This window comes from Hyla sarda, chromosome 4 (assembly GCF_029499605.1).
Source record: "Hyla sarda isolate aHylSar1 chromosome 4, aHylSar1.hap1, whole genome shotgun sequence".
NCBI classification, from domain to species: domain Eukaryota; kingdom Metazoa; phylum Chordata; class Amphibia; order Anura; family Hylidae; genus Hyla; species Hyla sarda.
In genome coordinates, this window is record NC_079192.1 from 149,526,256 (window position 1) to 149,793,807 (window position 267,552).

A 267,552-nucleotide genomic window follows, 5' to 3' on the forward strand; every position below is an offset into this window, starting at 1 on the left:
GACGGATTATCCCTGTATATAATGATAATATCTCCTATATACTGTATATATATATATATGAGGTAACATGATCTGTATAGAGCCTTGTATGACACAGGACGGATTATCCCTGTATATAATGATAATATATTATAATCTCCTATATACTGTATATATATATATATATATATATATATATATATATATATATATATATGAGGTAACATGATCTGTATACAGTCTGGTATGACACAGGACGGATTATCCCTGTATATAATGATAATATATTATAATCTCCTATATACTGTATATATATATATATATATATATATATATATATATGAGGTAACATGATCTGTATAGAGTCTGGTATGACACAGGACGGATTATCCCTGTATATAATGATAATATCTCCTATATACTGTATATATATGAGGTAACATGATCTGTATAGAGTCTGGTATGACACAGGACGGATTATCCCTGTATATAATGATAATATCTCCTATATACTGTATATATATATATGAGGTAACATGATCTGTATAGAGCCTTGTATGACACAGGACGGATTATCCCTGTATATAATGATAATATCTCCTATATACTGTATATATATGAGGTAACATGATCTGTATACAGTCTGGTATGACACAGGACGGATTATCCCTGTATATAATGATAATATCTCCTATATACTGTATATATATATATGAGGTAACATGCTCTGTATAGAGCCTTGTATGACACAGGACGGATTATCCCTGTATATAAGAACACAGTAGAGGTAATAAGCGGTTCCTATGGAGTCCTCGGTATACAGACCTGCTTTGTCCCACAATGCCTTGTCCATGTGACTGTCCCCGGTCGTCCTAGGCCCCAGACCTGCCCTCCCTGCACATGTAGAGCCCGGGCCGGCACACAGCGCTCTCTCTTATGAGGCTTCTGTTCCTGTCCTGCGGACATAACAAACACATGGAGCCGGAAGAGCGGGGACCTGGCCGGGAGGGAGCGTCACTGCCGCCCCGCCTGCTGCTTCGTACACTTTGGGGAAAGTTTGAGAAGTTGCCCCCGCTGCTATGTTTACTTAGTGAGCGGAACACGGGAGTACGAGGGTGAGTTCATAACCGAGCTGTCCTACCGGTGCACACAGGCGGCTGGGTAATAGACCGCTCATACAGGCAGAGGCAGCCAATGTAATGCCAGAGCTGTCACACACTTCACGTGAGAAGGAGCGGGGAGTGCGCCATCTGCCGGTCACCGAACGCGGTGCAGCCCCCAGGGTCACGGGATATTATGACGTACAGGGAGCGCTATGATTAGAGGAGACAGCGCTATACTGAATGTAATGGAAGATTCCTGCTGGTAAATTATCTACATCAGATGTGTTATAGCTTTTCAGAATGGCCTGACACTGCTCCTCTTCCTAACTGCATGCGATCTGCACACCTGATCGGATACCCAACTGTGACAGGATGATGTAATAGGAATGCAGGCTCCGCCCCCGCGGAGCTATGTCCTGCTCTTCCTCACCGGTGATGACTGTAATAAGTGGCTGGTGTACAGCTATCTGCGCAGGAGCTGAGACAAGGCTCTCAGGAAGACCTTGTGAAAGGCCCATTCACACTACAGAAATGCAGCTAGGATATTCTAGTTGGATTCCATCAGGAAACCAAGCCGCACTCACAATGGGAGGAATTCCACTGAAAGAGGGAACATTTTCTTTTTTTTGGTGGAATCTAAATTCGTATTCAAATTTCTGTGTAGTAAATAGAGCAGCAGAATCCCAATCAAAGCAATAGGAGGCTGCTGCAAAAGGATTTCAATCAGAATTTCCTCTTGGAATGTCAGTAGTGTGCATGGGCCCTAATAATTTGCCCTTCTGCAGTGTTCTGTAGAGGCCACTCTGAGGTAATGAGGAGCCGTCTCCCTGTCCTATTTAACAAAGTCCTGTAATCACATCTGAACTCTTTGTAGATATCCCCGAATGGAGTCTGTAATGGAGGATCCAAGCCGCTGATGCAGAAATGAACGAGGCCCAACCTGCAGAGAAGGCAGCACAGCTGGACCTGTGAGGAGGACACACGCAGCTCCTGACCCTTCAGTCGCTACAAGACACTTCAAGTCCTGGGGGAGATTTATCAAAACCTGTGTAGAGGGAGAGTGGTGCAGTTGCCCATAGCAACCAATCAGATTTCTTCTTTCATTTTTTCAGAGGCCTTTAAAAAAAAGTTATAGTTACATAGTACAGAGTTAAAGTTACGTCATAGTACGGTTGCAAAAGAACATATGTCCATCAGGTTCATCAGTGTTTAAGCATTGATGTTATTTTGTTCTAGGAATGTCTAATCTAACCCTGGTTTGAAGCTTTCAGCTGTTCCTGCTGTGACCAGTTCCTGAGGTAGACTGTTCTATAAATTCACAGTTCTTACGGAAAGAAGGCTTGTTACCCCTTTAACCCCTTAAGGACTCAGGGCTTTTCAGTTTTTGCACTTTCGTTTTTTCCTCCTTACCTTTTAAAAATCATAACCCTTTCAATTTTCCACCTAAAAATCCATATTATGGCTTATTCTACTTTGCAGTGACATTAGTCATTTTACCCAAAAATGCACGGCAAAATGAAAAAAAAAATCATTGTGCGACAAAATCGAAGAAAAAACGCCATTTTGTAACTTTTGGTGGCTTCCGTTTCTACACAGTGCATATTTCGGTAAAAATTACACCTTATCATTATTCTGTAGGTCCATACAGTTAAAATGATACCCTATTTATATAGGTTTGATTTTGTCGCACTTCTGGAAAAAATCATAACTACATGCAGGAAAATGTATACGTTTAAAAATGTAATCTACTGACCCCTATAACTTTTTATTTTTCCACGTACGGGGCGGTATGAGGGCTCATTTTTTGCGCCATGATCTGAAGTTTTTATCGGTATGATTTTTGTTTTGATCGGACTTTTTGATCACTTTTTATTAATTTTTTAATGGTATAAAAAGTGACCAAAAATGCGCTTTTTTGGAATTTGGAATTTTTTTGCGCGTACGCCATTGACCTTGCGGTTTAATTAATTATATATTTTTATAGTTCGGACATTTACGCACGCGGCGATACCACATGTTTATTTATTTATTTTTTTTACACTGTTTTATTTTTTTTATGGGAAAAGGGGGGTGATTCAAACTTTTATTAGGGAAGGGGTTAAATGACCTTTATTAATCCCTTAAGGACTCAGCCCATTTTGGCCTTAAGGACTCAGACAATTTAATTTTTACGTTTTCATTTTTTACTCCTCGCCTTCTAAAAATCATAACTCTTTTATATTTTCATCCACAGACTAGTATGAGGGCTTGTTTTTTGCGCGACCAGTTGTCCTTTGTAATGACATCACTCATTATATCATAAAATGTATGGCGCAACCAAAAAACACTATTTTTGCGGGGAAATTAAAACGAAAAACGCAATTTTGCTAATTTTGGAAGGTTTTGTTTTCACGCCGTACAATTTATGGTAAAAATGACATGTGTTCTTTATTCTGAGGGTCAATACGATTAAAATGATACCCATTATTATATACTTTTCTATTATTGTTGCGCTTAAAAAAAATCACAAACTTTTTAACCAAATTAGCACGTTTATAGTCCCTTTATTTTGATGACCTCTAACTTTTTTTATTTTTCCATATAAGCGGCGGTATGGGGGCTCATTTTTTGTGCCATGATCTGTACTTTTTTTTGATACCACATTTGCATATAAAAAACTTTTAATACATTTTTTTATAATTTTTTTTAAATAAAATGTATTAAAAAAGTAGGAATTTTGGACTTTTTTTTTTTTCGTTATTGGGGAGGGGATTTTTCACTTTTTTTTTAACTTTAACTTTTACATTTTTTTTTACACTTGAATAGTCCCCATAGGGGACTATTCATAGCAATACCATGATTGCTAATACTGATCTGTTCTATGTATAGGACATAGAACAGATCAGTATTATCGGTCATCTCCTGCTCTGGTCTGCTCGATCTCAGACCAGAGCAGGAGACGCCGGGAGCCGGACGGAGGAAGGAGAGGGGTCCTCTGTGCGGCGTTCTGAATGATCGGATCCCCGCAGCAGCGCTGTGGGCGATCCGATCATTCATTCAAATCGTGCACTGCCGCAGATGCCGGGATCTGTATTGATCTCGGCACCTGAGGGGTTATTTGCGGACACCCGCGAGATCGCGGGCGTCGGCCATTGCCGGCGGGTCCCTGGCTGCAATCAGCAGCCGGGATCAGCCGCGCATGACACGGGCATTGCTCCGATGCCCGCAGTTATGCACAGGACGTAAATGTACGTCCTGGTGCGTTAAGTACCACCGCACCAGGACGTACATTTACGTCCTGCGTCCTTAAGGGGTTAACACATTTTATTTACTTTTTTTTTTTGCAGTGTTATAGGTCCCATAGGGACCTATAACACTGCACACACACTGATCTCCTATGCTGATCACTGGCGTGTATTAACATTGTTATCGGCGCTTGACTGCTCCTGCCTGGATGTCAGGCACGGAGCAGTCATTCGCCGATCGGACACCGAGGAGGCAGGTAAAGGCCCTCCCGGTGTCCTGTAAGCTGTTCGGGATGCCGCGATTTCACCGCGGCGGTCCCGAACAGCCCGACTGAGCAGCCAGGTCACTTTCACATTAAATATACGTCCTGCGTCGTTAAGGGATTAAACTAAACCTTTTTTTTCCCCAGACAGAGGCAGTGACCCCTTGTCTTTTGAGGGGGTTTTACCTGGAACAGTTTTTCCCCATATTTTTGCATGGGCCATTTATATACTTAAATACTTATTTCCTCATAGCTAAGATGTTCCATGCCCCTTATTAGCTTAGTCGCGCGTCTCTGCACCCTTTCCAATTCCGCAGTGTCCCTTTTATGGACAGGTGCCCAAAACTGAACAGCATATTCCAGGTGAGGCCGTACCAATGCTTTATAAAGGGGGAGTATTATGTCCCTGTCCCTTGAGTCCATGCCTCTTTTGATACATGACAATATCCTGCCGGCTTTGGAAGCAGCAGCCTGACATTGCATGCTATTCTGTAGTCTGTGATCTACAAGTACACCCAGATCCTTCTCTACCAGTGACTCTGCCAGTTTAATCCCCCCTAAGACATACGACGCATGCAGGTTATTAGTACCCAGATGCATAACTTTACATTTATCCACATTGAACCTGATTTGCCAAGTGGATGCCCAGACATTTAGTCTATCCAAGTCATCTTGTAACCTATACACATCCTCTATAGACTGTACCGTGCTACAAAGCTTGGTGTCATCTGCAAAGATAGAAACAGAGCTGTTAATACCATCCTCTATATCACAAATGAATAGATTAAACTTTCCTGATATAAACTGGGAGACTGAGTCCTGTGAATCTCATAAAGGAAACAGGTTTCTGACTATAGCTAAAGACAATTATCTGTCCCAAATGGTGCAGGACCCGACCAGAAGGGCGCCCTACTGGACTTAATATTAACCAACAGACCTGACAGAGTAACTAATGTGCAAGTAGAAGGACACCTAGGAAATAGTGATCATAATATAATACATTATAGCTTGTTCTTCAATAAGGGAATCTCTCGAGGGGCCACAAAAACAATGAACTTTAGGAAGGCAAAGTTTAATAAACTCAGAGAAGCCCTTAACAATATAAATTGGAATAATTGTCCTGAAAAACAAGAATGATGACTGGTGTATATCCCTTTAATGGAATAAAAGGGTCAGGAATAGAAGAAAACCAATGTGGATGAATAAGAACGTTAAGGGGGCAATAAATGACAAAAAATAAAGCATTTAAACTACTAAAACAGGATGGAAGTGAAGAAGCATTAAAAAGCTATCGAGAAAAATATGTAAAAAACAGATAAAAGCCGCAAAAATAGAGACAGAAAGGCTCATTGCCAAAGAGACTAACCCCAAAATGTTCTTTAAAGGGTAGCTCCCACAATCCTATTTTTTTTTCTGTCCCTGCCTATTGCCAATCTATCCCCAACCCCCTCCCTGCTTTTAATTTTAATTTTTACTATATTAAAAATGCCTTTTGTCTACCTGGCAGTGTGCTCACTACCAGGCAGACTTCCCCAGCAGGCACCACGTCACTGATGCCTGCTGGGGGGGGACTTCCGCCCTTAGTTTATCTACACAGGGTGCCTCCAGCTGTTTCACCACTAAAACTCCCAGCTTGCCCTGACATCTATTGGCTGTCAGGGCATGCTGGGAGTTGTAGTAGTGAAACAGCTGGAGGCACCCTGTGTAGATAAACTATAAGTTAGTGCCATGCGGCGCTATGGCGCTAGCCCGTTCCCCTCCCCGCCATACCCGTTCCCTCCATCACAACCCCCCCGCCCGCCCGCATACCCCGTTCCCTCCATCATAAACCCCCCGCCCGCATACCCCGTTCCCTCCGTTATACTTACCGGCAGCGGGCGTGCAGGGATAGCGGCGGCGACGAGGCGGCGGCGATGTGCGGGAGGAGTGGCCGGGGAGCCAATGCGCTCGCTCCCGCCTGTCTGATTGAAAGACAGGGAGCGAGAGCAGCATAAATGAAAAAGGACTGATTGCCAGGCTAAAATCAGTCCTTTTTCAGGAGTGACGTCACGCCAGGCTGCAGCCGGCCACTAGGAGGGAGACCCCTAGTGGCCGGTTTTCAAATGTAAATTACACCCTTATAATAAAAAAAAAAATAATGAAACTATATTAGAGATATGTTGTAGTACATATGTACTACAACATATAAAAAAAGTTGGTGACAGTGCCCATTTAACTATATAAATAGCAGAAAGGTCAAAAATGAAAGTGTTGGCCCTTTAAAAAATGATGAGGAAGAAATTATAGACAGGGATCAGGAAAAAGCAAATATACTAAACAAATTCTTATCCACTGTATTCACCGAGGAAAATGAAATGCCAGGTGAAATACAGCGATAAGGTAAACTCCACAGTACAGGTCACCTGTCTAACCCAGGAAGAAGTACAGTGCCGCCTACAAAAAATTAAAATAGACAAATCACCAGGTCCAGATGGCATGCACCCCGTGTTCTAAAGGAATTATGTGATAGAAAGACCCCTAATTTTAATATTCAGGGACTCTATAGTAACAGATACTGCTCCCCAGGACTGGCACATGGCAAATGTGGTGCCAATATTTAAAAAGGGGTCAAAAAGTGACCCAGGGAATTATAGACCTGTTAGTTTAACCTCAGTTGTATGTAAATTGTTTGAAGGTTTTCTGAGAGATGCTATTTTGGAATATCTTGATAAAAATAAACATATGACCCCATATCAGCATGGCTTTATGAGGGATCGGTCCTGTCAAACTAACCTGATCAGCTTTTATGAGGGGGTGAGCTCCAGACTGGACCAGGTGCAATCGCTGCATGTCGTATATCTGGATTTTTCCAAAGCATTTGATACAGTGCCACATGAAAGATTGGTGCATAAAATGAGAAGGATTAGGCTGGGGGAGAATGTGTGTAAGTGGGTAAGTAACTGGCTCAGTGATAGGAAACAGAGGGTGGTTATTAATGGTACTTATTCTGATTGGGTGACTGTTTCTAGTGGGGCAACACAGGGGTCAGTCTTGGGTCTTGTTCTATTTAATATATTCATTAATGACTTTGTAGATGGGTTGAATAGTAAAGTAGCAATCTTTGCAGATGATACTATACTCTGTTAAGTGGTTAACACAATAGAGGACAGTGCACTGTTACAAATGAATCTGGATAGGTTGGAGGTTTGGGCTGGGAAGTGGCAGATGAGGTTCAACACTGATAAATGTAAGGTTATGCACATGGGGAAGAAAAATACAGGCTGGGATTATGTATTAAATGGGAGAACACTTGGGACGACTGACATGGAAAAGGACTTGGAAGTCTTAGTTAACCATAAATTTAGCTGTAGTGACCAGTGTCGGGCAGCTGCTGCCAAGGCAAATAAAATCATGGGGTGCATCAATAGGGGCATAGATGCCCACGACAAAGAAATAATTCTACTATTGTACAAATCACTAGTCAGACCACACATGGAATACTGTGTACAGTACTGGGCACCAGTGTACAAGAAAGATATAGTGGAGCTAGAGAGGGTTCAAAGACGGGCAACCAGAGTAATACGGGGAATGGGAGGACTACAGTACCCAGAAAGATTATCATAATTAGGGTTATTTAGTTTAGAAAAAAGAAGGCTTAGGGGAGACCTAATAACTATGTACATTATAAATAAATCAGGGGGCAGTACAGAGATCTTTCCCATGATCTATTTATACCCAGGACTGTATCTATAACAAGGGGCATGTATCTATAACAAGGGAGCATCCTCTACATCTAGAGGAAAGAAGGTTTCTACACCAGCACAGACTGTAAGAGCGGTGAGACTGTGGAACTCTCTGCCAGAGGAGGTGGTCATGGTGAACTTGGTAAAAGAGTTCAAAAGGGGTCTGGATGCATTTTTGGAGAGTAATAACATGGATTCTAGATTTATAGGGACAGAAGGCTGATCCAGGGATTTATTCTGATGCCATATTTGAGTCGGGAAGGAATTTTTACCTCTAGTATGAGGGTTTTTTGCCTTCTTCTGGATCAACTCATTAGGGACTCACTAGGGTTATAGGTTGAACTTGATGGACTCTGGTCTTTTTTCAACCTTATGAACTATGTAAACAAAAGTGGGCCAAGCACTGATCCTAGGGGTACACCACTTATAACCAGGGACCAATCAGAGTACAAATCATTGACCACTACTCTCTGGGTACGGTCCTTAACCCCTAAAGGACTGAGCCCAAATTCACCTTAAGGACTCAAAACATTCTTCGTTTTTGCACTTACGTTTTTTCCTCCTCATCTTCTAAAAATCATAACACATTTGATTTTGCGCCTACAGACCCATATAAGGGCTTATTTTTTGTGTCACCAATTGTACTTTGTAATGACAGTGCACTTTCCGGTAAAAATAATACCTTATCTTTATTCTGTAGGTCCATACGGTTACAGGGATACCCAATTTATGTAGATTTTATTTATTTTACTACTTAAAAAAATGATAAACTACATGCACCAAAATAAGTATGTTTAAAGGAGAACTTAAAAATTGTCCCCCATACTGCCGGCAGTAAAAAAATAAAGATGTACATACCTTTCTTTGCTCCCCTGGGGCCTCCGGTAACCGGCTCCAGTCTCCGCCACGATCCTCTTCCTGGTTGCCGGTGGTCGGCGAGTCATACTGCGCTCAGCCAATCACCGGCCGCAGTAAAGTCCTGACTCGGCCGGCGATAGGCTGAACGGCAGTGTGAGAACGCTTCAAGACACAAAATTCTTCACTACACCGGCACCTGCTGCCGGGGCCGAAAACGTCACACTGCCGCTCAGCCTATCGTCGGGAATTCGCTAAGGCCGGTGATTGGCTGAGCGCAGTATGACTCGCCGATCACCAGCAACCAGGAAGAGGATCGCGGCGGAGACCAAAGCCGATTACCGGAGACCCGGGGGAAGCGGAGGAAGGTATGTACATCTTTATTTTTTTAATAATAAAAAAATAATAATCATATGTGGTAAAGCCGCGTGCGTAAATGTCCGAACTATTAAAATATAAGGATAGCTAAACCGCATGGGCGTACATGTAAAAAAATGTGGGAAAGTAAAAAATGTGGGAAACCATCTTGTAAGCATAATGATCTTTTTAAAATGCTGCCTCTACTGAACTGTGTCATGTATACCCATGTAGAACACTCAGAGATTATATTATCTTCTTGTATTTCTGTGTCCCAGGCTGAGTACATACAGACACTGCCTGAAATAGAACTAAAAAAGTAAATAGCTGGTATTTTCCTAGACAGATAAACAGATATGCGCGGTGTAAATTCCTCAGGCTCTGGCAGCCCATAGACACAACAAAGATCACAACCTGAACAACTTTCCCATAGAAAACGGATTTAATCATTGGCCTACACAGGAAACTCTTGCCCAGTAGTAGAAGCTACTTTAGTAGTCAATGCATTTGGAAGTATATTATATGTTAAGATGTTAGCTTTCAGAAAAAGTTGCGTTATTATAGAAAAAAGCTTATAAATGTAAATAGCTCAGAATTTGCCCTTTGTCCATAACCATTTTATAAAATCATCCATGGTGGATTAATTTACTCCTTAAAGGGATACTCTGGCCCTGAGACATCCTATCCCCTATCCAAAGGATAGGGGATAAGATGTCTCACCGCGGGGGTCCCGCCACTGGGGACCCCCGCAATCTTGCATTCGTCATTCATCTGTTTAAGCTGCATGCCGCAGTGCCAGCTCACAAACAGCTGGGTGGCAACCACAAGGCCGGAGTATCGTGACATCACGACTCCGCCCCGTGTGATGTCACCCCCCGCTATGCAAGTCCATGGGAGGGGGCGTGACGACAGTCACGCCCCCTTCCATAGACTTGCATAGCAGGGCGGGGTGTCATCACACGGGGGCGGAGTCGTGATGTCACGATACACCGGCCTTGTGGTCGCCACCCGGCTGTTTGTGAGCGAATACAAGATTGCGGGGGGTCCCCAGTGGCAGGACCCCCGCGGTGAGACATCTTATTCCCCTATCCTTTGGATAGGGGATAAGATGTCTCAGGGCCGGAGTACCCCTTTAATGGTCTATTCACACGTACAGTATGCTGCGCAGATTTGATGCGCAGGATTTCAAGCTGTGTTCAGCCATTCAGTTTACATTGAAATCTGCAGCAGAAAATCATGTCTATGTCGTGCCATGACAAATACATTTTATGCTGCGGATCATGACTTCTTGCCTTCCCTTTTAAGGCTATGTTCACACAGTAGAATTTCTGAGCAGAATTCTGCCGGAATACTCTGCTCAGAAATTCCGCTACATAATTCCCATTGATTTCAATGGGATTATCTTGCACTGTGCACATGGCGGCATTTTGCTGTGGAAATCCTGAACTGTCCAATGTTTCTGAGGATTATGCTCAGAAGTGCATTGCATTATTGAAGCCAGCTCATTTCCGAGCGGTCCTAGTGCCACTGAATCAAGCAAATGTGTGGAATGTCTGCCCATATTTTCTGGACAGACATTCCACCAATTTTCAACCATAAGCAAGACTTTGCTCGTGCTGCACCAGTTCTCTTGAATACAATACCCTGAACCCTCAGACTTATGTCCAACATCCATAGTTATAAGTGTGCCCTGAAAACACATTTCTTCAAGCAAGCCTATAACATCCCCTAATTGGTCTCTATATAATCTACTGTATTTTGGCTTTGTGTCTCCCTAAGCTTTATGCACTATAAACATTTGAAGATTGGCTGGTAACTGGTACACCCACCATTATGTTATCTATCTAACTCATTATCTATCCATCCATATGTAAAACTCAATGGCCCTGATTTACTATTGTAAACCCAACATGTTTTGTAGGGTTGTGAGCCAGAATTTGGTGCATTACGCCACAAATTGTGTCTACTCAGAAAAATGGGGCTTGGTAGCCGGGAAAAGGGGGCGTGGCCCCGACATAAAAAAAAAAAAAAAATCCTAACATATTTAGGCTGCATTCACATCTCGTTTTTGCAATACGGTTCCCGTATCCGGTTTCGGTGTAAAAACTGTATGGAACCGTATTGCAAACCGTTTGTATGGACATGTAATTGAAAAGCATATGCCAAACGTAGCATCCAGTTGTGTACGTTTTGCATAATTTACAGTTTTATCCGTTTTTTTCCCATACACAAAACTATAGTCTACTATTGTTTTATGTCTGGGTGAAAAACCGGGTACATCCCGTATAAGTTCTTTTTTTAAATGGTGGCCAATGGGAACCGTACAGAACCGTATGTGCGTACGGCTTCATCCATTTTGCACAATACGGTTTGGCAGTTTGCATATGTGCAGTGCACGCCGAAAGTTCTTCCCACAAATAGAACAAGAACGTTATTTAATTAAAGACAAACATAAATTTATTTTATTTTTTTCAAAAAACTTTTAAACTGTATGCAACCGGACATCTGTTTTTTCAAACCGTATGCGTGTCATGTCTGGGCAGGGGAGGGGTGCACACTATTCTTACCCACTCCCCTGTCCCTGCCTACTTACGTACCTGCCCTAGACGACAAGTCCCTAACCACGGTGACAGTCCCTTCCTAAATAAGTGAGGGACAGTCAAAAAGTCAAAACAATAAACTACAAAACTAACAAAAGGCCGGGAAAGGCTGGAGGTACACAACTAACAGAAAACAAACCTAAACACACACACACACACAAAAATACATAGTCAGAGGGCTGAGTCTAAACCTGTAGAGAATGAAGTACAGTAACAGAGTATCAAAGGGAAGTCAAAAGCCAAGCCAAAAGTCACAAAATCAGAATAAACAGAATGAGCACAGAAATAGCTAGGTAAGTACTAAGAACTATCACAAGCAGAGAATGACTGAAAAGGGCCTCCTTATATATGCCTGAGCTGCAAACAGGAGGACTCTAATTGGCTCAGCAAGTTTTACCACACCCAGGAGCACAGAGGTGCCATCCCAGCAACAAAAACAAACAACAGGGCTAGAAATCATTAATCCTATGGGTTCTGGCAGAACCAGTCATCATAATACGGTTTAAAACCTTACAGAGGTATGGATGGTTGTATACGGTACGGTCCGGCTTTGAGACATACGTTTTTTATTTACAAAAAACTTGATACGGGAACCGTATTGCAAAAACGACATGCGAATGCAGCCTTACTAAGGTTCCCACAGAAAATGTGGTGGATTTTGAGCTCTGGAAAATCCCAAAGCCCAGAGCAGTTGTAAAAAAAAGCTAAATGTAGAGAAACATTAGTAAATACTGTGGAAAACTACACTCCACAGTATATATATATATATATATATATATATATATATATATATACACAGTGGTCCCTCAAGTTACAATATTAATTGGTTCCAGGACGACCATTGTATGGAAACCTAGTAATTCCTTACATATAAAAGTAAGAAAGATCTGATGGGATCTGTAAATCACTGTCTATTTCAGTGTTTCCCAAAGAGGTTGTCTCCAGCTGTTGCAAAACTACAACTCCCAGCATGCCAAAAGGCTGTCTGGGCATGCTGGGAGTTGTCGTTTTGCAACAGCTGGAGGCAACCTCTTTGGAAAACACTGGTCTATGTAGAGGACAGGAGCTTCTTCAGGGTCCTGTACAGAACACGCAATGTCCTAGAAAAAGGAAAATGGAGCTGCCCTTACCTGATGTCCAAAAGAGCAGCTAACCCTGGCACAGGTAAAGTGTACAGAACATGTAATACCTCCCTGTACTGTAGGGGGCGCTACCAGACACCAGTCAGTGCATGCACTTTAGGAATACAGGGGTTTTACCAGTGAAATATCCATTCTGATTGGTCGGTTCTTCCAGCCATTGATACATTTCGCAGATTCCATAGCATTGTATGTTGAGTCTGGTTTCAAGTTATAACTATCCAGAAACTATTGTATGTTGAGGCCATTGTAAGTTGAGGAATCTCTGTATATATACACATGTTCCAGCATCATTTCCAAACAGCTAAAGATATTTTGATGAGGTACAAATGTTACTTAAATGAACCCTAACAAATCCCCATTTGCGTGTGTTGAGCCCCATGCAAGTCTATGGGAAATGTATGTTCCAGCATTACTTTCAAATGGCTGGAGATATTTTGATAATACTTGGTACACATGCTACATGTTAACTAAAAATATAGTTGAATTAAACCTAACCTATGCGCTTATATGAGGGTGGGAATTTTTGTCTGAAGTTCAATGCAAGTCTATGGAACTTCCAGTACCCCCGCAAGCTCTGCATCTCCAGGTGAGTGCGGCATTCCGGCTGGCAAACCACACCCCTCCCACAGTGCCGAAAATGACTCATGTCCATTATTTAACCGGTTAAATGCCATGTTCAATAGCGATCACAGCATTTAAACATTAAATGCTGGTCATTCCTGGTGTCCAGTGGTCCCATCGGCATCCCCGCGATGTAATCATAGGATGCCGATGGGTTTTTATAGAAGCCCTAAGCCTTACCTTTGCTCCTCAAACTTCCATGGAGCGGCAATTGTTAAAGACTGTCTTAGACAATAAAACTTTACATCACCCCCTTTTGCCTGTTTCTCAAATAAAACACTGTAAAAAAATTTAAATACACATATTTGGTATTGCCACATTCATAATTGTCCAAACTTTTAAATTATTACATTTCTTTATGGTCAATGCCGTACATTTCTTCACGGTAAACACCGTAAATGCAAAAAAAAATTCCATTGCTGATTTTTGGTCACATCCCAGAAAAAAATTGTATAAAAATTAGCAAAAAGCCAAGCTTAACAAAAGTACAGTGATACAGCAAAAAGTAAATCCTAATACAGTTCCATAGGTGTAAAAATAAAAAGGTTATAGGGGTCAAAACATCGGGCAATGAACAGAGTTTTCTTTCATTTTCAAGTTTTCAATTTGTTTGGTTTAATTGGTTTTATTGGAATCATACTGACCCCATAGAACATAGACGTGCGCAGCCTATTGCATTAGGGTGTGCACCCTAAAGCACAAACTCACGCTGCACGCGTGCATATATATATATATATGTATATATATACGCACACAGTTAGTATAGTTCCCCCACATTAGGTGCAGTATAGTTCCCCCACATTAGGTGCAGTATAAGTCCCGCCACATTAGGTGCAGTATAGTTCCCCCACATTAGGTGCAGTATAAGTCCCACCACATTAGGTTGGCAGTATAAGTCCCCGCACATTAGGTTGGCAGTACAGTTCCCCCACATTAGGTTTGCAATACAGTTCCCCCACATTAGGTTGGCAGTACAGTTCCCCCACATTAGGTGCAGTTCAGTTCCCCCACATTAGGTGCCACCTAATGTGGGGGAACTGTACTGCACCTAATGTGGGGGAACTGTACTGCACCTAATGAAGGGGAACTTTACTGCACCTAATGAGGGGGAACTGTACTGCACCTAATGTGGGGGAACTGTACTGCACCTAATGTGGGGGAACTGTACTGCACCAGTACAGTTCCCCTACATTAAGTGCAGTACAGTTCCCATACATTATGTGCAGAACAGTTCCCCTACATTAGGTGCAGTACAGTTCCCCCACATTAGGTGCAGTACAGTTCCCCCACATTAGGTGCAGTACAGTTCCCCCACATTAGGTGCAGTACAGTTCCCCCACATTAGGTGCAGTATAGTTCCCCACATTAGGTGCAGTATAGTTCCCCCACATTAGGTGCAGTATAGTTCCCCACATTAGGTGCAGTATAGTTCCCCCACATTAGGTTGGCAGTATAGTTCCCCCACATTAGGTTGGCAGTATAGTTCCCCCACATTAGGTGCAGTATAGTTCGCCACATTAGGTGCAGTATGTTCCCCCACATTAGGTGCGGTATAATTCGCCACATTAGGTGCAGTACAGTTCCCCCACATTAGGTGCAGTACAGTTCCCCCACATTAGGTGCAGTACAGTTCCCTACAAAAGCAAAATAGACATGGAGGCCACCAGCATCTGGGGGTGCTACCTTCCTACTGGCAGGAAGAGGGGGTTAATTTGAGGGTACTACCTTCTTACTGGGGGGGGGGGTTAATCTGGGGGTACTACCATCCTACTGGGGGGGAGGGGGTTAATCTGGGGGTACTACCTGCCTACTCGGGGCCCCAGATTAGGTCTGGGCTGGTGAAGGACGGTCGGGCACAGATGGGGGGTGCTGCGGAGCGTCTTGGTGTCACCCGGTGCGGGCCACACCCGGGTCGCAACGCCACTGGATTAGGGTGTGCCTGGGCACACCCGGTACACCCCGTGCGCACGCCTATGCCATAGAATAAAATTTGTATGTCAGTTTTACCATATTGTGAAAGCCCAAAAAATTATTGCCCCTGAAAATTGTGCAATTTCATATTTTGTTCAATTTTGCCTTACATATAATTTTTATGCTGACAGTTATACATTACATAATACATACATTTATTCTGTAGGTCATTATGATTACAATGATAACCAATTTATATAGACTTTGTTATATTTTACTTTTACTAATACATTTTTTTTTTTACTTTTGTAAAGAAAATGAGTATGCTTAAAATGGCCCTACTCTGATCCCTATAAACTATTTGTTTTCCGTGTACAGGGCTCATTTCTTTCCGCAGTGATTTGCAGTTTTTATCAGTATCACTTTCTTTGTATGGGACTTTTTGATCACCTTTAACCCCTTAAGGACCAGGGGTTTTTCCGTTTTTGCACTTTGATTTTTTCCTCCTTACCTTTAAAAAATCATAACTCTTTAAATTTTTCACCTTAAAATCCATATGATGGCTTATTTTTTGCGCCACCAATTCTACTTTGTAATGACATCAGTCAATTAACCCATAAATCTACAACGAAACGGAAAAAAAAATCATTGTGCGACAAAATTGAAGAAAAAACACAATTTTGTAACATTTGGGGGCTTTTGTTTCTATGCAGTACATTTTTTTTTGTAAAATGGACACCTCTTTATTCTGTAGGTCCATACAATTAAAATGATACCCTACTTACAGTCATGGCCGTAAATGTTGGCACCCCTGAAATTTTTCAAGAAAATGAAGTATTTCTCACAGAAAAGGATTGCAGTAACACATGTTTATTCCCTTTGTGTGTATTGGAACTAAACCAAAAAAGGGAGGAAAAAAAGAAAATTGGACATAATGTCACACCAAACTCCAAAAATGGCTCCACCAAAATGAGATTGTTTCAAGCATGTGATGCTCCTTTTAACTTACCTGGGGCAAGTAACAGGTGTGGGCAATACAAAAATCCCACCTGAAAGCAGATAAAAAAGGAGAAGTTCACTTAGTCTTTGCATTGTGTGTCTGTGTGTGCCACACTAAGCATGGATAAAAGAAAGATGAGAAGAGAACTGTCTGAAGACCTGTGAACCAAAATTGTGGAAAAATATCAACAATCAACAATGGTTACAAGTCCATCTCCAGAGATCTAGATTTGCCTTTGTCCACAGTGCGCAACATTATCAAGAAGTTTGCAACCCATGGCACTGGAGCTAATCTCCCTGGGCGTGGACAGAAGAGAAAAATTGATGAAACGTCAACGCAGGATAGTCCGGATGGTGGATAAGTAGCCCCAAACAAATTCCAAAGATATTCAAGCTGTCCTGCAGGCTCAGGGAGCATCAGTGTCAGCGTGAACTGTCGACATCCGAGACATAAAAAAGCAAGACTAAATTTTGTTAAAATGAACTTGAGTAAGCCAAAATCCTTCCAGGAAAACGTCTTGTGGACAGATGAGACCAAGATAGAGCTTTTTGGTAAAGCACATCATTCTACTGTTTACCAAAAACAGAATGAGGCGATGGTGGAGATTCAATGATGTTTTGGGGTTGTTCTGCTGCCTCTGGCACTGGGTGCCTTGAATGTGTGCAAGGCATCATGAAATCTGAGGATTACCAATGAATTTTGGGTCGAACTATACAGCACAGTTTCAGAATGCTGGGTTTGTGTCCGAGATCTTGGGTCTTCCAGCAGGGCAATGATCCCCAACATACGTCAAAAAGCACCCAGAAATGGATGTCAACAAAGTGCTGGAGAGTTCTGAAGTGGCCAGCAATGAGTCCAGATCTAAATCCCATTGAACACCTGTGAAGAGATCTTAAAATTTCTGTTGGTAAAAGGCGCCCTTCTAATAAGAGAGACCTGGAGCAGTTTGCAAAGGAAGAGTGGTCCAACATTCTGGCTGAGATGTTTAAGAAGCTTATTGATGGTTATAGGAAGTGACTAATTTAAGTTATTTTTTACAAAGGGTTTGCAACCAATTATTAAAGGGGTATTCCGGGCAAAAATCTGCGATCTCCCTGCAGCACCCGCATTCTATGCGGATGCTGAATCTCCAGTTTCGGAAACCTCGGTGCTTCTGGGACTGGGGACGTGATGTCACGCCACGCCCCCTCCATTCATGTCTATGGGAGGGGGCATGAAGGCCACACGTTTATTATTATTCTTATTTACACAGTTTGTTTTTTTATGGGAAAAGGGGGTGATTCTTTCTTTTATTAGGAAAGGGGTTAAATGATCTTTATTAACTTTTTTTTTTTGCAATGTTATAGCTCCCATAGGGGGCTATAACACTGCACACACTGATCTTTTACATTCTTCACTGTTATCCCATAGGATAGCATTAATCAATGATTCTGCCTCTTGACTGCTCATGCTTGGATTTCAGGCAAGGAGCAGTCATTTGGCGATCGGACACGCAGGAGGAAGGTAGGGGACCCTCCACGTGTCCTCCAGCTATTCGGGACGCCGCGATTTCACCACGGCCTGGCCACGTGTTATAGAAAGGGAGAGAACTCAAGCGTACAGGTGCACCCTGTGTCCTTGAGGGGTTAAATTCATTTTTTTTTCTGATATATAAAGTGACAAAAATCAGCAATTCTCACGTCTGGTATTTCTTTACGTTTACGCCATTCACTATGCGGTTCCATTAATGCTATATTTTGATTGTTCAGACATTTCTGCATGTGGTGATACCAAATATGTACATGTTTATTTTTGTTTAAATTTTTTAATTAGAAAAATGAGAAAAGTGGCGCGAGTTGAATTTTTATTAGGGAATGGGATTATTTATACTATTCAACTTTTTTTTATTTTCTACACACTGTTTAGGTCCCCATAGAGGACTATTATAAGCAATCATTCAAAAGCTTGTACTGTTCAGTACTATCTGCAGTGGCACTGAGGTAAGCAGTCCTCCGGAAGTGCAGCGCAACACTCCCAATCAGTTAAAATGTTGGCTGGAGGGCTTCTGCTTACATCTGAGACGATGATCCGTTCCCCATCAGCACATATAATTTCAGCTTTTAGAGTCCGACACTGATCATGACATCTAAAGGGTTAAATGCCAGGCATCAGTGTGATTGCTCAACAGCTATGAAGTGAACTGAGCTCGCTTCAAAGTCCCTTAGCGCACACAGGACGTACATGTATGACTTGTGTCGTCTAAGGGTTAAACCTTTTAAAACAAAGTGTAGATAACCATTCTTTTTCCTCCCCAGACATCTCTCTTAATGGCAGTGGTGTCTTTCAGCAGGAACATGCACCCTGCCAAACTGCAAACATTCTTCAGAAATTATTTCAGCAACATGATAAAGCGCTCAAGGTGTTGACTTGGCCTCCGAATTCCCCAGATCTCAATTCAACGGAGCATCCATGGCATGTGATGGAAAACAGATCATAATCTTGCTAAATTGTTTTTTCAGGAGAAAGAAAACTATCACAGGAAAGGAGAGAGGGAGTCCGGAGACTAAGCCACAAGACACCTTGTCTGAGGTACAGTGGGGAGAACTCTTATTGACAAGAACTACAGCCAGAAAATGATTGTTTGTGTGGGAACCGATTATTTTAATAAGTAACACAATAAACCACACAACTTTAATTATGAAAACCTTTATTAGAATTGTGCAATTCACTGATATTTTTGACTTCTCACAGAAGAAACATTTGGCATTTCAACAGTTATACTTTTTGGCAAGACTTATGGAGCAAATAATTTCTCAGATGAAATGAATAATTAAACAATATCAAAATAAGCTAAAACTATTCTCCATATTTATATAAAACAATGTAAAAAAAAGAACATGAAATTTAAGAAATAAAGTAAAAGCAGGAAATATGAGTTACATTCACAATTCAAGGAGAACAACAGGTAGAATGAGGTAGAGTGTAACAGCAGATCCCCCTGAGAAGAGTCCATATCAGCTCTGCTATCTACCGTAAACTACCAGTGTCACCTTTACATAAAGAAAAATGAGAGAGGAAAAAAAAGAGAAGGTTGTAATTAAACAAACAAAAAAATAAACAGACAGAAATACATTCAAAAGGTATACAGGTACTGATATATCTGAAGCTGCCATATACATTGTAATGCCACTGTGTTGGCACTGATAATCTTTGGACATTTTATAAAAATGACATACATCTCTATTTATATTTATAAATGTAAAGATATGCAAACATGACGAATGGGTATGGCCTGGTGTATTTGACTGGACAAGAAATAATCTCTATTTCCTAAAACCAAAGAACCCCAGTAATAATTAACCAACAAAATTGTACAAAAAGATGTCCACAATAGTAAAGAAACAGGGCCAGATGTCACAGATTGCTTCTTTCATTGTTAGAAAGGCCTCTGAAAAATAAAAGAAGCAATCTGATTGGTTGCTATGGGCAACTGGTCAACTTTTCCTCTGCACTGTCTTGATAAATCTCTCCCAGTTTGTACAAGCTGTGTAGTGCAGCCATGACTTTCACTGCTTAATTGGTGGATTTATGTGCTCAAAAATGGCTTTTGTCAGGAACAGTTAGAGAGGCTTGGCCAGGAGTTTGCAATGTCCCGGGTGCTCCGCCTCTCTCCGGCTAGGTGAGCGTGTACGCCCACTCCTGATGCCTCCTGGCTTAGTGCATGTGCGCAGTGATAGAGGCAGAGAGGCAGGAAACATCAGGAGTGAGCGCTCGCAGAGATATCTTGTGCACGGCCTAGTAGAAGATGGATGGCGCATGTGCGTAGGCGTGTGTGTCAATCACACAGCAGGCCTAATATTGACGTACCAGGAGAGAGAAGGGGTGTGGCTTTCGGGGCATTACAGACTTGCCTCACCTCTCCAACTGTTCCGGACTGTGGACAAAAGTGATTCTTGAGCACATAAAGCCACCAATTAATCAGAAAAAGGCATGGCCGCACTACACAGTAACACACATTGTATATACTGTGCTTACTTATAGGGGGTATTTGTACTTTAACTTTAGAGGACAGTGTAAAGGTTTGTTCACATGAACAAATATTTGGTCTGTATGATACACTTGTGTTTAGCTCTACTTTACACATCTTCAGAACAATTGTAAAACAATGCCCCAGAAAATACTGTATATCTGAAAAATACTGTTAAAAGAAAACCTGTTTTATATAGAAACTGAAATCCAAGGGCATGCTGGCTTGGTGAGGATGCCTGTGTATACACAAACAACAGTCTGGCTCAATCCAGACGACTCTCAGCTACTTTATTGAAAGTTCATTACAGGGTTATGATGGCACAGGGTGGTTCATTACAGGGTTATGATGGCACAGGGTGGTTCATTACAGGGTTATGATGGCACAGGGTGGTTCATTACCGGGTTATGATGGCACAGGGTGGTTCATTACAGGGTTATGATGGCACAGGGTGGTTCATTACAGGGTTATGATGGCACAGGGTGGTTCATTACCGGGTTATGATGGCACAGGGTAGTTCATTACAGGGTTATGATGGCACAGAGTAACTTAAAGGTTTCCGTTCAAAGCAAATGAGCTGAGATAGAAGAAAATCATTTGCTCTATTTTTCTTTTCTCATGGGGGCCAAAAACAGCTTTGAAGAAATTGTATAAGATGCCATAGAACGGCACAAGATCAGTTCATTGTGATTACTAAATTGCTCTCATTTAGGAGAAATAATATACACCAGGACACATGAATCTACCCGGCAGCAGTCTGTGATTGTTTAATAACAATTTGTTAAGTAAATGCTTTATTTCCGTGGCTCCCTGTTTTATGCAATGTACCACAAAACTGAAGGGCAGAACCTTGGTTTCTAATATATTTTACTGCAGTACAGGGCTTTAGTATAAACACATATGGGCTTATTCAGACATAGACGTTGAGTGAGCATAGTACCCAAGTTGTTCAGATGCAAATCAATGTCTACAGTAATGGGTTGCCCGGGAAATCCTTTTTGAGTTAAATGTTGCCTAGCTAGCGTAAAAAATGAAACAAAAAAAACCCCCTGCACTTTCCCATATTCTCCCGCTGCCACTCCAGTAGTGCCTGATAATGTTGTGCAGCACTTCCTGGTCTCAGTCTAGACACTATGGGGGAGATTTATCAAAACCTGTCCAGAGGAAAAGTTGCTGAGTTGCCCATAGCAACCAATCAGATTTCTTCTTTCCTTTTTCAGAGGCCTTTTCAAAAATGAAAGAAGCGATCTGATTGGTTGCTATGGGTTACTTTTGCTCTGGACAGGTTTTGATAAATCTCCCCCTAGGAAGTGAAATATTAGTGCTGTGCAGTGCGACCAGGCCATATTTTAATGGCAGTGAGGGGATCAGGACAGGAGAGTACATGGGCTTTTTATCTTTACTGCATGCTGCCCAAATTTATTTCAAAAAAGGATTCCACAGACAACCCCTAAAACAGCTTTAGACCAGGACTCTCTGGTGCTGTAGACTTATAAGTAAACATTATAACTAATAGTGTACATTAAATGCTTACAAATATATCTATAACAAACTTGTAACCTTCACATATAAAATAAAAAATATGGTACCATGGCAATTGTGTAATACGAGATATCACTCTACTTCATAACATGATAGACACAACAGGACATGGTATGTTACCAGAGAAGCACGCTCTAGTTTTGAATGCAAAACTTAAAGGGGTTATCCAGGAAAAAACTTTTTTTATATATATATATATCAACTGGCTCCAGAAAGTTAAACAGATTTGTAAATTACTTCTATTAAAAAATCTTAATCCTTTCAGTACTTATGAGCTTCTGAAGTTAAGGTTGTTCTTTTCTGTCTAACTGCTCTCTGATGACACGTGTCTCGGGAACCGCCCAGTTTAGAAGAGGTTTGCTATGGGGATTTGCTTCTAAACTGGGCGGTTCCCGAGACACATGTCATCAGAGAGCACTTAGACAGAAAAGAACAACCTTAACTTCAGAAGCTCATAAGTACTGAAAGAATTAAGATTTTTTAATAGAAGTAATTTACAAATCTGTTTAACTTTCTGGAGCCAGTTGATATATATAAAAAAAAGTTTTTCCCTGGATAACCCCTTTAAGACCTATAAAAAAAATTATCCAACAAAACGAACTATACGAGCTGGAAATACAGTATATACAAAATGATGTCAACTCATGTCTAGAAGTTTTGGTTACACTAATTCAAACACTGGCAGAACACATTTCTACTGTGATAAAATTAGAATAGAAACATTTTCTGGTGAAATTGACTTTTTTTTACGAATATAAACAATACATTTGGCCAACATACCAGCAATTATTACATACTTTTAAAGCCTTATTAATACTTTATATGCAGGGATAACCATAAATATCTTTGGTATTAATTGTTAATCTAGGAAAGAACTTTTCATGAGCATTAATAGCACAATATACACATATATTTGATCACAATGGTTGTATAGGTGCATCACAGAACTACCACAATACCACATCACTGCTAAACTGGGTATTATTAGGGGTGTTTGCCACAGTTTAGAAAATCACAATCCCTGTAAAAATACAGCAACAACTTTACAAATTTATATGATGTTTTGCGCTATTACAAGTAATGGATGTCGAAAGCTAAATCTGCATCCTACAGCAGCAAAATGTTGAGTTTTACATCTAAGATTTAGGTAACATTGATCACTAGCTGCAATGTACAACTATACCATGATCTAGTAAAGCATTGTCCATAGAATGTGCTACAATAAACTATGCATATACAGTAACCCCCTGACCTACCATGGCCCCGACATACGATCATTTCAACATGCGATGGCCTCTCAGAGGCCATCGCATGTTGAAGGCAGCCTCAACATACGATGCTTTTGTATGTTGGGGTCATCGCATAAACGGCTATCCGGCAGCGCAGCTGCTGCCGGATAGTTTACGGTGCCCCGTGTGGTCCGGTGACGATCACTTACCTGTCCTCAGGGCTCCGGCGCATCCTCTTCGGGATCCCCTCCATCGGCAGCGCTCTCCATCGTTGTCATCATGTCACTGCGCACGCCGTCCCGTCATCCAATAGGAGCGGCGTGTGTAGCAACGTTATGGCGGCGACGGAGAGCGAGGATGCCGGGGAAGAAGAGGCCTTGCTGTAGCGTCGGGGACACCCCGGGGACAGCGATGGAAGGCGACATCTAGGGCAGCGGTGATGAGCGGTGACTGTCCGGAGCGGCAGGGACAGGTGACTACAACTTCCTATACCAGTGGTCTTCAACCTGCGGACCTCCAGATGTTGCAAAACTACAACTCCCAGCATGCCCGGACAGCCAACGGCTGTCCGGGCATGCTGGGTGTTGTAGTTTTGCAACATCTGGAGGTCCGCAGGTTGTAGACCACTGTCCTATACTTTACATTGCACGGATCCCTCAACATACAATGGTTTCAACAAACGATGGTCCATTTGGAACGGATTACCATCGTATGTTGAGGGACCACTGTAATAGTCTTCAAATGCTACAAATAACTTCTACTATTGACGTGGCTGCACAGGTTAGTAATAGAGATGAGCAAACTTGCAGTAAATTCGATTCGTCACGAACTTCTCGGCTCGGCGGTTGCTGACTTTTCCTGCATAAATTAGTAAAGCTTTCAGGTGCTCCCATGGGCTGGAAAAGGTGGATACAGTCCTAGGAAAGACTCTCCTAGGACTGTATCCACCTTTTCCAGCCCACCGGAGCACCGGAAAGCTGAACTAATTTATGCAGGAAAAGTCAGCAACAGCCGAGCTGAGAAGTTCGTGACGAATCGAATTTACTGTAAGTTCGCTCATCTCTAGTTAGTAATATAAACTGGCAAAGACTGTGCACGGGAATGTCTTTGAAAGCATTTCTTGAGATAGGAAGTTTGAAGCAATACACGCTGAAATATTGTTTAGTAATATATGGCAAAATTGCTTGTTATTTGACAAATGTCAGACTCCGTGGACCAATGGCCAATGGCCCTTGGAGACATCACTAGATGACACTGATTTACTGCCATAGTCAGTCATTCAGGGGAAAGATGCAGCCAGAATAAGTTATATATATTTTTCCAATTCCCTCTGGACATGGTCTTCCCACTGTACTTTTTTACATCCATCCATTTTCATATGTCAACACAAAAATCTTGCCAGACACGGCTCACAGATATAACACCTGGTGTGTTGCATTGTGGTCATTTGTGCACACTTCCCAATAGTAATTCTTTCTTAGCGATTAACAAAGTAAAAGTTTATGGTGTTTGGTTACCCCTGCATATCATCTGCCTAGCATGTAACTGATGATCACAAGGAACAGTTACAGTATTTTTCGCCGTATAAGACGCACTTTTTCTTCCCCAAAACTGGGGGGGGGAAAGTTGGTGCGTCTTATACGGCGAATACACACCTATCGGGTCGGGTCCCTGCGGCCATTAACGGCCGGGACCCGCGGCTAATACAGGACATCACCGATCGCGGTGATGCTCTGTATTAACCCTTCAGACGCGGCGATCAAAGCTGACCGCTGCGTCTGAAGCGAAAGTGACACCAACCCGGCTGCTCAGTCGGGCTGTTCGGGACAGCCGCGGTGAAATTGCGGCGTCCCGAACAGCTTACAGGACACCGGGAGGGACCTTACCTGCCTCCTCGGTGTCTGCTTCGTGCCGGGATCCCCTGCATGGCCGGAGCTCTCCTTCGACGTCATCAAGACGTCGTGCACGCCGTCCCGTCATCCAATAGGAGCGGCGTGCGTGGCGCGTGATGACAGCGGGGGAGAGCGTGGATCCCGGGAAAGAAGACGTCCGGAGCGTCGGGGACACCCCGGGGACGCGGCGACAGCGATGGAGCGACATCCAGGGCAGCGGTGACGGGTCCGGAGCGGCGGGGACACGTGAGTATTACCTCCTATACCAGTGGTCTTCAACCTGCGGACCTCCAGATGTTGCCAAACTACAACTCCCAGCATGCCCGGACTGCCGTTGGCTGTCCGGGCATGCTGGGAGTTGTAGTTTTGCAACATCTGGAGGTCCGCAGGTTGAAGATCCCTGTTGGGTTCAGAATCTTTTTTTTCTAGATTTTGCACCTTTAAAATTGGGTGCGTCTTATATGCCGGTGCGTCCTATAGGGCGAAAAATCCGGTATACACAAAGCATCTACCACCACAGTAAGTCTTTATAGTAACAGCTGCTTTCTGTACACTAAACAAATAGCAAGACAAGACCCAAAAATAAATCTTTGGTTACATTTTTTCCCTCAATATATAAAGCAAATTGTTCAAAAATAGGTCATCTAATACTGTTATAATAAAGAGCTAAAAGCTAAATACTTAACTTGTAACTTGGAAGTTTTTTGACATGACTATTTAAAGTCTAAGGTAGTTTAAAAATGCAGAACATATTTATCATTCCTGCACTAAGACAATCACTACTACTACTTGGCAGCTATGCCAACAACAAAATAGTAGATTTACTTCTTTTTTTTTTTTTTGAAAAAACATTTTATCACTTTAAATATAAACAATAGTCTTTGGTATGAAAGAACAGTTTTTTGAGGACTGTATTAAAGTTTACCAGTCACATATGCCGAATAGAGACAAGCCATAATATAGGAAACTATTTGTGCCTTCTGTTCACTGGGAATGAAAAACGTAACTGATAAATGACATTCCCGATGAACTGAAAAATCTTACTCCAAACAATCTGAAAACTCAGAAGACTGGGACAACCAACCAAACAATTCATACCTAGAGGAGTCCAGGAAGCCTAGCATTTGGGTGCTATTTTACAGAGGATTTACCTTGGAGAGCTGGTTTGCCTGTGTCTTAAAGGAAAATGGTCACCCGTTCACCCGCACTATAACCTGATACACCGGGTAATAGTGCGGGTGAACAGGAGACCGATGCGCTGTCTCAGACTGCTATACCTACCTGCAGTCCGGAACCCCAATCCTTTGAAGGTCCGTCTTTTTCAGTGCTGACTTGCACTCTGGAGGTGGACCCGCCGTCTGGATTTAAATATTCCTAAGCGTTGTTCACGTGAGCGCTCAGTAGGCACGAGATTTAAATCCAGAGGATCGGGGTTCCGGACTGCAGATCGGTATAGCAGTGCGAGACACCGCATCGGTCTCGTGTTCACCCGCACTATAACCCTGTGTAATGGGTTATAGTGCTGGTGAACGGGTGACCGATTTCCTTTAAACTGACACTAAAGCAAGGCTCACATCTGTGTTTGCACTACTTTGTCGAGTAAAATGCCAGACATCATGAAAGAAACCTGAAGGACTCCATAAAACATGGGGTTTGAAACGGAAAAAAAACAAAACAAAGCCTAAGGGAATAAGATGGTCAACAGAATGTAAAACCATAACATAGCAGACAAAAAAATGTATCTGATCATCTGGTTCCCTCTATGGCCTACAGGCACAATGACAACTATAGCATGTCCCTAAACACCTGTATGTATGAGTTTTGGATGGCGTTCAGATTCATTATTTGCACCCACATCTGAATAATAAGTTATCAAGTTGCCCATAGACGTTACATATTTGTTTTCAGCTCTAGCTATTTATGCAGGATAAACAATATCACTCGTAAGTCATAGCCAAAGTGTCCTGCATCTGCTTCCATTCTCCCCCATGGAAATGAAATGCACATCTGGCCTGAAAAAAGCACAAACCTGTCATCACTTTCATGTTGCCGAAACGGCAAGTCATCAGGACTGTCCTCATTGGTTTCTTTCCACCCCACCAGCCTTGACTGATAGATCTCTGCCTATACCCACAGATTTATCAAACAAAGCCAGTAAGGTGATGAGAAGCCACCAGGAACTGCCCTGGGACTTGTGGTTCAGGCAGCATGAAAGTGATGACAGATTCCCTTTAACAAAGAAATTGGCCTTCAGTTCTTAAATGTCTATGCAAGCATTTGGTTTAGCTTCTATCTATACAATTCTTGCTTCAAATGTGTCATAGGCACAGCTAATGTCCTGCAGGAATGCATGGTAACTGGGTTCCTGCACTTTTCCCACAGCAGGAACACTGTTCCCATTAGTAGGAGTCCTGCAGGAAAAGCTCTTGAGTTCCCACACTTTTTTCCCAGGACTTGACCCCTGGTCATAGGCGATTGGTATCCATTAATAATGTAGCTAATTTACTGATTTACTTCATTTCCTTTCAAAATCAAATATGAGCATGATACCCTGTCACATTTGCCCCATATATTCATGGGATAAAAAAACACAAACACTATTCCCTGAGACCAGGAAATGAACATGTACATCAATGTAAAAAAGAGGTAGTATAAAACAGGAATTGTAAAGGCAACAGTCATTAATAGCCATATAATGCCATTTTCCAAATGCTCTCTTTAGCATTGAATCAGCAATGAACAGTCTAATTGCTGGTTTTTACACCATCCACTGAACAAAAGTGAAAGGGTTACTGTGAAACTGACCAGTGACCACCCATGGTCACCCCGAGATTTAATAGAAACATGCTCTTAACAGCTTTTATGTAAAATTATAATATACAATGACTTGTACATACATGTAATTTATACTGTTATTGAGGGGATCACTGGTAAATGTCCAGTATACCGATCCCAGCAGCAAGCTTGGCCAGTGCCATGGTGATATTGTCAGCACTGTTATAGATATGTTACACAGGCTGCAATATGTCATTGTAGTAGATCTGAATAATGGACTGCTCAGTAATATGGATAATGTATGCTCTGTACAGAAGAGCATAGGTACACCACTGCCTCCATAAACATAGCATCTGTAAACAGAAAGATATGTTGGGATTTATTATTCTCGAATACATTTCTAGGATTTAAGGCATCTTGTCATTGTCCTGAGTGATGTCCTGAATTCCTTGCAATAAGGCAGTCTGAGTAACTGAGGTTCTTGAAGGCACAAGGTAGTGACTGTTACTACGGGAGAACTGGTTGTTCAAATGCTTAAGACATATTAAGAGGTAGTCGTTCATTTCATTAGGTAGAGAGAATTCATAGCCTTATACATTTTTATCATGTAAAAAGAGCCCTAGAAAATGCAATGTATCTGTGTTGCCTTTACAACCCCTTAAGTAACACATTCATCACACATAAAAAGCAATAATAATAAAAAACAACACATAAAAACAAACATTTAGGAAGTACTTTGGATTGGGGATAAGGGGAGACAAACACAAATGTAGGTAAAGCAGCGAAATAGAGTTCATAATGTGACCAGCTGAGGTAGACATAAATCAAAGAGACTTCTTGACGTCCCTTTACAACAAAGATAAATGGCATAAACCAGGAGAGTTTCAAAGCCATTTACCATCCAGCCAACCAACCAACCTTCAATGTCAGAAGATTTACTCAGCGGGACATTCTGCAGAATAGTGGAATATTTGATGGGAAAACCAGATTTCACAATCCTTTCTTTTTGTTGCTCTGTCATTGTCCTTTGAACAGACACCAATTGCTGGAATATCTGGCTTGGGGAATTTTTCTTGAAATGTTTAGGGAATGTGGATTATCTGAGGTATAGCAGATATAAGCTCCTCAGGAACAGACACTTGGAGGCTTTCCATGTTTGCTTAAGGCAGGGTCCTTTCCACATTCTTGAACACTGAATGTGTCTGATGAGGGCGGTGAGGTACTGATAACAGAGCAGAGGTGAATTTCTTCAGTCGACTCGTGAGAATAACGCCCAGAATCATTGGTTTCATGGCTTTCCTCACTGTTCCCAGAATGTTCCGTGTCTGCTGCTATGCTATGTCGCATCTGGAACGTGCCAGGATGACCCGGTGACGTTGGAGACCCATCCTCTCCCCTCAGCACAGTTGTGCCAGGACGATATAAACAAGAAGTCTTCACAATTCTTCTTTTGGACTGTAGAATAAAAAATTAAACAAAATATTATGGCATTATATTTAGATAAACTGGAAGTGTATAGACTGCAGACACTAACATCTTACCTGTCCTGTACAGTCTTTACCATTGTCCTTGAAAAACAACCATTTCCTTGTGTTTTTCTTTATACTCGGTCCATATCCATCAATGATGACATCTGAACCACCCTAGAAAAAGCACAAGATACATTTTAACATCATTCTAAATATTGTCTTTTGAGTTGACTATGCATGCATGTTTTCAGTTTCCAAGACTGTTTAGTATGTCTTGCCCTATTATTATTATTATTATTATTTTTTAACTAAGCGTTGGCTAACAAGGAAAACTCAAATTAGAATGAGGCTTTAAGATCTATAAAATCCTCTACAGTTACCCTGCTGTACTTTTGGACTGATTTTGTCAGCCAATAAACATATATTGGATACTAAATACACAATTTTTCTTTTACTGATAGTGCCTCAAAGCTTTTATCACTGGCCGACGCTGAAAATCTACTATTGTCTTAATGTTTTTCTAAAGCAAATACGGTTACACTGCTGTAGCACTTTACCTTTGTATCTAGGTAGTGATTTACTTGAACAGTGGGGATTAATGGGTCTGCATTTTCTTCCATTTGATGCATGGCTTTCCTCTCTTGAGTCTCATGAGAAATTAAAGTAGCCGCATGAGGTATTTCGTTAGCTCTTTGCTGAGCAATCTTTGCAAGTGATGCTTTCCTGCAGGACAAAAAGATATGCTATTTATTATCAAGGAAGGATCAGACTTTGTGTGCTGCTTCATTGGCAGAATAGACTTTATTCTACCAATTAAAAGGAAAACTGTCACCAATGTCACCCACACAAACCAGTGGTACTGGCTGGTTGTGTGGGAGACACTGATTAAAATGCTAAAATCCAGCATGGAGATACAAACAGGGGAGCACTCAAGAGGTCCACTCACGGTTACGGTGCCAGGAAAATCTTTATTCGGGTGCGGGTTAAAAGTTACAGCTGGACGCCAAGTCACCCGAGCTACGGGGACTTAGCGTCCAGCTGTAACTTTTAACCTGCACCCGAATAAAGATTTTCCTGGCACCGTAACCGTGAGTGGACCTCGTGAGTGCTCCCCTGTTTGTATCTCCATGCTGGACTGTTTGCATATCTGTGAAGTCTTTCACTAGGGGTGTTAGCACCAATCAGTCTAGGAACGGTGCACCGCAAGCCTGGGATCTTCCTCTCATTTGCCCTAGCCGGCAATACATGCAGGGCTGTGAGCCGTGGTTGGTAGTGCCGATCGCTGTCTCTATCATTGCTATTAAAATGCTAAAATGCCTACCATGAGCAGATCCATTGCTGCATTATGCTTCTTTTGGATTATGCTAAATAGCAGCTTGGGGTGCGGGCAGGGTTACGATATTTACTTCTGGCACCACTGTTTGTTCACCGCTGTTTGTTCACCGCTCGGCTCAGTTCATCAGGCTCTACTGTGCATGTGCCACTTCCTGGGTGCACCAGGAAGCGGGCGTAGTGCAGCTTCACAGCCTTGGCCATCTTGGACCTGTGTAAGCAACACACATGGCCATCACTGTGAAGCTGCGCCCCAGCCGCTTCCGGGTGTACCCAGGAAGCGGCACATGTACAGTAGAGCCTAAAACAGAGAGGGGAGGCAGAGGGATTATATGAATATTTATGAGCCAGGCCCAGCAGTGATGACAGTGTGCCCGAAGTAAAGATCATAACCCTGCACACACCCCAGCTGGTATTGTGCATAAGCCGAAAAAGTAGAATAATACAGCATTGCAGCCTCGTGGTAGGCATAATTTTAAGGGGTATTCCAGGCAAAAACTTTTTTTTATATATCAACTGGCTCCGGAAAGTGAAACAGATTTGTAAATTACTTCTATTAAAAAATCTTAATCCTTACAATAGTTATTATCTTCTGAAGTTTTCTGTCTAACTGCTCAATGATGATGTCACGTCCCGGGAGCTGTGCATGATGGGAAAATATCCCCATAGGAACTGCACAGCTCCCGGGACGTGAGTCATCAGAGAGCAGACAGAAAACAACAACTCATCTTCAGAAGCTAATAAATATTGGAAGGATTAAGATTTTTTAATAGAAGTCATTTACAAATCTGTTTAACTTTCCAGAGCCAGTTGATATATGGAAAAAAAAGTTTTGGCCTGGAATACCCCTTTAATCAGCGTCACCTACACTACCAGCCCGTATGACTGGTTAGTGCGGGTGACACTGGTGACAGTTTTCCTATAAGTGTATTTTCATCCATTAGACTAATAATATCAGAGGTAATATTTAAACATCCTTTCCCTCTGATATAGACCCACATAGGGTGTCCAAAAATGTTTGGAAGCTTTTATACTTTAACAAAAAAAACAACTGCATACTTTTCAATAACCATTCCATGAAATGTGGCATTATGTTAAATTACGCAAGTAAGCAACAAACCAAAATTTTATTAGTAGGAAGTTACAGAAGTTACAGAGGTTTTTATATTTTACTAGCTGAGTACCCAGCGTTGCCCGGTTTTTCCTTCCTAATCCTTGTTGGGGAGGAAAATCCTCAAAGGAGGAAGCATTTGACTTCATATGCCGTCCTCATATATTGTTGTCATATCCTGACCTCCTATCCTGTCCTCATATCTCAAGCTCATATCCTGTCCTCATACCCAATCCTCGTATCCCAACCTCATATCTCGACCTCCTATCCCGACCTCATATACTGACCTCCTATTCCGTCCTACCTATCTCGACCTCATATCCTGTCCTCATATCCCGTCCTCATATTCTGACCTAATTTCCCGTACTCCTATCTTTACCTCCTATCCCGACATCATATCCCGTCCTCCTATCCCGACCCGTAATATGTGTACCAGGCATTGAAATATCTCCAGCCGTACGGAAGTTATGTGGGAACATACATTTTCCATTGATTTGCATGGGACTTTAAACAAAAACCTGACCCTCACAAATGGAGGTAGTTAAGGGTTAAATTAACTATCCTATATTTTAAGTGAACATATAAGTGACATGTGACCAAGTATTATCGAAATATCTCCAGCCATTTGGAAGCTATGCAGTAACATATATTTCCCATAGACTTGTATAGGATAAATGAGAATAAAGACACACGCGCCCCTAGTGCGGTACTTAAAGAGTTTTTGGCAAAATGTAAAGATTTACACTTACCAGAAGATGTTGCACTCAGGGCACAACACCATATCACATGTAGAAAATGGTAATCTGTATGCAGCCTCGATCCTCCGGTCAGGTCCTCCCTCACCGGCTAATACAACAGCAAACGTTTCAGAAGAAAATGGATCTTAGTCAGGCGCAGCTACAGTGAAAGAAGGATGATGATATCCATAGGTTTACTTCATAAGGTTTGTTCAATGGCACAACAGCAACGCGTTTCTTGCCCGCAAAGGGCACTTCCTCAGGCAATGTGCATGTAAGAAATGGCAAAAACTGGGATTTAAATACAACAGCCTTGTGTATCTTCTAAAGGTTAAGGTAATCTGGCTATTCCGAATTGGCTGCTGAACTTCACACAGCTGTGTTGGGGTTCCTACTGTTACTATAAGGCAGAATCTGTGTAGATTCTAACCAAATTCAGTGGAAACAAGTGTCCACTATTAAAGCATTTATGACTAAAACGGTTCTTATACAAATCTCTATAAAAATATTGGTATTGATGGACTTAACACAATAAACTATTCTTGGTCCGTAGAGCTAGTAAATAAGCGTATGGGAGATGCGCTTGTGTGCGCTCAGATTGTAATAGAATTGTGTTAAGTCCATCAATACCAATATTTTTATAGAGATTTGTATAAGAACCGTTTTAGTCATAAATGCTTTAATAGTGGACACTTGTTTCCACTGAATTTGATTAGAATCTACACAGATTCTGCCTTATAGTAACAGTAGGAACCCCAACACAGCTGTGTGAAGTTCAGCAGCCAATTCGGAATAGCCAGATTACCTTAACCTTTAGAAGATAGACAAGGCTGTTGTATTTAAATCCCAGTTTTTGCCAGTTTTTACATGCACATTGCCTGAGGAAGTGCCCTTTGCGGGCAAGAAACGCGTTGCTGTTGTGCCATTGAACAAACCTTATGAAGTAAACCTATGGATATTGTCACCCTTCTTTCACTGTAGCTGCGCCTGACTAAGATCCATTTTCTTCTGAAATGTTTGCCATAGACTTGTATGGACTTTAAACAAAAACCCTGACCCTGGCAAATGGGGGTGAATAAGGCTAGGTTCACACTGTGGAATTTCTGGGCAGAGTTTCTGTCAGAGATCTAGCCGGCGGTACTAGGACCGCGCGGACTACATTGTTGTTCCCATAGATGGCAATCCATTTCTGAGCAGATCTCCCAAAAGATCCACCCAGAAATGCATTGCAGTCTATGGGGGCAGCAATGTAGTCTGCTCGGTCCTAGCACTGCTGGCTCGATCTCAGGCAGAAATTCTGTCCAGAAATTCTGCAGTGTGAACCTAGCCTAAGGGTTAAATCACCTATCCTATGTTTGTTGATGACATATAAGTAACATGTGTGCCAAGTTTCATGTTAATATCTTTAGCTGTTTGGACGTGATGCTGGAACATACACACACACACACACACTGAGTTTTATACATATATATATATATATATAGATTAAAGATTTCTCATACAAACCTGGCTTTGGCATGGTATATCAATATAAGCACACAAATGAGGATGCAAGTCAATGCAATACACACGCCCACAACAATCCCAGTCATTGATTTCTGGTCTAGGTGATAAAAGTAATCTGCAAGAAAGATAAAAGTCTTAATTATCCTGATAAAAATGAAATAAAAGTAGAATTATATAAAATATGTATCTCCACAATGTCTACTGTTTTGTATGAGTGCAAAGGCTGATGACAAAGAAATCACCCTAAGGGTAGGGTCACACGTAACGGATCAGCAGTGTATTTTACGCTACGGATCCGCCGGTAACCAAAATTGGCATGATCCTGAAGGGGTTAACAATACCATAAATTGTAAAAGGATACAAAGTTGGAAATTAAATAACTAAAATTTTTGAACAAAAGAACAAAACCTGAAAAGTGTTTAAAATCAATAAAGCATGGAATAAATTACAAAGCTTTCTGTTCACTATTGCTGATCTGTAACGTCTTGCTGAGAACGGCAAATTCGGTGATATACGATTTAGACTTGCACTTTCATCTACGAATAAATCACTGTCATTAATTTGTTTATTTTAAGTTTATTACAATGACAGTGTATCACCTCCACATAGTAATTCCGAGGCAGTGCAGTGCTTCTCAGTCGGGGGTCATTTGTCTTTGCTGAACAGAGTACTGCTAGGCAGACACAATAGCCACAGATGGGTGTCTACAAGAATGTATACGTCCAAGTAAATAATGAAACTGTTTTGCTTTGTTTACTGTAAGTATTTCCAAACTGACCTTGACCGCTGGCGGAATCTAACTGCTTTGACTTCATTCTGCTGCGCACCGTCTCCTTGGGTTGAACAGCTAGCTCCACTACATTTGAGAATGGGCCCTCTCCTACATCATTGGAGGCAGAGATCTTCACCAGGTAAATATTTCCAGGCATAAGATTTTCCAGTAGAGCCATGGTTATTGCTCCTGTGAATTAACATTCAGTTTATATCACATAAAACCTACTGTTTAAGTTATTAAACATTCAGCATATGCTTTACTGAATATCTGCTAGAGGGCCTGTCTATGTATATGCAAGGAAAATGTGGCCTTCTGAAACTTAAAGGGGTACTCCGCCCCTAGACATCTTATCCCCTATCCAAAGGAGATATCAGATCGCGGTGGTCCTGCCGCTGGGGACCCCTGGGATCTAGGCTGCAGGACCCACCTGTTGTGGCTTCCGGCAGCGCTGGAGGCTCTCATCCTAACGCCTCACAACCACGGTGACGTGAGATCGTGACGTTGCGACTTCGCCCCCGTGTGACGTCACGCCCCGCCCCCTCAATGCAAGTCTATGGGAGGGGGCGTGACGGCTGTCACGCCCCCTCCCATAGACTTGCATTGAGGGGCGGGGCGTGACGTCACACGGGGGCGGAGTCGTGATGTCACGATCTCACGTCACCGTGGTCGGGAGCCGAAGCCTCCAGCGTTTCCAGAAGCCGCAGCAGGTGGGTGCTGCAGCCGAGATCCCGTGGGTCCCCAGCAGCGGGACCCCCGCGATCTGACATCTTATCCCCTATCCTTTGGATAGGGGATAAGATATCTAGGGGTGGAGTACCCCTTTAACAGATATACAATAATTTAAGACAGAAAATTGTGATAAATTGTAGCGGACATCTACACCAGCTTGTAACGTGTGGTGCCAGGACTGTCAAAGATGTGACAAATCAACGAATGGGCCTACACATCTTAATATGATTGGCGTATCGTACTCCAGCACGTCTTTGCATTAATAGAAGTATGCATGTAAAATTCCTCACTATATGTCTAAGGGGTCCCTGTGCCAGGCTGCCAGTACATCAGACTATATGGGCATACTGTTTTTAAATAAAGTCAGTTCGGAGTTCAAGATGGAGTCATGTACATGAAAGTCCCTGATGCATGTATAGGAACAGAATCATCGGAAGTGTAATTCACTGAATGAATTAGTATGATTTTTAGATTATGGAGATTTATTTATTTCACTATTCGAGTGCACATACATGGCAGCCATTAAAATCAGATACCCTCTGATATTAGTCAATAATTAGTTTGTTCTTATCAGTTCTTAGAAGAATTAATGTTTGACTAACAATAAAAGATAAGTAGCAAACACTACAGTTGTTGTATTATTGTACAGGGCAAGAAGTTCATGCATTCTCGGGAGCTACTCCCAAAACCCCAGCAATAATGTAAATAAGGAAAGATACAGGCCATAGAAAAGGCTGATCTCTTGCTGGCTTGAATGCAAGAATTAGACAGGATACAATACAATCTGCTGTACCCTTGTTACCCCCGGAAGCAGATGTCACTTGGAAGGTCATCCTGGCCTATATCATGCATGATCCACCCAAAATCTAATGTTTAATGGCTTAAAGGGGTACTCCTGCACTTAGACATCTTATCCCCTATCCAAAGGATAGGGGATAAGATGCCTGATCGCGGGGGTCCCACTGCTGGGGACCCCCGTGATCTTGCACGCCGCACCCCGTTAAAATCGTTCCCTGGAGTGTGTTCGCTCCGGGTCTCATTATGTCGATCACGGGGCCGGAGCATTGTAATGTCAAGGCTCCGCCCCCGTGTAACATCACACTCCGCCCCCTCAATGCTGTCACGCCCCCTTGCATAAGCTTGCATTGAGGGGGCAGAGCGTGACATCACACGGGGGCAGAGCAGTGACGTCACAATGCTCCGGCCCCGTGATCGACAGTAATCAGACCTGGAGCGGAAGCGCTACGGGGACTGATTTTAACGGGGTGCGGCGTGCAAGATCATGGGGTCCCCAGCGGCGGGACCCCCGCGATCAGGCATCTTATCCCCTATCCTTTGGACAGAGTATAAGATGTCTTAGCACCGGAGAACCCCTTTAACAGGGGGATCTATTGAAAATTATAGTAATAGATAAATGGCCGAAAGCAATTATTAGTAGAGTTTATGAACTTAGACTTTTAATGGAACACAGATTATAGACAGGCTGATGGGGGATCTGCAGCATATCTAAACTGTTATCTATTCCCCCTAATATATACACTGCTAAAAGGCGTATGGCCAAAAATACAGTATGAAAGCAAATCACTATTTATGCAATTCCTTAATATATTCATGTGTGAAAAACATTGCACTTTTTATGTGTATCATTAATAAACATTCATGATAGCTGCTGCTTCTAAGCACATGTATAAACAAATGTATCTCTGCACAGGGACACATTAATAATGCATGAAAGGGCCTGTGAGAAAATCTTAAAAATGTATGATATTTAGCATGTGTTTTTCTGCGCTCACGTGTCAATTACAAATGCCTGTGTGTTCTAACCACACCAAGTGTTAAAAAAAATCATTTGTTCGGCAGCATCTGAGAGTACTGAGAATTAAATATAGTCTTAGATATGGCTTTGTATTTTTCTGATTACAATTTATTAATACTGTTACACTGTTTTACTGTTGCTGCACTCCGAAATGAAGGCAATACATAAATAAAGGTGGCGTGATTGAGCTGCTTTGCATATTACCTCTTAATTATATCTATATGTTTATATACACGTTTTACAAGCTGTTTTAGAATAAGGCTGTGTTCACATTGTGCACTGAAGACCCCATTAGGAGCTACACATGGTCTTATTTCCCCTTCAAAATAACGGACTCCACAATGATATCTGACAAACTGGTAGTCAGCTGAGTCCTTTGGATACTGCAGTCTGTCAGCAGACAGACAGACCGGGCACTGCAATGTGCTTTCTATTTTCAAATGTAAACCACAAAGTAGTTGGGCAGTAGTTAAAGGGGTATTCCGGGCAAAAAAATGTTTTATCCCCTATGCAAAGGATAGGGGATAAGATGTCTGATCGCGGGGGGCCCACTGCTGAGACCCCCCCCCCCTTCGATCTCCCTGCAGCACCCGCATTCTATGCGGGTGCTGAATCTCCAGTTTTGGAAACCTGCAGGTTTCCGGGACTGAGGACGTGACGTCACGCCCCTTCCATTCATGTCTATGGTAGGGGGCGTGACGGCAGTCACGCCCTCTCCCATAGACATGAATGGAGGGGGCGTGGCATGACGTCACGTCCCCACGGCCCGTGTCACGTCACGGCCCGTGTATGGTTATTTTAAAGGGTACTTCTCATCAAAAAAACTTTTGATATATTATAGATTAATGTATGCAGAATAACTTTACAATTGCATGTTATTAAAAAAATGTGCTTCTTTCTATTTAATTTTCCACTTTGAAGAAATGACCACTAGGGGTCTCCCTACCAGTCCTGGCAGCAAGCATTTCAGACTCATGCTGGAGTCCTAAACACTACGAGCTGCCAGTCTGCTTTGTTCACAAAGGAGAACACTCAGAGCTGCTAGCCTGCTTTGTTCACAGCCTGTTTGGCTGTAAACAAAGCAGGCTGGCAGCTCTGAGTGTTTAGGACTCCAGCATGAGTCAGAAATGCTTGCTGACAGGACTGATCGGGAAAAATACAATAGAAAGAAGCATATTTTTCATTAACATGCTATTGGAAAGTTATTCAACATTCATTAATCTAAAATATATCAAAAGTTTATTTGATGAGAGGTACCCTTTAAAGATGCTCATGAGTTTTGAAGTATGAATTCAGCCAGCAAGCTTTTCTGCATCTTGTTTCCATCAAAAGAAAGAAGCAAGGGCTTCATAGGATGGGAACTGTCCAGAAAACTCGGCATACTATGAGGTGCTAGCTGATCGTGGCTCTCTTTTGTAGCAGCTGTGTCTTGTCCTTTGTGACATAACCTTTGCTATAGCGTTATAAAGCTGTCAAAGTTCTGGATACTTCACAGACTTTTAAACTATAAAACACTGATCAAATACCAGTAAAGAGACTGCAAGTCTGATTGACTCTTGGTGAAGTCAGATTTAGGGCTACTTTAAAATTAATAAAGACTTGTGCGCAAACCTCCAGAGTGTTTCAATCCACAGGAGTCCATTAGATCATTAATGAATTCTCCGACCCAACACTAATGGCTCATAATGATCTCACTTACTAATGATTTCAAGTTAGGTGGTGGAGAACAAAGCCAAGGAAAGTAGCACAGTAATAAATAAGTAATAATTAGCATAAAACCCCTCTCATTAATGGAGTGTTATATATGCTTCTACTCACTGTGTTAGAAGTGTCAGATCAGAAAACCAGCAGTGCTAAATCTCAACACTAAATTGGATCATAGAAGTCCTATAATCCAAAAGGTACTACTGACTATACACACTGCTGTATATGCTGGTGTCAACAAAAGGAACAGAACCTGTACAAGTTTACACAATAGCAATAAGACATAAATAAAGAAGCAGCAGGTAAATTACCATCTCGGTGCATAATTTGCCATTGGCCGGCAGCCCAGTCTTTTCTAGATGCATATAATATTGTATAACGGGTGACAGCTGACTCCAAATCCTCAGGGGGTTTCCAGGAGACCAAAGCGGTGTTTTCTTCTATCAGTGTCACCTTGACACCCACAGGTGGACTGGATGGAGCTGCATGTAAATAAGCATATGAAGCACAACATAGGTATGGCGCTATGAAAATACGTGGATCAGCTGGAGACCACTCACAAGAGCCAAGATCTAAAGTTTACAGACAATACTGGCACATATCTATGGCGCTCTTACTACAGCTACACAGATGCAGACAGACAGTTGAAAGAGGAACAGTATCAAATGTGAGGGCTTAAAGGGGTACTCCGCCCCTAGACATCTTATCCCTTATCCAAAGGATAGGGGATAAGATGTCTGATCATGGGGGTCCCGCAGCTGGGACCTCCATGATCTCTGTACAACACTGGGCGTTGTGAAGTCTCCTCATGGCGCCTCCTCATGATGCCATGCCCCCTCAATGATTTGATTTGAGGGAGCCTGGCATGATGTCACAAGGGGTGTGGCATGACATCACAAGAGGCGTGGCAGTGATGGCACGACCCCCGCCTGCTTCAAGCGTTTGGAAATTTTTTTTCCGAATGCTGGGACAGTGGCGTACCCCTTTAACAACAGAGAAAAAGAAAAATGCCAGTAGCTGACACATTTCAGATGTAGGTTTACCTGTAATAAATACATAAAGAAAAATTCCTAGTACACAGTATAAAGCTATAATAGAAATTACTTGGAAGGACATGGAAAATTCTAAATTCATTGTGCCTTCCCGGACAGGACACAAGCAGACAGAGGCTTTGTCTGCTGCTCTATAGTTCATCTGTGGTCTAGGATAGATTCATAAAGCAATGGCCTATTATTGAGCCTATTATCATTAATGAATGAAAAAATGGTGATGTGTAATGCCAGTAAAACAGCCTCCTACCCTTACACATGTAAACCTCTGAATCCACACATGTGTTCAGCACTGATGCCTAAAATAACTGCTATGTCCATGCAGCCAGCAGGCAATGCAGTCACTGTTTTACAAGGCCTGTGGGACTCTTCAATACTCGCTAAAAGTAAATGGCTTTCATAATTCATACCTTCTGGAAGTGTGGAATAGTAAACCACAGGGCTCCAGGGACTTGACAATTGGTCTACATGCAGCCTCACAGCAAACTCATACTTAGTATTTGCTTCAAGATCTTGAACTAAAATATGAGGCTCAGACCTGTGGATACAAAGAAAAGAATATATATTGTTATAACTGGAGATAATGTGAGAAATGACATGACCAGCCTGCACCTACAATGTGGGGCTGTATCTACATAAGCAGTCAAATAGCAACCATATTAGTTCTTCTGGACTTTTAACAGACAATATCAGGCAGATATAATATCACGAATCTAAGATAAAGTTCTATGCTTTAGTATTCCGATACAAATGTTTTACTAAATAGTAAGCACACCTTTTACTCTATGTGGTTATAGAGAAAACCAAAGAAATGTAGACTGTCTAGTGACGCTGGTTACAGAGACAATGCCAGTAGTACTGCACTTTACTTACGTTTGGAGGTAAAGCACTAAAGAAGCATTCTGAAGGCCCACAGGATTGCAGCGAACAGTATAGTTAATAGCTTGTCCAGAGGAGAATGCAGGTCGTCCCCAGTAAAGGTAGATGGAAGAGGAACTGTTTGCTTTGGCATAAAGATGATGAGGGGGAGGAGGAGGGGGAATCATGTGATCAGGGACCGCTGTATGAGATTTAAAAAAATAAAATAAAAATTAACATTTTTTTTTTAAAGTTGGAAATACAAGAATACAAAAAAAAATGTATGGTTTCCACCATCAATATCTTCCTAGCGTTTAAGTGACTGCATACAATCATAAGTAGAGTTTCTAGGAGTAGGGCTATGTAGAATAACTAATAACAGGTACATAAAAATGTTTATTATGGCAAATTCTCATATTTGCACAATGTATTAACCCATTAACGACCATGGACGTATATTTACAGCCGGCTCCCGATCTGTCAAGCTGAGCGCACCCTGTATCTGCGGGGTCCCGGTTGCTATCAGCAATCAGGACCCGCGGCTAATACCGGACATCGCCAATCGGGCTGATGTCTGGTATTAACCCTTTAGATGCCAATGATGCCATGATCAAAGTTGATTGCAGCATCTAAAACAGGAGAAATCCATACTGGCTAGCTCAGTGGAGCTGTTCGGGACCGCCGCGGTGAAATTGCGGCGTCCCGAACAGCTTAGAGGATAGCAGGAGGTGCCTTACCTTCTTCCCGGCTGTCCGATCGGTGTTTGATTGCTCCAAGCCTTAAATCCAGGCTTGAGCAATCAAGCGCAGAAAACACTGATCAATGCATTCCTATGGCAATGCATTGAACAGTACCTGCAATCAGTGCATGCAATGTTACAGCCCCTAGAGGGGGCTATAACACTTCATAAAAAAAGTTAATAAATGTGATTTATCCCCTTCCCTAATAAAAATCAGAATCACCCCCCTTTTCCCATAAAAAAAAGTGTGTAAATAAAAACAAATATATGTGGTATCGCCACATGCGTAAATGTCCTAACCATAAAAAGATATCTTTAATTAAACCGTACGATCAATGGCGTATGCGCAAAAAACATTCCAAAGTCCAAAATAGCGTATATTTGGTCACTTTTTATACCATAACATTTTTTTTATAAAAAGCGATCAAATAGTCTGATCAAAACAAACATGGTACCAATAAAAACTTCAGATCACGGCGCAAAATACCGCCCTGTACGTGGAAAAATAACAAAGTTATAGGGGTCATTAACTTATTAATTTTTGCGCATGTAGATATGATTTTTTCCAGAAGTACGACAAAATCAAACCTACATAAGTAGGGTATCATTTTAATCGTATGGACCTACAGAATAAAGAAAAGGTGTCACTTTTATCGAAAAATGTACTGCGTAGAAACAGATGCCCCCAAAATTTACAAAATGGTCTTCAATTTTGTCACACAATGATTTTTTTTCCCCCATTTCGCCGTAGATTTTTGGTAAAATAACTGATGTCATTACAAAGTAGAATTGGTGGTGCAAAAAAAATATAAAGCCATCATATGGATTTTTAGGTGCAAAATTGAAAGGGTTATGATTTTTAAAAAGTAAGGAGGAAAAACGAAAGTGCAAAAAGTGCAAAAACTGAAAAACGCTTGGTCCTTAAGCAGTTAATTGCATTATTCGGCATTTGGAATTTGCAAGTTACCATTCAATATCACAGAAATACCTTTAAAATCTGTTAACATGGGCAATAACACAGCAGATATAAATTAAATGTAATAAATGTATAGTAATGCACAAAAGAATAGCTAAAGAAAAGTATCAGTATATAGTACAGTATATAAAAAGTAAAAAAAAAACTGTGATCCAAAAGTAATACTGCCCATCAATAAATCCTATATAAGGCCACAAATCTAATTTGCTAATCAGCTCTACATCAAGAAAGTCATACAGAAGAGCTGGAAAGGGTTCAAAGGTAAGTAATTTGACTACTAAAAGAAGACTTTCCAGTCTTTTTTTTTTTTTTAACCCCTTAAGGTCACACCTCATTTTGGCCTAAAAGGGGTACTCGGGTGGAAAACATTTTTTTTTTAAATCAACTAGTGCCAGAAACAGATTTGTAAATGACTTCTCTTAAAAAATCTTTACCCCTCCTGTACTTTTTAGCAGCTATATGCTACAGAGGAAATTCTTTTTATTTTTTTGTATTTCTTCTTGTCTTGTCCACAGTGCTCTCTGCTGACACCTCTGTCCGTGTCAGGAACTGTCCAGGGCAGCATAGGTTTGCAATGGGGATTTTCTCCTGCTCTGGACAGTTCCGAATACGGGCATCAGGTGTCAGCAGAGAGCACTGTAGACAAGACAAAAAAGAAATTCAAAAAGAAAAGAATTTCCTCGGTAGCATACAGCTGCTAAAAAGTACTGGAAGGGTAAAGATTTAATAGACGTAATTTACAAATCTGTTTAACTTTCTGGCACCAGTTGATTTAAAAATAAAAAGTTTTCCACCGGAGTACCCCTTTAAGGGTTGTAAATAATCTAGCAAATAATGAAGTATAAAGAATTCCTCGTACAGATATTTTAAGTTACTTACAAACACAAATCGGTGTGCTGACTGTTTGGTCCGCTTGATACCCTTCATCCATATTGTTATAGGCAAGTAACCTGACATGGTACTTTCTTCTGGGATCTGACGATTAAAAATATACACCATGAGCATTAAGAACTTAGAAAGTACAATTAACGTGTCTGATTTATAAATTAATATATTATTACTATGTAGTTATTATTGTAATAAAATATCTAATATCCGAAAATCGAATTTAGAAATAATAATAAGAAATCTGCTGTGATCTCCCCCTGGTTTGGGGGAAAATAACTCAGAATGGCACACAGGCTTTAAATATGAGCATAAATATGAGCATAAATAAGCCTCTTTGGCCTCTGCCACATCGCAACATGAATACACAGAGGACACAGACTCCTGACACCCTGGTGTGGCCCTACATTTTCTTTTGGATACAGTACTTTTAATCAGAGAATATAGAATTTTTAGAGAACACATGGGTTATGGAAAATTAGAAAAAAAACAAACAAACAGGAGGCACATTGAGGTACTGAATAGGTCCATATTGGCACTGTATCCGTCATCTGTGTATAAAGCCCAGTACTGTACATACACTAACCCTGGGAAGCATATTAGTAGGTTTTCATAAAAGAATACGCATTAATATTCTCAGCACCACAATCACACTCAGTCATGCCATTGGCAGATGATATATCAAAAAGACAGACTTCTTTACACTCTGTCACAGTTGAGGAACTCACTCTGTTACTACAAATCCGTGTGTAGCAATCGAAAAGGATTAATCATGTTGCATCCAACATTCATAGGAGCATTCTTAACCCACACAAGACCACAGTGTGGAGAAACATGTTTTCTTAACCTTTTGATTCCCATTTATCAACACTTCGCATGAATCCACACAACTGCCTGCCATACAACACTGCCTTCATTTATTGTTCTTGTATCATTCCAACCTCCCCCATATTATTTCAACCTCCCCTAGAGTTCTTTGCAGTATCTACTTCTCTTCCTTCCATACATACAGTAATTCAGTATTTGTATACAGTGGTCCCTCAACATACGATGGTAATCCGTTCCAAATGGACCATCGTTTGTTGAAACCATCGTATGTTGAGGGATCTGTGCAATGTAAAGTATAGGACAGTGGTCTACAACCAGTGGACCTCCAGATGTTGCAACACTACAACACCCAGCATGCCCGGACAGCCAACGGCTGTCCGGGCATGCTGGGAGTTGTAGTGTTGCAACATCTGGAGGTCCGCAGGTTGAAGACCACTGGTATTGGAGGTTGTACTCACATGTCCCCGCCGCTCCGGATAGTCACCGCTGCCCTGGATGTCTCCCTCCATCGCTATCGCCGACGCTCTGGCAAGGCCTCTGCTTCCCCGGCATCCGCGCTCTCAGTCGCCACCATCACGTCGCTACCCACGCCGCTCCTATTGGATGACGGGACGGCGTGCGCAGCGACCTGATGACGACGATGAAGAGCGCCGACGATGCAGAGGATCCCGAAGAGGACGTGCCGGAGCCCCGAGGACAGGTAGTGATCGTCAGCAGACCACACGGGGCACCGTAAACAGCTATCCGGTGGCAGGTGAAGCAGTAAGCGCTGCCGGATAGCCGTTTATGCGATGGCCCTGACATACAAAAGCATTGTATGTTGATGCTGCCTTCAACATGCGATGGCCTCTGAGAGGCCATCGTATGTTGAAATTATCGTATGTCGGGGCCATCGTAGGTCGGGGGGGTCACTGTATATTTGTTTTGTGTATTAAGGGTCCATCCGAGAGCTCATTCAATATTTCCCATTGAGATGCTTTGATTATTCTGGTTGTTAAAAGGGTTCTCCAGTTACACATACTGAAGGATAGGTCATCAATATGGAGGATAGAGCCAGAAGCAGATGGCTAAATTCATTTCAATGGGAGTGGAACTGCAGTAACCTAGCACAGCTACTACACCGTGAACAGAGCCATCGATCAGATATTGATGGTCGATTCTGAGGATAGGCCATCAATATGTGTAACTGAAAACCCCCTTAATTCTCAACCAATGCTCAAGAATATTCCAAATCAATCTGAGGCGAGGTTATTCATGTTCAGTCAGAATCGGCACATCTATTGACAGCTTTAATATGTTGCTAAAGACAAGCATTAGTTTTATATCTACTGGAAGACACAGATTAACATTCTGCAAATCCTGCAAACATAAAGTGGGAACCCGGTTGTGCTCTTTCAAGGTCTATGCCATGTTGCACAGCAGTGTACCTCAGGGCTTTCCGTAAAATCAATCCTTATTTATGAGTTCCAGTCGAGTGGCTCATCATTACCACAGGTTTAGTCATGGTATCTCTGAAATGTAGAGACAACCAGGGTCCTACTTATCTGAAGCCCCCTGCGTATATTGCATTGATAGAAAGCTGTAAACGGTTCACTGCTTGGTTTTCTGGTCTATCCTCTGAACAAGCAGCTCACCTCAAATTGAGGATGACAGCTAAAGGTAATTGAACAGAATACCAAATGCCATACTTTTCTTTTACAGGTCTCCCCTGGGGTGAGTAACAGTCAATCAACGCAAGATGGAAAATGACAGATAAGATTAATATTAACACCAAGGCTCTTAAACATGCCTCCGCATCCTGTGCCGATTCCGTTGGCTAAAGGACATCTCCAGAGCTTCGAATTAAAAAATTACAAGAGAAAAATTTAAGATTGTAATTTAAATCGTTACACGTTTCTAAAGCCTATATTCTAATCACTTCTCATCCAAGAAACTGATTGTCAAATGAAGCTATCTAATGCTTTCAGCTTATAGTTCATGCCTACCAGCAGATGTCGCCACATACACACTGTTCAATGGACGAGGTAATGATGTTTATGGTAAGATTCAAGTGTCAATAATTAATAAGACTATTAAAGCACTTAACCTTTCTGAAATAGACAGTCACTTCTTCTCCAGAGTCAATGAATATCAAGAGCTTACTGTGTTGACGAAAATGCTGCTTACAATAAAGCCATTAGCAACGCTGTAAAGTAAATGTATCTAATGTATTCCTTGTGTACAGGGTTTTCAGCACGCGGAACAACAATTTCTGTTTCTATGGATCACTGTTGCTTCAATGACTGGAAGGAAATCAAGTATATATCAATTTATATTTATATATGATACTATACTGGACTAATTCTCTATTCACAAAGCATTGGGCTTTCAAGCAGGCTGGGAATGTAAACACTTCACTTCAGCGCTATAAGAACCTACAATGCCTTGGGATAGAGTCATAAATAATTATACAGCTAATCCATAATTCATATCATTCAGATTTTTTTTTTTCCTTTACATCTCTCCCTGTTTCTAGGAAATAGCAGAAGGTCCTTTAGTGAAGAATACAAAGATAGCTTAATTTCCAGTAATATTATTCTATGAGGTCTTTCATTTGCAAGACTGATATACAAACAATAAATTGTATATAGAGGAAATATGCAAACTATTGCACATATAGATTTTTTATTGACTGCTCAATTTGTTTTATTATTAAAAACATAAATCTTGTAAGGTATATAGAGATATATCATATATCACGTGTTGGCAAGACAAGGATCATATCTTACTATATTTAATTGATGAAAGAAAAACATAATATCTCATGCACAATTAATGAGTAAGAGTAAGAACATAAAAGGACATTAAAAGACATATATAAAGTGCAATAAATTGCTCCAAAAACAAACAAAAAAACAAAAAAAAACTATAAAATGAATAGCTGGCATGATCAGTTATTATGGCATTAGTCCATATAGCTGGACCCTGCTTTCTAATAATTGAGTTTGCATTAGCTGAATACAGCATACATATGCTGGTAAGTGTACCATACCAACTTGCAATAATATATTGCATGGTTTCCTTGTGGAACTAGGAGTACCAGAAAGGCATTTAAGTAGTAAATTCACAGTCACATTATGTAACAGTGATCATCTACTGCTTGGTTAACCTGGAGAACTTAAAGTTCCAGCAGGGCCCCTTAGCATTCAATGCACAGCCGCAGCACATCTATCTGACATCTATCCGTTTCTTTACTGCATTGCTGGTAAGCATTTTGATATACTCATACTACTACTGGTACACTAGGCTGACATCCTGGTAACACTTTGTTTTGAGCATTTTGGATAGTTTGGATGTCAATCATGCCAGAAAATTGTTAAACTTACCAGCATATGAACTTTTAACCAATATTTTGAGACACATAATACTGAAAGGATATCCTATCAACTGGCCGGACTGGCAGTTGATATAAAAACATGTAAACATAATAAAAATAAACATATATGGTATCGCTGCGTGCGTAACTGTACAAAATAAAATATAACATTATGTATCCTGTATGGTAAATAACGTAAATGTAAAAAAATAAATAAATACCAATCCACAGAATTGCAATTTTTATAATATCCCAGAAAAAAAGCGACTAAGGGTCTATTCAAACGTACAGTATTCTGCGCATATTTGAAGCGCAGATTTGATGCTCAGGATTTCAAGTCATTCAGTTTACATTGAAATCTGCAGCAGAAAATCCTGCGTATCAAATCTGCACAGAATACTGTACGTGTGAATAGACGCTAAAAAGTCAGATTAATACCAAAAATGGTACCGATTCAAAAAAAACATTGTGGCGCAAAAAATTTACCGTCATACAGCCTAGTATGCGGGAAAAAAAGCTACAGGGGTCAGAAAAAGGCAATTACCAAAAAGTCGACAAAGTTCTGAATTTTTTTGACAAAAACTATACAAATCTGGCATTACTGTAATCAGGCCGGCCTAAAGTATCAAAATAACATGTTAGCTGACCACAAGGTTAATGGCGTAGAAAAGAAAACCACTAAGTTTGCAAAATGATCTTTTACTATTTCAATTTCACTTCACATATATATTTTTTTGGTTCAGAGAATATGTTAAGGAAAAATTAAAAGGTATCATTATAGTAGTTAGTTACGGCTATTATAGGGCGAGGAGGAAAAATTAGAGTGTAAAAGCGAAAATTGCCCAGGACAAGTGGGTCGTCATGAGGGACAAGTAGATTTTACTCCATTTTAGTCCCGTGGACAAGTAGTTTTTTAATAAATTTCCACACCCCTATGGTAGGGTTCACGCGGTCCTAGTGAATCAGCAAATCATGTCCTAACATGTCCCTACAGAGGATATCAACTTTAAAAGCAGTACTATAAAAACTTAACTGGTTTATGTAAAACTAATTTTTCCTAAAGAAGTTTTCCCTTACATTCTGTAAAATGGGTAATTTGACACTAACCTAGAGTGTATATTTAGTTTACAGGCATTTCTAATAAATTGTTGAACTTTAAGAGAAGTTGAAGAGTTGAACAGAGGTGCTAAGGTTAGATGTATGGTGTGGTCAAATGTACATTTTTTTACAAGCTCTTTTGTATTGTTCAGTTTTTGTGTGTCTTAACAACCCATTGTTCACCAAGAGTCCGGCTGGAAAGCTCATTGGTCCCAATTTCTAGGGTGAGTGCACTGCCCTTAAGACCAACCTCTCAACACAATAAAGTCTACATCATCATTCAGCCAAAGGGGCAGCGGTATGGGTCAGTGTGACATCTGGGTCAAGACCTTTGCCATAAAATGTGGGGTTGACCAAAGTGTGCTTGGAGCAATTGATGTGCAGTGCAACTGATACAGGGGGATGGGTGGGAAAACAAAAACACTGCTGGCACCAAAATGTAAATGATAAAAAACAAAACACTAAAACAGCTGTAGAAGGGTAAAGTCTGGGATAACACAGACAAGGTAGTAAGAAGTCTGTATATTGCTATTTCTCTCTATTACCAATGGCAGAAAAATATCTAGTATAACATAATATTTTCTTCTGTGGCATACTAAGTATTTTAGAGAAAAATGTGATGACCAAACCCTGTTCTTCCAACAAGAACCTCCCTCAATTATGTTGTTATTCAAAGGTAAATGAACACTAGTATATTGTATAGGTTGTCACTAGAAAACTGCTATGATTTCTGCATCCACTGTAACCTTGGATTGTCCCTAAGGGCCTATTTAACACATTTTTTGTCCCATAAGCGAACTACTTTCCAAGTGTTTCATTGACTACCAACATGGAAGGAAAGAGAGATATGTGCAGGATCTAAGTATTTATATGACCATGACACCTCTTAAGCAAGGGGTAATTATCACACCTCTCTAGTACACATTTAACCTCTCCAGTGCCAGAGGGGAATCTCATGTAGAACAGATCACTGTATTTATTATCAGGTTTACGCTTGCAATCAGGAACTGTGTCTAAAGGATTGATTTAATATACTGTATTAGCCTGGGGACTTATCAGGTACCAACACAAAGAAACATTATTTAAACGCATGTAATTTTTCTAATGCAGTGGCATAATCCAATTCCCAATTCACCATCAATTCAACGCCATATCAATTGCAAGATAAAAATGTCTAGTATTTGTAGACACATTTATATACTATGCTCTAATAGGCTAAAATGACAAGCTTGTCAGCATATCTCATATAAACCTTAAAAAAAAAAAAAAAAGTCGTCTCAGAGATAATACCAGTTAAAAAGCGGCAAACAGATCGTTTTTCCTAGGGAAAGCCACAGCGAGCCAGGCATTACCCTCTCTATGATGTCCATATGCCCTAATAAAAGCATATGGACAGGGGTTGTTTTCATGAGAATTAGCATGCATTAGCATAAAAACTGTTGTGTATGCTATAGGAGCTGTGACGTTTGCTGCATATAATACTGCTGTATATTGTACATCTATAAATTTGCAAATATTCGCTGGTGACCTACAATATATCCTTATATTTTTCTGACATTTATCTAGCCTAAAGGGGTAATCCCACCCTAGATATCTTTCCCCCTATCCAAAGGATAGGGGATAAGATGTCTGATCGCGGGGGTTCCGCCGCTGGGGACCCCCGCAATATTGTATGCGGCACCCAACTATTTCTTGTCCGGAAGCGCTGGAGGATCTGGGTCGCGACCACGGGAATGGAAGTCTGTGACCTCACACCCCGTCCCCACAATGCAAGTCTATGGGAGGGGGCGTGACGGCAGTCACGCCCCCTCCCATAGACTTGCATTGAGGGGACGTGGCGTGACGTCACACGGGGGCGGAGTCCTGACGTCACAGACTTCCGTTCCCGTGGTCGCTACCCAGACCCTCCAGCGCTTCCGGACAAGAAACAGGTGGGTGCTGCATGCAATATTGCGGGACCCCCATGATCAGACATCTTATCCCTTATCCTTTGGATAGGGGATAAGAGGTCTAGGGTGGGAGTACCCCTTTAAGGAAATAAGCAAATAAACATTCTTTCTTACAGAAACCTTTTTGCAAATCATACTGGTGCAACATCTCCACAAAGGAATAAAAGCACAATCTATCAGAGCATCTCTTAAACACATGTATTTGTCATAAAGACATTGAGGGAGAAAAAATTTTTACTCTTTAAATGATTTTAATCTACAAGTGAAATATGTTTGAATTTTACATCACAAACAGGATTAATCTTATATATATATATATATATATATATATATATATATATATATATGTTAAAACCTAGAGATAGTTACACAAAACAGTATCTAAGGCTTAGAAAATAGAATTGAAAAGCTGTGCCACATATGGACGCATCCTGCAAACAAACAAGACCCTCCATGAAAATACACTAGTTTTATTAGCTAAATTGTATTATCTATATACAGTACAATGAATCCCCATCCCCAATACATCTACACCACTCTTCCTGAAGTAATGTCTTGTGTTTATTATGTAAAATATTCTTTTTTTCGGTGCATGCACTGTGGCATATAATAAGCAATATTGCTGACTCTGGAAAGTCTATACTTGCCTCTATTTAAAAGTTTCCAGTTAACAACTGCTCATCTCAAGAACAATGCTTTTATGCAGACACCACCCAAGGAAACAACTTGGCACCTCTTTTGGTAGTGCCCATTTGCCCAGGTTCTGTTGGATGCCCTGGAATATGAACTCAGATACTCTGTTTCCAGGAGTAGTCTCTAGGATCACTTGGTGATTTACGAGCTATTTTCTGTGGATCCCACTGTTGAGGCTATCCAAGAGGCCTGGCACCTTATGAACTGTTATAAGGACATGTTGTCATTTACCATGGAATGCTGTATCATATTGATGAAATGAGGAGAGGCTGGCTGCAGCCTGCTCAAAAACTATTTCATCATGTACAGTACCCACATTAAAGGGATTATGCAGTGAAAAGTAATGATCAAGGGGGTGCGACCACTGGGACCCCCACAATCTCCAGAACGGACCACGGCTCTCTAGGCGGAGCACAGCTGGGAACACCACACGCTCCATTCATTTCTATGGGAGCACTGGAGATGCCCAAGTACAGCCTAGAGAATAAATAGAGCATGTGCCGTCCCTAGCATGTGCCGTCATAGGCCTGAAGCTTTATTAAAGGAAAGACACACAGAGAGTAGAGGGGGTGAGAGGAGTACCAGTCCTCCTCTTCCTTAAAGGGGTTATGCTGTGAAAAGTAACTTATCTCCTACCCACAGAGAGCCAGGGTCTGTTCAAGAGATCGTGGGGCATCCCAACGGTCACACCCCCACGATCAGACACTTATCCCCTATCCTGTGGGTAGGAGATAAGTTACTTTTCACGGCATAACCCCTTTAAGGAAGAGGAGGACTGGTACTCCTCTCACCCCCTCTACTCTCTGTGTGTCTTTCCTTTAATAAAGCTTCAGGCCTATGATTTCCTCCCCTTTTCTCTCTCCCATCCCCCCCCCCCCCCCCCACATTTTTTTGTTTTGTTATTTTAACCTGTGATTCTTTAATAGACTGTGGATGTAGTGCAGAGGTGTAATGTTAGGCGTAGGTTAGGTGCCTTTGCATTGCGACTTGGTATCCAGTGTGTTTGTTATTTGACTGATATTTATTGTAAATCCAAGTCATGTGTAGAGAGGTAGTCTCTGATAGACAATCTTTTTATCTTTTTGATGACATCTTTTACAGTAAAAATTTTATTCTACAACATTACCAAATTAGATGTGCATGAGCCTAAGCAGCTAGCCTACAGCCAACCTGGAAAGACAACAGATTTGTAGGACACCAATAAAACTGTCTACAAACAATACAATGTAATAAGAACATGATTTTACCATAGAGGAAATTACGATTCTACAGTTCTCAAATACCAGAAAAAAAAAAACCTTTGGATTGCATTTTCATGTCATAGATCTTTGATGCTCAGGCACAGAGTGATGTGAAGTTGATGCTCTTACAGATGATTAAAGAAATAAACACAAGTGCCAGTGACTAAATTTATTGGAGGTGATTCACTAACCCTCTTCAGTTGCTATGTAACACAACAGTGACATTGTACTGGAGTATGTAATTATGCTCTCAGAAAAACGGACTTCACAGAAAAAGGACACATTTTGCTCCTAAGCTGTAATTTTCTAAACTATCAGTTTCTTAACATCACATACTTTACACGGGCATTTAGTTAAAGGTGTCCAATCAAAACAACACACATTTGTGCTGCTGCACATAAAACAAATATACACATTAATAATGCATAACCGTAGCTAAAGTGTATTCATCTCAGTAGAAATGGTCACTTATAGACAGCACAATTACTGATGCAGCTTATCATTCCACGAAAAGGACCCATTCCTATTTATAGATTGTCTATTAGTTGATGAATCATAACAATAATTATCATAAGTACATTTTTGTACTTTAATATTTACAATCATATATATATATATATATATATATATATATATATATATATTACTGAAAGAGAAATGTATTAAAAAAAAATAGCTCCTGCTTTTTGCTATTAAATTAGCATAACATGGCACACGACATATTTGCACAAAATTTTTTAAACTTTTTTGGGCAGGAGATTACTGAGAGCAGGTGGTGCCCCCCAACTTTCCAACATATTTATTACAGGAGTCCTGCCAGAGTCAGGATCAATATAAGATTAGTAGTTTAATACTGTAGTACCATGCACCACTATTAATTGCACAGCAACACATGTATGAGCGCTGTAAACATCGAAGAGGCAGCTGATCAGCATGCTGATCATGCATTAGATTACCAAAAAGCACCCAGAGTGGGGAGGAGTTGATAAACAACAAATAACCAAACTCCAATCACCAGAAGGTGACGGGGTATAAAATCCCAAATTCCCCCTCTACTAGGATTAGTACAAATATTAAAACTTTACTTGTATTAATTATAATTAAAAAGGTCCAAGAAGGTGTATTAAAACCACCAGCACAGTCCCTGTGATCATAAATTTTAGTTCTCCTGCATGGAGTAACTATTGATATATTAATGTCTGCAGTAAGTCTTATAGAGGGACCTAGGCTGACATTAAACAACAACAATATGTCTCCCCTACATGTTTCGTGGTGCCAACCACGTCTTCAGGGGTTTTGAGACATATGACCCATATGACCATAACGGTCATATGTGTCATAACCCCTGAAGACGTGGTTGGTACCACAAAACATGTAGGGGAGACATACTGTTGTGGTTTTATGTCAGCCTAGGTCCCTCTATAAGACTTACTGCAGACGTTAATATATCAATAGTTACTCCATACAGGAGAACTAAAATTTATGATCACAGGGACTGTGCTGGTGGTTTTAATACACCTTCTTGGACCTTTTTAATTATAATTAATAAAAGTAAAGTTTTAATATTTTCACTAATCCTTGTAGAGGAGGAATTTGTTTGGGGTTTTATACCACGTCACCTTCTGGTGATTGGGGTTTGGTTATTTGTTGATCATGCATTAGAACACTAGATACAAGCAGTTGAACAGCATAGGTGCCAATAGTGAGAAAGATTAAAAGGGGTATTCCAGGATTTTTTTTTATTTGACTATGCTACAGGGACTGTAAAGTTAGTGTAGTTCATAATATAGTGTCTGTGCCTGTGTGTGATGGTTTTCTCACAATTCTTCTGTGATTTTCACTCCACTATTTATTATTACCAGCATACAAAATGACTGTTGTCTCAGATTTTTCCCAGCTTGCAATGCGGCCGAGACTTGACTCACTAGTCAGCTGATGAAAGGGAGCCTGTCTTCTTCAATGGGTGGAGGGGTCAATCTGCAACTAATGCAACAGCTGTAGGCACCCAGATTGAAAACCACACTGATTTCAATGGATGCAGCTCATTTATGTTTCAATGGGTGGGGTGGCTGATGTGTGGGATGGAGGAAGATGGAGTTGTGGGATTTGTAGTCAAAAAAAGAAAAGTCAAACAGGAAATACAAGTTCACAAAAAGCTAGCCACAGTGTTATGGTAATCTCACAACATAGCCATTTAGCCCCAAGACAAGCGCAGATCCTTCCTAAGCATGTCCATTACTGTCTGCCAGGTACATACTAAAATCACCTTATGCTGTATAACCCCTTTAAAATGCGCCATAGACCATAGCCCTCATAGACTTGTTGCCGAAACACATCAGAATATGCAAAATATGAGGATTAAGGAATTACAATGTCTATAGAAAACTTTCCTTCCCATAATAGTGCCTAAGAATTTAAAAAAAAAAAAAAATAAAACATTAATATGCTGCGCCTCCACTATTCCAGAAACACACACTAGTGATTAGTGAGACCCCTAGAAATGTATAATCTCGCCTTGTGTAAACATGGTGATATAGCAAATATCTTGCTTCCATGCTGCAACCATAGTAACAAAGTAGAATTTTTTTAATTTGCAGTAAGTAAATTACAAAAAATTGCAACACCCAGAAGAAGAGTTTTGTTATTATAGAAATCACAGGACTGGTAGAAGACATGTTTATGGTATGCAAATGATGAAAATTGGAAACAAAATGTTAGACATTTTTTTCCAGTATTCACCACTTCTATAACAGTCAGTCAATCTTCATAACAGTTTTTTGTTTTTTTTCTTAAATTTTATTGCAGAGAAAAAAAAGCAGTTGAAGGAAGAAGTTCAAATGACTGCTGGTCAGATCCCACAGTTGTAGGTGCCTGGCTGCTGGCGACTAGTGAATATTTATGACAATTCTCTGATTTCCCGTGGTTTTTTAAAATAAGGGCTTTTTTGTTGGGGGCATGACATCAGGAAGACAAATGCCACAGCAATTAGTTAATATTATAATACTACAGCAGCCAAAGTAAATTCTCATCATCATTATGTTAATCTCCAGTTTGTTCTCAATGGTTCCCATGTAACTCAAAGAATCGGGTCTTCTAAGACTCTTTTTCAGAATATGTTTTGCTTTCCAGGATCTCAATGGAGCGGCAGATGCTGCCATTACAGCAGCTTACACAGGTACAATCAGCAGCTGCCACTGCATTTGTAATGAATTGACCTTCTTCAGAGTATGTCTGAGAGGAATGGATCTAGTATTTCTAAGTTTTACCAACTGCTGTGTGAAGGGATTGTCTTTTTTTCCTCTTTAAAAACACTTCAATATTTTTGCACTAGAATTAAAAAGCATATGGATACATCCTTACTGCATGGAGCAGATATTGTAATATGGACAAAGAAGGGACTAAAAACTTCGACATGAACATTTATTTTTTTAAATCTTTGCTTACTAAGAACATTACCATGAAAATTATTTATAGATGCTAATACAAGAAATATTTGGTTTATGTAGGTACAGTGGAGCAAAAAAGTATTTAGTCAGCCACCAATTGTGCAAGTTCTCCCACTTATAAAGAGGAGAGAGGCCTGTAATTTATTCGCAAATTATGGTGGAAAATAAGCATTTGGTCAATAACAAAAGTTCATCTAAATACTTTGTTATTTACCCTTTTGTTGGCAATGCCAGAGGTGAAACGTGTTCTGCAAGTCTTCACAAGGTTTTCACACACTGTTGCTGGTATTTTTGCCCATTGCTCCATGCAGATCTCCTCTAGAGCAGTGATGTTTTGGGGCTGTAGATGGGAAACATGGACTTTCAACTCCCTCCAAAGGTTTTCTATGGGGTTGAGATCTGAAGACTGGCTAGGCCACTCTAGGACCTTGAAATGCTTCTTACGAAGCCACTCCTTTGTTGCCCAGCCGGTTTGGGATCTTTGTCATGCTGAAAGACCCAGCCACGTTTCATCTTCAATGCCCTTGCTGATGGAAGAAGGTTTTCACTCAAAATCTCACAATACATGGTCCCATTCATTCTTTCCTTTACATGGATCAGTTGTCCTGGTCCCTTAGCAGAAAAACAGCCCCAAAGCATGATGTTTCCACCCCCATACTTCACAGTAGGTATTAGTAGGTGTTCTTTGGATGCAACTCAGCATTCTTTCTCCTCCAAACACGACGAGTTGAGTTTTTACCAAAAAGTTCTACTTTGGTTTCATCTGACCATATGACATTCTTCCAATACACTTCTGGATCATCCAAATGCTCTCTAGCAAACTTCACATAGGCCCGGACATGTACTGGCTTAAGCAGGGGGACACGTCTGGCATTGCATGATTTGAGTCCCTGGCAGTGTAGTGTGTTACTGATGGTGGCCTTTGTTACTTTGGTCCCAGCTCTCTGCAGGTCATTCACTAGGTCCCCCCATTTGTTTCTGTGATTTTTGCTCACCATTCTTGTGATCATTTTGACACCACGGGGTGAGATCTTGCGTGGAGCCCCAGATCGAGGGAGATTATCAGTGGTCTTGTATGTCTTCCATTTTCTAATAATTGCTCCCACAGTTGATTTCTTCACACCAAGAATATTCAGTCTTCCCAGCCTGGTGCAAGTCTACAATTTTGTTTCTGGTGTCCTTCGACAGCTCTTTGGTCTTAGCCATAGTGGAGTTTGGAGTGTGACTGTTTGATGTTGTGCACAGGTGTCTTTTATACTGATAAGTTCAAACAGGTGCCATTAATACAGGTAATGAGTGGAGGACAGAGGAGACTCATGAAGAAGAAGTTACAGGTCTGTGGGAGCCAGAAATCTTGCTTGTTTGTAGATGACCAAATATTTCTTTTCCACCATAATTTGCAAATAAATTCTTAAAAAATCTATGTGATTTTATGGATTTTTTTTCTCATTATGTCTCTCATAGTTGAGGTATACCTATGATGACAATGACTGGCCTCTCTCATCTTTTTAAGTGGGAGAATTTTCACAATTGGTGGCTGACTAAATAATTTTTTGCCCCACTGTATGCCTTTTTTCGTTATGCGTATTTCTGACAAAGACAGAAGAAATACAGGGCAGGCCATTTATATGGATACACCTTAATAAAATGGGAATGGTTGGTGATATTAACTTCCTGTTTGTGGCACATTAGTATATGTGAGGGGGGAAACTTTTCAAGATGGGTGGTGACCATGGCGGCCATTTTGAAGTCAGCCATTTGGAATACAATTTTTGTTTTCTCAATGGGAAGAGGGTCATGTGACACATCAAACGTATTGGGAATTTCACAAGAAAAACAATGATGTGCTTCCAGTATCCGTAGTTTTAGGTGCTGCACATCTCGTATCTTCACAGCATAGACAATTGCCTTCAGATGACCCCAAAGATAAAAGTCTAAGGGGGTCAGATCGGGAGACCTTGGGGGCCATTCAACTGGCCCACAACGACCAATGCACTTTCCAGGAAACTGTTCATCTAGGAATGCTCGGACCTGACACCCATAATGTGGTGGTCCACCATCTTGCTGGAAAAACTCCGGAAACGTGCCAGCTTCAGTGCATAAAGAGGGAAACACATCATCATGTAGCAATTTCGCATATCCAGTGGCCCTGAGGTTTCCATTGATGAAGAATGGCCCCACTATCTTTGTACCCCATATACCACACCATACCATCAATTTTTGTGTCTTGGAGGGATCTATCCAATGTGGGTTAGTGTCAGACTGTCACGATGCCGGCTGGCAGGTAGTGGATCCTCTGTGCCAGAGAGGGATTGGCGTGGACCGTGCTAGTGGACCGGTTCTAAGCCACTACTGGTTTTCACCAGAGCCCGCCGCAAAGCGGGATGGTCTTGCTGCGGCGGTAGTGACCAGGTCGTATCCACTAGCAACGGCTCACCTCTCTGGCTGCTGAAGATAGGCGCGGTACAAGGGAGTAGGCAGAAGCAAGGTCGGACGTAGCAGAAGGTCGGGGCAGGCAGCAAGGATCGTAGTCAGGGGCAACGGCAGAAGGTCTGGAACACAGGCTAGGAACACACAAGGAACGCTTTCACTGGCACAATGGCAACAAGATCCGGCAAGGGAGTGCAGGGGAAGTGAGGTGATATAGGGAAGTGCACAGGTGAACACACTAATTGGAACCACTGCGCCAATCAGCGGCGCAGTGGCCCTTTAAATCGCAGAGACCCGGCGCGCGCGCGCCCTAGGGAGCGGGGCCGCGCGCGCCGGGACAGAACCGACGGAGAGCGAGTCAGGTACGGGAGCCGGGGTGCGCATCGCGAGCGGGCGCTACCCGCATCGCGAATCGCACCCCGGCTGGCAGCGGAATCGCAGCGCCCCGGGTCAGAGGATGTGACCGGAGCGCTGCAGCGGGGAGAGTGAAGCGAGCGCTCCGGGGAGGAGCGGGGACCCGGAGCGCTCGGCGTAACAGTACCCCCCCCCTTGGGTCTCCCCCTCTTCTTAGAGCCTGAGAACCTGAGGAGCAGACTTTTGTCTAGGATGTTGTCCTCAGGTTCCCAGGATCTCTCTTCAGGACCACAACCCTCCCAGTCCACTAAAAAAAAAGTTTTCCCTCTGACCTTTTTGGAAGCTAAGATCTCTTTGACAGAGAAGATGTCCGAGGAGCCGGAAACAGGAGTGGGAGGAACAGATTTGGGAGAAAAACGGTTGAGGATGAGTGGTTTGAGAAGAGAGACGTGAAAGGCATTAGGGATACGAAGAGAAGGAGGAAGAAGAAGTTTATAAGAGACAGGATTAATTTGACACAAAATTTTGAAAGGACCAAGATAGCGTGGTCCCAACTTGTAGCTAGGGACACGGAAGCGGACATATTTAGCGGAGAGCCATACCTTGTCTCCAGGGGAAAAAACGGGAGGAGCTCTTCTTTTCTTATCCGCGAACCTCTTCATGCGTGATGAAGCCCGTAAGAGAGAATTTTGGGTCTCTCTCCATATGATGGAAAGGTCACGAGAAATTTCATCCACAGCGGGCAGACCAGAGGGCAAGGGAGTAGGGAGGGGGGGGAAGAGGGTGACGGCCGTACACCACAAAAAATGGGGATTTGGAGGAAGATTCAGAGACCCTGAAGTTATACGAGAATTCGGCCCATGGGAGGAGATCTGCCCAGTCATCCTGGCGGGAGGAAACAAAATGTCGCAAATAATCACCCAAGATCTGGTTAATTCTTTCTACTTGTCCATTGGACTGGGGATGATATGCAGAAGAAAAATTTAATTTAATCTTGAGTTGTTTACAGAGAGCCCTCCAGAATTTAGACACGAATTGGACGCCTCTATCCGAGACAATCTGCGTAGGCAACCCGTGAAGACGAAAAATGTGTACAAAAAATTGTTTAGCCAACTGAGGCGCAGAAGGAAGACCAGGAAGAGGGATGAAATGTGCCATTTTGGAGAATCGATCAACGACCACCCAAATAACAGTGTTGCCACGGGAAGGGGGTAAATCAGTAATAAAATCCATACCAATCAGAGACCAAGGCTGTTCGGGGACAGGCAGAGGATGAAGAAAACCAGCGGGCTTCTGGCGAGGAGTCTTATCCCGGGCACAGATAGTGCAGGCTCGCACAAAGTCCACAACATCCGTCTCCAGAGTCGGCCACCAATAGAAGCGGGAGATGAGTTGCACAGATTTCTTGATGCCCGCATGACCTGCGAGATGGGAGGAGTGACCCCATTTGAGGATTCCGAGGCGTTGGCGTGGAGAAACAAAGGTCTTTCCTGGAGGAGTCTGCCTGATGGAGGCAGGAGAAGTGGAGATCAGGCAGTCAGGTGGAATGATGTGTTGCGGAGAGAGTTCAACTTCTGAGGCATCCGAGGAACGAGAGAGAGCATCGGCCCTAATGTTCTTATCGGCAGGACGAAAGTGAATCTCAAAATTAAATCGGGCAAAGAACAGAGACCACCGGGCCTGGCGAGGATTCAGCCGTTGGGCAGACTGGAGGTAGGAGAGGTTCTTGTGGTCGGTGTAGATAATAACAGGAAAACTTGATCCCTCCAGCAGATGCCTCCATTCCTCAAGTGCTAATTTAATGGCTAGAAGCTCTCGATCCCCGATGGAGTAGTTCCTCTCCGCTGGAGAGAAGGTCCTAGAGAAAAAACCACAAGTGACAGCATGCCCGGAAGAATTTTTTTGTAGAAGAACAGCTCCAGCTCCCACTGAGGAGGCATCAACCTCCAATAGGAAGGGTTTGGAAGGGTCAGGTCTGGAGAGGACGGGAGCCGAAGAAAAGGCAGACTTGAGTCGTTTAAAGGCGTCTTCTGCTTGAGGAGGCCAGGACTTGGGATCAGCATTTTTTTTGGTTAAAGCCACGATAGGAGCCACAATGGTAGAAAAATGTGGAATAAATTGCCTGTAATAATTGGCGAACCCCAAAAAGCGTTGGATAGCACGGAGTCCGGAGGGGCGTGGCCAATCTAAGACGGCAGAGAGTTTGTCTGGATCCATCCGTAGTCCCTGGCCAGAGACCAAATATCCTAGAAAAGGAAGAGATTGGCATTCAAACAGACATTTCTCAATTTTGGCATAGAGTTGATTGTCACGAAGTCTCTGAAGAACCATACGGACATGCTGGCGGTGTTCTTCTAGATTGGCAGAAAAAATTAGGATATCGTCCAGATATACAACAACACAGGAGTATAACAGATCACGAAAAATTTCATTGACAAAGTCTTGGAAGACGGCAGGGGCGTTGCACAGGCCAAAGGGCATGACCAGATACTCAAAGTGTCCATCTCTGGTGTTAAATGCCGTTTTCCACTCATCCCCCTCTCTGATGCGGATGAGGTTATAGGCGCCTCTTAAGTCCAATTTAGTAAAGATGTGGGCACCTTGGAGGCGATCAAAGAGTTCAGAGATGAGGGGTAAGGGATAGCGGTTCTTAACCGTGATTTTATTAAGACCGCGGTAGTCAATGCAAGGACGTAGGGAGCCATCTTTTTTGGACACAAAGAAAAATCCGGCTCCGGCAGGAGAGGAGGATTTACGGATAAAGCCCTTTTTTAGATTCTCCTGGACGTATTCAGACATGGCAAGAGTCTCTGGGGCAGAGAGAGGATAAATTCTGCCCCGGGGTGGAGTAGTGCCCGGGAGGAGGTCGATAGGACAATCATAAGGCCTGTGAGGAGGTAGAGTCTCAGCTTGTTTTTTGCAGAAAACATCCGCGAAGTCCATATAGGCCTTAGGGAGACCGGTTACTGGAGGAACCACAGAGTTACGGCAAGGGTTACTGGGAACCGGTTTTAGACAGTTCTTGGAACAAGAGGACCCCCAACTCTTGATCTCCCCAGTGGACCAATCCAGGGTTGGGGAATGAAGTTGAAGCCAGGGAAGTCCAAGGAGAATTTCCGAGGTGCAATTGGGAAGGACCAAAAGTTCAATCCTCTCGTGATGAGATCCGATGCTCATAAGAAGGGGCTCCGTGCGGAAACGTATGGTACAGTCCAATCTTTCATTATTTACACAATTGATGTAGAGGGGTCTGGCGAGACTGGTCACCGGGATGTTGAACCTGTTGACGAGAGAGGCCAAAATAAAATTTCCTGCAGATCCAGAGTCCAAGAAGGCCACAGTAGAGAAGGAGAAGGCAGAGGCAGATATCCGCACAGGCACAGTAAGACGTGGAGAAGCAGAGTAGACATCAAGGACTGTCTCCTCTTTGTGCGGAGTCAGTGTACGTCTTTCCAGGCGGGGAGGACGGATAGGACAATCCCTCAGGAAGTGTTCGGTACTAGCACAGTACAGGCAGAGGTTCTCCATACGGCGTCGTGTCCTCTCTTGAGGTGTCAGGCGAGACCGGTCGACCTGCATAGCCTCCACGGCGGGAGGCACAGGAACAGATTGCAGGGGACCAGAGGAGAGAGGAGCCGAGGAGAAGAAACGCCTCGTGCGAACAGAGTCCATATCTTGGCGGAGTTCCTGACGCCTTTCGGAAAAACGCATGTCAATGCGAGTGGCTAGGTAAATAAGTTCATGTAGATTAGCAGGAATTTCTCGTGCGGCCAGAACATCTTTAATGTTGCTGGATAGGCCTTTTTTGAAGGTCGCGCAGAGGGCCTCATTATTCCAGGACAATTCTGAAGCAAGAGTACGGAATTGTACGGCATACTCGCCAACGGAAGAATTACCCTGGACCAGGTTCAACAGGGCAGTCTCAGCAGAAGAGGCTCGGGCAGGTTCCTCAAAGACACTTCGGATTTCCGAGAAGAAGGAGTGTACAGAGGCAGTGACGGGGTCATTGCGGTCCCAGAGCGGTGTGGCCCATGACAGGGCTTTTCCGGACAGAAGGCTGACTACGAAAGCCACCTTAGACCTTTCAGTGGGAAACAGGTCCGACATCATCTCCAGATGCAGGGAACATTGGGAAAGAAAGCCACGGCAAAACTTAGAGTCCCCATCAAATTTATCCGGCAAGGATAGGCGTAGCCCAGGAGCGACCACTCGCTGCGGAGGAGGTGCAGGAGCTGGCGGAGGAGATGACTGCTGAAGCTGTGGTAATAACTGTTGTAGCATAACGGTCAGTTGAGACAGCTGTTGGCCTTGTTGCGCTATCTGTTGTGACTGCTGGGCGACCACCGTGGTGAGGTCAGCGACAACTGGCAGAGGAACTTCAGCGGGATCCATGGCCGGATCTACTGTCACGATGCCGGCTGGCAGGTAGTGGATCCTCTGTGCCAGAGAGGGATTGGCGTGGACCGTGCTAGTGGACCGGTTCTAAGCCACTACTGGTTTTCACCAGAGCCCGCCGCAAAGCGGGATGGTCTTGCTGCGGCGGTAGTGACCAGGTCGTATCCACTAGCAACGGCTCACCTCTCTGGCTGCTGAAGATAGGCGCGGTACAAGGGAGTAGGCAGAAGCAAGGTCGGACGTAGCAGAAGGTCGGGGCAGGCAGCAAGGATCGTAGTCAGGGGCAACGGCAGAAGGTCTGGAACACAGGCTAGGAACACACAAGGAACGCTTTCACTGGCACAATGGCAACAAGATCCGGCAAGGGAGTGCAGGGGAAGTGAGGTGATATAGGGAAGTGCACAGGTGAACACACTAATTGGAACCACTGCGCCAATCAGCGGCGCAGTGGCCCTTTAAATCGCAGAGACCCGGCGCGCGCGCGCCCTAGGGAGCGGGGCCGCGCGCGCCGGGACAGAACCGACGGAGAGCGAGTCAGGTACGGGAGCCGGGGTGCGCATCGCGAGCGGGCGCTACCCGCATCGCGAATCGCACCCCGGCTGGCAGCGGAATCGCAGCGCCCCGGGTCAGAGGATGTGACCGGAGCGCTGCAGCGGGGAGAGTGAAGCGAGCGCTCCGGGGAGGAGCGGGGACCCGGAGCGCTCGGCGTAACACAGACCAATAGCGGTGGTTTTGTTTGTTAACTTCACCATTCACATAAAAGTTTGCCTCATCACTGAACAAAATCTTCTGCGTAAACTAAGGGTCCTGTTCCAATTTTTGTTTTGCCCATTCTGCAGCACCTGAAACTACAGATACTGGAAGCCTGTGCTAGCATTTCTCCTGCGGTGATGCTATCAGTGTGTAAAGAGTGGGAAAAGAGGGTTGCATTGACAATCCAACACAATGGGCAGCACAATGAACACATTTTATAAGTGGCCAGAAACTTGTAAATAACTCATGAAAGATTAAAGTTACGTTAAAACCAAGCACATCATTGTTTTTCATGTGAAATTCCCAATAAGTCTGATGTGTCACATGACCCTCTTCCTATTGAAAAAACAAAAGTTGGATTCAAAATGGCCGACTTTAAAATGGCCGCCATGGTCACCACCCATCTTGAAAAGTTCCCCCCCCTCACATATACTAATGTGCCACAAACAGGAAGTTAATATCACCAACCATTCCCCTTTTATTAAGGTGTATCCATATAAATGGCCCACCCTGTAGATGCTAGTTATATGTAAATCAACACAAATCCACTTCATCCCATTTCATTCCCGTACATAGACTGTCACTTGTTCACAGACAAGTCAATTATGAGACAGCAGTTCCTAGACTAAAGCAATATACTGCTAAGCTGGTCATGAACATAAGTTAAAAGAAATTGATGATTTTGTACATTTAAAAATTATATAGCCAATAGTGGTCAGTTATAATGGTGATCTGTAGTGGTAATTGCCCACTGCTGGCTGAGGATAGAAAAGCGTTATGATATTTGAATAAAACTTGGTTCTTTATTGGATCAGTTTAAAAAATTAAAAAAAATAATAATAATAAATAAATAAAAACTTAAAGGACATCTGCAGCGTTAAAAACACTTATCCCCTATCCTCAAGATAGGGGATAAGTGTTTGATCGCTGGGGGTCCGAACGCTGGGGCCCCCAACGATCTCCTGTACGGGGCCGCGGCTCTGCCATGCAGGGGGCGTGCCAGCCGCAGCATGACGTTGTGGCAGGCACGCCTCCTCCATACATCTCTATGGGAGAGGCAGGGAGGCAGCATTCGTGCCTTCCCGCATCCCCCATAGAACTGTATGGGGACGGGGAGGAGACAGGGAGGAGACGGGGCGTTACCGTCGACCTCTAGGTCGACGCTATGCGCCTTAGCGCTAACCAAACCTGGAAATGTACGTAAAAGTAGAAATAAAAATCACTCTGTAATGCACTTCTAATAACAACAATTTTTTAATATATACTCTAGATGAAACAAGATGTACAAAGCTGTATAAAGAATAACCACCCAATTACGGTAAATCATTTACCACTTTTTCACAAGCCGCCCTTGTTGTTGTTGTTTCTGACCTGCCAATTTAGTTTCTCAAGTTGATAATTCAATCAGCTGCATTCTGGCAAATCCCTATATTGGCCGACATTTATCATTGTCTTTAGACAGTTTTTTGTGTCTACAAAAGGCGCAAAAAAGCCGCAGGCAGGGTTTATTTGCACCTTTTTTGCGCCTTTTGGTGTACACATTTCTGTTGATTTTGAGTTGCAATCCACTGATTTTGGCAATACACATGATATGGAAGGGTTTTATGAACTGCGCCTTTTTGTGAAAAGGTGCAAAAAAGGCGCAAAGTCAATGAAAAGTCTCTAAAACTACACCAGCCCAGACTTAGCTTAGCTTTTTGGTGTATGGGAAGAGAGAAATTTCAGAAAATGTGACCTGCACAAAATTTATCAAATACTCTGTGGCCATTTAATAAATTTGGTGCTCCTACACATTCCCAGCACACAAAAAAAAATTATGAATGCCGGCCATTATGTGTATGGTAAGCTTTATAAGAAAATGTGGTTTGTAAACATAGTAGATTTAAGTCCAAATTGGGGAACCACCAAGCAGCATTAAATGTGCTATAAGGAAATCATTTATCAAAAGAATTATTAGTAGGGTACCCCTTTTTTTTTGTCCTGCCCTAAAAATCCTCTAAATATTTAAAATGTTATACTACACTGCAGGTAACATAGTACAACATTCTGACTGTGGATGTGCTTGTATCTTTTTCAGAGTGATTGTATGCTTGTAACATGAGTGTCACAATGTGAAAATTCAATGTGAAAATTCAAGTATGTTTTGGGTAACACTTATCGTCACATTGTAAATGATAAATGGACCAAAAAAAATAAAAATATATATATTAATAAACACACATACACAGTCATGGCCATAAATGTTGGTACCTCTGAAAAAAGCAAATGGGACATAATGTCACACCAAACTCCAAAAATGGGCTGGACAAAATTATTGGCACCCTTAACTTAATATTTGGTTGCACGCCCTTTGGAAAAAATAACTGAAATCAGTTGCTTCCTATAACCATCAATAAGCTTCTTACACCTCTCAGCCGGAATGTTGGACCACTCTTCCTTTGCAAACTGCTCTAGGCCTATCTTATTGGAAGGGCGCCGTTTCCCAACAGCTATTTTAAGATCTCTCCACAGGTGTTCAATGGGATTTAGATCTGGACTCATTGCTGGCCACTTCAGAACTCTCCAGCATTTTGTTGCCATCCATTTCTGGGTGCTTTTTGATGTATGTTTGGGGTCATCGTCCTGCTGGAAGACCCAAGATCTTTCTGACACTGGGCTGTACAGTGCGACCCAAAATCCGTTGGTAATCCTCAGATTTCATGATGCCTTGCACACATTCAAGTCACCCAGTGCCAGAGGCAGCAAAACAACCCCAAAACATCATTGAACCTCCACCATATTTCACTGTAGGTATTGTGTTCTTTTCTTTGTAGGCCTCATTCCGTTTTTGGTAAACAATAGAATTATGTGCTTTACCAAAAAGCTCTTTCTTGGTCTCATCTGTCCACAAGATGTTTTCCCAGAAGGATTTTGGCTTACTCAAGTTCATTTTGGAAAAATGTAGTCTTGTTTTTTTATGTCTCTGTGTCAGCAGTGGGGTCCTCCTGGGTCTCCTGCCATAGCATTTCATTTCATTTAAATGTCGACGGATAGCTTGCGCTGACACTGATGCTTCCTGAGCCAGCTTGAATATCTTTGGAACTTGTTTGGGGCTGCTTATCTACCTTCCATCCACACCCAAGGAGATTAGCTACAGTGCAATGGGCTGCAAACTTCTTGATAATGTTGCGCACTGTGGACAAAGGCAAATCTAGATCTCTGGAGATGGACTTGTAACCTTGAAATTGTTGATATTTTTCCACAATTTTGGTTCCCAAGTCCCCAGACAGTTCTCTTCTCCTCTTTCTGTTGTCCATGCTTAGTGTGGCACACACAGACACACAATGCAAAGACTAAGTTAACTTCTCTCCTTTTTATCTGCTTTCAGGTGGGATTTTTATATTGCCCACACCTGTTACTTGTCCCAGTTGAGTTTAAAGGAGCATCACATGCTTGAACCAATCTTATTGTTCCACAATTTTGAAAGGGTGTTAATAATTTTGTCCAGCCCATTTTTGGAGTTTGGTGTGATATGTTCAATTTGCATTTTTTTTTCCTCCCTTTTTTGGTTTAGTTCCAATACACACGAAGGGAATAAACATGTGTATAGCAAAACATGTGTTACTGCAATCCTTTTCTGTGAGAAATACTTCACTTTCTTGAAAAATGTCAGGGGTGCCAACAATTACGGCCATGACTGTGTGTGTGTGTGTGTGTGTATATATATATATATATATATATATATATATATATATATATATAGTAATCAAGAGGAAGGGCCAGCACTGTGTATAGGACTCCCGATCCTGGTGGGTGCTCTGCTCTTGGAGATAGGACTCAGTATCCCTTGGTAATCAAATACGAATGAAAGAAGCGGCACTCCAAAATAGCTTCAAAAGCTGTGATTTATTCACCCATCATGTGAATGGTGCTACGTTTCGGTCTCCACAATGAGACCTCTCTCAAACCGGCTTGAGAAAGGTCTCATTGTGGAGACCGAAACGTAGAACCATTCACATGATGGGTGAATAAATCACTGCTTTTGAAGCTATGTTGGAGTGCCGCTTCTTTCATTCGTATTATATATATATACACACACACACAAATAAATATATATATATATATATATTTTTTTTTTAAGTCGTTCTGTAGAGCTCTGTTGGATGTTAGTCATTTGTGCATTATTTATTTATGCACCAACATTTCACACAACTATACATCTAACTGGTTGAAATCAGAATGCTTCAGTCAATTTCTATCTAATGTGCGCTGCTTTAAGCGGTTAAAAGACACTAGATGCAAATCTGCCATCGGTTGTCTTACCATTCTAACATATTACTGCAGTTTTGTCTGACACTGCTGCAAACATTTCCAAAATCTTTGAAGACTTTGGTTGAAATTTGAACAATAAAGTTTAGATTACACCAGAGAAATCACCTAAAAATTCAAACCTTGAGATCAAATCTTCATTTAGGTGTCGGCATCAGGGTTGAATTAATGAGAGTGACAAATGACCAACTGTTGGCAGATACAGCTGTAATCTTGCAGCTTGGTTTAGAATAATCTTATGTCTTTCAGCACCTTTAAATGGTGTGTATATTTTGAGACAAGCCTTCTCAAATTCCATTTATGACAAGTGTACTTAGAGTCAAGGGGCAAATCCTTTATTAGCTGGCAAGCTTACCTAAAATTGATGTAACATTATGTTGTGTTTTTCATTATATGACAGCATGACTGGAGGAGGGAGCTCGCTACGGGGACCCCAAAAACAAAAGGTGTCAGCATGTAGGAAAAACACACGCAGCCAAAGCATTTTCAAATACCATCTCAAGTTCTCCCAGAGGTAACAGCTTTGAGTTTAGGTTGTTTAATGTACAGCTGCCAAAAATTCACTTCATATTTGTGATGTGTAAATGTGTAAATATATGGTAGTTATAATTCATTAGTATTATGTAATGAAAGCTTTAATATAGCAACAATATCAAGAATATACCTTATTTATGCCTGTGGATCCATGTCCTCACTATACAGCTACCTATTTAGTATCTACCTAGCATGACTGTAAGTAGCTCCATTTTAACATTATTAACATTGCATCATCAGAATGTGTCGTATTAAGCATGTTCACGTTCCCCTAACAATGCAAAACATTCTGATTTTAAACTTACTTGACAGAATCTCTTGGTGGCCATTACAGAGGTCCTAGACACAATGGGGGACATTTATCAAGGTATTTGCTTACAAAAGTCCCACAGAAAGTCCCACAAGCACTTTTTTGTGCAACTTTTGTGAGTAAGCAAAAAGTTACAAAACAGTCTTACCTAAGCAAATTTCAGCTTTCACTTTGCAGTGGTCAGGTATTTATGATGTGCGGAAGTAGCACGTAGGTCGCAAACCCCTTACAAAAAGTCGCAAGTCTACTCCAGGTCTGACCTGGAGTACAAAACTCTCGTACGTGAGCAAAACTAAAAAGTTGCTAAAAAAAGTCTCACAAAAGTCTCAGCTGTGACTTTTTTGTTTTGCTTATGTGATCAAAATGTATCAACCCCCTGAGAAAGTATAATAAATATCTAGCACATAAGCAAAACTAAAGCAAAAAAAAAAGACTTCAGAACTTGCTTACCAAAGCAAACAATGATAAATGTCCCCCTATGAGATCATGAAGGAAGACTACCCTACTTTTTTTTCCCAAGCATAGTAAATGTTTTCTGCTGTCCACTCTCTGGGCTTTCATGTGGTAATAGTACTGTTTTTTCAAGTCATCCCCTTTGACTTTTCAAGACCTTAGAAAGGCCCCACACATCTAAATGGTGACTATCATTCACAAAGAACAATTGATAAAGTCCTAAGGTCTGGCATGCACTATGATTAATAGACAATACAGATTTAATTTTCTTCAGGGGATTTTTGTTAAAAGTCTTACATTTTTATGATTCGTTTCAAGTTTTATGTGTCTTCCCACTGAGAAATGAACTTACACAAAAAGTGCATTAAATGTTATCACATGATATATGTGTGAGTATATATATGTGTTTTAAATGTGCACAGCCTGACTATCATTCTTTACCCCTGGGTGAGATAAGTTATTTTATCCCACTCCAAATGCCGCACTTTAAGCTACAGGGGGCTGCATTGAACATACTTATATAAGTATTGTACAAAAGGTCACTGTAGACTGTTGACAGGCTGTCTACAAATAGCCAGCATTTAAACGTTATCCACATACTAGATTATTTATGTTTACAGTACAAGGAAGAATAAACTTACAATTTCAGCAATTTATGCTGTCCATATATATTTTTAAGTACTTTTTTAAGTACTAAAACTTCCATATATTAAACTTCAAATACTAGTCTAGCATTTATTATTAGATGCTATGTAACTTATTTTTCTGATTTTAATTTATATACATTATTTCAAGGGGTTCAAATCTTTAAGGGATGTGCTTATAGGGTTAATAAAAACCTTAATACAGTTCCACATAAAAATCAGTGGCAAGAAGAGAACTAAGAAAATGTTACCCTCAAAATCATTCCCATAAATGATCCAGTAAATTTAGGTTTCCATAAAAGTGCAAAATATCTGTAATTAACAAAACAATTATAAGGTGATAACTACAGTCAAACCTGAATTTTGAGGGGATTAAGCTTTAAAGAGGCTGTGCCATAAAGACTACCCCTGTCCATATTCCCTATAAGTAAGGGTAAATGCCCCTTTAAAGGGGTACTCCGCCCTAGACATCTTATCCCCTATCCAAAGGATAGGGCATAAGATGTCAGGTCGCTGTGGTGCCGCTGCTGGGGATCCCCGGGATCCCCGCTGCAGCACCCCGCTATCATTACAGCACAGAGCGAGTTCGCTCTGTGCGTAATGAAGGGCGATACAGGAGACGGAGCCACGTGACGTCATGGCTCCGCCCCTCGTGACATCACGGCCCGTCCCCTTAATGCAAGTCTATGGCAGGGGGCGTGACTGCCGCCACGGCCCCTCCCATAGACTTGTATTGAAAGGGGCGGGCCGTGACATCACGAGGGGCGGAGCCGTGATGTAACGATGCTCCGGCCCCTGTATTGCGCGTCATTACGTGCAGAGCGAACTCGCTCTGTGCTGTAATGATAGCGCAGTGCTGCAGCGGGGATCCCGGGGCTCCCCAGCAGCGGGACCGCGGCGATCTGACATCTTATCCCCTATCCTTTGGATAGGGGATAAGATGTCTAGGGGCGGAGTATCCCTTTAAGTGCCAGAACAGAAGTGCTAACAGACATCAGCTCTTGCTCTGATGGATTTAATTGTCCATATAGTACATTGATGACTATTCTACATCCTCCTGTAGAAGTCACTGCAGTCTAAATGTTTAGGGTTTTCCCCACAGGAAAATAGTTCGCTTGCATGGAACCTCAGTAGCTAGACAGAAACCTGATTAAAAACAATGTCTGTGACAACACCTTAAAGACCACATGGGAGTATGAGTTTACATATACAGTAAAACAACTTTAACGTGATACATTTATTGTGCCAAGGATGAAACAAAATATGCCTACATTTAACTAAAAACATGGCCCCTGGGATTACATAATATTATGTAACGGTGTTATAAAAGTATATATCAACAAGTAGAGTATTAGTTTCATTTAATAATATATATATATATATATATATATATATATATATATATATATATATATATAATATTTAAACTGACAAAAAAGTGATATGTGCCACCTCAGGAAATAAAACAACCTATATATATTGTTATGCAAAATTTCCTTTAATATGTGAATGGAAGGAAACTAATTACATTTCATTGAGAGATGAAGCACTGAAGAAGAAAAGCGGATGTGGGGGGATAATAATGAATGTTTCGTATTCCAACCACTGTAAGGTAAGAAACTCCATATTTAGCAAGCAAAATCATGACCCTGCATTTAATTTAAGTAAGCCTAGAGCTTTACTTTCATTTTTTTATTTTTTTTATTAAGAGTGTTTGTCATGTTTAGTCGCGTGTAACCCTATGATCAATAGAAGCAATGCCTACAAAACCTGATTACTATCTAAGCCAGTAAATTATTGGAAAGTCACCGAGCTGTAGTTTAATAATGGACCCAGCGGCTAAGGATTCATTACTGTACTGTATATTCGATATCATTTTTATTACTGTATATACTCGAGTATAAGCCGACCCGAGTATAAGCCGAGACCCCTAATTTCAACCCAAAATCCCAGGAAAAGTTATTGACTCGAGTATAAGCCTAGGGTGGGAAATACATCATCCCCCCTGTCATCATCCAGACCCGTCATTAACATCCTCATCATCATCACCGCCTGTCATCATCCAGACCCTCATCATCATCAACTGTCATCATTCCCTTGTCATCATCCCACACATCCCCCCTTCATCATCCCCTTGTCATCATCCCCACCCCCTTCATCATCCTCTTGTCATCATCCCCACCCCCCTTCATCATCCCCTTGTCATCATCCCACACCCCCCCCTTCATCATCCCCTTGTAATCATCCCACACACCCCCCTTCATTATCCCCTTGTAATCATCCCACACACCCCCCTTCATCATCCCCTTGTCATCATCCCCCCCCCTTCATCATCCTCTTGTCATCATCCCCCCCCCCCTTCATCATCCTCTTCTCATCATCCGCCCTCAGTGGTCTTCAACCTGCGGACCTCCAGAGGTTTCAAAACTACAACTCCCAGCAAGCCCGGGCAGCCATCGGCTGTCTGGGCTTGCTGGGAGTTGTAGTTTTGAAACCTCCGGAGGTCCGCAGGTTGAAGACCACTGCGGCCTTCAACATCATCCAGCCCTCTCACCCCCTTTAGTTCTGTACAGTATTCACCTCCACTCTGCGCTGGTCCGGTCCTGCAGGGCTGTCCGGTGAGGAGGTGGTCCGGTGGGATAGTGGTTCCGGGCTGCTATCTTCACCGGGGGCGCCTCTTCTCCGCGCTTCCGGCCCGGAATAGAGGCGTTGCCTTGACAATGACGCAGAAGTACGTTGGCAATGAACGTACTTCTGCGTCGTTGTCAAGGCAACGTGACTATTCTGGGGCCGGGCCCGAAGCACTTAGAAGAGGCCTCCCCGGTGAAGATAGCAGCCCGGAACCACTATCCCACCGGACCACCTCCTCACCGGACAGTCCTGCAGGACCGGACCAGCGCCGAGCGGAGGTGAGTACTGTACAGAACTAAAGGGGGTGAGAGGGGGCTGGATGATGTCGAAGGCCGCGGTGGTCTTCAACCTGCGGACCTCCGGAGGTTTCAAAACTACAACTCCCAGCAAGCCCGGACAGCCGATGGCTGCCCGGGCTTGCTGGGAGTTGTAGTTTTGAAACCTCTGGAGGTCCGCAGGTTGAAGACCACTGCGGGTGGGGGAGTTCACTCGAGTATAAGCCGAGGGGGGTGTTTTCAGCACGAAAAATCGTGCTGAAAAACTCGGCTTATACTCGAGTATATACGGTATGTATTTTTTGCTGTATATAAAATACAACATTTGCATAATCAAGGGCTGTTGATGAGTATAATCCAATTTTTGACAGCACTGTATGACTAAAAATAAAGTTAGGTAACGGCAGGATTCCTAGTTTTAATGTTTGAATTATTTTATGCTTTTTTCGAGCTGAAATAACCAAAAAAGAAAGCAAAGCAATGGTTAGCAAAATCGCTCAACAATTAGTTTAAAGGGGTACTCCGGTGAAAACCTTTTTTCTTTTAAATCAACTGGTGGCAGAAAGTTAAACATTGTAAATTACTTCTATTAAAAATCTTAATCCTTCCTGTACTTATTAGCTGCTGAATACTACAGAGGAAATTCTTTTCTTTTTGGAATGCTCTCTGATGACATCACGAGCACAGTTCTCTCTGCTGACGTTATTATAATAATAATAATAATGCTTTATATATTGTTGTCCTTAGTGGGATTTGAACCCAAGTCCCCAGCACTGCAAGGCAGCAGTGCTAACCACTGAGCCACCATGCTGCCCTTAGCATACATCTGCTATGCATGGTTGCTAAAATGGACAGAGATGTCAGCACAGAGCACTGTACTCGTGATGTCATCAGTGTTCCAAAAAGAAAGGAATTTCCTCTGTAGCATTCAGCAGCTAATAAGTACTGGAAGGATTAAGTAATTTACAAATATGTTTAACTTTCTGCCACCAGTTGATTTAAAAGAAAAAAGGTTTTCACTGGAGTACCCCTTTAAGATGAGGCATTAACCTCAGTATCCCATTTCCCCCATTTCCCCCATCCCAGCTGCAATATAGGGATTATTTTGTGAAGGAATATGTTTTCCTGGATTAATTTAATAAAAAATAAAAAAAATGTGTCCTTCAGAATTGGCAATTTGCAAGTCAACAACATCTGTTTTTAAAGACAGTGCCCCATATTACAGCTTTCATACTGTTTATATAATTAAGGTACATTATTTGCTGTGTCTACCAGGACAAAACGGAAATGTAAACAGACTGGCTAATTTGGATTACAACCCACTAAAAAGGCTGTTTAGCAATTTTTTTTTACTTGTTTAGCTTTGAAGCTATATATATATATACCGTATATTTTTAGCCTAAAGTCTATGTGCGTGTTATACGCCGATACACCCCCAGGAAAGGCAGGGGGAGAGAGGCCGTCGTTGCCCGCTTCTCTCCCCCTGCCCTTCCTGGGGTCTAGAACCCTGCTGCCGGCCCTTCTCTCCCCCTGGCTATCGATAGCCAGGAGGAGAGAAGCGGCGCCGACAGCCAGGGGGAGAGAAGGGGCAGCGGCACCCATTGCCGGCGCCGCTGCCCCGTTGCCTTCCCCCATCCCCGGTGGCATAATTACCTGTTGCCGGGGTCGGGTCTGCGCTGCTTCAGGCCTCCGGCGTGCGCCCCCTGCGTCGTTGCTATGCGCTGCACGGTGCGGAGCATGACGTCAGTGCGCCGCGCCGTGCAGTGCATAGCAACGACGCAGGGGACGCACGCCGGAGGCCTGAAGCAGCGCGGACCCGACCTTGCCAACAGGTAATTATGCCACTGGGGATGGGGGGAGGCAACGGGGCAGTGGCGCCGGCAATGGGTGCCGCTGCCCCTTCTCTCCCCCTGGCTGTCGGTGCCGCTTCTCTCCCCCTGGCTATCGGCGCCGGCAATGGGGCGCCAGCACCGATAGTCAGGGGGACAGAACGGGCAGCGGCGCCGATAGCCAGGGGGAGAGAAGGGGCGGCAGCAGGGCTCTAGACCCCAGGAAAGGCAGGGGGAGAGAAGCGGGCAGCGACGGCCTCTCTCCCCCTGCCTTTCCTGGGGGTGTATCAGGGTATACACGCGCACACACGCACCCTCATTTTACTATGGATATTTGGGTAAAAAACTTTTTTTTACCCAAATATCCTTGGTAAAATGAGGGTGCGTGTTATAGGCCGGTGCGTGGTATACCCCGATAAATACGGTATATATATATATATATAGTACGACATATATGTACATTCTTCACAGCAAAGTAATATGCATTATTAGCAGCAGTGTCTATAGATGAAATAATAGATGTAAAAGAATATCATTACTGATAGATCCACTATATTTTTAAAGCAGATAACCTTATGTTGTATAAATCAAGGTGTTTAAAGGTACAAATGGCCAAATTGTGTTCTTAATGACCACAGATTATGCATTAAACACACATTTTTCCACTGTATTCACAGACGAAAATGAAATTCCAGGTAAAATACAGTGGGATAAGGTTAACTCCTCAGTACACATCACCTCTCTAAGGAAAAAGTATAGTGCCTAAAACAACCCATCAAAATCCAGATGGCATTCACCCTAAATATTCTATGGAAGATAAGTAATGTAATGGTCAATCTTCAAAAAGGCTTGTTACTTTAATCTCTGTTGTATGTAAATAATTTGGGTGTTTTCTAAGAGATGCTATATTAAGTGTCTTAATGAAAATAAATGTATGACTCCATACCAGCATGGGTTTATATAAGAGGTCGGTCCTGTCAAACTTCCTTGATCAGCTCTCTTATGAGGAGGTGAGATCAAGACTGGACCAGGGTGAATCACTGAATGTCATATATCTTGATTTTCCCACAGCATTTACTACGGTGCCATATAAAGGGTTGATACATAAAATGAGAATGCCTGGTCTTGGGGAATATGTATGGGTGAATAGGAAAGTAACTGGCTTAGTGATAGGAAACAGAAGGTGGTTATTATTGCGACATACTCGTATTGGGTGACTGTTACTAATGTGTTACCACATGGGTCAGTTTTTGGTCCAAATGAGGTTCAATACTAATAAATGTAAGGTTATGCATATTAAATGGGAAAATAATGGGACTAACTGACATAGAAAAGGACTTAGGATACAATGTAACTGTAGTGACCAGTGTCAGGCAGCTGCTGCCAAAGCAAATAAAATCATAGGTGCATCAATAGGGGCATAGATGTCCATGACAAAGAAATAATTCTACCACTGTACAAATCACTAGTCAGACCACACATGGAATACTGTGTACAGTACTGGGCACCAGTGGACAAGAAAGTTATAGTGGAGCTGGAGAGGGTTCAAAGACGGGCAACCAGGGTAATACCGGGAATGGGAGGACTACGGCACCCAGAAAGATTATCAGAATTAGGGTTACTTAGTTTTGAAAAACGATGGCTTAGGGGAGACCTAATAACTAAGTATAAATATATCAGGGGGCTGTACAGAGATCTCTCCCATGATCTATTTATACCCAGGACTGTTATAAGGGGGCATCCTCCATGTCTAGAGGAAAAAAGGTTTCTACACAAGCAAAGACTGGGGTTCTTTACTGTAAGAACAGGGAGACTATGGAACTCTCTGGCAGAAGAAGTGGTCATGGTGAACTCAATAAAATAGTTCAAAAGGGGTCTGGATGCATTTCTGAAAAGTAATAACATTGCAGGGTATGAATACTAGATTTATAGGGTTGATCCTGGAATTTATTCTGATCTATGTGATAAGACTTACAATACATGACTTCTGGCCAGTTCTTAAAAGCCATCACAAGCATTTAAAGCTGTCCATATCATGTCTCCACACGCAATGTATTCATGGCGCATGGTGGAAAATTCAGCCTTAACAAATAACTAGTAGAAAAACTGCAATATGTGAATAGGGTTTTTATACATCTGCCCACTACATAAAAAACAAGTGCAATTCTCATGGTTACCCCATCCTAATACTTTCACCTGTTCAGATGATATTTCATCTGACTTTTATATTGGACATGTTTTCAGTTTTCTTGGCTACTCAGAAATTTGCTCTTATCTTAGAGAATAGTTTAAGTTTCTTTTTGACTAGAAACTTGAGGTGGGAGGCCAACAAGACAATAGTATTTAGTTAACCGGTAACTGGAAGGTTAATGGTTAAGCCACATTGTGCCTCAGGGAATGTAGCCTATTCGTGCATCATTGCAATAACTGGTAACAAATAATAGCTTTGTAGAACTTGCTATAAATATGATAAGCAGATTATATCATCTATATATTTTATATGACGTATGACCATAGTGACTCTGACCTGACTATTCGTAACAGGCACATTTACATTTCACAGATTTTCTAAACATACAGACATCTTTTCACAGATCTTAAGTCAGTGACATATTAAAAAGAGAAAGGCCTTAAGGCTTCCCTTTTTCTAAGCAAATATCTGCTATTATTATCTAGGGGTCACTGAGTTTTAGCTTTTAAATTCCAGCTGCCCACCTATAAATCATAGTCATTGGGAAGTGCTTTGTCTTTTAGGCCTTTCCCTTTTCCTACATGGAGTGTGGATTCAGTATGAGTGACGTCCATGGTATGTAAGCCTTATACTATTGTGTCCCATACTCAATACAAACAGTTTGAAAGACTGACTTAGATAGGTTTTTAAAATGCATATATGAGTGACACAGATACAGTGTTTTTCTCAAGAACAGGCACATTCTTAGTTGCATTCTAACTTATGATACCTGTACTTTGAGTTTATGTCTTAAATAATCTCTCTTCAGAATCGATGCTGTGTTATTCTGAAAGAAGTGCCACAGGCTAAAATTCCCACTGAACCTAATGAAGTTTCACAGAATATTGGATTACTGCCCTCTGTGGTAGACGAAAATTAAACTTCAGCATAAATATCTATTATTGGCTACTGAAAGGAAACCTTATTAATAAATGTCAATGGTCATTCATATGTAATTCTATCCCTATGTAACCCTGGGATTGCCAGAAGCCCAAATATCATTTTTAAACTATTACATACACAATGTGATATACTCTGTCTACTTGACATCTAAAAAGCAAGAGGGATTATGAGAGCAAGCGACAGAGAGAAAGGAAAATACATAGGAAGAAAAAGACAGAGTAAAAGAGATTACCTGAATGGTGAGAGGCAGAGTGGGGAAAAGTATATGATGAAAAGATCAGAGAAAAAGGAGAGGGTGAGAAGGTGAGGAAGGGTATAATACCATTTATGATTCTCCACTCCATGATACTATTGCCTCTGTGAATCTAAATCCTTGGTCCTCGTAAAGGCAATTGATTCAGATATTATGGGGGCATTTACCTAAACTGTCATTTTATAAGCCAGTCTTAAAAAAGTTGTCCCTTTTCCAAGTGGAAAAAAAAACGTATCCCCTACCCTATTGATAAGTGTTAAGTGTTTGATTTCGGGGGTCCAAACACTGAAACTCCCCGCAATCTGCAGAAAGGGGCCACGGCTATCAGAGTGCTCGCTACAGACAACACACACGTCATTCATTTCTATGGGAGCACCAAAGATACCCAAGAACAGCAGTCGGGATACCAAAGGAATGAATAGAGGATGTGGTGTCTGCAGCACAAACTCTGAGAGTCGGGGCCCTGTTCTGGAAATTGCGGGGCTAGCAAGTATCTGATCAATACAAAGAATGACATAAACTATAGTGCAAATACAGTTTGTGACAACATTTATAATGTTTTTACTCCACAAAAGTGACGGAAATCTACTGGATGCATTTTCCCACGTGATTTCATGGTCTCACAATGACAATTTTGAGCATGCCGGAGGATCATAGTTTTTACTTTCTAAAACTTGCTGCACAACCATGCTAAAACTAAAAGCATATGCATTATCATAACCACAGTATCAACTACAGTATTCTGTGGAAATGTTTGGGGACATACCTGTTTTTTTTATTTACCAGGTTTGCTGATCTTTGCTTGCATTGCAATGGATACATAATTACTTAAATGGAGAATAGCTTTTGGCATTTTTACGAGTTGGCTCTTTAAACCAAACTCTACTAATGCCTCTTTTAAAGTAAACCAGACTGAAGGACATAAGAGTCTTCTGTGTACAACTACCCAAGATTATCATCTGCAAAGAAGGAAGACTGAATGCTTCCAGCCAGGAAGCAAAGCTGCACTTTTTCTTTACTGCCTCCCCATCACCTTTCACCTACTGGCCTCTTCAATCCCAAGAGATTTTACCCTTCTTTTAACAAAAATGTCATTAAACTATGTGCTGAATATCTGTTGTTGCCCTGAAGGAATAAGGGAGGAGGAGACTTTCCAGACCCCTCTGTAATCACAAAAGAGCACAGCCCGCAAACAACACAGTCATAATTCAACTAAATGTTCAAGGCTAAAAGGGATTAGATCCAAATTATTCTTGTGGAGCAGTCTAATAATAAACAATGACTTATTTTTTTCCTATACGGTTATACATAGGCAGAACAATGCAATATGGACTTGTTTCTTGATACAACCTGTGGAATCAGGTATGCAAATAATAGAAATATGTCTTGATATTTCTATGCTTTCTTATCAAAACATTGTGTAACCAGTCAGCTAGCCTTAGTGGTAAAACCCCCAACATCTTGAAGGATGTGAAATTCATTAACAAAAAATAAAAAAATAAAAAAACTGTCCAAAAATTCAAAACAAAATCCTCAGGTCAACTTGGTTCTCATCATTTTTACTTTATCAGAATGTATAAAAGACATGTTTTAAAATGGACAGATTATGTGGTTTCAGTTGGCTGTTAGAAAGGGAATGCAGCACTATTATAAAGATAGAGCTAGATCTAGCAAGCTAAATATATTGATAGAATAAATTAGACAAGCAATGGAGTCTTAATAATGCAGAAAGCTACAAGTGAAGCCTTTCTCCTCTTAATCCAACTAAAGTAGCACTTAAAGTACAATGCATGTTTAAAAGGTAATCTCCAATGTTTCATTATTAAAGTCGTCTTTTTCTAGGGTCATCAACCCACCATCTTTCCTCTCCCTCCTCTGAGTACTACTCCATGACCTCTGCATCCAAACTCCCACCTGACACTAAGAAGCCTGCATAAATTCTCTAACAACAAAAGCTATCTTGAACCTCATGAAAATGGCCACATAATTCATTTTCCCCTAAACCATTTAATGAAATCCGGACAACTCACTCTTCAAAGTGCTTACCACAAAGAAGCCCATTAAACACTGACACATTCAAATTGGAATGAAAGACTGAAAACGCAACTTCCGGAATCTGTAATAAAGGTTTCTGGTACGTCAAGTGGAGACTTCACATCACACCTCTAGCAAGGAACAATTGCTTATGCTGTCATATATCATTGCCAAACCAATACATCTGCTTTAACTTCTCCTTAATAATATAATATATCTAAGAAATATATCTGTGTAAAGTAGAAAAATATACAAGCAGCAACAATGTAGGTATTCAAGGATGCACAACTGTGAGAACTTGCTGGGTAGCCAACCCAAACATGTATAAAAAAAAAATAAGCAACACTCCAAAGCTGGTAGAAAACATGCTTCTATTTAAGGCTGGGTTGACACCACGTTTTTGCAATACAGTTCCAGTATCAGGTTTTTGATTAAAAAAAACGGATTCCCCAAAACCTGTCTAAACTGTATAAAAACTTGTGTACAAAATTTTATGATGTCCGGTTTTTAAGAAAAAAAACTTACACGTTTTTAACTTTTCACTCCATTATGAATAAAGTTTCACTTGTTTGATTGAAAGTCCAAGAAAAAAAACTGTATGGTGAAAACCGGAAGGAACCGCACACACATACGGTTCTGTACGCTTCCCATCGACTCCCATGTTTAAAAAACCTTAAATGTTTCAATGCGTTTTTTCACCCGGACCAAAAACCGTGGTAGGCTACAGTTTTGGGTACGGGAAAAACTGACAAAACCGTACAGGATGCAAAACAGACACTAACGGATGCATCTTTTGGCATACAGTTTTCAAAGGGGAGTCAATGCATACGGTTTTCAATATGGTTCCGTACGGTTTTCAAATTGAAAACGTATACGGGAACTGTATTGCAAAAACGAGGTGAGAACCAGGCCTAAGCACCATTTAATCTCACCTTCTTGAGAATTTAGCTTCTGCAACTTTAAAAAGCTGCCATTTCCTCATACCTATGGACCCTCTATCTATCTATCTATCTATCTATGGCTAGGTTCACACCACATTTTTGCAATACAGTTCCCGTATACGTTTTCAATGTGAAAACCGTATGGAACCGTATTGAAAATCGTATGCATTGACTCTCCATTGAAAACCGTATGCCAAAAGATGCATCCCTTGTGTCCGTTTTGCATTCTGTACGGTTTTGTCAGGTTTTTTCCTCATACCAAAAGTCGTAGCCTACCATGGTTTTTAGTCTGGGTGAAAAACCGAATGGAAACCGTATGAGTTTTTTTTTAAACATGGGAGTCAATGGCAACCGTACAGAACCGTATGTGCATAAGGTTACATCTGGTTTTCACCATACGGTTTTTGACACCGTTTTTTTTCTTGGAATTTAAATCAAACAAGTGAAACTTTATTCATAATGGAGTGAAAAGTTAAAAATGTATACGTTTTTCTTCTTAAAAACAAATGCAACCAGACATGTTTTTTTCAAACTGTATACGGGTTAAAATTTGTACACACGTTTTGATACAGTTTAGAACGGTATTGATGAATCCATTTTTCATCAAAAACCTGATACGGAAACTGTATTACAAAAACTTGATGCGAACACAGCCTAATAATAGTTTGTCTAACTATCTATCTATCCATGTAAGCCACTTGAAAAGGGTCTTGTAACAGTGCATTTACATAGGTTAATGAATGAATGAATTAATTCAATTTATAGCTACTAGGACCCAGTATGGGGTGTAGCTAAAGGTAGCAGAGGTAGTAGTAGTAATAAAGGGGCCCCAAGGCATCTCTGCCCCATAAGAAGATATTTATTTATTTTTATTTTATTTATTTATATAGCGCCTACAGATTCCGCAGCGCTTACAATTATGGGGTACAAACAAAGACAAGTATCAGACATAAAATTACACAATAACTAATCAAACAAGAGGTGTGGGGATATGTTGAGGCCAATTAAAGAATGTGAAAATTAAAGAAGGCCTGTCTGAAGAGATGTGTTTTTAGGCCACGTTTGAAACTATGGATGTTGTTGTTGAGTCTGAGGGATTGAGGGATAGCATTCCAGAGAACCGGTGCAGCACGAGTGAAGTCTTGGAGACGGGATTGAGAAGTTCGGATTATAGACGACGTTAGTGTGAGATCATTAGCAGATCGGAGAGAACGTGTAGGATGGTAGACAGAGATGAGAGAGGAGATGTAGGGAGGTACAGCATTGTGGAGAGCTTTGTGTGTGAGACTGAGGATTTTGTACTGTATTCTGGACTGAATTGGTAACCAGTGTAGTGACTGGCACAGAGAGGAGGCTTCCGTGTAGCGGCTGGAGAGGAAGATGAGTCTGGCTGCGGCATTAAGGATGGACTGGAGAGGAGAGAGTTTGGAGAAAGGAAGGCCTATTAGTAAAGAGTTACAGTAGTCGAGGCGGGAGTGAATCAAAGCAATAATGAGAGTTTTAGCAGTTTCAGTAGTGAGAAACGGGCGGATTCTGGAAATGTTTTTGAGATGCAGGTGACAAGAACGTGAAAGGGACTGAATATGGGGAGTGAAAGACAGATCAGAGTCAAGTATAACTCCAAGACAGCGAGCTTGCTGCCCGGGAGTTATGGTAGTACCACATACCGAGATGGAAATGTCAGGATTAGGTACAGTATCAGTTGATGGAGAAAAAACAAGAAGTTCTGTTTTAGAAAGATTTAGTTTCAGATATAAAGAGGACATGATGTCTGAGACGACAGAGAGACAGTCACTGGTATTCTGTAGGAGTGCAGGGGTGATACCAGTAAATGACACATGGTAGACATGGAGCCCGATTACAGATTTTGTACTGGGGTCTAAAAGCTACAAGTTACGCTTCTGAGGGTGTGTGCGCTGGCACATAGGAACAATTTATCAAAACCTGTGAAGAGTAAAAGAGGAGAGTAAAACCAATCAGGCTGCTTCTTTCATCTTACAGAAGCCGTTTAAAAAAACTTTTTTAGTCTGCATAGGTTTTGATAAATCCCCCCGAATTCGTCTGCTGAATCTTACTTGAAATATCTATTATCCATTTCCTATCTCTCTAGCCTGTGAAATACCAGTCTTTCTACATTTTTAGCTGCAGTGTCTATATGCAAAATATGTTTTTTATTAACTTACTGAAGACAGTAAAGGCAAAGTGCTTTTGATAGCAGCTGCATGTGCCTATACTGTCAATAAAACAGGATTCTCCTGCTTTGAACTAGGGCAATTACAGAGAATTGACACATCACATACAATCAGACTTTGTATGAAACAAGGTTATGCTAAACACCATAGGGAAAGGAGTATAGAAAGGAAATATTCTCTGTAATGAAAATATATTTTCCTCTTTTATGCTTAGTTCATGCTCAAAAACAACAAGAAAGGTTGAGAATAATAATAAATACACAAGAATGTTGAACATTGTTTTAACCTAGAATCTTGCAAAAGTAGGATTTGCTATGGCTGAATGTGTTATAGCAAAAAAAGTGGAAGATGTGGTTGTGTATTGCACACTTTATTGAGGAGATATGTATCACTAGGGATATGAAGTTATAAACCTTACCAAAATATTATTTGGCTGCACATATAAAATCACTATAATATACCTAACCAAAAACACTACAGATTAGACCTCCCCAAATTCCTGTCATATCATTCCATTAAAATGTAAAGTAATTTCTTTATATCTCATAATCTGGAACATAGTTATACAAACACGGGAAACACAAGCGGCCTGCCATATTTAGACAACAGGGTCTCTGTACTCCTGTTAAGCACTTCAGAAAGGAGTAGATGGGTGGCCTTCAATGCATGCAGCATCCTTCATTGTATCTTATGAGAGCATGAAATGCTAAGCTTAGAGAGCTGCACGCATAGACTTTCTCTATGGAATGCCAAATGGAGACCCCAATTCTCCTGAAAAGTGGGAGTCAGTGGAACCTACACTAATCAAACATTTACAGCATTTTTGATATTCCATACATTTTTCACATGGTAATATGCCTTTTTAAAGTGTTAAAGGGGATATACAGGAATAGAAAAAAAAAAAAAAAAAACACCACCCCAGTCCTCAGGTTGTCCAGACATGTCAATAGTTTAGACTGCATTGGATGTCCCTGGCTGTCAATCAAATCTAACTCATTCACTACATTAGTCTATAGAGTGAAAGAGTAGGATCGGCACACTTTAGCTAGCTGTTATATACTATCACAGTGGGTCTCAGGACTGAGACCCCATGCGAGCAAAACTTTTGACATGTCTGGCCAACATGTCAAAAGTTTATTACTGTTGCCCTTGGGAATAGCTTCAATTTGACAGTGTGGCCTTCAGGGCAAAAAGAAATTGTGAACCTCTTATTTGGAATATCTAGAACTGGAGTGACTACAATAATGGCTTATGTAGAATATTGGAAACGTAAAAAAGTTTGATATTTTTTTCCATAAAATGGTTACATCCTATAAAGGGTGAAATATAAAAACATATAAAGTTGAAGGTAATCTGCCCGGAGGATTTCCCACAATAACCTGAATATACAGGATTATATTGCTCTTTTAAAAACAAATAATCAAAATTACTGCATTCAAATCCATCCAAAAGATATGAGCAAAAATGTATTTATACTAATTTGCAGAAACAAGCAATGGGGGCATTACTATTGCTGTTATCATTGCTAATACAGCAATGGTAGCGTCCCCATTGCTAGTTTCTGCAAATTTGTATAAATACATTTTTGCTTATATCTTCTGAATGGCTGGAAGGCTTTGCTATTCATAGCAAGAGGATCACCCGCAGTACAATTAGGTTAGTGCGGGTTATCCTTCTGTCAGTTTTTCTTTAATAGTTTAACACTCTGGAAATAAAAAATTGTTGGAGGCTTGTAGCATAAAACATTGGACTTCAACTGCACACCTTTCCAGTCCAGAGATCTTCGGTCAACTGTTGGAAAGCCAAGCTGATATATTGCCCTTCCTGGTCTTCATGATAGTAATTCATCAAGATTAATTTTATGTAAGCTCAGCCATTTTTCCTGAAATGTCCATTGACTGGACTGGCAACAGCACCATTAGCATTAAATAGAGATTTGTGATCTTCTCAGTCTCATTACTGGGAGAGAGTTTTCCTTTACAACTCTGATCTGCAGTTCTCAAAATACTGATAGCATACAGGGCACTGGACGCAGATGGAAAGCAACTCTGTTTACTGTCACAATCTAATAAGTAGTAATGACATATAGACTTACTGAAGAGTTTGTCTTATGTTAGGGCACAAAGACATCAGAGGAGGATCGCTATTTAGGATTCCCCACTATGAGCCAGGGCTGCTTTACTCTAAAAAATAGGTCACCTTCATGAGGCAAAGGCTTTAGTGCAGATGAAGTAAGAGATAACATGTAGAAAATCTACAAATTCCATTTTTATTGCACTAAACGCAGCGAGCAGGGGAGTGAAGCGCATAGCTGCATGCTTCTCGCCATTTTCTTTAAAGGAGTACTCTGGTGCAGAGTATTCCTGCTCCGACCTGCCCGGGCTGCAAAAAAATGAAAATAAACCATCTCTCACCTCCCTGGGTTCCCGCGGAGCGCCACTACAGCTGATCGGTCCTCTGGTCCATCTTCTTCATACTTCCGTGTGAACGAAGCGTCACATGGCGCTCAGCTTATTATGGGCCGAGGCAGAACATTGCGGCGGCCGGCGATAGGCTGAGCACCATGTGATGCTTCGTTCACACGGAAGTATGAAGAGGATGGACCAGAGGACCGATCAGCTGTAGTGGCGCTCTGCGGGAACCCAGGGAGGTGACAGATGGTTTATTTTCATTTATTTTGCAGCCCGGGCAGGTCGGAGCAGGAGTAGTCTGCACCAGAGTTCTCCTTTAATAATCAGTGGGGTCTCATTAAGATGACCCATAATACTTTCGAAATGTCTTTGTGACATTTCAAAAGTTGCTTGTTTTTTAATGATTGGGACACTTCAAGCGCTGTGTTGAGCATTCTTTGTGACAGTGAGTTAGTCACATCAATTTTCAATGATCAGGCCGATATCTATAATAGCAGAGCACTATACAGTATAATCTGCCATAAAAGAGGATCCTGTATATTTAATTTTGCCTCTGCATGTGCCATCAACAGTGTAAACATATACATATTAGGGGTTATATACATATTAGGGAATGTTGATTGGGAAAACATAACCGATAAAGGTGTATACACTTACCTAATCCACCAATGTTGTAATCAAAATCTTTGACATCCAGTAGGATAGGTCCACTCTCCTGTTGCCCTTCTTCCTTGTAGTATAGTTTGTAACCTTGGATTGTTGCTGTGTCCTCAGGATCCTGTTGCCATCTCACAGCTATAGTTGTGCAGTTCAATGGATCCAGGCGTAATTCTGGGGATCTTGGTGCTATAAAATAGCAATTATACTTTCAGAACCGGCCTATGTTTTTCAATCTCATAAAATGCTGGCACTTTGTCTCAAATAAGTATTTCTGTACTGAGAAAACTGAAACGTTATCCTGAAACACCTTTATTCTCAGGATCTGTGTAATCCCACTTGCATATGCAATAATGCTGACCTGAGTGCTGGGCGGTATGACCAAATATGTGTATCACGGTATTTTTTTTTAACTTACGGCGGTTCCACGGTATATGCTCGGCTTCCCCTCCCCCAAATCATATGACCCTCCAGCACTGTTCTGCTCCCCCCAATTAATGATCAGCCCAGCGGGGTACTACTCACATATGTCACCTTCAAGCACTGCCCTCCTCCTCTTTGTTGGGGGCCGCCGGCATGCTGGGAGTTGTAGTTTTGCAACAGCTGGAGGTCCGCAGGTTTGAGACCACTGCTGTACGCTGTATACCTATGCCCGGGCTGCAAAAGATACAGAAAATAAACTTTAACTTACCTACGTCGGCCACACTCTGTTCCTTGGGACTGGAACGTCGGACAGCCGTCAGCCTATCACCGGCCGCAGCGATGTCCCGCCCCGGCCAGTGATAGGCTGAGCACACTGTCATGTAAGAAGCCGACTAGAGCTCCTTACATAACAGTGGGCTCAGCCTATCACTGGCCGAGGCGGGACATCGCTCCGGTCGGTGATAGGCTGACGGCTGATGGCTGTCCGACGTTCCCGTCCCCAGCGTGTGGCCGATGTAGGCGAGTTACAGTTTATTTTCTTTATCTTTTGCAGCCCGGGCATAGGTATACAGCGTACAGCACTGGTCTCAAACCTGTGGACCTCCAGCTGTTGCAAAACTACAACTCCCAGCATGCCCGGACAGCCAACGGCTGTCCGGGCATGCTGGGAGTTGTAGTGTTGCAACATCTGGAGGTCTGCAGGTTGGAGACCACTGGTGTACAGTGAGTTCCAGCACCCGGCGGCCCCCAACAAAGAGGAGGAGGGCAGTGCTTGCGGGTGACATACGTGTGTAGTACCCCGCTGGGCTGATAATTAATTGGGGGGGGAGCAGAACAGAGCTGGCGGGTAACATATGATTAGTTCCCCGATGTGGGGACAGCGCTGCGCTGGGCTGATAATACATTCCCGAGAGGGAGGGGCCAAACCGGTATTGCGGTATGGGGGAAAATTCATATCGTGCAGCCCAAAAAATTCGGTATTCGGTATGAACCGGTATACTGCCCAGCCCTACTGAGAGCATTCAATATTTAGCTTGGTGTCTTTTTATTTATTCTAATGTGTTGGAATTCAAAATGTGACAACCAATAATGGAAACCTTTTATTCCAAATAATGATAAACTAAATATCATTCTGAGTCTGTGGATGGATGGGTGAAAACACTTCATATATATATATATATATATATATATATATATATATATATATTTATATATATTTAGAGACAAATTATCTTTAAACCATATGAACATTACGATCTTAACAGATTTAAACATGTTATTACAAGGTAGGAAACAGACTGGTTTTTCAAGTCCAGTCACAGATAGGCTCTCAACTAGGATTCACCCTTTCTGATCTTAGTTTTAAGTTTACCTGACTTCATCTTTTTAAACTTTAAATTACTTAATTCCTATTCTGCATTATGTGTAGGCTACTCCCAGATACCTACTAGAGCCATCGTGACAACACAAATTACAGATTCTGCTCTTTAGATGAATGAAAGAATTAGGATACTACACACATAGAAATCGCAAGTACACTTGACAAATGTACTGTTCTCAAGTGGGAGAAATCAAACAATGAACTGGTAAAAAACAATGTAAATTTGTAAATTGCCCTGTGCCTCTACTTACAGACACATAGAGACAATAGAAAGTCTGACCAAGAGCTAGATTGTGTTGACAGAAGCATATAACAGAATTGGTGTACACTGACAAGTTGAAATAAATATACACAACTGAATGTTTGTTTGAACAAAACACTTGCCTCTAATGCTGCTTGCTTTGGGTGTCCTGTGTGAGGTCCAAACGGAGGATTCTCCCCAGCCCACTTTTGTTGCTGCTGCTATGCGAACCAAGTAAACACTATCAGGTTTCAGGCCTTCCAAGAAATACTCATGCGTTGTCCCTGGAAGTTCTAGAATTTGGACAGAGCTTTCAGTGTTCATCCGAAAAGATAAACGGTACAGGATGATTTTTCCTCGCCGGAATTTAAGTGGAATGGGAAGCCAAGAGATCAGAACATCTGTCGGACTGCGACTTGTTAAACTGATTTCTGGAGCACGGAGTGGAACTGAAAAATAACATGTATTTTGTCATACTGAACCGCAACCTACAAAATGTAACTTTATACATGTATAGATAAAGTCTAATTAATAATGTACAACCTTTTTCAAACAGTCTTCTAGAAGATTGACTCTTTTTAGAGAAAACCAATGTAATTAAGATAAAAGTTAACAAACAAATCTGGCCAAGAAAATCGTCTTTTTGACTAAACAGTCATGTGGTCTCCCGGTACTGCATTCTATACGGTACCTATTTATGTATGGGTCCCCATAGCCAGAGTCCCTAGGACGTAGGGATCCCTGTCATCCAGTTTACCCCTTGTCGCCTCTATTTCTACTAGTAGACCAGTGGTCTATATAAGGTTAATGTAAATGTAATGGTTTATTTGTAAATAAATGGTTAATTACTTGTTTCCATAGCGTTGCATGACCTGTGGGTCATGTGACTAGGGGAACTCTATGGTATTAAGCTTAAGGACCTTTGGAGGCCCTGTGATGTAAGCAATCCCATTACACCATGTAATGGTGAATGGCAGATGTTCGGACCAACCAGATTCGCCCCGCCCCCTGCCCATATAAGGGAGCGGAGGCCATCTTCTCGCTCTCTTGTTCCTGGGTTGCTTAGCAAGCAACAGCTCTCTTGTTCCTGGCTTGCTTAGCAAGCAACAGCTCTCTTGTTCCTGGGCAAGCAAGCAAGACCTGTACAGCAACTAACGCCTTGCGGCGACGGCTGAACAATCTAATTATAGAGTGTATCAATTCCCAAACACTCTGCAGCATCACCGGACCTAATAACTCCCCTAAATCCAGACGGATCTGCAAATCTCTTCCTAAATTCAAAGACTGTATCACTAACTCAAGGTCCGCAACAGCTGTCAGTCACTAAGTAACCTAAGGACTGTTTACATAAGACTGTTACTGTGCCGTGGATATTGCAAGCACTTCAGTAAAGTTATTCACGTTCAAGTTAAATCTCTTTGTGAACCTTCAGTCATTTCATGCACCTATCGTTACTGGGAAGGGCGGCGATAGGCTGGAACATTGATTCAGCATACCAGCCTGGCGTCACGAATTATAGGGTTAACATTAACCCCTCATATACCGATACCATACCACCACTACCATACACCACCCCCCAAGGGCTACCAAGGTCATAACAATAAAACCCTCTAAGTATGCATATACTACTAAATGTACTACTAAAATAAAAATGAATAAATAACTGATCTGGCTAGTTTTACTTAAAATATGCCACAGACAAGATACATACATATGAATTAGCAATAAATGATGAGGGTAAAAAGATGATAAAAATCAATATTAAGTCCAAAGAAAGACCGCCTGCATAAAAATGTATATATAGTCACTCGTTCTATACAGTCTATGATGTAATCAGATAGGTAAGTTAAGCATATATAAACATGAGACAGTTGGTGCGCTGTACCACTCACCACCCGACAGCCGGCAAATATAGCGAGGTCCGGCCGTGATAGAAGTGTATACACCGCCACTGAGGAAGGGGACCCCCCCGAAATGCGTTTGGCATTGCGGTATACCGCAATACTATTAGACCACCTGCATAATAACTTTCAGATATATTCACTAACAAATTATTATTTTTTTCACTTGCAACTGCTGGAACCTCACTACTTAGGTACCACTGTTCCACACGCGCAATCCTCAGCACAAGGGCGCCACCACTCCCCGCAGCACCGACTATCAACCACTGCTACCAACTACCAACTTCAGCTACTTCCATGTCCGTGCTATCCTTCAGCAAGATAAGATCGCGACAGGCAGTACTCTCTTTACATCGCTGTACTGCTACCCAGTTCACAAATCTCCTCTAAAAGTTGTGGGGACTTCGCTCTATTTGCTGGCTGTCGGGTGGTGAGTATATAAGCTTAACTTACCTATCTGATTACATCATAGACTGTAACAAACGAGTGACTATATATACATTTTTATGCAGGCGGTCTTTCATTGGACTTAATACTGATTGTTATCTTTTTTACCCTCATCATTTATTGCTAATTCATATGTATGTATCTCATGTGTGGCAAGGGCCCTGCTATAGACGTGGCTTTCAATTAATAGTTTAATAAATATTTTAAGTAAAACATTTAGTAGTATATGCATACTTAGAGGGCTGTATCCAGTTGTGTAAATTCTCCATTTGTTTGTTTTTTGGCACGAAGGGTATACAACACAGCGACCTCGGTATACATTGTATTTTATAGTGTGAGCCACCCACAACCCTTTGTATTATATAACAATAAAAACCCTTACCCCCCCCCCCCCCCCTCCCCCCAAAAAAACATACACAGAAGCATAGCAAAGATTGAAATGGACAGAAACGCCAAGTAGTTCTCTTTCCTCTTGTTTCCATCAACATGGGTGAGATTATACAGTTAGGGGGGGGGTGTATTAGGCAGATATGCCCCGCAATGTAAAACTTCATCCCCTGACTGTATAATCCTGCCCATCACATGTTTATTAAAATTAAGTTCACACCCATCAAACTGATTTCCTGAATTGTTAGACACAACTATAAACCCACATATCTTGGGAACAGGAGGACATATAAAAAAAACTGTATAAAAAATAAATAAATAAAAAATAAAAAAGTGTATGATCAGGGTACCTTAAAGGACAACTGTAATGGTACCGTCTTACATATGCCCGTGCCTCAAAAATAAACCCATACATACCTTCCTACGAGCCCCCGTTGGTCCAGCACAGGCCTCACGGTCCGGCAGTGCTGACGTCATTCCACTTCCTGGGGACGGGGACACCGCAGAGCCGTCGGCGTATCACCGGCCGTGGCGATGTCCTGCCCGGGCTGGTGATAGGCTGAGATGACTGTCATGTAAGGAGCTCTGGCCGGCTTCTTACATGACAGTCGGCTCAGCCTATCACCAGCCGGACCAACGGGGGCTCGTAGGAAGGTATGTATGGGTTTATTTTGTTTATTTATGAGGCCCGGCCATGGGCATATGTAAAACAGTACCACTACAGTTGTCCTTTAATTTAGAGGGGTACTCTTGTGAAAAACTTTTTTTTTTTTTTTTTTTTTTTTATCAACTGGTGCCAGAAAGTTAAACAGATTTGTAAATTACTTCTATTAAAAAAATCTTAATCCTTCCTGTACTTTTCTTTCTGAAACACAGAACTGTCTGCTGACATCACGAGCACAGTGCTCTCTGCTGACATCTCTGTCCATTTCCTTTTACCCTGGAAAGTTCCTAAAATTGACAGAGATGTCAGCAGAGAGCACTGTGCTCATGATATCAGCAGACAGCTCTGTGTTTCAAACGGAAAAGAATTTCCGCTGTAGTATTCAGCAGCTAATAAGTACAGGAAGGGTTAAGATTTTTTAATCAAAGTAATTTAAAAATCTGTTAAACTTTATGGTACCAGTTGATTTAAAAAAAAAAAGTTTTTCACCGGAGTACCCCTTTAATGATAGTAATATTTCATTTTTGAAGGGTTGGCTACAGGTCCTTTGTAAATCATGTGGGATTAATACTGAAGGGGAAAAAACTCTTACCATCTTCCAGTGTATTCTGTATCACATGGTCTGACATCTGGCTGGCACCCATTGGCATGTAGGCAACAATGTAAAATGTGTAGTTGCTGGCTGGTTCCAAATCATCAATAATGTAATGATTTGTGTCATTTCCAATAACCACCTGATATTCCTCATTATTTAATCCTATGGATCAACAAGAATAAACACAGCATTTAATATCAAACATGAACTATAACATAACCCATTTACAATAGGTTTTAATGTTAAGTTAATTCCTGTTTTAATGTTCCCCATCGATGAGCTATGAAAAATCACATAGTACATACCAATGGCTGAAAATGCCACACAAATGTCAATCATTCTAACAGCCAGGCAACAATGTCACATAGCACAATAACCCTGCTTCCTTTACATCCATAACAGTTTATTCACCAGCTTTTTGCCCCTGATTCCCCTATAATATGAACAAGCATTACTAAAAGGAAGGATCAAACAGTTAATCTGGATACATTTGTAAAATAGCTTTTGGCTGAATACTCGTTCAACCAGGAGATACTATATCCCTCCCTATCACCCGATACACATACGGAGATGAGCATGCATGGAAAAAAGGAAGAAAACCACTGCCAGAGACCCTTTATTCCCTAAAATCGATCTCCCCCACATCTGCCACCAGGGCTTTAAAAAAATATTTTCTTGTTTGAAGGGTCTTCTGAAGACCAGCTGATCACAGAGAGTCCTCTAAAACCTCCAATAATCAGCTGTAAACTGTAGTTGAACACAAGGAACAAGTGTTTAATTTTCCTGCAGCATCACGAAAGTTTCTATTCTTAATCAATAGGCTGACTGGCAGACTAAAAGCAAATTACTTTGGTCAGTTTAACATCATAGTTAAAAAGTTCTTTGACTTAATTACTACAGAATAAAAATTGTATATAGGGATCTGAAATTTCTAATAATATTTTGTTTCTCTTGACTTATGGGTTACAAAATTGTCAGGAAACAGAACAGACAAATAGCTAGAAAACAATGTCTAAAGCAACAATGTATTAAAGGTAGAAGTCTAAACCCCTGAGAACATTAAGCCCCTTTAACAGAACTGCTATACAGAATGAACACACGGGATACTAATCGTGTAACAGAATCTTGTGTATTTTTATATCCAATCATTAATTGCATTCATCTCAAGAGCATTATAAGTAACAATCGACTTGTTCCACAACTAGTCACAACAATGTTTGGTAAACTGTTTCATTGAAGAGAGGGGAAAACATGGCTAATCGATGGACCATTTATCCACATATAAGTCCTTCATCCTAAATCCTTGTGAATCAATGTTGGGAAAAACAAAACCCGTTTTCTCAGCTGCGCCATTCAAGAACAAGCCGTCTTATAAGAAACAACAACTTCACAAAAAGCTGCATTGTAAAAGGGGCGATTATATAGTTAAAATCTATTATGGACACTGGATGGGATGAAGGCAGGGGCAGTGAAAGAGAATGCACTTTATAAATGTGTTGTGTCTTAATGAGCTTAGGAAAAATTTCGGCAATTCATATTGAAATATGCAGAGGGTTGCATTGCTGCGATTCTCTTTGTTGTGTCTTAATTCTTATACACAGAAACTGGTAAGCGGAATAAGGTTGCTGAAGGCTGTTGTGGTTCAAGTCCATTTCACACCAAAATGCGTGTCAACTTAATCAAAACTCCCCTACCGCCCATTACCATTAAATTTATAAACAAAACCCAAGACCAAATTCCACTATTAAGCTTTCCCACATTTCTGAATTGACTAAAAAGCATTTTAATTAGACAAGATTACTGGCATCTCACAACAGAGCCGGTGATGGTTTGTTAATTAGGAATGTCGTGGCACGATTTTTGACCCGCTAAACAAGATCCTTAAGCTCAAATTAAAAGGCCTTGTTCTTTGAGTGAATGAGCCACTGGGCCTCATGTGGAGGCCTGATGAAATGGCCATAATAGGGGGTGAGACCAGCCTACAAACAGAATCACTACACCCTTTGTAGAGCTTCCAAATTGCTAACAAGGAATTAATACACTCATGTACTCTCATCAGACCTTTAGTTTGCCTGGCACACTAACCTGCTAATTTAAATGCAAGATCTGTCCCTTTTTTAAAGGACACCTGTTGGTTTTCTTTGAACGACATCTCTTTCTATTACACACTAACTGCTTATATATTAAGATGCATTCATCCCTATAGAAAATATCATGATGCACAAGTTCACTAAGCAGAATCACAAAAGATGTTTGTTTTTACTTTTACATATCTAAAGAAACATCAATTCAGCAGATAAAAGCATTGTAACAAAACAAGAGACTATGTACACTTTTATATACTCAATGCCATTACTTTACTGTTGGCAAAATCAGATAAAAGTCTTTAGCAAAGATACAAGCACAATTTTCATTGCTAAAACGGCACGAAGATTAAGCTTTGAATACCATGCAAGTGATAACATAAATAGAAAGCCAATTCATTTCTCTGTTAAGATAAAGCTCCTGAAACACTTGTACATATATTTTTCAGTAGCACGGTCTTGAGTTAAAGCTAAGGTAGTTCAGGAAATTCTAATAAAGGACAAAAGCTTTGTGCAGCTGTCAGATATCTATAGGCTTTTCATAAACACATACTACAATTCACTTATTCTTACCTTCCGCCTTCATGTAATGCACAGAATAAGCAATGACTTTTTCAGAGTTATACAGAGGCCTTTCCCACGATAGTATAATGGCTGAACTGGACATTGTCTCTGCTCGGAGGTTACGTGGAGCACTAGGCCTGTCTTCAGACATCACAACAGTCAGCCTTGCCCGGGACATGGCAGAACCCTGGCTATTTTCAGCCATGCATTGATACACTGCATCATCCTCGGGAATGATCTGATTGATCACAAGTTTACTAGAATACAAACAAAAGATATACTTAACCATTATCCTTCCACTAGCAATCGCAGTGAATAATAATAATAGGCTATTTACTGTTTTTTATCAAAGCACATGTTAAGAAAAAAGTTGTCTGTCCCTATTTATTCCATTTCATCCAAGCTGCAACTAAAAAGTTATAATTAAAATCTTCCTACTATTTTGCTTCTTTTTTCAAACAATGAATCTTCATGGAAACAGACAACAGAAACGGTGTAGTCTGATTTAGCAGTCTTATTCCCTTCTATCTGTACTTTACTTCTGACAAACCCTTCAAATGTAAGAAACTAAATAACAACAGGATTACACTATGCATAATTTATTTGTTTTGTGTCACTATGGAAATAAGATCTCAGAGTCTGCACAGGAGCTCCAAAAGCAAAACATGTACCAGTCGCAAAAAAAAAAAAGAAACCCTTGGCATATCCTAGAGACATAAACGTTTTGATCAGGCGATGAGATTGAGGTGAGGTAACAATCGCCAGACAGAGCGAGAAGCATGTCTGACCGAAAAAATCCCTTTGACTTACCGTATTTTTCGCCGTATAAGACGCACTTTTTCTTCCCCAAAACTGAATACACACCTATCGCGACGGTCCCTACAGCCATCAACGGCCGGTGACTCGCGGCTAATACAGGACATCACCGATCGTGGTGATGCCCTGTATTAACCCTTTAGACGCGGAGATCAAAGCTGACCGCCACGTCTGAAGCGAAAATAACACTAACCCGGCTGTTCAGTCGGGCTGTTCGGGACCGCCGCGGTGAAATCGCAGCGTCCCGAACAGCTTACAGGACACCGGGAGGGACCTTACCTGCCTCCTTGGTGCCTGCTCCGTGCTCCCTGCATGGCCGGCGCTCTCCTTCGCCGTCATCACGTCGTTGCGCATGTGCGTAGCGACGTCATGGTGGCGACAGAGAGCGAGGATACCGGGCAGCAGTGACGTTCCGGAGTGACGGGGACACCCCGGGGACGCGGCGACAGCGATGGAGGGCGACATCCAGGGCAGCGGTGACGGGTCCGGAGCGGCAGGGACATGTGAGTATTACCTCCTATACCAGTGGTCTTCAACCAGCGGACCTCCAGATGTTGCAAAACTACAACTCCCAGCATGCTGGGAGTTGTAGTTTTGCAACATCTGAAGGTCCGCAGGTTGAAGATCACTGTCCTGTACTTTACATTGTATTTGGTTCAGAATCTTTATTTTATAGATTTTTATCTTATAAAATTAGGTGCTTCTTATATGCCTGAGCGTCTTATATGACGAAAAATACGGTACATAGTAAGTTTGTCCTGCTTAGTGCGCTTTTCTCTCAGTTAGTTGTAGCTATCAGTTGCAGTTTGAACACTCTGACCGATCAAAACTTTTGACATGTCCATATTACAAAGTTGATTTAATTTTCATTTTACATGTATTAGGACGATGACAAAAATGGTTGGAAAGGTTTACATGACTTGTAACATGGGCCTCGTTTACCTGCTGTACGTTTTTATTCTCCCATTAGAATGAATCTTTCTGCCATTCTTCAGCCAGGTGATTTTGGGGGTTGGGATTCCTTCTGACTGACATACAAAACGAGCAGTTCCTGCACGCGGCCTTGTCAAACTTTCTGGTCGTTCAATAAATGATGGTGACGCTGTAAAAACGCGCATATAGACATTTGTTACATGTTTTGTGCACCTGGACCTCACATGTGCAATGAAATTCAAAATTCAGGTTAAGATCTGCTTCTACATCACTGCATTCTGGGGCTGAATTTTACCTTAACATTAGGTCACTAAAATTCTGAGACTAATTAAATCAAGTTAAAAACCATAAATGATAAATCCTCTTTTTGTACTCAACAGTACAAGTTATGTTATACAAATACTCTCCAGTGATTATATTAACAGATCAAGGCTTATATTGCTTAGAGTATTGTACAGACATTTGGAAGTATATACTGGCAATCAAGAAGAATTTCTAGAAAATCCAGATTTAAATCCACATAATAAAGCAAAAGCTGTTGAGGGAAGACACTTTAGGATTTCCAATGAATAAATTCACAGCCAAATGAACACTGATAGCCTGGGCACCAAATCTTAACAATGGTCATATTTATAAAGTCAAGTCTTTTCATTCATATATTTCCATAATGAAACATAAATGATTTCCTTGGCAGTGTTTAGTGTTTCTCTAAAAATCTGACCCAATTGTGATCTAGATTTTAGAAGGTGAGGGTTTACAGTTACCATTGTCACATTCGCTCTTGTTGGGCTGTTTTTCTCGAAGGTGACCATACATTTTCAATAAATTTCAGCCGAACAAAGTTAGAAGCAAATGCTATGATAAAAGTGGATCTTCACCAGGCGCAATTACAGTGTTGAATGAAGGTGACTGCATTAGTGGAAATCACATTTATTTAAACCTTGTGATGTGATTTCCACAAATGCAGTCACCTTCATTCAACATTGTAATTGCGCCTGAAGATCCACTTTTATCTCTGCTTTTGCTTCTATTGTGCGAACCGGTGAGCAAGGACCTGACCGGAGGATCTAGGCTGCTTACAGAGCACTATCTTACAATACGTTATATGGTGTTGTGCCCTCAGCGCAACATCACTTGGTAAGTGTAATTCCTTTTGCAACTGCCAAGTATCTTAAAGTACTGCACTAGGGGCGCGTGTGCCTTTTTCTCAGCCGAACACAGTTGTCTCTCCTGACCTCCTTATACACAGGAGCGTTCAGCAAGTCTGAACATTCACATGTTCTCTATAGGAAGGGGTAAGTGCATGACTATCTCCAACTACATCATCTGTTAGGGGAGAGCCAGGAGGCCTCCAACCACCTTAGACAGTCAGCCAACTTTGGTCTAAGGTGTATGGCCACCTTCAGTCATCCTAGCAGTCAACCAGTGAGAAAAAACTCACCCCAATCCATCAAGACTTGATCAAGTCTATCAAACTTAAGTTTGAAACATGATCAAGTATGAAAGACCAATTGTTTGTCTAACATGAATGTATCAGGCAGACCACAGCCATCACTCAAATTTCTAGTCTAAGAACAGGTTCAGACTGAGTAATATCTGAACATAATGGGATTCCACTGCACAGTGTACACTACAGAATTTCAGTGGTGAAGCTTCCGCCATTGAAATTCTGCTGCCGAAAGAATGAACTTGCTTATTTATTTAGCTAAATCGACGCAGAATATGTTGCCATCTATGGGGCAGCAATGTAAGCTCAGTCCTAGTGCCGACTGATTCAGCTGGTGACAGCCACCCTCGGTACCTCCATACCTCCAGCCAGAATATTTCAGGCCTGAGATTCCTTAGTCTGAACTAAGCCTTAAAATTTTATTTATATGAATTGAAACGCAAGGTGTGATGGTCATTCAAATTGTGAAACCTATGAGAGATGACATAATTATGTATTATTTTCTCTCCTCCTTGATACTACATTATGAAGTACAAAACAAACTAATTATAAGTAATCTTAAACCTTACCCAACAAGTAAGTTGGGTAAGTGCAAGTGGTACATGGCTCTGCAGTGGTAATTTTTTACTCTAATCCTTATGCATTATCCACTATCTGGAACTATCCCTCACATACCTGCATTTCAGGTTTGCTTCTATCTGGTGTGATTCATGTTTGGATGCCTTTCATTTATATTTTAATCTGTGCCTGTACTACTTGTCATCTATCCAGCTATGTGCATTCTGCTTATTCTATACTGCCTTTTAATGGTTTTATAATATGGATTTGCTACATTTTCATTACTTTTGTGTTGCTGTCAATACTTGGTGGTACCTTACCCAACACTAAAACATTAGCCATTGCTACAGTGAAATTACGAGTTCCTGGTGTAGTTGCTCTGCAAATATAGACCCCTGCATGTTGCAGCTTCACATCTGATATCACAAGATTTCCATTTCCCACAACTCGGGTGTTGAAGACATCAATGGGTTTTTGGTCTGAAAAAAATAATTGTTAATATTTTTAAAGTAATATAACATTTAATCTGGTGTTAAATATTAAAGCATCATCAAAAGAAACAGAAGCACCCATAAACTATAGCACAGATTAAATACCTTACTCTCCATACAAATTACTATTAGGCAATAAGTATCCCTATTATTCAATGGCTTAAAATTAAAACTTACATTTAGATGACTTTTTGAGATAAGCAGTCATGTGCACAATTATTAAGAAATAGCACTATTTCTGGCCTTTTTTATTACTTGTATATGGTATTTTTCTTCAGTTTACCATTTGCATGCAATTGCTCAGTTTGAGTGGGTGAAGACTAGCTTCTATGATGTCTCCCGATGCACAGCACAAATAAATAAGATGAGATTTTGTCCCTTTATAATTCTGTAGAAGACGCTTAAAAGCAGCAGTAGCAAACTGAGGACATTATTGATTCAAATATATAAAAGACACAGAAATCAATCTTATCAAAAAAACAAGACATATAAATGTGGGGGTGGGGGGGTTCCACACAAAAATAAATTCATTTCAACTTCGAAAAATACAAACGTTTGGCATAACAACTCTGATCAGTTTCAGGCCCTGTGAACCCATAAGAATAGTACAATCACTAATGGCTCACATGGTATGAAAAAGGTCAGAGAGGTTATGCTATGCATCTCTTGTTTGAATTTGACTAAGACTTGACTAATAAAAATGACAAAATAATTTTATTGAAAGCCAAAACAGGCTGCTTATTTGGACATTATAGAGCAGTACAGAGTAGTGTAGCTGTCAATACAGAACTTGGGCAAGATAAATTACAAAAGGCTGAATCTGTGTCTTTGTGGCTTTCCTTTGAATCTGTCCCTCCTTTGCATCACTCCTTCTCCTCCTCTCCCCATAGATTTCTGTGTGCAGTATGTAATCTGATCGGTCTTCTCAAGATGGGTTTTGCCGTGAAGTTAGAGTGAATGATCAGTGCGCGTAGTTTAGGTGTGGAGTGGTTGGGGGGGGGGGGGGAAGAAATGGCTCTTAAGAGGAGACAGTGGTGTTTTTCTCTAATAAGATATTATTGCAAAGTTAATTTGCTTGTAGTATTAATTGATACAAAGTTTGTTAAAAGTGTGGTATCTATTTAGCTTTTAAATTTAGGTAATAAAGAATTATATTTATTAAAGGGATACTCGGGCGCTAAACATCTTATCCCTTATCAAAAGAATAGGGGATAAGATGTTAGATCGCAGGGATCCCACCGCTGAGGACCCCAGCGTTCTCTCCTGCAGCACCGCCCATTTTTCATCTGTCTGATGAAGGGCAGTGCAGGGGACAGAGGTTCGTGAAGTCACGGCTCTGCCCCTTCGTGACGCCACGCCCCCTCAATGGAAGTCAATGGGAGGGGGTGTGACTGCCACCACACCCCCTCTCATAGACTTGCATTGAGGGGGCGGGCTTGACACTGCACCGCCCGTCATCAGCCACAGCGCGATCTTCACTCTGTGCAGCTGAAAAACAGGGGTGCTGCAGGAGAGATCGCGGGGGTCCCCAGCAGCGGTATCCCCGTGATCTTACATCTTATCCTGTATCCTTTTGATAGGGGATGAGATGTTTAGCACTGGAGTACACCTCTAAGACATTGTGTATATGTACAGCGGAAATATTAAAGTCACCAGACTAAAGTCTAGGAGGCTACAATCCAACCCAATTCAACAGACATTCCTAGGTTCATTAATTGTTCACAATGCTCAGAAAGTAATATTTAAAACCATAAAACTAGTTTCCTCAACATGTTTCTCCTAACTGGCATCATCAACTGAAGTGACTTACAGGCTAACCTGTTATGTTTCAGCCATTGGATAATAAGGATATTTATGGCTTAGTAAATATTAAAAAGGCAAACCACAATATAATTTTGAAGAATGTTCTCAAAAGTTACTCATATTAGTGAACTGCTTACCAAGCCTGCTCCAAGATACTATTGGCTTAGGGCTTCCCTTAGCCATACACTCCATTGTAACAGTTTTATGCACAGAGGTAGTTGTATTTTGAGGGGGTGCTATGATGACTGGCTTCTGGAAAGATTCCTCCGGTAAAGCTAGAAAAAAAGCACAAAAAGAACCCTTTAGATTTGAATATTGACCAAGCATTTCAGATAGATGACAAACGCATAACATGTAATTATTTACAAGAAGTAACTTTAAAAGGTATTTCAACTTGTGAAACATTTTTCTTCCACATTCTAGTTTATAGAATAGAACATGTTGAGCCTGATTGTAAGCTGACAGGCAAAAAGCTAGTGATCCAAACTATCACATATGATTATATTCTCTATTCTAGATATTAAATGGTAAATCCACTGTTTCAACCTGTGCAATCTTTAGCGCCAGCTTAGGGAGACGAAGGCCATGTTGGGCAGTACAATTGCTGAGGCAACTATATTAAACTAAGTTTCGTGCACTTGTGCATGGAACTTGGGTGTGGTACAATTGTTTGTCAACTGTACCGCCCAGTGTGCCCTGGGCCTTTTCACGCTGGAGCTGAACATCAAAAAGGTTGAAACTTTGGATTTAACCTTTATGGAAATTATTCAGAGCTGCTTATCATTATAGAACAGTTACAACATACCTGATAAAACAGTCAATGTGGCTTCGGTGCTCTTCCGTTTGTTTAATAGGGTGGTTGCTATACATCTGTAATTTCCAGCATCTTTCTTAGTGATGCCATGGATCTGAAGAATGCCTTTAGATAGTACAGTAATCCTTTTTTGAATAATACATAAAAAATATTTGTTAAATAATACAACCTACAGGCTTTATGTACAGTCTATTAGGCTGCCCCTATGCTAAAGAATAATCATTTATGGGCTCTCTGTATAATAAAAATGTATTTAGAAAAACTAATAGACAGACTGGCCTACTGCAATGGCACCGGCAATCATTGACAATGATGATATTTAATTTACATTAGAGCATCGTGTTGCCACTTTTTTCAGAAGAAACCACTTATAACCATATGTTAACCTAATGGGTCAGCTTTAACCGTACAAATATGTCATGATCCGTATGCGCAGAAATTCTTCATAAGACTGGTTACTTACCTGTCCATGGCAAGAGGTAGAGCTGTGCGATTGACTTCCCAAGTAATCATAGCTGGAGGGTTTGCGGTTATCTTACAAGAGAAACGTGCTAGTCCCCCTTCTTGGACCTTTATTGAAACTGGTTGTTCTTCAAAGGCAGACATAGCTAAAAAATATATAAAATATAGGAAGAAAATAAACTATCTTTAAAGGAATATTCTGCGCAAAATTTTGCTGCCTCCATTTTAGAACAGGACTATTCCCACCATTGAGCGTATTAAAAGAGATTTTTTTGGACTAAGTTTGGTCAACTCAGAATTTATTATTTGACCTATAAGTGTGCGGTCTGACTTAGTTCACAGAGATGGAAATGTGAATGGTTAGAAATACTAATGAGAATATTGCCTACAATGTACAATGGAGAGTACCCGGGTGAAAGGTGAAAAGTGCATATAAGTAAGATAGCAAGATAATTTACAAGCGCCATGAACAATCACATTATAACAAAGAAGACCTTAGTATCAAGGACATTAGCACTGTCTTTAGTTCTATTCCACAAAGCACGATATGCATGGCTGTTACATGTCATGCATCTCTTGCCTTGATTCCAAACAAGCATTTCTACATTTCCTGGTTAATGAATATTACTGTAGGAAAAATGTGCAGCTCGACTATAGTAGATCTGAGATAACTGAGGTTAACTGTATGGCACTCAATACCCAAGGTGCTTGACAAAAGACAAAACGTGTGCAATAAGGCTGGGTTCACACAACATTTTTGCAACATCAGGTTGTGTCTGTTTTGCATACTGTACGATTTTGTCAGTTTTTTCCCAGTACCCAAAACTGTAGCCCAGCACGTTTTTTTGGTCCGGGTGAAAAACCGTATTGAAACGTATACTTTTTTTTAACATGGGAGTCAATGGGAACCGTACAGAACAGTATCTGCGTACGGTTCCATACGGTTTTCACCATACGGTTTTTGACTTGGCACAGTTTCTTGGAATTTCAATCAAACATGTGAAACTTTATTCATAATGGCAAAAAAAGTTAAACACGTATACATTTTTTTTCCTTAAAAAACTGATGCAACCGGACATAATTTTTTAAACAATGTACGGTTTTCAACCATTCACAGATTCAAATTTCCTGCCCAGGGTGGTCCTGAGAAACCCCCCCCCCCCACCATGTCGGTGATCGCAGAAAATCGCATGTCAATTCAGACATGCGATTTTCTGCTATTCCGGGCTGATCGGGTCTCTGGTGACCCGATCACCCGGTAAATAGGGATGATCGGAGCTGTCAGTGACAGCCCCGATCATCCTCAGGGCTAGGAGCGAGGATTTCCATTTTCTTTACAAGCAGAGAGCTTCAAAGTTAGAAAAATGCAACATTTTCAAAATTTTCATGAAATTTGGGGATTTTTCACCAAAAAAGGATGCAAGTAAAGCCGAAAATTTACCACCAAAATAAAGTAGAATATGTCACGAAAAAACTATCTCAGAATCAGAATATTCGGTAAAAGCATTTTTGAGTTATTAATTCGTAAAGCGACGGTGGTCAGAATTGCGAAAAAGGGCTCAGTCCTTAAGGTGAAAAAGGGCTGCGTCCTTAAGGGGTTAATGAAAAATAACAAACAAATCAAATAAGCTTATATGGGAGGGAGTGACGCAGGGCCCTTGCGAATCTCATCCACAAATAGCTAAAGGACCAATAAGGTGCAAAAATAATGTAAATATAAAATATATAAAAATATAAAAAATAACCCAGATGGAAGGAAAGTCCCATATATCAGAGTTCATTTGTGCATGAATACATTCACTGGTATGTGAACACTCCTGCAGAAGAAAAATAAGGCAAAGTATTTGTGATAATATTGCCTAAAATGTACAATGGAGAGTACCCGGGTGAAAGGTGAAAAGTGCATACAAGTAAGATAGCAAGATAATTTACAAGCGCCATGAACAATCACATTATAACAAAGAAGACCTTAGTATCAAGGACATTAGCACTGTCTTTAGTTCTATTCCACAAAGCACAATATGCATGGCTGTTACATGTCATGTATCTCTTGCCTTGATTCCAAACAAGCATTTCTACATTTCCTGGTTAATGAATATTACTAACAAAGCACAAAACAGTTGCACAAACGAAGTTCTTAATTCTTTTTTAACATTAAAATTCAGTTTTCCTTCTTCAGTAGACAAAAAAACATATTCCTGTTTAAAAATGTATGCGTAACTATTTTTGGTTAAAGAGGTACTCCACCGTAAAAAAAATCTTATCCCCTATCCAAAGGATAGGGGATGAGATGTCTGATGGCAAGGGTCCCACCGCTGGGGACCCCCCGCAATCTCCGGGGCATCACTGCACAGAGCGAACTCCGCTACAGCCGCCACGTACTGTCCATTTATGTCTACATACTAGCCGTCACGCCCCCTCCCATAGACGTGAATGGAGGGGGAGTGGCATGACATCACGAACAGGGAAGCTCCAAGCGGGGGTCCCCAGTGGCGGAACCCCCACGATCAGTCTTCTTATCCCCTATCCACTGGATAGGGGATAAAAATGTTTTTCCGGGTAGTACCCCTTTAACTTCTTTTCTCAAATATAAACAGCCTCGGCCACATCATATATCAAAGAGCTAAGAAAGAAAAATTGAAAAACTATAAAAAGGGGTTATCCTGGATTACAAAAACAAAGCTAATTTCTTTTAACAGTACCACTCCTGTTCTCAGTTTGTGTGTAGTATTGCAGCTCTGTTTCATTGAAGTCAATGGGGCAGAGATACAATACCACACACAACCCGAGGTCAAGGGTGGTGCTGTTTTGGGAAGAAATTAGCTCTGTTTTTCTATTCCTGAACAACCTCTTTAAGCAAGGATGTGTGTTTTTATCCTCTGTATGCACATGGCAGAAGAACAGAATGAACATTTTGAAATCCAACATGCCTGAATTTTATTTCCCCACATTTGCCAAAGGTTGGAGGCCCCCAAACACATCAGATTGTTGGAGAACTTAACAGAGATCTGCCGGACTGCCAACAATCAATAATGTATATTAAGCCTAAGCAATGATTGAATAGAATCTGTTCCATTGTAGAAGGAAATGTTCTTTTGTAAAGACTGGTAACTGCTGCTGTAGACTACAATCCTAACATGTGGGTAGGATATTCCAATTCAGAATTAAGTTTGTTCTTCTATATTTCAGATGTCTTACTACAACTGCTGGCACGGCTGCTTAAATGTCATTTCCAGAACAATTCTGTCTTTACTAGAAGCACGATCTGTTAATGCACCTTCTTAGTCAGTGCTAGTGTCAATTTAAACCCCGAACTGTAAAAGCAATGCGGTGATGGGAGGACCAAGCCATAAAACAGCCTCCACATCAAAGCCTGGCAGGGACTTCTGCTGTTTGAGAAAACAGCTCCCCTGCAGCACCATAAATGTAATTGCCTTTTTATGAGAGGTTCACCCCTTTCTATTAGTATGTAGATAGTTCTCAAGTTTACAACCTGGCAGAAACCACACCAGCTATTGTGTTATACACACAACTTTAGGCCTTGTGAAATGATGCTCATAGCACCTGTTTCCTATCCTCAGGAAATAAGATCAAAACTATTAGGACCAAACAAACACAACATAAGCTGTTTGCTCATCCAATCTGACCACATATTTATGCTCTGACACATATACTGTATTAATACAAAAGTGTGATAATTGGCTTCTTAAATTCAATCTATGACCATCATATCCTCAAGCAGCCATTACATTCAAACTAACGGCAGTAGAAATAAATAACATTGATTATTTGTAAAAGTTTGTAAACACAAGGATACAAGCGGCTTTGATGAGGACCACAACGTGATAGCTATAAAAAATGAGTCAGAAAACATGAAAAATGGCAGGTCTTGTGGAAGGTTCCCTGTAAGCAATGGTTAGTACCTACCAAAACAAACCCAAGATGACAGGGTCATGGGCAACAAAGCCTATCTGTCCTGATCCCACAGAAAAGCTACTGTAGAATAAAATGCTGAAAAAGTTTAAGCTGTCTTTGATAGAAAATAAATGTAATCTTCAGGCATGACACACCACACTGCGGGTCAGCTTTTTGCTGGCTGCAGCACTGTCCTGCCTTGGCCGGTGATAGGCTGAGCGGCAGTGTCATGTAACAGGCTCAGCTTTTTGCCTGGTGCCCAGTCCCGTTAGGCTGAGTGGCTAAATATGATATAATGTCACCAGGCAGAAGGTTGAGCCCATTACACGACACTGCCGCTTAGCCTATTTGTCCAAGGCAGGTCAACACAGCCTGTACACCCTAGTCACCGGTACCCAATAGCTGTTACTAAGTGGCTGTTGTTTTCATAGAGAAGATGTAGTTTGCAGGTCATAGATTCCTGAAAACTCTCTTTATTCTCTAGTTTACATCAGATGAACACTAGCAATAGTTCGGAAAAGCTAGACTGGGCTTCCATGCTGCCAAAAAATGTCTTAAAGGATGGAACCCTGATAACCACCAATTAATATCTCTATTTCTTGGTGTGAAGAGTCAAAGTGGCGTTCCCAATCCCCTTAAGTTCTGTGAGATGGAACTACTCCTCGCCTCCCCCCCCCCCCCACTTCTATTCCCGTCCCCGCTTGATTCCAGCCTGTTCCCATAGATGATTCTTGCACTGTGCATCAAAATTTGTGCAGACATGAGACTTGGAAACAGGGCTTGGCATTCAGCTGATTGTCAATAAAGCAGATACAAGGATGGGAAGAGGAGTGAGGAGGTATTCCAGCCACCAGCACTTGGAAATTCCTTTTTTTTTTTTCTACTTTTAGGTTATAGACGCACAGACAAATACACTGTTCAAAAAAATAAAGGGAACACTAAGATAACACATCCTAGATCTGAATGAACTAGTCGTATGAAATACTTTCATCTTTCCTTAGTTGAATGTAAGCTGGAAGGCTGAAAAACCACGGCACTCAGTATGCTGGAACACTCATGCTTTGTTTATTGTAACATAGGGGTATGCAGACACCTGGAGCAGAGACGGGAGGACGGGACAATGACCGTTTTGCCACAAACTGCGGCGAAATGGTTGTTGTCCCGTCCTCCCGCAATCATATTTGTTCGTCCTTACAGCTTTATCTCCACCGAACACCGGACAGCTGGGAAAAAGTGGCTGTAGCTGATTGGCTTGACAGATTCCCAGGTATACAGGCGCGGCTTTGTTTGGTTCCATCAGTGCCGACCTAGTTCTCTTTTAAGACTTTACATAGTTGAATATGCTCACAACGAAATCACACAAAAATTATCAATGGAAATCAAATTTATCAACCTCACACACAAAATCAAAGTGGAAAACCACACTACAGGCTGATCCAACTTTGATGTAATGTCCTTAAAACAAGTCAAAATGAGACTCAGTAGTGTGTGTGGCCTCCACGAGCCCATATGACCTCCCTACAATGCCTGGGCATGCTTCTGATGAGGTGGCGGATGGTCTCCTGAGGGATGTCCTCTCAGACCTAGCATCAATGCCTTCCTTTTGCAGGAACTGCTGACACACTCCAGCCACATAAGGTCTAGCATTGTCTTGCATTAGGAGGAACCCTGGGCCCAACCCGCACCAGCTTATGGTCTCACAAGGGGTCTGAGGATCTCATATCGGTACCTAATGGCAGTCAGGCTACCTCTGGCAAGCACATGGAGGGCTGTGAGGCCCCCAAAGAAATGCCACCCCACACCATTACTTACCCACCGCCAAACCGGTCATGCTGGAGGATGTTGCAGGCTGCAGAACATTCTCCACGGCGTCTACAGACTCTGTCACATGTGCTACGTGTGAACCTGCTTTCATCTGTCAAGAACACAGGGTGCCAGTGGCGAATTTGCCAATCTTGGTGTTCTCTGGCAAATGCCAAACATCCTGCACGGTGTTGGGCTGTAAGCACAACCCCCACCTGTGGACATCGGGCCCTCATGAAGTCTGTTTCTTATCATTTGAGTGGACACATGCACATTTGTGGCCTGCTGGAGGACATTTTGCAGGGCTCTGGCAGTGCTCCTCCTGCTCCTCCTTGCACAAAGGCGGAGGTAGCGGTACTGCTGCTGTGTTATTGCCATCTACGGCCTCCTCCATGTCTCCTGATGCACTGGCCTGTCTCTTGGTAGCGTCTCCATGCTCTGGACACTATGCTGACAGACACAGCAAACCTTCTTGCCACAGCTTGCATTGATGTGCCATCCTGGATGAGCTGCACTACCTGAGCCACTTGTGTGGGTTGTAGACTCCATCTCAAGCTACCACTAGAGTAAAAGCACCGAAAGCATTCAAATGTGACCAAAACATCAGCCAGGAATCATAGGAACTAAGAAGTAGTCTGTGGTCACCACCTGAAGAACCACTCTTTTATTGGGGGTGTCTTGCTAATTGCCTATAATTTCCACATGTTGTCTGTTCCATTTGCACAACAGCATGTGAAATTGATTGTCAATCAGTGTTGCTTCCTGAGTGGACAGTGTGATTTCACAGAAGTGTGATTGACTTGGAATCATTGTGTGGTTTAAGCGTTTCCTTAATATTTTTGAGCAGTGTATATGATAAGTACAATTTGTCTCTTTGTCTTAAGAGCTTTGTAACAGTGTCCGCAGATTGGAATATGAAATGTAGCTGACTTATTCTCTTAAATGTTATGGCTGATCATTGTGTAGACATTATCGCCACTGCTTGAAATTTGTCTACTGCAGACTGAACTGTAATTTTTTATTTTTTTATATATATTAGATGAAAAAAGTTCAATAGTATAGATCAGTGTTAAAAGCTGAAGCGAGAAGATATTCCCCTTATAAGTGTTACACATGAAAGATCTGTCATGTATCAATGTAAATGCTTTTATTTCCAACCCTGGAAAGTACATGCATGGTATATTTCATTTCCTAAACAAATCTCACTAATGTGTTCTGTGGTTTACAAATCAAAATAACCTAAAACACAATTGTTACTTCCCCAAGCTGTCAGAGTGGATTTCTATCAACCACATTCAGACCATGTGTAACTCTAGTATGGCCTTAGGGAATGAATCAGGCCAAGATGAAAGTTTATCAGATTTCACATTCATTCGCAGCCTCTGCTGATAATGGATAGTCACCTAGAACTCCCAACAGGAAATTGGTTAATCCCTTCCCCACATGTGTGTATGTGTGGCAATACAACACTGGTTATGTGAACGGATTTTGCAGTTCAACGGCTGTAGCTCTTTTAGGATGCAAATATATAAAAGTATTATGTTAAATGCACAAGGTAGAGATATGCGAGTACTTATTGTCAGATTATCAAAGAGAATGAATTATAACTTTGATGCTTGAGAGTGTAAACAGGATGTATATGATAAATCAGGAGGTAATTAAATATGACAAAATATAGGAAGGGACCAATCTATAAACACATTTTTTTTTTTTTTTTAACAAACTTAATATATTGAGATAGGTGAGGTACAAAACACAACAAAATATCAGACCTACCAAAACATATATCAACACGTAGAGAAGCTCAGAGTAACAGTGAAATACAAGTTCTCTTCCCCATATGACAGACTATGGTTTCAGAAGCTCTACAAGTTATATACACACATTTGCTATGTCAATCACCAAATTCTTTGAAAGTTCAGGATGTGAGGAGCTGACCAGCAGCCATTACAACAGAAAAATATTTCCAATGACCAGCTAAACACCCTTGTCCACATGGCAGTCATTAAAAGGTCAAGGAGCAAACAGCAACATGTTGAAGTGAAAAAATCCTAAATACTAACCCCAAAAATTCTTTCTACAGCAGAAAAATAATATAATTCTGAAAATGAAGATTATACTTTTGTCTTATAGCACTTAAAATGGGACTACAGTTGGAGAAAACAAGATTTCCCTTGCGGAACTATAAACTGCTAACAGAGTTCTGGAGCAAGTCTATGGGAGGGGGCTGTGTCACCCCCTCCCATACACTTGCATTGAGGGGGAAGGACGTGATGTCCCACGGGGGCGGAATTGCAAAGTCATGATACTCCGTCCCCATGGTCAGGAGGCATAAGACTTAAAGCCTCCAGCACTTCCTGCAGTGCTCACAGAAGGGGGCTGCATGCTAAATTGTGTGGGTCCCCAGCGGCAGGACCCCCGCGATCAGACATCTTATCCCCTATCCTTTGGATAGGGGATAAGAGGTCTTAAGGCCGGAGTACCCCTTTAAGGTACAATCACCTTTCAGGTTCATAGCGCAAATTACTAAATATTTTTAATAGTGTTTATTGCTGTATTTATACACAAATAGAAATCAATGTAAAATAATGGCATAAAGAATTCTAGGCATGTATACTCTATATTGTGAGCAATCAGATTTGTTTAAAACCCATCCATGCTCACATTTGTCCTGGGTTCACATTTGAAAAATAATCTACTCCTATGTAGGGATGGAAAGACCATCCTGGCACTAGGGCAGTATCTGCTGGTCTATGGGTAAAGGTGGACATTACCACTTGATGAATGCTCTGATAAATACTCTTGAAGTGCAATCTTGTAGTGTTTGTTAATGGGTTGCTAAGTTTCAATGTCCGATGGCCCAAATTACTCAGTTTGTTACTGTTTTTTTTAAGGTTTTAGCAATTAAATTTAGATACTAGAACATAAGATGGTCAGTCTACCAAAGAACAGTGACCAGTGTTGCCACACAATGCATGAACAGTAAGAATTTAAAGGGGTATTGCGGGCAAAAACATTTTATCCCCTATCCAAAGGATAGGGGATAAGATGTCGGATCGCGGGTGGCCCGCTGCTGAGACCCCGTGATCTCCAGTTTCGGAAACCTCCGGGTTTCCGGTACTGGCGACGTCATGCCAAGCCCCCTCCATTCATGTCTAAGGGAGGGGGCGTGACGGCCGTCACGCCCCCTCCCATAGACATGAATACAGGGGGCGTGGCGTGACGTCACGTCCCCAGTCCCGGAAACCCGGAGGTTTCCAAAACTGGAGATTCAGCACCCGCATTGAGCAGTGGGCCCCCCGCGATCAGACATTTTATCCCCTATCCTTTGGATAGGGGATAAAATGTTTTTGCCCGGAATACCCCTTTAAGTCACATTACGTGACCATACTTTCTCTCGTAGAGACATTTCTGTAATTTAGAATGAATGGGATAACAGTTCTAACTAATAGTAAGAGGGGGAGTGTCACGTGTCCTGTCGCTTACTCCAAGTGCTGTTGACAGAGTCTATTCGATTTTGCGAGCTTAGCAAGTGCAATTTGATCTTCTTACTTTTAAAGCATCCCAGATGGGTTTCCTCTTCTCAGATTATATATTATCCAGGCTGCAGTGTGTGGCTAGAGAAAGGTATAATAAATGCTAATACACTTATCAAGTAGCTTCCCTTGGCCCCTTCCAGTTTTCAGCAGAGGAGAAAACAGTACAAGGAAGACAAACAATAAGCCATATTAAACAGCTTCAAAGCACTTCATCCTGTGTGGCCACAATGCTTTTAGGGGCCAAAGGGCACATAGATTCCCCCCCTTGCCAGGGGTGCTTTTTCTGAACACTTTGCCAAGTGATTGGCTTCTTGCGTTGATAACTAATCCTACGCATACCTTTTCCCAGGGCCGCTTCCATTCCATGAAGTATTAGCACAAGTAGCTAAATGGTCACATGAAAACCTCATAGAATCCCTGCAAGTATTCACAAGCAATTACTAAGAAAATAATTGAGGGGAAATAACTTTTCCTTTCTGCAGCTAATAATCCTCTCATCTGCCTGCAGGATAGGTGAATACAGACCTGAGAACTTTCATTGTATCTGATTAATATAATATAAATGCACCATTTACCATTGTAGTATGTTATGCTTTGCTTACTAATACATTCATACTTTGTGGAACTTTTGCTGACTTTTTCTACATGTTTGAACAGGGAAAATCCACCTCGGATTAAATTTCCATACATATGGATATTTCCATGCATGCTGAATATTTCCCCATAAAGAAATTGACCTGCACTGTAGATTCAGTATGTCAATTTCTGTTGTGGATTGTTTTATGGAATAGTTGCTCATTTTCGCCAGTGGCTTCAATAGGAAAATCAAAAGTAGGTAATTTAAAGGGGTATTCCAGGCCAAAACTTTTTTTTATACATCAACTGGCTCCGGAAAGTTAAACAGATTTGTAAATGACTTCTATTAAAAAATCTTAATCCTTCCAATAGTAATTAGCTTCTGAAGTTGAGTTGTTGTTTTCTGTCTAACTGCTTTCTGATGACTCACGTCCCGGGAGCTGTGCAGTTCCTATGGGGATATTCTCCCATCATGCATAGCTCCCGGGACGTGACATCATCATTGAGCAGTTAGACAGAAAACTTCAGAAGCTAATAACTATTGGAAGGATTAAGATTTTTAAATAGAAGTAATTTTCAAATCTGTTTAACTTTCCGGAGCCAGTTGATATATATAAAAAAAAGTTTTGCCTGGAATACCCCTTTAATTATGGGTTTTGCAAAGAATTATAGCCAATTTTTGATCAACAAAACACAAATTTTCCCATAGGTGGGATAGGGATCACACTTCAATATAATCTCAAAAACCCAGGGCACAAAATCCCTTATAGGAAAACCCCCCTTATTAAAGATGCAACTTTTATTTAATTACTTCTTTAAATAAATGTGACCAGCGATTTTAAAACAGTGCAGTACAGCCCCAGAAATCAAAATAGATTAGAGATAAACCCACTCATTCATGTCTCAGGGTCTGCAATCCCCCGTTCTGAACTGGATAGCTGTAGTGCTTATTAAAACCAATACTTTTCCCCTCTACTAGTTTAGGTGCAGCAGCACCATCCTCAGGAGGAATATCTGGCAAACACCCTGAGGATTTTATGTTGTGGAGATTATGCTGCAGATTTTATGCTGTGCTGCACAGCATAAAATATGCAGCATCAAATCCACAGTAAATTACGTATTGTGAACATATCCTAAATAAATCACTTTGTATGGTATTCTGTAAATAAGTTTCACAAATATGTATTAATAGTTCTCCTACTTTATAACAGACTTGTGTTTCAAATGGTCACCATCTGTAAAATCTCTGCTTGTGGTCAGGGAATGGACACAAACTTGTTTACAAATGTACATAAAGCAAACATTTCTGTAAAAGTTTATGCTGATTTCTTATTATAAATCACATAAATCATGTGTCAATTTGTGGGCAGACTAGAACTTGGTAACATAATAAAAAATAGATATATCAAATACTAATGATAAATGTTTTACAAATCACTTGTGGTTCGGAAAACATCTGTACTCTATCAAAGTTGAGAGCAGAGATTTTCAGACAGGGTCAGCTGAAGCCTAAGGTAAAAGGCTCCATTCACACTGCTGATATGACATGGTATTGTGATGCCCATCAGGGGAGCCAAGGAGAAAAGCGGGAGAACAAAATACTGATTCCGCCGTCTTTTTCTCCCGCTATTCTCATAGAAAAACAATGGTGCCTGACGGACTCCATAATAGTAAATGGGAGCCGTCAGGACCCGTTGTTGTCCGTTGTGACCCGTCACGAGAATGGGAGTTAAAGGCACACACACACACACACACAAAAAAAAAAGACTTTAAACGGCCGTTCTTGACAGGGCGCAACAGCAGTCTGAATGGGGTCTAAGCAATATGCATGTATGCAGCACAGGAACTAAAGAGAATACCAAAGTATATTCAAGTGAATCAATCTCTAAGAATTTACTTTACCAGCATATGACATAAACTTGTATTTAAAGGAAAACTGTCAGCCTGCATACTCACACTAAACCCATTTACTGGGTTATTGTGTGGGTGAACAGGAGTCCAACGAGGCATCACTTACTAAAATACGTCTAGTAGGTCCTGGTCTGTGACTGCATGGCCTAGTGACGTAACCTGCCACGTGGAGTCACAGACCATGAATACATAAATTGAGCTTGCAGGGCCCCGCCTCAAACATGCAATTTACCTAATTCAACAGAGGGGGCCAGCCGATGCGTCCGGTATGATTACGTGAACATTTGGCATTTTATATTTGTACTGGATGGACACATTATCTCACTGTCATGACCAATAGCTCTGAGCTCGAAACTCATCAGCGTTTATCGTGTGTTTTTTTTTTTTTTTTACTAGTGACATGTAATTTTTTTTCTTAAGCGGTTTTCAGCTTTTTTAATGGACCTAATAAATTTAGAGTTTTAATTGGATTCTATTCTCCAGGAGCTGGATTTTACTTTTTTGCTCATGACCCTTTATTGGACTTCTGTTCGCCCACACTATAACCCAGTGCATTGGGTTTAGTGTGGGTGAACAGGCTGACAGTCTCTTTATCCTATCCCTCCACAGATCTTACTCAATGAACCCAGACTACAACCCTTGATATATATTAACATATTTAGGCATTCGTAATTAGGAGTGTAATGTCCCAGTACAGAACATAGTCCTGTACTACACTTAGGCCCTTTCAGGTTGAGTCCCTCAGTGTCCTGGGGGCTCTCCTGCAGTGTCTCCCCCATAATGAAGTTAGTCTTATTATGTCTAGCCAGTACAAGGTTATGTATTATGTGTATATAAAGTATAAAGCACCTTTGGAGGACCAATGTAAAGGTCTAAAGGACCTTTGGAGTTACCACATGTTATGTTATCACATGTTACCCAGAGAGCACCAGTTAAACACATGACCTGCAGCTTGACCTATGGGTTTCTGGCTCAGCCCCCCTTTATAAGAGGTGGAGCCATTACAATCTCTCTCTCCTACACCAGAACTTTGCTGAGGCACAGCCAAGCACAGACCTCAGATCCAGCATCCAGTACACCTGGAGGCCTCAAGCCTGCATATGTCAGTAAGTCCAGCCATCTATGTCTACTGTCTATACCTACAACCAAGTCAAGTTTCCAGTCAAGTCAATTATAGTCAGAGTGGCTGCATGGAAGTCTGATCCAAAAGCAACCCCAGGCAAGCTGCAGGGCCCTTTCCGTGTTACTGGCTGACTCTCTGGGATTCTGGCCTAGCTGTAAAGACTATAACAACTGTCTGACCCTGCTCTGCCTAACCTTGGGATAACGGGGATATCGTTTGGGTGGTTACCTATCCACAAAAACCACTCTGGCCTCATGGACATTAGGGGTTAATAACATCTTGCCCCTGGAGTTAATACCATCTGCCCCATCCACCTACACCCTTCCCACCCTGTGGTCACACCACAACTTTGGGTCACCACAGGAGTAACATTCTCTTCCTCATGTAGACTTCATAAGAAGCTTCACTAAACAATTTTTTATACTTCAAAGGGCTCTGTCTGTATTCTTCTAGCTGAGTAAAGCACAAACTTCTTCATAGCAAGGACTTCCTGACACATGTCCAGGCAAAACTTTTCTCAGCAAAGTTCATCAAGGTGACATTTTTCTAGACCTCTGCACACACCATGTGGACATCAAGCAAGCAAAGCTTCTGGTAACTTTATTAACAGAAGTTCTATTGAGGGATTGCTAAAAATATATTCAGAGATCTCTAGATACAGTTGATTCCATATGTATGAGTTTGCGATAAGTGTTATTGAGGTTTCATCTCAAACACTTTTTATCTAGCATTATGAATTATGGTTGCAGAATAAACAGAGAGACATATCAACCTTTGTAACTAAATTAAGGCCTGGTCCATTAGATACTCTAACTAAAGAAAACAGCAAGTTTGGGGGAAGAGATTTACAAAGGATTAACTTGTGCAGAAGAGAATGGGTCACGCCAGTTAGATAGTCAAATTGTAATCTTGTTATAAGTCCTGTCGTTCATCTGGTCAATTAGGCTGTGTGGTAGCGTTGGGGGATAAAGCATTGTGGGGTGTAGGGTAGTTAGGGTGTTGCTGTTCAGGATAATAAAGGGCACTGTTAACCCTTGTCACTCATGATGCCAGGGTGAGGGTTAAATACTGTAATCTTGATAGGCCTATTGCCACCCTTCCCAAGAGCAATAGGTGATGCAGAAATAAAGAATTGTCCACAACCACTGTTAACTAAAAACTTGCTGGAACTTTTACTGAAGAATTTCTGTACATGCAGCTATAGCAACAGTCCAGATAACAGAGTCTCTATAGATATAGCGTGAATTTGGGTAGAATACAGACATGGTGCTCATCTACAATCTTGTATAATGATCTGATTGCTTCTCAGCATAATATCAAAAACTAACAGGTTGTTAGTATACGTTTTTCATCAAAAAGTACAAGCCCACTCGCCACGTCAAGGCCACCTATCCAGAGTGGGTCCCTAACGTCCCTAGCATAAAATGGCGCAGCACTGGGCAGCGACCACCACTGCCGCGACACCAGTGCCCACGGGGGGGGGGAACCACCCACTGGCAGAGCGGCCCCAATGCCACTCAAACCAGTCTATGGGTCGCACCTCCTCGCAAACACGGCGCCACGGCAGCAACGGACGCCGCACGGCACCACACCAGTGTGAACAAGGTGCAATAGCTCACGTACCATGCTCTCCCAGTCAGACTGGGAGGCTGCTAGGAAAGAAATGGCCCTTGTGTAGCTAACTACTACTTATATAGGGTTGGGCTGAGGGGGTGGGGAAGAGTGCAGCACATGTTCAAACAAAAAAAAGGAGGGGATAGAAAACACAGTGTGAATTCGGGGAGAAAACAGACATGGTGCACATCTACAATCTTGTATAATGATCTGATTGCTTCTCAGCATAATATCAAAAACTAACAGGTTGTTAGATATAGCAGCGATCGACAGTTAGTTGGGATCAGATAAGCTTAATTTAGTTTTTTAGGGATTTTGTAGCATAGATCCGCTGGATTTAAGGGTGCGTTTAGGTCCAGTGATCTTGCGGTGAGTAGCGGGGAATTGCTTAGTATATCCGCTATGTTAGAGGCCGAGGCCGCAAGGCTTTGGCCTAGTAAATTGTCTTGTAAGTTGCGGAGGTCCTACCTCTTCCAGAATCAGCAACCCAAGAGAGCTATCAAGATGATGCAGCTCCCTTATATGGGCAGGGGCTGGCTGTTTTGGATTGGTCCATAACAACTGTCACTCACCGTTACATTGCATTGTGGGTGAACACGTCACAGGAACCTCCAAAGGTCCTTTAGCAAAACCATAGAGTTCTGAACCTAATCACGTGACCTGCAGGTCCTAATACGCTGAACAGGTAGGCATCTAAATATATACATGTTTATACTTATATTTATATGAATTTCTATGTAAATATGAATTAACTAAGGGGTGACAAGGGGATAAATATAGAAGAGGGACCCCGACGTTCCTAGGGACTCTGACTATGGGGACCTCTACAAAGATACAGTATGAAATACGGTACCGGGACACCACAGCTGCATACGGGAAGAACAGATAATATATATGAAAATGTAACTTTATATCCCTAGCTGCACATCATAGGAGTACATCATGAGTGTACAACTACTCACAAAAAAAAGTTGCACGTTTGGCTCATTCACACATAAGACTCAAAGTGTGACACACTGGCTCTAGGCCAACTGGAAATCAACCATAATGCTTGGAATAAGCCATATGAAAACAATTGGTGGTTTACATGAGTGCACTGAAAGAAACGTGTAGGTCATATTTCATTTGTGGAAGTCTGGTATGACTGTTCAGACAGCGGCAGGAGGTTAACTGTGGGATCTACACCAGATAGCTTATTATTTCTAGTGCAGTTAAAACCTCTCTCAGCATCTCATCCATTAGCACAGGCATAAAATAAAACGATGCTGGAAAAATAACAAAAAAGCAACACCTATTAAAAGTACAGCCAAACACAACTTCCTAAAGAGCCAGCCGTCACGCCCCCTCCCATAGACTTGCATTGAGGGGTGTGACGTCATGATGGGGTGGGGCTATGAAGTCACGAGCTCCAAACGCTGAGCAGCGGAGTACCCATTTAACCCCTTAAGAACGCAACCCATTTGGGCCTTAAGGACGCAGACAATTTTTTTTTTACGTTTTCGATTTTTCCTCCTCGCCTTCAAAAAATCATAACTCTTTTATATTTTCATCCACAGACTATTATGAGGGCTTGTTTTTTGCGTGACCAGTTGTCCATTGTAATGCCATCACTCACTTTAACATAAAATGTATGGCGCAACCAAAAAAATACTATTTGTGTGGGGAAATGAAAAAGAAAAGCGCAATTTTGCTAATTTTGGAAGGTTTCGTTTTCACGCCGAACAATTTATGGTAAAAATGACATGTGTTCCTTATTCTTTGGGTCAATACGTTTAAAATGATACCCATGATAACCTACTTTTCTATTACTGTTGCGCTTAAAAAAAAAAATCACAAACTTTTTAACCAAATTAGTACGTTTAAAATCCCCCTATTTTGAAGACCCATAACTTTTTCATTTTTCCGTAGAAGCGGCGGTATGAGGGCTCATTTTTTGGCGCTGTGATCTGTACTTTTTATTGATATCATATTGCTTATATAAAAGTTTTAATACATTTTTTATAAAAAAATTTTGGGAATAAAAGGTTAAAAAAGCAGCTATTTTTGAAAAATAATTTTTTACCTTCACGCTGTTCACTGTACGGTACCATTAACATTTTATTTTAATAGTTCAGATATTTTTCCGCATGCGGCGATACCAAATATGTATATAAAATATTTTTTTAACACTTTTTGGGGGTGAAATAGGGAAAATGGGACAATTTACGTTTGTATTGGGGGAGGGGGTTTTTCACATTTTTTTACTTTCTTTTTTAACTTTTATTTTTACACATTAATAGTCCCCATAGGGGACTATTTATAGCAATCATTTGATTGCTAATCCTGTTCAGTGCTATGTATAGGACACAGCACTGATCAGGGTTATCGGTCATCTTCTGCTCTGGTCTGCGGGAAGGCAGATCAGAGCAGAAGACTCCCGAAAGGCAGCGTAGGCAGGTGAGGGGACCTCCGTCTGCCATGCTGGATGATCAGATCGCCGCGGGCGATGCAATCATCCATTTAAGTGACCGCGATGCTGCAGATGCCGCGGGATCGCGGGTGTCCGCCATTACCGGCGGGTCCCTGGCTGCGTTCAGCAGCCGGGACCTGCCGTGCACGATCCGGGTATCGCTCCGATGCCCGCGGTTATGCTTAGGACGTAAATGTACGTCCTGGTGCGTTAAGTACCACGTCACCAGGACGTACATTTATGGCGCTCGTCGTTAAGGGGTTAAAGTTACACACTTATGACAATGGGGTCTGTCAGGGTATTTCTCAGCACAGTATGAAGAAAAACTGATTCCTCCTGTTATTATTTATTGGGCTTTATAGCTGGTATCAGTATAAAAAAAAACAGTTTCTGCGTAGTTGTATATTAACATAAGGGTATGTTCACATGCTACAGAGCTGTTGCAAATCAGTTGCAGAAAAGTGCAGTGTCTCTGTACCGAAGAAAATCAGTGTATTCAAAATCAGTGGCAAATCTTCTGCAGATGAGTGCAGGAAATCCACAGCAGACCCCCAGCATGTGAATGTACCCCAAGTGTAAGATCACACCTGGTGTATTTTTCTGCGTATTTGCTGATGTGTATTTTCCTACCCATTGACTTCAATGTGAAATAAAATACGCAACAGCAAAATACGCCAAGTGGGAACATACCATAAAACTGAAGCCATGGCACTTTATGTAAAATAGTTGCACAGTTCTCATTCATGTAGATGCTGGTGCTATTTTTTCTCCTTTTAGCCCTCCCTTTCACTCACCAACAATGCCAGCCCTGATATTCTAGTGAGGGCCTAGACAGCCATAGAAGCAGAGACCACTGCTAAGTCCTAGTACTCAGGAGCTCAAACTAACAGCACAGATTGCTAGGAAACAGGAGGGCCTACAAGAAAGCAACTGAATCTGCAGAACAGCAGCTAAATATAGACCAAGAACCCACAGGTCCTCTTTAACAACAATGATTTATTCCTGGTTATCATGATAAATATTATATATTTATACAGCAAGTATTGGTAGTAAGAGATAAACCTACATCCTTTATATACACGACTCACACTGTATACACTGCATACTACATAACAAAAGCCCAGAGCTGGTAACCTGGGGAAATCAACAGCAATCGGCCTTTAATTATTAAAGATAATATTACATGACCTTTGCAAAGGCACATGTCCGTAGGGGAGTAGAATGACCACCGCAGCCAAGCGCAGAGCCAACGAGCCCTCCTAAAGTTACTGTATGTTAGGATTTATCAAATTTCCAGCAATGGGGGAGGCAATCTGCCTTTGAAGTGCCCAAATACTCGCCTGCTGTGGAATTAAATTACATTTTAACACAGCATGACTGAGATGTTAATAGATAGGTCTGAAAGCGGCCATTGAGGGGTGTAATTCCAAAAATGAAAGGGTTATTGGTATCATTTAGAAATACTTTTAACTACCCTGATCTGCTGAAAACTAAGAGTTAAGTAATAATAACCTATTAATAACAGTATAGTAAAATATAATATATAGGTCTATATAAAACGAAAACAAATCAGAATACCTAAGTGATATTTTTAAAGATTATGTATATTAGAGGTAAGTGATCTAATGGGCAATGTAGTTACTATAGTGAGCCAAGATATGAAAAGGAAAACCTCAAGGGAAGGAGAGAAGGTGGGATAGAGATTAAGGGTCTATTCACACGTACAGTATTCTGTGCAGATTTGATGCGCAGGATATCAAGCTGTGTTCAGTTTACATTGAAATCTGCAGCAGAAAATCCTGCGCATCAAATCTGCACAGAATACTGTACGTGTGAATAGACCATAAACCTCGGGAAGAAGTAGTACAATTAATACTCTGCCTGTAAATGAGTGCTGTAAGTCATTTTGACAAAACCGTTTTTGCACTCACCAGGTTATTGAAAGACCAACCTTGAAATTGATTTAAAGGGGTACACCGTCCCTAGACATCTTATCCCCTATCCAACAATCTCTGTGCAGTACCCGACATTCGTTTAGAATGCTTGGAGTGGGTAGCGGGTCACCCCCCTCGTGATGTCAGGCCACTCCCCCTCAATGCAAGTCTATGGGAGGGGGCATGGCATCTGCTCCCATGGACTTGAATTGAGGGGGCGTGACGTGATGTCACGAGGGGGGTGACCCGCGGCGTGTCAGTGACATCATGACCCCCGCCGCCTGCTCCAAGCATTAGGAACAAAACAAAGGAGGGGACATGGCATGCAAATGTGGGTTTTGTTTACAAGGACCATTTTTGAAGTGTAAACACACATATTCAATAAAATCCATCCCACTGCCACCAGATGTACACAGAGGAAAACATTTCAATTGCTCAAGTATTAATCTGACCATAAAAATTAGGTTATTTATTGGGGGATCCCAATCTTAAAGGGGTATTCCAGGCAAAAACTTTTTTTTATATATCAACTGGCTCCGGAAAGTTAAACAGATTTGTAAATTACTTCTATTAAAAAATCTTAATCCTTCCAATAGTTATTAGCTTCTGAAGTTGAGTTGTTGTTTTCTGTCTAACTGCTCTCTGATGACTCACGTCGCGGGAGCTATCCAGCTCCTATGGGGATATTCTCCCATCATGCACTGCTCCCGGGACGTGACATCATCATTGAGCAGTTAGACAGAAAACTTCAGAAGCTAATAACTATTGGAAGGATTAAGATTTTTTAATAGAAGTAATTTACAAATCTGTTTAACTTTCCGGAGCCAGTTGATATATAAAAAAAAGTTTTTGCCTGGAATACCCCTTTAATGGGGACCACCCATCAGATCTAATGTGTATAGCAGCCACTTATCTTCTTACTTTCATAGAAACATAGCTGTCAGCTAAGCAATTGTTTAAATAATATGACATGCTTTTAGGGGCTCAACTGCAGAGTTATAACATTTTATTGCTTGTTCAACTACAGATCCTAATTGGAAATAAATCATTGAAATTGACTGAATATTGTCAGATTATACTCACTGTTGTAGGGCAAAGAGCCACCCTTACGCAACACTGGCACAATGACAAAATATTGTAAAAGTTTGAAAACCTATATGCACGTTTCTATATACATCTACTATGATTTCAATGGACTAAACACAGTCTAGTCATAACTACAATTGGTCCATTTCACATCTTTTGAACTTAAAAGCGCAGTTGCCTACGTTATTGAGTCTTGCAAAAAAAAACTGCATATGCTCAAAAAAAGGACCAAATATAGTTACTACTATACTAATAAATGAAAAATAACTACTAAATAATGAATGGATCTGGCACTGGCACCTCAGTAAAAATCAACACACCATTATGCCGGTTTGCGGACATAAAAATAATCTACATAGAATAAAGAGGCAACACCTTAAAAGGGGCACTCAACTAGAAAACATGATGACAGAAAGTTGTAAATTACTTCTATAAAAAATTCTTCATGCTTCCAGTACTTATCAGCTGCTGTATGCTCCACAGGAAGTTCACTTCTTTTCGAATTTCCTTTCTGTCTGACCACAGTGCTCTCTGCTGACACCTCTGTCCATGTCAGGATCCGTCCAGAGCAGGATTGGTTTGCTATGGGGATTTGCTCCTTCTCTGGACAGTTCTGGTCAGACAGAAATAAAATTCAAAAAGAAAAGAACTTCCTGTGTAGCATACAGAAGCTTATAAACACTGGAATCATAAAAGGTGTTTATTTATTTTATTTTATTTTTTTAAATAGAGGTACTTTACAAATGTGTTTAACTTTCTGGCACCAGTTGATTTAAAAAATAAATAATAATTTCCAGAGGAGTACCCCTTTAAAGGAATTATCCAGAAAAAAAAACAGCTGACTTCCTCCAAAAACAGCATCTTACCTGTACTTAGGGTGTGTGTGGTATTACAACTTGTCTTCATTCACTTCAATGAAATGCAGTTCCATTCAGCTGCAATACCACACACAACCTGAGGACAGGTGTGGTGCTGTTTTTGGAAGAAATCAACTCTGTTTGTCCAATACCGGATAACCCCTTAATAGTACGTTTACACATGCATATTTTGCTGTAGATTTTCTGCTGCTGATTTCACTACTGCCTCTTTTGTTAGCTGGCTTTCTTGTGTTGATTTTGGTAGACGTGCTCCAAATTTATCAATTTGGTGTATGGCATGTGGTAAATGTGGCACAGAATAAACAGCATCCAATAATGGCTCTGCACAGTGTGGGCTGGGGTCGTGCCTTTTGAGGGCAGCTTGCGCCAGAATTATGTAACGTTTAAAAAAAAAGGCACACATAGTAAAATCATGACCACTGCACTAAACACGCCAAATGTTTTTTACTAATGTAGAACACTTTACACATTTCTCTTTTTTCAAAAGACGCCCATTTTTGAGGCAACAAAAAATTGCAAAAACAACTGTAGGAAAATAGATTTTTTTAAAAACAAAAAACTCCAAACATAACAATACATTTGGCCATTGTCCTTAGAAAATTCAATAAATTTACTTCCTACTTGGGCAAACATTTTTGCCTAAATCCGTCTTTGAAGGCTAGCCAAATTAAAACCTGGCAGTAAAGAGACGTCTTCTGACCCAAAAGTAATCCACTCAATCATATAATACGTCTCCTCCATTTTAAGGAAATGAATGGCTCTCCATAGAGCCGTTGTGTCTCTTGACAAGCTCTTCTCTGAAGAATGTGGGGCTGGATAGTTACACAAATCAATCTCCAGCTGCTAGCCTGCGACCTATATGGTTAGCAAAAATGCCTGCCAGGGTTCACTGACCAGTGGTCAAGCTCTTGCAAATCTGCAGACCGTATGAATAGAATAGTCGTCCTAGGGTCAGTGAAGATGCCCCTACAAAGATCTTCACGTGCATTTTCTTCAGATGTCCTTCAGCTTGGACTATTTGGGGGTTATATTTGCATCCATTGTTCTGATGTTCAACCAGACAAAACATAGAAGGAAGGAGACATGATCCTACCAATATCTTGAGCCAAATCTAAATCTTTTGGTTGATTCTGCCCTCAATATCTGTTCACAACTTAGACATCTGTGGTTCTTACTAGTTGGTACATACAGTTGCAGAGATTATATAGTTAGAGAAAAAGGCTTCCACCAACCGTACTCCACTGGAAAAAAAATTTTAAATCAACTGGTGCCAGAAAGTTCAACAGATTTGTAAATTTCTTCTATTAAAAAAATTTATTTTTTAATTTCCTTTCTGCCTGACCACATTTCTCTCTGCTGACACCTGTGTCCATTTTAGGAACTGTCCAGGGCAGGATAGGTTTGCTATGGGGATTTGCTCCTGCTCTGGATAGTTCCTAAAATGGACAGAGGTGTCAGCAGAGAGCACTGTGGTCAGAGAGAAAAGAAATTCAAAAAGAAAAGAACTTCCTGTGGATCATAACAGCAGTTGATAAGTACTGGAAGGACTAATATTTTTTAATAGAAGTAATTTACAAATCTGTTTAACTTTCTGGCACCAGTTGATTAAAAAAAAATGTTTATCAGTGGAGTATCCCTTTAAACCAGAACCATATTAGGCACAAAACACAAAAATTCACCAGCCATTTCTTTCCTACATTTCACTTTGTCTACATGTAAAATATAAACTATACTTTAAAATCATAGGGAGTGTTTATATTTCCCACAACCAATTTAGCAGCAAACATTATACTCAATGACCCAACTCCCATTACAAAGACAACTTCTAATATTCAGAAATATGAAAGAGGTATTCTCAGCAAGAAGGTTCATTCATTCTTTATGTTGCTTTTGAATATTGCAGAGCACTGACCATAGCAATGTTTAAAAGCCCCATAAAAAAAGGAATATAAAACATTGGTTGTGCATGCCATTTAAAGGGGTACTCCGCCCCTAGACATCTTATCCCCTATAAAAAGGATAGGGGATAAGATTTCTGATTGTGGGGGTCCCGCAGCAGGGAGCCCCACGATCTCTGTGCAGCACCCAGCATTAGTTTAGAACCCGGTGTTTGTCATGACCGTGCCCCATCGTGGCATCACACCACACCCCTCAATACAAGTTTATGGGAGGGGGCGTGGCGTCCTCCCCTCCCATAGAATTGCATTGAGGGGGTGTGGTGTGACATCACGAGGGGAGTGGCTGTGACGTCACAACCCCTGCCGTTTGCACCCAGCGTTCGGAACAAAATGCTCCGTGCGCTGGGGCAGCGGGGTACCCCTTTTAAGGGCACAGTTTACCAGCATTCTCAGGATTGGATCCCTACAGATCTGCTTGTTAATCCAACCCAGGAAGTGAAGGAAGCTACCACACATTCTTCACATCTAGAGATTGGTAGGGGTCTTAGCACTGAGCCCCTGACAGACAAAAACTTTTGACATGCCCGTATGAAATATATATATATTTTTTTAAATAACAGTAATGCTTTGGGGGGAATTCACACACAGCAGATTAATTTAATTAATTTAGCAACTAATCTATTCATCTAAACCGAGCTTGCAGAAATCCTTACAGATATATGGAACTGATTTTCAGTCACAGAAAGTTCTGGAACAAATTTTCCAACAAGAAGATTAAAAACCTCAACAGGTTTTACATGTTTATCATCATGTATGGTTTATAGAATGGTAAATTATTCCATTGCACAGTACCTATCTGCAGGGAATCCAATAAAAACATTCAGGCCAATTTCGCAGGAGGTCATTTAACTAAAGTCTACAATGTTCAGTTTCCTAATTCTGAGTAGAGGGTTAAATCTGGTTTCTTTCTTTTATTTCTGTCCTGCTACTCAAGAGGTCGATAAGATGCCCTACAATGCCCCCAGTCTGCACATTGCCATTGAGTGGTAATGGTGTGAGATGAAATTGTTTATTTCACAGTCGATCTTTTATGATGGTATTATTATTAGACCCACTGGTCTTGAAATAGCGATGAAAAAGAGTGAGGAAAGTAGGACGTATCCTGTCTGAGAAATCCAATCATTTGCACTGCTTTACATGGCATTTATTTGCATTTCCATGACATACAAAGATTGGGAAAAGTAAATATCACTGGCTATTGAGCAGCTTTAGGCAGATTACCATGAATGAATGAAGATAAAAGAGAGCATATGTCCCCAGCACAAAGGAGATGTCCATTTCCAGTTCTATAGTGAATCACTACCAGTGAGCTGTGCAGCATGCAGCAATGCAAGGTGTTCCAGATCTGCAAAGTCTTAAAAACTGAACAAAAAATAAAACAGAACCAAAAATGTTCTAATTTAAAGGAATATAACAAACAATAAAAAAAAAAATACCGTAAAAATCAAGAGAACTGCAGAAAAACCAGGTAAAATATAATTTCTCTCAGTTTTGGTGCATTCTCCAAAAACATACATTAAAGGGGTACTCCGGTGAAAACTTTTTTTCTTTTAAATCAACTGGTGGCAGAAAGTTAAACATATTTGTAAATTACTTCTATTAAAAAATCTTAATCCTTCCTGTACTTATTAGCTGCTCAATACTACACAGGAAATTATTTTCTTTTTGGAATGCTCTCTGATGACATCACGAACACAGTTCTCTCTGCTGACGTTATTATAATAATAATAACGCTTTATTTATTGTTGTCCTTAGTGGGATTTGAACCCAAGTCCCAAGCACTACAAGGCAGCAGTGCTAACCACTGAGCCACCATGCTGCCCTTAGAATACATATGCAATGCATGGTTGCTAAAATGGACAGAGATGTCAGCAGAGAGCATTGTGCTCGTGATGTCATCAGTGTTCCAAAAAGAAAGGAATTTCCTCTGTAGCATTCAGCAGCTAATAAGTACTGGAAGGATTAAGATTTTTTAATAGAAGTAATTTACAAATATGTTTAACTTTCTGCCACCAGTTGATTTAAAAGAAAAAAGGTTTTCACCGGAGTACCCCTTTAACATTTAGGGGGTGCAACTGTGTACAATATATCAGTTTTGGTTGGATACTGCACATGTAATCGCAATCTAAGGCAAGTGTCACCCCCCCCCCCCCCCCCCCCACACACACACACACTTTTTTTTTTTTTTTTATTAAATGTATAAACATGGAAGTTTGAACACATATGAAAACTACCCTACACTTGTTATACACACTGCCTTGTTTTGCTTAATTTTCCTAAATATACTACATCATACCCATGTTCAATCTATACAATTGATTGGCCAAAATGTAAAATAGTGGCTAGTTTTGGTACTTTTCATTGGTTAGCATAGAGAGTCCCACAAATTTTTTTTTAATATAAAACGCTCCATAGGCTCACAAATGTACCAAACATAATCATTATTAAACTGTTCAGTCCACTGAAATCAATGGATCTGGCAAAGATACCCTATGATATACATTGGCATTCAGTACAGCTAGTTTTCAGATGTATACTATAAGCATATGGTAGTTTTCATATGTAAACTCCGTCTTAGGGTATGATCCCATGTAGCGATTACGTATCGTATTTCCCGCTGCGCAGCAGGAAATATATTGGTATTCTCCGATGAGCATACACACAGGGCTACTCGGCAGAAGCCTGTGTGTTCAGTGAGGTTTGGAGGCGGGGCTGGGTAGCCTTGTGTGTATGCTCATGGAAGAATATGCAGCATATTTCCCGCTGCTCAGTGTGAAATATGTTGTGTAAGCGCTATGTGGGACTGTACCCTTACAAATCTTTTTTCCCGCTGGATCCATTTGTTAGTTTGGTAATTAAAATGTAATAAAAGCAGCAGTGGTATTTTCCCCCACAAGAGGCATTGCATGTGACAACCGCCTGAAATTAACTTCCTTATTTTAATATAATATTTAATATAATTTCTTCAAGGCATAACAAAATACAGCATCCCAATACTTGTAAAAGTGCATACAAAACAATACTATTTCATCAACAGAATTAAGAAGATTAGTAGTATTTCATCCTTTATTTATAGAGTTTAATACACCTGCCTCTTTACATCATGGTGAAGTCTGTAATGATACTTAAATATTGACTGGCATGTAAATCAGCATACTATAAAATCATGAGAAGCTGAGACTCTCTAAGTAGCTGGACCCATACAGCCTGTGAATTGTTAATGAAGTATTTTTAGCAGGTGCTAAGTTCTTCAAAAAATTTTAGTCCTCAGGCAAAATGTCATGTCCAAACTCCCCAAAATATTTCCATCATTAATTTTCTGGATGTCAAAGACAAGTTTAATGAAGCAAGTGATAAATATCAGTTAGTGGCCTAGCAAGCATTGCAGGGTGGAGTTATGGGAGCATATGTAGTACATGAATATGTTCATCCTTAGGCAGTTGGTACTGTACTCAAGGCAGTTCTAGAAAGATGTCTTTACAAAGCAGAACAATTTAATCTAACATTACATTGCTAAAAGGAAAACTGTCACATATTTTCTCCCGCACTATCCACCGGTATTGGTGGATAGTGTGGGAGACGCTGATTAAAACAAGCCCTACCTTGGTCTGATCCGCACCGCCGTTCGCCCGCACTTGTAGTTTTAATCTCTGTGTATATCCGGCTGTAACTGGCAAAGGCGGTGCTTCTGCAGGCTAACTGACACTGACGTCAGCGCCGCTCATGAATATTCATCCCTCCTGTTCTCCCTCTCTTCGCCGCTCCTAACCAGAGGAAGGGATGAATATTCATGAGCGGCCCGCAGAAGCATCGCCTTTGCCAGTTACAGCCGGATATACACAGAGATTAAAACTACAATTGCGGGTGAACGGCGTCGCGGATCAGACCAAGGTAGGGCTAGTTTTAATCAGCGTCTCCCGCACTATCCACCAGTACATGTGGATAGTGCGGGAGAAAATATGTGACAGTTTTCCTTTAAAGAGTAGCTCCCACCTTCCATTTTTTTTCTGTCCCTGCCTATTGCCCATCTATCCCTAACCCCCTCCCTGCCTTTACATTTTTTTTACTATTTTAAAAATGCTTTTTTGTCTGCCTGGTAGTGTTTTCACTACCAGGCAGACTTCCCCAGCAGGCGGGACGTCACTGATGCCTGCTGGGGCCGACACTTCCGCCCTCAGTTCACTATACAGGGTGCCTCCAGCTGTTTCACCACTACAACTACCAGCTTGCCCTGACATCTACTGGCTGTCAGGGCATGCTGGGAGTTGTAGTGGTGAAACAACTGGAGGCACCCTGTGTTAAAAACAATAACTTTGTTAGTGCCGCGGCTCTCCCCCGAACCCCGCTCCCCCCCCTCCTGAAATCAATAGTTGCCGCATGCAGCAGCGCTACCCCCCATGCCCCCCCCCCCGGTTGAAATCAAAAGTTGCCGCAGCTCTGTAAAGCGTGTGAAGCCAGGGAGCCAATGCGCTCTCAGCGCTTGCTCCCGCCTGTCTGATTGACAGGCAGGGAGCGAGCACAGGCTAAATGAATTAGGACCGATGCCCTGCCGGCATCGGTCCAAATTTATGCATGACGTCACGCCAGCCTGCAGCCGGCCTCTAGGAGGGAGACCCCTAGTGGCCGGTTTTCAACATTAAAATAAACTATTTTAATGAAAAAATATTTAATAGATTTATATTACAGATATGTTGTAGTACATAAGTACTACAACATATAAAAAAAAAAAGTTTGTTGAAAGTGCCCATTTAAACTAATTATTAACATTTATCATAAATGAAATGAATAGATCTGCAGGCTAAAAGGGCTATAAAAAAATTTGTGATTTCAAAGCCAGTGAAGTGAATAAAATGCCAAAAACAAATAAACAGTGACATACTAAAAAAAAGTTAGGGGTAATATGTACTTGAAAGAAACAGACAAACACTCACTATTTTGGTTCATTCTATGCAACCTCCAAGCTTTTCATAGCCACATTGCAAGGACAACATGCAATACCATACAAACCAGACTCGGAATAATAGTAAAGAGGCATTTCAGATATCTTATTCTTTGTCAGCCAGAAGCATTTTCTGTATAAAGACGAAACAAATAGTCTTGTACAAACCCTAAATAGAACACAAGGGTTTATCTCCTGCTGATCTTTTCCATATTTGGACTCAGATAAGAGGGTGGGGCCATCAAAGGGGTAGGACTTAAAGGAGTACTGCAGTGTTTAACACTTAAAAGTGTCTGATCGCAGGGGGTCCGTGATAAAAATTACGTAATGAGATATTTTTGAACAAGGCTATATATGAATACAAGTAGAAAGGTTATCAGCTGTCACAAGGATATCCTGGTATTTTATATATATATTTATATATATATATATACAGCAACAGAAGAATGCAGCCGCACACTGCCAGCACAAAGATATAGGTGAAACATGAATATGCAGTTAAAACATGGAGAGCTATACAGCTATGGTGTAATAGATGCAAATGTGAACCTATGAAATAGTGAGGCACTTAGCTCGCAAATTTGTCTCCACCAGCGGTCAAGTGGGACGGTCCAAGCTATTTAACCGCCGGCGGAGACAAATTTGCGAGCTAAGTGCCTCACTATTTCATAGTTTCACATTTGCATCTATTACACCATAGCTGTATAGCTCTCCATGTTTTAATTGCATATTCATGTTTCACCTATATCTTTGTGCTAGCAGTGTGCTGCTGCATTCTTCTGTTGCTGTATATCTAGCCTAGTAGTGTGCACCTGTAGGCCAGGTCCATATAATAGTTTGGTATCAACTAAAGTGCTGGCTGACTTATTCTTTGTCTGTATATATATAGATAGATAGATATAGAATCTGACATGTAGCTATACTACACGGCTCAAAAAAATTTAAGGGAACACTAAGATAACACATCCAAGATCTGACTGAATGAACTATTCGTATGAAATACGTTTGTCTTTACATAGTTGAATGTGCTGGCAACAAAAACACACAAAAATTATCAATGGAAATCAAATGTATCAACCCATGGAGGTCTGGATATGGAGTCACACTCAAAATCAAAGTGGGAAACCACACTACAGGCTGATCCAACTTTGATGTATTGGCCTTAAAACAAGTCAAAATGAGGCTCAGTAGTGTGTGTGGCCTCCATGAGCCCGTATGACCTCCCTACAATGCCTGGGCATGCTCCTGATGACAGTACTCCTCCTTGCACAAAGGCGGTGGTAGCGGTCCTGCTGCTGGGTTGTTGCCCTCCTACGGGCCTCCTCCTCGTCTCCTGATGTACTGGCCTGTCTCCTGGTAGCGCCTCCATGCTCTGGACACTACGCTGACAGATACAGCAAACCTTCTTGCCACAGCTCAAATAGATGTGCCATCCTGGATGAGCTGCACTACATGAGCCACTTGTGTGGGTTGTAGACTCCTTCTCATGTTACCACTACAGTGAAAGCACCACCAGCATTCAAAAGTGACCAAAACATCAGCCAGGAAGCATAGGAACTGAGAAGGGGTCTGTGGTCACCAGCTGCAGAACCACTCCTTTATTGGGGGTGTCTTGCTAATCGCCTATTATTTCCACCTGTTTGTTCCATTTGCACAACAGCATGTGAAATTGATTGTCAATCAGTGTTGCTTCCTGAGTGGACAGTGTGATTTCACAGAAGTGTGATTGACTTGGAGTTACATGGTGTTCCCTTTAATTTTTTGAGCAGTGTATTTAGGTACACACGCAGTGTGAGGAGATAATGGTTGAAGAATGAAACCATATATGCACAAGTAGTATCCAATAAGAAGGAGCATACACTCTTGAGTTAATGAATATTCAGCCAACCATAAGGAGGAGACATACTCTTATATTTAAAGGGGTTGTGCGCTGCCCTGCAGTTCGGAGCTCCGCTCACAGCGTCCGGAAGTTCATTACTCCGAACGCTGTGTGCGGGCTTCTGTGTTCCCGGCCAGCGGGCGTGACGTCATGCGCGGCCCCTTCGTGATGTCTTGCCCGCCCCCTCTACCAAAGTGTAAGGGAAGGGGGCGCGACAGCGGCCGCGCCCCCTTCCCATAGACTTTGGTAGAGGGGGTGGGCGTGACGTCACGGAAGGGCGGGCGTGACGTCACGAGGGGGCGGGCAAGACGTCACGAAGGGGCCGGGCGTGACGTCACGCCCGCCGGCCGTGAACACGGAAGCCCGCACACAGCGTTCGGAGTAATGAACTTCCAGACGCTGTGAGCAGAGCTCCGAACTGCAGGGCAACGCACAACCCCTTTAAACCAAATTGTCACGTCTGGGCAGGGAAGGAGTGCACACTCTTCTCGCCCACTACCCTCTCCCTGCCTACTTACGTACCTGCCCTAGACGACAAGTCCGTAACCACAGTGACAGTCAATTCCTAAATAAGTGAGGGACAGTCAAAAAGTAAAAACAATAAACTACAAAACTGACAAAAGGTCGGGAAAAGCTGGAGGTAACACGCGCACACAAAAATACGTAGTCAGAGGGCCGAGTCTAAACCTGGAGAGCACAAAGTACATTAACAGAGTATCAAAGGGAAGTCAAAAGCCAAGCCAAAAGTCACAAAACCAGAATAAACAGAATGAGCACAGAGATAGCTAGGTAAGTTACTAAGAACTATCACAAGCAGAGAATGACTGAAAAGGGCCTCCTTATATATGCCTGAGCTGCAACCAGGAGGACTCTAATTGGCTCAGCAAGTTTAACCACACCCAGGAGCACAGAGGCGTCATCCCAGCAATCAAAACAAACAACAGGGATAGAAATCATAAACCCTATGGGTTCTGGCAAAACCAGTCATCACACATATATGTATATTTATGGACATTCCGTGATAGTAGACACATCCTAAAATAGGATAAACATGCCCTCATTATAGACACGCACATAATTTGAGCATAACAGGCATTGAGGAAATAAAGGAAGGGGCCTCCAGACAGGGGTCTCCTATACGGGGGGTTCCAATAGGGGAGTCCAATACAGGGGCATCCAGGATACGGACGCATGAAATAGGAGGCGAATGATGACTGGAAGAAGTTAAGACAGAGGCTGCCATCTTGGAAGCATGGACACAAGGTCACTTACTAGAAGATGGATCCGCCATGCTGGATGAAGTAAGTTGGCCATATATTTGGAAGAAATCCCAGCTGGTGGGATAAGATTTAAGGACACAAGCCTATGTACTTCTCCTACGTATTAACTTATGCTAAGAACTGCCATATTATGAAGATAAATATGCTAAGGACTGCCATTATATGAAGATTTAATTGAATTACTGTCTGCCATGATGTCGAGAAGATTACAATAAATGTAAGCTGTTGTTTTTTTTATACTAAGGGTACACTCCCTTCACGGTCAGGTCGGAATATAGTTCTGTACTCCGCCATTATTTAACAGTCCGGCCGATGAGACCCCCCCGTGATCTCTCATAAGGGACCCGGAATTGCCGTGGCTAACGCGTGTGTTATCAACCTCATTAAGGCACACACAGCTCAATGGGATAGGCGGGGAAGTACAAATGCTGCATTTCCATGTCTCCCATAGAGATACATGGAGGGGGCGTGTTGGCCTTTGGTCATGCTGCGGCCGACACGCCTCCTGCATGGGGGAGCCGCGGCAGAGCTGGGGCCCCGTACAGGTGATCTCGGGGGGTGCCAGCATTTGGAACCCCGGCGATCAGACACTTATCCCCGATCCTGCATATAAGGGATAAGTGTATTACACTGCAAATCTGTTTTAAAAATCTATTTGCCCTACTGCAGACAGAGATAATCTGCCAATAGGTGTCTGGCAGCAGCTTACTCCCCCCCTCTCTATTGAGAACTCAAGCATGCTTATTAGAGCCAAACTTACATGTGCCTGAAGAAGTCAGGAGGACTTTGGAAGGAAAAGTTTGGCTGACATATCTGAACTGTAAGGCCGCGATTAGTTTACTTAAGAAAGAATATATTAGAAGCAAAATCCATGCTTGCAATCTTAAGTTCAGTGATAGAGTAAAATCAACTGGAGACATGACTTTAACTTACAAGTTCCAAGATAACACCTATAAAGGAAATTTTGTCTCAGCTGCTAGTGAAATTTTCTAAATCGCTTGTTAGATTTCTGAAACCCCTTTTCTTGATCCTTTTATTTTTTTTTTTTTTTTATGTAGAGAGTGCAGCTCTTTATACCCTTAGCCAATTCACTAGTAATGCAGAATTGCACCAAAAATCATATATTGATATAAGATTACAGTTTATAAATCAGTAATAGGAAATGTTTCTAGAAATGACTGTATTAAAAATGTGCAGAACAGTAAGTGGGGATTTCCAAAGGTCAATAGTACATAATGTGAATTACCTAAAATAGGTGGTCAACAGTTTGTTTACAAAACACCACAAATGAAAGCTAAATGAGAGCTGTTCTGGTATTTATTTAGCCTTCTATATTAAAACATGCAAGCCATACAGGAAGTCTTTATTACATTTTATTGAAGCATCCATCCAATAGGTCAATTGTAAAAAGAAAAATCACATCTTGTAAATACTAATTGGGGACTTCTGTATCACATGCACTGTAAATAGTGGATTGCTTTGACAGGAATCCATTTTCCTTTCCCTATGTCCAGGTTAGCAATATTGATGTTCACATACACAGAACTCCCCACCCCCTCTATATCCTTCTTTCTTGGATATAATTTAAACAACCTCCAAAAGGTCAAGCTGTATTGTAAACAGTGGTCAAATCTCGCTGCTTGATCACCATATCTACTACTCTAAATCTAACATTTATGACAATAATATATCATCATACCTTATCGTAAATATGGCAAAATGTACCTAGTACTGTTTCACATTAACAGAACAGTGCACACATTCCAACATAGACTAGAAACTGTTCAGTTTGGTTAGTTACATAACAAAATATTTTCGTCCTATAGGACGCACTGGCATATAAGACGCACCCAATTTTTAGGGGCAAAATCTAAAAAAATAAAGATTTTTAACCCAATAGTGGTCTTCAACCTGCGGACCTCCAGATGTTGCAAAACTACAACTCCCAGCATGCTGGGAGTTTTAGTTTTGCAACATCTGGAGGTCCGCAGATTGAAGACCACTGCAGGGGGAGGTAATACTCACGTGTCCCCGCTGCTCCGGAGCCGTCACTGCTGCCCTGGATGTCGCTCCATCGCTGTTGCCGTGTTCCCTCTGGAACGTCTCTGCTGCCGGACGGGTATCCTCGCTCTCCGTCGCCGCCATCACGTCGTTACGCACGCCGACGCACGCCGACGCACGTACGCGACGACGTGATGATGAGGAAGGAGAGCGCCGGCATACAGGGGATCCCTGAACGGAGAAGACACCGAGGAGGCAGGTAAGGTCCCTCCCGGTGTCCTGTAAGCACTAACCCGGCTATTCAGTCGGGCTGTTCGGGACCGCCGCAGTGAAATCGCGGCGGTCCCGAACAGCCCGACTGAACAGCCGGGTTAGTGTCACTTTCCCTTCAGACGCGGCGGTCAGCTTTGATCGCCGCGTCTGAAGGGTTAATACAGGGCATCACCGCGATCGGTGATGTCCTGTATTAGCCGCGGGTCCCGGCCGTTGATGGCCGCAGGGACCGCCACAATAGGGGTGTATTCGCCGTATAAGACGCACCGACTTTCCCCCCCCCCAGTTTTGGTGAAGAAAAAGTGCGTCTTATACGGGGAAAAATACGGTAACATTATTTTGTGTCTATTCTGTTTAAATTCCTGGTCCACCCACTGAAACAAACAATAAATGGTTCGAATAACCGTTCAAAGATACTGATGGACATTTTTCACCAGAACGATGATTGGAGAGGACTTCCTTCTTCCCACTGGGAAGCACCATGGTCACCTTATCACTTCTCTGGAAACAAGTATGCAAAGTATCTCTCGGTCAAAGGAAATAAGATCCTGCTCTCCGGTGCCACCTTTTGGAATGTGGCTTTCCTTTAAGTCATTGTTTCGTAGAATTTTACAATTGGTGACTGGTGATTGGTGAATAAGTCAAGCCAGGATCCCTCCCAGAAGGTGGATGCGTAACTCCTCATTTTGGGAAGGATTCTGGCTTGGCCTACAGGTGTCACCACAGCATGCATATTTGTTTTCCACAAATTTCCAGTGTAGCAAGTATAACAGGGCTGGTCATATCCCAGGCAGTAGTTCACCATGACAACTAAGAAATTCATGGTTGCACCCAGGCTTTTTATCAACCCTTTTCAATGAGTGTCTATCCTTAATAAATAATAATAATAAATTGTGTCCAAGTGCTGTGTTCCACGTCTGTGGAACAAAAAAACGTTTTACTTCGGCACCAACCACCCAGAAAGAGGAGGATGCAGCGTTGGTAAAATATAATATATTTTATTCCAGATAGCCTTCAAACAGACACGTTTCAGGCCTGCGACCCTCTCAATGTACAACAGGCTTTTTTCTCTTAAAAGAATTTTTTTTTTTAAATTGTTCTACTTACATCCACCTGCGTTCCTGTGCTTATTCCCCATACTGCCTTCGGTTGGCACACTAATGTTACAGGACCAGCAGACGTCAGGCCTGGCAGTGACACTCCAAACTTAGGAACGAAGCCACGAAGCCACGCGGTGGAGTCACTGATCGGCTGCAGCTGTCAAGTCACACGATTAAAGACATCTGATGCTGTACATGGGAGCGCCAGCGAAAGAAATCCATTGCTGATCACCGGAGGCAGAACACAGGATTAGCATGGGAACGAAGGTGGAGGTAAGTAAAGCAGTAGGGAGCTGAGGGGACAGTAATATTTTACACACAGGGGAAGGATGAGTGAACACAAATGACTGTGACACTGGGGGACAGGGAGATTAGAGGCCAATAATGACTGTGACAAACAGGGGGGAGTTGAGGGGACACTAAGGATTGCCCATATGACGTAATGTTATATGACGGCATGCTGGCTCCTAACTTCTTTGTGTTGGTTTCTAGATTCTTAAATTTGTCAAGCCCTGGCCTTTAAAGGGGAACTCCGCCCCTAGACATCTTAGCCCCTATGCAAAGGATAGGGGATAAGATGTCAGATTGCCAGGGTCCCGCTGCTGGGGACCCCCAGGATCTCGGCGGTGGCACCCCGCTATCATTACTGCACAGAGCAGACTCACTCCGTGCGTAATGACGGGCAATACAGGGGCTGGAGCATCGTTACATTACAGCTCTGCCCCTCAATACAAGTCTATGGGAGGGGGCGTGGCGGCCATCATGCCCCCTCCCATAGACTTGCATTAAGGGGGCAGGCTGTGACAGCATGAGGGGCGGGGCCGTGACAGGCTGTGACATCACGAGGGGCGGAGCCATGATGTCACGATGCTCCGGCCCCTGTATCGCTGGTCATTACGCATGAAGCGAGTCTGCTCTGTGCAGTAATGATAGCGGGGTGCCGCAGCTGAGATCCCGGGGGTCCCCAGCAGCAGGACCCTGGCTATCTGACATCTTATCCCCTATCCTTAGGATAGGGGATAAGATGTCTAGGGGCGGAGTACCCCTTTAAGCTTTTACAAGCCTTTCTGGCACTCACCTCAAGGAGAATCCTCGCTAGTTATGCAAAGGAATAGCAAAATGCATGTAAAAATTGCAATGCACCAAAGACAAGAGTTTTTAGGTATGCAAAAAAAAAAGGAAAAACTATATTATTTTGTGCATTTACATTATGGCTGTGATTTGTTTGCTTCTAAATGATCATAATGATTTTTGCCTTTAATCCCTTCCAGCCATAAGCATATAACACTTGAGAGTCACAAGTAAACAACAGCTAGTACTGAGAGAAAATGACTTTGCTTCACACGGAAACTAGTCAGACCAGTCATTTTGTAACATTGGTTAGAACTACAAAGTGTATTTTCTCTTAGTAAGAAGTAACAATTCTGTTTTTACACTTGACAGAAAGACATTCTAAGAAATTCAGTAACTACTGTATTATGAATTCTAAAGGCTGAGGAATGGTCATATAGATATAGAGGACATTATAACAAGTCAGATATGTACAGCTACCGATGAAAAGTCATATATTCTTCTCATGTCTGAAACAGCCCTGTGCACTTTGATTTTCCTTGACTCATCTTCCTGCAGTGGCTGCGAGGAATCTATGTCTTGTCTCGTACTGTCACAGTAAAATCCTAGAATAAAAATTATGTCTCATTCAGTGACTTCTATTGCAACTGGAAACAAAGTGTCAGAGTTCCCTATTAGAAAGCAAAGAGGAATTAAACCACTGAACAGAGAACAATCTAAAAAGTTCTCAAGGCAAAGTTAGCAATAATGATATAGCTATTCATGTCATCCAAACCTTTAATACCATTCAATAATGGCCTTTGCTGAATTACCTTATCTACCAAACAGACACATTTTATGCCAATACAGTGCTCAAAAATACAAGAATCATATGCAGAATGCATATTTTCATCCCATTATACAAACACTACATGTTGCTAATGTTAAATCAAGCACGTCATCTTAATAGGTAGCCAAGGATGTCCTATAAAACCCCAGACGTTTGTTTTTAAATGACAAATGATTCAACGATGATATTATGATAAAGGGGATGATTAGAGAAATTTATTAAAAAGTAGTCTTTGAATGGGAGCCATCTCACTCTTGGTCATAAATTATTCTACACTGTACACAATAGGCACAGCTGCAGAATGGGAAAACATGACAATAGCTTTGGACCAAGCAATGTTTTGAGATAGAAACTATTCTTTAACAGTCATGGGGTGCAAACAAAAGAAGCAACGCTGAATACCTCCATCCTCTAGGTATTCAAAAGCCAAGGAGGTGGCCAGCTCAGCAGTGTCGGACACATGGGGGTTTCTACTCCTTACATATCTGAGCTGTCCAGCATCTTCTAAAGGAATGCCTCCAGCATAGCTTACCTGTCAGCTGAAAAGAGCAGCTGACCAGAATGCACTATGGTTTGAATATTGAGCACAATTTATACAATACAATAAAAGAAAATTACAGGCCACTAAACCATTTCATGGCCCATTTTGAGCAGATGCAGGAACACAGACATGATTAAGAATGTCATGTATGTGTCATCTAAAGACAAACACACCATGTATCTGAAGTTTTTTTTGGAGTTGTAGATTTAGTACATTGCGAAGGAGTACACGTCTGTATATATTATAAAAAAAATGCATTATGCAAATAACATTGGATAAATATACACTTTCAAGACTCCAAAGAAACACAAGGACATAGTGGCCCTACTACTACCAGCACTGATGGAGTTAACCAACCCGTGTAGCTACACCACTCAGGGAGACTCAGGTCCTGGGTCTGCGGTTCAGAGACAGAAATAAATTCGAGTTACTTCAATGTTCTAACAAAGTGAAAAACGGTAACCCGCACTCAACGCAAGGCTAAGGCCAGACGACTCCACTTCACATCCTCCAACGGACCCAGTTCCAGACTTCCTGCAGGGCGCTCAGAGACGAATGTCGTCGGTTTCACGCTGGTGTGCGCTTCTTGCGGCCTTTCAGCGTGAAACCACCGTCAGTCGCCTCTGAGCGCCCTGCAGGAAGTCTGGAACTGGGTCCGTTGGAGGATGTGAAGCGAAGTCGTCTGGCTCGCCTTGCGTTGAGTGCGGGTTACCGTTTTTCGCTTTGTTAGAACTTTGGATAAATACCCCATAAAGGTCTATTATGAGAGCATGGAGTATATCATGAGAACATCATGAGCTACTATCACAATTATATGGGAAGCAAACGTATCCCCTTATAAACGTATCTTGCCTTTTTCTTTTTGATAAAAATGATATTGAAAATTATGTGAGAGTCATGTGATTCTATTAAAACTGTGTCCTCATGCTTATTAATATGCAGTCACAGGGGATATAGGTGCATGATATCTTATCTGCAGAGCAGCAATGGCATGTGGAGTTCAAATCTAACCCAAGACAAAATCAAGATGGAGTTTGCATGCCCTCCATGTTTTCAAGTTTTTCTTCCAAGTAATTTGGTCTCCTACACATGGAAAAAAAAAATGATGGGTTAACCTATTGGTAACAGAGAATGATGAATATTTTGACAATCTCCAAATATAGCACTTGTACTATATAAGGATAAATAATAATAACCACACCGAGTAGTGCCTAAAGGCTATACAATCAGTTATATTTAAGTTAAAAATAAAATAATCACCTTATTGCCACCCAGTCTCAATTATACAATGATGTCTCCTGGAGAATCTGGATTAATGGATAAAAGCAGTGGAACTGCATGACTAAATAGAGAAGTATAAGAAAAGTATACTGGTGGACCTGCTGGGAACAGGAGATAAGGTTTTAAGGAACACCAAAAAAAAAGAGGTCTGCTTACTTTCCAATCTGTGCATTCCTACAGAACAATCCCTGGCAATCACTCTTTGGAGAGGACAGACATGAAAGAATTGGCCATAGAATCAGGGTCATCTGCCCTTTATCAGGAGGGTAAGCCGCACCCTGGCCAGTTTCTAACCTTTTAACCCACTGAAGCCTTCATTTGCACAGACATAATGACATTCCTGTATGGAGTGCAACCTCCAGTTTCCACTTCCTAAACTTTAGAAACCTGGTCCTGATCTACTTGTGTGTTCAGTCCCTGAAACCATTGCACAAGCTAAGGCTCTACACATCTTCCAGTGCACAACTCCACATTGTGATCCTAAAACGAATGGCAATCTTACTTGTCAATGCTATGGCCAGCCACAGAAAAAGAACATCCTTGCCCCCTGCTGTTGCCACTGTCTAAGATAGTACTTGCTCTTTGACTAGAAAGAATTCCCATTTAATGCCTTTTCTCCACCTATTTAATATGTATAGCTCTCCGAATATATACCAGAAAGTCATCTGGGTTTCCAGGAGCTCAAATAAAACCCCAAACAAACTGAGGCTAAATCTTTCATTCACTTCTAAATATCTAAACATTGTCTGTGCTATTAATTCTGTTACAAGCAGCCTGTGGTAAAAAGAAGATCTTAAGGAATTAAAGGCGTTTGGTTTATTTTCCCTGGTAACAGAGAAATCAGAGTATCTGCATACATTAGCGAATAGCTTTGTTAGTAAAATTGTTGCACAACAAAAAAATTAAGCTAGTAAGTAGATGAATATCACTAAAAGGACACATGCTGATAGAGCAATCACTGGCATTCGCATATTTTTTTATAAGGCTTTGTAGTAGGATCAATGTGACCCCCAACACTAATTTCCATAGACGTGTGTATTTATCTAGAAGATGTTCATTTAAGAAGTTCAGCTCTATTGCAGTTGTCTCCAGGCGACTCTGAAGAGAAGTTTACAAGAGGCAAACAAAATGAAAAATGCCTTAAGCCTAAGTACACACTGCCCCTTTTCTCCTATTTACTATTCTATCCCATGTGAAAAAGGCTTTAGGATATTCTCAGAGCTACCCACTGATGTCTCTATTAGGGGAAGTGATTAACAATGTATTTGATATTCAAAACAGTGTTAATTCCATCCAGCTCGCCATTATCAACCCCTGTGCTAATTTATGTATCTGCTTACACACAGTGCCATGTTGTGCCCAGCATTATCCACATACTGTGGGAGAGTCTAGACTCATTAAGCCATCAGATGTCTTGCAAAAAAGGAAGACACTAACTTCAATAGGTTATTATTCGTCACGTGGCTAATGGCAGCCAGTGAGAGAAATTTTCAGATTCTGGGTGAACAGAGTATATATATACATCAAAAGATTTTCTACCCCACAGGGTGCAATCTCTGTTTCTGGCCAACACTCCTATGTCCTTACTTTGTATTTTTACTAGTTATTATGTTAATGTCCATTTCCACATGTACAGTAGGAGTTGGGTATTAGAGCCTGACAAAAGTTATCAGAGAAAGCAGTCATTTTGTATGATGTTCTGTATCATGACTCCTCAGTATGGCTTAAAGGGGTACTCCGCCCCTAGACATCTTATCCCCAATCTACCTTATTGGATAGGAGACAAGATGCTAGGGGCGGAGTTCCCCTTTAAAGATAGACAAGATACCTTTATGAAAACCTTATGACAGATGACGATCCAGACAGTACCACATAAGCGTATGGACCAAAATGGAAGTACTAGAGAGCACTACTTAAGTGAACACTAATTGTAGGGAGGAGATAATTAAAGTAAAACAGTCCAGCCACTTGTTGTGATGTTTGTCACGTTTTCTCTTTACCATTAAGGCCAATGCTCCAACTTCTACTCCACCTAGAGGATCTCAGGGCACTGCCAGTAAAAACAGTCAACTCGACCAGTACATTAATGGCATAAAAACGTACAACGCGTTTTAAAGTTTATACCTGAGAAAGAAGCTGATTGGCTTTGAAACGCATTGCACATTTTTATACCATTAAAAAGTTTTAATGTACTGGTCGAGTTAACAGCTTATTACTGGCAGCGCCCTGAGATTCTCTAGTAGGAGTAGAAGTTGGAGCATTGGTTTTATTGTGGTTTTCATTTTGTGTTGTTACAAGTTGTGCCCGAATTTGCACAACTTGTACCGGTGAGTCAGCCCTTGACTTTCACCAGTTGTCTTATTTGTTGAGAAGGATTCATACAAGGGAGCACTATTTTATTGCTTTTTATTCTTTACTTTTATGGGGGGGCTGTTGGCGACCACTCTGGTGCTTTCAGCAACAATCACCTTAGCGGACAATAATGAGCAGCAGCAATTTACCAGAACTGAATAACCTGACAATTCAGTCACAATATATGTTCAGGAGGACAACTGCTTCTCTATTTCCCATGAAGACATAGAGGAATCATAAAAAGGGATCGCTAAGAAAGACCGGCTTTTATTATGGCAGGCTTTGACAGCATTTCATGTGACTACTGTGCTGATTTAAAGGAAATGTATGACTGGCTGCAGTTTTAATTTATTATACTGAACCCATGACAGTCAGTTAATATGTGTATTGGCTACTATCTTGATTACACAGTCAAGAACTCATACATAACATAAGGCAATGCCGCATGAACAACCACAATATGCCCATGTTCACATGGCAGAATGTCCATGTGGAATTCCACATGAATCTTCCACACGTACATTCTGCAGTAGCAGAGTCCCACTGATTTCAAAGAGATTCTGCTGCTCTGTCCACACGGTGGAATTTCAGTGGCATCAACATCTTTTGCAAAAATCCTGATTCCGCCATGCGCAAAAACATTAAACGTGTTTAATGTTTTTGAGAATTCTGCAAGGAAATGCATTGCTGTCTATGAGATGGGGCATTACTGAGTTGTCCTAGTGCCACATGTTCTGTCGGCGCTCCGCTGTCTGTGGAATGTCCGCACGGAAATATTCTATGCCGACATTCCAAAATGTAGAACTTATAGATGTAGCGACAATACTTAACAAGGAGATGCCTAAATGTTCATCTAAATAGGATGCAGGTTCATTTGCAAGATGTGTAGCATTGAATAAGAACTCCAGGTTTTCCAAATATTAAATATATTAAACAAATGTTGTACTCTAAAAATCTAATAACAAGAAAAAGAAAAATATTTTGAATGGAAGCAATAAACAGTACTGCCAGGAGACTTGTCTGTCTTTGACATTAATGACACCCCTATTGTTTATAACTAACAATAATAAGTGGATGGGAAAATAGAGAGATCTGATGCGATACAAATATGAAATGGTAGGCAAAAAGCTTGCCTTGAAAACACAGGCTAATGGAAAAATCAATTGGTTCACAGCCTAGCTTTTACAACCACAGATAAATGTTTAATCCTTAAGGGTACTCTATACACAGGTGTCAAATAGGAGAACCCATTATGCTTCAAAAACTGAATGAAAGGGATTATATGTGGCATATTACACATGCCTCAGACTGGAAGGCCAAGCAATTGGAGAAAGCAGCGGTTTCAATACAGACATGCGGAAAACCTAGTGTTTAAACGATGTGAGGATCAATATGGCCTTTATATCATTTTAACAAATCTGTCTTTAACTTTGAGACATTAATGAAAGGGTGCATGTCAGAGTCTAAAGCGCACTGTATCGCCACCATGTGATTTCACTACAAAGTGTTATTATTAAGAGGTGTCTGCAGTCACGTTTGCACCCTGTGGACTTGTCTCGGATGTATAAGGCATATTCTATGACTGACTGGGAAATTCTTTTTCCACTAGTAAATTGATGGACTCTAGTGGGAAATGAATAAATTAATCAAAGCATCCTTGTACTCACACATCTCATTAAAAAGTCATATTGGTTCAATGTTGAAATAAAGAATAGATTTTACACACCTGACCTACATTGCATATATTAATTATGCATTTGATGCCTCCTTTCATTTCTCTGCAAATCTCTTCACTGCCATCATATGTTTCCAATTCTGGAATATTGTAAATATGGCCGTCATCTTGATCAAAGGCTACAGTTGATAGTTACTATGGTAACATGCACAGCAGTTGTTTGAGGTCCCTTTATCCTAGATACTTATAAATATTCTTATCTCATTCATACCCTTAATTAAAGACTGGAGCGTGTCACAATGAACAATGTCTTCACTTTGCTAAAATACTTGTGTGAATGCCGTTCAATTGTTCTCCAAAGGCTACAGTAAACCATGACTGACAACTAAGATGAAACTAAACACCAGACTTACTTGCTAATGAAAGATGAGCCTTTTGACTTAAAATGGCACCATATTTGTTCAGGGCCAAGCATTGGTAAAATCCTTCATCAGACTGCTCTCCTTTCCTGCCCTCCACCTCCTGGATGTACAAGGAGCCATTGTGTAGAGTTGAGATCCGATCATTCTCAGAAATCTTTGCTCCATTTTTCAGCCATGTGATTGTGACTGGAGGTTCCCCTTGAGCCAAGCAATCTAACATAGCCGAATCTTTCCGACAAACAATTACATCCTCGGGTTCTTTCACAAACAACAGGTCACTGAAACACCAGGATCCTGTGGGGTAAAAAATATTTCATCAGAAAGGAAAAAGGAGAAACTGAGGCGTAAGTAAAAATAAACTCTGCCACTTTGAAGCAAATGTGTTTCTAACATGCAATGCTCTACAGGGAGTTCCTTCCAAAATGGTACTTACAAAGCACATCCGTCAGCACCAAAAGAACCAACTTAAACGAGCACTGTCGTGAAAAGAAATTACTTTTTATATGTCATAGAGACCTATAAAAAGTTTTGATTAGTCGGGGTCTGAGTATTAAAGACCCTGACATCACCAGAAGGGAGAATTACCTGCTTAGCACTTAGCGAGTTCTCTCTTGGCAGTATGTCATGTGACCAGAACAGAATCGTAATATAAGCTCTGGTGAACACTAACCAATAAAAACTTGGATTTTTTTATTGACATGTACATGTACACTTTAATACACCAGTACGGTTTTGGATAGTAAAAAATTGTAAAACTGTGGGGGAGATTTATCAAAACCTGTCCAGAGGAATAGTTGCTGAGTTGCCCATAGCAACCAATTAGATATCTTCTTTCATTTTTCAGAGGCCTTTTCAAATACATTAAAGGGGAACTCCGCTTCTCAGTGTTTGGAACAAACAGTTTTGTTTGCTGAGCTGGCGCCAGGAGCTTGTGACGTCATAGCCCGGCCCCCTTGTGACATAACCCCCTGCCTCCTCAATGCAAGTCTATAGAGGGGGCGTGAAGGATGTCACACCCCCTCCCATAGACTTGCATTGAGGGGGTGGGGCGTGATGACATGAGGGGGTGGGGCTATGACATCACGAGCTCCTGGCGCTGGCTCCAGTTGTTCCAAACACTGAGCAGTGGAGTACCCCTTTAAATAAATACTCAGCAACTTTTCCTCTGGACAGGTTTTGATAAATCTCCTCCTGTGTCTTTAATAACTTCTAGGCTGGACCTTAGGACCACTGACATAGTTTACCTCTAAGGTGATTTCACCAGATCAGAAAACATTGCATGCAACATTTTTCCATCTGGTACCTGATCATCATATGGGATTGCCAGAGGAACGGGAATAAGCCCATACCCCGAAATATATTGTATAAATGTATTAAACTCTATGGTCACACAAAGACATTTGTCAATTGTAGTACTCGCATAATATAGGTGGTAGGGCACAAAAGTTCCCAGGCGATATTTAGTGTTAATTGTTTAGTATTTCCAAGCTTAAAAGGAGGAGCTTAAGAACACGAGATATCAGTCCTTTCATTATAGTTTTATCTGTGTGGGTTCTACTTCTAGTTTTGACTGAGAAATAAATTATTTAAAAAAGACTAACAAACACCCACACTTTATGAAAGTGGCTTTGGTCATTGGCATATAGGGTATGCTGCCGTGCTATCAGAAAGAAGAGAAAACTATTTGCACCGATTATAAAAACTGTTTTCTATACAGTAAAACAATAACTAAAGATGGACTAAACATGAACAATTCTGATCCTAAATCCTAGACCCTACACTATAAATACACCTAGGCCAATAACCTAAATGAAGTCACAAAGAAAGATAAACCTTCTTAACTTTTTTTTTTTTTTTTTTTTTTTTTTTTTTACAGACCTCTCATTTATTTACCAAACACTCGTAAACTAGGACACTTTCAAGAAAATGAGAAGTCCCAATGTGAGGCTTCACCGCCATTAACAAGAAAACAAGAGGTAAAGCTGTTTGCTAATTTTACAAGCTTGTCACAGAGATCCTAAACAAGAAAAGTCATAAAAGTTTGATTTTACAAGAAATCATGAACATCCCTGCCTCTTTATAAACAAGCAGGTTTTAACCCTGGGGACATTTAGCACTTCCACACCCACCATGGTTAGGATTAGATTAATAACTGCACTTACATAGCCTAGAATACTTTTTATTGGAGAGCGGGGGTTATTTTTAGCATGTTGGTAAATGGTAAAGCCATTATTTCCCCTGGGCTGAATAATTATACGTTCTAGGTCAGAAAGTGTTTAGGGTCTGTTAATGCTTCGCACTTTTATGTCACATGGACTGTTGTGCAATGAGATTGCTCCTTAGAACCTTCTAACTTGCTTGTTTTACCAATTTTTTTTTTTTTTTTTACTTTTACCAGATGCATTTAAATGAAGGACAAAGCAACTTCCTAATATTTGTGACTCTTGCTGCTAGATCTCAGCGGGAAAGGGATTAGGGAACCTTAATTTCCACATTTGTGTATTGCCAACTGCTACAGAAATGCGGAACTAATTGGCTGCTTACTGTCTCATGCGGTGGGGATTACTTAATTACCCAATATACATTTTCGGAGGAGAACAGATCTCTCAAGGAAGTAACATGCCTTCTTCACCTAACACAACAAGCCTGGTTCCTCCATCCATCATGGCCAGAGATAAAAAGAAGCCAGATCACTGAAAGAGCCCCAGCCTTAGGACACAATCTCTGTGCAAGCCACTTTATCAGTTCCTTTATCTGCGCTGTGCTTTTTTTTTTTAGGGCATTATAGTAATACATATAAATAGTATTGGACTCCCATGAACAACTGATTTTTCAGATCAGGATCAATAAGCGGATATATTTTACACAGCTTGACTTGTTGGTCCAAAAGTGTGAAATCCATCACCAGACCAGCTTTATCTGATCTGAGGTCTCAATAATGGCATGCTGATCTGTCTGACAATACACATCCTTAAATGATCCACAACATCTACATTTTCTTTACAAGCCAAGGTGTTTATTGCTATAACGCAAAGGTAATGCGTGTAACAGTGAGATAAAAACAAAAAAAAAAAGAATGATGTTAAAGGGGTACTCCAGTGGAAAACTTTTTTTTTTTTATGAACTGGTGCCAGAAAGTTAAACAGATTTGTAAATGACTTCTATTTAAAAAAAAAAGAAAAAAGTTTACCCTTCCAGTATTTATTAGCAGCTGTATGCTACAGAGGAAATTTTATTCTTTTTTAATTTCTTTTTTGTCTTGTCCACAGTTCTCTGCTGACACCTCTGTCCGTGTCAGGAACTGTCGGGAGCAGTATGGGTTTGCTATGGGGATTTTCTCCTGCTCTGGACAGTTCCTGATACGGGCATCAGGTCTCAGCAGAGAGCACTGTGGACAAGACAAAAAAAAAAAAAAAAGAATAGAATTTCTTCTGTAGCATATAGCTGCTAATAAGTACTGGAAGGGTAAAGATTTTTTAATAGAAGTAATTTACAAATCTGTTTAACTTTCTGACACCAGTTGATTTAAAATAAAGAGTTTTTCAGCGGCGTACCCCTTTAAATCCAGTAATGACCTAATACACAAGTCAATATGTACTAAATAAATAGAGTATGATAATAAGAGTATGATAAAAAATAAATAAATAAAAAACTCAAACAATGTGTACCAGAAAGGACATTATAAGTAGCTCAGGATGTGTAAAGGCCTTTTTAATAGACCAGAAGTATAATTATTCTGCTTTTATGATCAACAGTCAATTGTTTATACATAAAAAGTAAGTAGGATTGAAGTTTGTATTTCTGATTTTAAGTTGTGTACAGTTGTAACAAGACTGCCAACCCTATACTGTGGGAATTGTTATACTGTACGAATATAGCTTCTAGCAATGCTTATCTGTAACCAGGCATAATCTAACTATGCTGCTACACTACTCTGTCATTCCATTCTCTGCAAACCACTCATAAATGCATGGAATGTCTTTAGATTTCTTATTTACGTAAGCATGATATGTAATACTATACCCTGCATTAAGATTAATAGGAATAGACTTCACAGTAGATACCGGCCTCTCTGGACACTAAAGTCATCTGTTTACTAGATCTCTATGTATATGGGTAAAAACCTTCAGGTCAGAATAGGAAACACTTAACGTGGTTGGAAACCAACAGAGAAAATTGATTCCAGCTTCACAATCAGAAATGTACTGGGAGAGATCTACAGGACTATTGTACACAACATGGAATGCTCCTTCTGACTTTTCTCAAACTATACCTAATGTATCATTATTGTTTAACAATGTGATTGCAACTTGTCAATATGTAGCAATGTGACCACCTTAAGCATCAATGGCAACATCTGTATGGGTATGACCACTGTAAATTGCTTATAGGAATCAATGGCAATATCTGGAGTGGTAGGACCACCTGAAATTGCTTAAAGCAGTGTTTCCCAACCAGGGTGCATCCAGCTGTTGCAAAACTACAACAACAAAAATACAATCTTTGGCTGGGAGTTGTAGTTTCGCAACAGCTGAAGACACCCTAACTAATAGGCATCATTGGTATTGGTATAACCACCATTGATTGCTCAGAAGTATCAACGGCAAAATCTAAATCAGCAAAATCGTTATCGGTATGCGTTCACAGAATCTGTATTGGTATGACCACCTTAAACCGCTTATGGGTATCAGTGGCAAAATCTGTATACTCATGGCATCAATGGTAACATCTGTATAGGTATGACCAACTTAAAATGCTTAGAAGAATCCACAGTAGCATCAACCTTAAACTTCTTGTAGGCATCAATGTCCACATCTGTATCAGTCTGATGTTTATTGGCATCAATGGTAACATCTGTATCACTATGATGTTTATTGGCATCAATGGTAACATCTGTATCAGTATGATGTTTATTGGCATCAATGGTAACATCTGTATCAGTATGATGTTTATTGGCATCAATGGTAACATCTGTATCAGTATGATGTTTATTGGCATTAATGTCCACATCTGTATCAGTATGATGTTTATTGGCATTAATGTCCACATCTGTATCAGTATGATGTTTATTGGCATCAATGTCCACATCTGTATCACTATGTTTATTGGTATCAATGTCCACATCTGTATCAGTATGATGTTTATTGGCATCAATGTCCACATCTGTATCAGTATAATGTTTATTGGTATCAATGTCCACATCTGTATCAGTATGATGTTTATTGGCATCAATGTGCACATCTGTATCAGTATGATGTTTATTGGCATTAATGTCCACATCTGTATCAGTCTGATGTTTATTGGCATCAATGTCCACATCTGTATCAGTCTGATGTTTATTGGCATCAATGTCCACATCTGTATCACTATGATGTTTATTGGCATTAATGGTAACATCTGTATCAGTATGATGTTTATTGGGATCAATGTCCACATCTGTATCAGTATGATGTTTATTGGCATCAATGTGCACATGTGTATCAGTATGATGTTTATTGGCATTAATGGTAACATCTGTATCAGTATGATGTTTATTGGGATCAATGTGCACATCTGTATCAGTATGATGTTTATTGGCATTAATGGTAACATCTGTATCAGTATGATGTTTATTGGGATCAATGTCCACATCTGTATCAGTATGATGTTTATTGGCATCAATGTGCACATCTGTATCAGTATGATGTTTATTGGCATTAATGTCCACATCTGTATCAGTCTGATGTTTATTGGCATCAATGTCCACATCTGTATCAGTCTGATGTTTATTGGCATCAATGTCCACATCTGTATCACTATGATGTTTATTGGCATTAATGGTAACATCTGTATCAGTATGATGTTTATTGGGATCAATGTGCACATCTGTATCAGTATGATGTTTATTGGCATCAATGTGCACATGTGTATCAGTATGATGTTTATTGGCATTAATGGTAACATCTGTATCAGTATGATGTTTATTGGGATCAATGTGCACATCTGTATCAGTATGATGTTTATTGGCATTAATGGTAACATCTGTATCAGTATGATGTTTATTGGGATCAATGTCCACATCTGTATCAGTATGATGTTTATTGGCATCAATGTGCACATCTGTATCAGTATGATGTTTATTGGCATCAATGGTAACATCTGTATCAGTATGATGTTTATTGGCATCAATGGTAACATCTGTATCAGTATGATGTTTATTGGCACCAATGGTAACATCTGTATCAGTATAATGTTTATTGGCATCAATGGTAACATCTGTATCAGTATGATGTTTATTGGCATTAATGGTAACATCTGTATCAGTATGATGTTTATTGGGATCAATGTGCACATCTGTATCAGTATGATGTTTATTGGCATCAATGTGCACATGTGTATCAGTATGATGTTTATTGGCATTAATGGTAACATCTGTATCAGTATGATGTTTATTGGCATCAATGGTAACATCTGTATCAGTATGATGTTTATTGGCACCAATGGTAACATCTGTATCAGTATAATGTTTATTGGCATCAATGGTAACATCTGTATCAGTATGATGTTTATTGGCATTAATGGTAACATCTGTATCAGTATGATGTTTATTGGGATCAATGTGCACATCTGTATCAGTATGATGTTTATTGGCATCAATGTGCACATGTGTATCAGTATGATGTTTATTGGCATTAATGGTAACATCTGTATCAGTATGATGTTTATTGGGATCAATGTGCACATCTGTATCAGTATGATGTTTATTGGCATTAATGGTAACATCTGTATCAGTATGATGTTTATTGGGATCAATGTCCACATCTGTATCAGTATGATGTTTATTGGCATCAATGTGCACATCTGTATCAGTATGATGTTTATTGGCATCAATGGTAACATCTGTATCAGTATGATGTTTATTGGCATCAATGGTAACATCTGTATCAGTATAATGTTTATTGGCATCAATGGTAACATCTGTATCAGTATGATGTTTATTGGCATTAATGGTAACATCTGTATCAGTATGATGTTTATTGGCATCAATGTGCACATGTGTATCACTATGATGTTTATTGGCATCAATGGTAACATCTGTATCAGTATTATGTTTATTGGCATTAATGGTAACATCTGTATCACTATTATGTTTATTGGCATTAATGTCCACATCTGTATCACTATGACCACCTTACATTGTATAAAGGAATCTGTATTGTAGTATAGCCACCTTAAATGTCATGAAATGCAGTCCATATGGTGACCAACACGTAATATTTACACTAACAGCACAACATGACATAATACATAATACACCACACATAACACATAACACACATAAACCACACTCGGAAACTTTGATGACAAGAAAGCCGAGACTTTCCTATCCTGGTAATACATAGTAATGGTGTGCTAGTGATGGCATGCAGAGGCAGCAGATGAGAGGTCTATGGCAGCAGACAGTACCCCACCATGGAGAGTACAGCTATGTTCGGTCCCGGGGTGCACACAGACATAGGACACGGCTCGTCCTCACTGTAGTAAAAGAAAGTTTGTACAGAGAAGCTCCCCTCAGCGCTCACCTGGAAAGCTGACGAGCGCTGCCCAGAGCAGCAGAACCCTCCGGGCCATCCTCCCACAATTCGATGCCATCACCGGGGACGGGCACACATGCCTGGCTCCTCTCACCGGCTGCTCTTGGTGTCTGTAGCACGCACTAGGCGCTCCTCAGAGCCCTCCGGGACTTTTTTTTTTTCGTAGAGCTCCTGCGCAGGCACACGAGGTGGAAGGAGGCGGAGGGAGAGTGCACCGAGGTGGGGGGTGCGCTGGCTGGACACAGGGAAACCTTGGAGTGTCCGGGACTACATAATAGTGCATCCTCTTGTGAGGAGGGGGAGGGGAGCAGAGCTCAGGCATGTGGAGATTGTGTATGTGTGTGTCACACTACTGGGCTCTGGAGGGCACAAGGTCATGGGGCTGGGGGTAACCCTGGGTGCTCGTCTCCTGCCCTCCCATCCACATCATTGAATAAGGCCTGTCCTGTGGTGCCCTGAAATGCCCCTCTTTTATGTGCAGGAAACAATTGTCTGAGGGTCTCGCCTCCACAGAGGTTACCATAACCATTTTGTGTACAATATACGTAATTGGGGTATTTTTACGCCTCTGGTCAGATGGGACATTTTAAGATTATGAAAAAAAAAAATTTAAATTTTCCATCTATTTTTGCACAATTGTGTATTTAAAAGACAATTATCATTCGGAATGAAAATGATATCCATGTTGAGATTTTTATTTGGAATTTCGACGCATACATGCACCCCACACTTTTCTGTATCACAAAGAAATCAGAGGCGAATGTACACTTACCTGGCACGGAAATTGCGCCATGTGCACAGAGCAGCAGAATCCCATTTAAATTCAACGAGACTCTGCGGCGGAATCTCCACGCTGGATACCAATGCGGAATCCTGCACGGAAATTCTGGAATGTGGCCTCAGGATTAGTTGACATGGCTGATTTGTTTTAGAAATCTCTGCAGCTTTCCCACACAGTCAGATATCCATGCACAGACTACAGATACAGTGATCCCTCAACTTACAATGGTCTCAACATACAATGGTTTCAACATACAATGGTCTTTTCTGGACCATCGTAAGTTGAAACCAGACTCAACATACAATGTACAGACAGTCCAGATCTGTGATACCTGTCAATGGCCGGAAGAATCGGCCAATCAGAATGTGCATTCACTGGTAAAACCCCTGTATTACTGAAGCGTATGCACTGACTGGTGTCTGGTAGCACCCCCTACAGTACAGGGAGGTACTACATGTTCTGTACACTTTACCTGTACCAGGGTTAGCTGCTCCTTTGGACACCAGGTGAGGGCGACTCCATTACTTTTTAGGACACTGTGTACTGTACAGGACCCTGAAGAAGCTCCTGTCCTCTACATAGACCAGTGTTTCCCAAGCAGGGTGGCCTCAGCTGTTGCAAAACTACAACTCCCAGCATGCCCGGACAGCCGTTGGCTGTCCGGGCATTCTGGGAGTTGTAGTTTTGCAACAGCTGGAGGCTCCCTGCTTGGGAAACACTGACATAGACAGTGATTTACAGCTCCCAGAAGATCTTTATTACTTTTATATGTAAGGATTTGCTTTATCTGTATTAGTTATCTACTTATTTTTCTTTAATCCTCACTTTTTCCTATTTTTGGATGACATTTTGGTGCCTTTAGAACCAATTACCAGGTTTCCATAGAGTTCTGGTCTCAACATACAATGGTTTCAACATACAATGGTCGTCCTGGAACCAATTAATATTGTAACTTGAGGGACCACTGTATATCTATCCTCATGTATGGGACAGATTTTTATTTGCAGAAATTTGGGCAATAAATTTGCTGTGTGGACACACTCCAATACTATGAGTAAAGATTCTCATACACTTAAAGGGGTGCTCCGGTGGGCAAAAAAATGTTTAAATCAACTAGTGCCAGAAAGTTGAACAGATTTATAAATTCTTCTATTAAAAAAATCCTAATCCATACAGTACTTATCAGCTGCTGTATGCTCCAGAGGAAGTTGTATAGTTCCTTTCTGTCTGACCACAGTGCTCTCTGCTGACACCTCTGTCCATGTCAGGAACTGTCTAGAGCAGGATAAGTTTGCTATGGGGATTTGCTCCTACACTGGACAGTTCCTGACATGGACAGAGGTGTCAGCAGAGACCACTGTGGTCAGACAGAAAAGAAATTCAAAAAGAAGAGAACTTCCCTTGGAGCATACAGCAGCTAAGGCTCCTTTCACACTATACTGTTGCTCCGTTACAAACGGACATTTATGGCTATTTTTTCTTACTTTGGCTGCCATTAATGGGGTACTCCGCTGCCCTGCTTCCGGAGCTCCGCTCTCCAGCGCCGTCACGCCCCCTTCCCATAGACTTTCGTTGAGGGGTCGGGCGTGATGTCACAAGGGGCGGCCCTGAACACGGAAGCCCGCGCACAGCGTTCAGAACAATAAACTTCCGGATGCTGGGGAGCGTAGCTCCAGAAGCAGGGCAGCGGAGTACCCCTTTAACGTCCATTATTGTAACAGAGCAAAACGGGAGTTATAACGGGCAAAGAGGATTCCATTGACTTGAATGGGATTCCTCTAACGTCCATTATAAGTCCCGTTATGATAGCAGGAGAAAAAGACGTGACATGCAAACATTTTTCTCCCGCTATCTTCCTAACGGATGTCACCTACCGGACGAAAACACTAGTGTGAAAGGAGCCTAATAAGTACTGAAAAGATTAAAAAAAATCTTTTTAACTTTCTAGGACCAGTTGATTAAAAAAAAGTTTTTCAGTGGAGTACCCCTTTAAGAGCACGTATCATGTGTCACAATTTCAAGAAGACAGTACAATGGTAGTGGTAGACCAATTATTTGCACATTGCATTCCTCACCTACTTTAAGGTATCTTTGTGTTCTTGAATTTCTAGTGTTGCAGCGCAGATAGTCCAGTCCAGTGCAGAAACATTCCCTAAACATAAGTCTATTGGAATATGGCTTTAAAGTCAACACATCACATACAGTTCTTTGAGTTGCTTTTTGGCCATTCTGGCCTTAAAGGGGTACTCTGGTGGGAGAAAAAAAAATTCATATCAACAATTAAAAAATCTTAATTCTTCCAGTACTTATCAGCTTCTGTCTATTCCAGAGGAAGTTGAGTGGTTCTTTTCTGTCTGACCACAGTGCTCTCTGCTGACACCTCTGTCCATGTCAGGGACTGTCCAGAGCAGGAGCAAATCCCCATAGCAAACCTATCCTGCTCTAGACAGTTCCTGACATGGACAGAGGTGTCAGCAGAGAGCACTGTGATCAGACAGAAAAGAAACTCAAAAAGAAAAGAACTTCCTCTGTAGTATACAGCAGCTGATAAGTACTAAAGGATTAAGATTTTTTAACAGATGTAATTTACAAATCTGTTTAACTTTTTGGAGCCAGTTGATATGAAAAAAAGTGTTTGCCACCGGAGTACCCCTTTAAAGACCAGGCCAATTTTAATTTAGCATTTTCGTTTTTTCTTCCTCACCTTTTAAAAATCATATCATATTTCCATCTATAGACCCATATGGGGCTTGTTTTTTGCGTGACCAATTTCACTTTGGTCCGATCATCTATTTAAATGCCTGCATTGCCGCAGATGATCTGTATTTATCACGGCATCTCAGGGGTTAATGGCAGACATCAGCGCAATCGCTGATGTCTGCCATTACCGGCGGGTGCCTGGCTGCTGACACCCATTGCATCATGACGTACATTTATGTCCATTGTCGTTAAGGGGTTAAAGGAAACTGGTCACCCTGATCACCCACACTAAACCCAATACACTGGGTTATAGTGTGGGTGACCAGGAGTCCAAGGAGGTGTCACTTACCAAAATCAGTCAAGTGGTTCCTTTGGTATTGCCCAGAGAAATTCTGTTGCTTAATTGAGATAATTACACGCAGGAGGCAGGGCCTGCTCGTTTCCCGCCCCCTGCTTCTTTCAGCCTCCTCTACCGCTGACCCCTCTATCAGATTCATATTCAGCGACTCAACATCATAGTGACGTGAGTCGCGTGTCACGTGAGTGCAGCGCTCAGAGCAAGGAGCGCATGCGCGTTCTTTTATAGTCGGCTAATCACGTGAGAGCTGAATCTTGCGAGAGCAACTGTATAATAATGGTGCATGCCCTCCTTGCTCTGAGATCTGCGCTCATGTGACATGCGACTCACATCACTAGGACTCTGAGTCGCTGAATATGAATACGATAATGGAGGGGTCAGCCGTAGAGGAGGCTAAAAGAAGCAGGGGGCGGTCAGCCAGTGGGGCCCCGCCTCCTGTGCGCAATTAACTCAATTGAACAACGGAACTTCTCCGGGCAATATCAAAGGAACTACTGGACTGATTTTGGTAAGTGACACCTCCTTGGACTCCTGGTCACCCACACTATAACCCAGTGTATTGGGTTCAATGTGGGTGATCAGGGTGGCCGTTTTCCTCCTTAAAGGAGTTGTCTGGTGAGAACAATCTTTTTCCCTATTCAAAGTATCACGGGGGGAGGGGGGGCTTGACTGCTAGGACCCCACAATATCATAAATGGGATCCCCACTCTCAGCACTTTATGCCATACTAATTAATGGAGCACTTGCCATCTACAGCATGCACTCTCATTGAGAACCAGGGTCCCGTTCTAGGGGGGGGGGGGGCTGTGGTCAGACTTGCTGCAATCAGATACTTATTCCCTATCCAGTGGATAGGGGAAAAGATAATTTCCCCCGGACAGCCCCTTTATGCTCAACACTCCCCTCACCTTCCAGATATGATACATGCTGTAATCAGGGCTCTATCTATGGCTCATGCTGCCATAGGCACTCAGTTTGTCACAAATGTGAAGCAAATACTGCATAAGTTTTGTTGCAGATTCACCACAGATCTCACCCTATAAAGAGGTGAAGTCAATCACCATTCACATGATAATGAACATGATGTGGTTGGAAATCTGTAGGTAAATGTCGCAGCAGTTCTGACACGTGGATTCGACCAAAGGGGGGAAATTTATACATTTTTTTCTTCATGTCAAAACAGCTACAGCAAAAGTATATTATTTTCTCTTTAAGGTGCTGCCCCCCTCAACGTTGCTGCACTAGACACAGGCCTATGGGTGCCTAATGACAAACACAGCTCTGACATTAATATGCCAAAAGGTAAAGATCTTAATGTACACCGATCAGTTATAACATCAAAACTAATAAGTGAAGTGAATGAAACTACAAGAAATGACACAAGGAAAAAATGAGCACACCCTAAAGTGTATAACATAAGCTTTATTAAGTGTAGTAAGAGACTAGAAAATTATTAAAACCAATTAAAAACTGTATCATGGCCCCAGCTAAATGAAGACAAAGGCTACATTATATAGGCACAAACACCATAATAGGCCATGGGCCTATTTAGTGGATGACAATAAACAAACAATTATTATAAATATTACATAAATATAAAATGCTATCAAGTATTCTAGTATAACAAGGATCCAAAGGTTCTTTTCAATCTAAAAATGTAATAAAGTACTGTATATGAAAACAAATCCAAGAACCCATTGAATACAGCCTGTCCCACAATAAAAAAACGCTTGAAAACGCTAGCTGCCTATGAATGGAGTGCCCAAAAAGATAGAAGCCCCATCCTTCCTGGTAATTTCCTCAGGGGTAAATGATAAAATCTCGTTTTTATATATCTCGATCTATTTATACCCAGCACTGTATCCATAACAAGGGGCTTCCTCTACATCAGGAGGAAAGAAGGCTTCTACACCAGCACAGACGGTTCTTTAGTATAAGAGCAGCAAGGCTTTGGAACTCTTTGCCAGAGGTAGAGGTCATGGGGAGCTCAACAAAAGACTCCTGATGCATTTCTGGAGAATAATAACATTACAGGTTATGGATACTAGATTTATAGGAACAGAGGGGGGTATTTATCAATTTTGCCTGTTGAAAGTTTCTTTTTACCCTTTTTTTTTCACTTTGGTTTTCGTGGACATGCACCAAATTTATCATTTGGTGCAAGTTGTTAGTAATTTTGGCTCAAATGTTGAAATCAGCTGTTCACAGCGCCTTTTACACAGAACTTACCACCACAGAGGACGCGTATTTTACCCTGTAGAGCAGCCATTTCGTAGAGTCCCTCCTGCAGTATATCAGCAAGCGACGTGAGTTATTTTCTTTTGTGGGGTTTATAGCCACCGTGTGAAATGGATTTTATTTTCAACTTAAGTAGTTTTTTTTTGTTTTGTTAATTTAGTGCAGTGGTCTACAACCTGCGGACCTCCAGATGTTGCAAAACTACAATTCCTAGCATGCCCGGACAGCCATTGGCTCACCGGGCATGCTGGGAGTTGTAGTTTTGCAACATCTGGAGGTCCACAGGTTGGAGACCACTGCTTTAGTGCTTACCTTTCCTGAACCTGTGTGGCCATGTCCAATGCTGGCTCAACGGAGGGTTAAGGTTCCTCAGAGACAACTATGTCGCAGGATAGTATTGAGCAGCCCTGGAGGCGTCGCTGCTTTCACAAAAATGTTTTTTTTTATGTATTTTGACGCCTTTACATTTTCTGACATTGGTAAGTGTGTTTTCCATGTGCAAAATTTCTTGGCGGTGATTTGCGCCCAAAAAACCCCCTAAAGATGCTAAATTGGGCCAAAGATCGATTGGCGCAAATGATGAATTACTGACTAAAGTTAAAATCACACAAAGGACCATGTGATTTTGATAAAGTAGTAAAAATGACAGTGGAGAAAATGCGCCAAACTTTGGCGCAAAAAGACACTGCGCCAAAGCATTGCGCCAAAGTTACATTTATAATAAAAAAAAAATCCTTTGATAAATAGCCCCCAGAGTGTTTATCCAGTGATTTAATTTTATTGCGAAATTTGGAATTAGGAAGGAATGGCATCAGCCTCATAAACATTTTTTTCTCCTTTCTGTGGATCAAAACAGTAAGGACATGATATGGATATAGGTTGAACTTGATGGACTCTAGTCTTTTTTCAACCTTATAAACTATAATACCACAATTCTGTTGCATATGGCGAGCAATAGCTATCCCAACTTGTTGGATCCCACAGAAGAGCTACTGTACCACAAATACCTTAAAATGTTAGTGATAGGGTATTGCTGTTCCATCTACAAGGTAAACATTTAACCCCATTTAGAAACAATTATATGGGTAGACAAACCAGCTTGTATATATCATTCCCTTTTTGTACCCAACAATAAAGGTAGGTATAAAAAAAAAATACTCATCTATAGAGGGTTCTTGACTGGTATAGGCATAGTGAAATAAAGCATTGGGTTTCCATAGAACATTCTTTATCAAGCTTCTTCTACACTTGTTTCCATAGTGAAATTGACATTTAGGTTACACATCACTGTAGGTCCCACTCTCTGATTTTGTAAATGCTTGTTTTCTATAAATTTGATTTCTCCTACCCTCGCTCATCTGTTCCCTATATTAGAGAACCCACAGCTTCTTCCTGGCTTTCAGCACAGAATTGCTCATTTTCTCTCTGGCTCCAGCTTTTTGTCTCTTGAGAGGCTCATAGCCATCATGAACCCCCCACCAAGTCTTTTGAAGATCCATAGAGCTTTTACATCTTGTTTTCGCTTTGTTTCTCCCATCTAGTTTTAAAGGGGTTATCCAGGAATAGAAAAACAGAGCAAATTTTCTCAAAAACTGCTCCCTGTCTGTCTCCAGTTTGGGTGTGGTCCTGCAGCTCAGTTCCATTGAAGTGAATGGAGCCTGGTTGTAAGACCACACACAACCTGGGCACAGATGTAGAGCTGCTTCTGGAAGAAATTAGCTCTGTTTTTCTATTCCTGGATAACCCCTTTAATAGATCTCTGTCCGCATTTCATCAGGCTTGTAGTAGATCTACTACAATTCACCACTATTTGTCAATAATTTCACTCTTCACCCAGATTATAAACAATCTTTCTTGGCCAAATGAGAAGTTGATCTCAGCCACATCTTGACTTTTGGGCAAATTTAAAGATCTGAATTCCCTCAAGGAAGGAACATGAGGGGAACCAGATCTTTGAATTTGCTCAAAAGTTCTCCATTGCAATATACTATGAAGATTTGGGTTACAAACTTATATTGACATGGAGCCATGGATATACCACTCCATCTCCCATTAATCCCATGACTCACATGGTCCTTAACGTTAACTACAACAGGTCTAGTTTTATATATCCTATACTGCTCTGACCTTGCTCCATAAAACCTTTTTATATCCTCTTGGACCCTATGAATTATATGCCAGGTTTATTCTTCATATCTTTCTCTCTTTTCTATAAATGGTTAGGCAACTTTTCAACCCCTTCACACCATTTGTATTATCCCCCCACCCCACAGACACACATTTCATCTTTGTGTCTGTGGTCATTGTTAAAGGAGTACTCCGATGCACCACCAAAAAAAAAACATGCCACAATGTAGCCCATTAACTTACCTTTTCAACGACCCCTCAATCATCTTAAATGGCCCAGCAGTTCTCCTCTTATGGCCGCCCGAAGTTTCTGCTAAAAACTACATCTCCCAGCATGCCCGCTCCTGACATCCGGCCAGCTCCTGCCTAAAGGGAGGATTGCGCATGCGCAAAAGGTAAGCGCTGATTGGAAGGCAGCGCAGAGATAGGCGTTTGCAGAGCTGAGCCTATGGCAGCTCAGCTCTGCGAATATATGAATATATTACTGAGATGGGGAGTGGCCAACTCGGGACTGGGAGGCCGGCAGAGCCCGCAGTGACTCAGGGGAGCGATGAGTCACCGGGCTAAGATGGCGGCGGTGCCTAAGAAGCAGCGGTCGAGCGTCATGGATTGAAGAAAAAGGATCCAGCTTCCGGTCGGAGAAGAAATGCGGGAGAAGACCAGGAAAAGAGCCATATGGATAAGGTAAGTAATTTACAATGTTATATAACTTTGTTTTAGGCTTAGTTTGCCATCGGAGTACTCCTTTAAAGGAAGTATGTCATTAGGTTTATGCTGTTTTGCTAAGGACAGCATATATTAGTGAAATGGACCCTAAAACCAGTCCTGTAGTTTCCATTAAATCACTGTTTATCAGTCACAGCACAAGCTGAGCACAATCTACTTCTCAATAATGTGCATGCACTGTGTCCTCAATATATATATATATATATATATATATATATTTATATATATATATATATATATATATATATATATATATATATATATGTATATATATGTGCTGCCCTTTTCCCTGCCAACCCACTGCTGATGGACAGACAGCTTTTGTCTATGTACAGTATTGGGAGAAAGCTGTCAGTCAGTGACAGGAGAGCAGAGAGAGCCTGTCATTCATGTATCTACTTCCCACAACACTGGTGCCACATTTTATAAACAGAGATTTTATGAAAACTACTGCAAGAGAAAAGGTTAGTAACAGCGCTGGGTTCAGAGTCTTACACCACTTTATGCTATTCTAACATTATGGCTGATTTAAAGGGGTACTCCGACGCTTAGACATCTTATCCCCTATCCAAAGGACCCCCGTGATCTTGCACGCCGTACCCCATTTATAATCGGACCCCGGAGCGTGTTCGCTCCGGGTGTGATTACCGGCGACCACAGGGACGGCGGCGTGTGACGTCACGCCTCCGCCCCATGTGATATCACGCTCCGCCCCTCAATGCAAGCCTATAGGAGCGGTCGTGACAGCTATCACACCCCTCCCATAGGCTTGCATTGAGGAGGCGGAGTGTGACGTCACACGGGGCGGAGCCTTGACGTCACAACGCTCCAGCCCGTGATCGACAGTCATCAGACCCAGAGCGAACACGCTCCGGGGACCGATTATAAACGGGGTACGGCGTGCAAGATCACGGGGGTCCCCAGTGGTGGGACCCCTGCGATCAGGCATCTTATCCCCTATCCTTTGGATAGGGGATAAGATGTCTAAGCACCGGAGTACCCCTTTAAGTTTTAATGGTGTTCACCATGCAGTATAATTGACATGCCATGTTTATTCTATGGGTCAGTATGATTTTGGCGATACCCAATTCATATACTTTTTTAGTTTCTTCTTTTTCACAATAAAATCATTTAAAGCTATTTGTTTTCCTATTTTTATAATGCCATATGCTGCCATATATGTCATCCAATAGAGTTTTGTGTGGGCTCAATTTTTGCAGGATGAGCTGAACTGTATTTTTTGTATCATTTTCATGATGCATGCTACCTTTTGATCATTTTATTCTGCTTTGTTAAAGGCAAGGTGAACAGAATTAGCAATTCTGGCTTTTTTTTTTTTTTTTTTTACAGTTTTCACTGTGCGGAATAAATAATGTTATAGTTTTATAGCACAAGTATGTTTTTTGTCTTCTGTTTTTTTTATGATAATGTAGGACTTGAGAAAGGGGCATTTATTGTTGTTTTTTTTTTCTTTTCTTTTTTTACACTTTATTTATTAATTGTAAACCATTTTATTTTGACACTTAACTTTTTCTCTTAATTTTTTTTTTATCCGTATAGGAGACTTGAATCGGTTATCTTCTGATCGTTGTTATAACAGAACACTCCCACCAGACTCAGGGTAGACTCCGGGCCTCAACCTCCACAGGCCAAAAATGAACAAGTCATCTTTGAAATTTGATGAAAATCTCTGGTGTAAGGCTGTGCTAATGTTAAAAGGCTGACAGTAATACTAGGACAACCAGATTTAAACTGGACTTCAGTTTTTTACAGCTTTTGATATATCACGAAAATTGGTAAGCTAGGACAATCACAAGCACACAAGGTTTCAATTTGAAGATCACTTTCTCTCTTAACTAATGCTGATAACGTTCCATGGGTTTAATAGTACTATAAAGCACATTAAAGAGGTACTCTGGTGGAAAACATTTTTTTTTATTACACAAAAAGAGAAACACAGCCGCACATCCACCATTTGTAATTTGATCTACTTGCTTCTCAGCATAATTTCAAAAACTAACAGGTTGTCAGTATACATTTTGATCAAAAAGTACAAGCCCGCTCCCCCCCCTTGTCAAGGCCACCTCGTTAGAGTGGGTCCCTAACCTGACACTGGCGTAGCGCCAGGGTTTCCTCCTACCATTCTCCCAGCCCTCTGGCAGTGAGCACATGGTAGGTTTCACACTGGTGTGGTTCTCTGTGGCGGCCATTGTTTCTGTGATGCTTTGTCTGTGGGGTGGAGTGGCACAGAGCCAGGGGCTTGGTCGGGCAGTAGTGGGGCTGCCTGGCCACTGGGTCGCTCCCCTCTTTGGGCATGGGATCTCGGAGGCAGTGGTCGCCGCCGGGCACTACGCCAGTGTTCAGTTAGGGACCCACTCTAATGGGGGTGGCCTTGACGTGGCAAGTGGGCTTGTACATTTGATCAAAATGTATACTAACAAGCTGTTAATTTTTGAAATTATGCTGAGAAGCAAGTAGATCAAATTACAAATGGTGGATGTGTGGCTGTGTTTCTGTTTTTGTGTTGCACATTTTTTTTTATTAACTGGTGCCAAAAAGTTTAACAGATTTGTAAATTACTTCTATTAAAAAAAATCTTAAAGGGGTTATCCATCATAAGGTGATTTTAGTACAAACCTGCCAGGCTATCTGGGTATTTCCTGTTGGAGTTTGGTCTCTTAAACTACACATCCCATAGTTCCATACTTGTAAATGTGAAGTTACATTCCTCCCTCCCACACATCAACCACCCCATCCATTGCAGCACAAATAAGCTCAAAAGATAAGTGTTTTCTAATCAGGGTGCCTACAGCTATTGCAAAATTATCTTTCAGTCGCTCCACCCATTGAAGCAGGACTGGCTCCCTTTGCACAACTGACTAGTGATCTAGTGGTCAGGTCTTGACCTACTGCAACCTGGGAATTATTGAGACATGAGTAATTTTGTATGCTGTTAAAAATAAATATTGGGGCGAAAATCACATAAGAATTGCGGGACCACAGTCACACACAGGTAAAGACACTATAATATGAACTATACTAACTTTACAGCCCCTGTAGCATAGCCAAATAAAAAAATTCCTGGAATACCCTTTAATCCTTCCAGTACTTATCAGTTGCTGTATGCTCTAGAGCAGTGTTTCCCAAACGCAGTCCTCAAGCACCCCCAACAGGTCATGTTTTCTGGATTTCCTTAGTCTTTCACAGGTGATATAACTGTGGTGATGCCTGATTCACTGACTATAATTATATCACCTGTGAAAGACTAAAGAGATCAGGAAAACATGACCTGTTGGGCGTGCTTGAGGACCGCGTTTGGGAAACACTGCTCTAGAGGTAGTTGTATAGTTCTTTTCTGTCTGACCACAGTGCTCTCTGCAGACACCTCTGTCCATGTCAGGAACTGTCCAGAGCAGGAACAAATCACCATCGCAAAACTCTCCTGCTCTGGACAGTTCCTGACATGGACAGAGGTGGCAGCAGAGAGCACTGTGGTCAGACAGAAAAGAACTATACAACTTTCTTTGTAGTATACAACAGCTGATAAGTACTGGAAGGATTAAGATTTTTTATATAGAAGTAATTTACAAATCTGTTAAACTTTCTGGCACCAGTTGATTAGAAAAAAAATTGGTTTTCCTCTGAGTACCCCTTTAAGGGTATGGTCACATGTAGCGCATAAGCAGCGTATTTCACGTTGCGAGCAATCTGAAGGGCAGCTGAGCCACTCCTGTAAACATCCCTGTTTAAACAATGAAGGAATTGGAAGGGTCATAGGGGGCCCAGGGATAGTACTTATTATTGTGCAGGAAAGAGATAACATTTCCCATAGGTCTTTACTAAAAATTTTGTTCTTGTTCAGAATGAAATCAGACAGGATCATCAGTCCCTCTCTCTCTTCTCCTGAAAGATCTTTTATGTTGATTCATGGCCAAATCAAAGGCCACCTTTCATCTAGTCATAAATCAGCTTAGAAGATCATTCAAGAGAAAAGAGAGAGTGCTTATTTAGAGCAGCCAGCACTATATGTGAAACCATGTAGGCTGAAGAAGAGAAACTAGGCCACATTTTAATAAAGACCTATGGGCCAAATGTGTACATCAAAATGAGCAAAATCCCATAAAAATAAAGGCAAATATGGGCCTTTTAGGCAAAAAATACTATTTTGTTTTGTTCCTGTAATTAAGGATCAGAATTTATTTCAAACTCAACTGAGGTAAATACATCTTGTATATCCTCTGGCTAAAGAATCAAACAGTGACAGGTTCCATTTGTGGACCAAATGAAGACGATTGAAGCAAACAAACATTTTATTGCTCCTTATCACAGTGTGATATTTTCTATCTTGTATTGATATTGTAACAGCAGTAAAAACTTAAATGTATTACTGGATAAATCTTTACAACCTGTAATGTCATCCTATTTTGTCCAATAGTAATAACATTATGCTCCCTTGAGTTTTCACTAGGTAGAAGGAGCTCTCTTGTGATCAATTACAAACACACAAAGAGATTTAAAGCTCTTATTGTAGTCCATGGATATATATCAATCGATAATTATGATGAATACAATGGTGAACGCTAGTTACTATGTTTATAGTGTCACAGGAAATAACTTTTTGTATCAAGGGAAATGTTCTACATTGCTTTTTTTTTCTATCTTGTTATTATAATGTAGGAAACGTATGCTGCTTCTGCTCAAGAATCCATAAAACTGTAACCATAACTTTAGTAAACTGTGTTGGTTATGTATGTTTTGGGAATGTTCTCAGTATGTCCACTTCAAACTCATTTCGTTAGGAAAAATAAAGTCTTACTGACTTCAATGGGCTTTTACTTGTGGATTCTGCCAGAAGAATATGTCCTACCTTCTGGCAGAATACAATGCCTCATCAGAAATTTTTCCTCTGAAATATCTCAGTGTGAACAGGTTGGTGGTAAGATCATTGAAGTAAATGGAATGTTCATTTAAGGCAGAATTGGAGCTGAATACGTGCACAGAATTATGCAAGTAAATTCCTCAGTGTGAACATACCCTAAAGCATACCTGTCTTTTCAGAATAAGCGGCCCTGTGTGTGTATAAAAGGGGCAGCACTATTTCTCGCCATTATATAACCTGTTTATGGTATTTTTCAGCACTATTTGTAATTTGTAGTTCTCTCAGAGCTGGTGAGAAAAGCTCCCTCCTTTCCCTTTCATAGACTTTTATTGCTTGTCTTGTAGACACAGGACAAAGATGAGCTGACTTGATTTGAGCACCAGGTGGGGGAAAATTTTACAACAGGAGAAAGGCATTTTTGTCTAATGAGATATATTACAAAGTTTATTCGCTTGTACTATTGATCTATGCAAAGTTTGTTTAAATACCTATTTAAAGGGAATATGTCAGCTTCATATCATGCTTTAAAGCTGCAGACTTGGGCAGATAGGGAGATGGCTGAGCTGAGACCAAGCTGAACTGCAGTATGCATGTCTTCTCCCTTCCCCACCCCTCTCTGCTTGGCTATCAGCGCTGAGTCCTATACATCATTCATGCAGGGCAGAGAGGGGTGGTGGAGGGAGAAGGCATGCATACAGCAGCTCAGCCTGTCCTCTTTGACTCCTAAGGTTAAAAGAAAACCATTATTTTATCACTTTGCAAACAGCCATCAGCTAAGAGACAGTTATCATTTGTTTTATCTATCTGCTTTCTGCTCATGTCTGCCGTTCTGAGCATGTTATATAGCTGACAGATTCCCTTTCAAAGGGATATCCCCATTACAAGAGGTGGCATAGTGCCATCCTTGAAAAAAATATTTTCTTTTTTAGGCATGCACTGTCCCAGATTCATCAATCCGCCTGAGGACAAGAACTGCCAGCTTTGGTTTCAGGCAGAATGATAAATCTTGGCATGTTTATAAAACCATGCTAAGGCAAGGTTCACACAGTGTAAAATGTTTAAAGTGCCCATCCACACAAGCTGACATGCCACACATTTGCATGTTCTGCTGGTGCTAGGACCACTCGGAAATGCATCTCCATAGACGACAATGTATTTCCAAACAAAATCCGCAAAAATAATGAACCTGTTCATTGTTTCTGCAAATGCCGATATCAGGATTTTTACCACAGAAATTCTGCTGTGTGTGCAAAGTGCACTAGAATCCCATTGAAATCAATGGGACTCTGATGCAAAGGAATTTCCCAGCAGATTTTTTTTTTAATTAAAAGGCTGCATGTAATAGTTATGGCTTTTTTTCCTGGAATTTTTCTCTATTTCAATAGAATGTAAAAAATAAAATAAAAAAAAGTGTAAAAAAAATGAGTAAAAACTTGTCTCTAAAATGTAGTTTGCAATACAAACTATGCAAAAATTCAGAGAGAACAGAGGGAATTTTTTGATCCACATTTTCTGCAAGGCTCCATAAGACTTACATTTATAATTCCCTAAAACTTTCCAGCTACCCTTTAGCACAATACAAACTGCTTTTACCACAGCCAGTAAACCACTAAAGACTACTGTGTAATCCACTGAAAGACTCTTTGGAAAATTGCTACTCCTATGTTACTTTTTGAGCAGAAGATGTCACTAAAGCTGATTGCTTCTCCATTGTAACAAAACACACATGCATTGCTAGGACTCATTGTTTATACCAGATCATTGTAAATGGAAAGAATCTTTAAAAGTATATTGTATATCATTCATAATCACTGCATTAAACTGTTGGAGATCTAGATTACACAGGTAATCTTTTGCTAGAGAAGAGCACAATACAATACAGTGGTCCCTCAAGTTACAATATTAATTGGTTCCAGGACGACCTTTGTATGTTGAAACCATTGTATGTTGAGACCAGAACTCTATGGAAACCTGGTAATTTTGAAAAAGTGAGGATTAAAGAAAAATAAGTAGATAATTAATATAGATAAAGCAAATCCTTACATATAAAAGTAAGAAAGATCTGCTGGGAGCTGTAAATCACTGTCTATGTCAGTGTTTCGCAAGCAGGGAGCCTCCAGCTGTTGCAAAACTACAACTCCCAGCATGCCCGGACAGCCAAATTCATCTTGTACCATACATGTTGCAGCTTGAATGCAATTTTTGGGCTGCTTTAACAAGTTGTTTATTAAAGGGGTATTCTGGGGAGTCATTTATTGTATTATTGTACTCAAACAGGTATTAAAAAAAAATATATATAAAAAAACTATTCCTAAATAGGCAAAGAAAAAATATAGAGAAGGGGGTTACAGAGCAACCTGCAATGATTGGATGAAGAGACCCAGCACTGTACAGCAGACTCAGGGATGAAGCTGAGTTATGCAGAGTTAGGACACACCACCTCTAAAGCACAGAATGACAAAGAAAAGTGTGAGAGGATTTAGGTGCTAAACACATAAAAAATATATGTAAATGATCAGGATTAAGTACTAAGTAACATATAACATTTTGTGTGTGTGTGTGGATATGATAGGTACTTTCTTGCTTCCGGGCTGCTGCTGTTTTCATAGAGCTCCACAGCACTTGAGGGTTAAGGGTCAGCATGAGAAATTGCCCGCTCAGCCAATTAGTGGCCAAAGCAGTGTCCCGCCCCAGTCACTGAGTGGGCAAGTCCTTGTGCTGACCTTGATCCTGTGCTGCGTGAGGGAGCGAGAAAGGTAAGTTTAATTATTTTATTTTGTTATTTTTAAGCACAATATTACATAAAAATTATATATTAACCCCTACAGGACCCATGACGTAACGGTACGTCCCGACACCCTGGGTCTTAAGGACCAAGGACGTACATTTATGTCATGGGCAGTTCTGGTCCCCGCCGGGCGGGGATCGGACCGGGATGCCTGCTGAAATCATTCAGCAGGCATCCCGTGCAAATGCCCAGGGGGGTCACACATGCGATTTGCGGCTATTCCGGCGATGCGGGTCACGTGCGACCCGCTGACCCGGAGATACAAGGTGATCGGGGGTGTATGATACACCCCCTATCACCCACTGTATCTATGGGGAGGTGTCGATTTCGCAACCCCCCCAGGATCTCTGCTATTGGCTGGACGATCGTTCAGTCAGCGGTCAGAGCTGCTGGAGGAAGACCGGGACCCCCCCTCTGCCAAGATCGGAGCCCCCAGAGAAGAAAAGAAGCCCCCCATAGATCAGGGAAAGCATACAGCCCAGGGAAAGGAAGGGTAAATAGTAAAAAATAAAGTTAAAAAAAAGTTTAAAAAAATTCCCCCCCCCTGACCCCCTTATAGGTCCCCAAGGGTCTTGGTGCAGTTTTCCAGTGTGATCCGGGCCCTATTAGGGGTTCAGGGCGCTGCATTAGAGCCCCCCCATTTTTTTTTGGGCTGCAGCATTTTTTCCCCCCCATATAATATATATATATATATTTCTAATCACACACCGTTATATATAGTATACACCAAGCACACACACAGTACATAACCCCCCCCACACACACACTACCCTCCCCCCCCCCCCCCGCACCACCACTGTAGAAAAAAGGCGATGGCTCGCCGGGCATTTTCGGTAGCGGAGGCATACGCTTTTCTTGCCTCCGACTCCGAATCTGTCAGTGAGGACGATGAAGATCCAACATTTCTGTGTTCTTCATTGTCCTCCTCATCATCTAGTACTGATGATGAGCCCCCTGCACGGCGGCGGAGACGCCGCCAGGCGAGGCCACGCACCCCCCATGATAGTGGCCCAGTGGCCGGCACTAGTGCGAGTGGTGATGCCGCTCATACTAGGAGTCCGACCCCCCAGACAAGCTTACCGGAGCCCCCTTCCGGTGAACCTGTCTGGAGACCCCCAGAGGGTTATCAGCCACGGGTTCCGGAGCTTGTTGGCGACTCCAGAATCCGGATTGACAATTCTGGATTCACTGAAATTGACTATTTCAGTTATTTTTTCAGTGACAGTTTTGTCAATCACATGGTGGAGCAGACGAATCTGTACGCCAGGCAGTTCATCGCCCACCACCCTGATTCTTTTTTGGCCAGGTCCAATGAATGGTGCGCCATTGATGCAGCAGAAATGAGGACATTTTGGGGCCTCTTGCTGCATATGGGCCTGGTCAAAAAGCCAAGTGTCAGACAGTACTGGATCGGGGACGTCCTCTACCAGACCCCGCTTTACAGTATGGTCATGACACGGAGGCGGTTCGAGGCCATTTGGAAATGCCTGCATTATGCAGATAATGCGGCATGTCCACCCCGAGGTGATCCCGCCTATGACCGGCTTTACAAAGTGAGGCCGGTCATCGATCACTTAGGGGCCAAATTTTTGGAGGCCTATGTACCCCTCAGGGAGCTCTCGGTTGATGAGTCTCTTATCAGTTTTAAGGGGAGACTAATCTTCCGCCAGTATATTCCCTCGAAGCGGGCGCGGTATGGCGTGAAGCTCTATAAACTTTGTGAGAGTACCTCCGGGTACACTCTCAAGTTTAGAGTGTATGAGGGACGAGATTCCCGTATTGAACCCCCAGATTGTTCCCCCACTCTTGGTGTTAGCGGGAAAATCGTTTGGGAGCTTGTGCACCTATTGCTGGATAAGGGTTACCACGTGTACGTGGACAACTTTTATACCAGCATCCCTCTCTTCACATCCCTTGCTGCCAGATCCACATCCGCTTGTGGGACCGTGCGGAAAAACCAGAGAGGCCTCCCTCTAAATTTTGTTAAGACACCTGTTCCCAAGGGTGAGTCCCGTGCACTTGCCCATGAAAACCTGTTGCTGGTCAAGTATAAGGATAAGAGGGATGTCCTTATGCTGACCACTATTCATGGCAACGGCAGCTAACCTGTCCCTGTGCGAGGTACCACAACACCGGTCCTCAAGCCCGATTGCATTCTGGACTACAATCGGTATATGGGGGGAGTTGATCTTTTTGATCAAGTCCTCAAGCCATATAACCCCATGCGGAAAACATGGGTATGGTACAAGAAAGTTGCGGTCTACATGGTACAGGTTGCCATGTACAACTCTTTTGTACTGTCCCAGTACGCTGGCAACACAGGGACATTCCTCCAGTTCCAAGAAGAAGTCCTAAAGGTCCTGATCTTTGGCGACCGGGAAAGAGCAGGCCGGACTTCCCAAGGAACTGAAGTAATAGGTGCCAGGATCGTCCCAGGCCAACACTTTCCAGGTGAGGTCCCCCACACTGGAAAGAAGGGACGAGCCCAGAAAAGATGCAGAGTGTGTTACAAGAGGGGGATACGGAAGGATACCACCACTCAATGTGACACTTGCCCAGATAATCCGGGCCTCTGCATTAAGGATTGCTTCAGGGAGTATCACACTTCCATGGAGTTCTAAATTTTCCCTCTTCATTTAAATTTTCCACAATTTGACCCAAATGTACCAAGTCCAGAGTACATTCCAAGTTTTAACCCCATAAAACCACTAAATTGCCCAAAAAAAATATTTAATCCCAAAAAAAAAAAAAAATCTGATAGGACCTCTGGGGGTATTTTTTTTTATAAAAAAAAATGGGTCATGGGTCACTGAGTCACTATCATCGGGGACTTTTTATGTTGCCTCAAATGCGGAGGCATAGTCGTGAAACCCCTGTGGGGTATTAAGGCTCACTTTATTCCTTGTTACGTTCCTCAAGGGGTCTAATTTCCAATATAGTATGCCATGTTTTTGTTTTTTTTTTGCTGTTCTGGCACCCTAGGGGCTCCCTAAATGCGACATGCTCCCCAAGCAAAATTTGCTCTCAAAAAGCCAAATATGACTCCTTCTCTTCTGAGCATTGTAGTTCGCCCATAGGGCACTTCAGGTCAACTTATGGGGTACCTCCATACTCAGAAGAGATGGGGTTACAAATTTTGGGGGGTATTTTCTGCTATTTACCCTTGCAAAAATGTGACATTTGGGGGGAAACACACATTTTAGTGAAAAAAATTTTTTTTTTACATATGCAAAAGTCGTGAAACCCCAGTAGGGCATTAAGGCTCACTTTATTCCTTGTTACGTTCCTCAAGGGGTCTAGTTTCCAAAATGGTATGCCATGTGTTTTTTTTTTTTGTTGTTCTGGCACCATAGGGGCTCCCTAAATGCGACATGCCCCCCGAGCAAAATTTGCTCTCAAAAAGCCAAATATGACTTCTTCTCTTCTGAGCATTGTAGTTCGCCCATAGTGCACTTCAGGTCAACTTATGGGGTACCTCCATACTCAGAAGAGATGGGGTTACAAATTTTGGGGGGTATTTTCTGCTATTAACCCTTGCAAAAATGTGAAATTTGGGGGGAAACACACATTTTAGTGAAATTTTTTTTTTTTACATATGCAAAAGTCGTGAAACCCCTGTGGGGTATTAAGGCTCACTTTATTCCTTGTTACGTTCCTCAAGGGGTCTAATTTCCAATATAGTATGCCATGTTTTTTTTTTTTTTTTTGCTGTTCTGGCACCCTAGGGGCTCCCTAAATGCGACATGCTCCCCAAGCAAAATTTGCTCTCAAAAAGCCAAATATGACTCCTTCTCTTCTGAGCATTGTAGTTCGCCCATAGGGCACTTCAGGTCAACTTATGGGGTACCTCCATACTCAGAAGAGATGGGGTTACAAATTTTGGGGGGTATTTTCTGCTATTAACCCTTGCAAAAATTTGACATTTGGGGGGAAACACACATTTTAGTGAAAACATTTTTTTTTTTACATATGCAAAAGTCGTGAAACCCTGTAGGGCATTAAGGCTCACTTTATTCCTTGTTACGTTCCTCAAGGGGTCTAGTTTCCAAAATGGTATGCCATGTGTTTTTTTTTTTGTTGTTCTGGCACCATAGGGGCTCCCTAAATGCGACATGCCCCCCGAGCAAAATTTGCTCTCAAAAAGCCAAATATGACTTCTTCTCTTCTGAGCATTGTAGTTCGCCCATAGTGCACTTCAGGTCAACTTATGGGGTACCTCCATACTCAGAAGAGATGGGGTTACAAATTTTGGGGGGTATTTTCTGCTATTAACCCTTGCAAAAATGTGAAATTTGGGGGGAAACACACATTTTAGTGAAATTTTTTTTTTTTTACATATGCAAAAGTCGTGAAACCCCTGTGGGGTATTAAGACTCACTTTATTCCTTGTTACGTTCCTCAAGGGGTCTAGTTTCCAAAATGGTATGCCATGTGTTTTTTTTTGCTGTTTTGGCCCCATAGGGGCTTCCTAAATGCGACATGCCCCCCAAAAATCATTTCAGAAAAACATACTCTCCAAAATCCCCTTGTCGCTCCTTCGCTTCTGAGCCCTCTACTGCGCCCGCCGAACACTTTACATAGACATATGAGGTATGTGCTTACTCGAGAGAAATTGGGCTACAAAAAGAAGTATAAATTTTCTCCTTTTACCCCTTGTAAAAATTCAAAAATTGGGTCTACAAGAACATGCGAGTGTAAAAAATGAAGATTGTGAATTTTCTCCTTCACTTTGCTGCTATTCCTGTGAAACACCTAAAGGGTTAAAACGCTGACTGAATGTCATTTTGAATACTTTGGGGGGTGCAGTTTTTATAATGGGGTAATTTGTGGGGTATTTCTAATATGAAGACCCTTCAAATCCACTTCAAACCTGAACTGTCCCTGAAAAATAGTGAGTTTTAAAATTTTGTGAAAAATTGGAAAATTGCTGCTGAAATTTGAAGCCCTCTTGTTACGCCAAGCGCTCCGGGTCCCTGCTCCTCCCCAGACCCACTGACCGGGAGCGCTGCACTGACATTGCCGGCGGGGATGCGATTCGCATAGCGGGACGCGCCCGCTCGCGAATCGCATCCCAAGTCACTTACCCGTCCCGGTCCCTGGCTGTCATGTGCTGGCACGCGCGGCTCCGCTCTCTAGGGCGCGCGCGCGCCAGCTCTCTGAGACTTAAAGGGCCAGTGCACCAATGATTGGTGCCTGGCCCAATTAGCTTAATTAGCTTCCACCTGCTCCCTGGCTATATCTACTCACTTCCCCTGCACTTCCTTGCCGGATCTTGTTGCCTTGTGCCAGTGAAAGTGTTTAGTGTTGTCCAAGCCTGTGTTACCTGATCTCCTGCTATCCATATTGACTACGAACCTTGCCGCCTGCCCCGACCTTCTGCTACGTCTGACCTTGCCTCTGCCTAGTCCTTCTGTCCCACGCCTTCTCAGCAGTCAGCGAGGTTGAGCCGTTGCTAGTGGATACGACCTGGTTGCTACTGCCGCAGCAAGACCATCCCGCTTTGCGGCGGGCTCTGGTGAACACCAGTAGCCTCTTAGAACCGGTCCACCAGCACGGTCCACGCCAATCCCTCGCTGACACAGTGGATCCACAACCTGTAAGCCGAATCGTGACACCTCTGGTGTCTTCCAAAAGTAAAAACACACCAATTTTATGATGTAAACATAAAGTAGACATATTGGAAATGTGAATAAAATTTTTTTTTATTTGGAATATCCATTTACCTTACAAGCAGAGAGCTTCAAAGTTAGAAAAATACAAAATTTTCAATTTTTTCATCAAATTTTGGGATTTTTCACCAAGAAAGGATGCAAGTTACCATAAAATTTTATCACTATGTTAAAGTAGAATATGTCACGAAAAAACAATCTCGGAATCAGAATGATAACTAAAAGCATTCCAGAGTTATTAATGTTTAAAGTGACAGTGGTCAGATGTGCAAAAAACGCTCTGGTCCTGAGGTGTAAAATGGCCTGGTCCTTAAGGGGTTAAAGGGGTACTCTGGTGAAAAACTTTTTTTTTTTATTTTTTTTTAAATCAACTGGTGCCAGAAAGTTAAACAGATTTGTAAATTACTTCTATTAAAAAATCTTGATCCTTCCAGTACTTATTAGCTGCTGAATACTACAAAGGAAATTCTTTTCTTTTTGGAACACAGTGCTCTCTGCTGACATCTCTGTCCATTTTAGGAACGGTCCAGAGCAGCATATGTTTGCCATGGGGATTTTCACCTACTCTGGACAGTTCTTAAAATGGACAGAGATGTCAACAGAGAGCACTGTGGTCAAGATTCAGCAGAGAGCTCTGTGTTCCAAAAAGAAAAGAATTTCCTCTGTAGTATTCATCAGCTAATAGGTACTGGAAGGATTAAGATTTTTTAATAGAAGTAATTTACAAATCTGTTTAACTTTCTGGCACCAGTGGATTTAAAAAAAAAAAAAAAAAAAAAAAGTTTTCCACCGGAGTACCCCTTTAAATGTATGTCACATTGCCCATATTGAGGGAGATTTATCAAAACCTGTGCAGAGGAAAACGTGCCCAGTTGCCCATAGCAACCAATCAGATTGCTTCTTTCATTTTGCAGAGGCCTTATTAAAAATGAAAGAAGCGAGCTGATTGGTTGCTGTGGACAACTGGTTAACTTTTCCTCTGGACAGGTTTTGATAAATCTCTCCTATTGTGTTTATAAGAAAAATACTAAATTAGGTTGTCTACAGGCAAAATAGGAAAGGCGGTAGTTACAAAAGCCACTAGTTCAGTGTTTTTTCCAACCAGCGTGACTCTAGCTGTTGCAAAACTGCTACTCCCAGCATGCATGGGCATTCAAAAGCTGTCCCTGCATGCTGGGAGCTGTAGTTTTGCAACAGCTGGAGGCACACAGATTGTAAAACATTGCACTAGTTGTACGGATGATTGATTTTGTGGACTCCACCACCTAGATAATTTGAAACAATATTGGCTATTACTTAGATAATAGTGACATACATGCATGATCTTCTTGTGTAAGTAAAAAAAAAAAATATATATATAATGAAGAGATGTAACATTCTCAATTTACCTTTTTGGGTGGTATTTGAAAAACACTTTTAAAAAGGCAAACCAACACAACTCCAGCTAGTCTGGAGTAGGTTTTCACATGTTTACCTTGTTTTATTGCTTAGTACTCTTTGGTTCCTTAGTAAAAATCAACATTAAAATCGATGAAATGAGTGTTGAAAAGATGGTATTAATAAGTAACTATGCTAAGTGATAGAAATAAACTTCCCATCAAATCCTAAATATGAGCATAAGTTAGGCTGCTTTCACACTATGAAGTTCACTCGTTAATAAACGTGTGTTATTATGTATTATTAACAGACGTTTAATAACGGGTGAATTAGGGGATGCTACAAAACATCTGTCATGTACTGGACGTTTTTACACCTCTGGCTACAGACTCCCACAGCCAGGACTACTACTACTCCCATCATGGAACAGACTTGTTTCCACGATGGGAGTAGTAAATCCCTAGCAGCGGGAGTCTGCAGACAGCTGGGGAGGCTACATTAGTGTTTGTACTACTACTCCCATCATTAAACAGAGTCTGTTCCATGATGGGGGTTGTAGTACAGGGGCTGAGGGATTGATCGCACCGGGGTCTCACTTCTGACACCCGATGCGATCAGAAGTGATTAAGCAGGGGAGCGGGCGCATTGCTCCGCAACCCTGCTATCACGATGTATTTTTTACTTTAATTTTTAAATTCCCGCCCGCTCCCCTGCTTAATAACTTCTGATCTCATCGGGTGTCAGAAGTGAGACACGGTGAGATCAATCCCTCAGCCCCTGTACTACAACCCCCATCATGGAAGAGTCTGCAGTTGGGAATTACTACCCAGCATGGAAACAAGTCTGTTCCATGATGGGAGTAGTAGTAGTCCCTCAGCACTGCAGGAGTCTACTGATGTCACCTCTTCTGAGCATGCTCAGTAAAAATAATGTCCGTTATAATAATGGGCATTAACGGGTGTATTTTCTAACGTATGTCGGCCATAGACCTCAATGTTAAAAATAACATACGTTAATATACCCGTTTCTTGTGACCTGCGAAAAATTATCACGTTATTTCTCCCGTCACAACTAACGTACGTTAGTCATGATGGGCTATAACGTGTGACAAAGGGTAAACGAAAAAAACCATTGACTTGAATGGGGTTGTTTAACGTGTGTTAATAATTGTGTTACAAACGTACGTGTATTAGCGGGAGAACCTCATAGTGTGAAAGCAGCCTTAAGCTTCTAATTTAATAATAGTCTTGGAAATAACACTCAAATTAACAAATTGTGGTGCCAGTAGTCAGGGCAAAGAGGGTGGTAAAAAACACTTTTAAGACCGCCATTGTGTGAGGAGGAGCACGCCCCCTGCTGGGCTATGTTTTGATCACTCACACACTATAGCTCACATAAAAGATTCATGGGTGGAGAACAGCTCCTAAATTTAAACCAATGGTCCAATAGATTATTTATTCCAATGAAGCAACACTGGAATAAATAATAAATTGGATCATTGGTTTTGAGTGTAGTTTTGATCAGTTACACAATAGAAAGACACAACAGCACTCCCATGTAGTACATAATGTAAAATACTGATCTATTCACCCATATTTCAAAGGCAAGCTTTCAGCTCATTATTCTAGCTTAGAAAATGCTCTATAATAGAGATAAAATAATGCCTTAGCCACATGGGGGAATCAACCACTTTGGGGGAGATTTATTAAATCCTGTGCAGAGAAGGAATGGTGCAGTTGCCCATAGCAACCAATCAGATCGCTTCTTTCTTTTTTCACAGAAGAAATCTGCACAGGCTTCCTCTGCACAGGTTTTGATAAATCTCCCCATTTGTTTTTACTTTTACGCTACATTGGAGTGTTTCAGTTTACATTTACATTTAGATAAAGCCAAAACACTTCTGCAGGTCTAGCCATAACCAAACCCGCACACCTCTACTGTAAAGAATTATTGGGATTTCTCATCACATTTGTATAACCAAACCCGCACACCTCTACTGTAAAGAATTATTGGGATTTCTCATCACATTTGTATAACCAAACCCGCACACCTCTACTGTAAAGAATTATTGGGATTTCTCATCACATTTGTATAACCAAACCCGCACACCTCTACTGTAAAGAATTATTGGGATTTCTCATCACATTTGTATAACCAAACCCGCACACCTCTACTGTAAAGAATTATTGGGATTTCTCATCACATTTGTATAACCAAACCCGCACACCTCTACTGTAAAGAATTATTGGGATTTCTCATCACATTTGTATAACCAAACCCGCACACCTCTACTGTAAAGAATTATTGGGATTTCTCATCACATTTGTATAACCAAATCCGCACACCTCTACTGTAAAGAATTATTGGGATTTCTCATCACATTTGTATAACCAAACCCGCACACCTCTACTGTAAAGAATTATTGGGATTTCTCATCACATTTGTATAACCAAACCCGCACACCTCTACTGTAAAGAATTATTGGGATTTCTCATCACATTTGTATAACCAAACCCGCACACCTCTACTGTAAAGAATTATTGGGATTTCTCATCACATTTGTATAACCAAACCCGCACACCTCTACTGTAAAGAATTATTGGGATTTCTCATCACATTTGTATAACCAAACCCGCACACCTCTACTGTAAAGAATTATTGGGATTTCTCATCACATTTGTATAACCAAACCCGCACACCTCTACTGTAAAGAATTATTGGGATTTCTCATCACATTTGTATAACCAAACCCGCACACCTCTACTGTAAAGAATTATTGGGATTTCTCATCACATTTGTATAACCAAACCGGCACACCTCTACTGTAAAGAATTATTGGGATTTCTCATCACATTTGTATAACCAAACCCGCACACCTCTACTGTAAAGAATTATTGGGATTTCTCATCACATTTGTAGCAATCTAAATATCCTTTAGTCATTTGGCTGCTTGAACAGAAAATACGTTTATAGCTCCCAAAATAAATCTTTGCCCTTGTACTCTAGAATGAGCTTTCACTTATCTTCCAAAAGAGTAAAGAACAAAAAGAAAAAATGTGTTTGCACTAAAAAAGATGGAGCATTTTTACAGTCTGTGCCATGCTGTTCATTAAAGTGTTCACAGGAGAATAGAAGACTGTATTCTTCTGGTCACATTAATGGTACTCTAAGAAGACCCAAAACATTTTAACAGTCCTGCTAGGTTGAGGTTAAGAGAGAAGAGCAGGAAGAAAAATTAGAAGAGAGAAAATACTTCCAATAAATTACAATTTATTATACACTTAAAATACAATATAATGTCTTCTGCAGGGCCCTTGCATCAGACATAGGATAGTAAATGAAAAAATATAACAAAACAGTATTACTAAAAGTAAATTAAAAATTGTATGGAAGATTGCTTCCATTGGCATAATGTCTCACTAGGAGTGCTGGTGTTGTGAATTTAAAGTCCTTCCACCATATGTAGTAACAGGATGATTTATTTTCACTATAATGTTTGATGACTCGCGATGTGGCAGCGTTATTGCAATGCAATGGCTCGGTCAGCGTCAGTTGCATTGTTATATATATAGTTGCATCCCATCTCTGGCATAATCAGGAGGATATACACCACTTCAATCCCCACCGTGAAAGAAGAGGAGCGTGCCCTCCACAAAGCATCTTCTACTCCGCTGGCCAGCCAACATAGAAGCTTACCCCAGGAGACTTACTTGATGACGGCAATACTGGTAAGAGGCACTTGGTGCCACACTCCTACCCTACCTGGAACTATTGTCACAATATCCCTGTGCCACCAGGGTAAAAGTGGGACCGCAATAGGGGGACTCCAGTGCTGCATAGGCACCTGCCAGGCACTTACATCCGATCCCCATCCCACTCAAGATAGTGATTGTACACAGCCCTGCGCCATCAGGGTACAGTGGGACTAAATCAGGGGGACTACAGCACTGCTGAGCGCACCTGCTGGCACCCACTGACTTTAATCTCCTGTCTGTAATACGGCACGGCGCTGACCGAGCCATTGCATTGCAATAACGCTGCCACATCGCATGTAATCAAACATTATAGGGAAAAGACATCATCTGGTTACTACATGTGGTGGAAGGACTTCAAATTCACATCTCCAGCCCTCCTAGTGAGACCTTATTCCAATGGAAGCAATATTCCGTACAATTTATTTACTTTTAGTAATACTTTTTAGTAATATTTTTCATTTACGATCCTATGTCTGATGCAAGGGCCCTGCAGAAGACATTATATTGTATTTTAAGTGTATAATAAACTGTCATTTATTGGACATATTTTCTCTCTTCTCATTTTTCTTCCTGATCTAACCTCAACCTAGCAGGACTGTTACTTTTTAAATTTTTTTCTTGTATGTTTTTGACACATAGGGTAATGTGTATCCCAACCAACATTTTTTTCTCTGTCTTGATGGTACTCTAGTTGGGGTCAGAGTCACAGTGACATGCATCTAAGAAGACTTTATTGACTTTGTCCTGAAACATTTGTGGTTTTTACATAATTGTGTTGTCGGAATGGTCTGCTGCATTGTAAGTTACAGGGCATTCTCAGGTGGGTAGTCGATGATGTTTGTTTTCTATGTGTGAGTGATGAGTTTTATGTAATCCTATGTTGGTTTGGCTTAGCAGGAAGTTTTTGATATGGCTGGAATTATAAATAGTCAAAAATTGCCATTTTTCTGCACAAGCATTTACAATTCGCCTGCAATTCTACAAATATTAGTTACATTTAATAAGACATTGACACTTAATGAAATCCTTGCAGATATTCAATTGCTTGAAACAGACAAGAGCAATACACAGCAAACCCATCACCTCCTACTGCACACACAGCAAATATATCATAGTCTTTTCCTTTGTTAGCTGCAGCTGGGCCATTTTTATGCTGTCTATGCTGAGAAATGTTTCTGAAGCTATTTCATACATTTTAGGGATTTTTTTAGCACTTTTGCTTCCTTTCTCTATTAGCTCATTCTTAAAATGACAAAATGATATATTACAGTAAAATATACTAAGCTGTAATGGCTAGAGAAGCCTTGTGATATCAGCAGCCACTGGCTGACAGGCCGAATTGGCTAATGATCTCAGTTATAGAAAGCTTCATATACAAAGTAGCCCACATTGCATTGGCATGCCAAATTATACCTGCTCCCATAGCATTTATAATTTAAAAAAAAAAAGGGGCATATTCACACTGCAGAGTTTTACACTGGAATAGTTCAAGGCATAGCATTTGTTTTCTGCTGAAGATTTTCACAATGTATGCTGTGAATTTTGCTGTGATTCTAAATGCAGATTTCATTTAATTTCATTGGCCTAATCTGAGTCCTAGCTTGTTTGTTGTTTGCAGGGCCAGACTGGGCTAGCGGGATACTGGGAATATTCCCGTTAGGCCAACCGCACAGTGGGCCGGCAGGGGCCGGTTTTCTGCACTACACCGGCCCGCGTGCGGCCACACAGTGGCTGCTCACTCACACAAGGTGCTGACACTAAGTCAGCACCTTGTGTGAAGCGGCCACAGAGAGGCGCCGCAGGGGGGAGGGAAGTTTGTGTGCGCTGTAACAGGACCTGCGATGATGTCACCGTCATGTGATCAGTCACATGGAGGAGTCACATGATCAGGGGCTGCTGTACTAGGCCTCAACGTACCCCTACGTCCCCCAGCCTCCCTTAGCTTCCCCCTCCCACCTGCGGCCCAGAGAGGGGAAGTATGGGGAAGCTGCGCCGGGCCGGTGTAGTGACCTGTGACCCGTACCCCAGCGTCCCTCTCCCTCCTGCGGCCCAGTGAGTTCCCTGCCAGAGAGGGGAAGTGTGCGGAAGCTGTGCCGGGCCGGTGTAGTGACCCGTGCCCCAGAGTCCCCCTCCCCCCTGCGGTGCAGTGAATGAATGCCTTGCCGGTGCCCTGCCGGAGAGGGGAAGAAAAATGGCTTGCTTAAGGTACTGTACCATATCCACCCCCCCCCCCTCACCCATGTCCATCCCCCCCCTCCCTCACCCATGTCCATCCCCCCCCTCCCTCACCCATGTCCATCCCCCCTCCCTCCCTTACCCATGTCCATCCCCCCCTCCCTCCCTCCCTCACCCATGTCCATCCCCCCCTCCCTCCCTCACCCATGTCCATCCCCCCTCCCTCCCTCACTCATGTCCATCCCCCCCTCCCTCACCCATGTCCATCCCCCCTCCCTCACCCATGTTCATCCCCCCCTCCGTCACCCATGTCCATCCCCCCTCCCTCACCCATGTCCATCCCCCCCTCCCTCACCCATGTCCATCCCCCCCTCCCTCACCCATGTTCATCCCCCCTTCCCTCACCCATGTCCATCCCCCCCTCCCTCACCCATGTCCATCCCCCCCTCCCTCACCCATGTCCATCCCCCTCCCTCACCCATATCCATCCCCCCCCTCACCCATATCCATCCCCCCTCCCTCACCCATGTCCACCCCCCCCCTCACCCATGTCCACCCCCCTCCCCTCAACCATGTCCATCCCCCCTCCCCTCAACCATGTCCATCCCCCCTCCCTCACCCATGTCCATCCCCCCTCCCTCACCCAGGTCCTTTCCCCCTCCCTCACCCATGTCCTTCCTCCCCCTCACCCATGTCCATCCCCCCCCTCTCTCACCCATGTCCATCCCCCCTCTCTCACCCATATCTATCCTCCTGTCATTCATGTCCACCTTATCCACACCCTGTCCCTCCCTGTCACCCATGTTCACCCCCCAGTCTACCCCCTGTCACCCATGTCCACCCCCCTATTCACCCCTCTGTCCCCCCTCTTTTATCCCCCTTGTCATCCTTGTCCACCCTTCTGTCATCCCTGTTTACCCCCATATCTCCCGTGTCCACCCTCCTGTCATCCATGTCCACCTTGGCCATCCCTCTGTCACCCCTGTCCATCCCCCTGTCACCAATGTTCACCCCCCTGTCCATCCCTCTGACCATCCCCAAGTCTACACCTGTCACCTATGTCCACCCCCCATTCACCCCAGTCCACCCTTCTTTGTCACTTCTGTCCACCCCTCTTTTAACTGCTTGTCACCCTTGTCCACCCCTTGTCATCCCTGTCCATCCTCGTGTCACCCATGTTCACCCCCCATTTTCCACTCCTCTCACATACTTGTCACCAATGTACACCCCTCTGTCCCTGTCATCCCTGTCCATCCTCGTGTCACCCATGTTCACCCCCCATTGTCCACCCCTCTCACATACTTGTCACCAATGTACACCCCTCTGTTCCTTTGTCACCCGTTACCACCTTGTCACTCCTGTCCACCCCTGTCACCCCCGACGCCCCGTCACCCATGTACACTCCTCTGTCACCCATGTACACCCATGTACACCCCGGTCAGGGTGCCCCGCGAATTTTTTTTTCCGAAGGGGTGCCCCGAGCCGAAAAAGATTGGGAAACACTAGTATACAGGATTTGGTCAGTAACAGTATGATGGTAATATGTATGGTGATAATATTCCTCCTTGTATACTGGTATTATTGGTAATATTGGTCAGTATACAGGATTTGGCCAGTAACCATATGATGGTAATATGTATGGTGTTAATATTCCTCCTTTTATAGTGCCATTATTGTTAATATCAGTCTAAGTATAGAGGACTTGGTCAGTTACAGTGTGATGGTAATATTTCCTTTCCTCCCATACTATTGTTACTTGGTAAATGTATGACTTATATAGACATATACAGTATTATAATGCATGGAAAATTGACACATATAAATTGCGCCAACATAGTGAAATACAGTAGCAATTTATTTCTTTGAAATATATATCGTGGAGATATCGTGGAGATAAAAAAATATATATATTAGTGTACTGTAAAGGGATAAATCTAGGCATGGCTACCGATGGCTAACGCGATGCTGTGGGGCTGGTCTGCAATTATTTCCAGGGCTGGCTTTCATCCTCAGTTCGACCCTGGTTGTTAATGCACAGATTTCACATGCAAATCATGTTAATTAGTGACATGTTACTTGTTTTTTTTTCCCCAACAAGGATTTCATTTGAAAATTAATGGGACATGGTTTGCAGAGGGAATTCTGTTGTATCAAATGTGTTTATTTACACAGATTTAACAGTATGGTGCCCCGAGCCGAAAAAGGTTGGGAAACACTGGTATACAGGATTTGGTCAGTAACAGTATGATGGTAATATGTATGGTGATAATATTCCTCCTTGTATACTGGTATTATTGGTAATATTGGTCAGTATACAGGATTTGGCCAGTAACCATATGATGGTAATATGTATAGTGTTAATATTCCTCCTTTTATAGTGCCATTATTGTTAAGATCAGTCTAAGTATAGAGGACTTGGTCAGTTACAGTGTGATGGTAATATTTCCTTTCCTCCCATACTATTGTTACTTGGTAAATGTATGACTTATATAGACATATACAGTATTATAATGCATGGAATATTGACACATATATAAATTGCGCAAGCATAGTGAAATACAGTAGCAATTTATTTCTTTGAAATATATATTGTGGAAATAAAAAAATATATATATTAGTGTACTGTAAAGGGATAAATCTAGGCATAGCTACCGATGGCTAACACGATGCTGTTGGGCTGGTCTGCAATTATTTCCAGGGCTGGTTTTCATCCTCAGTCCGGCCCTGGTTGTTTATGCACAGATTTCACATGCAAATCATGTTAATTAGTGACATGTTACTTGTTTTTTTTCCCCCAACAAGGATTTCATTTGAAAATTAATGGGACATGGTTTGCAGAGGGAATTCTGTTGTATCAAATGTGTTTATTTACACAGATTTACAGTATGCCAAATAAGGCATTAGTCTTTTTTCACAGTATTTGAACTCCCTGGTGCCCATCAATATACTCACCAAGTATATGATCTTTGGTAAAGCCTCTTTAAATTTATTAACATTAGTACATTAGTAAAGGTTTGCAACAGTTAAAAACAGACAGTGATACTATGAATCAGAAGGAACATACTATGAAATTGCACTGGTTGAGTGGATATTAAAGGGAAACTGACAGCTGGTTTACCTGAACTGTAAACCTGTGTATTGGGTTCAGTGCTAGGTATGCCGGGTCCCATCTCCATTGCGCAAACCGGCTATTAGCAATAAAGGCTTATACAGCGGGTATCTCTGAAACCAGACCACTAATCCAAGTAAGGGATACCTCGTTGTAATCCTGTTCACCTGCACATTACTGTGTGTATTTGGTTTAGTTCGGGTTAACCGGATTTCAGTTTCCCTTAAAAGGGTTTGTCCGCTTTGTTTCAAAGCAAGCAGCAGGCAGCTAGGGCTGTAAAATAACTAGGCAATACCGTTGTGACATTCTGTTCCACCCCAGTGATTTACTTTACTTGTTTACTTACCTGGATAATGTGCTGTCCAACCTCTTCTCATGACATCCTGAACCCACTGGAGCTAATCTCTGAGACAGGTTAGGAAAATCATCAGTGCATCATCTAGGTTAGTAAATGAAAACACTGAGGTGGAACGGAGCACCACCACTGGGCATCTGGACTGCCTATATAGCTATTAATATGCAAGATAAATGGTGAATAAAAACTCTTAAGCTGGCCATACACATAAGATAGCTGTTAGCTGAATATTTCTTCAGCCAAGAACTCTCTCCCAATTGCCCCATATACATGTATACCTGCCTTGGTCAAACATTCATGTTTTCTTAGTAAGAGTGGGGGTGCTGCTTTCATACTCCTCTGGTAGCTTATCTCCCTGACAAAAGGATAAGGCAATTGACATCCAACATGCCAGATCCTTTTGCTGTAGAGAGTTTGGCGGTCCTCTGTAAAGATTGAATGGTAGGCTTCAGGTTCAGCTGACATAAACCTAATGTGTTAGCAGTGGCATATTAGAAGTACTCTGGGCTGTTGACATGCTGTATCTATATTCTGCAGCAAAAAGACCCTAAGATCACAAGCACCCAAAAGATTTCTCTGTAAATAATCAGCAGAAATCTAAGGCATGTATTTGTATTTCTCCTGCATTGTCTTTGTATACTACAGATTCTGAAGCAGTTTTGGACAAGGATTAGCCCCACTTAGAGAGGGTGGGGGGGTTGTGGGTGTTGCGCTGATCCATGTCCAGACTACCGAATGCTGTTTTCATATGAAATGTGAATTCACACACTTACAATTCTGCACTGTAAAAATCTGTGCTGTATTGAAGACAATGGCATGTGGTTTTCATGTCATTTCCATGCAGATTTTGAGTCAAAATCCAATAAAATTTTGAAGGGGTAGTTTGACATCAAGTTAAAAGAAAAAAAGGAAAGAAAAGTAAATACTGAAAATTTCCATAGTCTGTATCCTAATACATCTGATACCTGATGAAAAAGTCCTTGGGACCGAAACGTCCACAAAAAAGGTATCGCTATGTATTAGAAATTACCTGCATTAATTGGATGAATTATGTCCATATGTCCTTCTCTTCTTGATTATACAATATTGAATAAAAATGATAGTCCCATGGATATATTGAACATTGCAAATGGTTGTATGACACATGTTTGGAGAATTTGTGGTTGCAGCAAGACAGGAAGCTTGTGTACATTGGGGAAATATAGAAAGATTACTGGATGTGAGGAGCCAAACATGTCTGAAAAGCAAACTCTGCATAGATAGGTTGTGACTGAAAGAAGTTTTTATGGTGGTCTGACTGATGGTCATCATCATGTAGGGTGAGCCCTATGTGCCTTATACTATTCACACCATATTGTACCATAATATAAGTAATAATCATGGTCACTGGTTATTTGCAAAATTATGAACATCAAAGGCTTGTCATCTCTGCAGTGTTAGCCTAAGATAAAAAAAAATGTATTCCTAGATTTCAAATCTGATGGAAAATTTGGATAAAGGCTTTGTGTAGATCTCTTCTCCTTCCTCTACTATATGGTATTATAAAGATAATGAATTGCGATCAGATCTCTTAAGAAACTGTGCCCTAAGTGCAGAATAATAGGAATCAGTTTCAAGCTCCGGCTGTGCCACTAGTCAAGATGCAAACAGTGAAATGTTGCACACATGCCAAGTACAAAATACAACGTACTGAATACAACAGATAACTGAAGTACTGAATACAACGGATGATAACTGAAGTACTGAATACAACGGATGATAACTGACGTACTGAATACAACGGATGATAACTGACGTACTGAATACAAGGGATGATAACTGACGTACTGAATACAACGGATGATAACTGACGTACTGAATACAAGGGATGATAACTGACGTACTGAATACAACGGATGATAACTGAAGTACTGAATACAACGGATGATAACTGAAGTAGTGAATGCAACAGATGATAACTGACGTACTGAATACAAGGGATGATAACTGAAGTAGTGAATGCAACAGATGATTACTGAAGTACTGAATACAACGGATGATAACTGAAGTACTGAATATAACAGATGATAACTGAAGTAGTGAATGCAACGGATGATAACTGACGTACTGAATACAACAGATGATAACTGAAGTACTGAATACAATGGATGATAACTGAAGTACTGAATACAAGGGATGATAACTGAAGTAGTGAATACAACGGATGATAACTGACGTACTGAATACAAGGGATGATAACTGACGTACTGAATACAACGGATGATAACTGAAGTACTGAATACAACGGATGATAACTGAAGTAGTGAATGCAACAGATGATAACTGACGTACTGAATACAACGGATGATAACTGAAGTAGTGAATGCAACAGATGATTACTGAAGTACTGAATACAACGGATGATAACTGAAGTACTGAATATAACAGATGATAACTGAAGTAGTGAATGCAACGGATGATAACTGACGTACTGAATACAATGGATGATAACTGAAGTACTGAATACAATGGATGATAACTGAAGTACTGAATACAAGGGATGATAACTGAAGTAGTGAATACAACGGATGATAACTGAGGTACTGAATACAATGGATGATAACTAACATACTGAATACAACAGATGATAACTGAAGTACTGAATACAACAGATGATAACTGACGTACTGAATACAAGGGATGATAACTGAAGTAGTGAATACAACGGATGATAACTGAAGTACTGAATACAACGGATGATAACTGACGTACTGAATACAACGGATGATAACTGAAGTAGTGAATACAACGGATGATAACTGAGGTACTGAATACAACGGATGATAACTGAAGTAGTGAATACAACGGATGATAACTGAAGTACTGAATATAACAGATGATAACTGAAGTAGTGAATACAACGGATGATAACTGAAGTAGTAAATACAACGGATGATAACTGAAGTAGTGAATGCAACGGATGATAACTGACGTACTGAATACAATGGATGATAACTGAAGTACTGAATACAATGGATGATAACTAACGTACTGAATACAACAGATGATAACTGAAGTACTGAATACAACAGATGATAACTGACGTACTGAATACAACAGATGATAACTGACGTACTGAATACAACAGATGATAACTGACGTACTGAATACAACGGATGATAACTGAAGTAGTGAATGCAACGGATGATAACTGACGTACTGAATACAACAGATGATAACTGACGTACTGAATACAACAGATGATAACTGAAGTAGTGAATACAACAGATGATAACTGATGTACTGAATACAACAGATGATAACTGAAGTAGTGAATACAACGGATGATAACTGAAGTACTGAATACAACGGATGATAACTGACGTACTGAATACAACGGATGATAACTGACGTACTGAATACAACAGATGATAACTGACGTACTGAATACAACAGATGATAACTGACGTACTGAATACAAGGGATGATAACTGAAGTAGTGAATACAACGGATGATAACTGAAGTACTGAATACAATGGATGATAACTAACATACTGAATACAACAGATGATAACTGAAGTACTGAATACAACAGATGATAACTGACGTACTGAATACAAGGGATGATAACTGAAGTAGTGAATACAACGGATGATAACTGAGGTACTGAATACAACGGATGATAACTGAAGTAGTGAATACAACGGATGATAACTGAGGTACTGAATACAACGGATGATAACTGAAGTAGTGAATACAACGGATGATAACTGAAGTACTGAATATAACAGATGATAACTGAAGTAGTGAATACAACGGATGATAACTGAAGTAGTGAATACAACGGATGATAACTGAAGTAGTGAATGCAACGGATGATAACTGACGTACTGAATACAATGGATGATAACTGAAGTACTGAATACAACAGATGATAACTGACGTACTGAATACAAGGGATGATAACTGAAGTAGTGAATACAACGGATGATAACTGAAGTACTGAATACAATGGATGATAACTAACATACTGAATACAACAGATGAAAACTGAAGTACTGAATACAACAGATGATAACTGACGTACTGAATACAAGGGATGATAACTGAAGTACTGAATACAACGGATGATAACTGAAGTAGTGAATACAACGGATGATAACTGAGGTACTGAATACAACGGATGATAACTGAAGTAGTGAATACAACGGATGATAACTGAAGTACTGAATATAACAGATGATAACTGAAGTAGTGAATACAACGGATGATAACTGAAGTAGTGAATACAACGGATGATAACTGAAGTAGTGAATGCAACGGATGATAACTGACGTACTGAATACAATGGATGATAACTGAAGTACTGAATACAATGGATGATAACTAACGTACTGAATACAACAGATGATAACTGAAGTACTGAATACAACAGATGATAACTGACGTACTGAATACAACAGATGATAACTGACGTACTGAATACAACAGATGATAACTGACGTACTGAATACAACGGATGATAACTGAAGTAGTGAATGCAACGGATGATAACTGACGTACTGAATACAACAGATGATAACTGACGTACTGAATACAACAGATGATAACTGAAGTAGTGAATACAACAGATGATAACTGACGTACTGAATACAACAGATGATAACTGAAGTAGTGAATACAACGGATGATAACTGAAGTACTGAATACAACGGATGATAACTGACGTACTGAATACAACGGATGATAACTGACGTACTGAATACAACAGATGATAACTGACGTACTGAATACAACAGATGATAACTGACGTACTGAATACAAGGGATGATAACTGAAGTAGTGAATACAACGGATGATAACTGAAGTACTGAATACAATGGATGATAACTAACATACTGAATACAACAGATGATAACTGAAGTACTGAATACAACAGATGATAACTGACGTACTGAATACAAGGGATGATAACTGAAGTAGTGAATACAACGGATGATAACTGAGGTACTGAATACAACGGATGATAACTGAAGTAGTGAATACAACGGATGATAACTGAGGTACTGAATACAACGGATGATAACTGAAGTAGTGAATACAACGGATGATAACTGAAGTACTGAATATAACAGATGATAACTGAAGTAGTGAATACAACGGATGATAACTGAAGTAGTGAATACAACGGATGATAACTGAAGTAGTGAATGCAACGGATGATAACTGACGTACTGAATACAATGGATGATAACTGAAGTACTGAATACAATGGATGATAACTAACGTACTGAATACAACAGATGATAACTGAAGTACTGAATACAACAGATGATAACTGACGTACTGAATACAACAGATGATAACTGACGTACTGAATACAACAGATGATAACTGACGTACTGAATACAACGGATGATAACTGAAGTAGTGAATGCAACGGATGATAACTGACGTACTGAATACAACAGATGATAACTGACGTACTGAATACAACAGATGATAACTGAAGTAGTGAATACAACAGATGATAACTGACGTACTGAATACAACAGATGATAACTGAAGTAGGGAATACAACGGATGATAACTGAAGTACTGAATACAACGGATGATAACTGACGTACTGAATACAACGGATGATAACTGACGTACTGAATACAACAGATGATAACTGACGTACTGAATACAACAGATGATAACTGACGTACTGAATACAACGGATGATAACTGACGTACTGAATACAACAGATGATAACTGACGTACTGAATACAACAGATGATAACTGACGTACTGAATACAAGGGATGATAACTGACGTACTGAATACAAGGGATGATAACTGAAGTACTGAATACAACGGATGATAACTGACGTACTGAATACAACGGATGATAACTGACGTACTGAATACAACAGATGATAACTGACGTACTGAATACAACAGATGATAACTGACGTACTGAATACAAGGGATGATAACTGACGTACTGAATACAACGGATGATAACTGACGTACTGAATACAACAGATGATAACTGACGTACTGAATACAACAGATGATAACTGACGTACTGAATACAAGGGATGATAACTGACGTACTGAATACAACGGATGATAACTGAAGTACTGAATACAACGGATGATAACTGAAGTAGTGAATACAACGGATGATAACTGAAGTACTGAATATAACAGATGATAACTGAAGTAGTGAATACAACGGATGATAACTGAAGTAGTGAATACAACGGATGATAACTGAAGTAGTGAATGCAACGGATGATAACTGACGTACTGAATACAATGGATGATAACTGAAGTACTGAATACAATGGATGATAACTAACGTACTGATTACAACAGATGATAACTGAAGTACTGAATACAACAGATGATAACTGACGTACTGAATACAACAGATGATAACTGAAGTAGTGAATACAACAGATGATAACTGACGTACTGAATACAACAGATGATAACTGAAGTAGTGAATACAACGGATGATAACTGAAGTACTGAATACAACGGATGATAACTGACGTACTGAATACAACGGATGATAACTGACGTACTGAATACAACAGATGATAACTGACGTACTGAATACAACAGATGATAACTGACGTACTGAATACAACGGATGATAACTGAAGTAGTGAATGCAACGGATGATAACTGACGTACTGAATACAACAGATGATAACTGACGTACTGAATACAACAGATGATAATTGAAGTAGTGAATACAACAGATGATAACTGAAGTACTGAATACAACAGATGATTACTGAAGTACTGAATACAACAGATGATAACTGACGTACTGAATACAACGGATGATAACTGACGTACTGAATACAACAGATGATAACTGAAGTAGTGAATACAACAGATGATAACTGAAGTAGTGAATACAACGGATGATAACTGAAGTACTGAATACAACGGATGATAACTGACGTACTGAATACAACGGATGATAACTGACGTACTGAATACAACAGATGATAACTGACGTACTGAATACAACAGATGATAACTGACGTACTGAATACAACGGATGATAACTGACGTACTGAATACAACAGATGATAACTGATGGCCAATTTTGAAGTACATTCTGTCAAAATAACGGACATGTACCATCCTTTATCACCCATTATAGTCTGTTATTTTATTTCCATGTGACCTCCTGGTTGTAATGCTGTACTGAGCATGCTCAGTAGCAATAACGGAAAATAAAAAAAAAGGACAATAACGGATGTCATTTGTGAACATCCGACACCCATAGACTTTAATGTTAAACTTTAATGTCCGTAATTCCACCGTTTTTTTTAAAGGACCAAAAAGTATTTTGTGCCGTCAAAAATAACAGACGTTAATCATAACAGGACATAACTGATGCTAAAGGATGGTCAAAAATCCCATTGACATGAATGGGTTTTTTTGACGGCTGTTTTCAGGACTATCTGGCGGGAGTCCATGACGGAGGATAACAGTAGTGTGAAAGGGGCCTTACTTTGTCCATGGTCCATTTTGATGCTCCCATGCAGTCTGGTTAGTCTGTGGCTACACAGCCACACACACAGCAGACTGCAATGCAAAGTGTTTTATATGAATAGTTAAAGGGGTATTCCAGGAAAAAACTTTTTTTTATATATATCAACTGGTTCCAGAAAGTTAAACAGATTTGTAAATTAATTCTATTAAAAAATCTTAATCCTTTCAGTACTTATGAGCTTCTGAAGTTAAGGTTGTTCTTTTCTGTCTAAGTAATCTCTGATGACACGTGTCTCGGGAAACGCCCAGTATAGAAGCAAATTCCCATAGCAAACCTCTTCTAAACTGGGCGGTTCCCGAGACACGTGTCATCAGAGATTACTTAGACAGAAAAGAACAACCTAAACTTCAGAAGCTCATAAGTACTGAAAGGATTAAGATTTTTTAATAGAAGTAATTTACAAATCTGTTTAACTTTCTGGAGCCAGTTGATATATATAAAAAAAGTTTTTTCCTGGATAACCCCTTTAATTCTGTCACGACCAAAACTATAGGAGTTATCTGGCAAGCTAAAGTTTTTTTTAAAGGCTGGGTACAATCTCTTTCATTTCTTCAACAAAATGTATTACTGTACCCCTTTTGGGTGATTCACCAGACAGACTAGCCTTCCTTTCCCACACATCCCTTTATTACAGTAAAATTATTCCTTTTTACCCATTTTTGCAGGTACTAACCGCTGCATACCGAGAACACTCCACAAAACCTGCTATTTGGGAGATGCTCTAACCCAGTAGTCTAGCTATTCAAATATAGCGCTTTGCACTCAGATCCTTAAAAAAGAAAGAATGAATGGGGCCATGTATCGTGACATTTTGAGTGAAAACCTCCTTCCATCAGCAAGGGCATTGAAAATGAAACGTGGCTGGGTCTTTCAGCATGACAATGATCCCAAACACACCGCCCGGGCAATGAAGGAGTGGCTTCATAAGAAGTATTTCAAGGTCCTGGAGTGGCCTAGCCAGTCTCCAGATCTCAACCCCATTCAAAACCTTTGGAAGGAGTTGAAAGTCTGTGTTGCCCAGTGACAGCCCCAAAACATCACTGCTCTAGAGGAGATCTGCATGAAGGAATGGGCAAAACACCAGCAACAGTGTGTGAAAACCTTGTGAAGACTTAGAGAAAAGGTTTGACCTCTGTCATTGCTAGCAAAGGGTATATAACAAAGTATTGAGATGAACTTTTGTTATTGACCAAATACTTATTTTCCACCATAATCTGCAAATAAATTCTTTAAAAATCAGGCAATGTGATTTTATGGATTTTTTTTTCTCATTATGTCTATTTGACCCACTGTAATTATAGTCACCACCACAATTATATCACCTGTAAAAGACTAAGGAAATACTAAAAACAACACCTGTTAGGGGTACACTGGTCTATACTGTGACATAACTGTTTATTATTCTCTCCACTAAACCACTGAGAAAATAAACAGTACTATAATTTATATTTAAAGGGGTACTCCACTGGAAAACATTTTGTTTAAATCAACTGGTGCCAGAAAGTTAAACAGATTTGTAAATTACTTCTATTAAAAAAAATCTTAATCCTTCCAGTACTTATCAGCTGCTGTGTGAAGCACATGAAGTTTTTTTCTTTTTGAATTTGTTTTCTGTCTGACCACAGTGCTCTCTGCTGACACCTCTGTTCATGTCAGGAACTGTCCAGAGCACAATAGTTCTGCTATGGGGATGTGCTCCTGTTCTGGACAATTCCTGACATGGACATAGGTGTCAGAAGAGAGCACTGTGGTCAGACAGAAAGGAAATGCAAAAAGAAAAGAACTTCCTGTGGAGTATAAAGCAGCTGATAAGTACTGGAAGGATTAAGATTTTTAAATAAAAGTAATTTTCAAATATGTTGTAATCTTTCTGGCACCAGTTGATTAAATTTTTTTTCCAGTGGAGTACCCCTTTAACCCCTTTAGGGCCCGGGGTTTTTCCGTTTTTGCACTTTAGTTTTTTCCTCCTTACCTTTAAAAAAATAATTATTCTTTACATTTTGCACCTAAAAATCCATATGATGGCTTATTTTTTGTGCCACCAATTCTACTTTGTAATGACATCAGTCATTTTACCCAAAAATCTACGGTACAACGAAAAAAAAAGTGTGCGCCAAAATTGGAGAAAAAAATCAATTTTGTAAATTTTGGGGGCCTCCGTTTCTACGCAGTACATTTTTTCCATAAAAATGACACCTTCTCTTTCTTCTCTAGGTCCATACGATTACAATGATACCCTACTCATATAGGTTTGATTTTGTCGTACTTCTGAAAAAAAATCCTAACTACATTCAGGAAAATGTATACGTTAAAATTGTCAACTTCTGACCACTATAACTTTTTTAGTTTTCCGCATACAGGCTGGTATATGGCTATTATTTTTGCGCCGTGATCTTAAATTTTTTAGCTGTACCATTTTTGTATTGATCGGACTTATTGATCGCCTTTTATGAATTTTTTCATTATATAAAAAGTGATCAAAAATATGCGATTTTGGAATTTTTGCGCATACGCCATTGACGTGCGGTTTAATTAATTGTATATTTTTATAATTTGGAAATTTCCACACGCAGCGATACCACATATGTTTATTTTTATTTACACAGTTTTTTTCTTCAAATGGGGAAAAGGGGGTGATTCAAACTTTTATTAGGGAAGGGGTTAAATGATCTTTATTAACTTTTTTTTTGCAGTGTTATAGCTCCCATAAACTGCACACACTTATCTTTTACATTTATCAATGGTTTCTCATAGGAAACCATTGATCAATGATTCTGCCGCTTGACTGCTCATGTCTGGATCTCAGGCACTGAGCAGTCATTCGGAGATTGGGCAACAGGAGGCAAGGTAAGGGACCCTCCTGCTGTCCTACAGCTGTTCGGGTGGTTTCGAACAGCGCCCTGAGCTAACCGGCATTAGTTTACTTTCACTTTAGACGCGGCGATCAACTTTCAACGTTGCTTCTAAAGGGTTAATAGCACACAGCACCACGGTCAGTGCCGCGCACTATTAGCCATGGGTCCCAGCCGTTGTTAAGAGGCCCCGCGTTATAGAACGGGAGCGGTCTCAGGGCATACAGGTACGCCCTGGGCCCTTAAGAGGTTAAGATTAGGGGCCCCTACTGTAAAGTTTATATTAGGAACTAAGAACAGCAAGTTATGCCATTAAAATTTTCACCTATATTATTTGGGGGGATTGTAAAATACTATGTTTTTGGGAGCATTATAAACAAGTATATTGTATATGCAGCAAAATGAAACATTGTATCAAAAGAAATCTGGATGCATTACACAGTAGAATGCAATATCACAGTAGAAGGCCTACCTAGCATTATATAACAGTTCTATGATACATTTTACCATAACTCTTCTCTCCAATTTAATAAATTAAGGTTTTGTCATACATTTTATTTTTATCTTCCAGATAATTTACCTTCCTATATATACAAACATTCAAGAAGAAGAGCAAATGGCCTTGAATGGGTAAAAGACTTCAGAGAAAAAACCTCGGAGAACAGCACCTGCTCAGCAACACACAGCTGAGTACATAACTGCCCAGTGAACATTCAATTCCATGTAATAGCACTGGTAAGGAATGCCACAAAGATTAATATTCATGGGCACAAGTGTGTAAATATATGCTGCAGTGGCAAATAAAATTAGTTTTTTTCTATTCTACCAGAAAAGTAATATTCAGCTATTTTAAATGTAGTGTTAGATGACATTGAAGCCAGTAAACTGATGGACAATGTTGGTAAAACAAGAACCAACAACATTTACATGATCCAAGATTAAAAGCCTGGAATCTTCTTTTAGGCTAGATTGGTATGTAGATTTTTGGTCAGTATTCTGATAAAGTATTTTCATCCAAAACCAGAAATGGGTCCAAAACACAGAAAATGTGCAAATCTGTTTTGTTCTACTCCAGGTTTTGGCAAAAAATGCTGACCAAGATACTGACCGAACCATTATGGGGTTATTTTACTAAAACTGTCTAACTCTTAGACTGCAAACTCTAAGGGGGAGATTTATCAAAACCTGTGCAAAGAAAAAGTTGCCCATAACAACTGCTGCAGTGATGGGTTTTGGCTGGAAGAAGTCGTCATGGTGGTCCGAGCTAGAAGGCGAACAGAAAGAAAGAGGATGACGCTGACTGTAAAAGGCGTGAATTGCGTGTCAGTTAACGTAACTGTATGTATATTATTGCGCAACATGACTGGGGTCTGATCCTGGGGTCTGTATTATGGGGGGGGGGGGTATGTATTATGATGGCGTCTGATCCTGGGGTCTGTATTATGGGGGGGGGTATGTATTATGATGGCGTCTGATTCTGGGGTCTGTTATGTTGGGAGGGTCTGATTCTGGGGTCTGTATTATGTAGGGAGGTCTAATTCTGGGGTCTGTATTATGTAGGGAGGTCTGATTCTGGGGTCTGTATTTTGTAGGGAGGTCTGATTCTGGGGTCTGTATTATGGTGGAGCCTGATTCTGTGGTCTGTATTATGGTGGAGTTTGATTCTGGGGTCTGATCCTAGGGTCTGTATTATGGGGGGGGGGCTGTATTATGGTGGAGTCTGATTCTAAGATATGTATTATGTAGGGACGTCTGATTCTGGGGTCTGTGTTATGGTGGAGTTAGATTCTGGGGTCTGTATTACGGTGGAGTCTGATTCTGGGGTCTGTATTATGGTGGAGTCTGATTCTGGGGGTCAATATTATGGTGGAGTCTGATTCTGGGGTCTATGTTATGGTGGGGATTGATTCTGTGGTTTGTATTATAAAGGTCTGAGTTAAAAGCACAGTGAGAACAATATATAGGGACAATTCTGAAAAAAAAACACCCTGTGACAAGCCACACCCACAACAAGCCACACTCATATTGCCAGCACACCAAACGACATCGAAATCAATTTGGGCATAGCACTACCAAAAGGTTGCCTACCCCTGGTCTATACCTACTATTAGTTGGGTTACCTCAGGCATTGGGAATGTTCTGTAGATGATTCAGCACTATACATCATTGCTGTTACTGAAATATAAACCCAATCATTTATTAATTTTGCATACTCACCATGTGTTCACACACTCAGGACTTTAATTGTAATTATTGAATACAAAGCTAGGAAAAGATTACATATAAAAGAAAGGTTGAAACAGATTACATATAAAGGAAAGGTTCCCCTTTTCATTTCCATTCCTGGCTTCATAGTCAATAATTGCAATTAAAACCTTGAACTTGTGAACACAGCCTTGGTTTATCAGTTGAATTACACAGTTCTTGTTACATCAATTGTGTACTTGTCCCTTTGTAATGGGTTGTCTTTATAAGATTATGTAAGTACACATACAGAACATGGACTACACATGGTTTAAAGAATCTGTCAACATGAAAAGCGAGCTAGAACTGCCCATAACACATAATATGTATCCAAAAAAAAATTCTACCGTAAAATCTTGCACATGCAATATGTAAGTTAAGGCCTCAGTTACATCTGCGGCTTTGTTCAGCGTCTCTATCACAGGCTCCACTCTGGGCAAGAAAAGGGAGACGGGTCCATTGCACAATAGACACCAATGGATCCTTAAATGGGAACTGTCAGATACGAAAACGTTTGATATGTTGTAAAGCATGTATAACCAATAGGTTTTTGCAATTGCTTTAATTAGAAAATTTTCAGTATTTCATACTGAAAAAGCCAGTCAAACAACTGCCCCCCGTCTCTTGGACACATACTTGTTCTGCTGTGTCCATGCACCCATCACTTATGTCATGGACACACTTCCTTGATTGACAGCTGTGAGTGCAGGGCTCATAGCTGGAGGAAAAATCCTCCCACTGTCAGCTTGTGTCCCGCTACTGTCAATGAGGACAAGCTGGGAGTTGTAGTTTTGCTAATGCTAGGGGAGATGTGAGCAGACAGCATACTGAGGGAGGAATTCAGACTAGTGAGCTAATCTAAAAGTGTAATAATTTTTTTTTAATAAAGGTGCTAGACACATACAAATTTGATGTACATGGTCAGGATTAGGTACTGAGTGATATATATGAAATACATTTTTTTTATTGGAGCTGACGGGTACGCTTTAACCCCTTAAGGACCAAGCCCATTTTCACCTTAAGGACCACATCTGACCACTGTCACTTTAAGCATTAATAACTCTGGGATGCTTTGACTTTTCATTCTGATTCCGAGACTGTTTTATCGTAACATATTCTACTTTATATTAGTGGTAAATTGTTGTCGATACTTGCATCATTTCTTGGTGAAAAGTTCCAAAATTTGATGAAAAAATTGAAAATTTAGCATTTTTTGAAATTTGAAGCTCTCTGCTTGTAAGGAAAATGGACATTCCAAATAATTTATATATTGATTCACATATACAATATGTCTACTTTATGTTTGCATCATAAAGTTGACATGTTTTTACTTTTGGAAAACATCAGAGGGCTTCAATGTTCAGCAGCAATTTTCCAATTTATCTAAAAATTTTCAAAATCGGCATTTTTCAGGGACCAGTTCACATTTGAAGGGCCTTCATATAAGAAATACCCCATAAATGAGCCCATTATAAAAACTGCACCCCTCAAAGTATTCAAAATGACAGTCAGTAAGTTTGTTAACCCTTTAGGTGTCTCACAGGAATAGCAGCAAAGTAAAGGAGAAAATTCAAAATCTTAAAATTTTTAAATTCTTAAAATTTTTACAAGGGGTAATAGGAGAAACCACCCCCCCCCCCCCCCCCCCAAAAAAAAAAATTTATTTGAAACCCAATTTCTCATGAGTAAAGAAATACCTCATGTGTGTATGTCAAGTGTTCGTCGGGCGCAGTAGAGGGCTCAGAAGGGAAGGAGGAACAATGGGATTTTGGAGAGTGAGTTTTCTGAAATGGTTTTTGGGGGGCATGTTGTATTTAGGAAGCCCCTAAGGTTCCAGAACAGCAGAAAACCTCCCACATGGCATAACATTTTGGAAATTACACCCCTCAAGGCATGTAACAAGGGGTTCAGTGAGCCTTAACACCCTACAGGTGTTTGACGACTTTTCGTTAAAGTCGGATGTGTATATGAAAAAAATATATTTCACTAAAGTGCAGTTTTTTCCCCCCAATTTACCATTTTTACAAAGGGTAATGGGAGAAAATGCCCCCCAAAATTTGTAACCCAATCTTTTCTGAGTATGTAAATACTGCATGTTAGGACGTAAAATGCTCTGCGGGTGAACTACAATGCTTAGAAGAGAAGGAGTTACATTTGGCTTTTTTGGGGGCATGTCGCATTTAGGAAGCCCCTATGGTGCCAGAACAGCAAAAAAAAAACACATGGCATACTAATTTGGAAACTACACCCCTCAAGGAACGTAACAAGGTGTTTGATGACTTAAAGTTAAAGTTGGATGTGTAAATGAAAAAAATAATTTTTTCACTAAAATGCAGTTTTTTCCCCAAATGTTACATTTTTACAAGGGATAGTAGGAGAAAATGATCACCAAAATTTGTAACCCCATTTCTTCTGAATATGGAAATACCCCATATGTGGATGTAAAGTGCTCTGCTGGCACACTACAATGCTCAGAAGAGAAGGAGCGCCATTCAGCTTTTGGAGAGGGAATTTGTTTGGAATGGAAGTCAGGGGCCATGTGCGTTTACCAAGCCCCCCATGGTGCCAGACCAGTGAACCCCCCCAAATGTTACCCCATTTTGGAAACTACACCCCTCACAGAATTTAATAAGGGGTGCAGTGAGTATTTATACCCCACTAGCGTTTGACAGATCTTTGGAACAGTGGGCTGTGCAAATTAAAAATTAAATTTTTCATTTTCACGGACCACTGTTCAAAAAATCTGTCAGACACCTGTGGGGTGTAAATGCTCACTGTATTCCTTATTACATTACATGAGGGGTTTAGTTTCCAAAATGGGGTCACATGTGGCATTGTTCTGGCACTATGGGGGCTTTGTAAACACACGTGGCCTTCAATTCCGGAAAAATTTTCTCTCCAAAAGCCCAATGGCGCTCCTTCTCTTCTGAGCATTGTAGTGCGCTTGCAGAGCACTTTACATCCACATTTGGGGTATGTTCTTACTCAGAAGAAGTGGTGTTACAAATTTTGTGGGGCTTTTTTCCTATTTTCTCTTGTGAAAATGAAAAATTAAGGGTAACACCAGCATTTTAGTGGAAATGTTTTTTTTTTTTTTTCATTTTCCCATCCAACTTTAATGAAAATTCATAAAACACCTGTGGGGTGTTAAGGCGCAATATACCCCTTGTTACGTTCCATGAGGTGCTTAGTTTCCAAAATGGGGTCACATGTGGGTATTTATTTTTTTGTGTTTATGTCAGAACCGCTGTAAAATCGGCCTCAAATGTACATAGTGCGCTCTCACTCCTGAGCCTTGTTGTGCGTCCGCAGAGCATTTTACGCCCACATATTGGGTATTTCCGTACTCAGGAGAAATTGCCTTACAAATTTTTGGGGTCTTTTTTTTTGTTGAAAATAAAAAGTATGGGGCAACAACAGCATGTTAGTGTAAAAAAATTCTGAACATCCAATAGCAGGGATAGGAGGGGTGGCACTCCTGCCACCTCACTCCTATCCCTTAAGGGGGATTGGGGGTGTCTTGGACAACCCTGATCCCCCTTATTTTCCGGGTCACCGGAGACCCGTATGACCTAACATCACCGCAAATCTTTTGCGGCGATCGCCGACATGGGGGGTCTCAGGATGCCCCTGGGCATTTGCACAGGGTGCCTGCTGATAGATATCAGCAGTCACCCCGGTCCGGTCCCTGCCCGGCATGCGGCAGGGACCAAAATTCCCACGGGCCTATAGGTACGCCCTTTGTCCTTAAGTACCAGCGAGCAAGGGCGTACACATATGCCCGTGGTCCTTAAAGGGGTACTCCGCCCCTAGACATCTTGTCCCCTATACAAAGTATAGGGGATAAGATGTCAGATCGGCGGGGTCCAGCCACTGGGGACCCCCGCAATATAGCAAGCAGAACCCACCTGTAACTGCTTCTTGAAGCGCTGGAGGTTCTCTGGCTAATTCCTCCCAACCACGGGGACGGAAGATCGTGATGTCACGACTCCGCCCCCGTGTGACATAACACCCCGCCCCCTCAATGCAAGTCTATGGAAGGGGGCGTGGCGGCCGCTATAAGATAAAGGGATATGATTCTAGGGGTGGAGTACCCCTTTAAGGGGTTTAAGATCATATTGACTTTAAATAGGGTAATTCTGGTTTTATTTAGCAGGATCCAACTGAACAAAAAGGGAGTGCTTGCAGCATTTATTTGTACTTCTAATTTAAACAGATTCAGCTGAAGCACTCTGAACGAAGCTTGGATGTAGATGTGAACTCAGCATAAGGCAAATTAGTAATTGGGGTTGGCACCTCACCATAGCTAGTTACCTAATTATGGCTTCAACTCCTTAAGGACCCGGGCTTTTTCCGTTTTTTCATTTTCAATTTTTCCTCCTTAACTTTAACAAATCATAACATAACATAACCTAAAATTCTATATGATGGCTTATTTTTTGCGTCACTAATTCTACTTTGTAATGACAGTCATTTTACCCAAAAATTTACGGTGAAACGGGAAAAAAAATCAATGTGCGACAAAATTGATGAAAAAACACTATTTTGTAAGTTTTGGGGGCTTCCGTTTTTACGCAGTACATTTTTTGGCAAAAATGATACCTTACCTTTATTCTGTAGGTCCATACGGTTAAAATGATACCCTACTTGTATAGGTTTGATTTTGTATCACTTCAGAAAAAAAATCATGAATACATGCAGGAAAATGTATACGTTTAAAATGGTCATCTTCTGACCCCTATAACTTTTTTTATTTTTCTGTGTTCAGGGTGCTATGAGGGCTCATTTTTTGCGCCGTCATCTGAAGTTTTTAGCAGTACCATTCTTGTTCTGAACAGACTTTTTGATCACTTTTTATTCACTTTTTTTGTGGTATAAAAAGTGATCAAAAATGCGCTATTTTGGACTTTGGAATTTTTTTGCGCGTACGCCATTGAACGAGTGGTTCAAAAAGCAGTATATTTTTATAATATGGACATTTCCGCACGCGACCATACCACATATGTTTATTTTTATTATTATTTACACTGTGTTTTTTTTATTCTTGGAAATGCCGGGTGATTCAAACTTTTATTAGGGGAAGGGATAATTGAAAGGGTTAATTATTTTTTTACACTTTTCTTATGCAATATTATAGCTCCTATGGGGGGCTATAACATTGCATGTACTGATCTTTTACACTGATTGATCCATCTCCATAGGAATGGATCAATCAGTGTTTTTTCGGCTATTGAATGCTCAAGCCTGGATCTCAGGCTTGAAGCATTCATTCGGCGATCGGACAGCACAGGAGAAGGTAAGAAGACCTCCTCCTGCGCTACAGCTGTTAGGGATGCCGCGATTATACCGCGGCGATCCCGAACAGCTCCCTGAGCTAACCGGCAACTTTCACTTTCGTTTTTAGCCACGCGGTTCAGCTTTGAGCGCGCGGCTAAAGGGTTAATAGCGCGCGGCACAGCGATCAGTGCCGCGCGCTATTAGAGGCGGGTCCGGGCTTCACTATGACGCTGGGCCCGGCGCGATATGATGCGAGGTCACCGCGTGACCCCGCGTTATAACGCAGGACCGGGACCCAGGACGTACCCATACGTCCTGGGTCCTTAAGAGGTTAATAATGCCTCAATAGTTATGATTGGCCAAACTGTGTCTAAGCCATCTATCTCTCTCACAAAATGGTTAACTTTATTCTTTTGCTTGCCTACAGTGATACTAAATATATATAGTATGTTATGTTGTACCTTTTTTACAAAATAAAAAAAAGCAATGTTTTCTATTAAAAATTGCTTTGTTATATTTTGATGCCTATAAAGCTTTGTATTTTTCCATGTACAAAGCCATGTGAGTGTTAATTTGTTTGTAAAGTGAGCTGTAGTTTTTATCAGCACCATTTTGGAATAGGTGTGATTTTTTTTTATTGTATTTTAAGCCATGGATGGCAATACCAATTTTGTGGGGTTTTATTTTTATTTTTTTATATGGGACATTTTTTTTTTTATACTTGTGTTTTAATAACTTTTTTATAGTTTTTTTTGTATTACAAGTTGTCATGTCTGGGCAGGGAAGGAGTGCACACTATTCTCACCCACTCCCCTGTCCCTGCCTACTTACGTACCTGCCCTAGACGACAGGTCCCTAACCAGGGTGACAGTCCCTTCTTAAATAAGTGAGGGACAGTCAAAAAGTCAAAACAATAAACTACAAAACTGACAAAAGGTCAGGAAAGACTGGAGGCACACGAAGAAAACAAACCTAAACACGCACACACAAAAATAAGTAGTCAGAGGGCTGAGTCTAAACCTCGAGAGCACGAAGTACAGTAACAGAGTATCAAAGGGAAGTCAAAAGCCAAGCCAAAAGTCACAAAACCAGAATAAACAGAATGAGCACAGAGATAGCTAGGTAAGTTACTAAGAACTATCACAAGAAGAGAATGACTGAAAAGGGCTTCCTTATATATGACTGAGCTGCAACCAGGAGGACTCTAATTGGCTCAGCAAGCTTAACCACACCCAGGAGCACAGAGGCATCATCCCAGCAACCAAAAGAAACAACAGGGCTAGAAATCATTAACCCTATGGGTTCTGGCAGAACCTGTCATCACACAAGTGATCCCTTCGTCAAATGTTAAATACATTTTAAACGTGTACTCTGCTCCCTAGACATCTTATCCCCTATCCAGAGGATAGGGGATAAGATGTCTGATTGCGGGGTCCGGCCTCTGGGGCCCCCCATGATCTACGTGCAGCACCCGGCGTTCTGAACATTATGTTCACAACGCTTGCTGCAGGCGGCTGTGGTCGTGATGTCACGCCATGCCCCCTCCATTCATGTCCTTTGGATAGGGGATAAGATGTCTAGAGGCAGAGTACCCCTTTAATTCAGTGTATTGCAGTGTTGCTCTCTGACCACTCTATTAAGCCTTCATTAGGTCCTGGCTGCAATTGTTTTTAAAAATTTTCAAAGATATTTTACAGGTTTTTTTGTTTCAACATAGCCCATGTAGACTAATAACATGTAAACAATAATTTTAAACGTGGTTGCAGATTCTGTACTGGTCCAGCACAGAAGTACCAGCTGCTACACTGAATCGGGTTTTGGTGGCTGTGGTCTTGCAAGGTTTGCTGGTTAGTCAAAAGTGTTACATCTCTGTGTTTATTACATTACAAATGTATAAACAAATGTATTACAAATGACATGCATGCATATACAGAGTCTTAGGGGTTAATTGTTCCTACCCATAAGTCAAGTGCACTATGTAAGAGCAGTGATACTCTGTCAAATGCCTAACCCCTTAGCCATTTAATGCTAAGAACTGTCCTACTCCACCCCTATTCCCAGGATAAGGAGTGCAAACCCAAGATTTTAGCCAAAGTTGAGCTAGAGCTCCAAGGCTAACAAATGTTCTGCAGCTCTCTTACCACATAAGTGACTTGACCTACATCACAGCACTATTCCAGCCAAGCTTTCCTGTCTAGTGTGTGCTGCTAGAGAGGTACAAAAAAGTCTAGCATTCAGGAAAGACAAATTCTGCAGGGCTGATTGCAGCAAAGAACTAGGTGTGTTTATTCCTAAGGACCTGGCCTATTTGCGATAGCCTATCGCCTGGGGATAACCTTATGGATACACTTAAGAAGTCGTGTCACAGCATCACTCATACTCAAGTGGGAAGGAATCCTGGCAAACATTTTCCATGGACCACCAATGTAAAGACCTTTGATGGATGGATCAGTTAAATTGGACTTGTGGTTTGTGGAAAGCTTCATAGTTGGGGTGCATGCACACCACATTTTTGCTATACAATTCCTGTATACGGTTTCAAGTTAAAAACTGTACGGAACCGTATAGAAAACCGTATGCATTGACTTAACATTGTAAACCCTGTGTCAAACGCATCATCCGGTTTAGTCCGTTTTGCGTCTTTATTTTTTCACGGTTTTGTCTGTTTTTTTTACCCATACCCAGAACTGTAGACTACCACTTTTTTGGGTCTGGGTGAGAAACCGTATTAAACCGTATATGTTTTTTTTTTTTTTACATGGGAGTCAATGGGAACTGTACAGAACTGTATGTGCGTACGGTTCCATTCAGTTTGCACCATATGGTCTTTGACTTTGCACTGTTTTTTTTCCTTGGAATTTAAATCAAACAAGTGAAACTTTATTAAAAATGGAGTGAAAATTAAAAAACTTGAAAAAATATTTCTTAAAAAACGGATGCAAATGGACATAATTTTTCAAACCGTATACGTTTTTTTAACCGTATATGGGTTGAAATTTGTACACACGTTTTGATGCAGTTTAGACCAGTTTTGAGGAATCCGTTGTTCATCAAAAACCTGACACTGCTGGCCCGGAGATCGCCGGGTTCCCGCCGCTAAGGACCCCGGCGATCTCCGGCCCAGCAGTGGCGGCGTCTGGAACATAGAAGCTTGCAGCTTCCAATTTCGTGATGCAACGCCCCCTCCATTCATGTCTATGGGAGGGTGCATGACAACTAGTACATACATTTGTTTGGACAGGGGATAAGATAGGAAAGTAGCATTATGTATTATGTCCATATCTTACTATAGTGTAAGATTTGTTTAAAGTGTTACTGTCATTTAATTTAATCATTAAATCATTTAATCATTTAAAAAAATGGTTGACATGTCATTTTCCCATATCAAAAGTTAAGATTGCACCAAATCTTATTCCTGAGACATTCATGAGTTATAAACCAGTGAAGTGCACATTTTACTCCCTCTGTCAATCAAATCTGACTCTTGCTGCATTAGTCTGTGCTAGTGATTCCCAACCAGGGTGAGACGGCGCCCTGGGGTGCCGTTAAGGTCAGCCAGTTGTGCTGCGACAATCTGGTAGAAAAATGGTAGCAATGTTTTTTTTTTTTTTAGTTCCTGCCAGCGGGAACTTCATGATTCAACCTCATGAAGTTTCCGCTGGACTAAGCGTTCCCACTGGATGCCTGTATCAGGAACTGTCCAGAGCAGGAGAAAATCCTCATAGCAAACCTATGCTGCTCTGGACAGTTCCTGATACGGACAGAGGTGTCAGCAGAGAGCACTGTGGACAACACAAAAAAGAAATTCAAGAAGTAAAGAATTTCCTCTGTAGCATACAGCTGCTAAAAAGTACTAAAAGGATTAAGATTTTTAATAGAAGTAATTTACAAATCTGTTTAACTTTCTGGCACCAGTTCATTAAAAAAAAAAGTTTTCCCGCTGGAGTACCCCTTTAACCCCTTTCCCTCCTTACCTTTAAAAAATCATAACTCTTGAATTTTATACCTAAAAATCCATATGATGGCTTATTATTCTACTTTGTAATGACGTCAGTCATTTTACCCAAAACTCTACGGCGAAACAGAAAAAAAAAATCAATGTAAGACAAAATTGGAAAAAAAACGCCATTTTGTAACTTTTGGGGGCTTCCGTTTCTACACAGTACATTTTTCGGTAAAAATGACACATTTTCTTTATTCTGTAGGTCCATACGGTTAAAATGATACCCTACTTATATAGGTTTGATTTTGTCATACTTCTGGAAAAAATCAAAACTACATGCAGGAAAATTTATACGTTTAAAATTGTCATCTTCTGACCCCTATAACTTTTTTATTTTTCTGCATATGGGGCGTTATGAGGGTGCATTTTTTGCGCCGTGATCTGAAGTTTTTAGCGGTACCATTTTTGCATTGATAGGACTTATTGATTGCTTTTTATTCATTTTTTCATGATATAAAAAGTGACCAAAAATGCACTATTTTGGACTTTGAATTTTTTTGCACGTACGCCATTGACCGTGCGGTTTAAGTAACAATATATTTTTATAATTCGGACATTTCCGCACGCGGCGATACCACATATGTATATTTTTATTTACACTGTTTTTTTCATGGGAAAAGGGGGGTGATTCAAACTTTTAATAGGTGAGGGGTTAAATGATCTTTATTCACTTTTTTTCCCCCACTTTTTTTCTTTGCAGTGTTATAGCTCCCATAGGGACCTATAACACTGCACACACTGATCTTTTACATTGATCACTGGTTTCTCATAAGAAACCAGTGATCGATGATTCTGCCACTTGACTGCTCATGCCTGGATCTCAGGCACTGAGCAGTCATTCGTCGACCAGACAGCGAGGAGGCAGGAAGGGATCCTCCAGCTGTCATGTAAGCTGTTCGGAATGGCGCGATTTCGCCGCGGCTATCCCGAACAGCTCCCTGAGCTAACAGGCATGGTTTCACTTTTATTTTAGATGCGGCGTTCAACTTTGAACGCCGCGTCTAAAGGGTTAATAGTATGCGGCACCGCGATCAATGCCGCGCGCTATTAGCCACGGGTCCCTGCCGTTGTTAGAGGCCGGGCCCGACCCGCTATGACGCGTGGCCCCGCGTTATAGATCGGGAGCGGACTCAGGACGTACAGGTACGCCCTGGGTCCTTAACAGGTTAAGTACACAGGGAGAGTAAATAGTACTGAAAGCATGGAAAGATGGATCTCTGACAAACCAGAATAATCAGGCCCAGGATGTATAGAACTGAGGGTTAATATAAGGCAGCAATTACTGTGACTGACCACAAAGCAAGTGCAGCCCATTAACTAATCAATAAGTGCAGAAAACACAAAGCTAGAACAAGCTGATTCTTTTTAGAATGGTTAAAGCTGTAAAAAAATGACTGGGGATTCCATAGTCCAGGTAAGTTAAATTGTTGACATAATTGTTAATATATTTATCAGTGATATTGTAGAAGGTCTTGATGGTAAGATATTGGTCTTTTTGCTGATGACACAAAAATTTGTAACAGGGTTGATGTTTCTGGAGGTATACGCCAAATGGAAAAAGATTTGGGTAAACTAGAGGAGTGGTCAGAACTCTGACAACTAAAATTTAATGTGGATAGGTGCAAGATAATGCACCTGGGATGTGAAAACTCCAAGACAGAATATAGACTATGTGATACAGTCCTAACCTCAGTATCTGAACTTAGGGATTTAGGAGTAATTATTTCAGAAGACTTAAAGGTAGGAAGACAATGTAATAGAGCAGCAGGAAATGCTAGCAGAATGCTTGGATGTATAGGGAGAGGTATAAGCAGTAGAAAGAGAGAAGTGCTCATGCTGCTGTACAGAACACTGGTGAGACCTCATTTGGAGTATTGTGCGCAGTACTGGAGGTTACATCTCCAGAAGGATATAGATACTCTAGAGAGAGTTCAAAGAAGAGCTACTAAACTAGTACATTGATTGCAGGATAAAAACTTACCAGGAAAGGTTAAAGGACCTTAACATGTATAGCTTGGAAGAAAGAAGAGACAGAGGGGATATGATAGAGACTTTTAAATACATAAAGAAAATCAACACAGTAAAAGAAGGAGAGTATATTTAAAAGAAGAAAGATTACCACAAGAGGACATAGCTTTAAATTAGACGGGCAAAGGTTTAATAGTAATATGAGGAAGTATTACCTTACTGAGAGAGTAGGGGATGCAAGGAATAGCCTTCCTGCAGAAGTAGTAGCTGCAAATACAGTGAAGGAGTTTAAGCATGTATGGGATAGACATAAGGCTATCCTTCATATAAGATAGGGCCAGGGACTATTGATAGGATTCAGGATCAGACTGGCCTACCAGGATACCGGAAAATTTCCTGGTGGGCCGCTTTGAGATGTGGCTGCATTTTTTTCCCCTCCAGCGGCTGCCACGGCTGGATCATCATTTGCGCTCATGGAGCGCCTGCTCCGGGCACCGGGACACAAGGATGCCCCGGTTACCTCTCTGCTGCCCAGCGCTAACTTTAAAAACGCAGGGGCTGCCAGGAGGTAGCGCATGCAGGGACGTCACTGATGTCCCGTGCGTGCGCCCATAGTAACAGAGCAGAGTGGAGCAGTGAGGAGAACGCACGCATGGTAAGTGACCAGCGGCACGACATCTTCAGTGTTTCAACCACCCCACCTCCAGTCCCGGGATCTACTGCTATGGCCCATAGGCTATAGCAGTGGATCATAACCCCGGAGCGGTGGTTGGAATACTAAAGTGGGGAAGTAAACCGACATACAGCCTCCAGCCATACACTGTAACACTGTATATGGCTGATGGCTGTATGTCTGTGGGGGAACTGTACTGCACCTAATGTGGGGGACTATACTGCACCTAATGTGGGGGACTATACTGCACCTAATGTGGGGGGACTATACTGCACCTAATGTGGGGAAACTATACTGCACCTAATGTGGGGAAACTATACTGCACCTAATGTGGGGAAACTATACTGCACCTAATGTGGGGAACTATACTGCACCTAATTTGGGGAACTATACTGCACCTAATGTGGGGGAACTATACTGCACCTAATGTGGGGGAACTATACTGCCAACCTAATGTGGGGAACTATACTGCCCACCTAATGTGGGGGACTATACTGCACCTAATGTGGGGGAACTATACTGCACCTAATGTGGGGGAGCTATACTGCACCTAATGTGGGGGAGCTATACTGCACCTAATGTGGGGGAGCTATTCTGCACCTAATGTGGGGGACTATACTGCACGTAATATGGGGGAACTATACTGCACCTAATGTGGGGGAGCTATACTGCACCTAATGTGGGGGAGCTATACTGCACCTAATGTAGGGGAGCTATACTGAACCTAATGTGGGGGACTATATTGCACCTAATGTGGGGGAGCTATACTGCACCTAATGTGGGGGAGCTATACTGCATCTAATGTGGGGAATTATACAGCCAACCTAATGTGGGGGAACTGTACTGCACCTAATGTGGGGGAACTGTACTGCACCTAATGTGGGGGGAACTGTACTGCACCTAATGTGGGGGAACTATACTGCTCCTAATATGGGGGAACTGTACTGCACACCTAATGTGGGGGAACTGTACTGCACACCTAATGTGGGGAACTGTACTGCACACCTAATGTGGGAGAACTGTACTGCACACCTAATGTGGGGGAACTGTACTGCACACCTAATGTGGGGGAACTGTACTGCACACCTAATGTGGGGGAACTGTACCGCACACCTAATGTGGGGGAACTGTACTGCACACCTAATGTGCAGGGACTTGTATTGCCAACCTAATGTGCAGGGACTTGTACTGCCAACCTAATGTGCAGGGACTTGTACTGCCAACCTAATGTGCAGGGACTTGTACTGCCAACCTAATGTGCAGGGACTTGTACTGCCAACCTAATGTGCAGGGACTTATACTGCACCTAATCCGGGGGAACTACAACCTAATGTGAGGGAACTATACTGCACCTAATGTGGGGGAACTGTCGGGGGGGGGGGGGGGGGGCATCATAATGAAGTGCTCCGTCTTCCAGGCAGCCTTAATCTGGCCCTAGCGGCCGCCATGACTCCGGTCGCGGCCCAAGCGAGTGCAATGATTTGTGTTACTGCAGTCTGCAGCCGCCGGATGTGAGCATCATATGACGACATGATGTCATATGCAGCGGCTGCGCGGCGGCGGATAGAGTGACTGGCTGCTGGCTGCACAGCATGACAGCGGAATTCATTGGCATCGCTGAGCTGCCCTGCACTGTTGTAGTACAGATAAGAGTAAGGGGGATTGGGGGGACCTATTGTGTATTGCATTTGATTTGGGGCTATCAGAATTGTATTAGGGGCAAGGGAGGAATCAGCATTTAGCATTGTATTATGGGGAGAGGGCCAGGGGGGAATCAGCATTGTATTAAGAAGAGGGGGCCAGGGGGGGTACATAATTGTATTAGGGGGAGGGGGCCAGGGGGAATCAGCATTGTATTATGGGGAACATCAGCAGTATATTAGAGGGGAATGGGATGGGGGGGAATCAGCATTGTATTATGGGGAGGGGGCCTTGGGAGGGGGGGGGGAGCATTGTATTAAAGGCGGATGGCCTGGGGGAGCATTGTATTAAGGGGGGAAGAGCATTGTATTAAGTGGGGGGGGGGGGCAGGGGTGGGTTACAGCAGTGTATTAGGGGGGGGGCAGGGGGGGGACCGGCATTGTATTAGGGGGAGGGGTGGATCAGCATTGCATTAGGGGGGGATCAGCAGTGTATTAGGGGGGATGGGAGGGGGATCAGCACTGTATTAGGGGGGATGGCAGCAGTGTTTTGGGGGGATGGAAGGGGAGGGGGGGTCAGCATTGTATTAGGCGGCACAGGGTGATCAGTATTGTATTAGGGGATGGGGGAATCAGCATTGTATTAGGGGGATGGGAAAATCAGCATTGTATTAGGAGGATGGGGAATCAGCATTGTATTAGGGGGAGGGGGATCAGCATTGTATTAGGGGGAGAGGGGATCAGCATTGTATTAGGGGGAGGGGCGATCAGCATGGTATTTAACCCTTAACTACCCCCAGTTGTGAGGGTCGGGGTTTTTGTTTAAAGTCCCATGCAAATCAATGGGAAATGTATGTTCCCACATACCTTCTGTACGGCTGGAGATATTTCAATACCTGGTACACATATTACGGGTCGGGATAGGAGGTTTGGATGGGAGTTCGAGATAGGAGGTCGAGATAGGAGGACGGGATATGAGGACGGGATATGAGGACAGGATAGGAGGTCAGGATAGGAGGTCGAGATATGAGGACGGGATAGGAGGTCGGGATAGGAGGTCGGGATAGGAGGTCAAGATAGGAGGATGGGATAGGCGGTCGGGATAGGAGGTCGAGATTGGAGGTCGGGATTGGAGGTCGGGATTGGAGGTCGAGATAGGAGGACGGGATAGGAGGACAGGATATGAGGACGGGATATGGGGTTGGGATATGACAACAATATATGGGGATGGAATATGAAGTCAAAAGCTTCCTCCTTTGTTGATTTTCCTCCCCAACAAGGATTAGGGAGGAAAAACCGGGCAACGCCGGGTACTCAGCTAGTATTATATATATTTGTGGGGAAGGAAATGTAAATAGGTTGAGGGAGAAAGACTAGGGTGATGGAATTATATATTGCAATATGATATATTTTTGGTTTAGAGCAGGAGTAGGTAACCTTCGACTTTCCAGATGTTTTGGACTACATCTCCAATAAGGCTTGCAAAGCATCATGGGAGGTGTAGTCCACAACATCTGGAGTGGCAACAGGATGGGGCTGGTATGTAATTTTTTCCAGGGCTGGTTTTCACACCCAGTCCGGCCCTGATATGATTCAGAAATATTGGACATACTAGATGGACCAAATGGTTCTTATCTGCTGACACATGTTTCTAAAACACTTCCTTTTCTAAGAGCATCCTCTTCCCTTGACCAGCCTAGCAACAATGCCACTGTCTTACCAGCTGCAAAACTTGAATATCCCTCACAGGTTCCCATAAGTTGTCCTCAGGACCATAATCTAGCCCAGGGGTCTGCAACCTTTAAGACAAAAAGAGCCACTTAGACCCGTTTCCGAAGAAAAGAAAAAAAACTGGGAGCCGCAAAACCATTGCAACATTTAAAACAAATATAACACTGCATATATTGTTTCTTACCTTAATGCTATATATACAGGATCGTGCAGTCAGATGTCAATTTGAAGAAAAAAAGGACTTTCTCTTAATTTTTTTCTCATAATTTTTTGGGGCCCAGGCCTGGGGTGGGCTTTTTTTTTTAGGTCCAGGCCTAGGGTGGGCTTTCTTTTAGGCCCAGGCCTGGGGTGGGCTTTTTTTTTAGGCCCAGGCCTGGGGTGGACTTTTTTTTTAGGCCCAGGCCTGGGGTGGGCTTTTTCTTAGGCCCAGGCCTGGGGTGGGCTTTTTCTTAGGCCCAGGCCTGGGGTGGGCTTTTTTTTTTTTTTAGGCCCAGGGTGGGCTTTTTTTTAGGCCCAGGCCTGTGGTGGGCTTTTTTTTTTAGGCCCAGGCCTGGGGTGGGCTTTTTTTTTAGGCCCAGGCCTGGGGTGGGCTTTTTCTTAGGCCCAGGCCTGGGGTGGGCTTTTTTTTTTAGGCCCAGGCCTGGGGTGGGCTTTTTTTTTTAAGGCCCAGGCCTGGGGTGGGCTTTTTTTTTAGGCCCAGGCCTGGGGTGGGCTTTTTTTTTTAGGCCCAGGCCTGGGGTTGGCTGGGGAGAGGGGGGTTAATGCTGCCGTGGGGTGAGGGGTTAACCAACCGTTAACGCTGCCGCTGCCATGGAGTGAGGGGTTAAGTTACCCCTCACCACATGGCAGCGGTAGGCCTCTCACCCCGCGGCCGACGACGTCACTGTCATGTGACGTTACATTGTCACATGACAGTGAGGATCCGCACGGCCCCGGAAGAAGAGACTCCGCTCCAATGGCACCAGGGCAGGTGAGTAAATGTAAAGGTAAGGGGGACCGGGACAGACTCGCGGAGCCACAGCAAAGGCTTAAAAGAGCCGCATGCGGCTCCGGAGCCGCGGGTTGCCGACCCCTGATCTAGCCATTGAAAAAACTACTGTAGTTAACTGACTGTGAAACATCTTAAAATCCTGAATTATTTTTACTTCTCCCTGCATGTCTGGTGGGAGAAACTTAGAATGGACCCTCAAAAACAGCTTGAGAAGATAAGAGTGAAATACAGGTTGGACTCCTAAAAAGTCTGGAATGTTTAAAAGAGTTATCTGATATAAATAAATAAACAAACAAATGAAATGCCAAAGGTCTAGAGGACTCTGGATCAGGTTTTCATTAAGAATATCTCTGTACTTTGCTAAGTTCAGCTTTTCCTCAAACCTGACTAGTCTCCTTGTCTCAGCTGCTGAAACATACTCCCACAGCATAATGCTGCCACCACCATGCTTCACTGTAGGGATGGTATTAAGAAGGTTATAAGCAGTGCCTGGTTTCCTCCAGACAGGATGCTTAGAATTGAGGACAAGAAGTTCAACCTTGGTTTTATCAGACCAAACCTTAGATAGGCTTTTTATGTGTCTTTTACTGAGGAGAGGCTTCTTTCGGTCCACTCTTCTTTTAGCAGTTTCTCCTAGTGGTAAATGGCACCTGTGGTTCCTTCATAGACAGTTAACACTGCATGACGTAAATATGCATCATTTCACGTTAACATATGGCTGCCCATTATATAAATATATACATAAGTGCAGGAAGGGGTTAAAGGCACATATCCACCCACCAATGATCATCACAATTCTATAGTTTTTTTTAGCCCCTTAAGGACCACTGTTTTTTTTTTTCATTTTTGTACTTTCGTTTTTTCCTTCTCACCTTCTAAAAATCATAACCTTTTAAATGTCCCACCTACAGAGCCATATACCATCAATCCTTCCACCACAAAATCTATGGCAAAACCAGAAGAAAAAAATATTTCAAAATTGAAAAAAAATTAATAAGAAAATGCTATTTTTTTTTTTTTTTTTACTTTTGGGGGCTTCCAATTCTACACAGTGTACTTTTTGGTAAAAATGACACATTATCTTTATTCTGTTGGTCAATACAATTAGATTGATTTTGTTTTACTTGTTAAAAATAATTAACTTTTTGCACCAAATTAGTATGTTTAAAAATGTCCTCTGACCTCTAACTTTTTTATTTTCCATGTACAGGGATGTGTGAGGGCTCATTTTTTGCACCGTGATCTGTAGTTTTTATCAGTAACATTTTAGTTTTGATGGGACCTTTTGATTGATTTTTATAATTTTTTTTAGGGTATACAAAGTGACCAAAAATAGGCAGTTTTGGACTTGGATATTTTTTTGCGTAAATGTCATTGACTGTGCAATTAGATTAACATTATATTTTTATAGTTTGGACATTTACACACACATGCTTACACAATTTTTTAGTCCTCATAGAGGACTATTACATGCAACTTTCTGATTGCATACACTGTTCAATGCTATGCCATAGTATAGCATTGATCAGTGTTATTGGTGCTCTACTGCTCCTACCTGCCAGGAGCTTCAGAGCAAAGATCGGATGGCGAGGAGGCAGGTAAGGGCCCTCCAGCCATCCTCTAAGCTGATTGGGACACTGCGGTTTTACCGGGTGGTCCCGATCAGCTGGGACTGTTTTTTTATTTTGATTTTACATGCTGCAATTAACTTTGATTGTGGCGTCTAAGGGGTTAATGCGGAATCGGTGATGTCCGGTATTAACCACTGGTCCCGGCGGCTAATAGCCATAGGGACCACCCGGCTATGATGGTGGGTCAGCTCCTCAGCCCGCGTCATAAAAGGGGAGTGAGAGAGGGCGTACAAGTACCTCCCTTCGTCCTTAAGTAGTTAAGCAACCATATTGATTAACAGTCAACAGTAAATCAGCGGCACAACCACAAAGACTCACACAGATCAAAACAAGGGGAGCTATGTCCCCTGTTTGAATGATGCCGCAGCAGGACATGTTGTTGTCTATAGGTGGTAGCAGCTCTAGTCTGAAGCCTTTTTGAATGCATTGTATGCCCAGAATTGTGATGTAGGAGTTGTAGTCTGGACTGCAAGCAAGAAAAAATAATATTCAGGAGACAACAGGAGCTACAGGAGCTGGCAAAATCACATGAATAACTATAGGGGACACAGAACAGGTATTGTGGTGGCTTTGGGGCTTTTTTATTTTTATTAACTTTCCAGGAGCACCCCTTAAAATGGGTTATCCAGTGATATATATATATTTACAAATTGTTTCATGGCCTCTTTTGAGAAAGTATATGTGAACCCCAACACTCTTGCAGGGGACTGCCTCTATGACAGTCATGTGATTTAAAATGCACCTGAATAGGGTTTCTCTTCATGAAACATCTTTTTTTAAGGATGTTAGTTTTCCCTTGTTTTTCTGTTGAATCCACATCTATACATTGTATACAGCAACATTATACCAGCTATCTGCTACAGTATATCTGTCATTTACATTTTTATTGGTACATTGTATGGTATTTATATGAGCAGCATTTTTTGCAGTAATCATATGTTCACTAAATTATGTATGTTCTCATATTTATATACTATTCCAGCATACAATCATTACTGTCTGTAAGACAAGGTGCCACTTTCTTTATTTTATAAGTTTGCATGGTCTAGATGTGTGTTTGGCAAGGTTTTTATTAGTGTGCATGTCCTTTTTTTTATCTTCAGTATGTATATACAGTCAGGTGTTATAATTGATGGATTTTTTGTTGTTGCAGTGAACAAGGTTTAAAATGTTATTGTAATGTATCTAAAACTTTTTAATATTGCTTACCTATATTCTAAGTAAAACTCCCCCAAAAAAAAAACTATTTATTTTGGTGCTATTCCTTTTTTTACTATTACACTTTAACTTGGATTGTGTAATATATTTGAAAAACAAAGTAGAGAAGATCTAACACCAAGTACATAGGGAAAAGAACAGAAATACTTACAGCCAAAGAAAATTGTAATATTGTTTGAAGCCAGCAAATCATGAAGAAACAAGTATTTTCCTGCTACATTAGCTGGAGGATTGCTTGCCTCTTCTTTCTTCCTAGCAGTCAATTTAGTAATGAGAATGACTGTAACCAGTGTTATCCGTTAAAAAGAGCTTGAAAGCATTGATCAGTGCAAACCCAAGGGATTGTACAGCTAGAACATCAACTATACATTGCCCCTTGTGTCGATATTACTTTATTTTTTAGACTGCCTTCCATAGAACAAGTGGATCTTCAGTGTCATTTGATAGCAGATGTACTCATTATTTGAAGCAGGTGCTACTCACAGAAATATAGATCCTGAACTGTAACAATCACATCTGCGCTTGACATAATGGAAGAATTCAGGACATTTACTATAATGACTGCTGGATTACATACTCTTACATACATTTGTCAATACTTTTCTAAAAGGAACCTAGTAACAGAGATTAAATCATTTTCGATATATAAGTGACTCAAATATATCACTATTCATTTTTACATAATGGTACACATACAAAGGTCAATTATAACAGAGCAGACAACTTAACCTATGCGCTTTTTTCTTCCAGCATCAGTCTGTTTTTCATTCCTTCTTTTTTCTTCTTGTAGCTGGCTTCAGAAAGGAGCTATGCTATACAATCTGTTTTTAGCCTAGCATCTATGGTGTTCTAATATTGCCAAAGAGTCACTCAGGCTTCATAATAATACAGATCCCCTTCTATCTCTTTCCACTTCCTCCAGTTCTCTCCATAGTTTTTCCTGTTTTAGGGTGCATTTACACCACTATTTGAGCGTACGGCAGCCAGTCCTGGCAGGAGAATTTAAAAATCAGCTGCTTCTGTACCCCAGCTGGACCCCAGAGTCAGCTAATGACTCCAGTCAGCTCATTTTTGGACTGTATCAAGTTTTGTTGCTGGACTGGAACCACAGCAGACCACGGATTTCAGAGGCAGGGAGATGTGGACAGCCTGCCCTGCGAAGAGATCGCTGCGTGGGACCATGTTGAGGTAAGCTTAAGTTATTTTAATTTTTTTTCTCTTTATTCTGTGATCTTGCAAAGGGAAAGGGAGGGAGGAAGCTGGCTGGCTACCTACCTATACCGAAGTAACAATACTACCTACCTGCCTACCTATACCTAAGCAATAATACTACCTATCGGCCTACCTATACCTAAGAAACAATACTACCTACCTGAATATCTATACCTAACCAACAATACTACCTACCTGCCTACCTATACCTAAGCAATAATACTACCTATCGGCCTACCTATACCTAAGCAACAATACTACCTACCTTAATACCTATACCTAACCAACAATACTACTTACCTGGAGCAGTTGATAAACTGTTGAGTTGTGTACAACCTTGTTATGAATAACTACAGATTGTCCCATATGGGGGAAAATTGGGTTAAACCCGCCACTCCTCTGAGTTGTCTGATCTAAAGACAAGTATTATGGATTAAATGGGCACTGTCATGAAATCTAAAAATTGATATGTTGTAGTACTTAAGTACTACAACATATCTCTAATATACTTTAATTAAAAAAAGTGATTTTAAACAAGTTTAAAATCACTTTTAAATTCTGCCACTAGGGGTCGCCCTCCTAGTGGCCGAATGCATTCTGCAGTGACGTCACTACTGGATTTCGACTCATTTCAGCCGGGCAATGAGTCGAAATCCAGTCACTGCGGTGCTCGCTCGCGCCTGTCAATCAGACAGGCGAGAGCGAGCACGCTGATAGCTGGGGCTGCGCGCATTGGCCAGCTCCACTGGCCTCGCCCCCCCCCCCCCGTTACCCTGTCCGGAGGCCGTTACCCTGTCCGGAGGCAGCTCATTGATCCTCCGGTAAGTCTTCACCACTGGAGGAATGGGGTGGGGGAAGCGGGGTTCGGGGGAGCGCCACCGCTCAGCACTAGAGGTATGGGGGTGGGGAGCGGGGTTCGGGAGAGCGCCGCCGCCGCTGCTGCTGCTGCTCCCGAAGTAGCACTGCTGCGCTAATAAAGTTATTGTTTTGACCACAGGGTGCCTCCAGCTGTTTCACCACTACAACTCCCAGAATGCCCTGACAGCCAGTAGATGTCAGGGCAAGCTGGGAGTTGTAGTGGTGAAACAGCTGGAGGCACCCTTTATAGTGAGCTAAGGGCGGAAGTGCCGGCCCCAGCAGGCATCAGTGACGTGGTGCCTGCTGGGGAAGTCTGCCTGGTAGTGAGCACACTACCAGGCAGACAAAAAGGGATTTTAATATAGAAAAAAAAAATGTAAAGGGAGGGAGGGGGTTAGGGAGAGATGGGCAATAGGCAGGGACAGAAAGAAAGAAAAAATGGATGGTGGGAGCTACCCTTTAACAAGAGAATTCAACATTTTTATGTTCCCGTGTTAATTGTTTTATCTCCAAAGTGGCCATAAGATCAGAAACCTTAAGATGATGCTAAAACACCACAAAATACCGCCAAGGATTTGCCCATTGTGAATTAAGATCACTAAAATGACTCATTGAGTTTGTGAAAACAGTTAATAGAAAGGGAAATAGCTATCTTATTCCGATCATAAAATTCATTTTTAAAGTTTTCAGACCTTTTCACTATATTCACATTTTATGTTGCGACCTTGTGCTTAAATAAAAAAAAAAAACAATACCGTATAATGAGAATATCAAAACAGAATGATGGAAATTTTAAAACTAGAAAAGTAAAAACTAAAATTTCTTATAGACATAAGTATTCAGACTCTTTACAATGACACTTGAAATTAAAGGAGTACTCCGGCGCGCACTTTTCTCATTTTATCCCGTCTGGGCAGCAAAATAAAAGAAAACACACTTTCTCTTACCTGCCAACGAGCCCCCGGAGCTCCGGTACAGGTGTTCGGTCGCCGGGCTGTATTCTTCTTACTTCCTGTTAGCCCGGCACGTCATACGGAGCTTCAGCCTATCACTGGCCGCAGCGATGTCCCGCCTCAGCTGGTGATAGGCTGAAGTTCCATGTGATGTACCGGGCTAACAGGAAGTAAGAAGAATACAGCCCGGGGACCGAACACCTGTACCGGAGCTCCGGGGGCTCATTGGCAGGTAAGAGAAAGTGTGTTTTCTTTTATTTTGCAGCCCGGACGGGATAAAATGAGAAAAGTGCACGCCGGAGTACTCCTTTAAGCTCCGGCGGCCTTACACTTCTGTTGATCATCATGAGATGTTTCTACACCTTGATTGGAATCATCTGTAGTAAATTCAGCTGATTTGACAGGATTTAGAAAGACACAACCTGTCTGTATAAGTTCTCTTTGCTGACAATGCATATCAAAGCAAAAACCTAATTATTTGGAGGCACAAACCTGAAGAAGATTTCTGCTGACCTTAAGGCTCCCTAAAGCACAGTGGCCTCTACAATTCTTAAATGGAGATCAACCAGGACTCTTCCCAGAGCTGGCTGTCCCACCAAACTAAGCAATCAAGGGAGAAGAACCTTGGTTAGGGATGTGATCAAAAACTCAATGGTCACTTCAGGAATGTCAACCATCAATGGAGCACTCCACCAATCTGGGCTTTATGACAGAGTGGCAAGAAACTTAGTAAAAGATACATGAAAGCCTGTCTTGACTTAGTCTAAAAGTCCTTTAAGGTGCTTTTTTTACAGTGAGAAATAAGATTCTCTAGTCTAGTGAAACAAAGTTTGAACTTTATGGCCTCAATTCAAAGCCTCTTGTCTGGAGGAAAGCAGGGAAGGCTCATTACCTGTCCCATACCATCCCTACAGTAAAGCGTAATGGTGGCAGCATCATACTGTTGGTGTATGTTTCAGCAAATGGGACAGGGAGACAGGTCAGTTTTGAGAGGAAGCTGAACAGAGCAAAGTCTTATGATATTCCTAAGGAAAATTTGATCAGGTTTGAGGGAAAACTGAATGGAACAAAGCACTTCTTAACCCGTTCAGGACCCATGACATAACGGTACGCCGGGCGGGGATCGGAGCAGGCAGCAGGCATCCCGTGCAAATGCCCAGGGGGGTCATTAGACCCCCCCCCATGTCGGCGATCGTGGCAAATCGCAAGTGAATTCACACTTGAGATTTGAGCGATTCCGGGTCATTACGGGTCTATAGTGACCCGGTGACCCGGAATATAAGGGGGATCGCGGGTGTCTAAGACACCCAAGATCCCCCTGAAGCGATAGGAGTGAGGTGGCACGGGTGCCACCCCTCCTATCCCTGCTATTGGTGGTCTAGACGCGACCACCAATAGCAGATCGGGGGCGGGGGGGGGGTTTACTTTCGTTTTCCCTGTCCTGCCCTCCCACAATAGGCGGGGCAGGATGGGGAAACGATGGGGATCGGCGCCGAAGATCCACTTACCGATCCGGGCGGGTGACGGAGGCTGCAGGCGACGGAGATCGGCGGGCGGCGATGACGTGCGGCTGGATCCGACGGAAGCCGGTGAGTTGCCTAGCAACATCTGGAGGGTACAGTTTGAGACCATTATACAGTGGTCTCTAACTGTAGCCCTCCAGATGTTGCAAAACTACAACTCCCAGCATGCCCAGACAGCTGTTTGGGCATGCTGGAATATGTAGTTTTGCAACAGCTGGAGGGCTACAGTTTGAGACCACTATATAGTGGTCCCTAAACTGTAGCCCTCCAGATCTTGCAAAACTACAACTCCTAGCATTCCCAAACAACTGTTTGCTGTCAGGGCATGCTGGGAATTGTAGTTTTGGAACAGCTGGAGGACCACAGTTTGGAGATCACTTTGCAGTGTTCTCTAAAACTGTAGCCCTCCAGATGTTGCAAAACTGCAAATCCCAGCATGTCCAAAGAGCAATCAGCTGTCTCGGCATGCTGGGAGTTGTAGTTGCGTACCTCCAGCTATTGCATAACTACTTCTCCCAGCATGCCCCTCGGCGATCAGTACATGCTGGGAGTTGTAGTTTTGCAACAGCTGGAGGCACACTGATTAGAAAATGCTGAGTTAGGTAACAGAACCTAACTGAAGGTTTTTCAACCAGTGTGCCTCCAGCTGTTGCAAAAGTACAACTCCCAGCATGCACAGTCTGTCAGTACTTGCTGGGAGTTGTAGTTTTGAAACAGCTGGAGGTTTGCCCCCCCCTCCCATGTGAACGTACAGGGTACATTCACACGGGCAGGCTTACAGTAAGTTTCCTGCTTCAAGTTTGGGCTGCGGCAAATTTTTCGCTGCAGCTCAAACTTCTAGCGAGAAACTCACCGTAACACGCCAGTGCGAATGTACCCTAAAAACACTACACTACACTAACACATAATAAAGAGTAAAACACTACAAACCTTACACTGTCCCCCCAATAAAAATGAAAACCGTATTGTATGGCAGTGTTTCCAAAACGGAGCCTCCAGCTGGTGCAAAACAACAACTCCCAGCATTTCCGGACAGCCACTGACTGTCCAGGCATGCTGGGAATTTAGCAACAGCTGGAGGCACCCTGTTTGGGAATCACTGGCGTAGAATACCCCTATGTCCACCCCTATGCGATCCCTAATTTAGTCCTCAAATGCGCATGGCCCTCTCTCACTTCAGAGCCCTGTCGTATTTCAAGGAAACAGTTTAGGGCCACATATGGGGTAACTCCGAACTCGGGAGAAATTGCACTACAAATATTGGGGGCTTTTTCTCCTTTTACCCCTTATGAAAAGGAAAAGTTGGGGCTACACCAGCCTGTTAGTGTAAAAAAAAAATTACACTAACATGCTGGTGTTGCCCCATACTTTTTATTTTCACAAGCGTTAAAAGGAAAAAAAGACCCCCAAAATTTGTAACGCAATTTCTCCTGAGTACCGAAATACCCCATATGTGAGCATAAAATCTCTGTGGACGCACAACAAGGCTCAGGAGTGAAAGCGCACCATGTACATTTGAGGCCTAAATTGGTGATTTGCACAGGGGTGGAGGATTTTACAGCGGTTCTGACATAAACGCAAAAATATAAATACCCACATGTGACCCAATTTTGGAAACTACACCCCTCATGTAATGTAATAAGGGGTACAGTGAGCATTTACGCCCCACAGGTGTCTCACAGATTTTTGGAACAGTGGTCCGTGAAAATGAAAAATTAAATTTTTCATTTGCACAGCCCACTGTTCCAAAAATCTGTCAAACGCCAGTGGGGTGTAAATACTCACTGCACCCCTTATTAAATTCTGTGAGGGGTGTAGTTTCCAAAATAGGGTCACATGTGGGGGGGGTCCACTGTTCTGGCACCACGGGGGGCTTTGTAAACTCACATGGCCCCTGACTTCCATTCCAAAAAAATTTTTCCCAAAAGCTCAATGGCGCTCCTTCTCTTCTGAGCACTGTAGTGCGCCAGCAGAGCACTTGACGTCCACACATGGGGTATTTCCATACTCAGAAGAGATGGGGTTACAAATTTTGGGGGGTCCTTTCTGCTATTAACCCTTGCAAAAATGTGAAATTTGGGGAGAAGCGCACATTTTTGTGAAAAAATTATAATTTTTTTTTTACATATGCAAAAGTCGTGAAACCCCTGTGGGGTATTGAGGCTCACTTTATTCCTTGTTACGTTCCTCAAGGGGTCTAGTTTCCAAAATGGTATGCCATGTTTTTTTTTTGCTGTTGTGGCACCATAGGGGCTTCCTATAAGCGACATGCCCCCCAAGCAAAATTTGCTCTCAAAAAGCCAAATATGACTCCTTCTCTTCTGAGCATTGTAGTTCACCCGTAGTGCACTTCAGGTCAACTTATGGGGTACCTCCATACTCAGAAGAGATGGGGTTCCAAATTTTGGGAGGTCTTTTCTGCTATTAACCCTTGCAAAAAAAGTGAAATTTGGGGGGGAAACACACATTTTAGTGAAAAATTTTTTTTTTTTTTTACATATGCAAAAGTCGTGAAACACCTGTGGGGTATTAAGGCTCACTTTATTCCTTGTTACATTCCTCAAGAGGTCTAGTTTCCAAAATGGTATGGCATGTATTTTTTTTTTTTGCTGTTCTGGCACCATAGGGCTTCCTAAAGGCACCCCACAAACCATTTCAGAAAAACGTACTCTCCAAAATCCCCTTGTCGCTCCTTCGCTTCGGAGCCCTTTACTGCGCCCGCCGAACACTTTGCATAGACATATGAGGTATGTGCTTACTCGAGATAAATTGGGCTACAAATATAAGTATACATTTTTACCCCTTTTACCCCTTGTAAAAATTCAAAAATTGGGTCTACAAGAACATGCGAGTGTAAAAAATGAAGATTTAGAATTTTCTCCTTCACTTTGCTGCTATTCCTGTGAAATACCTAAAGGGTTAAAACACTTACTGAATGTCATTTTGAATACTTTGGGGGGTGCAGTTTTTATAATGGGGTCATTTGTGGGGTATTTCTAATATGAAGACCCTTCAAATCCACTTCAAACAACTGGTCCCTGCAAAATTGTGAGTTTGAAAATTTTGTGATAAATTGGAAAATTGCTGCTGAACTTTGAAGCCCTCTGGTGTCTTCCAAAAGTAAAAACTTGTCAATTTTATGATGCAAACATAAAGTAGACATATTGTATATGTGAATCAAAATTTTTTTGATTTGGAATATCCATTTTCCTTACAAGCAGATCGCTTCAAAGTTAGAAAAATGCAAAATTTTCCAATTTTTCATCAAATTTTGGGATTTTTCACCAAGAAATGATGCACGTTACCACAAAATTTTACCACTATGTTAAAGTAGAATATGTCACGAAAAAACTATCTCAGAATCAGAATGATAACTAAAAGCATTCCAGAGTTATTAATGTTTAAAGTGACAGTGGTCAGATGTTCAAAAAATGGCTGGGTCCTACAGTGAAAATTGGCTGGGTCCTTAAAGGGTTAAAGGGGTACTCCAGTGAAAACTTTTTTTTTTTTTTTTTAAACAACTGGTGCCAGAAAGTTAAACAGATTTGTAAATTACTTCTATTAAAAAATCTTAATTCTTCCTGTACTTATTAGCTGCTGAATACTACAGTGGAAATTCTTTTCCGTTTGAAACACAGAGCTGTCTGCTGACATCACGAGCACAGTGCTCTCTGCTGACATCTCTGTCCATTTCAGGAACTGTCAAAGTAAAAGGAAATACCCATAGTAAACATATGCTGTTCTGGGCAGTTCCTAAAATGGACAGAGATGTCAGCAGAGACCACTGTGCTCGTGATGTCAGCAGACAGCTCGGTGTTTCAAAAAGAAAATAATTTCCGCTGTAGTATTCAGCAGCTAATAAGTACAGGGAGGATTAAGATTTTTTAATAGAAGTAATTTACAAATCTGTTTAACTTTCTGGCACCAGTTGATAAAAAAAAAAAAAAAAAAAAAAAAAAAAAAGTTTTTCACTGGAGTACCCCTTTAAGAAATTGATCAGGACTGGGCCAAATGGTAACTCTCCAAAAGTCAATAACCCTAAGCACACAATCAAGACAACTCAGTAATGGCTTAGGGACAACTCTGTGAATGTTCTTTAGTGTCCTTGAATTCAGGTGTGCTAACCTTGTGGCATCATACCTAAGAAGACAGGAAGCTGAAATTGCTGCCAAATGTGCTTTAACTAAGAGTCTGAATACTTTATAATGTTCTTTTTTCACTTTGTTATTATGGGGATTGAGTGCAGAATGATGGACGAAATTATTATTTTTTTTTTAATTTAGGATAAGGCTGCAACATAAAATTGAAAAAAAGAAAGTGTGAAAACTTTCCAAATGTATTGTATATTAGTTGTCCCATAAAACTTTTCTCACCAAGTTTACCCTGCCAACCACCTTACAGTAAAATCTTGCACCAGGCATACAGGGGTGTATATTGAGAGGGGTGGTATATTGAGAGTCTCATAGTCAGACACTCTGGAGGAAACCATTATCTCTAAATATTTAAACTGTGTCACACAAGGAATCTGCATGCCTGTAACTTGTAAAGAGTCTACTGAGTGATTAAAGAGCATTGTAAATCCAGAGTCTGGTGCCTCTAAAAAGTAAAAAATGATTGAAAAGACTTTATTTGAAGAGTGGTCATGACCAGAACCCTGCATCTCCTGTCACACAAATTTTATGACCACATAATATTTTACCAGTGTATCTATACTAGTTTTGTAAACTGAAGATCAACATGATCATTTCAAGACATTAAATATTCAATAATCTACATGATTTGACTAGGTATTTTCATTATCAGAATTTCAATACTTATTTAGTGCAGGTATTTTAATTACCCCTTATTGACCACCCATACAGGTTTTTTACGTCAGATGGGCAGTTACTGCATATGGAGTGAGCTCATGACCTGAACCCACTTCATATGCGGTGGATGCCAGCTGTATCTTACAGCTGACACTCTCCGGCAACAGCCAGGATGAGACTGAAGTTTAACCCTCTTAATGCCATAGTAAATAGCAATTGCAGCATGTACAGGGTGACTTGACAGGTTCAGCCACTGTCAAGTCTCCGATAGCATTTTGCAATGCAATCAGTAGGGCAGCTGGGGGCCTTTTTCTGCAGGCCTCTGTGCCTGCTATACAGAAACATTTCTATGGAGGTTAAAAATGTGGGCAAAATATTTTAAAAATAAAAAAATATATACCTAAATTATTGATCCTGTATGGTGAAAGGTGTAAACAAAACCGATTGTACTTTGTAAGTACTTTGTAATGGCATTACTTATTTCATAATAACAAAATATGCGGCGAAACAAAACAAAAAAATTTGTGGGGTGAGAAAAAGATAAAAATATGCCATTTTGTAACTTTTCAGGGATTCCGTTTCTATGCAGTGCACTTTTTGGTAAAAATGACACCTTATCTTTATTCTGTAGGTCCATACGTTTACAGGGATACCCATGGATTTATGTAGGTTTTCTTTTCTTTTACTACTTAAAAAAATGATAACTACATGCACCAAAATTTGTATGTTTAAAATTGTCATTACCCCTATAACCTTTTATTTTTCTTCATACGGGGCTATATGAGGGCTCATTTTTTGTGCCATGGTCTGCAGTTTTTATTGGTACCATTTTTGTTTTGATGGGACTTTTTGATCGCTTTTTATGAATTTTTTATGGTATATGAAGTGACCAAAAATGCACAGTTTTGGACTTTGGTATTTTTTTTACGTTTACTCCATCGACCATGCTTTAACTAGCCTTATATTTTATTAGTTCGGACATTTACACACGCGGCTGTACCACATATAAGTTTACATTTTTATTACATTATTTTATTTAAAAAATGGGAAAAGGGGAGATTCAAACTATGAGGAAGGGGATTAATTCACTTTTATAAACTTTTTTTAACACTATTTTTTTTTTTTTTGTCCCCATAGGTGGCTATACCATGCAATCTTTTGATTGTATACTGATCAAGGCTATGTTATAGCAAAGCATTGATCAGTGTTATCAGTGCTCTGCTGCTGAGCTGCCGGGATCATATTACTTTCGTTTTAGACGCCGCAATCAACTTTGATCGCAGCGTCTAAAGGGTTAATTCCTGGCATAAAAATAAAAAATAAATTTGTAAAACATAAATAGTACAGTTGCATGGACCTGAATAATCAAGATACCATCTTAGTTTTACCGCATGGTGAACAACATGTAAATGTAGATCAAATTTTAATTTTAATAAAATTTCACCTTACAAAAATTTTTTTAGTTTTGCGCTATTTTATGGTAAAATTAAGGATGTCATTACAAATTACAGTTGGTCCTGGAAAAGTTGAAAAAAATTGTAGATGTAAAAATAAAACCAACCAAAGAAACTGCAAAAATGGGTTAAAGTAAAAAAAAAAAAAAAAAAAAAAAAGTGGGTAATCCATAAAAAGACACTTACCCCTACTCTATTTTATTTTTTACCTGAAAAGAGAATATATTATACTAAAAAAAAAAAAAGAGTTTGGGCTTTGTTCTACCCCTGAAAGGAATGCCTTAGTGGGGTGAATTCACACATCAGATGTTAGAGATGAGCGAATCGAAGCTGACGAACCCGAATTCATTACGAATTTCAGGAAATATTCGATTCACAACGAATGCGAATATCGCCGCAATTCTATCGCACAAATTGCTTTATTAAACTCCATTTACTGTGGTGCAAGCTCCAGGGCAAATGGTGAATCCACATGTCAGTACGTGGGGAAAGGAACGCTGGGAAGGCAAGGTGGAAGGGAAGTAGGCGGGATGACCCTGAATCACATGCAGGATGCAGCCTATCAGCAGCCAGTCACCCCCGTGATGTCACAGCCCTATATAATCGGCAGCCATCTTGCAGCCAGTCACTTCATCACAATACACTGCAGAAGGATCATAGGACGCAGAGCCTGTGTGTGTGTGTTACAGCAGAGAAGAGCGCAGTCCAGCAGCGTTTAACATCCTCCTAGTCACATCAGCGTTCTCGTGGACAGAGAGCATTGTTTTTTTTCACTGAAAAGGATTTTTACTGCAGCTGCAGGCATTAACCTCCCAGTCACTTTCTTCGGCATAGTATTAAAGACAGGGGCAGATAGCTGTACATTTCAACAAGCTGCCTCAACTGCATAAACCTTAGCAGAGGAGACAGGAATAATTTTTCAGCGCAATTCAGTGTCTTTGTTCCACAAAAAATAATTTGCCGGTTATACTAGTCTGTAGACAGTATAATACCCAGCAGTCCATTCCTAATAGTCTTTGACTTCTGTGTATTATACCATCTACAGACTTTGAGTGCAATTTTGTGTTTAGTACACAGCTTATTTTTGTAAAACACCAGCAGTACACAACAGCGCTGAAGCCCAAAAAAGTTTTTTTAAAGGGTACTGTAGCGCATTTTTCTGCCCTCATCAGTGCATACCGCATACATACATCTAAGTAGTGTACCATTTTGTACCTGTTAATCTGTCAAGGGCCTATATACTGTGAAAGGACATTCAAAAGTAATCACCGGCTGGTGTTTTACAAAAATACTGAGTTTTTAGGCGTACTGTAGCACATTTTTCTACCCTCATAAGTGCATACTATATACCTACATCTAAGTAGTGTACTATTTTGTACCTGTTAATCTGTCAAGGGCCTACATACTGTGAAAGGCCAGCCAAAAGTGCACACCTGCTGCTGTTCTAGACAAATACTTTTTTAAGCATAGTGAAGCGTATTGTACTCCCCTCATATACGCACTAAGTATGTCAGGCAGAGAAGTGCCAGGAGATGCACAGAGGAGTGGCAAAGGCCTAAATCCTTCAGGAAGAGGTCGCAGCAGACTAGAGGCAAGTGGCAGCAGGAGTCGCAGCGAGAGGCCTGAGCTCCCGTTATCAGCTAGCGGTCGTGTCTCAACCAGCAACCCATCTGCCGTCGTCGATTGGTTAACACGGTCATCCACCTCATCACAAGTGGCATCTGACATCCCCAGTCAACAGTCGGTGGGTTCCTCAGACAAAACCCTCAGTTGGCATAGCCCGGGAGCAGTCCCTGTCCTCCCATTGCCTCTGTCCTATGCTGTTCCCTCCCCTACAGAAGTATCTTATGCTGTGGGTTCAGCTCCACTATTCACTGAGGATGATCTAATAGAGGACAGTCAGCATCTACTGCCTAGCCAAAAAGTGGAGGAGACATCAGTGACGTGCAGACATGTGTTGATGATGATGAAGCCGATAGTAATTGGGAGCCGGGTGCAGAAGGGGCTTCATCATCACCAGGAGAAGAGAGTTGCAGGTTGCCTGTGAGGCAGCAGCTGAGCCAGCAAGGCGGTAGCATGGTTGGCAGTCAGTGTGTTGGCAGAAGTGGAAATTTTGGAGCCAAATGTGCCCTGGGGAGACCACCTTCTTCGCGGCAGCCTACCTTCCCGGGAGGTAGTGTAAGAGGGGTTCCTGGAGATGGCAGCAGTAGCAGTCAGTTAGTGCGGACTGTTAGTGGGAAAATCAGCTACTTGGCGGTGTGGCAGTTTTTCATCAAGCATCCGGAGGAGGTTCACATAGCCATATGCAAGATATGTCGGCAGAAGGGGAAGAGTGGCCAGGGTCCCAATGTTGGCACCACGGCCCTGCGTCAACATATGCTTCGCCACCATAAAGCGGCCTGGGAGAGCCGTGGCTCCGATGTAGTGGTCCAGCCTGCTGTATCACCCAGTGGCATGCCGCTCCTTCTTTCAGCCAGCCAAGGCTCCACCACCTCAGCCGAAGGGAGCTGTGTGTCATACCCTCCTTCTGTCACTACAGATGCTCCTGCTCCTCCTACTTTTAGTCAGCCATTCCGCCAACAATCCATTTGCGAAGCCATGTCCAAGAGACAACAGTATGCGCCCACTCATCCAACGGCGCAGAAGCTGAATCTGCTCCTGTCTAAGTTGCTGGTGCTGCAGTCCCTCCCTTTTCAAGTGGTGGGCTCTGCACCTTTCAGAGAACTGATGCCTTGTGCCGAGCAGAGGTGGAGGGTGCCAAGCCGTCATTTCTTTGTGAAGAAGGCAGTACTAGCCCTGCACAATTTTGTGGAAGAGAAGGTGGTCCAGTCCTTGAGCCTGACAGCGTGTACCAAAGTGCACGGCAGCAACGACATCTGGAGCTGTAACTAGAGTCAGGGACAATACATGTCCTTTACGGCTCACTGAATGAATATGGTTCCTGCAAAGCCATAACGTCCTCCTCCACGCTCTCAGCGCTTACATCTCATGTCCTCATTAGCCCTGTGGGGGCTGAATTGGAGGAGGGGGAGGGGCACAGTGGAGCACAGTTTAGGTTTTGCCAAATGGGCATTTTTTCTAGTAATCTGACAGGAGAGGGGGAGCAGGAGCAGTCAGAGGAGCTAGAGTGTTATGAGGAAGGCGAGTCAGAGGGCCCAGACACACCGTGGCAGTATGCGCTGTGGAGATCAAGGCAGGGAGTCCCTCTGAGTCACTTGCACAAATGGCACGATGCATGCTCACCTGCTTGAGTAGTGACAGCTGAATTGTCACAATTCGGCAGCGGGATGACTTCTGGATCTCCACCTTATTGGACCCTCACTACCCACACAAAATAGGGGCCTTTTTTACACCCACTGAGAGGGAAGACAAAAGGACCTACTACAGAGGCATCCTATGTAGTCAGTTGGCCGATGCCTATCAGCGCTATCGTCCATCCTCTCGCAGGTCTGAACCGGGGGGGCCCCATGCGCTCACCCTCCACTGCCATGGCTGCTGGGGCGGGGTAGGGTGGCAGGAGCAGTACCAACTCCATCAGCAGCAGCCTGAGTCTACAGTCGCTGATGAGTAGCTTTCTTCACCCGCATAGTGAAGCAACTCATCAACAGCAGGTACACCTGGAGCTGGACCTGAACCAGCAGGCGGTGGCATACCTTGACATGCCCATTCCAACACACCTTGAAGATCCGCTGGACTTATGGGCAGCCAACTTGATTTGTGGCAGCAACTAGTAGAGTTTTCCCTGGAAAAGCTGTCCTGCCCGGCCAGTAGTGTGCCATCAGAGCGGGTGTTTAGTGCGGCGGGGGCCATAGTCAGCCCAAGGAGAACTTGTCTGTCCACGAAAAATGTGGAGAGACTGGTCTTTGTGAAGATGAATCAGGCATGGATGCTGCTTCCACCTCCAGGCTGTCTCATTCAGCCACTATATGGTCTCTTCTCATGCTTCAGCCAACTCCAGGCTGTGTCATTCAGCCACTATATGGTTTACTTATGCTTCAGCCAGCTCCAGTCTGTGTCATTCAGCAACTAAATGGTTTAGTGATGCTGCTGGGCCTAGAACATTACCTATTTATGTTTATGTTAGGACTAGGAACCATACATCTTCAATGGAAATTTCAAAATTCATCTTTTATTCTTAGAGATTGTGAAGCCCTATTGTCTCCTCATCTGCCGCCAACTCCAGGCTGTGCCATTCAGACACTATATGGTCTCCCCATACTGCCACAAACTCCAGGCAGTCATTCAGCCAATATATGGTCTCCTCATACTGATGCCACCTCCAGGCTGTCTCATTCAGCCACTGTAGGGTCTCTTCTCATGCTTCAGCCAACTCCAGGCTGTGCCATTCAGCCACCATATGGTCTCCTCCTACTGATGCCACCTCCAGGCTCTGTCATTGTGCTGCCATGTGACATGTGAGTCCTTGTTAGATTTGGTCCTTTGTACCCACACCTTGGGCCCCGGGACACAAAAACTTGGGAGTTAAAAATTCAATTTCAAAACCCTCAATTTCAATTTAAAAATCTTAAATTTAAATTTAAAAAATCATAAATTTCTCCTCATGCTTCTGCCAACTCCAGGCTGTGCCATTCAGACACTATATGGCCTCCTCATGCTTCAGCCAACTCTACATTCAGGCAATATCTGGTTTATTGATGCTGCTGGGCCTGGGAATAAAAATGTTGTTATGGTAGCACTAGCTACCCAAAATCTTTGGTTTAAATTTCAGAATTCATCTTTTAACCTTAGGGATTGTGAAGCCCTAGTGTCTACTCATGCTGCTACCAACTCCTGTCTGTGCCATTCAGACACACTATGGTCTCCTCATGCTTCAGCCAACTCCAGGCTGTGTCATTCAGGCAATATATGGTTTACTGATGCTGTGGGCCTGGGTATACAAATTTTGTTATGGTAGCACTAGCTATGCCAAATCTTCAGTTTAAATTTCAGAATTAATCTTTAAATTTTAGGGATTGTGAAGCCCTAGTGTCTACTCATGCTTCTGCCAACTCCTGGCTGTGCCATTCAGACACTATATGGTTTCCTCATGCTTCAGCCAACTCCAGGCTGTGTCATTCAGGCAATATCTGGTTTACTGATGCTGCTGGGCCTGGGAATAAAATTTTTGTTATGGTAGCACTAGCTACCCAAAATCTCCGGTTTAAATTTCTGAATTCATCTTTTCATTTTAGAGATTGTGAAGCCCTAGTGTCTACTCATGCTGCTGCCAACTCCTGGCTGTGCCATTAAGACACTAAACGGTCTCCTTATGCTTCAGCCAACTCCAGGCTGTGTCATTCAGGCAATATATGGTTTATTGATGCTGCTGGGCCTGGATCTGGGAAAAGAAATGTTGTTATGGTAGCACTAGCTACCCCAAAATCTTTGGTTTAAATTTCAGAATTCATCTTTTAATTTTAGGGATTGTGAAGTCCTAGTGTCTACTCATGCTGCTGCAAGCTCCAGGATGTGTCATTCAGCCACTATATGGTCTCCTCATGCTGCCAACACCTCCACGCTGTGTCATTCAGCCACTATATGGTCTCCTCATGCTTCAGCCTCATCCAAGCTGTGTCATTCAGCCACTATATGGTCTCCTCATGCTGGCAACACCTCCACGCTGTGTCATTCAGCCACTATATGGTCTCCTCATGCTTCAGCCTCATCCAAGCTGTGTCATTCAGCCACTATATGGTCTCCTCATGCTGCCAACGCCTCCACACTGTGTCATTCAGCCACTATATGGTCTCCTCATGCTGGCAACACCTCCACGCTGTGTCATTCAGCCACTATATGGGTTTTCTCATACTGATGCCACCTCCAGGCTCTGTCATTGTTCCGCTCTGTGGCAGTGATTCTAAAAGCGGTGCCTGTAATCTGCATGTTATTCTGAATAACAGTATTATTTCACTACCCCAGAACACTCCATATGCATGTTAGAACATAGCAAAGTGTTCTACACCACCCCTATTGAGGCTCTCTGTAGGCCTGAAATAGCAGTTTTTAATATAGATTTGCCGCAAATAAATTTGGATCGAACCAAATTTTTTCGAAAAATTCTGCAAATTTTTCAAAAGTTCGCTCATCTCTATCAGATATGTTAAAGGCATTTTTGCTACTGTCCCATTCATCTAAATATGAATGGCAGAAATCCATATGCTTGTTGCAAAGCAACCCATTCAGATGTATGGCACTGCTTCTCATTTGCAGAAATGTCTGCAACACATCAGGGGCATAGGGTACACCTATGCTCCAGAACTGCATTCAAAATTCAGTACTTTTTTAGAGCTAAAATTTACCAGCATTCCTTTCTGGGTCAATATCTGCTTAGACCTTTTTCTGTTGATTTGCAGAAACACTCTTCATACTAGATATTTTACAGTAATATAAAAACAAATAACTGTCCTACTGCATTATAGAAAATTATCTGTGTTGTTATGGGTCATGTTTTCCAGTACCAACCAGAATTTTGCAGATACAGTTCTGAGCAATCTCTATAACTAAGGAGCAGTACAAGTAATGTAAAGTAATTACAATGTTACTCAACCTTTTATGTAGATTATGTCTATGTATAAGCTGGAAATAGTGCTAAATGGTAAACATACAGAATTCAGGTTTTTAATAGTCATGTTCCCGGAGGACTTGGTGAAAAGCAACCTATAATGGAAAATCAGACTTTATGGCACCCATTATAACATTCTACATGTGCTGCCGCTATGACATTTGCCACTCTTGATTTTTCCATTTTTTTGTCACTTGTTCAACAAGATTTTTTCCAAAGCAGTGCTTTCCTTCACTGACATTGGTGGAGGAGTGCCATGCACAATCCTTGTTCTTCTAAGGGAGAGAAGGAGAGATATGTTGTCAAGGCGACTGAAAGATAGAAGGCCAGTTTTATTAAGAAGACTTCCAGGATTCCATTCTTATTCAAGGCCAGATAAATAAGTGCATGAGTCATCAATGCTATGAAAGCTTTTAACCCTTTGAGTACAAACCAATCAGGTTTCAAGTACTTTGTAAGTAAGAAAAACTAACCTTTGTGTAATGTGATAAATCTCTTTAAGGACGGTGCACACTTTGGCCTTAAGCACCAAGCGATTTTTCCTTTTTTACACTTTCATTTTTTCCTCCTCCCCTCTAAAAATCATAACGCTTTAAATTTTGCACCTACAGACCCATATGAGGGCTTGTTTTTTGTGTCACCAATTGTACTTTGTAATGAATTCACTTACCCTATAACAAAATCTGCAGCAAAACAAAAAAGACTTATTAGTGGGGTGAAACAAAAAAAGGCCATTTTGTAACTTTTGGGGGCTTCCCTTTCTATGCACTTTTCGGTAAAAATGACACCTAATCTTTATTCCGTAGGTCCATTCTGTAGGTTTTATTTTATTTTACTACTTTAGAAAAATCCTAACTGCATGCACCAAAATTAGTATGTTTAAAATTATCATTTCTGACCCTTATAACTTTTTTTATTTTTCCATATACGGGGCCGGATGAGTACAAATTTTTTAGCACCGTGGTCTGTAGTTTTTATCGGAACCATTTTTGTTTTGAGGGGACTTTTTGATCGCTTTTTATACATTTTCTTATGGGATATGAAGTGACCAAAAATGCCGTACGCCATCGACCGTGCAGTTTAACTAACCTTATATTTTAATAGTTCAGACATTTATGCACGCTGTGGTAACACATATGTTTATGTTTATTTTTCATTACATTATTTCATTTAAAAAATTGGAAAAGGCGGGGGGTTCAAACTTTTATAAGGGGAGGGGCTTATTCACATTTATAAAAAAAAAAAAATTGTTTTAATACACATTTAACTTTTTTATTTTTTTTCCCTATAGGGGCTATAACATGCATACTTGTGATTGCATACACTGTTCAATGCTGAGCTTTGGCTCAGCATTGAGCAGTGTTATCAGTGCTCTGCTGCTCCAGCCCGTGGAGGCTGGTGACAGCAGAGGATCACCGATCTGATGGCGAGGAGGCAGGTAATGGCCCTCCCGCCGTCCTTTCAGCTTATCAGGATATTGTGATGGTCCTGATCAGCTCCGCTCAGCTAACAGGATAGTTTTACTTCTGTTTTAGACGCAGTGATCAAAGTTGATCACGTGTCTAAAATAAAAGTAAAATGATTAACTAAAGGGTTAATGCCTGACATTAACCCTAGGTACTGGCTGCTGATAGCAGTCGGGACCCACCGGGTTTAAAGCATGCTCAGCCTGTGAGCATGCTTTAAACACCGGTAAAGGGACCAGGGCATACAGGTACGCCCCTGGTCCTTAAGTACCAGGATGCAAGGGTGTACCCATACGCCCTTCATCCTTAAAGGGTTAAATTTTAATAATAATTTTACTTGATGAAATATAATATTATACTTTTAAATATTTTAAAATTTTTCAATATTAAATTTTTTTCTCAAAATAAAAAGGATGTGATCCAACCATGACTGTTTAGATCAATCAAAATTATAAAGAAAAAAGTGTGAAGAATTTGTTGTGTCTTTGTGCAAGAACATTCTATTTACTTCCTACATGGACGCTTTCCTTTTTTCCCATCCGTTGGCTTTTGTGATAAGTGTTTAGAGGCTCAAAGAAAAATATATATCAGTCTAAAAAACAAAAACATAGCTCCCAAGTCGCATCGTTTATATCTTTGTTATAGATAAAGTCAAGGCTTGTTTAACTTTATGGGACACGGTCTATTTTGGCATTCAGGACACAGTGATTTTGTGTTTTGTTTTTTGAAGCCATAACTATTTAATCTACCTGTTGATGTAGCTGTAAAAGGGCTGTTAAAAAATATATATTTTGTACCATCTTGGGGTGTATACAATGTGTTAAAAACTAGATATTTTTTTGTGGAAGGATTGAAAAAAAATAAGATTTTGCATGGTTTGGAGGTTTGACAATTTTAATTTGTTCTGTGGTAAGATTAGTTTTTGTTATGTTTTACTACTTCTGAATAAAAAAATTTCATGTGTTGGGTTATTTTTCTGTTGATAAATATATAAATGAAAACATACATGTACAGTATGAGATGTATCCACTTATAATCGTAAATATTGTCTGATAAGGATTATCCAATTACAAATCCTGAATTTGGATATCAGATAGATATTTGAACCCCTTAAGGACATAGCGTGTTTCCATTTTTGCACTTTCGTTTTTTCCTCCTTACATTTTAAAAATCATAACCCTTTAAATTTTGTACCTAAAAATCCATATGATGGCTTATTTTTTGCGCCACCAATTCTACTTTGTAATGACATCAGTCATTTTACCCAAAAATCGATGGTGAAATGGAAAAAAAATCATTGTGCGACAAAATGGAAGAAAAAACGCCATTTTGTAACTTTCTACGTAGTACATATTTTGGTAAAAATGACACCTTATCTTTATTCTGTAGGTCCATACAATTAAAATGATATCCTACTTATATAGGTATGATTTTGTAATACTTCTGAAAAAAATCATAACTACATGCAGGAAAATGTATACGTTTAAAATTGTCCTGATTGTCTGGTATGGGGGCTCATTTTTTGCGCCGTGATCTGAAGATTTTATCGGTATCATTTTTGTTTTGATTGGACTTTTTGATCGCTTTTTATTAATTTTTTTATGGTATAAAAAGTGACCAAAAAGACGCTATTTGGGACTTTTGAATTTTTTTGCATGTATGCCATTGACAGTGTGGTTTAACTAACAATATATTTTCATAGTTCGGACATTTACGTATGCGGCGATACCACATATGATTATTTTAATTCTTATTTACACAGTTGTTTTTTTTATGGGAAAAGAGGGGTGATTCAAACTTTTATTAGGGAAGGGGTTAAATCATCTTTATTAACTTTTTTCTTTTTTTTTTGCAATGTTATAGCCCCCATAGGGAACTATAACATGCAGTACATTGATTCAATACACTGAACAATGCCTTTGCATTGCAATGCATTGATCAGTGTTATCGGCGGTTGATTGCTCAAGCCTGGATTTCTGGCTTGGAGCAATCAATCGCCGATCGGGCACGCAGGAGGAAGGTAAGGCACCCTCCTGCTGCGTCATAGCTGATCGGGATATCGCGATGTTACGTGATGGTCCCGATCAGCCCAACTGAGCAGCCGGGAAGTTTTCACTTTAGACCCGGCGATCAATTTTGATCGCCGCGTCTAAAGAGTTAATTCCGGACATCTGCCGGAACGGCAATGTCCGGCATTAGCCACGGGTCCTGGCTGCTGATAATAGCCGGGACCATGTGGGTATGATGTGAGCTCAGCTCCTGAGCTCGCTTCATAACCATGCCATGCCGCAGCTTCAAATAAACCCGGCGTTTTGCGGCAAGGGGTTAAATAGCTATTTAAATTATTCCTTTTACAGTTAATGTTATTAACCCCTTGATGACCACAATATGTCTTTTCCTCAGTATCTGAGGGAAGGGATTTAGGGGTCATTACTTTAAAGGTAGGCAGACAGATCGCGAGGCTCACGCGACGACAGGATGTGAGGTCATCAGCTCCTGCTCCGGACCTCCTGCTCTATGGTTCCGTAGCCCTGAATCTGCAGTGTACCTGGAGGCCGTAGGATGTGGCCTGTTCTGGATGGTTGGTGTGGATGAACAGTGATGTCAGTTTCACATCCTTCTTTATTTTTCTTCTTCCAGCTAAATATAGGCCCGGAATTGGGCTGCAGTGTACCATAGACACCACATAATAACTTCTACTCTCCTCTGAAAGAAGGCCGCAGCAATGCCCAAAAGTAAGGTGTCGCTAAATGCGTTTAATCACAACAGATCTTATCTAAAGGTATGAAAAGTGGGGCATTACACATCATACATCGGATATGACAAGGATGGAGAATTAAGAACTAGATTTTAATAATATCTTACATAATATTAATTAGAGGGGTGCACCAATCAGAAAGATGCTGCCAAAAATGAACATGAGGAAATCTAATGAGGGAGGAGCAGATTCCACACACAACATTAGGATGGAAAAATATTTAAAATCCCCACATGAGACAATTAAAACATGGACACAAAAACAAACAGTACAAGATTTTAATAGCATAAGCGGCTCAAGGTATACAGTACTCCAAGTAGAGGAGGGCCTAGAGGAGTTAGAAAGAGAAGGGATAACTCCTCAAGTGTTGAGTTCAATTTTGGCAGGTGTTGAGAGGTGCAGCAAGGCATTTGTGGATCTTACAGTGAAGTTTAAATCAGGGTGCAGACGTTAGCCTTATCCGGGAGGATCCGAATAAAATAAAGCACAGAGTGAAACAGATAGAGAAAGCAGTCCCTCGGATAGAGAAGGACATTGAGGAGATGAAGAAGGAATGGGAGGAAATTAAGGAGGATAACAAACAACTTAAAGGGAAAATTGCGTATTTGGAAGACCATTCACGACATAACAATGTTCGGATAGTAGGTCTCCCAGAAGGTGAAGAGACGGAAAAAACAGTCATGTTCATAGAAAAATGGTTGAAAGAAATGTTTGGCGTAGAGGGATTCACACCACTCTTTCATGTGGAAAAAGCTCATAGAATTCCAGCAAGGAAACCATTACCTGGACTGCCACCGAGAACGCTATTGATCAAGATGTTATGCTCCCAGGACAGTGATAAGCTGCAGAGACTCTCGGGGAAAAGGGGCTGTAGTGATGGGGAATTCAAATGTATATTTGTATCCTGATTTCTCTTGGGTCACACAGGTGAAAAAAATTTCATTTTCTTTGGTAAAAAAGAGGCTGTATCAGGCTGGCATTCAATTTTCTCTCCTATTCCCTGCAAGACTGAGAATTATGTATGAGGGCAAGACCCTCTTTATTGATTCGGTGGCAGATGTGACTAAATGGATGGAGGGACAGGGTATAAGATAATTTATAGTGGTTAGAGTGGGCGGGGAGGAAAAAGGATGGAGGGAAAAGGGTAGGAGCAAGTGAAGATAAGAGATTTGTGTAAATGGCATGGATCAATAAGGGGGAGGAAGGAGGGATGGGGTGGGAGGAGATGGCGGGAGCCAGTTAGGAAGTTCTTTTAGTCTCCACATAGAGATAAGGGGAGAAAGGTTGAGAGGAAGGAAAGCGGAGGAAGTAATTAGGATAAAAATGAGTGTGTTAAAAGAAACATAATAATGTGGAATATTAGAGGGGTTAAGGACAAGAGGAAACGGGTAGCAATGTTTGATAGGATAAATAAATATCTCCCCGCAATTATATGTGTTATTGAGACCCATCTTACAAAAGAAACAGTTGGATTACTGGGAAGAAGGTGGTGTAAGGAGGCATATCGTTCAACTTTCTCTAATTATTCATCCGAGGTGTCAGTTATAATACACAGGGGTGGTTGATATCCTTGTATTAAAGTCAGCAATAGATGGAAGGGGAAGATACAGTGCATAGTGAAAGTATTTGGCCCCCTAAAACTTTTCGACCTTTTGTCACATTTCAGGCTTCAAACATAAAGATATAAAACTGTAATTTTTTGAGAAGAATCAACAACAAGTAGGACACAATCATGAAGTGGAACAAAATTTATTGGATATTTTATCCAAAAATCTACGGCGAAACGGGAAAGAAAAAATCGTGTGACAAAATTGAAAAAATACAGCCATTTTGTAAATTTTGGGGGCTTCCGTTTCTACGTAGTAAATTTTTTGGTAAAAATGACACCTTATCTTTCTTCTCTAGGTCCATACGGTTAAAATAATACCCTACTTGTATAGGTTTGATTTTGTATTACTTCAGAAAAAAATCATAACTACATGCAGGAAAATTTATACGTTTAAAATTGTCATCTTCTGACCCCTATTTTTTATTTTTCCGTGTTCAGGGCGCTCTGAAGTTTTTGTCGGTACTATTTTTGCATTGATCTGACTTTTTGATCGCTTTTTATTAATCTTTTCATGATATAAAAAGTGACTAAAAATACGCTATTTTGGACTTTGGAATTTTTTTGCGCGTATGCCATTGACCGTGCGGTTTAATTAGCAGTATATTTTTTTAATTCGGACATTTCCGCACGCGGCGATACCACATATGTTTATTTTTGTTTTTATTTACCCTGGTTTTTTTTTATTATTGGAAATGCCGGGTGATTCAAACTTTTATTAGGGGAAGGGATAATTCAAAGGGTTCATGATTCTTGTACACTTTTCTTTTGCAATATTATAGCCCCGATAGGGGGCTATAACATAGCATTTACTGATCTTTAACAGTGTTCAATGCATCTCCATAGGGATGCAATGATCAGTGTTTTCGGCGATTGATTGCTCAAGCCTGGATCTCAGGCTTGAAGCATTCAATCGGCAATTGGACTGCAGTAAGGAAAGTAAGAGACCTTACTCCTGTAGTACAGCTGTTCGGGATGCCGCGATTTCACCGCGGCATCCCGCGCTATTAGCGGCTGGTCCCGGCTTCACTATGACGCCGGGCCCGCCGTGATATGATGCGGGGTCACCGTGGGACCCCGCGTTATATCACGGGAGCGGGACCAAGGACGTACTCATACGTCCTTGGTCATTAAGGAGTTAAAGCCGTATTTGGATACAAAAAGATTTCCCAAGCTTTAAACATCCCAAGGAGCACTGTGCAAGAGATAATATTGAAATGGAAGGAGTATCAGACCACTGCAAATCTACAAAGACCTGGCCGTTCCTCTAAACTTTCCGCTCATACAAGGAGAAGACTGATCAGAGAGGCAGCCAAGAGGCCCATGATCACTCTGGATGAAATGCAGAGATCTTCAGCTGAGGTAGGAGACTCTGTCCATAGGACAACAATCAGTCGTATACTGCACAAATCTGGCCTTTATGGAAGAGTGGCAAGAAGAAAGCCATTTCTTAAAGATATCCATAAAAAGTGTTGTTTAAAGTTTGCCACAAGCCACCTGGGAGACACACCAAACATGTGGAAGGAGGAGCTCTGGTCAGATGAAACCAAAATCGAACTCTTTGGCAACAATGCAAAACGTTATGTTTGGCGTAAAAGCAACACAGCTCATCACCCTGAACACACCATCCCCACTGTCAAACATGGTGGTGGCAGCATCACGGTTTGGGCCTGCTTTTCTTCAGCAGGGACAGGGAAAGTGGTTAAAATTGATGGGAAGATGGATGGAGCCAAATACAGGACCATTCTGGAAGACAACCTGATGGAGTCTGCAAAAGACCTGAGACTGGGACGGAGATTTGTCTTCCAACAAGACAATGATCCAAAACATAAAGCAAAATCTACAATGGAATGGTTCACAAATAAACATATCCAGGTGTTAGAATGGCCAAGTCAAAGTCCAGACCTGAATCCAATCGAGAATCTGTGGAAAGAACTGAGAATTGCTGTTCAAAAACGCTCTCCATTCAACTTCACTGAGCTCAAGCTGTTTTGCAAGGAGGAATGGGCAAAAATTTCAGTCTTTCGATGTGCAAAACTGATAGAGACATACCCCAAGCGACTTACAGCTGTAATCACAGCAAAAAATGGCGCTACAAAGTATTAATTTAAGGGGGCTGAATAATTTTGCACGCCCAATTTTTCAGTTTTTTATTTGTTAAAAAAGTTTGAAATATCCAATAAATTTCGTTCCACTTCATGATTGTGTCCCACTTGTTGTTGATTCTTTATCTTCACAAAAAATTACAGTTTTATATCTTGATGTTTGAAGCCTGAAATGTGACAAATGGTCGAAAAGTTCAAGGGGGCCGAATACTTTCACTATGCACTGTATGTCTTCTTGCATTCTATTTGGGAGGGAAGAAAAACTATTCTGGCCTTTATACATATTCCTCCTCCGTTCACAGTTGAGGTCTTGAGGATATTAATGGATATTAAAGGACAAAGAATATCAGGAATTATATGTCCTTGGGGACCTCAACTGTGTAATGGATATGGAATTGGATTGGCAAGGGAAGAAAGTAGAAGGGAGTAGGACGTTACTACAGAAATGGTGTCAAGAGGTGGTATGGGTAGATGCGTGGCGCAAACTCCACCCTGAGAAAAAGTCTATTATTGTTTTAAAGGGTACCTCTCATCAAAAAATCTTTTGATATATTATAGATTAATGTATTCAGAATAACTTTACAATTGCATGTTATTAAAAAATATGCTTCTTTCTATTTAATTTTCCCCTTTGAAGAAATGACCACTAGGGGTCGCCTTACCAGTCCTGGCAGCAAGCATTTCAGACTCATGCTGGAGTCCTAAACATTACGAGCTGCCAGTCTGCTTTGTTCACAAAGGAGAACACGCAAAGCTGCCAGCCTGCTTTGTTCATAGCCTGTTTGGCTGTGAACAAAGCAGGCTGGCAGCTCTGAGTGTTTAGGACTCCAGCATGAGTCAGAAATGCTTGCTGACAGGACTGATCGGGAAAAATACAATAGAAAGAAGCATATTTTTCATTAACATGCTATTGGAAAGTTATTCAACATTCATTAATCTAAAATATATCACAAGTTTATTTGATGAGAGGTACCCTTTAACTCCTTACATAAAACTGCATCCAGAATAGATCATGTACTCATTAATCAATCCATGCAAGAAGAAATTAGTGAAGTGACATGAACCCAGGTATTTATCAGACCACGCCATGCTTGTGTGCTCCATATTTAGAAGGGTAAAAGAAACAGGGGGTGTAAGGAGTATGTATATTAACCCTCACTGGTTGACAATTGAGGAAGTGGTAAAAGGGGTAAAGGAATAAATTAATAGCTTTTGGGAAATTAGTAAAGGTTCCACTAACCTGCTTATTGTATGGGACACACTCAAAGCCTTTGTGAGGGGAATATTGTGTAGAAATATTGCAAGAATTGTAAAGCAAAAACATTTTTTTTTAGAATAGCTGAGGAGGAATATGGGAGAGTTCCAACAATAGAAAAATTTAATAAATTAACACACTTACAAGAAACATATCAAAAACTGATAATAGAAAAAGCACAACATGCAATGTTTTTTTGGGGACAAAAACAACATACAGAAGCAGGGAAACCAAATAAATTATTAACAAGTATGAATAAAAATCTAAAACATAATAAGAAAATCACTATACTTAAAAATTGAAACAGGGAAGAGGTGAGAGACCCACAAGAGATAGAATAAATAGCGCTAGATTACTATCAAAAATTGTATACGAAAGAATGTGAGGTGGAGGGGAAAAAAATTGAAGAATACCTTCAAAATCTCAGTCTGCCAGTTCTAGATGAACTTGAAAATAGAGAATGAAATAGAGATATCAGTCTGGAGGAAATTAAAACAGCCTTAGTGTCATTTCCACATAATTTGGTGCCAGGATCAGATGGGTTGGTATTCGAAATCTACTAAATATTCAGTGATCCTTTACTGTCCTTCCTTTATGAAGTAAGTAATTAATCCTTGGTAAGAGTGGTTATGCCCCCATCAATGTTGGAAGCCATAATTACCCTGATACCAAAAAAGGGGAAGGGCAATATTGATATGGAGGCATTTAGACCAAGTTCTCTTCTAAACACAGATCAGAAGATATTTGCCAAAATATGGGCAAGACGTTTACAGGGAGACTTGGCCTCTTTCTGCCTAGTCTTGTAGATTTCCCTATCTTCATTGCTCTGGGTTGTTTTATAATTACTAAATGCTAGCTTTTTGTTTTTTATGATTTTGGCCACTTCTGCTGAGTACCACAGTGGTCTCTTCCTTTTTCTGCCTTTACTGACAAGTCTAATGCAATTTTCTGTTGCCTTCAATAATGCGTCTTTTAGGTAGTCCCATTTCTCCTGGACTCCATGTAATCTCTTCCAGTATGATAGTGACTCATACATGACTAATCTCATTTTTGAAAAGTCTGTTTTTCTAAAATCTAAAACTTTTGTTTTTGTGTGGTGTGACTCCTTCACTGTTCTTATATTAAACCACACTGATTGGTGATCACTAGAGCTTTCGCCTACAATAACATAATATACCAAATCCCCATTTGTGAATACCAAATGCAAAATGGCCTCCCTCCGGGTTGGCTCCTCAACCACTTGTTGTAGAGAGAATCCCAGTAGAGAATTTAGAATATCTGTACTCCTGGCAGAACTAGCTATTTTGGTTTTTCAGTTTATATCGGAAAGATTGAAGTCTCCCATAATGATAACTTCTCCTATCATTATCAATTTAGCTATTTCTTCAGCTAGTAGATCATCTAATTCTTTAAAGGGGTTCTCCGGTGCTTAAACATCTTATCCCCTATCCAAAGGATAGGGGATAAGATGCCTGATCGTGGGGGTCCCGCTGCTGGGGACCCCCGGGATCATGCACGCGGCACCCCGTTCCTAATCAGTCCCCGGAGCGTGATCCCGGGGGTGCCCAGCGGCGGGACTCCCGCAATCAGGCATCTTATCCCCTATCCTTTGAATAGGGGATAAGATGTTTAAGCACCGGAGAACCCCTTTAACTTGGCCAGGTGGTCTATGTATCACACCGACACGAGTAACTGTCTGATTACCAAACTTTCACATATAGGGCCACTCCTCCTCCTTTCTTGCCTTCTCTGTCTCTTCTGTATAAAGAGTACCCTGGTATGGATATGTCCCAGTCATTACTTTCATTAAACCATGTCTCAGTAACAGCCACTAAATCTACATTCTCAGATGCCATTATTGACCCAAGTTCATTGATTTTAATACCTAAACTGCGGGCATTTGTAGACAAGAATCTGAGCTTGGACATGTTCTGGCAATGTTTTGGGGGGCAATTGGACTCATGGATTTTCACTCTTTCACCCCTCCCCCTTCCTAGTTTAAATACTCCTTAGCAAATTCTTGGAATTGTTCACTGAGTACATTTGTTCCTTTGAGAGAAAGATGCAAACCATCTTTTTTGTACAGTTCCTTTCTATTCCAAGTAGAGCTATCATGAGACACAAAGCCAAATCCTTGCTCTTGACACTATTTACTAAGCCATAAGTTGAACTGCTTAATGTGCCTCTGCCTATCATTCTGAATGTTATGCACAGGCAGAACTTCAGAAAATGAAACAATGGTGCAAAATCCTGTACATCAATACCAAATGTGATAAAAGATTCCTTCACCTCTGAAACTTCATTGCAAGCCAAGTCATTTGTCCCTAGATGGACAAGAACATCCACTTCCCCTTCCTGCTTTGCTTGCTTAACAATATTAAGAATACATCTTCTATCTCTTCTAGCAGTAGCACGCAGGAGACACCTCACAAAATAATTTTCCTTAAGCTCCACACTTCTTCTGATTGAATCACCCAGCAACAGCTGCTTCCTTTCAAATTTTACTTTATCTTTTTTGTCCTTGGCTGCAGTCTTGCATACATTAGACATAGGAGTCAATGGTTCCTCACCTTCTGTGCTTGAGCCAATATCCATGTTGCCCTTACATTCTGAGAGTGCTGCAAATGAATTATGGAAACCCACAGACTGTGGGAAATGTCTTCTATCCACAACTCTAAGTCTTCCAGAACCTACAGAAATCCATCTGCCATTTCTAAGGGTCCTCTGTGGCAGTGTCATTGCAGCAGTCCCAGTCTGAGTTTGTTTAACAGATAATTTAAATTCTCAGATTTCAAAAATGCAATTTCCTGCTGCAGTAAGGAGAATTGTCTACAGATCTGACAGCATCGAAACCTCCAAAGAGTGTAACCTGAAATGCCGAAGTGAGGGATTGACCCACTCCATCCTGTCGCTAGATGTGCACAAAGCGTTCGACAGAGTGGAGTGGGGATTCCCCTATAAAGTTATTCAACATATGAATCTGGGGAGAAGGTTTTAAGAGCAGTGACAACTATGTATAATGGCCCAAAAGCAAAAATACATTTTAACAATAGAGTGACAAGAGTAGTGATGTCGCGAACATAAAATTTTCCGGGCGAACCGCCATTGACTTCAATGGGCAGGCGAATTTTAAAACCCACAGGGACTCTTTCTGGCCACAATAGTGATTTAAAAGTTGTTTCAAGGGGACTAACACCTGGACTTTGGCGTGCCGGAGTGGGATCCATGGCAAAACTCCCATGGAAAATTACATAGTTGATGCAGAGTCTGGTTTTAATCCATAAAGGGCATAAATCACCTATTATTCCTAAATGGTTTGGAATAACGTGCTTTAGCCCCCTTTAGGCAGCACATAGAGCACCCCTTTAGGCATCACATAGTTAGATTCCCCCCTTTAGACAGCACATAGATTCCCCCATATTAGGCAGCACATAGTTAGATCCCCCCTTTAGGCATCACATAGTTAGATTCCCCCTTTAGGCAGCACAAGGCAGCAGTGCTAACCTCTGAGCCACCATGCTACCCTTAGCATACATCTAATATCCACGGTTGCAAAAATGGACAGAGATGTCAGCAGAGAGTACCTGAAAAATTAGACATGTACACATGCCTGAAAAATGTGGTATTGTTGCAGCCGCTTCTGTAGCAGCGGCCATAAAAATTGCAGCACCATAACAATTGCAGCAGCATAGACCAGAAAAATTAGGCATGTACACATGGATGAAAATTTGGGTATTGTCGCAGCCGCATCTGTAGCAGCAGCCAGAAAAATTGCAGTAGCAGAGGACAGAAAAATTAGGCATGTACACCTGGCTGGAAAATTTGGTATTGTCGCAGCTGTAGCAGCGGCCATAAAAATTGCAGCACCATAACAAGCGCAGCAGCAGAGGCCAGAAAAATTAGGCATGTACACATGGATGAAAAATTGGGTATTGTCGCAGCCGCAGCTGTAGCAGCGGCCATAAAAATTGCAGCACCATAACAAGTGCAGCAGCAGAGGCCAGAAAAATTAGGCATGTACACATGGATGAAAAATGTGGTATTGTAGCAGCGGCCTGAAAAATTTCTGTTTGTTTTGCCAGGCAGAAAGTGCCCTAAAACATTGCGGCTTGAACCCTAGTTGGTGGCGGATAAGTCACGCAAGTCATCCGGCATTCAGAGTTCAAATACAGCAGTGTGTGGACCATTTTTAGGCCAAGGCAGCTCATCTGATCAGGCCTTGTTCAGTCAAATTTATCACCCAGTGTCAGTCCCTTCGGGATCCATCCTTCATTCATCTTAAGAAAGGTGAGGTAATCCAGACTTTTTTGACCAAGGCGACTCCTCTTCTCAGTGACAATACCTCCTGCTGCACTGAAGGTCCTTTCTGACAGGACACTTGAAGCGGGACAGGCCAGAAGTTAAAGCGCAAATTGGGATAGCTCAGGCCACAGGTCAAGCCGGCACACCCAGTAGTCAAGGGGTTCATCGCTCCTCAGTGTCGATATCTGCGGTTAAGTCCAGGTAGTCTGCTACCTGTCGGTCAGGTCGTTCTCTGATGGTGGACCCCGAAGGGCTGTGGCGATGCGTAGGACTTAAAAAGCTCTGCATGTCCTCCATCAACAGCATGTCTGTACAGCTTCCTGTCCTTGCCGGCGTGTTTGTGGGAGGAGGAGGATTACTTTCACCTCTTCCCCTGTTAGATCCCTGTTGTGCTGTGACATGACCCTTATATGCTGTGTACAGCATACTTCTTAATTTATTTTGGACCTGCTGAATCCTTTCCGCCTTGCTGTAATGCGTTAACATGTCAGGCACTTTATGTTTATACCGGTGTAGCGTGGACACCCAGTACAGGTCGTTCTCCTTCATCCTTTTTATACGAGGGTCCTTCAACAGGCACGACAGCATGAAAGACCCCATTTGCACAAGGACGGATGCCGAGCTACTCATGTCCCGTTCCTCGTCCTCAGTGATGTCAGCGAAGGTATAATCTTCTTCCCCCAGCCACGTACAACACCACGGGAACCAGATAGGGGACAAGGAGCACCCTGGGATGCCTGCTGTGGTTGGTCTTCCTCCTCCTCTTCAAAGCCACATTCCTCCTCTGATTCCTCTTCCTCACAATCCTCTTCCAGCGTTGCCGAAGGTCCAGGAAGCGATGCTGATAAGGCTGTTTCTGGTGGTGATGGTGTCCTCAACTCTTCCTCTTCACGCTCATCTACTGCCTGATCCAGCACTCTTCGAAGGGCACGCTCCAGGAAGAAAACAAACGGTATGATGTCGCTGATGGTGCCTTCGGTGCCACTGACCAGGTTTGTCACCTCCTCAAAAGGACGCATGAGCCTACAGGCATTGCGCATGAGCCTCCAGTAATGTGGCAAAAAAATTCCCAGCTCAGCAGATGATGTCCTAGCACCCCGGTCATACAAATATTCGTTGATGGCTTTTTCTTGTTGGAGCAGGCGGTCGAACATTAGGAGTGTTGAATTCCAACGTGTCGGGCTGTCGCAAATCAAGCGCCTCACTGGCATGTTGTTTCGCCACTGGATATCTGACAAGTGCACCATGGCCGTGTAGGAACGCCTGAAATGGCCACACACCTTCCTGGACTGCTTCGGAACATCCTGTAAGCCTGGGTACTTGAGCACAAAGCGTTGTACAATCAGATTACACACATGTGCCATGCACGGCACATGTGTCAACTTGCCCAACCTCAATGCCGATAAACAAATTTGTTCCATTGTCACAAACCACCTTGCCGATCTCCAGTTGGTGTGGAGTCAGCCACTGGTCCACCTGTGCGTTCAGGGCCAACAGGAGCGCTGGTGCGGTGTGACTCTCCGCTTTGAGGCAAGTCAACCCCAAGATGGCGTGACACTGCCGTATGCAGGATATGGAATAGCCAGTGATATGGAGCAAGACGCAGCAGTGGAAGAGGACTCGGCTGAGGATGTTATGGAAGAGGATGGAGTAGGAGGAGTAGAGGAGGTGGCAGCAGGCCTGCCTGCAAGTCATGGCGGTGTCACCAACTCCTCTGCAGAGCCACGCATTCCATGCTTGGCAGCCGTCACCAGGTTTACCCAATGAGCAGTGTAGGTGATATACCTGCCCTGACCATGCTTTGCAGACCAGGTATCAGTGGTCAGATGGACCCTTGCCCCTACACTGTGTGCCAGACATGCCATAATTTCCTTTTGCACAATGAAGTAAAGGTTGGGGATTGCCTTTTGTGCAAAAAAATTTTGTCCGGGTACCTTCCACTGCGGTGTCCCAATGGCTACAAATTTTTTAAAGGCCTCAGACTCCACCAGCTTGTATGGTAAAAGCTGGCGGGCTAGCAGTTCCGACAAGCCAGCTGTCAGACGCTGGGCTAGGGGGTAACTAAGAGACATTGTCTTCTTGCGCTCAAACATCTCCTTGACAGACACCTGACTGTGGGCAGATGAGCAGGAACTGCTCAAGGCGAGAGAAGGAGAGGCGGATGGTTGAGAGGGGGCAAGGAGGGCAGCAGTGGTTGACCTGGCTGAAGATGCTGGACCAGGAGGAGGATGGCGGCTTTGACTTTGTGTGCTGCTTGTACTGACGTGTTGATCCCATAGGCATTTGTGATGTGACATCATATGCCTTCGCAAAGCAGTTGTGCCTAGGTGGGTGTTGGACTTCCCACGACTCAGTTTCTTCTGGCACAGGTTCCAAATGGCCTCGCTGTTGTCAGAGGCAGACACACACAAAAAATGCCACACTGCTGAGCTCTGCGATGAGGGCATTCTGGTGGTGGCAACAGCATGCGTTGATTGGCGTCCTATCTGGCTGACCCCGGGTGCCGATGCATGCTGTCTGACTGTGCCACTAGCTCCTTGCGACGACCTCCCCCTGCTTCCAACTCGTCTCCTCCTCCTCTCTGTCTCCCCATCTGAACTTTCCCCCTCTTCTTCTCTTCTAGCGGGCACCCATGTGGCATCCACGGACACATCGTCATCATCAACACCTTCACCGCTATCTGACACCTCAAGAAAGGAAGCAGCAGCGGGTACAACATCATCATCACACCGTACGTCCATGTGTGTAATGCTGCCTGACTGAGACATATCCCTGTTAACTACCTCCTCTGGCAATAATGGTTGTGCATCACTCATGTCTTTAAACTGATGTGTAAATAACTCCTCTGACGGATCAAGTAAAGCTGCTTTGGTGCTAGTGTTGGTGGCAGGCGGGCAAGTGGTAGCATGAGAGGTGCCCGAAGCTAAGCTAGAGGAGGAGAAGGAGGGTGCGTCAAGGTTCCCGAGCGGAAGCTTTAGTAGTAGATTGGGTGTCTTGTGATAGCCAGTCAACTAAGTCCTCAGAACTTTGGGGGTTCAGGGTACGTGGCCTCTGAACACTGGCCATTCTATGGCCAAAGGGAATCCCAGCACCACGACGGCCCCTGCGGGGTGGCCTTCCTCTGCCTGTAATTTTTTTGGTTAAATTTGCACAAGTGTCACACCTAATGTGATTTGCACTAGGGTGACACAATTTGCCCTGCAGGCAAGAAAAATGGCAACTGTGATGTGAACTAACAGTGACGACTGATTTAACAGCCAAAAAAGGTATTTTTTTTTTATTTTCACAACTGTCACACCTAATGTGATTTGCACTAGGGTGACACAATTTGCCCTGCAGGCAGGAAAAATGGCATCTGTGACGTGAACTAACAGTTATGACCGATTTTATTTAACAGCCAAAAAAGGTTTTTTTTTTTATTTGCACAACTGTCACACCTAATGTGATTTGCACTAGGGTGACACAATTTTCCCTGCAGGCAGAAAAAAGGGCAACTGTGACGTAAACTAACAGTGACGACTGATTTTATTTAACAGCCAAAAAAGGTATTTTTTTTAAATTTGCACAACTGTCACAACTTATGTGATTTGCACTAGGGTGACACAATTTGCCCTGCAGGCAGGAAAAATGTCAACTGTGATGGGAACTAACAGTGGCGACTGATTTTATTTAACAGCCAAAAAAGGTATTTTTTTTTATTTGCACAACTGTCACACCTAATGTGATTTGCACTAGGGTGACACAATTGGCTCTGCAGGCAGGAAAAATGGCATCTGTGACGTGAACTAACTGTTACGACTGATTTTATTTAACAGCCAAAAAAGGTTTTTTTTTTTTTTTTTTTTTGCACAACTGGCTGCAGTGATTTGCACTAGGGTGACACAATTTTCCCTGCAGGCAGGAAAAATGGCAACTGCAACGTGAACTAACAGTGACGGCTGATTTTATTTAACAGCCAAAAAAGGTATTTTTTTTAATTTGCACAACTGTCACACCTAATGTGATTTGCACTAGGGTGACACAATTTGCCCTGCAGGCAGGAAAAATGGCAACTGTGACGGGAACTAACAGTGACGACTGATTTTATTTAACAGCCAAAAAAGGTACTGTCACACCTAATGTGATTTGCACTAGTGTCCCCAACCAGGGTGCCTCCAGCTGTTGCAAAACATACGGACTGATATATTTCAGCCCTTTCAATACTGTATTAGTTAGTTCCTTTAAAGAAAAAAGGCTTGCCAGCGGAGTTCCCCTTTTAAGCAATGGTCCCCAACCAGGGTGCCTACAGCTGTTGCAAAACACACGGACTGATATCTTTCAGCCCTTTGAATACTGTAGTAGATAGTTGCTTGAAGGAACTTAAGTTTGATTCTGTAGTACCCCTTTTCACCAGCGGTTCCCTCCCAACCAGGACTGATATCTTTTGGCCCTAAAAAGGGCTTTTTTGGGTGCTGTCCTTAAAGCAGATGTTACACTAGTGCTTTAGGAGTAAACTGGACCCTGAATACACCACCTAGCAGCAACCTAGCTATCGCTTTCCCTATACAGCAGGAGCAGCTTCTCTAACCCTCCACTTCCTAAGCCTACAGCATGCTGAATGAGGCTAAAATGGCGTCCGTGCAAGAGGTAGGAGGGTCTGGAAGGGAGGGACTGTTGCTGATTGGCTGTAATGTGTCTGCTGACTGACTCACAGGCTCAAAGTTTACTGCAATGTTAAAGTATAGGGGGCGGATCGAACTTCTCATATGTTCGCCCGGCGATGCGAACGCGAACATGCGAAATTCGCCAGGAACTGTTCGCCGGCGAACAATTCGCGACATCTCTAGACAAGAGGTACGGTGGAACTGGGGAGGAGAACAAGACAAGGATGTCTGCTATCCCCTCTGCTATTTGCCTTGTATGTGGAATCACTGTCACAGAACATAAGAGAAACTGATATATTTGAGGGATGTGGCATTAATGGGATATTGGAAAGGGTGTTGTTATATGCTGATGATATAGTGTTATTCATTAAAGACCCTGAAGATAAGATCCCAAAAATGGAAATAGAAGATTATGGTAATCTATCAAATAGAAGATTATGGTAATCTATCAGGATTTAAGATACATTGGGGTAAATCAGGAATATTGCCATTGGATGAAGGGAGGCAAGTGGACATTGTAGGGATACCAATAATCCAGAATGGAGAGAGTCTTTAATATTTGGGGATTAAACTCAATAGAAAAATTGAGGAATTTACAAAACTGAATGTAAAACCTCTTGTAAGGAAAATAAGGAATAAAATTATAATTTGGAATCAATATGGCGGATAGAGTATTATTGACAAAGATGATACTACTACCAATGTCACTTCACGTAACTAGAACAATTCATTTTCCCTATAGAGGGAAATAAACAAATTGGTATGGGGACGAAAACACACAAGCATGAGAGCCAAATTCCTGAGACCATCGCTAAAAGAAGGGGGAATTGGGATTCCAATGTTAAAATGGTACTACATGGAAGCATAAATCTTTTTATTCATTTTCAAACATATAGTTAATTAGGTAACATGTAATACATAGATAGATGAAGCTTCTTTATGAAGCGACAGTACACATTTTCTTTTTTGGATTTAGCATTTACAAATAAATGGATATTTCCATGTGTAGATGTATTATTATCATCTTATTATACAATGCATTACATACAAAGGGGATACAACAAGGTCCTAGATTGGACTAAATGCAGCTATAAAACCAAAATAGCTGAAAAAATTATAAAAAAAAATAAAATAAAATATAAAGGGTATAAACATTTCTCCAAGTAATTTCGATATTTGGTATGGTCCTTTATCTTTTGTAGGAATTAACTATGGGCCTTAAGAATGTGTTGTGGGTCTAAAGCTTGGTATTTGGGTACTTATTGCTTATCCTGAGATATTCCCAATGATGGAATCTATAGAACTCACATATGATCTATTAGTTTATGTGTTATGTAATTATGGAGGTTTACAGTGTTTTATCCATGAATTCCATAAAGAAATACATTCTTCCCTTTTGTCTTTTTGTCCAGCTAGAACCAGTTCGTAACTGTAGTTAGTTAGTAAGGTATTAGTCAGTTCTCTGACATGAGGAACCTCCTTCGTTTTCCATCTGGAGGCTAGTAGAGTTCTAAATGTTAAAGGGGTATTCCAGGAATTTTTTTTATTTAACTATTCTACAGGCGCTGTAAAGTTAGTGTAGTTCATAATATAGTGTCTGTACCTGTGTGTGACGGTTTTCTCACAATTCTTATGTGATTTTCTCTCCACTATTTATTTTTATCAGCATACAAAATGACTGTTGTCTCAGATTTTTCCCAGCTTGCAATGCGGCGGAGACCTGACTCACAAGTCAGCTGATGACAGGGAGCCTGTCTGCTTCAATGGGTGGAGCGATCGCTTGGTGGGAGAGAGATCAATCTGCAACTAATGCAACAGCTGTAGGCACCCTGATTGAAAACCACACTGATTTGAATTGATGCAGCTCATTTATGTTTCAATGGGTGCGGTGGCTGATGTGTGGGAGGGAGGAAGATGGAATTGTGGGATTTGCAGTCCAAAAAAGAAAATTCTAACAGGAAATACCAGTTCACAAAAAGCTAGCCACAGTGTTATGGTGATCTCACAGCATAGCCATTTAGCCCAAGACAAGCGCAGATCCTTCCTAAGCATGTCCATTACTGTCTGCCAGGTACATACTAAAATCACCTTATGGTGGATAACCCCTTTAAACATATGTACAATAGATACTTGAATATCTCTAGAGAAGTTCTCTATACCCATAAGTAGTAGGAGCAACTACTCATTAATTTGAGAGTTTTGAGGAATTAATTTTAATAACATATTTTTAACCTCTGAGATAAAGTGGAATATGATAGGACATGTGAGAAAAATATGTTTTAAGGAGCCTTGTTCTCCACATCCTCTCCAACACATAGGCGACAAATGAGGAAATATTAATGACAGTTTTTTAGGGGTGTAGTACCACCTGTCCACAATTTTACAATGATGTTCCCATATGTTTGCACATAGAGTTTATGGGTAAGGAAGTAGATATGTTGAAAATTTTCTTCACTAAATTTGATTGTAGGGAGGGGACCGTTTATGAATTAGTGGAAGGTGGTAGATTGATGCACAAAAGTGTGAAAAAAACTTTCGTAGGTATAATGTTTAATAAGACATGGGAATCTACAAGGAAAATTCTTGGTATTAAGGGAAGTTTAGCATATACACTGATATGGGAGAATTTTTACTTTCCGGAAATATATAAATTAAAGGATTACGAAAATTGGGAACAGAAGGGGATAAAAAGAGTACAGAATTTAGTCACAGACTGATCACTGGAAAATTGGAATACACTGGTAGAGAAATATAATTTAAGAGTGGGAAGCTTTTTTGAATATTTACAGGTTTGCAGTGCTTGGGATAAGGATAGAAATAACCCTAGATGGGAGATTTGCAATCATGAATTAATGGATTATATATTTACCATACATGGAAACACTAAAAAGATACTAGGAGGAATATATGAAGGTTTAGTGAAGGCCTTAATGGTAAAAGGATCGCAAAGGAAAAATAAGTGGTCACAGGAAGTTGGTCCCATAACTATTGAAGCTTGGGAAGAAGTGTTCAATAATATAAGTAAATCTTCGGTAAATGTTAACCATAAAATCTCATTAATAAAAATAATACATAGGCTCCCATATACACCAACATTTCTACAGAATATTGGTAAAAGAAAGGATGCAGATAGCCCTAAATGTCAGGCGGGAAACGCAGACTTAATTCATATGCTTTGGGGCTGCGTTCAGATCCAAAAATTGTGGTCAGAAATATATGGGAAGATAGAGCAACAACTAAAAGTGAAGGTAGATTATAATGCTAGAACCTCCATTTTGGGAATAGGATTGAAAAAATAAATTATCAAATAATTCTTAAATTGTTAGGTATAACTAAAATACTTATCCTTAAAAAGTGGTTTGCACCCTGGGCACCAAGTATAAGAGAATGGAGAAATGTGATCGAACAAATTAAAAGTCATGAACTAATAAGTAATAAGGGAACGAAAAGCACAAAAAAAAAATATGTCTAGAATGGAATAAATGGAAAGGGTGAGTTATTTGTGGGAACCGCTGGCAGAGTAGGTGGGGAAAGGAGGGAGGGAATAGGGAAAGGGGGAGGAGTCAAGTACAAAATGTGTAGGGTAGGTAGACATTGTAATACACAGGAAATGCTAGCAGAATTCTTCGTTGGATAGAGAGATGTATTAGTAGTAGAAAGAGAGAAGTGCTCATACTGCTGTACAGAGTAATGATGCGACCTCACTTGGAGTATTGTCCGCAGTACTGGAGGCCGTATCTCCAGAAGGATATAGATATTTTGGAGAGAGTTCAGAGAAGAGCTACTAAACTAGTACATGGATTGCAGGATAAAACTTACCAGGAAAGGTTAAAGGACCTTAACACGAATAATAGAATAATAATAATAATAGAAACATGAGGAGAGTATATTTAAAAGAAGAAAAACTACCACAAGAGGACTTAGTCTTAGATAGGATCTGAGTACAACCCCCAAAAATTTTGATTTTACTGTTGATAAATAGCATTTACAGTTTCTTGATACACTCTTTCTTTCCTGAGATATGTTGGTTAGTTTGTCTGACAATTCAGGGAATCAGTCAGATGGGCATGAACTTAATTGTAATAATAGGAGTGAATATTAGGTGATGGGCAAATTTATATAGTCAGGCGGTGTGAGTGGTGTAAATTGAGGGGCGTCTATGTCTAATACACACTCCCTGAATGTATAATCACGCCCATTACTTGATAGTCACTACTATTATTAAAATTAGGTTCATGTCCATCTGACTGATTCCCTGCATTGTCAGACAAAATATAGACCATCATATTTCGGAAAAGGAAGGTCGTATCAAGAAAGGGTGTGTGATAAGGGTACCTTAAGCTATTTAATGGCTATCTCATTTTTGGGGGTTGGCCACAGGTCCTCTTTAAATTAGTGGGGCAAAGGTTTATGCAGTAATATCAGGAAGTATTATTTTACTGAGTAAGTAGTAAGTGGTAGCTGAAAATATAGTAAAGGAGTTTAACCCCTTAACGACGCAGGACGTATATTTACGTCCTGCGCCGGCTCCCGCGATATGAAGCGGGATCGCGCCGCGATCCTGCATCATATCGCGTCGGTCCCGGCGCTCATCAACGGCCGGGACCCGCGGCTAATACCACACATCGCCGATCGCGGCGATGTGCGGTATTAACCCTTTAGAAGCGGCGGTCAAAGCTGACCGCCGCTTCTAAAGTGAAACAAAGTGACCCGGCTGCTCAGTCGGGCTGTTCGGGACCGCCGCGGTGAAATCGCGGCGTCCCGAACAGCTGACCAGACACCGGGAGGGCCCTTACCTGCCTCCTTGGTGTCCGATCGACGAATGACTGCTCCGTGCTTGAGATCCAGGCAGGAGCAGTCAAGCGCCGATAATGCTGATCACCGGCATATTAATACACGCCAGTGATCAGCATAGGAGATCAGTGTGTGCAGTGTTATAGGTCCCTATGGGACCTAGAACACTGCAAAAAAAATGTAAAAAAAAAGTGTTAATAAAGGTCATTTAACCCCTTCCCTAATAAAAGTTTGAATCACCCCCCTTTTCCCATAAAAAAAATAAAACAGTGTAAAAAAATTAATAAATAAACATATGTGGTATCGCCGCATGCGTAAATGTCCGAACTATAAAAATATATCATTAATTAAACCGCACGGTCAATGGCGTACGCGCAAAAAAATTCCAAAGTCCAAAAAAGCGTATTTTGGTAACTTTTTACACCATTAAAAAAATGAATAAAAAGTGATCAAAAAGTCCGATCAAAACAAAAATCATACCGATAAAAACTTCAGATCACGGCGCAAAAAATGAGTCCTCATATCGCCCTGTACATGGAAAAATAAAAAGTTATAGGGGTCAGAAGATGACATTTTTAAACGTATAAATTTTCCTGCACGTAGTTATGATTTTTTCCAGAAGTGCGACAAAATCAAACCTATATAAGTAGGGTATCATTTTAACCGTATGGACCTACAGAATAATGATACGGTGTAATTTTTACCGAAATATGCACTGCATAGAAACGGAAGCCCCCAAAAATTACAAAATGGCGTTTTTTTTTCGATTTTGTCGCACAATTATTTTTTTTTCATTTCGCCGTGCATTTTTGGGTAAAATGACTAATGTCACTGCAAAGTAGAATTGGCGATGCAAAAAATAAGCCATAATATGGATTTTTAGGTGGAAAATGGAAAGGGTTATGATTTTTAAAAGGCAAGGAGGAAAAAACGAAAGTGCAAAAACGGAAAAACCCTGAGTCCTTAAGGGGTTAAGCATGAATGGCATAAACATAAGGCTATCCTTCATATAAGATAATTCCAGGTACTATTGATAAAATTTAGAATATTGGGCAAACTTGATGGACTGAATGTTTTTCATCTGTTGACACATTATATGTTTCTATGTTTTGTCGGTGAGGCAGATGTAGGCCACCACTGGTCTACTGTGGAAAATATTGCATAAGCTTAGCAGATAGGATCCTGCTGTAACCTATAGAGCAGAGAAACCTCTTATCCTTGTAGTCAAACCCCTTAAAAGGCTTGTAAAATTGATAGATTGCATGTCCCCTTTTGGGACTATTAAAAAGTAAAGTTTTGTAAAATATAATTTTATTATATTAAAAATATTAAAAATAATTTCCCAAATCTCTCCCCCCCCCCCCCCCCCCCCCAAAAAAAAATATTTATCAATAACAAAATATTTATCAATAAAGGTTTTCCTTTTTTTTTTTTTTTTTTTTTTACAAAAAAAAATATTTTATATATATATATATATATATTGTAAGGATTCCTCCTTGGGGATTAGCTCGGGGATCGTCCTGGACCACGCCACAGGATGCGTTTGTTCTCAATAAACCAGCAAGCAAACGGTTCTAATGCAAATCTGGCACCTTGCCAGTTTTATTACACAGGTTGCAGGGAAAGAAATAAACAAAAAGCAGGAACAAACAAAATCCTAGACCGTCTGGTCACTGACTACACAGATCAGCTTGTCCTGACTAACAACCGCTGAGCTACCCTCAGCCGGTTAAACATATGTCCCCTGCAACCTTCTACTCACATTTCTTATCACTTTCTTTGAGCCCCTCATAGCTCGGGCTGTGTACTCCTCAGCAGACTCTGTCTCTTCCCTACAGCCCACATGCTGTCTCCTAGGAAGAGCCCCAACTATTCTGTTCCTTTTCCTTTTAAACACACACTTTCCCTTCCTGATACCTCATTAATCAGGCCACAGGTGGAGCATTCTGCAGAGATAGCAAGGGAAATACACCCTTTCCTTGCCACACTGCCACATATCCCCCCCCTCTGCTCAGACCACCGGGAAGGAGCACTTGTATTCAAAAGGCAGAGTCCAACTGCCTTTCCTTTTCCTTGAACAACTACGTCCAACAGATTTTGAGGCACTTGGCTTCCTTCATCAGTAGATTTTATCTGCACCACTTCAATGGTGCACCCTTCTTTCATTCGCACTTTCATCAGCCACCGAGCACAAGACTTTTGGTCACCTTTGACAAATTCCTTGTAAAAAGCTCCATTCATGTCACACCTTTCCAACACCAGGTTCTTCATCTTGGTCTGTGCAGTGCTCTGGACTCTAGGTGCGGACAAGGCAGATGCTCTAGGCCATTGTCTTCTTCTGTCACTGGTATGACCATTGCACGAACTTTGCTGGTGGCCAACCGAGCCTGTATCACCCATTTGCAGGTCTTCTAAGTCATCCTCCACAATTTCAGGAGGCTTCCCTTTAATGCACCTGTCCCTCTTCTCCTTGAGACGGACTCTTCTCCAAATTCTACTTCTGCGGACTTTCTTCCAGTGTTTTCTAATCCAGTGCCTCTCAGGGTTTCCACCACGACCCAGTCTTCTATCACAGTGACCTCTTTTTAAGGACTCTGCTTTCTTATTAGCCCTTTCTTTAGGGACACCGACTTTCACAGGCTCATTTTTAGGCTGAAAACTCTTGGCTCCTTTAGCCAGTTTTTCACCTGCACCTTCAGATGTGTCACTAACTTTACTTGCAGCTTCTGCAGTTATCTCTGGTTTAACTTCTACCTCAGAGAACTTCTCTGCCTCAGAATTTTCACCATGTAATGTTAATATCTCTGCAGCTTCAGAGGACTTCCCATATGGTTTCACCTCAGTCTCAGCTTCAGAGGACTTCCCATATGGTTTCACCTCAGTATCAGCTTCAGAGGACCTTTCATATGGCTTCTTCTCATGGTCTTCAGACTCTACTGTTTCTTGCGTCCATTGTTCAGACTCCGCCTTTTTTAGAGAAAGCATCCCTGTCTCCAGTAGCTTTTGCCTCACAAGCAGTTTTTCTTCTTTTACACGGACGGCTGTGGCTTTGGCCTCAATTTCCATCTGAGACACTTTTAACCTCTCGTTAGCCAGTTCTGCTATAACTTGGTCACGGCTTTCTTTTAGGACCTTCATATCCCCTTCCAGCTTTAAACATTTCTGCTGCTCACTCTTGAGCTTAGAAGAGTTCTTCTTCTCACTTTCCAGCAATTCTGTCAAGTTTTTGACAGTATCCTCCATGGACAACAGTTGTTCTCTCATCTGCTCATTGTCTTTATTCAGTTGCGCCATCTTGGACACTTTCTGCTCATAGACTTTTAGCTGAGCCTCTTGTTCAGAGAGCTGAGTACCCAGTGCATCCAAGGCAGCTGCGCGAGACTTAATATGCGTTTCGTTATGCGCCTCCAGGCTCTGCACCTTATGAGCCATTACCACTTTCTCCTTCTCCAGCTCTTCCATGGCTACCAACCTAGCCTTGTGATCACTTTGTAGAGCCAGATATGCCCCACACAGGACATTCACTTCTTCATCCTTGAATGAGATCTGCTTGGCCAGAATCTCCAATTCTCTCTCCTTGCTGGTCATAAGACCCTGGGAGCGGGACAGTTCATCCTGCAGAGCCGCAAACTCACTTTTGTGGCGCTCCATATCTTTCTGCAGCTGAAGCGTTGCTTCCTGCTCTTTATTCAAGTCTGCAAGCGTTTTTTCTTTCTCCTCTGTCAGGTGATGAACTACTTCTTCCTTTTGAGACAATTTAGCAGAAACCATCTGTAAGGTTTCTTCAAGGTTCTGGATCTGCTCCCTTTTTTTACCAAGACCAGCGCGTTTTTTCCGAGATCTCTTACTTACAGCGGTCTCCTTACTCTCGCTGCTGGACCTTGTGACATTCTCTTGTCCTCTGACAGCCACCTGTGCTTGGCCTGTCTCTTCCTTCAAGCAAACTCGTTCAGACTCTTTTCCACCTTTAGGAGTAGTCTCCCCCTTTTCAAGGGTCTTGGCCACTTGGGCTTCAGGGTAGTTCCTGGACAGTCTCTCTGGACTGTCTCTCTGCTCACTGGCAGACTTCTCTTTCACTTCAACACTGTCTCTCTGCTGCCCAGCAGAAAGGTCTAGGGCTCCTGGGTCTGCAACAACATCTGGTCCAGTGGTTCGACCTTCCTGGTAATGATCCATCTCTGGTCCAGACATCACATCTCCTTCACTCAGGACTCTGTCTATGACAGTAAGCGCAGCACCCAGCTCCACATGTACTCTCTTCAGTACTTCTGCATTATCCACAGACATCTCTGTAGCTTCTTTTCCAGTCACCTCTTCCAGATGACCGCGCAACTCTAGCCCCACCTTGGGCTCATCTTCAGCTGGCGGATGGAACCCATGTTCCTGTACCTGATCCGTTTCTGGTTTCACTGAAGATTCTGTTTCAGTCAGAGGCACACTTGTCACTTGAGTCGCTGGATCCTCTTGGACTTGACTCATGGTCTGGTCTTCAGCTCCCCCAGCAGTCTGGCAGACCCCTATCTGACCTACATCTAGTAACTGCTGACACTCCCCGTCCTCAGCCTCTGCTGAGTAACTCTCCTCTAATGTGTGATGCAAGTCAAGTGTTGTGGGCCTATCAGGTGTTCCTGCTCTAGTCACCTGACAGTCTTCCCATAATTGCTGAAAAAATTGAAAATCCGTCCCCAGTACTACATCATACTCCAAGGAGGGCTCTATTGCAACCTTATGACCTATAGTACCATAGGGAGTAGAAATACAGACATTAACCGTTTTATAACCCCAAATACCAGCCTGCATAGACACTATAGCAGGGTCTGGCTTTCTGCTGCTGGACTTTACCAGACTTATTACACATCTAGGGTCTAGCAAAACAGTCATCTTTTTCCCTTCTATTTCCAGCTCACACAGGTTTTCTTTTGTCCTGTCAGAGGTGGCAGCAGTTCTCTTTACATCTGAACACAACATAAGTTTTTCAACAAAAACATTATCAGATTGCACATGTTCAAAATTTACAGGACAGTTCATAGCACTAGGACCTAACTCAGGCAAAGTGTGTTTTAATACATTTTCTCCCAGTCCTGCATTTAACATTTTCTGTTCACCAGATTTTTTCAATCCGATCTGCACAGTGTGAACAGTCTCATCAGTCTTCATGAGGGGTTCCCCACCCTCACATGATTTTGCAACTGGACATAGGTTGGTACCACCTTGAACACTGTTCACACAGTCAACTAGGGAAACACCACCCTCCGACTCAGCTTTTTTATGCACAGTCTCATAGTCATTAAACATGGCCCCCATAACCCCTGGAACAGTCTTACCAGAATCTCTTGCCGTCCAATCAGTTAAGGGCTGGTGCTGGACACCTCTCACCAGCTTCTCTGCTGCAGAACATCGCTCCACTTGCTCTTTAAGTAGCTCTGCAACTTTAAACCCAGCATCACTGTTAGGCTGCAGTGCACACTGTAGTCTTGCAGCTTGGCTTACTCCCACTTTAGTCAGGATCTCTGTCTTGACTTTCTCATAGTCCCGTAAGATCTTTGGATCCAGTTCACAATGAACTTTTTGGGCATCTCCTCCAATGAATCCAAACACCAAGTTTCCCCAGTGTGTCTTGGGCCATGCCTCATGCATAGCAATCTTTTCAAACTCTGCAAAGCTTGCTTCCTCTTGTGCTGCAGCAGTCTGCAACAAAGCACTTATCAGGACATCCATCTTGCAACACTTCAAACGTTGCAAACACAGTATAGTCCTCTGCCGAAATGTCAGCCGCTTGCCAACAAAATGTTTCCGTTGCCCCTAGCAACGCCTTTATACACAGTCTCAAAACGTAATCTGCACTCTGCAGGTGGCCCGTCCACCTGTCTCCTTACTTGAGAAAGAGTGCCCACTCGCTTGATGCGATCTGTTGCCCCTAGCAACAACTTCACCACAGGCGCAGTCCTGCTCTTGTACTCCACAGCTGGGCTCGACCCACTGTCTCCTCTCTGAGAAAGAGTACACCCTTGCACCATGCACGGTAGTTTTCTCTTGGCAACAACTTCACTGCAACTCGACCACTGGTTGCTCCTAGCAACGTGTTTGCCCGCATCCGACACCAATTGTAAGGATTCCTCCTTGGGGATTAGCTCGGGGATCGTCCTGGACCACGCCACAGGATGCGTTTGTTCTCAATAAACCAGCAAGCAAACGGTTCTAATGCAAATCTGGCACCTTGCCAGTTTTATTACACAGGTTGCAGGGAAAGAAATAAACAAAAAGCAGGAACAAACAAAATCCTAGACCGTCTGGTCACTGACTACACAGATCAGCTTGTCCTGACTAACAACCGCTGAGCTACCCTCAGCCGGTTAAACATATGTCCCCTGCAACCTTCTACTCACATTTCTTATCACTTTCTTTGAGCCCCTCATAGCTCGGGCTGTGTACTCCTCAGCAGACTCTGTCTCTTCCCTACAGCCCACATGCTGTCTCCTAGGAAGAGCCCCAACTATTCTGTTCCTTTTCCTTTTAAACACACACTTTCCCTTCCTGATACCTCATTAATCAGGCCACAGGTGGAGCATTCTGCAGAGATAGCAAGGGAAATACACCCTTTCCTTGCCACACTGCCACAATATATATATATATATATATATATACTTGCCATTTTCATGTCTGTAAGACCTGATTATTTATCCCACATGATAAATACTGTAAAAATAACAGTATACCAGAATTGCCTCCCCCCCCCCCCCACAAAAAAAAAAAAAAAAAAAACTGAAAAGAAAGTGTTGAAAATTGGTGTTATTGAAAAAAACAAACCCCTCATATGGGTATGTCAAAGAAAAATGTAAGAAAAGTTAAAATGTTATTGCTTTTGCCCTAAACATTTCCCCTCCATCCCTTATAGAGAGAGGTCTAACATGTGGTACATATCATGTACCTAGTTTACCTCCCTATGGTGATGCGTTTACAGTTTTCATCATAGAGAATCAAAGAGATTTTCCCTTTTTTTTGCCCAGATTCATTAGTGGCAAGATTGGACATTGTTTTGTGTCTTTCCAATTATTATTTACCTGTTACTTTGTATAGTAATTTATCTATATATATAAAACTCAACATGTGTATGTATGTATGTGTGTGTGTATGTGTGTATGTTCCAGCATCACGTCCAAACGGCTAAAGATATTAACATGAAACTTGTCACACATGGTGATTTAACCCTTACTCACCCCCATTTGCCAGGGGAGGGGCTTATGTTTAAAGTCCTATACAAGTCAATGGGAAATATATGTTACTGCATAACTTCCAAACGGCTGGAGATATTTCCATAATACTTGGTCTCATGTTACTTATATGTCAACAACTAACATAGGATAGGTGATTTAACCCTTACTCACCCCCATTTGCCAGGGGTGGGGTTTATGTTTAAAGTCCCATACAAGTCTATGATAAATTTATGTTACTGCATAACTTCCGAACGGCTGGAGATATTTCGATAATACTTGGTCCCATGTTACTTATATGTCCACTTAAAATATAGGATAGTTAATTTAACCCTTAACTACCCCCATTTGTGAGGGTCAGGGTTTTCGTGTAAAGTCCCATGCAAATCAATGGGAAATGTATCTTCCCCCATAACTTCCGTACGGCTGGAGATATTTCAATACCTGGTATACATTACGGGTCGGGATATGAGGTCGAGATAGGAGGACGGGATAGGAGGTCGGGATAGGAGGATGGGATAGGAGGACGGGATAGGAGGACGGGATAGGAGGTCTGGATAGGAGGTCGGGATAGGAGGTCGGGATAGGAAGACTGGATAGGAGGTCGGGATAGGAGGACGTGATAGGAGGTCGGGATAGATGGACTGGATAGGAGGACGGGATAGGAGGTCAAGATTGGAGGTAGAGATAGGAGCATGGGATTTGAGGACAGGATAGGAGGTCAGGATAGGAGGTTTGAGATAGGAGGTTGGGATTAGATGGATTGGATAGGAGGACAGGATAGGAGGTTGGGATAGGAGGTCGGGATAGGAGGTCGAAATAGGAGGTCGAGATAGGAGGACGGGATAGGATGGGATAGGAGGTCGAGATAGGAGGACGGATAGGAGGTCAGGATAGGAGGACGGGATAGGAGGACGGGATAGGAGGTCGGGCTATAAGGTCGAGATATGATGACAGGATAGGAGGTCAGGATGTGAGGACAAGATATGGGGTTGGGATATGACAACAATATATGAGGACGGGATATGAAGTCAAAAGCTTCCTCCTTTGTTTATTTTCCTCCCCAACAAGGATTAGGAAGGAAAAACCAGGCAACGCCGGGTATTCAGCTAGTAAGTAATATAATACACAAACACAATGATAGTTGCGTTATTACTTTTTATTTGTTATTATGTAGTGCACCCTTTGTCATCATGGTTTTAAATTACCCAGATATTCAGTCTAAGAAGTAGGGTCACTCACATATTCTATTGTGTGTGCATAGAGCTAGATCAGTCACATGCGCATTAGAAGTGGCAGTCCAACATAGAATACTAAGTCTGTGTGCACCTCTCTGGTGCGTAGACCAGCCACGCAATCACAGTAGCGAGTTCTTGCTCACCAATTAAGCTAAGTGTTGGCACATCCCTGCTATGCGCAGCGTGTCAACTGATGTGTCGGGAGGCAATACATTATGCCCTATCCAATTTTCATAGAGATGAGCAAATTGAAGCTGAGGAACCTGAATTCCTTACCAATTTTGCGTGAATCACATCATTAACCCCTTCAGGATCAAGCATTTTTCTGTTTTTGCACTTTCGTTTTTTCATCCTCACCTTTTAAAAATCATAACCCTTTCAACTTTGCACCTAAAAATCCATATGAGGGCTTATTTTTTGCATCACCAATTCTACTTCGTAATGACATCAGTCATTTTACACAAAAAATCTATGGTGAAACGGGAAAAAAATCATTGTGCGACAAAATTGAAGAAAAAACACAATTTTGTAAATTTTGGGGGCTTCCTTTTTACGCAGTACATTTTTCGGTATCTTTATTCTGTAGGTCCATACGATTAGAATGATACCCTACTTATATAGGTTTGATTTTGTCCTACTTTTGGAAAAATCATCATCTTCATGCACGAAAATTAATGCAGTTAAAATTGTCTTCTTCTGACCCCTATAACTTTTTATTTTTCCGCGCACAGCTTAGTATGAGGGCTCATTTTTTTGAGCCGTGATCTGAAGTTTTAATCAGTACTATTTTTGTTTTGATCTGACTTTTTGATTCCTTTTTATTCCTTTTTTTATGGTATAAAAAGTGACCAAAAATACGCTATTTTGTACATTGGAATTTTTTTGTGCGTACACTATTGACTGTGCGGTTTAACAATATATTT

The 267,552-nt window shown here is 41.5% G+C and overlaps 2 protein-coding genes across 2 annotated transcripts in view; both read right to left on the reverse strand.

Annotated features, from left to right (window-relative positions):
• The window catches only part of PYGO1 (pygopus family PHD finger 1), an 18,978-nt gene extending 17,813 nt beyond the window's left edge, over nucleotides 1-1,165 (reverse strand). The window contains exon 1 of the mRNA XM_056572375.1: nucleotides 805-1,165. Within this exon, the coding sequence (XP_056428350.1) occupies nucleotides 805-832 (28 nt within the window). The 5' untranslated portion in view covers nucleotides 833-1,165. The remainder of the gene's footprint in view (nucleotides 1-804) is intronic.
• A 24,689-nt stretch (nucleotides 1,166-25,854) lies between these two features.
• Nucleotides 25,855-153,255, reverse strand: PRTG (protogenin). Its single transcript, XM_056572374.1, has 20 exons — nucleotides 153,057-153,255; nucleotides 145,486-145,788; nucleotides 103,067-103,211; nucleotides 102,595-102,728; nucleotides 101,927-102,064; nucleotides 99,816-99,974; nucleotides 97,500-97,659; nucleotides 95,751-95,998; nucleotides 93,091-93,255; nucleotides 89,243-89,548; nucleotides 87,055-87,243; nucleotides 43,902-43,997; nucleotides 41,323-41,509; nucleotides 40,860-40,987; nucleotides 39,712-39,882; nucleotides 35,155-35,337; nucleotides 34,377-34,491; nucleotides 30,248-30,413; nucleotides 29,763-29,864; nucleotides 25,855-29,676 (listed from the first exon to the last, which is right to left on the reverse strand). Exons 1-20 carry the CDS (start codon nucleotides 153,124-153,126, stop codon nucleotides 29,347-29,349), a joined length of 3,495 nt encoding a protein of 1,164 aa, XP_056428349.1. The 5' UTR covers nucleotides 153,127-153,255; the 3' UTR covers nucleotides 25,855-29,346.
• Between the last annotated feature and the right edge of the window lie 114,297 nt (nucleotides 153,256-267,552).

Coding starts and splice junctions, on each gene's coding strand:
- PRTG (XM_056572374.1), bottom strand. CDS start 153,126: ATGGCATCGAATTGTGGGAGGATGGCCCGGAGGGTTCTGCTGCTCTGG. Junction 41,510..43,901: donor CAGCACACCGATTTGTGTTT/GTAAGTAACTTA, acceptor AATCTCATACAG/CGGTCCCTGATCACATGATT. Junction 35,338..39,711: donor GCAAATTATGCACCGAGATG/GTAATTTACCTG, acceptor GTTAATTCACAG/GAGCAATAACCATGGCTCTA.